Raw genomic sequence first — 217708 nt, 5'->3', positions numbered from 1 at the left:
CTGGCACTAGTGATGGAAGAGGGAATTAATTGTCTAGAAGCAAAAAAAAAAAAAATATCTTTTTTGGGTGATGGAAATGTTCTAAACCTGGACTGTGGTGGCATTTGCACAACTTTATTAACTTACTAAAAATCATTGAATTGTACACTTTAAATGAGTGAATTTTATGGCTTGTAAATATCCCAATAACGATTTTTTAATCACATAAACAAAATGATAGACATAAACACATTTAAGTGACACTACCTATGGGCATAAGGAATGGAAGTGGGGAATGGAACCAAAAACAATAAAATTAAATAGAGATGGGCCATTATGTCCCCAATGACAAGACATTAAGAAATTTGATTAGCACAATCTTCTGCACCTAAAATCCAAATTATGGGAAGAAGGAGGCAATTTGTAGAAAAGAAAAGCCCAGTGGTCAACAGGCATATATAAAGATGCTTACCAGCCATTAAAAAGAATGAGATCACATCCTTTGCAGCAACGTGGATGGAACTGGCAGCCATTATCCTAAGCAAATTAACACAAGAACAGAAAGCCAAATACCATGTTCTAACTTATAAGTGGGAGCTAAACATTGAATACATACAAACATAAAGGTGGGGACAATAGATGCTGGGGACTACCAGACATGGGAGAAAGGGGGCATGGGATGGAAAATCACCTATTGGGTTCTAAGCTCCATTACCTGGTGACGTACCCCAAACCTCGGCATCATGCATTATGCCCATGTAACAAACCTGCACATGTACCCCTTAATCTGTAATAAAAGTTAAAATTATTATTATTATTATTATTTGAGACAGAGTTTCGCTCTTGTCACCCAGGCTGGAGTGCAATAGCATGATCTCAGCTCACTGCAACCTCCACCTCCTGGGTTCAAGCCATTCTCCTGCCTCATCCTCCTGAGTAGCTGGGATTACAGGTGCCCACCACCACGCCTGGCTAATTTTTGTATTTTTGGTAGAGACAGGGTTTTGCCATCTTGGCCAGGCTGGTCTCGAACTCCTGACCTCAGGTGATCCACCCACCTTGACCTCCCAAAGTGCTGGGATTACAGCTGTGTGCCACTGCACCTGGCCTGAAATTATTTTTTTAAAAAAGAGAGATGCTTACTGGCTAAGTGCAGTGACTCACACCTGTAATTTCAGCCCTTTGGGAGGCTGAGAAAGGAGGATAGCTTGATCCAGGGGTTTGAGACCAGTCTGGGTAACATAGTAAGACCCTATCTCCATAGAAAGGAGTCAAGAAAATGTAAATTACAGTAATAATGAGGTACCTTGGGTTTTTTTTCTTTTTTTACCCAACCAACAACAAAAAAGAATGACAGCATTCAATGCTAGCTGGATGTAAAGGAGAATGATTTACTCTTAAATGAACTGCTTCTATCTTTTTGCAAATAGTAATCTGACAATGGCTATTAGAATTTAAAATACACACTGTGACCCTATCAGCTCCTATTTGTCAATTAATCCCCTAGCAACAAAAGCACCAGTGTGGAAGGATATAAGTTGAAAGATATTTATTTTCACATTATTTGTAGTGACCAAAAAAGGAAATAATTATATCATCCCTCAAAAGAGAAATGGTTGAATAAATTAAGATACATGCACACTATAAAATATTATACAGTTATTAAAGGAAGAGCTATATCTTTTAACTTAAGATACAACCATGAGGCACTCACTACTAAGTAAGTAGAGGAAGTTGCAGAATATTTTTATTAGAATGATCTCAGTTTTGTGAAGACACCATTACCCTTTATATATGTTTACATATTTCCATAAGTATGGGAATGGTTAACATTGGTTACTGAGGTGACATGGGCAGAGAGAAGATTATCATTTTCTTTAAACTGTTTAGCATGGCTTTAAGTCTTGGGGTAGGCACATGTTATTTTGTTTTTTGTTTGTTTTTTTGAGACAGGGTCTCACTCTGTTGCCCAGGCTGGAGTGCAGTGTTGCGATCTTGGCTCGCGGCAACCTCTGCCTCCCAGTTTCAAATGATTCTCCCACCTCAGCCTCCCAGGTAGCTGGGACCACAGGCATGTGCCACCATGCCCAGGTAATTTTACTGTTTTTAGTAGAGACAGAGCTTCACCATGTTGGCCAGGCTGGTCTTAAACTCCTGACCTCGAGTGATCTGCCCACCTCGGCCTCAAAGAGTGTTGGGATTACAGGTGTGAGCCACCACACCTGGCCAAGCACACGTTATTTTGTACAATCTTAAGAAAACTTAATAAAGGATTATTTTTATTTGCATGGATTAACCATTCAATGTATTATTTCCATACACATATTCAAAGGCAGAGGTGGAGGCTAGATGAGATGATATATTTATCTTTAAACTCTATATGGTCTACTGTTCACCTTACTTCATTAAGTCCTATTTTGTTTGTTTGTTTTGAGACGGAGTCTTGCTCTGTCACCTAAGCTAGAGTGCAGTGGCGCGATCTCAGCTCACTGCAACCTCCACTTCCCAGGTTCAAGCGATTCTCCAGCTTCAACCTCCCAAGTAGCTGGGATTACAGACATGAGCCACTACACCTGGCTAATTTTTGTATTTTTAGTAGAGACGGGGTTTCTCCATGTTGGCCAGGCTGGTCTTGAACTCCCAACCTCAGGTGATCAGCCCACCTCAGCCTCCCAAAGTGCTAGGATTACAGGCGTGAGCCACTGTGCCTGGCCAGTCCTATATGTTTGTAAAATCTGTGGTTGTTCAATAAGTATTGAATAAATGAATAAATAAGCAGATCATTCAGTTTGTGAGTCGAAGAAATGAGTGTGGTAGCCAGACTTTTAAGATGGCCACAAATGATCTGCGCCGCACCGCCTGGTACCCTTATAGTCTCCAACAACGTTGTATCAGATTGGTCTGTTTGACTAATAGAATATGGCAGAAGTGATGTTATGTAACTTACAAGAAGAGATTATAAAAGGCACTAAACTTTCCATATTATATTGATGGTTTTATCTATCAAATATGTACATAGTGAAAAAACTGAAGATATGGGAAACGGCATGTTTTTTGATAAAATTAGAAGCATAACTCTAAGGATTTTTTCCCTCTCACTTTTCCAATGTTAAGTGAAATATAAATAGTTTTTATCAGCTTTCTACATCGAATAAAGTTAAAGTTATTAATATTAGAATAATAGTCAATTTCATTGCCCAAAATAATATCTATAATTCAGGAAAGTCTTTTTTCCTAGTCTAATCTTTTAAAACGTCATTAAAAGCAATTTTTCCTTCCAGGTATTTCAAGGATCTTTTGTTGTTCCCTATACTTTTCTTCAAGTTGGAATGATTCATAAACAGCTGTTCATAAAGATGATACAGCTGTTCCATTTGCTGAGTGAGCATCTGAATTTCCTGCTGAAGATCTTCTGTTCTCTATAGAAAAAGAAGGAAATACTTCCTGATAGTTAACAGTTACGTTTAGAGTGACATTGTGGGGACAATAAATTAGTAAATAGAGGCTAAAGGAAGATTATTAAGACTTGACATTTAAAAATTAATTTAAAAAGAAGTGGATCTCATACACAATAGTAAGACATTTTAGTTTGTAGAGTAATAAAGTCGTAAAATAAGTTTTGAGAGATGAGAGGTTAAAAAATTATAGACTTCCGTTAATAGATGTAGCAGATGTCACTAGCATATTGAAACCTGATAGCCATATTCATTACATTCCACTGTTGATGGAGTGGGATTGCTGAGTCACAGGGTAGGATATATTTTGGTTTTAGGGATACATTTTAGTTTTAGGAGATACTGACAAATGCATTTTCAAATGGGTTGTACCAATTTAATTTCCTATCAGGAATGTAGGAGAATCCTGTTTCCTTGCCTAGCTCTGACATCATTTTAACCACATGTGAAATCCTCAATTACTTAACAAAAGAATGTAATACCTTCTGTTTCCAACCCACACATCATCCAAGATCTCCTGTCCTTTTATGCAGCTCTGGGATCTGAGTAAGCAAGTTTAGTTTCCGGACTTTTGTTGAGTAAAAGTAGGAAATAAGAAGAGAGAAAATTATTCATGAAATGATGAATTTGCATTAGAAAGAAGGTAGAAAAAAGAGGAGGGGAAGAGAAATTATGAGCAGCACAGACTGGATCTGGGAGAGTTTTTTAAGAGAATGGAGAGTAAGGCACAGGAGAAAAAGGTTTAGGATGTGATGTGAGAGATATAGTGAGAAAAATTAAGAAAATGAAGGTGTTATTGTAAATTATGAATATTCCGCCTTTTATTAAATTAAGAAAATTTATTAAGGCAAATAATTAAGATTGGAATTACAGTTGACCCTTAAAGACCAATTTGAATTGCATGGGTCCACTGATAACATGGATTTTCTTCTACTTCTGCTACCCTGGAGACAGCAAGACCAACCCTTCCTTTTCTTCCTCCTTCTCAGACTACTCACAGTGAAGATGATGAGAATGAAGACCTTTATGATGATTCACTTCCACTTAATGATTAGTAAATATATTTTTTCTTCTTTATGATTTTCTTAATAACATTTTCTTTTCTCTAGCTTTACTGTAAGAATACAGTGTATAACACATACAACATATAAAATATGTGTTAGTCAACTGTTTATATTACTGGTAAGTCTTCCAGTCAACAATAGGTTATTAGTAGTTAAGTTTGGGAGGAGTCAACAATTACACGCAGATTTTTTTTTTTTTTTTGCATGAGGGCCATATCCCCTAACCCCAAATTATTAAAGGATTAACTGTACTTTCAACTAGTTTTGACGACTGAAATATTCTTTTATAAATGGAGCCCACACATAGATTGGATCGTGTAGACCCTTGCTTTACATACAGATTACATTAAAACGTGGTTATAGTCGAAGGTATTTGAAGAACACCTCCACTACTTCCTCAGCAATATTTTACCCCCAACAGACTTCTATAAAATCTTCTCTTCTTTTTTATTCTTTTCTACTGACTACTCCTCAACCCTCCTTCACTCAATGAAGATTTGGGGCCTCACATTCTTCTTCTATACCAACTCATACCATAATTCAAGATTTCAGGGGTCACAGTAGATGATCGATCCAACAATACAGCTTTGTGATTCATGTGTCTACTTAATTCCAATGCCCTACACCTACACTCATTTATTATTTATTTATTATTCTAATATTAACAACTTTAACTTTTTTTGATGTAGAGAGTGGTTGTTAAGGCCAGATCATTCCAGCTCCCAAGAGCTGATTATTCATATCTCTTTCTAATTCTATGCTCAATGACATGTTGGTATCAAAAGTCAACAAAAGCTCAAATTGGGTGCTTTTTCTTAAGAGCCAGGTTACCAGCACATGACTGCCTTTATACCCTACTTCAACCACCTACACCTAGATCCAAAAACAACCCTGGATTTTGTCATCAGCAGGAATTGCTCCATACCAGAAATATGAAACTCCGCTATCTTATTCTGTAACATGATCTCAGCTTTCAGCTTTCTCACAGCCCTATTCCCCCTATACCTTTCTCTTCAGTATCACAGAGACCTTCAGGCCCCCCTTGCATTTTCTCTCCATATATCAGAAAGGCATAAAGGCTCCCAGTCAACCACAGTATAAAGGAACCATGGCTTCCTTCTATCCTCCCTTTGGGAGAGAACCAACAAACAACTCAACATTTCTCGATTACCTCCTAGAGTTACACAAGATAACAAAAATTGTTTTTCTTCAAAAATCAGTCAAAACTTATTCTCACCTTCATCATGAAAATATTCATGGTTCCTTGTCCTTTCATATTCATATGGGAGTGAATCCGTTGGCATCTACCAATTGATCTAGAATGGGTTTTTTTTGTTCTACCTTTTCTCTTTAAACCATATATACCTTGTGTCAATAGACTGAAAGATATCAGTGGACTAAAATAATTCAAACAATTTTCAAATGTTCATTCTAAAATTAAAAAGAAATGTCCCCTTTAAAAATATATATATAGTTGGCCAGGCACAGTGGCTCACGCCTGTAATCCCAGCACTTTGGGAGGCTGAGGCAGGTGGATCACCTGAGGTCAGGAATTCAAGACCAGCCTGGCCAACATGGTGAAACCCCGTCTCTACTAAAAATACCAAAATTAGGCCAGGCACAGTGACTCACGCCTGTCATCCCAGGACTTTGAGAGGCCAAAGTGGGCACATCACCTGATGTCAGGAGTTCGAGACCAGCCTGGCCAACATGGTGAAACCCCGTCTCTACTAAAACTACAAAAATTAGCTGGGTGTGGTGACGGGAGCCTGTAATCCCAGCTACTCGGGAGACTGAGGCAGGAGAATTGCTTGAACCCAGGAGGCAGAGGTTGCAGTGAACCAAGATAATGCCACACACTCCAGCCTGGGCGACAGAGCAAGACCCCACCTCAAAAATAAAAATACAAATACAAAAATTAGCTGGGTATGGTGGCATGTGCCCATAATTCCAGCTACTTTGGAGGCTGAGGCAAGAGAGTCACTTGAACCCAGGAGGCAGATGTTGCAGTGAGCCGAGATCACACCACTGCACTCCAGCCTGGGCAACAGAGCAAGACACCATCTCAAAAAAATAAAAATAAATAAAAACAAAATATATGTATAGTCAAAATATATTTCTAAGGCTGGGCACAGTGGCTCAAGCCTATAATCCCAGCACTTTGGAAGGCCAAAGCCTGAGATCAGGAGTTTGAGACCAGCCTGGCTAACGTGCTGAAACCTGTCTCTACTAAAAATACAAAAAAAAAAAAAAAAAAAATTAGCCAGGCATAGTGGTGTGCACCTGTAGTCCCACTTACTCAGGAGGCTGAGCCAGGAGAATCGCTTGAACCCGGGAGGTGGAGGTTGCAGTGAGCCGAGATCACGCCACTGCACTCCAGCTTGGGCAACACAGCGAGACTTCATCTCAAAAAAATAAATAAATAATGAAACCCATCTCTACTAAAAACACAAAAATTAGCTGGGTGTGGTGTTGCACACCTGTAGTCCCAGGTACTCAGGAGGCCAAGACAGGAGAATCACTTGAACCCGGGAGGCAGAGGTTGCAGTGAGCTGAGATAGAACCACTGCACTCCAGCCTGGGCGACAGAGCAAGACCCTGTCTCAAAAAAAAAAAAAAAAGATTTCTAATGAAAACAGCTGTTCAGTCATCCAAATAGTCCCAAGAGGGTATCATTTCAGAAACCATCCTTTTTAAGAAGACATTTGGAGAGCAATATCTGCCTGGGTAGTAGGATAATATTATAAGGATTAGGACATTACACATGGTATCTTAGTCCATTTGTGTTGCTATAAGGGAATACTTGAGGCTGAGTAATTTATAAAGAAAAGAGGTTTATTTGGCTCACAGTTCTGCAGACTGTACTAGAAGGATGGCACCAACATCTGTTTTGGATGAGGGCCTCAGGAAGCTTCTACTCATGGCAGACAGCAAAGGGGAGCCAATTTTTCCATTTTGTAGATGAGAAAACTGGGACAAGAAATATTTAGCTATTTGTCTAAACCTACAGTATAAGAGGTAGATCCCAGATTGAAACATACACAGTCTGACTCTAAAGACTCTTTGTATTTCAAAGAAAGTAGCCCCTTGGCTCTGATATTAGTTGCAGATATTTTAAATTCTTATTTAAAAATAAAATTTAAATAAAATAAAGCAACCCCTTTAGTACTAGTTGTAGATATTTTAAAATATTATTTATATTGTAACTTTTCTTTAAGTATGCCTACAATTATTGTAGGAGAAAAATGGAAGTAAATAAAGAAATTTGAGAAATTTGAAGGCAAATATTAAAGGTACTGGGGAGTGAACACTAAAGGATCAGAAAGATGCCTTATGATACTGTGTGTGTAGATCACATGGTGAAAGAGAAGGCAAGAGAGAGAGGAGAGGTAAGTACAAGGTTCTTTACAACAACAAGTTCTTGTGGGAACCAAGAGTGAGAACTCACTTACTCCCTCTAGAAGGGCACCACACCATTCATAAGAGATCTGCCTTAACAACCCAAACACCTCCCACCAGGCTCTGCCTTCAACATTAGTGATTAAATTCCAACATGAGACTTGGCAAACAAACAGTATCCAAACCGTAGCACACAGACTAAAGTACTTCTAATACAACAATTCCTGAGTGGAATTCTTTAATTGGGATGTGAGAAGGGGGAAAGGAATTGGAAATAACTACAATAATTTGGGCCAGGCACTGTGGCTCATGCCTGTAATCTCAGCACTTTGGGATGCCAAGGCAGGTGGATCACTTGAGCTCAAGACCAGCCTGGGCAATGTCATGAAACACTGCCTCTATCAAAAAAAAAAAAAGAAAGAAAGAAAGAAGAAATTTGTATGTGAAAACTTGTATCATACATACAAATAGCTTAGATACATAAATGACTAATTACATGTTTGGATCTTGCTTTGAATACTAATTGCTAGGGAATGATAATGTCTCTCTATTCTAAGGCTAATTTACAGTTTCAATCCTATTTCTATGATTTTTATGTCTTTTTCTATCTTAGAATTGCAGCCAAAGGGATTGGTGAGCCTGAAGTCAAGTCAAAATAAACTGCCCGGCTAGGCATGGTGGCTCACACCTGTAATCCCAGCACTTTGGGAGGCCAAGGCGGGCGGATCACATAAGGTCAGGAGTTTGAGACCAGCCTGGCCAACATGGTGAAACCCCATCTCTACTAAAAATACAAAAATTAGCTGGGCATGGTGGCAGGTGCCTGTAATCCCAGCTACTAGGGAGGCCAGGAGGTGGAGGCTGCAGTGAGCCAACATCCCACCACATTGCACTCCATTCTGGGCAACAAGAGCAAAACTCCATCTCAAAAAAAAAAAAAAAGAAAGAAATTAGGCTGGGCACGGTGGCTCACACCTGTAATCCCAGCACTTTGAGAGGCCAAGGGGAGTGGATCACCTGAGGTTGGGAATTTGAGACCAGCCTGACCAATATGAAGAAACCCCATCTCTACCAAAAATACAAAATTAGCCAGGTGTGGTGGCACATGCCTGTAATCCCAGCTATTCAGGAGGCTGAGGCAGAAGAATCACTTGAACCTGGGAGGCAGAGGTTGCAGTGAGCTGAGATCGCATCATTGCACTCCAGCCTGGACAACAAGAGCGAAACTCCATCTCAAAAAAAAAAAAAAGAAAGAAATTGCCTCACTAGATTACAGACACTTACTAGCAAGTCCAAAATTTGCAGGGTGGGCCAATAGACTGAAGAGTCAACATTGAAGTTCATGTCCAATGGCTGTCTGTTGGCAGAATTTTTCTTTGCTTGCAGAAGGTCAGTCTTTTGGTCTCTTCAGATGTTTAACTGATTGGATGAGGCCCACCCAAATTATGAAAGGTAATCTGCTTTACTCAAAGCCCACCAATCTAAATGTTAATCTCATCCAAAAACATCTTCACAGAAACATCCAGAATAATGTTTAACCAACTATCTGGGCAACACAGCCCAGCTAAGTTAACACATAAAATTAATCATCATGGCCAGGCATGGTGGCTCATGCCTGTAATCCCAGCACTTTGAGATGCCAAGGAGGGCAGATTACGAGGTCAGGGATTTGAGACCAGCCCTGGCCAACATGGTGAACCCCATCTCTACTAAAAATAAAAAAAAATTAGCCAGGGGTGGTAGCAGGCACCTGTAATCCCAGCTACTCAGGAGGCTGAGGCAGAAGAATTGCTTGAACCTGGCAGGCAGAGGTTGCAGTTAGCCGAGATCATACCACTGCGCTCCAGCCTGGGTGACAGAGGAAGACTCCATCTTGACAAAAAAAAAAAAAATCAACAATAACAAAAAACAAACTAATTATTACAAGAACAAAGACCAAGGAGAAAAAACACAGTAAGTAGCAGTATGGTGGACTTAAATCCAACAATATCAGAATTTAATGTAAATAGCCTAAACATTCCAATTAAAAGACAAAGATTATAAGACTAGATTAAAAAACAAAACTTAACTATATGCTGTTTACAAGAGACATACTTTAATCACATAGAAAGATTGAAAATGAAAAATGGAAAAATACATACCATGTAATCTAATTTAAAAAATATTATCTAGCTATGTTAATATCAGACAACCTAGACTATAGGGCAAAAAGTATTACATGAAATAAGTGAGATTTCATAATGATAAAAGGGCCAATTCTATAGAAAGATAAAAATCCTCAATTTGTATGCAAATAGCTTCAAAATTAAAAAATAAGTGTTGATAGAACTAAATAAACAGACAAATCCTTAATCAATGATGGATATTTTGACACACTTTTCTCAATAACTATAGAACAAGCAAGAAGTCCCGGGCCTAAATATCTCAGTCAACTCAGTCCACACTGCACAGGAAGGATAGAAAAAGCGCTGGGAACCAGACATGGTATAAAAATATCCTTTGCGGCCAGGCCCAGTGGCTCATGCTGGTAATCCCAGCACTTTCGGAGGCCGAGGTGGGCAGATCACGAGGTCTGGAGTTCGAGACCAGCCTGACCAACATGGTGACACCCTTTCTCTACTAAAAATACAAGAAATTAGCCAGTGTGGTGGCGTGTGCCTGTAATCCCAGCTATTAAGGAGGCTAAGACAGGAGAATACCTTGAACCTGGGAGGTGGAGGTTGCATGAGCCGAGATCATGCCATTGCACTCCAGACTGGGAAACAGAGTGAGACTCTATCTCAAAAAAAAAAAAAAAAAAAAGAATCCTTTGCACAGTCTCCTTCAGAGAGTTCTTCTCTCCCTTTTCCAACACTGGTAGAATGATGAAATATTGAGAAAAAAAATCATGGTGTGTCACTCAGCTACCATTTTAGCACTAAAGACAAAAACTGATGGTCCCTAGAGCCTCACTCTGTAGTCTTATTTGAAACTGTGCTTAGAAGATGAAAAGGACAAAGACATAAATTTTTAAAAATGAAATTATCCTGAAGAGTTTGCTATGCCTGATCAGCTATTATACATCCAGCTATGGCTATGGTTGATGAATTGCTTTTAATTACTTTTTCACTTGAACTTTTCAGCCATCTTATTTCAGACAATATCTGCACAACCAGAAAACACACACACACCTTGATCTTTTGTTGCTGGCTACTGAGTTTAATCTCTTAGTTTGAGTAAATATTTGTTTCCCACTTCAGTTTCAGGCTCCTATGTTTTCCTTTTAAAAGTGATCTGGGAAATGCAAACCCCAGAGGAAAATGAAAGCTATCAATTGGTCTAACATACAGTAAAGAACAGAATAAAGATGGTCTACAACAGAACGTAAATCTGGATAGAAAAGCTTTTCATATTTTGTGGCTTTCTTAAATATTACTCTTATTATAAGAGGATAAATTAACGACCATCTTTTCTCCTGCTATCAAAAAGGGTACTGTAGCCGGGCACGGTGGCTCACGCTTGTAATCCCAGCACTTTGGGAGGCCGGGGTGGGTGGATCACGAGGTCAGGAGATCAAGACCATCCTGGCTAACACGGTGAAACCCCGTCTCTACTAAAAATACAAAAAATTAGCCGGGCGTGGTGGTGGGCACCTGTAGTCCCAGCTACTCGGGAGGCTAAGGCAGGAGAATGGCGTGAACCTGGGAGGCGGAGCTTGCAGTGAGCAGAGATCGCACCACTGCACTCCAGCCTGGGGGACAGAGCGAGACTCCATCTCGAAAAAAAAAAAAAGTTACCGTATATGATCAAACATCTCCTCTCTACACACATTGACCAGATAATCACAAATATATATATATATATATATATATATATATATATATTTTTTTTTTTTTTTTTTTTTTGAGACAGAGTCTTGCTCTGTCGCCCAGGCTGGAGGGCAGGGCAGTGGCACGATCTCAGCTCATTGCAAGCTCTGCCTCCCAGGTTCACGCCATTGTCCTGCCTCAGCCTCCCGAGTAGCTGGGACTACAGGCGCCCGCCACCACACCCGGCTAATTTTTTGTATTTTTTAGTAGAGACGGGGTTTCACCGTGTTAGCCAGGATGGTCTTGATATCCTGACCTTGATAATCACAAGTCTTATAATGAAAAATTGTAATAATGTTATACCAGGCAATAAGTGAAATTCCATGAGATTAAACTGATCAGGAGCATGGAGCTCATATGCTATATGTGAGCTTATGATGAGAGATATGTCTCAAAAATAAACTAGAATTTTCTACCTTAGTTTTATAATTTGTTCCATTAAGTCCTGCTTGCCTCTTTTAAGACTCTGAATACTTGTTTTTCAGACTTAATTCTGGTTAAAGATACAATATGTTCTTCTAGATCCTTGACACATTTCAGGGACACTATCTGGGATGGCTATTAAACATTATTTTCTTTGTAGCTTTTTAGTTTAGACTTCAACTTTTGCAGTGAAATTTCTTTTATGATGTATTAGTCCGTTTTCACACTGCTGATAAAGACATACCCAAGACTGGGTAATTTATAAATAAAAAGAGGTTTAATGGACTCACAGTTCCACATGGCTGGGGAGGCCTCACAATCATGGCAGGTGAAAGACACATCTTATATGGCAGCAGACAAGGTAGAATGAGAGCCAAACAAGAGGGGAAACCCCTAATAAAACCATCAGATCCCATGAGACTTACTCACTACGACGAGAACAATATGGAGGAAACCACCCCTCATGATTCAATTATCTCCCACCGGGTCCCTCCTACAACATGTGGGAATTATGGGAGCTACAATTCAAGATGAGATTTGGGTGGGGAGACAGACAAACCATATCATATGAGAAGTTTGTTTTGAAGATTCTTTACCTAAATAGAAGACATTTTAAAAATTATAATTTTAAAGTTCATTATTTCAAAATCATATTTTATATATAAATATATATTAAAGTCAAATCTTTCAAATCTGTGTGTTCCAGTGTTCAATACATTTTTAAAATAAAATCAAATTAGCACATATAGCTTGGAATACAGTGTTTTATTCTGATCAACATAGAAATTATTTTTTAAAGGAGTAAATTGTACCAACAATGAATTCTGTAAGTCCTAGTAGAAAAGAACATTAAGTGTATGCTGCTTTGGGCCATACTTGTTTTGCTTTATGATGTGTCCTAAAGGGGAGTGTGTTCAGTCTTCTCATTCTACCACCAAACCCAGTAGCTTACAAAGGAAACATGTATTATCTGAAAGGAATCCAAAAGTGGCTTTGTTGAGGGATCCAGCTAAAGGCCTCTTTTGAGACACTGACTGAGGATGAAAAATACATTTCTCAGGTGGCTCATTCACATGCTTACAGAAGGCTCAGTTCTTCCCTGGCTGTTGGGAGTAGGCCTATTTCTCACCAAATGTGCCTTTCCACAGCACTGTTTGATATGTCCTCATGACAAAGCAGCTGCTTTACTTCAGAGTGAATAATCGAAGAGAGAGAACAAAAAGGAAGTCATGACCTATTGACATACCTCCACATTGGCCATATTCTACTCATTAGAAGCAGGTCACTAAATCCAGCCTACATTCAAGAAGAGGATAATTAGCCACCACCTTTGGAAAGAAAGAGTATCAAAGAAATTGTGGTCTTATTTTATTTTTTTGAGACATTTGCTCTTGTTGCCCACACTAGAGTGCAATGGTGCGATCTCAGCTCACTGCAACTTCTGCCTCCTGGGTTCAAGTGATTCTCCTGCCTTGGCCTCCCAAGTAGCTCGGATTAAAGGCGTGTGACACCAGGCTAACTTTTGTATTTTTAGTAGAGACGGGGTTTCACCATGTTGGCCAAGCTGGTCTCAAAACTCCTGACCTCAGGTGATCCGCCTGCCTCGGCCACCCAAAGTGCTGGGATTACAAGCATAAGCTACCACGCCCAGCCTGTTGTCTTATTTTAAAACCACCACAGGAATACTGTTTGCGTAGGGCTTTTTCCTAAAATATTTTTAATAAACAATGTTTTTTCCTAAAGTAATATATACCTAGCACTGGGGATATAAAGATAAACAAGAGAGGCAAACCTCTTATAGAGCTTACCTTCTACTGTGACAAGACAGTAAACATGTATAAAAATTAATGAAATAATTTTAGATAGTAAGTGCTGTATATGGAATAATGTAACAGTAACAGTGATCAGGGAAGGCACACAAGGGAGTAACTTTTGTTGGTGTGACTAGAAAGGCCTCCTATGATACATTAAGATAAATGGCGTTATACTATCCATTCTATTAGATAACATGACTTTATCATTTAACAGAGCTATCTGTCTTAGCTTGGGCTGCTATAACAAAATATTAATACACAGACTGAGTGGCTTTAAAAACAGACATTCATATCTCATGGCTGTGGAACCTGGAAAGATCAAGATCAAGGTGACAGCCAATTCAGTTCCTGGTGAGGACTCTTCCTAATTTGCAGATGGCTGCCTTCTCACCATGTCCTCAAATGACAGACAGAAGAAAGCTCTGGTCTCCCTTCTTCTTTGTATGAGGACACTACTCCCATCGTGGGGGCCCCATAAGCGTGACCTCATCTAAACCAAACTACCTCCCAAAGGCCCTGCCTCCAAATACCATCACATTCAGGGTAAGGGCTTCAACATATGAAAGTTCAGGGAACACAATTCCATCTATAGCAGCTATCTCCCATATCTACACATTTATATCTTCCCTTTAACAACTGCATCCATCTTGATGAAAATTTGTACCTTTTTACAACTGTAAACAATGCTGTGATACAGCATTCTTTTTTTTTTGAGATGAAGTCTCACTCTGTAGCCCAGGCTGGAAGTACAGTGGCGTGATCTCGGCTTACTGCAACCTCCACCTCCCGGGTTCAAGTGATTCTCCTGCCTCAGCCTTCCAAGTAGCTGGGATTACAGGTATCCGCCACCATGCCCAGCTAATTTGTGTGTGTGTGCGTGTGTGTGTGTGTGTATTTTTAATAGAGACGGGGTTTCGCCATGTTGGCCAGGCTGGGCTCGAACTCCTGACCTCAGGTGATCCATCCACCTCGGCCTCCCAGAGTGCTGGGATTACAGGCATAAGCCACAGTTCCTGGACAACACATTTATAAATATATATGTGTACAAGCTGTGATAAACACTTTTACACATTTGTGTGCACATATTAATATTTTTGTAGGATAAACTTCCACAGGTGAAATTATCAATGGAAGCACAATTTTAAGTTGTAGATAATATCAAACTGCCCTTCAAAATGGTTGTCAAAATTTACACTTCTGCAAAAAGGAGTAAACACTGTTTCCTTACTAACTTTATGTATAAATATTTCTATCAGAAGATTTTATGTATTTTTATTACCTTACAAACAGGCCATTCTCAGTCTTCATGTTATTTGATCAGTCTGTAACATTTAACAGTTAATTACTCTTTCTTTCACAGAACACATTTTTCACCTGTCTTGTAAGGCAGCATGCTCTTGGGGTTTTCCTCATAACACACTGGACTCTTCTTTTCAATCTTCCCTCCTGTTTCCTCCTCATCTCCTTGAATTCTAAACACTGAAGTGTCCTAGGCATCGGTCTTTTGTTGTCTCTACCTAAACCTGTCCCTTTGGTGGGATCTCATCCAAATTCATGAATTTAAATGCCATATCTCCACTTGGATGTCTAAGAGGCAAGGTATTGAAAAACATTGAAAGCCGAACTTATGATTGTACCCAAAAAAACCTGGTCCTTCCAGTATCACCTTATTTCAACTCAGTAAATCACAACTCTATTTTTGCACTTGCTCAAATCAAACCCTTGCTTTATTTCTTATATCCTAACTTCCTCTCTTCATTCAGATTTTTCTCATCAGATTCTGCCTCCCACTACCATTCCTTGCCCTTTTAACTTACCTATTAAAAAAATAGATGAATCTCTAAAACTAAAGTATATATTTCTTTACTTGATCATTGTCCTCCCCACCAGATGAGCTGAGGGCAGGAACAGTTCACAATGGTATCTAATTCACTAATATCTCTAGCACCTATAGCAGTGTTCTTGGCACACAGGGGCACTCAATAATTATTTGCTCAGTAAATGAATGGCTTGTATACTGTTCACGCACATCAGTACTATGGTTGAAAACCAAGCTGTTGAGGTAGCAAGGGTAACAAATTGAGAGATAAAACATCTGGGTTTGGGGCCTAGCCCAGGCACAGGTATGCAGCTATAGGCAACTTATCCTTCAAAGTCGATTTCATCATCTGTAAAATGGGGTTTATGTATTTCCTCAGCATAAACACCCCTTGAAATGGTCAATATCTACTTGGTATTACAAGACACAAAAGTTTCACTCCCTACAACTTACCAGGAATATTTGCTTCAATTCCCTTCTTAATTTCACTTGCTCAGGTATAAAACAACTTAAGTGGACATTTTCAGAAGCTCTTATATTACACTGTACCTCTAAAATATCCGCTTGTGCAAACTTTGAGAACGGTAAAAGCAATGACCAGAAAAAAAAAAAAAAAAAAAAAATCACGATTCCTTAATTCTATTATGCTGATGGCTGCACCACTCTGTAAATACGCTAAAAATCATTGAATCAATTAAAATGGGTGAACGTTATGGTATGTACATTATACTTGATAAAACTGTTAATCAAACAAAAAAGAGATTATCTAATTCCATATATGGGACTACTATAAAATATCCTCAGAATATAGGAATAAGAAAAAATACTAAAAGCCCCAAAATTTTTTTAAAAGTCTGTTTTAGATGAGCTCTGCCAGTAGTTGAAACAGGCCACCGTCAGAAACGGCTTATAAAAGAAACCCGGTATCTGGTCAAGTCCTAAGTGACCTGAACCACGCATCTTCAGGACCATATTGGGATGACTGTAACCTGAGCGCGGTTCCTCCAGCAGAGCAAGCACATTCATCAGATTCAGTAACTCAAGGGGCCAGTCCTCTCCAGCATCCCAGCTGCTGTCGCCCTGTCAGGCTTCCCAGGCAATCGCCCATCTTATTCCTTCTCCAGCGTGGACGCCTACGAGGAGGCAGCGTCCCCTCTCGACGGTTAACTGGCATCTAGCTTATGAAGCCCGCGTGGATTCTCCAACCCCAGACCTGCTGGGGGGCGGGGACGTGGGGGTGACAAAATCCAGACTACGACCCTCCCTGAGCCCTGGCAACCCCGGGGTGACCCCAACACAGAGGGGGCCACGCGCGCTCCAGCTCTGACACTCCCTCTAGCTCGGCGGGGCCTGAAACAGGGGGCTGTGCTTCACCCACTGCTGAGCGACAGATTCAGCTGAGGAGATTCTAAAAGCGCGGTGCTGGGCCCAGACCCAGGACCTCCAGAGCAGAACGCGGAGGGGCCCGACCCCAGTCTGGTGGTGCAGGTATGTGACAAAGTCGGAAGGCGCGCCAAGCTCTCCAGTTCCACATCTGCTGTCGAGTCCAGCGCCCGCCACGCTCCCGCGCAGGTATCCGCCCATTACTCCCTGGAAGCCGGGCGCCCTCACACTCCTGCACCGTGTCCCCAGAGATGGGGCGCATCTGGGAGACTCGCCGCCCGAACCCGCGAAACTGTCCTCCCTCCCGCGAGACCGTCCTCCCTCCCGCGAGACCGACCTCCCTCCCACGAGACCGCCCCGCCCACCCCCCACCGCGCGAGACCGCCCCCCCCACCCCCCCCACCCCCCCCACCCCCCCCCCCCGCGCGAGACCGCCCCGGCCCCCCGGCTCCTCTCCCTGATTGGCTCGAATCGGGCGGGTTCCGGCGTGGGTTTCAGCCCCTTTTCAGGCGGATTTCTAGCCACCTGCAAAGGTGCGTTCTGGCCCGGCTCTTTTCACCCGCCAATCATCCCCTCCAGCCAGTCATCAACGACTTCCTCCACGTTTTCTTCATCCTCTCCTGCAGGCAGTGTAGCAGCAGCAACTACCTACGTTGAAGTCGTCTCCTTCCGTCCCCGCCCTTACTTCCTTTTCTCTTAAGGACCTCGCACCCGCTGCCGTATTCAGAGGGGCGCATGCGCGGTAGCGCGGCCTTCTGAGCTGTTGTAAGCACCAGGCTGCGGTGGAACGCGCGCCTTCAGTTGGGCTGCACGGAAAAGTGGTCTCTGCGTAAACAGTTGCACTTGCCCCTAGGGAATGTTGGACCACAGGAGGGGACTTGAAGTACGATGTACAGGCCCTAATGGTCCCTGTGTATGGAAGCGAACACTTGTAGGGGAGGGGCCCAGCGGGATAGGCAGGGAACAAGGAGGCAGATCTCAGCCTGCCACACCTGAAGACAGGTACCTTGCAGCTGAAGAATGGGGCCCCAGGCAGAATTTTCCTGGTGGCTGTGCCCCTGGCTCCTGTTCTGGAGCAACAGACTCCTTTATTTGACCAGAAAACGTTTCTGCCAGCCTACTTGTTTGTGGCTGCCTGAAATCCCATCATTCAAAAATCCAGGCCACGATTTCTTTCTAGTTTTGAGATAAAGAAAATTCGAGTTTAGTGAGGTGACAAGACTTGATCAAGGGTTACAAGACTGGTTAGTGACGGATGTTCAACAAGAATCAAGTTCTCCTTGCAAGCCCATTGCTTTCTCCACTATGTTAGTGTATTACCATTTGCTTAGTGGAACTCCATGCTCTCCCCTATTTGCCATCTCCCAGTCCTGGTCCTAGAGTTTTTTTGTGTGTTTTTTTTTTTGAGACAGAGTTTCACCCTTGTTGCCCAGCTGGAGTGCAATAGCACGATCTCGGCTCATGGCAACCTCCACCTCCCAGGTTCAAGCGATTCTCTTGCCTCAGCCTCCCAGGTTGCTGGGATTTACAGGCATGCGCCACCACGCCTGGCTAATTTTGTATTTTTAGTAGAGACGGGGTTTCTCCATGTTGGTCAGGCTGGTCTCGAACTCCCGATCTCAGGTGATCCGCCCGCCTTGGCCTCCCAAAGTGCTGGGATTACAGGCATGAGCCACCACGCCCAGCCCTTAGAGTTACTTTCTAGTTTGGCCTCGGAAAAATTCAGCATTCCAGTTGACCTCTCCCTGTCCAACCCCAAAGGAGATCGAATGCTTAACTAATGGATCTGATTGCTATACTTAAGCCACCATTGGTCATTTGGGTAGTTTCCAGTTTGGGGCAATTATGAACAATGCCACCATTAGTAATATTGTAAATGTCTTTGTATAGAATATGTACACATTTCTGGCCAGGCAAGGTAGCTCATGCCTGTTATCCCAGCACTTTGGGAGGCTGAGGTGGGCAGATCACCTGACGTCAGGAGTTCGAGATCAGCCTGACCAGCATGGAGAAACCCTGTCTCTACTAAAAATACAAAAAATTAGCCAGGTGTGGTGGCGCATGCCTGTAATCCCAGCTACTCAGGAGGCTGAGGCAGGAGAATCACTTGAACCCAGGGGGCAGAGGTTGCAGTGAGCCAAGATCGTGCCATTACACTCCAGCCTGGGCAACAAGAGTGAAACTCTGTCTCAAAAAAAAAAAAAAATTAAAAATTTAAAAAAGAATATGTACACATTTCTGTTATATATGTTAAAAACAAGTAGTTTAGACAGTTCCTCTTCAAAGAGTTTCACTTTGTTACAAACAAGGTATTCTTCTCCAAGAGGTCTTTACTTCCTTGCATTGTCTGTCCTGAAGTCTTATTTCCCTGTTCTTTGTCTACAGTAATCTTGCCTGCCAATCTATCGGCCCCTCCCATCCTGCTGTGCTCAGGCATGACAGCCAAGAAATCACCCCCTCCCTGCTGTAACAGCTTTCCTGGAAAAACTGATCTTCCCACCTTCCCACCAGTGTAACCGCATTCCTGCACTTTTCAAGTTAGCCAACCAGGTTCAGCTTAGATCATGCAGTCCAACTCCAGCCAGTGGAGGCAAGATGCAGTAACAGGGACAAGCTGCATTAGAGATAATAAAAACCCCTGCTTTCCTTTGTTTGTGTGTCCTCTCGTGGTGACCAGACCTACGAGGGGCACCCTCCTGCAGGAGTAAATTTGCCTTGCTGAGAAAAATTTATATTCAAGTGCTATTTTATTTTGCTGCACTGAAAAATTTGCTTCTAACATGTATGTTGAAGTGGGACTACGTCTTCATAAGGCATGCATGTATTCAATTTTAGTAGATGCTAACTACAGCAGGCAAAATAATGGCTCCCCCAAAATATCCTTGTCCTAATCCCTGGAACCTATGAGTATATTAGGTTACATGGCAAAAGAGAATTAAGTTTACAGAGTTTGCCAAGAGGTGGCCTTAAAATAGGGAGAGCATTCTGGATTGTCCAGGTGGGCCCAATTTAATCACAAGCACCCTTAAAAATAGAGAAGAGGGAGGCAAGAGAAGGAGAATCAGAGAAATTGTAGAATCAGATAAAGAACCAGAGAATAGTAGCTGTGAGAAAGACTGGATCAATTCCTACTAGTTTTAAAGATGGAGGAAGGAGGCAATGAGGCAAGAATATGGGCAACCTCTAGAAGTTGGAAAAGGCAAACAAATGCATTTTCCCCTTTCCAGAAGGAACACACCCTGTTGACACTTTAATTTTAGCCCAATGGGACCTCTAGAACTGAAAGATAATAAATTTGTACTGTTTTAGCCACAAAGTTTATGATAATTTGTTACAGCAGCAACAGAAAACTCGTACACTGCCAGTCTTCCAAAGTAATTTTATCGATTTATATACTTAAGGAGCTTTGAAAAAAATATCCATACTTCAGCCTCATACCACAGACTGAACTGGAATCTCTGGATAGGCCTAGGGAAAAAAAATTCCTTAATTAGGTCATTTCATAGCATCTTGAAGGTTGAGAATCATTTATCTAAAGCCTTAAATCTAAATCCAATTTTTACCATTAAAGAAGAGTGTGGCAGTGATAGTTATTTGGACACATGATTAAAAGATTTTCTAGGAAACAGTGTTCCAGGTACTTGAAGGATCTTCCCTGTTTGCTCAGAGTTAACACAGCTAACGTTTTGCACTGCCCCATGATTGAACAATCAGTTCCTACTAACACAATTCATAAAGGAGCATTAACACTAAGCCCTCTTTGTTTTTACAAGAGATTTTTCTTTAATATGCTCAGAAAGTGGCTCTTTCAGAAACTGGCCCACCTTAACACCTTGGCCTTCATGGAGAGCTTGGCTGTAGGAGCTGGTAGGGCCTCCATTTCCTGAGAGAAGGGTGTCCTGGAAGGAGCCTGGTTCATGCCCAGGCTCCTGTGTGCTAAGGCTGCAGCAGACAGATGACCCTTGGGCTGTGGCCCTGGGGAAATTCTGAATAAGAAGGTGGTTCTTACAGCTTGAGCAGGCTGGGCTGCAAGTGGAGGCTCTGAGCAGGGTGTCCCTCACCTTTCCTCTTTTGCTAGGCTGGTGATATTATTGAGAGGAAGGATAAGCAAGTTTCTTACATTGCAGCCAGGGATCCTAGAATCTGGGGAAAGAGCCTCTTTCCCCAAGTTTGCAGGATAGCTTCTTTGGTAGCGATACCACTAACTACTGAGGTTCACTCGGCAACAAATTTATAAATCCTGAGAAGCCTTGGGCAGTTTCTATCACAAAGATATGTCATCAAAAAGAATGAAGGGTGATCTAATGTTGAAGCTAGTATTCATGTACCTTCCTGACAGATATTATTAAATATTACAGTGCTTCTCTTTAAAATCAAAATATTCAGGCTGGGCATGGTGGCTCATGCCTGTAATCCCAACACTTTGGGAGGCTGAGGCGGGTGGATCACCAGAGGTCAGGGGTTCGAGACCAGCCTGACCAACAAGGTGAAACCCCGTCTCTACTAAAAATACAAAAATTAGCCAGGCCTGGCGGCAGGCCCCTGTACTCCCAGCTACTCAGGAAGCTGAGACAGGAGAATTGCTTGAACCCAGGAGGTGGAGGTTGCAGTGAGCCGAGATTACATCACTGCACTCCAGCCTGGGTGACACAGCAAGACTCCATCTCAATAAATGTATAAATAAAATCAAAATATTCCATGACATGCTGAGATCCTTACAGTGCACCAGTGTGCCTTGGCACATAGTTTGGGAATCATGGCTGTGGCCATTTGGAAAGTGATTCTCATTTATCCCTTGAATGAATATTAAAGATAATTATTTTGTTCCAAAATGGTACTTCTGTAAGGTCCAATATAATCTCACCCCTCCCATGCTGAAGAGCTCTCTAAAACAGGCATCGAGTCCCACAGGCCTGTCCAGATTCTGACTTGTTCCCACAGAGGATATCTTGGGTACATCTAAAACTACCTCGGAAGGTGAGCAGTTTCCATTTTTATTTTAAATTTTAAATTTTATTCATTTATTATTTTTTGAGACAGAGTCTCACTCTGTCACCCAGGCTGGAGTGCAGTGGCGCGATCTCAGCTCACTGCAACCTCCACCTCAGCCTCCTGAGTAGCTGAGAATAGTTTCTTGAAAGTCACTAAGCTACAAACGACCATTACAGAAATCAAGATATGTTATTAGTTTGGGTCACCCATGTATTATGTACAAAGAATTGGTACTAGAAATTTAGTCTTATTAAACATTATTAAATGTAATATATTCTACTTTCAAACAATATTTTTAAGCTAGAAAAATGGTCTCTTCTATTACAATAACTCTATTTAAAATTTCCTTTGCATTTAAATTTTTTCTTGTTTTTACACTTTTATAGAGTAAACTTAATTTTATTGCTGCTTATTTTGTTATTTTTCATCCATAAGGTAATTACATTTTGGACTTCTGATTTGCTGAATGATAATACCAGTCCCCTAAAAACACATTTCTCTACCCATCCTCCAAAAACCATGGTGATCAACATGGAGATCAAATAAAAACTACCTGTAAATCATGCCTAAAGCAAAACTAGAGAATACTACAAACTTCAATTTGCATGTAAGTGGGGAAATAAATATTCTAAACCAGCAGAGGCAGCTACAGAGGAAGGTGCAGCTAATTTTCACTGGTGTAGAACACAGACAACCTTACCCCCGGAAACAAGACAGTTCATAAATGGTGAAATACCAAGAACAAATCTGAGATCTGGTGGATCAGAACACTGACAAGTGAAGGAAAAGCAAGGGTCTTGGAAGCACATGAGACCAAAAATGGCAGTTGTAGAGGGCAAGGTTTCTGAGGGGAGAGGGAGGTAGTTGTGTTCCTTGGAGGCTTGGTAATAAAGGAAAAGAAAAAAGCAAACAGTGGAAATTAATAAGTTTATACAAATGAGACAGTATTACAGAATCAGACATCATATAAACCCTCACTTCCAAAAAGGCTTGATCTAGTAAACTTTAGAAGCTGCACTCACTATGCCAACAGAAGAGGGTGGTATTGAGCTAAGGAACCTAGTAAGCCCTGCCTCCAGCTACCCTAAAGTAGAAACATCTGAAGACCAGAGCAATTCAAGGAATTTGAAAGTAAATACAGACAAATGGCAAATTATATTCACATAAAAAATTACTTTAAGAAGAAAATAGAAAGGCACTATCATCTAAACTGTTCAGGCGATGAAAAAAAAATACTCCCAAAAGACAGCCATGGGCCGGGCATGGTGGCTCACATCTGTAATCCCAATACTTTGGGAGGCCAAGGAAGTTGGATCACCTGAGGTAAGGAGTTCAAGACCAGCCTGGCCAACAGGGTGAAACCCCATCTCTACTAAAAATACAAAAATTAGCCGGGCATGGTAGCACTGCCTATAATCCCAGCTACTTGGGAAGTTGAGGCAGGAGAATTACTTGAACCCAGGATGTGGAGGTTGCAGTGAGCCAAGATCATGCCATTGCACTCCAGCCTGGGTGACAAGAGTGAAACTCCATCTCAAAAAAAAAAAAAGAAAAAGACACAGCCATGAAACATAGGACAAATATTTGACACAACATCCCTGAAAAAAATTAAATATCAATTTTTAAAGGATTTGCAAAAATGGGGGGAAAAACTTTATTTTGAATCAGAAATATAATAATTCAGAATAGAAATGAACAAAAAAGATGTCCAAGATATCTAGATGTGAGAGTTGAACTCAGGCAAGAAAACACTAAATCATCTAAAAAGTGAAGAGTGAACTACAAGGTGACCAAAGGAAAACAGATTTGACTGAAAATAAAATAAGGGACTGGACACGGTGGCTCACACCTGTAATCCCAGCACTTTGGGAAGCCAAGGCAGGAGAATTGCTTGAGCCCAGGAGTTTGAGACCAGCCTGGGCAACATGGTGAAACCCTGTCTCTACAAAACATACAAAAATTAGGTGTAGTGGTGGCACACCTGTAGCCCCAGCTACTCGGAAGGCTGCACTGAGGGGATTGCTTTAGCTCAGGAGGTCGAGGCTGCAGTGAGCCATGAGCATGCTATTGCACTCCAGCCTGGGCGACAGAGTGAGACTCTGTCTCAAAAAATAAAAGAGAGGAATAGAAACAATCAAGAAAGTGAACACACAGAAGTTAATGAGAGAAAAAAGTGAAAATGCTAATATCATGACTTTATGTTTTAAGCATAGCTTAAGGTATAAGTTTCCTAAGCAACTAATATATGGAGAAGTGACATATAATTTAAAAATTGCCCCAAATGATCAGTTAGCCTTTAAAAAATTGTCTCAAAATATTTGCTTTATAAGTGTAGTGAAAATCTAAGCAAGTTAAGAAGCACTACTCTATTCTCCTAGACAGTGACACAGAAAGTGACACACATGGTTTCCCCTGGGCTTCACATGATGACACATGATGTCATAGAACTCTATCCTCCTGGTCACTGGTTAGAGTATATAAAATAATCATATATCCCATCCCTAGCCACTGTGGGTTTAGCAGGGATAAGCACTTGACCTAAACTGGGCCAATAAGACCTTTTCTTGGGATTCTCTCTCCTGTCACAGAAACTCCACATAAATCTCCATGGTTGCCAGTGATCATGTTTCCTGTCATGGAGAAAACCAACCAGCAGTCAGACAGATGAGCTGACACATAGATGCCAAGAAAGGGCTTGTAGGTTCCAGGTGCTGATCCTGGGGCCCAGGTGCATCTCCGCCCACCTGGAGGTTAGGTTGTTTAACTCATGATTCCACAAGCCAATATTCCCTTTTGTCAAGTTAGTTATAGTCTAAGTAGGCGTGGGTGTTTATCACTTCAACTAAATTAATTTTAATTTTACTATTTTGAAAAAACCTCTTGTTCTTGTCCTGATACTTCTTCAGGTGTGCTCTTTGCGGTGGGGGGCTCAGAAGTGACAGCATTTAACATCTGCTGGGTCTTCTCTTTGTCTGATCTTGCCTTTTGCTCTGCAGAGTCTCATGTAGTTTTCAAGTTTTCTGTTTTCACAACTGCCTTCTCTTTCATCGTTCCAACATTTGCTAAAGATTGCCTGAGCTCTTCAATTGTTTTGTCCTGTGACAGCATATAAGATGGGGGAAGGAAGGAGATAACTAGGATTAGATCTCTTCTAAATAACAGTTATGATAACTCTTGCTTCTTTTCCTTTTCTTTCTTTTTGTATGAAGAGAGAGATATATGGAAAAGAAAAACATTCCAAAATTTCTGAATTAAGAGGACATTTCTCCATGATCGTGCTCATCAATAACTATTACTTAGCCCCTTTATTAACTGGCCACTTGGGATTTAAAGAGTCTTAACATGTTTTCTGCATCCTCAAAGGTCTTAAAGCCCTACATTAATCAAATACAGAAATACAGAAGATAATTGGCATTTCAGTAAGAGAACTATTGCTGATAAACTGGCATATCAGTTGATCAGTTATTTAGTGCCTGTTTGGCTTACAGCATAATTTTTGAAATAGTATAACTGAAGTTTGATATGGAGAAGGTCCAAAGAAGAGCCCCCAAAATGACTACAACTTTTAACTATTACCCCAATAAGAGACACAAGTAAAACTAAAACAAAAAACAGACTGGGTGTGGTGGCTTACACTTGTAATCCCAGCACTTTGGGAGGCCAAGGCAGGCAGATCACTTGAGGTCGGGAGTTTGAGACCAGCCTGGCCAACATGGTGAAACCCTGTTTCTACTAAAAATACAAAAATTAGCTGGGCATGGTGGCACGTGCCTGTATTCCCAGCTACTTGGGAGGCTGAGGTGGGAGGATTACTTGAACCTGGAAGGCAGAGGTTGCAGTGAGCCAAGATCACGCCACTGTACTCCAGTCTGGGTAACAGCAAGACTCCACCTCAAAAAGAATAACAATAATAAAACAAAAAACAAGGGATTTGTAATAATAACACTTAGAATACCAGTGATCACTGAGGAATAAGGAGGAGGATATGTGGGGGTTTCAACTGTATTGGTAATATTTGTTTCTTAAAATGAGTGGTAAATTCCAATTTTATTCTATATGCTTAAATATATATTCTTTTGTATGTATGTAAAATAATTTTAATATTAATTTTTGTAGCTTCAGTGAAAAGCATGCTGCTAAAATGGTAAAAGACCAAAGCTTTAGTGAATTTCTGAAAGCCTCACTTCCTTTACTTACTTTAAGGACATTTACTCTTGTCAGCTGAGTTTTCATATTTTTATTTGACAATTTCAAATCACAGCAGTTTCTGAAGTTTCTGAATTTTCTCCTCCAATCTTTGTGTTGTAGCAATCTGCAAATTCTGCCAAATATTCAATAACATTTGTTTTGTTGCATGTTGTCTTTCTCTAGCTTTTTGAACTTCTTGCTATGCTTGTCTATCTAGGAATGCTTAGTCCCTGAGTTTTCCTTTGCGGAAATCAACAGTATTGAAGTAAAAAATTGTGCTTTAAGATGTTATTATACACTAGCATAATACCACATCCACTCCAGACTAACACACTGCAGGCTTAACAATACTTCCATAAGTAAAATATTTTTCACCATAAATAAGCATTATTAAAATAATCAAGAAAATAAAATATGACAATAAAAGTGATGACTCAGGACTACCAATGGTACAATGAAATAGATTTTATAAGCACCAAGCAGTAGCATAGATTAGTTCAACTTTCCTAGGAATGTATTATAAAGAAATAATCAAATATGCGGATAAAGATTCACACACGGGCTGGGCACTGGTGGCTCAAGCCTGTAATCCCAGCATTTTGGGAGGCCGAGGCAGGCAGATCACGAGGTCAGGAGCTCGAGACCATGGCCAACATGATGAAACCCGGTCTCTACTAAAAATACAAAAATTAGCTGGGCGTGGTGGCAGGTGCCTTTAATCCCAGCTACTGAGGAGGCTGAGGCAAGAGAATAGCTTGAAATCGGAAGGTGGAGGCTTCAGTGAGCCGAGATTGCACCACTGCACTCCAGCCTGGGCGAAAGAGCAAAATTCCATCTCGGGAAAAAAAAAGATTCACACAAAGATATTATTTATTTTATTTTATTTTTTAAGTTAGGGTCTTGCTCTGTCGCCCATGCTGGAATGCAGTGGCGTTATCACAGCTCACTGCAGGCTTGACCTCCCAGGCTCAAATGATCCTTCCATCTCAACCTCTGGAGTAGCTGGGACTACAGGGTGTGCACACCCGACTTTTTTTTTTTCCTCAAACTCCTGGGATCAAGTGATCCTCCTGCCTTGCTCATCCAAGGTGCTGGTATTACAAGCATGAGCCACTGCACCCGGCCACAAAGATATTCAGATATTCTTTTTGAATATCTGAGAGTTTTGCTCTTGTGGCCCAGGCTGGAGTGCAATGGCATAATCTTGGCTAACTGCAATCTCCGCCTCCCGGGTTCAAGTGATTCCCCAGCCTCAGCTTCCTGAGTAGCTGGAATTACAGGTGCTTGTCACCATGCCTGGCAAATTTTTTTATTTTTAGTAGAGACGGGGTTTCACCATGTTGGCCAGGCTGATCGCAAACCCCTGACTTCAGGTGATCTGCCCACCTTGGCCTCCCAAAGTGCTGAGATTACAGGCATGAGCCACCGCACCTGGCCCACAAAGATATTCTTTACAACATTATTCATAATAGAAAAACTGAAACAATGCAAATGTCAAAAAAGAAAAATTATTATATGACAGATTATCTATTCCCTAGAAATTAAGTTTTCAAAAATATTTATTAAGAAAAATTAACAATGATGTAGTTAATGAAAAAAGCAGGATTAAGAAAAACTATGTATATCTCAATGATGATAAAAATATACATGGAAAATAATCAGAGGGAAATATACCTATATTTAATACTAGTTATCGCAAAATGGTGGGATTACTGGTGATTTCAATTTTATTTCTATTATTTTCTACTTTACAAATCTTCACTAATACACATGATTTTTTAATTTTTTGAGACAGGGTCTCACTCTGTCGCTCAGGCTGGAGTGCAGTGGTGCAATCACAGCACACTGCAGCCTCGACCTCCCGTGCTCAACCCATCCTCCCACCTAAGCCTCCCCAGTAGCTGGGACTACCAGTGTGCACCATGCCTGGCTAGTTCTTAACTTTTTTGTAGAGACAGGGTGTTGCCATGTTGTCCAGGCTAATCTAAAACTCCTGGGCTCCAGCTATCCACCCACCTCAGCCTCCCTAAGTGCTGGAATTACGGACATGAGCCACTATGCCCAGCTGAATTAATTTTATTATGAGAAAAAAATTAGTTATCTAAAATATTATTACAAAAAAGTTATTAAAAAATGGTAAATGTTTTAATCCATTAAAAGAAATAAAATAACATATTAAGGAACAAGAATCAGAACGGCATATTTTCCTCAATAACAACCCTAGAGATTAGAAGACAATGGAGTCTGTGTGTGAAAATAAAGTCTAAACCCAGCTATCAATTAAGTATGATGATTCAAAAAAAGACATTGTCATTCACACAAGGACCTCAAAAAATGTCGCTCTCCAAGGCACCATTTCTTAGGAAGCCATTGGAGGATGTGTTCCAGTAAAATAAGAAAGGAAACCAAAAAAGAGGAAGAAATGTGATTTGGCAAACAATGAAACCTAATCAGGAGATTAGAGAAGGAAAGTCACAGCATCATGGCTGTGCTCAGGCCCACAGAGCAAAATCCAGACTGAAGCGAGGGAATGAAGGACGTTGGGAGAGAAAAAACAGGAGATTTTTAAAGACTAAAGGATCATCTGATACAGATTTAGGCAGGAAAAAACCTTAATAAATGAACACTGAAAATTAAACATATGAAAATATAAGGAAAGTATTAACTGTAGGAAAAATAAAATGCAATACAAGAAAGAAAATGTACCAAGAATATAGTACTTCATGCTTTTGTAAACATTTAGTATCATGGTAAAGTAAATGCTGATTATGCATTTAGCTTAAAATATCAATATAACCAGATTGGGAAGATGAAAGGAGCAGGTAGGAAAGTGGTATAAGAGAGATGAAATTTCATCTATCATATAACAGGAAATTAACAATATGTCTAATATAGATAACTCAAGATAAGGCAGTTTAAAATTATTTAGGAAAATGGAAGTTACTATCAGAAACAGCTAAAAGAGTTAAAGAGTTCCCTCTGGGAAATAAGAGAGGTACAGAAGAGGCCTGCTCCTTTTCAATAAAAGACTCTTGGTATATTTGATTTTGAAAAGTGTGTGTGTGTGTGTGTGTGTGTATAAAGGGTTAAAAAAATTCTAGGCTGGGTACGGTGGCTCACGCCTGTAATCCCAGCACTTTGGGAGGTCGAGGCGTGGGGATCACCTGAGGTCAGGAGTTCGAGACCAGCCTGGCCAAGGTGGGGAAACCCCATCTCTACTAAAAATACAAAAATTCACTGGGCATGGTGGTGCACACCTGTAATCCCAGCTACTAGGGAGGCTGAGGCAGGAGAATTGCTTGAATCTGGGAGGCAGAGGTTGCAGTGAGCCGAGATTGCACCACTGCACTCCAGCCTGGGCAACAAGAGTGAAACTCCGTCTCAAAAACAAAAAACAAACAAACAAAAATTCTGAATACCTTCAGCCAAAAAATGGAAATCAACACGAAAATTACAAAAATACATAGAACATAGTGAAAAGAAACATTTCTTATAAAAATCTATTGGACAAGCTACAGAGGAACATTTAATAGTACTTAATATTTTTCTGATTGAAAAACAAAAAACCAAAAAAAGCACATTTACTTAAGGGAAAAGAGAAAGTAGGGTGCAGATTTAATAAACATACTATATATATTCATTAAATATAAACCAAAATAAGCTAGTAAAATGTGTATTTATTTATTTATTTTTGAGACAGTCTCTCTCTGTTGCCTAGGCTGGAGTGCAGTGCCACAATCTCAGCTCAACACAACCTCCACCTCCCTGGTTCAAGTGATTCTCCTGCCTCAGCCTCCCAAGTAGCTGAGATTAGAGGTGCACACCACCATGCCCAGTTAACTTTTGCATTTTTAGTAAAGACGGGGTTTTACCACGTTGGTCAGGCTGATCTTGAATTCCTGACCTCAGTCCACCTCAGCCTCCCAAAATGCTGGGATTACAGGGTGAGCCACCGTGCCCGGTCATAAAATGTATATTTTAAAAAAAGAAACGGCCAGGCACGGTGGATCATGCCTGTAATACTAGCACTTTGGGAGGCCGAGGCGGGAGAATCGCTTGAGCTCAGCAGTTTGAGACCAGCCTGGGCAATATGGCGAAACCTCATCTCTACGAAAACTTCAAAAAGCTAGCCAGACGTGGAGGCGTGCACCTATAGTTCCAGCTATCTGGGAGGCTGAGGCAGGAGGATCACTGGAGCCCTGAAGGTTGAGGCTTCAGTGAGCCGTAATCACGCCACTGCACTCCAGCCTGGACAATAGACAGAGCCAGACCCTGTCTCAAAAAGAACCACTGGTTCTTTGGAAAGATAAAATAGATGCCTCAGGCAAGCCTGGTTAAAAAGGAAAAAGAGAAAGTGAAAATACACAATATTAGAAAGGAGGAATATACAGAATATATAGATATGCATACAGAATGGTTACAGAATGCAAAGATAAAAATAATTCTAAGAGAACATTTTGCAACTTAGTGGCAGTAAATTGAAAATCTAAAAGAAATAAAGGCTGTAATTCCAGTACTTTGGGAGGCAGAGATGGGCGGATCATTTGAGCCACAAGGAGTTCAAGACCAGCCTGAGCAACATGGAAAGACCCCATCTCTACAAAAATTAGCTGGGCATAGTGGTGTGCACCTGTGGTCCCAGGTACTCAGGAGTCTGAGGCAAGAGGAGCACTTGAGCCTCAGGAGGTTGAGGCTGCGGTGAATCGTGATGGTAATACTGCATTCCAGCCTGGGAGGCAGAGCAAGACTGTCTCAAAAAAAAAAAAAAAAGACAGTTCTCCCATGAGCTAGTCCAAACTGTTCCACCTTTAGAATCAAATTACTTATAAAATAAATAAATGAAATTTTAAAAATACATTATTTCCTAGGAAACAATTTGACAATATACAGTGAAATCCAGAAAACCCAAGAACTCTAGTAAAGAAAACTATTAGGCCAGGCATGGTGGCTCACACCTGTAATCCCAGCACTTTGGGAGGCCGAGGTGGGCTGGTCATCTGAGGTCGGGAGTTCGAGACCAGCCTGAACAACATGGAGAAACCCTGTCACTACTAAAAATACAAAATTAGATAGGTGTGGTGGTGCATGCCTGTAATCCCAGCTACTCGGGAGGCTGAGGCAGGAGAATTACTTGAACTCGGGAGGCGGAGATTGCAGTGAGCCAAGATCACGCCATTGCACTCCAGCCTAGGCGACAAGGGCAAAACTCTGTCTAAAAAAAGAAAAGCAAAGAAAACTGAATGCTCAATAAATATTGGATGAATAAACGAATGAATGAGCCAAAAGACTAAATGAAGGCTGGGCACGGTGGCTCATGCCTATAATCCCAGCACTTTGGGAGGCTGAGGTGGGCGGATAACGAGGTCAGGAGTTCGAGACCAGCCTGGCCAACATGGTGAAACCTTGCACCTCTACTAAAAACTGCAAAAATTAGCCAGGTGTGGTGGCACGCACCTATAGTCCCAGCTACTCGGGAGGCTGAGGACAGAGAATCGTTGGAACCTGGGAGGTGGAGGTTGCAGTGAGCCGAGATTGCGCCACTGCACTCCACCCTGGGAGACGGAGTGAGACTCAGTCTCAAAAAAAAAAAAAAAAAAAAAGACTAAATGAGTAAATGGTAAATGAGTGAGCAAGATTCCACTTTGGACCATAGCAATTATAGAAATACTATAACATAGTTTGGTTATGATAGGCAATTCTTTTTTTTTTTTCTTTTCTTGAGATGGAGTCTTGCTGTGTCGCCAGGCTGGAATGTAGGAGCACTATCTCGGCTCACTGCAATTTCTGCCTCCTGAGTTCAAGTAATTCTCCTGCCTCAGCCTCCAGAGTAGCTGGGATTATAGGTTGTGCCACCACATCCAGCTAATTATTGTATTTTTAGTAGAGACAGAGTTTCGCCATGTTGGCCAGGATGGTCTCGATCTCCTGACCTCGTGATCCTCCTGTCTCAGCCTCCCAAAATGCTAGGATTATAGGCGTGAGCCACCGTGCCCGGCTATGATAGGCAATTCTATGAAAAGTTAGTAAAATAGAGAATCTCCTGAAAATAAATTGTATTGCAACCTACCTATTTCTATCCAACTTTTAGGACTGCCTTTTTCCTTACAGATTCAGGGAAGCAGAGAGTAGAGAAGAGAATGACCTATACAGTGATTATTGAGAGACATCATCAATGGGCCCTCATCAATGCCCATTATATCTGCCTGTCACAATGCCTAAAATTTCCCCATTAGAGAGTTATTCCTTTGGCCGGGCACGGTGGCTCATGCATGTAGTCGCAGCACTTTGGAAGGCCAAGATGGGCAGATCACCTGCAGTCAGGAGTTTGAGACCAGACTGGCCAACATGGTGAAACCCTGTCTCTACTAAAAATACAAAAGTTAGCTGGATGGGTGGTGAGCACCTGTAATCCCAGCTACTCAGGAGGCTGAGGCAGGAAAATCGCTTGAACCCGGGAGGCGGAGGTTGCAGTGAGCCGAGATCGCACCATTGCACACCAGCCTGGGTGACAGAGTGAGACTCCATCTGAAAAAAAAAGAAAAAAAGAGAGTTATTCCTTTGAGTTCCTTTCCTTCTAATCCTCTCCTTAAAGTACATTGAGATATATATGTGAACAGATGCCCTCACAACAAATATCAAATAAGTGCACAAAAGAGACATGGAGATACGGAGAGAGAAGAGGCTTTTAAAAATAAAATCAGAGGCCGGGGCAGTGGCTCATGCCTGTAATCCCAGCACTTTGGGAGGCTGAGGCAGGTGAATCACAAGGTCAAGAGATTGAGACCGTCCTGGCCAACATGGTGAAACCTCGTCTCTACTAAAAATACAAAAATTAGCTGGGCATGGTGGCACGTGCCTGTAGTCCCAGCTACTCGGGAGGCTGAGGCAGGAGAATCGCTTGAACCCAGGAGGCAGAGGTTGCTGTGAGCCGAGATAGCGCCACTGCACTCCAGTCTGGTGACAGAGCGAGACTTTCTCTCAAAAAATATAAATAAATAAATACAATAAAATAAAATCAGAAGCTTTCAGAGTTTGTAGCAAATTTCCCCCATTTCCCAATGTGAAGAAAAGTATTAACAATATTAACAGCTTCAAACATTAGATAAAGTTAAAGTTATTAATAAAATGCAATCATTTTCATTATCAAAGGAATGCTTATACTTCAGGAAATTCTTACTTTCTTCCCGTCCAAGTCTAATCTCTCTTGAAAAAGTCCTTGATCTCAATTTTTCTTTCTAGACATTTCAAGGGTCTTTTTTGTTCCCAATACTTTTTTCTTCAGCTTGGGATAATTCTTGAGCACCTTCTTCTTAAAGATGATGCAGCTGCTCTAGTCACTTAGTGAGCATCTGGATTTCCTGCTGAAAGGCTTTAGTTCTCTGTAAGAAAGACATTAGAAACTTCCTCATGCTCTATGCTTGCTTGCCCTCCCCTCCCCTCCCCTCCCCTCCACTCTTTCCCCTTCCTTCCTTCCTTCCTTCCTTCCTTCCTTCCTTCCTTCCTTCCTTCCTTTCCTTCTTTCCTTCTTTCTTTCTTTCGACAGAGTCTCACTCTTTCACACAGGCTGGAGTGCAGTGGTGGCACGTTGGCTCACGGCAACCTCCGCCTCCCAGGTTCAAGCAATTATCCTGTCTCAACCTCCCAAGTAGCTGGGACTACAGGCGCATGCCACCATGCCAGGCTAATTTTTGTATTTTTGGTAGAGACGGGGTTTCGCCATATTGGTCAGGCTGGTCTCGAACTCCTGAACTCAGGTGATCTGCCCACCTTAGCCTCCCAAAGTGCTGGGATTACAGGCGTCAGCCTACGCACCCAGCCTCCATGCTTTCTACGTAGTTTTAAAACTATGTGCAAGTTCTATTTATATCCACATTGGAGTGGCATTAAGTTACTAATAGATTAATACAGGCGATTTTAGGATTTGACATGTATACATTGGTTTAAAAAATAAATGGAAAGCTTCAATATATAAAAATAAGAAATTTTAGTCAGTACTGAGAAATAAAGCTGTATAATGAATTTTAAGAGAGCAGAGTATTTTAAAAAATGGGGAACTCTAAACAGGCTACTGTGTAGCAGGTGTCACTAACACACTGAATCTAAGCCATATACAGGCGTCCCTAGTGTCCCTGGGAGATTGGTGTCAGAACCTCCTAGAGATGCCAAAATTGATGAATACTCAAGTCCTTGATACAAAATGGTGTTGTGCTTGTATCTAACCTATTCACATCCTCCTGTACACTTTAAATCATCTCAAAACTTTTTTTTGGCGGCGGGGGGACGAAGACTCGCTCTGGTCCCCCAGGCTGGAGTGCAATGGCACAATATCGGCTCACTGCAACCTCTGTCTCTCGGGAGACTTTTATAATACCTAATATAATGTAAGTGTTATGTAAATGGTTGTACTCTGTTGTTTAGGGAATAATGAAAAGGAAGAATGTCTGTACATGTTCAGTACAGATGCAATTTTTTTTTTTTTTTGAGACAGTCTTGGCCGGGCGCGGTGGCTCACGCCTGTAATCCCAGCACTTTGGGAGGCCAAGACGGGCGGATCACGAGGTCAGGAGATCGACACCATCCTGGCTAACACGGTGAAACCCTGTCTCTACTAAAAATACGAAAAATTAGCCGGGCGTGGTGGCAGGCGCCTGTAGTCCCAGCTACTTGGGAGGCTGAGGCAGGAGAATGGCGTGAACCCGGGAGGCGGAGCTTGCAGTGAGCCAAGATTACACCACTGCGCTCTAGCCTGGGCGACTGAGTGAGACTTCGTCTTAAAAAAAAAAAAAAAAAAAAGAGACAGTCTTGATTTGTTGCCCGGGCTAGAGTGTAGTGGTGAGATGTCGGCCCATTGCAAACTCCACCTCCTGGGCTCAAGCAATTCTCATCCCTCAGCCTCCCGAGTAGCTGGGACCACAAGTGCAAGCCACCACTGCCCAGCTGATTTTTTGTATTTTTAGTAGAGATGGGTTTTCGTAATGCTGGCCAGGCTGGTCTCAAACTCCTGGCCTCAAGCGATCCACCCGCCTCAGCCTCCCAAAGTGCTGGGACTACAGATGTGAGCCACCATGCCTGGCTGTGATGCAATTTTTTATTTCTAGTTCGTTGAATCCACAGATATGGAGGACTAACTGTACCTATTATCATTTGAATTTTAAGGGGAGGAGTCATGAATATACTAAAATGATTTGGACACAAATGAGGAGATATATCCACTTAAACATGCTGATTCAATCATTTGATAGACTTGACCAGTAAATTAAAACAAACTGGCAATTAATTTTATGTTATCATGTAAACACTATCTTTAACATACCACTATTTTGATATTTATTGAACTTATACTAAACTAAGCATTTATCACGTATTAACCCATTTAGTCCTTGCAGCCACTCTGTGAGGTGGGAACTCCACACCATCCCCCACTTCACAAATGAAAATGAGGCACAGAGAGGATAAGTAGTCTACCCAAGAGCACACACAGCTGGCAAATGGCAGAGCTAGGCTTCATGCTGGGGCTCTACGCTGTTAATAAACATGCTACACTACTTCCAATATAATAATGAACAGCCTCTTCTCTTCTTTCACTGTAATAGTAAAACTAGAATTATAACTATAATTCAGAGCCACAGAGTTTCCTAAATTGACTAATATTAAAATCTACATCATAAAAGAATCAAACTGAAAAGAATAACTTTTATATCTATACACTTACAGATTTCCAAGTTTTCTCATTTGCACCAATTTCCCAAATCCTCTCTTTCACAGCCTCCTCTGTGGCTGGTAAGGAGACAATACTGTCACGCAGAAGAATGCTGTCCTACAATAACCAACTGACCAAGGAAATTCTGATGTTGGGACCGCGCAGTTTTAGTTTCCCAGTTGAATGAATATGGAGGTCTAACTCGATGCTTGCTTTTCTTTAGGGTTCAAATCTTGTTGACATTTATCCCAAATTTTCTGCTCATTTTTTTGTCCTTCAGAGTGAATAGTGTTGTCTCTCTCAAAGTTCTTGGCCAGGATAGCTTCACTCTTACCCTAAATAAGCCAATATACAGGTTAAACTTCCTGTTTGAAATGTAATACTGAGACATCTATTTCCCTTCTTTTGAAATATAAAGTCATAGCACAAAACTTCAGGAGAAAAGACCCTCAATGGAATGAGTTAGTCGTGGCCAGGCACTGTGGCTCACGCCTGGAATCCCAGCAGTTTGTGGGGCCAAGGCGGGTGGATCCCCTGAGGTCAGGAGTTCGAGACCAGCCTGACCAGCACGGTGAAACCCCGTCTCTACTAAAAATACAAAAATTATCTGGGTGTGGTGGTGGGTGCCTCTAATCCCAGTTACTCGGGAGGCTGAGGTAGGAGAATCACTTGAACTTGGGAGGCGGAGGTTGCAGTGAGCAGAGATGGCGCCATTGCACTCCAGCCTGGGCAACGAGAGAGAAACTCCCTCTCAAGAAAAAAAAGAGTCAATCACATAAGTAAGACAAGGACATACTCAAAACAGCAAACTAGAACAGCAAGAGGTATTGAAATGATGGTATGGAGAAACTGCTTTGAGAATACAAGAAAATTAGCTTAGAGGAGCAGCTAACCAAAGAGTCCCACTTGATAAGGGTAAACTCATTACAGAAAAATGTGAGCTAATAAGTGTATAAGAAATGATAGAAATTTTAAAAATCAGCATTTTGAAATGCCTTGCCTTTTGAAATAAGATTCAGGCAAAGATCATCAATGAATGCCAAGATCATTAAGTGAAAAGTTTATAAAGACTTAATTATGGTTATAGAATACAATTTAAATAACAATTTCAATAATGTAAAAGTATAAGTGAAAGAAGTCACATTTCTTTTCCCCAACCTTTCCCCTGCACTCTTCTAATCATCCTGTTTCCACTGAAAATATGACAGGAAAAAAAACAATAATAATGCTCTACTTCTTTCTCCAAACTCCCACAGGAGAATTCTACCAAGTCTTCTTTCTTGTTTTGTTTTGTTTTGAGACAGGGTCTCACTGTGTCACCCAGGTTGGAGTGTGGTGCCATCATTGCTCACTGTAGCCTCCACCTCCTGGGCTCAAGCAATCCTCCCACCTTGGCCTCCTGAGTAGCTGGGACCACAGGTGTGCACTACCACACCCAGCTAATTTTTTCTTTTTTTTTTTTTGTAGAGACAGGGTCTCACTATGTTCCCCAGGCTAGTCTCGAACTCCTGGCCTCAAGCGATCCTTCTGCCTTGGCCTCCCAAACTGTTAGGATTATAGGCGTGAGCCACCATGCCTGGCCTGTCTAGAATTCTTACCACCTTCTTGCCACCTTCAACCCCGGGAGCTGAGTAAACAAGTTCAGTTTTTGGGCTTCTTGTCATGTAAAACCAAGACATAGAAGGAAAGCTGGAATTGTTAAAGTAATGATAAGTTTGCATCACTAAAAGCCTTGGAAAAACAAGCAGCATAAAAGAAGAAAAGATCAGAGCTGTATGGACTCTAATTCTGAGAGAATTATTCAGAGATCTTAGAGATTAGTGACAGATTTTTTTTTTTCTTTTTTCTTTTTTCTTTCTTTTTTTTTTTGAAACGGAGTCTTGCTCTGTCTCCCAGGCTGGAGTGCAATGGCACAATCTTGGCTCACTGCAACCTCCGTCTCCCAGGTTCAAGCGATTCTCCTGCTTCAGCTTCCCTAGTAGATGAGATTACAGGCAACTGCCATCGTGCCCAGCTAATTTTTTTGTATTTTTAGTAGAGGCGGGGTTTTGCCATGTTGGCCAGGCTGGTCTCAAACTCCTGACTTCAGGTGATCCACCCGCCTCTGCCTCCCAAAGTGCTGGGATTACAGGCGTGAGCCACCACGCCTGGTCTTTTTTTTTTTTTTTTGGTTCTTTTTTTTTTTTTTTGAGAAAGTTTTGCTCTCATTGCCCAGGCTGGAGTGCAATGGTGCCATCTCAGCTCAGTGCAACCTCTGCCTCCTGGGGTTCAAGCGATTCTCCTTCCTCAGCCTCCTAAGTAGCTGGAATTACAGGTGCCCGCCACCATACCTGGCTAATTTTTGTATTTAGTAGAGACGGGGTTTCACCATGTTGGTCAGTCTGGTCTCGAACTCCTGACCTCAGGTGATACACCCGCCTCAGCTTCCCAAAGTGCTGGGATTACAGATGTGAGCCACGGCAACCAGCCTAGTGACAGCATTTTTTTTTTTAAAAGAAAGTGTTATCATGAATTACTTGAGAGAGGCAAATAAAGATTGGGATTACTTTAAACAAATTTGAAAGTCATTGACCAGGTGTGGTGGCTCATGCTTGTAATCCTATCACTTTGGGAGATCAAGGCAGGAGGATCACTTGAGCCCAGGAGTTTGAGACGAGCCTGGGCAACATGGTGAAACCCCGTCTCCACAAAATACAAAAAAATTAGCCGGGCATAGTGGCGCACGCCAGTAGTTCCAACTAAATTACCGAGGATGCTGAGGTGAGAAGATGGCTTGAGCCCAGGAGGCAGAGGTTTCAGTGAGCCAAGATTGCACCAACCCACTCCAGCCTGGGTGACAGAGCAAGACTCCGTCTCAAAAAAAAAAAAAAGAAAGTAGTTGCTGAACTTTTTAAAGGGAACCCTGCACATTATTTGGGTCATATAGGACCTTGTTTTACGTGAAGATTATATAACAAACTTATAGTCTAAGGATTTCTTTTTTTTTGTTTTTTTTGAGATGGAGTTTCGCCCTTATTGCCCAGGCAGGAGTGCAATGGCACGATCTTGGCTCACCACAACCTCCGCCTCCCAGATTCAAGCGATTCTCCTGCCTCAGCCTCCCAAGTAGCTGGGATTACAGGCATACAAAATTAGCCACCACGCCTGGCTAATTTTGTATTTTTAGTAGAGACTGGGTTTCTCCATGTTGGTCAGGCTGGTCTCGAACTCTTGACCTCAGGTGATCCGCCTGCCTCAGCCTCCCAAAGTGCTGGGATTACAGGTGTGACCCGCTGAGCCCGGCATAGTCTAAGGATTTCAAAATAAACTTCTACTATCTCCTTGACAATAATCTGTCTCCTATCCTCCTCTACCAGACTTCTGTAACACTTTCTGCTTATCATATGAATCACTGTCTATTGGAGACCAGCCTCATTTCCTTCTTCTAAACCCAGCTCATACCCTAATTCTAGATGTCAATGGCCAATGTAGATAACCCACTAAACAATTTATCTATCACAGAGATGATACTGAAGATCCTTCAGCCAGGTGCGGTGGCTCATGCCTGTAATCCCAGCACTTTGGGAGGCCGAGATGGGTGGATCATTTAAGGTCAGGAGTTTGAGACCAGCCTGGCTAACATGGTGAAACCCTGTCTCTACTAGAAATATAAAAATTAGCCGGGCGTGGTGGCACATGCCTGTAATCCCAGATACTTGGGAGGCTGAGGCAGGAGAATCACTTGAACCCAGGAGGCGGAGCTTGCAGTGAGCAGAGATCACTCCACTGCACTCCAGCCTCGGCAACAGAGCGAGACTTCATCTCAAACAAAACAAAACAAAAAAACAGAAATGCTTCTAGTCTGCCATGCTGTACTGCTTCTCTTGATCCTCTTTTAAGAAGAAGACCAACAAACTACTCAACATTTATCAATTATCTTCTGGAATAACCCAAGGTAATAAAAATCATGTTTCTTCAAAAAGCAATAAAAATTTCTCCTCACCTTTGCCATGAAAATATCCAAGAAATCTTATTGTCCATTCATATGCATATAAGGGATGAATCTGTTAGTGCCTGAGAACAACAACTCCAAAAAGTCTGCTTTTGTCTCTGCCTTTTCTCTTTCAACCAGATGTACTCGTACTCTGTGTAAGATATCAGTAGGCAACAATATCATGAAACCAACTCAGCCAATCTTCAAATTTCAACTTAAAATAACAGAAAGAGCCAATGACTCCAATATGGTGTATTGAGCAAGTCCTATGCAGGGCCCAAAGGTGCTACTATGGCTTCCAGCGGGGTCCCCATTGGCACTGCCAGCTGGGCAAATGAAGCTCCCAAAATTCCAGACAATGTGGGAGATTGGCTTCAGGAAATCTACTGCTTTGCCACTCATAGCAATGATTTCTGGAGGAACTTGATCCTCAATTTGGGACTCCTTGCTTTCAGAGTTTGGCTGGCCAGGAACTTGAGTGATGTTGACCTCATGGTGTTAGAGGAACCTCTCCTTACCAGACCTCTGGTTTGGTAAAACATGGCCAGAGTGACTCCATCTTGAAATGAGTAGCTAGGCACTTTGTAAGGTTAATGCTTGTGGTCTGAAAATAGCCACATCCCAAGCTGACCACCAATTATAATTACAGAATATCTGTGGCCATACAGAACATCTCCCGCCAATCCTGCAGAATGTCCAGATGTCCTAAAAGTGTAGCCCACTTTATTAAAGATGCTGTTAATGAGCAGGCTTAGGCTGAAAGATTAATGGTCATCTATAACACCAACAGCCCCTACCTTTAGTGAGCATATCTGCATGTTCCAAGTTTAATTATAGCTTCTCATAAGTTTCTTATAAATAGAGACACTAACAAGGATGTCATGTTCCTCCTCCTGCTTTGTGGGGATGACCTGCTCAGTAACATTGTATGAACTTGCTTTTTCTCTGTGCTGTGTGACTCCCCTTGAATTATTTCCTGTGCAAGATCCAGTAACCTGCTCTTGGGGTCTGGATTGGGACCCTTTTCTCTGGCAACAGTGTACCTCAGGCAGAGGTGTAGCCAAGTAGACAAATGGAATCCTGCACTATACCCAAACCTTCCAAAAACAGAGCCTACGACTTGTGACCACCACAAGATATCCTGATGGCAGCTGAAGTTTGCTTCAGATGGGCGCCTTCCCTTTCCCCACCTACTTTCCTTTTATTCCTTGAGCCCTCTCAGAATTCCATTCTCTGGTCAGTAGTCAGCCTTCAGTTAAAGTATCGCCCCTGTTCTGTAAAGTTCTGTGCATAGTTCCTAAGCTTCTGCAGGGGATGATCTTTGCTCTTACTCTGAGGAATAACAATGATTTTTTGTTTGTTTGTTCATTTGTTTGTTTGTTTTTTGAGACGAAGTTTCACTCTTGTTGCTCAGACTGGCATGCAGTGGCGCAATGTTGGGTCACTGCAACCTCCGCCTCCTGGGTTCAAGTGATTCTCCTGCCTCAGCCTCCTGAGTAGCTGGGATTACAGGCGTGCACCACTACTCCCGACTAATTTTTTGTATTTTTAGTGGAGACGGAGTTTCACCATCTTAGCCAGGCTGGTCTCGAACTCCTGACCTCGGTTGATCCACCTGCCTCGGCCTCCCAAAGTGCTGGGATTACAGGCATAAGCCACCACACCCGGCCCCAAAATATATTTCTTATGAAAGGAGCTGTGCAGTTATCCAAGTGTTTCTAGAGAGAGATCAGAAATGGTAGAGAAATGGGCCTGGTACAGTGGCTCACTCCTGTAATCCCAGCACTTCGGGAGGCTGAGGCCAGTGTATCGCTTGAGCCCAGGAGTTAGAAACCAGCCTGGGCAACACAGCGAGACCCTGTCCCAAAAAGAAATGGTAGGCCGGGTGCAGTGGCTCACACCTGTAATCCCAGCACTTTGGGAGGCCGAGGTGGGTGGGTCACCTGAGGTCGCAACATGGAGAAACACCGTCTGTACTAAAAATACAAAATTAGCTGGGCGTGGTGGCGCATGCCTGTAATCCCAGCTACTCGGGAGGCTGAGGCAGGAGAATTGCTTGAACCTGGGAGGCAGAGGTTGTGGTGAGCCAAGATTGCGCCATTGCACTCCAGCCTGGGCAAAAAGAGAGAAACTCCGTCTCGGGAAAAAAAAAAAAAAAGAAAGAAATGGTAGAGAAATGAAGAGAAAAACAATCCTGTGTTAAGTCCTGCAGTGTTTCCCATGGGGGAGGTCAATTTTGAAGCCATTCTTTTTAAGGTGAAATTTGGGTGTGAATAGCTGCCTGCTGCTACTGGTAATATTGTGACAATCAGAAGGTTCTGTCAGAGGCATTAGAACCAGAGCAACTCCATCTTGAATAGGGGCTGGGTAAAGCAAGGCTCAGAACTACTGGCTGCATTCCCAGGAGCTTAGGCATTCTTAGTCACAGGATGAGAGGAGGTCAGCACAAGATACAGATCACAAAGACCCGGCTGATGAAACAGAATGTGATAAAGAAGACAGCCCAAACCTACCAAAACCAAGATGGTGACAAAGGTGACCTCTGGTTGTCCTCAGTGCTCATTATACACTAATTATAATGCATTAGCATGCTAAAAGACTCTCCCACTAGTGCCATGACAGTTTATAAATACCATGGCAACATAAGGAAGTTACCCTATACAGTCTAAAAAAAGAAGGAACCCTCAGTTCCGAGAAATGCCTGCCCCTTTTCCAGAAAACTGATGAATAATCCACCCCTTGTTTAGCATATAATCAAAGAAATAACTATAAGTATACTCAGTTAAGCAGCCCATACTGCGAATCTACCTATGGAGTAGCCATTCTTTATTCCTTTACTTTCCCAATAAACTTGCTTTCACTTTATGGATTTGCCCCTAATTTTTTCTTGCATGAGGTCCAAGAACCCTTTCTTGGGGTCTAGATTGGGACCCATTCCCGGTAACAGTTCCACATGGCTGCAGCTTTCTTTAAGGTAATATTCACATTACCCAAATGTCATTTTTTTTATTTTTAATAACATCTTTCTGTGTTCTTATATATAAAATATATCTCTTTTTAAACATTTTTAAATTTTGGAGACGGGGTCTTGCTATGTTGCTCAGGCTGGTCTCAAACTGGTCCCAAGCTATCCTCCTGCCTCAGCCTCCCAAGTATCTGGGACTATAGATGGCATCTGGCTACACTATGTTTCCTTCTTTTTTTTTAATTTGAGACAGAGTCTCGCTCTGTCACCCAGGCTGGAGTGCAGTGGCACAATCTCGGCTCACTGCAAGCTCTGCCTCCTGGGTTGACCCATTCTCCTGCCTCAGCCTCCCGAGTAGCTGGGACTACAGGTGCCCGCCACCACACCCGGCTAATTTTTTTGTATTTTCAGTAGAGACGGGGTTTCGCCATGTTAGCCAGGATGGTCTCGATCTCCTGACCTCGTGATCCGCCCGCGTCAGCCTCCCAAGGTGTTGGGATTACAGGCGTGAGCCACTGCACCCGGCCTACAGTATGTTTCTTGAAAATGCTTAGCATTAGTTTTCTTTTTTTAAATCTTGTCTTGTACTGAAATGATTATACTGAAACCGCCTGTGCAAAATTATGCCTGAGACAGTGAAGGAGATCTAACTTAACTGACTCCATCTTGTTTCTAACCTCCAAACTGTCCTTGTGCATTCCTGGGTGTAGGCTGAACTAACTTTGGGAGAAACTTACTATATAGTTTAAAAGAAAGATGACAGCACTTTCCCAAAGCAGACCTCTTTCTTGCCTGGAGACTAGATTGCCTTGGTAGGACTACCATTAACCACAAGATTAGAAATTATGGTTTAGGAGTCTTGCAGCTGGAGGCTACAAGATTCTGACCCTCCCTAAACTGCTCCTAAGATCAGTGCTTGAGATATTTTGCAGACCCTGCATTTGATGGGTCACCTGGCACCACATAGATTGATAAACTGGCTCATCTGATCTTGTAGTCCCCATCCAGGAACTGACTCAGCTCAAGAAGACAGCTTCAGGCCGGGTGCGGTGGCTCACGCTTGTAATCCCAGCACTTTGGGAGGCCGAGGCGGGCGGATCACGAGGTCAGGAGATCGAGACCACGGTGAAACCCCGTCTCTACTAAAGATACAAAAAAAAAAAAAATTAGCCGGGCGTGGTGGTAGGCGCCTGTAGTCCCAGCTACTCAGAGAGGCTGAGGCAGGAGAATGGCATGAACCTGGGAGGCGGAGCTTGCAGTGAGCCGAGATTGCGACACTGCACTCCAGCCTGGGCGACAGAGCAAGACTCCATCGCAAAAAAAAAAAAAAAGACAGCTTCCATTCCCTATGATTTCATCTCTGACCAATCAGCACTCCCGGCTCACTGGCTTCCTCCCACCCACCATGTTGTCCTTAAAAACTCTGGAGGTGGAATGCTTGTGGATACTGATTTGAGTAATAATAAAACTCTGGTCTCCCGTACAGCCAGCTCTGCGTGAATTTATCTTTCTCTATTGCAATTCTCCTGTCTTGAGAAATCGTCTCTGTCTAGGCAGCAGGCAAGGTGAACCCACTGAGCAGTTACAATACCATCTATCTTTAAAGTAATTATTGAAATTGTTGGGTTTATCATGTTACTTATTGTTTTTCCCATCTATTCTCTGTTCCTTTACTACTACTCTACCATTTTAATTTGGATTAATAAAGTTTTTGTTTGTTTGTTTGTTTTTTGAGAGGGAGTCTCACTCTGTTGCCCAGGCCGGAATGCAGTGGTGTGATCGCTGTTCACTGCACCTCCGCCCCTCTGGGTTCAAGTGATTCTCGTGTCTCAGCCTCCCTAGTAGCTCAGATTACAGGCATGCTCTACTTTTTTTTTTTTTTTTTTTTTTTGAGACAGAATCTCGCTCTGTCGCCAGATTAGAATGCAGTGGCACCATCTCGGCTCACTGCAACCTGATTCCCTGGTTCAGGCAATTCTCCTGCCTCAGCTTCCAGAGTAGCTGGAATTACAGGCATGTGCCACCACACCCAGTTAATTCTTGTATTTTTAGTAGAGACAGGGTTTCACCATGTTGGCCAGGATGGTCTTGATCTCCTGACCTCCTGATCCACCCGTCTCGGCCTCCCAAAGTGCTGGGATTACAGGCATGAGCCACTGCGCCCAGGCAGGCATGCTCTACTTTGCCCAGGTATTCTTAGTAGAGACAGGGTTTCATCATGTTGGCCAGGCTGGTCTGGAACTCCTGGCCTCAAGAGGTCAACCTGCCTCGGCTTCCCAAAGTGCTGGGATTACAGGCATGAGCCACCGCGCCTGGCCTTGGATTAATAAAGTTTTTTATTTCATTTTTCTTCCATATTGTTTTTAATATCTTTTAAATTATTGTTTAGTTGTTAAGCTGGATTTTGTGGTTACATAAAGCATATTTGATTTATTACATGCTACTTTTTTTTCGTTTGTTTGAGAGTCTCGCTCGGTCGCCAAACCTGGAGTGCAGTGGCACGATCTCGGCTCACTGCAACCTCCACCTCCCACATGCAAGCTATTCTCATGCTTCAGCCTCCCAAGTAGCTGGGATTACAGACGCATGCCACCACACCTGGCTAATTTTTGTATTTTTAGTAGAGGTGGGGTTTCGCCATGTTGGCCAGGCTGATCTCGAACTCTTGACCTCAAGTGATCTACCCTCCTTAGCCTCCCAAGGTACTCGGATTACAGGTGTGAGCCACCGCGTCTGGCCTATTACATTCTACTTTAATACTTTCGTGATACCCCCTAAATAAAACACTTATGATAGCATAACTCCATTTACCATTTCTTGCCCTTGTACTATTGATATGTTTTACTTTTTTATATATTATAAATTGTATAGGATTTTTTTAAATTAACTGTCAGTATTAATTTCTATTTACCCTTTCTTTACTCCTTATTCTACCCTACATTTCTCTGTAGCCACCAAGGATCATTTTCCTTCATCCTGAAAAATTGCCTGGTGTGTTTCTTAATAGTGTAGTTCCTCTGACAATAAATGATTTCTTTTTTTTTTTCTTCTGAAACCATGTTTATTTCATCTTCAATTTTGAAGGATAATTTCACTGAGTATAGATTCTGGGTTGTCAGTATTTTTTCTTTCAGCACTTTAAGATTCCATTCAATTGGGGTGGGGGGAGGGGGAAGGGACAGCATTAGGAGATATACCTAACGCTAAATGACGAGTTAATGGGTGCAGCAAACCAACATGGCACATGGATACATATGTAACAAACCTGCACATTGTGCACATGTACCCTAAAACCTAAAGTATAATAAAAAAAAAAAAAAAAGATTGCATTCAATTATCTTCTGACTTTTGGCTGGGCACAGTGGCTCATGCCTATAATCCCAGCACCTAGGGAGGCTGAGGCGGAAGGATTGCTTGAGCCCAGCAGTTCAAGACCAGTCTGGGCAACAAAGTGAGACCTTGTATCTACAAAAGATTTTTAAAAAATTAGCTGGGCATGGTGGCATGTGCCTGTGGTCCCTGCTACTCAGGAGGCTGAGTCAGGAGCATCACTTATGCCCAGGTGTTTGAGGTTGCAATAAGCCATGATTGTACCACTACACTCCAGTGTGGGTGACAGAGGAAGATCCCATCTCAAAAAAAGGAACTGCCTCAGCAATTATGAAGGCTGGCAATTCCCAAGATCTGCTGGGATCTGGGAGACCCAGGGGAGCCAATAATATAGTTCGAGTCTAAGTTTGAAGGCCTGAAAATCAAGAGAGCTGATGGTGTAGCTCCAGTTCAAAGGCCAGCAGGCTCAAGACCCAGGAAGAGCCAATGGTTTGAATCCAAAGGCAGGAAAAAGAGCTGATGTCCCATTTTGAAGGCCATCAGGCAGGAAGAATTTGCTCTTACCTGGGGGAGGGTCAATCTTTTTGTTCTATTCAGGCCTTTAACTCAGTGGATGAGGCCTACTCACAATAGGGAGTATCATCTGCTTTACTCAGTATACCAATTTAAATGTTAAAATTATCCAAAACACTCTCACAGAAACACCTAAAATAATGTTTGACCATATATTGGGCACCCTATGGCCCAGTCAAGTAGACATATAAAATTAATCCTCATAGTATGCCATATAGACACTGTTCCTCTTTACCTCTGAGGACAAAAACAAAAAGTCTGTAGTGTACTATGTTATGTTCAAAACTGAGTTGAAGAGTTTACCTCATTAGCTGTTAAGGGTCGAGCTATAGCTAACTTCATGTGCTTGCTTAACACTGAGAAGATATTATTTGGATGATGAATTGCTTTTAATCAGTCTTTCACTTCAACTCTCTGAGTTCTTTTTATTCATACACTCTGCACAACCAGAAAAAAGCAAACCCCATTTTGCTTGTTTCAGGCCTTTAACTAATATCTCAATCTAAGTAAAGGTTTGCTTCTTTATTCAATTTTAGTCTCCTATATAATTTCTTTTAAAAAGTGGGCTGGTCGCAGTGGCTTACGCCTGTAATCCTAGCACTTTGAAAGGCTGAGGTGGGTAGATCGCCTGAGGTCAGGAGTTCGAGACCAGCCTGGCCAACATGGTGAAACCCCATCTCTACTAAAAATACAAAAATTAGCCGGGCAGAGTGGCGTGCACCTGTCATCCCAGCTACTTGGGAGGCTGAGGCAGGAGAATCACTTGAACCCAGGAGGCAGAGGTTGCAGTGAGCCAAGATTACTCTACTGCACTCCAGCCTCAGCGACAGAGTGAGATTCCGACTCAAACAAACCAACCAACCAAGAAACAAACAAACAAAACGCGACTTGGTATAAATACAGCAAAAGAAAAAAAAGTGTCTTGAGAAATGCAAGACCCAGAAGAGCCCCAACCTATGAGATGACCTGATACATACTAACCAATACAAAATAGAAATAGGCTACAGTAGTGTGCACATCTAAATTGAATAGCTTTTCATATTGTGTGAGTTTCTCAAATATTATTCTTATTATAAGAGGAAAAATTAATGACTTTGTTTCTCCTTCTATCAACTGAGGGCACATTATCAAATATCTCCTCTCTCTGTATACCAACTAATACAATAAGTCTAACAATAACAAATTCTATAGAGGATAAAATCACATGATTATTTCAGTAAGATGCAAAAAAAAAAGCATTGGACAAAAAATCCAACACACTTTTGTGATTAAAAACACTCAACAATATTTGGGTGTGGTGGCTCACACCTATAATCCCAGCACTTTGGGAGGCCAAGGCGAGTGGATAGCCTGAGCCCAGGAGTTTGAGACAAGCCTAGGCAACACGGCAAAACCTCATCTCTACTAAAAATGCAAAAATTAGTCAGGCATGGTGGTTCACTCTTGTAATCTCAGCTACAGGAGGCTGAGGCAGGGGAATTGCTTGAGCCTGGGAGGCAGAAGTTGTTGTGAGCTGTGATCGTGCCACCACACTCCAGCCTGGATGACAGAGTATGACTCCATCTCAAAAATAATAATAATAATAAATTTTTTAAAACCCACATATTTGCAGATTCATAGTCTTGTATGGAGAAAATCCCAAGGAAACCACACACACATACCAAAAAAGCCCTAGAGCTAATAAATGAGTTCAGCAAGCTTGCAGGACAAAGACTGATATACACAAATCAATTGTATTTCTACTCTCTAAAAATAAACAATCAAAAAACGAAATATGGAAACAGTTTCATTTACAATGCATAAAAAGAATAAAATATTAGTAATAAATTTAACAAAAGAAATGTAACACACATACACTGAAAACTACAAAACATTGTTAAAACAATTTAAAGAGGCTGGGTGCAGTGCTGCATGCCTGTAATCTCAGTGCTTTGGAAGGCCAAGGCAGTAAGATTGTTTGAGGCCAGGAGTTTGAGACCAGCCTGGGTAACACAGCAAGACCCTAACTCTATACAAAAAATAAAAATTAAAAATTAGCCGGGCATGGAGGCATGCATCTGTAGTCCTATCTACTTGGGAAGCTGAGGCAGGAGGACTGCTTGAGCCCAGGAATTCGAGATCACACTGAACTATGATTGTGCCACTGCACTGCAGCCTGGGTAACAGAGTGAGACCCTGTCTCTAAGAAAAAGAAAAAGAAAAAGAAGGCCGGGCGCGGTGGCTCACGCCTGTAATCCCAGAACTTTGGGAGGCCAAGGCGGTAGATCACAAGGTCAGGAGTTCAAGACCAGCCTGGCTAATGTGGTAAAACCCTGTCTCTACTAAAAATACAAAAATTAGCTGGGCGTGGTGGTGAGCATCTGTTATCCTAGCAACTCAGGAGGCTGAGGCAGAAGAATTGCTTGAACCCGCCGGGCGCGGTGGCTCACGCTTGTAATCCCAGCACTTTGGGAGGCCGAGGCGGGCGGATCACGAGGTCAGGAGATCGAGACCACGGTGAAACCCCGTCTCTACTAAAAATACAAAAAATTAGCCGGGCGTGGTGGCGGGCGCCTGTAGTCCCAGCTACTCAGGAGGCTGAGGCAGCAGAGTGGCATGAACCCGGGAGGCGGAGCTTGCAGTGAGCCGAGACTGCGCCACTGCACTCCAGCCTGGGTGACAGAGCGAGACTCCGTCTCGGAAAAAAAAAAAAAAAAAAAAGAATTGCTTGAACCCAGGAGGCAGAGGTTGCAGTGAGCTGAGATCGTGCCACTGCACTCCAGCCTAGACGACAGAGCATGACGCCATCTCGGGGAAAAAAAAAAATTAAAGAAGACTTAAATAAATGGAAAAATATTCCATGTTCATGGAAAAGCTGATCTTAAAATACATATGGAAAAGCAAGAGACCCAAAATAGCCAGAATGATCTTGAAAAAAATGAAATTAAGTTGGAATTTTTCATACTTCTCCATTTCAAAACTTACTACAAAGCTACATTAATCAAGACAGTGTGGTGCTGGCATAAGGACAGACATACAGACCAATGAAATAGAATTGGGTGCCCAAAGATAAACCCATACATTTATGGTCAATTGATTCTTGGCAAGAATGCCAAGATAGTTCCACAGAGGTGCTGAGGACAACTGGATATTTATATGAAAAACAATGAATCTGGACTCTTACCTCACATCATACATAAAAATTTGCCAAAAGAAGTCAAAGACACAGGCTGGGCGCGGTGGCTCACGCCTGTAATCCCAGCACTTTGGGAGGCTGAGGCGGGTGGATCACGAGGTCAGGAGATCGAGACCATCCTGGCTAACATGGTGAAACCCTGTCTCTACTAAAAATACAAAAAGAAATTAGCCGGGAGTGGTGGCAGGCACCTGTAGTCCCAGCTACTTGGGAGGCTGAGGCAGGAGAATCGCTTGAACCCAAGAGGTGGAGGTTACAGTGAGCCGAGATCGTGCCACTGCACTCCAGCCTGGGCGACACAGCGAGACTCTGTCTCAAAAAAAAACAAACAAAAAAAAGAAGTCAAAGACATAAATGTAAGTGCTAAAACTATAACTTTATAGTTATATTTTATAACTAAAACTATAGTTAATTATAAACTAACTACAGTTTTAACTAAAAACTATATATATAAACTAACTATAGTTTTATTTAGTTAGTTAGTTGCTCTGTCACCCAGGCTGGAGTGCAGTCACCCAGACTGGAGTGCACCTGTCTTGCTCTGTCACCCATGCTGGAGTGCAATGGCACAATCTTGGCTCACTGCAACCTCCACCTTCTGGGTTCAAGCAATTCTCCTGCTTCAGCCTTCCAAGTAGCTGGGAATACAGGTGTGCACCACCATGTCCAGCTATTATTATTATTATTATTTTTTTGAGACAGAGTCTCGTTCTATCACCCAGGCTGAAGTGTAGTGGCATGATCTCAATTCACTGCCACCTCTGCCTCCTGGGTTCAAGCAATTCTCCCGCCTCAGCCTCCTGAGTAACTGAAATTACAGGTGCGTGCCACCACGCCCAGCTGATTTTTGTATTTTTAGTAGAGACAAGGTTTTACCATGTTGGCCAGGCTGGTCTTGAACGCCCGGCCTCAAATTATCTGCCCATCTCGGCCTCCCAGAGTGCTGGGATTACAGGCGTGAGTCACTGTGCCCAGCCTAATTTTTGTACTTTTAGTAGAGATCAGGTTTTTTTATGTCAGCCAGGCTGGTCTCAAACTCCTGGCCTAAAGTGACCCACCTGCCTTGGCCTCCCAAAATGCTGGGATTACTGGCATGAGCCACCACGCCCAGCCAAAACTATAAATCTTTTTTCTTTTTTTTTTTTTGAGACAGAGTCTGTCGGCCAGGCTGGAGTGCGGTGGCACGATTTTGGCCCACTGCAACCTCTGTCTCCCAGGCTCAAGCTATTCTTCTGCCTCAGCCTCACGAGCAGCTGGGATTACAGGCGTGTGCCACCATGCTCCGCTAATTTTTGTATTTTTAGTAGGGACGGAGTTTCACCATGTTGGCCAGGCTGGTCTCGAACTCCACCTGCCTTGGCCTCCCAAAGTGCTGGGATTACAGGCGTGAGCCACCATGCCTGGCCAAAACTATAAGTCTTAAAAGAAAATATAGATGTAAATCTTTCATGATCCTGGATTTGACAATAATTTCTCAGCTATGACACCAAAGACACACATACACATACACACAGACACAACTCCATCAAAATTAAAATTTTTGCTTGAAATGACACTTTTAGGAAAGCGAAAAGATGACCCACAAATTGGGAGAAAATATTTACAAATTATACACTTAATAAAAGTCCAGTATCCAGAAAATATAAAGAACACTTACAACTCAGCAATAAAAAGACAACCCAATTTTAAAAGGGACAACGAATATGAATAGGTATTTCTACAAAGATATACACATGGCCAATAAGCACATGAAGAGATGTTCAATGTATTAGTCTGTTCTTGCACTTCTATAAAGAAATGCTTCAGATTAGGTAATTTACAAAGAAAAGAGGTTTAATTGGCTCACAGTTCCACAGGCTGTACAGGAAGCATGGTTAGGGAAGCCTCAGGAAACTTACAATCATGGCAGAAGGTGAAGGGGAAACAGGCACATCTTACATGGCCAGAGCAGAAGGAATAGAGTGAGGTGAGAGGTGCTACACACTTTTAAACAACCAGATCTCATGATAACTCACTATCGTGAGAACAGCACCAAAGGGGAAATATACCCCCATGATCCAATCAGCTCCCACCAGGCCCTAACACTCGGGATTACACTTTGACATGAGATTTGGGCAGGGACACAGACTCAAGCCTTATCATTCTCCCACTGGACCCTCTCAAATCTCATGTCATTCTCACATTTCAAAATACAATCTGCCTTCCCAACAGTCCCCCAAAGTTCTAACTCATTCCAGCATTAACTCAAAAGCCCAAAGAACAAAGTCTCATCTGAGACAAGGCAAGTCCCTTCTGCCTGTGAGTCTGTAAAATCCAAAACAAGTTAGTAACTTTGGGCCAGGCACGGTGGCTCATGCCTGTAATCCCAGCACTTTGGGAGGCCAAGGCTGGTGGATCACCTGAAGTCAGGAGTTGGAGACAAGCCTGGCCAACATGGTGAAATTCCTGTCTCTACTAAAAATACAAAAATTAGCCAGGCGTGGTGGTGCATGCCTGTAATCTCAGCTACTTGGGAGGCCAAGGCAGGAGAATTACTTGAACCCGGGAGGCAGAGGTTGCAGTGAGCCGAGATTGTGCCATTGCACTCCAGCCTGGGCAACAGAGCAAGACTCTGTCTCAAAACAACAACAACAAAACAAGTTAGTGACTTTCGAAATATAATGGGAATACAGGCATTGGGTAAATACTCTAATTCCAAAAGGGAGAATTTGGCCAAAAGAAAGAGGCTACAGGCCCCATGCAAGTTCAAAATCCAGCAGGGCAGTCATTAAATCTTTTTTTTTTTTTTTGAGACAGAGTTTCACTCTTGCTGCTCAAGCTGGAGTGCAATGGCATGATCTCAGCTCACCACAACCATCGCCTCCTGGATTTAAGCTATTCTCCTGCCTTAGCCTCACGAGTAGCTGGGATTACAGGCACCCACCTGTACTTAGTAGAGATGGGGTTTTGCCATGTTGGCCAGGCTGGTCTCGAACTCCTGACCTCGTGATCCGCCTGTCTCAGCCTCCCAAAGTGCTGGGATCTCAGGCGTGAGCCACCATGCCCAGCCGGACATGGGTTTTTTTTTTGGTTTGGGGGTGATGGAATTGTTCTGAAATTAGATAGTGGTGACGATTGTACAACCATTGAATTGTACACTTTAAACTGAATCTTGAGGTATGTAAGTTATATCTCAAATTGGATTTTTTTATTTTTCAAGACAGAGTCTCGCACCTCCTGGATTCAAGTGATTCTTCCACCTCAGCCTCCCGAGTAGCTGGGATTATAGGTGCATGCCACCACGCCCAGCTAATTTTTCGTATTTTTAGTAGAGACAGGGTTTTGTCATGTTGGCCAGGCTGGTTTTGAACTCCTGACCTCAAGTGATCCACCAGCCCTGGCCTCCCAAAGTGCTGGGATTACAGGCATGAGCCACTATACCTGGCCCAAGGTATTTAAGTTATATCTCAATACAAAATATAATAATGTTGGGTCAGCTATTAAGTGAAATTCTACAGATTTAAATTCTATGATCAATCAGGAGTATGGAGTTCATATGCTATTTGCAAGCTTACAACAAAAGACATGTTGGAAAACAAACTGGAAAATTCCCTACCTTAGACAGTTTTCTAGTTCTATAACTCATTTAGTTAAATCCCAGTTGCCTCTTTGAAGGCTCTGAATATTGGTGTTTCTCAAATACTTAATTCTGGTTAGAGAAGCAGTAAGTTCCTGTAGGTCCTTGATATTATCTTTCAGGGACATTATCTGGAATGACTGTCGTACATTATTTTCTTTGTAACTTTCTAGCTCAGGCTTCAACTCTTGCAGTGAAGTTTCTTTTATGAAAAGTTTGTTCTGAAGACTTCTTAGCTAATGAGAAAGTGTTAAAATCGTTTATAATTTTGTTTTTAAAAGCTTCATGAGGTTAAGTCACATTTAAATTATACATTTATTATTATTATTTTTGAGGCATGGCCTCACTCTGTCACCCAGTCTGGAATACAATGGCGATCACAGCTCACTGCAGCCTTGACCTGCCAGGCTCAGGTGATCCTCCCATCTCAGCCTCACCAGTAGCTGGGACTACAGGCAGGTGCCACCAAGCCCGGCTAATTTTTTTAATGATTATTTGTAGAGATGGAGTCTTACTATGTTGTCAGGCTGGTCTTGAACTCCTAAGCTCAAGAGATCCTCCTGCCTCAGACTCCCATAGTGTTGGGATTACAGACATGAGCCACTGTGCTCTGCTGCTACTAACATTTTTTTTCTTTTTTCAGACAGGGTCTAGCTCTGCCGCCCAGGCTGGAGTGCAGTGCTATGATCCTGGCTCCCTGCAGCCTCTGCCTCCTGTCAAGCGATTCTCATGCCTCAGCCTCCCAAATAGCTAGGATTACAGGTATGTGCCATCACATCTGACAAATTTTTGTATTTTTAGTAGAGATGTGATTTCACCTTGTTGGCCAGGCTGCTCTCAAACTCCTGACCTCAAGTGATCCACCTGCCTCAGCTTCCCAGAGTGCTGGGATTATAGGTGTGAGCCACAGCGCCCGTCCTGCTATTTTAACTTAATTTGTTAGTTCACATTTCTTAATAGCCTGCATGTGATCTGGAGAACTAGTAAGAGAGTAGAAAAAAAAAATTGGGGACACTGTAAAAGATTACCAGCTTGATAACCAGAAACGTTCAGAAACATTTTGTATTTGACAAAAAAATTACGTTAATTAGAAACTATATTTCCTAGCAGCAAAGGCTGTATGAAGACCATTTTATTTATTTATTTATTTTTGAAACAGAGTCTCACTCTGTTGCCCAGGCTGGAGTGAATGGCACACTCTCGGCTCACTGCAAGCTCTGCCTCCCGGGTTCAAGCAATTCTCCTGCCTCAGCTTCCCAAGCACCTGGGATTACAGGTGTGCACAACCACGCCCAGCTAATTTTTGTATTTTTAGTAGAGACAGTATATCCAAAGTGCTGGGATTACAGGCATGAGCCACCGCCCCCAGCTAAGTATGTAACATTTTTGAAATCACATTTTAGAAATGGAAAAGAGATTAGTGGTTGTCAATAGTTGGGGGTGAGAAGGAAGTGGATGTGGATACAAAAGGGCTACCTGAAGGATACTTGTGATGTTAGAACTGTTCAGTATGTTGACTAGTTATATAGAACTTAATACACAAACACACAATTGAATACAAGTAAAACTGGGGAAATCTGAATAAACTCAGTGGATTGTATTAATGTCAGTATTCACGCTGTTACATTAGACTATAATTTTGCAAAATTTTGCCTTTGGGGGACACTGGGCAAAGTATACAAATGATATCTCTGAATTATTTCTTATAATGGCAAGTGAATCTACAATTATCTCAGTAAAATTTTTAATTAAAAATGATAACAGGCCATGCGCGGTGGCTCATGCCTGTAATACCAGCATTTGGGAGACCGAGGCAGGTGGATCATTTGAGGTCAGGAGTTCGAGCCCGTCTACATTTGCTTTGACAAACAGATTCAAAAAATTACAATGAGCAAATAATTTATCGACATGTACAGAGCCGCTTTTAAAAAATATTTTGGAATTCTTGAAACTAGCTTATATATTTTCTTTAAACAAGGTACCTACAATCTTTTTTGACAATTTGGTTTAAAAAGTTTTTAATGAATTATGCATAGACATAAATCTTAATCTAATCCAAATCTGAATTATCAAAAATTATAAACTTCTTAGCATTAGTAGTAAGTTAATACTATAGTAAGTAGAGGGAAAGAAGAATGCTACCCATAATTAAATTGCTACACTTTTCAGGGATTGGCATCACATTTTTCTGAAAGAAAAGACAAATGTAAGACATCCTCAAAGGTATCATCAGATATATTGTGTTTATACAAGTTCCATTTAAGTTTAAGCTTTATTAGCTTTTCTATACCAAAAGAGGGAAAGCACTAACATAAGTAAAATGGAAATATATATATATATAAAATCCCAGCACTTTGGGAGGCCGAGGTAGGAGGACCACTTGAGCCCAGGAATTCAAGATCAGCCTGGGCAAGATAGTGAGACACATCTTCACAAAAAAAAAAAACAAAGAAAAAAAATAGCTGGACATGGTGGCAAGCACCTGTGGTCCCAGCTACTCAGGAAGCTGAGGCAGGAGAATCACTTGAGGCTTAGAGATCAAGGCTGCAGAGATCCGTGATTGTGCCACTGGATTTCTTTTTTTAGGATCAGAGAATGGACAAAAAAAGGGGGCATTTAGAAACTGTGCAGTGGAGGGGTTGCATGTAAGTGCGGTGTGTTACTGCTGGGTAGTGTCTCCCAAAAAATCAAACAGGCCCAAAATGAGAGGAATTTTCATATGAGGAGGAAAAAATCAGGATTATGTGATTTGAGGAATGTAGAACAGGAGGCATAGGGCTTGACTTCCTTTTACTAATCCTGAGATCTGTTTTCAAATTCTTCTAATTCATTCTAGGTGTATTGGTATTGCAGGCAGCTATTAAAGTATAAATATCTCTAGGCTGGACGTAGTGGCTCATGCCTGTAATCTCAGCACTTTAGGAGGCTGAGGTGGACAGATCTCTTGAGCCCAGGAGTTTGAGACCAGCCTGGGCAACATGGTGAAATCTCATCTCTATACACAAAAAGCCACAAAAATTAGCCAGGCATGGTGGCATGCACCTGTAGTCCCAGCTGCTCGGGATGCTGATGTGGGAGGATTGCTTGGGCCCCTGAGTTCGAGGCTGCAGGGAACCATAATGGAGCCACTGCACTCCAGCCTGGGTGACAGAGCGAGACCTTGTCTCAAATAAAATAAAATAAGAATAAAAACAAACAAAAAATATCTATAATGAGACTAGTCTCTTTTCTCATTTTCATTACTTGATACCTAAGAAAATTACTATATCAATTCTTTTTCCAAGACCCAAAGAAGAAAATCAAAGAACTTAAATTTTAGTAGATGAAAATGAAGAATGAACTGTTTCTCAGTCCTAGAACAAGAATGATACTGGAGACAAAGTTCTTTTTTTTTTTTTTTTTTTTTTTTGAGACGGAGTCTTGCTCTGTCCCCCAGGCTGGAGTGCAGTGGCGCGATCTCGGCTCACTGCAAGCTCCGCCTCCCGGGTTCACGCCATTCTCCTGCCTCAGCCTCCCGAGTAGCTGGGACTACAGGCGCCCGCCAACACGCCCGGCTAATTTTTTGTATTTTTAGTAGAGACGGGGTTTCACCGTGTTAGCCAGGATGGTCTCGATCTCCTGACTTCGTGATCCGCCCGCCTCGGCCTCCCAAAGTGCTGGGATTACAGGCGTGAGCCACCGCGCCCAGCCCAAAGTTCTTTTTTTTTCAAGATGGAGTTTTTTGCTCTTGTCGTCCAGGCTGGAGTGGAATGACATGGTATCGGCTCACTGCAACCTCCGCCTCCCGGGTTCAAGCGATTCTCCTGCCTCAGCCTCCCGAGTAGCTGGGATTACAGGTGCCGGCCAGCACACCCAGCAAATTTTTGTATTTTTAGAGAGACAGGGTTTTGCCATGTTGGCCAGGCTGGTATCAAACTCCTGACCTCAGGTGATCCACCCCACTTGGCCTCCCAAAGGGCTGGGATTACAGGCATGAGCCACCATGCCCGGCCTGACAAAGTTCTTAAGAATTTCATCCTTTACTTTTATTTTTCTTTACCATTTTTTTTTTTTTTTGAGACGGAGTCTTGCTCTGTCGCCCAGGCTGGAGTGCAGTGGCACAATCTCGGCTCACTGCAAGCTCCGCCTCCTGGGTTCACGCCATTCTCCTGCCTCAGCCTCTCCGAGTAGCTGGGACTACAGGCGCCCGCCACCACGCCCGGCTAATTTTTTGTATTTTTAGTAGAGACAGGGTTTCACCGTGGTCTCGATCTCCTGACCTAGTGATCCGCCCGCCTCGGCCTCCCAAAGTGCTGGGATTACAAGCGTGAGCCACCGCGCCCAGCCTTTTCTTTACCATTTTATGAAACTTGTGCTGTATTGACTTTACTAATGAGTTTCACTCACACTGTCTCTAAGAAACAAGCTACTTGGGAGGCTGAGGCAGGAGAATCGCTTGAACCCAGGAGGAGGTTGCAGTGAGCCGAGATCGCGCCACTGCACTCTAGCCTGGGCAACAGAGCAAAACTCTGTCTCAAAAAAAAAAAAAAGAAAAGAAAAAAAAGAAAAAAGAAACAAGCTACCATGTGGGACAAAATATAAACCAAGAAGGATGAACATATAAATCCTCCAGTATAAGTTTAAGTACCATCTCCTCCAGGGAGTTTTCTTGATTCCTAAAAGGGAGTTTTCTTGTTTGCTAAAAGGTAAGGGTAATCTCTTCTCTTACAGTATGTGATTTTCTTTTGACTGTTGTCTTATTCAATATTATACTATGTAAAAATCTCATCTCCTCTACTACATTAAATGTATCTAGGCCAGGGCAGTGGTTCATGCCTGTAATCCCAGTACTTCAGGAGGCTGGGGTGGGAGGATCACTTGAGATCGGGAGTTTGGGACCAGTCTGGCCAACCAAGTGAGAACCTGTCTCTATGAAAATTTTAATAATTATCCAGAGGTGGTGGTGTGCACCTGTAATCTCAGTTACTTGGGAGGCTGAGGTGGAGGATGGCTTGAGTCAGAAGTTAGAGTCTGTAGTAAGCTATGATTGTGCCACCAGCCTGGGTGACAGAGTAAGACCCTGTCTCCAAACAAACAAACAAATAAAGGTACCTAAAAACAGGAGCTATTTCTGTTATCTTTATCATCCCATACCAAGCACAAAAAATATGGATTGTAAAATCAAAGAACCAAACAGGGGAAAAACCTTAATGCGAAGTTAACTAATATAGATGATGATAGTGCTATTCTCCCAAACTAACCTTATAAAGATACAATAAAAATGTATTAGAAATCTAAAGTAAAAATAAAATATAGCACCATTACATGATTATTCTGTGATTTTAGGTTTGTACATGACTATTTTTTACACACTCAAAAGATGTAGTATGCTATGCTGCATTTAGTAAGAAGTGAAAAGTGTAAATTTTTACCACATCAGACTCCAGAGAAAATTCCAAATCCAAGGCCAGTTTCCAGAAGAGACCTGAATTGTGCAACATGAGTGGCTGCTCTGAGTAATTTGCCTGTAGAATGTTTGCATATCAAAGAAGCTGTTGCTAGGTGAACACATCACAGAGGTACAAAGAAAAAGGACCTTCTAAAGTGTTACAGTAAAACCTGTAGCTCTGGCTGGGCACGGTGGCTCACGCCTGTAATCCCAGCACTTTGCAAGGCCAAGGCGGGTGGATCACAAGGTCAAGAGATCGAGACCATCCTGGCCAACATGGTGAAACCCTGTCTCTATTAAAAGTATAAACATTAGCTGGGCGTGGTGGCGGGTGCCTGTAGTCCCAGCTACTCATGAGGCTGAGGCAGGAGAATCGCTTGAACCCGGGAGGCGGAGGTTGCAGTGAACTGAGATCACGCCATTGCACTCCAGCCTGGGCGACAGAGCGAGATGCTGTCTCAAAAACAAACAAACAAAAAACAACCTGTAGCTCTTTCCCCAATTAATGAAGTGAAAACACAAATGATTTTCATCAAGCATTAGTACCTTAAGTAATCTTAAGAAAGTGATCCCACCAAAAGTGAACAGTCCAGTAAACATGAAAATCATATTTTGGGCTTTTCTTTTGTGAAATTCTTGGCTAGGTCACATTTTGTACTCCAATACATACATCTCATCAAGGTAGAAGTACTTCGAAAGAAGGGGAAATGATGTTTCCATTTACTATTCCTAAAGCATTAGATGTGTTAAAAAACCGGGATTCTGGCCAGGTGCGGTGGCTCACACCTGTAATCCCAACATTTTGGAAGGTCGAGGCAGGTGGATCACGAAGTCAGGAGCTCGAGACTAACCTGACCAACATGGTGAAACCCTGTCTCTACTAAAAATACAAAAATTAGCCGGGCATGGTGGTGCACACCTGTAATCCCAGCTACTCAGGGGGCTGAGGCAGAAGAATTGCTTGAACCTGGGAGGTGGAGGTTGCGGTGAGTCGAGATCATGCCATTGCACTCCAGCTTGGGCAACAGAGCAAGACTTCATCTCAAAAATAAATAAATAAATAAATAAATAAATAAATAAATAAAGGCTGAGTGCAGTGTCTCATGCCTGTAATTCCAGCACTTTGGGAGAATGAGCCGGGTGGATCACCTGACGTCAGGAGTTTGAGACCAGCTTGGCCAACATGGTGAAACCCAGTCTCTACCAAAAATACAAAAATTAGCTGGGCATGGTGGCAGGTGCCTGTAATCCCAGCTATTCGGGAGGCTGAGGCAGGAGGATTGCTTGAACTCAGGAGGCAGAGATTGCAATGAGCTGAGATCACGGCATTGCACTCCAGCCTGGGTGACAGGAGTGAAACTCTGTCTCAAAAACAAACAAACAAACAAACAAACAAACAAAACAAAACAAAAACCCGGGATTCTAATTCTAGGAAATTTTTTTTTTTTTTTTTCTTCTGAGACAGAGTTTCGATCTGTCACCCAGGCTGGAGTGCAGTGCTGCAATATCGGCTCACTGCAACCTCTGCCTCCCAGGTTCAAAGGATACTCCTGCCTCAGCCTCTTGAGTAGCTGGGACTACAGGCACGTGCCACCATGCCTGGCTAATTTTTTGTATTTTTAGTAGAGACGGGATTTCACCATGTTGGCCAGACTAGTCTCGAACCCCTGGCCTCAAGTGATCCGCTGCCTCTGCCTCCCAAAATGCTAGGATTACAGGCGTGAGCCACCGCGCCTGGCCTTAGGAAAATATTTTTACAGCAGAAAAAGTATGTCCCAAATTTGTATTCTTGATACCAGAATCACCAGGAATATTATTCAAACATCATCTTATCTTCAAAGAATAATGAACCTTGAACCCACCCAAGTTCTGACTTAGTTGGTCAAGGGTGGAACCTAGACATAAATATATTTTTTAAAGCTATACAAGTTGGTCTAATGTGAATTTACTGCTAAATTCACTATAATTGAAGACAGTGCCCACTATCTACAATTACGTATAATAAAAATGAAGTGGGGAGAAACAAGTTACGCTCATAGGAATGAGAGTAATAGATAATAACTAAACAAAGAGAATAAGAAATAGGCCGGGCGCGGTGGCTCGCACCTGTAATCCTAGCACTTTGGGAGGCTGAGGTGGGCAGATCACAAGGTCAGGAGTTCGAGACCAGCCTGGGCAACATAGTGAAACCCCATCTGTACTAAAAATACAGAAATTAACAGGGCATGGTGGCACACGCCTGTAGTTCCAACTACTCGGGAGGCTGAGGCAGGAGAATTGCTTGAACCCAGGAGGCTGAGGTTGCGGTAAGCCAAGATTGTGCCACTGTACTCCAGCCTGGGCAATAGAGTGAGAATCCATCTAATAAAAAAAAAAAAGAAATACTCTGTTTCTCCTCTAAAATAAGATTTTAAAAAATATGTTTCTGGCCTGGCGCGGTGGCTCACGCCTGTAATCCCAGCATTTGGGAGGCTGAGGCAGGCGGATCACCTGAGGTCGGGAGTTTATAATATATAAAAAATATTTATATAATATATAACATACATATAATATATAATATACATATATAATATATAATATACATATAATATACATATATAATATATACTATATACATATACATATACAATATATGCGTATAATATATCATATATAATATATAGTATATATTCTATGTGCATGTTATATATAATATATAGCATATATATAGTATATACGATATATTATATATTATACATAATATTATGTATATATAGTATATATTGTGTATAATATACTATAGTATATTATATATGTGGATATATAATATATAATATATACATATATGTAATATATACATATAAACATATATGTTTCCAAGCTGCAGGTATTTAAGTATAAACAGACAGGAAATCTCTTATAAAGCTTAAATTCTGGCGGGGCATGGTGGCTCATGCTTGTAATCCCAGCACTTTGGGAGGCTGAGGCAGGCAGATTACCTGAGGTCGGGAGTTCGAGACCAGCCTGACCAACATGGAGAAACTCTGTCTCTACTAAAAATACAAAATTAGCCAGGCATGGTGGCACATGCCTGTAATCCCAACTACTCTGGAGGCTGAGGCAGGAGAATTGCTTGAACCCGGGGGGCGGAGGTTGTGGTGAGCTGAGATCACACCATTGCACTCCAGTCTGGGCAACAAGAGTGAAACTCCATCTCTCTATGTATAATTTAAAATATATCTATTATATATAAAACATATATATATGTGTGTGTTTCGAAGCTGCAGGTATATAAGTATGAACAAGACAGGAAATCTCTCATAAAGCTTAAATTCTGGCTGGGCGCCGTGGCTCACGCCTGTAATCCCAACACTTTGGGAGGCCGCGGCTGACGGATCTCCTGAGGTCAGGGGTTCGAGACCAGCCTGACCAACATGGTGAAACCCTGCTGTACTAAAAATGCAAAAATTAGCTGGGCATGGTGGCACATGCCTGTAATCCCAGCTACTTGGGAGGCTGAGGCAGGAGGATCGCTTGAACTCAGGAAGCGGAGGTTGCAGTGAGCTGAGATCATACCACTGCACTCCAGTCTGGGCGACAGAGCAAGACTCCATTTCAAAACAAACAAACAAAAAAGCTTAAAAGTTAAATTCTGGTGTAAAAGACAGGTAGCAAACAAATATATAAAGGAATAAAATCATTTTAGATAGTAGTAAGTGCTATGAATAAAACAGGTTAATGAGATAGTAATGGGGATGTAAATGAAGAGGTAACTTTTGATAGTGTAATCAAAGAAGGCCTTTTTTTGGATATAGCAACATAAAGAATATTATACATTTCATTAACCTGTCTTTATCATTTAAAAATGTATAAAAGCTAGTCACGCGTGGTGGGTGATGCCTGTAATCCCAACACTTTTGGAGGCAGGTGGATCACCTGAGGTCAGGAGTTTGAGACCAGCCTGGCCAATATGGCGAAACCCTATCTCTACTAAACATACAAAAATTAGCTGGGCGTGGTGGCAGGCATCTGTATTCCCAGCTACGCAGGAGGTTGACGAGGGAGAATCACTTGAACCTGGGAGGCGGAGCCTAGATCTCACCATTGCATTCCAGCCTGGGTGACAAGAATGAAATTCCATCTCAAAAAAAAAAAATTATGAAAGCTATCTTACATGTCTATACATATGTATCTGCTGTTCCTTTAACAACTGCATCCATCCTGACAGAAATTTTGTTTTTTGCTATTGAAATTAGTGCTGTGATTAACAGTTTTATACATGGTTTTTTTGTTTTGTTTTGTTTTTGCTTTTGTTTTTTTTGAGATGGAGTTTTGCTTTTGTTGCTCAGGTTGGAGTGCAATGGTGCAATCTCGGCTCACTGCAACCTTCATCTCCCGGGTTTAAGCTATCCTCCTGCCTCAGCCTCCCGAGTAGCTGGGATTACAGGGGCTGGCCACCACGCCCAGCTAATTTTTGTATTTTTAGTACAGATGGGGTTTCGCTATGTTAGCCAGGTTGGTCTTGAACTCCTGACCTCAGTTGATCCACCAGCCTCAGCCTTCCAAAGTGCTGGGATTACAGGTGTGAACCACTGCACCCAGCCTATACATCTTTCTTTATATGTAAATATTACTTTAAGATAAATTCGTAAACTGGGCGAGGTGGCTCACACCTGTAATCCCAGCATTTTGGAAGGTCATGGTGGGAGGATGGTTTGAGGCCAGGAGTTGGAGACCAGTCTGGGCAACATAGCAAGACTCTACCTCTACAGGAAAATTTTTTAATTAGTCAGGGGTGGTGGCATGTACCTATAGTCCCAACTACTCAGAAGGATCACTTGAGCCCAGGAGTTCAAGGTTGCAGTGAGCTGATTGTGTTACTGCACTCCAGCCTGGGTGACAGAGTAAAATCCTGTCAAAAAAAAAAAAAATCCTGGAAGTGGAATTACAATGTCAAAGAAAATACAAATTGAAAATTTTCGGGCCAGGCATGGTGGTTTACACCTGTACCAATCCCAGCACTTTGGGAGGCCAAGGAAGGCAGATCATGAGGTCAAGATTGAGACCATCCTGGCCAACATGGTGAAACCCCATCTCTACTAAAAATACAAAAATTAGCTGGGTGTGGTGGCGCCCACCTGTAGTCCCAGCTACTCGGGAGGCTGAGGCAGAATTGCTTGAATCTGGGAGGCGGTTTCAGTGAGCCGAGATCGTGCCACTGCACTCCAGCCTGGTGACAGAGTGACTCCAAAAAAAACATTTTTTTTCCCGTAGATATTATCATATCAAATTACCCCTCAAAAAGGCTGTAAAAAGGGGGCCTCTGCAAAAAGTAAACATTTTTTCTAGCAACTGCCTTTATAAGCATTTAAATAAAAATATTTTTTCCTTTTATTCACTGTGAAAGGTTGATTTTCATTCTTTATTTGACCAATTTGCAACACTTAACAGAATTAATTACTCCTTTTTCCATGAAACACATTCTTCACTTGTCTTCTGTTTTTTTTTTTTTTATTATTTGTTTTTGAGACAGAGTCTCACTCTGTTGCTCGGGCTGGAGTGCAGTGGCATGATCTTGGCTCGCTGCAACCTCTGCCCCCTGAGTTCAAGCAATTCTCCTGCCTCAACCTCCCTAGTAGCTGAGATTACAGGTGTGTGCTACCACACCTGACTAATTTTTGTATTTTTATAGAGACGGAGGTTTCGCCATGTTTGTCAGGCTGGTCTCGAGCTCCTGACCTCAAGTGATCCACCCACCTTGGCCTCCCAAAGTGCTGGGATTACAGGTATGAGACACTGTGCCAGGCCTCCTCACTTGTCTTCTAAGGTGGGATGCTCTTGGGGTTTTCCTTAGAACACACTGGACTCTCCTTTCCTTTTAAGAGACAGGGTCTTGCTCTGTTCCTAGGTTGGAGTGCAGTGTGATGATTATAGCTTACTGAAGCTTCCAACTCCTAGGCTCACAGGATCCTCCCACCTCAGCCTTCTGAGTAACTGGGACTATAGGCATATGCCACCAAGCCCAGCTAACTTTTTAAATATTTATTTATTTTGAGATGGAGTCTCGCTCTGTCTCCCAGGCTGGAGTGCAGTGGCATGATCTCGGCTCACTGCGACCTCTGCCTCATGGGTTCAAGGGATTCTCCTGCCTCGGCCTCCCGAGTAGCTGGGATTACAGGTGCCAGCCATCATGCCCAGCTAATTTTTGTATTTTTAGTAGAGACGGGGTTTCACTGTGTTGGCCAAGTTGGTCTCAAACTCCTGACCTCAGCTGATCCGCCCACCTCGGCCTCCAAAGTGCTCGGATTACAGGCGAATTTTTTAATTTTTATTTTTGTAGAGACAGGGTCTTGCTATGTTGCCAAGGCTGTTCTACAAACTACTGGATTCAAGTGATCTTCCTGTATTTGGTCTCCCAAAGTGCTGGGATTAGTAAAGGTGCAGCCACAGCTCCCAGCTGGACTCTCGTTTTCAATCTTCCCTCTTGGTTCCTCCTGTCTCCTTGCATTATGAACACTGAAAGGTTCTAGGTGTCAGTCTTTGGTCCTCTCTCTACCTACAATACCTTTGGTTGGATCTCATTCATTCTCATGGATTTAAATATCTTCTCTCCATTTGGATGTCTAAGAGAAATCTAAAAATGTCTAAAGCCGAATTCATAATCTTAACCCCAAAACCTAGTCCTTCTACATTTTACTTTATTTCAACTCAGCGAATGGCAACTCCATCTTTCCAGTTGCTCAAAGCAAATCCCTGCTTTCTTTTACATTCCAAGTTCCTCTCTTCATTAAGGTTTCTGCTCAAGTCAGATGCCCAAAGAAATCTCTCTTACCACATTTCTGAGACAAAACTCTCCTACCTCCCAGCATCACTGCTTATCCTCTTAGCTTGCCTATTTTTAAAATATAGCATGTCATAATCTCTAAAATTAGCCTATGTATTTCTTTAACTTGATCGTTGTCTCCTCCACCAGAATATGAGCTGAGAGCAGAAACTTTGCTGGTTCACTAGGGTATCTCTAGCATTTATAGCAGTGCTGTTGGCATAGTGGCCACTCAATAATTATTTGCTCCTGAATGAATGATTTATGCAACTCATACATAGATACTGTCAAAAACCAGGCTGTTGAGATGGCAAAGGCAGTAGATTTAGAGATGAAACATCAGGTTTGGGGCCTATACCAGCTACAGCTATGCAGCTTTGGGTATTATCCTTCAAAGTCTATCCCTCTCTGTAAAATGGGGTTTCTGCCATCTTCCTCAACAAATAAGAAAGCTGGAATAGTCAGTATCTATTTGATAGTATAAGACAAAAGATTCACTATCTGCAATTTACCAGAAACATTTCCTTCAATTTTCTTCTTAATTTCACTTGTTTAGGTACAACACAATATGAGACAATGTGTTTTAGGGTTATTATTATAATGTCATTATATTTACTAAGTCTGTGCCTTTAACATATCACTTGTGCAAACTTTAAGAATAGTAACTTTAAGGACATGCACAGTGGCTCAGGCCCATCATCCCAGCATTTTGGGAGGCCGAGGGAGACTAATCCCTTGAGATCGAGACCAATCTGGTCAACATAGTGAAACCCCAACTTTACCAAAAATAGAAAAATTAGCCGGCGTGGTGGCATGCGCCTGTGGTCCAAGCTACTCGGGGGGCTGAGGTGGGAGGATCATTTGAACCCGGGAGGCAGAGGCTACAAAGAGCGGAGATCATGCCACTGCACTCCAGCCTGAGCGACATAGTGAGACTCCGTCTCAAAAACAAGAACAAAAAATATATTAGAAATAATTACCAGAAATAGAAAATCACAAGAGATTATCTAATCCCACATATGGGGCTACCATAAATAACCTCAGAATTTAGAAATAAGAAAAAAATACTAAAAGCCCCCAAATTAATAAAAAATCAGTTTTAGGCCAGGTGCAGTGGCTCACGCCTGTAATCCCAGGACTCTGGGAGGCTGAGGCGGGTGGATCACGAGGTCAGGAGTTCAAGACCAGCCTGGCCAAGATGGTGAAACCCCGTCTCTACTAAAAATACAAAAATTAGCCGGGCGTGGTGGCGGGCTAATTAGGTGGCGCCTGTAATCCCAGCTACTCGGGAGGCTGAGGCAGAGAACTGCTTGAACCCGGGAAGCGGAGGTTGCAGTGAGCCAAATCGTGCCACTGCACTCCAGCCTGGGCGATAGAGTGAGACTCCGCCTCAAAAAAAAAAAAAAAAAAGTTTTAGATGAGCTCTGCCAGTAGTTGAAACAGGCCACCGTCAGAAACGGCTTGTAAAAGAAACCCGGTATCTGGTCAAGTCCTAAGTGACCTGAACCACGCATCTTCAGGACAATACTGGGATGACTGCAACCTGAGCGCGGTTCCTAGAGCAGAGCAAGCATATTCCTTGGACTCAGTAACTCAAGAGGCCTGTCCTCTCCAGCATCCCAGCTGCCGCCGCCCTGTCAGGCTTCCCAGGCAATTGTCCATCTTATTCCTTCTCCAGCGTGGACGCTTAAGGGGAGGGAGCATCCCTCCTCGAGGGTCAACTGGCATCTAGCTTATGAAGACCGCGTGAGTTCTCCAACCCCAGACTTGCTGCAGGGCGGGGACGTGGGGGTGACAAAATCTAGACTACAACCCTCCCTGAGCCCTGGCAACCCCGGGGTGACTCCAACACCGAAGAGGCCACGCGCGCTCCAGCTCTGACACTCCTTCCAGCTCGGCGGGGCCTGAAACAGCGGGCTAAGCTTCACCTACGGCTGAGCGTCAGATTCAGCTGAGGAGATTCTAAAAGCGCGATGCTGGGCCCAGACCCAGGCCCTCCAGAGCAGAACGCGGAGGGGCCCGACCCCAGTCTGGTGGCGTAGGTGTGTGACAAAGTATGAGGGCGCGCCAAGCTCTCCAGTTCCAAATCTGCTGTCGAGTCCAGCGCCCGCCACGCTCCCGTGCGGGGACCCACCCAAAACTCCCTGGAAGCCGGGCGATTCAGACGCCGCCACCGCGTCCCCAGAGACTGGGCGGAAACCGGAGACGCGCCTCCCGAACCCGCGAAACTGTCTCCCGCGAGACTGCCCCGCTCCAGCCCCGCTCCGCAACTCTACTCCCTGATTGGCTGGAATTAGGGCCGGGTTCCGGAGTCCTTTCCAGCTCCCTCTTCGGCCGGGTTTCCCGCCGAATACAAAGGCGCACTGTGAACTGGCTCTTTCTTTCCGCCAATCATTTCCGCCAGCCATTCATCACCGATTTTCTTCATCTTCCCCTCCCTCTTCCGTCCCGCAGTCCCCGACCTGTTAGCTCTCCGTTAGTTAAGGGACTCAGGTCCTTCCGAACTGCGCATGCGCCGTCGCGTCTGCGGGGGTGAGAAGCGGACAGGGGCGCAGGCGCAGTAGTGTAATCCCCCTGGCCGGTACCTAAACACGTGGGTTGGGTTGTCCTGCTTGGCTGCAGAGGGAGTGGAACCTCGATATTGGTGGTGTCCATCGTGGGCAGCGGACTAATAAAGGCCATGGCGCCAGCAGAAATCCTGAACGGGAAGGAGATCTCCGCGTAAGCACCTGACGTTGTTGAGTGTGGGGCTGTGGACGAGGGCTCTGAGGGTGTGCAGGTCCCCCGGACCCATTTTTTGCGGGAGGGACACTTGTAGCGGAAGAGTTAGGCCCATAACACCTGAAGACGTGCAGCCAAAGAAAGAGAACCCGGGCACAACCTGCGTTTGCAAGTGGACTGCCTAGTGGCTGTAGCCGCTGGCTCCTGTGCTTCGGGGAAAAGTCCTGTGCCGACTATGCTCCCAAACGCGCAGCTGCTGGTGACTTGCTGCTGGGAGAGTGGGTAGTTGCGGCTTCCTGGAGCCCCCCTAGTCAGAACTCAGAAATCCAATCTACTTAATTCCCGTTAATTTGGAGGTGAGTAGATGGAGACTAGTGAGATGATAAGGCTTGACAAGACTACAAGGCTGATAATGACAGAGGGTCCTTCCAACTCATAGCTTTTCCCACTATACCATAGTCTTATCATACGCTAAGTGAAATCTAATACATTTTTCCTTTCTCTTCAATCTCGTGCTTCTCTCTAACAGCCATCTCTCTGCCCTGGTCCTAGAGTTACTTGAAACTTAATTTGGCTCCTGAGTCCTGAGAATATTCTGCATTCCACTTGACCTCTGCCTGTTCTACCCTTGCGGGACATCTGAATGCTTAATTAGTGGGTATCCTTGCCAGCTTTACTCCCAGGAAGTAACATTGGCTGCTTTTTGTCTGGGAGGTGACTGGTGAGGAAAAATGAGAGTAGAAGGAAGAGGGAAAAATATATTCCCTCTAGTAGATGAAGGAGGGAAAGATATATTGTGTGACCTTACTGAGTTTGCTCTTGGGACCTTTCACATCACCAGTTATGTAAGTAACTGTTGCCAGTCACAGCAGTTACTAAATTGTAATTGTCCTCTAACTCGTAACTTTGTAATAGGTTTTTGAGTGAATTACAAAGTCATCGGTGGTGAAAAGTCCGGGCCCAGTGGCTCACGCCTGTAATCCCAGCACTTTGGGAGGCTGAGGTGGGTGGATCACCTGAGGTCTGGAGTTCAAGACCAGCCTATCCAACATGATGAAACCCCATCTCTACTAAAAATACAAAAAATTAGCCGAGTATGGTGGCAAGCACTTGTAATCCCAGCTACTTGGGAGGCTGAGGCAGGAGAATCACTTGAACCAGGGGGGCAGAGGTTGCAGTGAGCTGAGATGCGCCATTGCACTCCAGCCTGGGCAACAAGAGCGAAACTCCATCTAAAAAAAAAAAAAGAAAAGAAATCACAGTACTTAGTGCTTAGTGCTTTTCAACATGCAGCTTGCTAAACTGTATTTCTGCTTTACTTTCCTTTTTTGTTTGCTTGTATTCAAACTTACTTCCTTTTCCAGTGGCTTTTTGTTTTAATATAAAAATCTTCCTTTTAGAAAGACTGATTTCTAAAGAGATAATTTAGTGCATCATAATAGTGCAGATAATTTAGTACAATAATAATGCATCTGGGCCGGTACTGAGAATAGGTGCTCACTGAATATACTTTCGTTAATTGGAGAGCAAATTAAATGTTTATCAACTCCATAAGGGCAAATACATGTCTTATTGTTGTCTATATCCTAAACACCTGGAAACCCTCTTTCGTGCCTTACTACTTGTGTGGTTTTAAGCAAATTAATTAACCTCTGTGTGCCAAAGTTTCCTCAAATGTTAAGTAAAAGTAATGTCTAGGTCATTGGGATGTTAGTAGAATTAAATTGTTTCCTAACAGATGATCATTTAGAATTCTTCCTGGCACATAATAAGTATTCTATATATGTTGCATTAATAATCAGTAATTAGTTAATAGTAATTAGTAATAAGATATGAATGATTCTTTATCTTTTTTTTTTTTACATAGTAGCTGCTGCCTTGAGATCTATTTTTTTTTTTTTTTTGAGATGAAGTCTTGCTGTGTCCAATCTTGGCTCACTGCAACCTCTGCCTCCTGCATTCAAGCAGTTCTCTCACATCAGCCTCCTGAGTAGCTGGGATTACAGGTGCCCACCATCACGTCTAGCTAATTTTTTTTTTGAGCTGGAGTTTCGCTCTTGTCGCCCAGACTGGAGTACAATGGCGTGATCTCGGCTCACTGCAACCTCTGCCTCCTGGGTTCAGGCGATTCTCCTGCCTCAGCCTCCCAAGTAGCTGGGATTACAAGTGTCCGCCACCATGTCCAGCTGGTTTGTTTGTTTGTTTGAGACAGAGTTTCACTCTTGTTGCCCAGGCTGGAGTGCAATGGCACGATCTTGGCTCACTGCAACCTCCACCTCCCAGGTTCAAGCGATTCTCCTGCCTCAGCCTCCCAAGTAGCTGAGGTTACAGGCATGTGCCACCCCGCCCGGCTAATTTTTGTATTTTTAGTAGAGACGGGCTTTCACTATGTTGGTCAGGCTGGTCTGTAACTCCTGACCCCACGTGATCCACCCACCTCGGCCTCCCAAAGTGCTGGGATTACAGGCATGAGCCACCACACCGGTCCTAGAATTTCTTAAAAATCCAGCCCACTTCCCACATTCCATCCTGCGGATTAGGAAATCATTTGAGGCCAGAAAAGTGGTGTGATTTGCCCAAGGGTGAATGGCAATGGCTCAACTAAAACTAAGGTCTTCACCCAGTATATGATGTTTTTCATTCTAACCAGCACTTACTACTTGCTAAAAGGAATTTCATAAGCTTTTCTTTTTCTTTTCTTTCTTTTTTTTTTTTTTTTCAGACAGGGTCTCGCTCTGTTGCTCAGGCTGGAGTGCAATGGCACGATGTCTCACTGTAACCTCCGCCTCCTGGGTTCAGATGATTCTCCTGCCTTAGCCTCCCAGGTAGCTGGGACTATGGGCATGCACTACCATGCCTGGCTAATTTTTGAATTTTTAGTAGAGATGGGGTTTCACCATGTTGGTCAGGCTGGTCTTGAACTCCTGACCTCAAGTGATCTGTCCACCTCCACCTCCTAAAGTGCTAGGATTACAGGCGTGAGCCACTGCGCCCCCACCGGCGCTTTGCTTTTTCTTTACAGTCTTCCTTTCATTACCATGTTTCCCACCCTGCTGAGAATGCTATCCCTGACTTTCGTCCTCTTCTATTATTATTCTCCTTTTATACCTTCCTGGGAGCCCGGACATTGACAAAGTTCAGCATTCCAGATTCCTTCTCTGCCTACTCTACTCTGTGGGAAACTGGGTACTTACATGATGGATTTAGTTGCCAAATCATCTTTCTCTGGAAGTAACAGCCCCATTTCTTCCTCACGGGGAATTCTAAGGTTGCAGCCTGAATTTGACAACTGGGGGAAGGTCTGAGAGTTAGAGACAAGTATCTGTTCTTTGTGGGTATTTATTCACTTACTCAACAAGTAGCTGTGTGTGTCCCCTAAGCCAGGCAATCTTCAAAGCTCTGAGAGTCTAACAGTGAACAAAACAGCCCAAATCCCTACCCTCATGAAATTTGCATACTGATGGGTAGAGACAGACATTTAAATAGGTGAAACATATTGTGAGCTGGTGGGAAGCACAAAGAGAACACCAGAGCAGAAAAGAGGGACAGGAGTTTCTGTGGCATGGTGGCTGCAATTTTAAATATGGGAGTCATAGTCTTTGTAAAAGTGACTTACGGGCAAAGACTTGAAGGAGGTGGAGCCTTAAGCCTGCCAATGTTGTGGGGGAAATAGCTCCTGACCAAAAGCACAGCCTGTGCCATAGACCTTTGTCCTCAACCAGTTAGTAAATTACTGCTTTGGGGGTCAATGGCAATGGCCCTCTGAGAAGCTGACTGAGTGGAGGCTCCTGAGTAGAGGAACCTGACCCTGCCCTGGGCAGAAGGGTGGTGTCTTTTAAAAGATTATGCAAAGTGGGAGAAGGATGTGCATTAGTGTTGGAAGACCCACTTTGCTTTGTAGGCAAGAAAGCATAGTTGTTCTATAAGTGCGCCTTTCAAAGGGGGGCTTACTACTTTTATATGATTGGTTTTCCCTTCCCTTAGTTTGCTATAATTAAGCCTGCTCTGTCCATTGGTGGCATTTTTCTTGATTAAATCTCCTTTCTAAAGAGACTGGTTGTGAACAGGCAGATGGTTTGAGTAGGTGCTGCGAGTGTTTGCTGGCCAAGTGCAGGGCAAGTTGGGTATGTTTGTAAGCTCGCTGTGAATGGTACCTCCAGAGCCTAAGCACAGTGCTGCCTCCTTCTCTGTGCATCATTGGGTCATGCAGTTTACCTCTGTGCCTTAGCTTCTGTATATTGGGGTAGTAATGTCACCTAACTCATAAGATTGTTAGAATTAAATGAGTTTAATACCTATAAAGCATTTAGAGAAGTCGTTGGTACATGGTAAGTTTTAATAAGTAGGTACTTAGAAAGTACTAATTGAATAAAAAAGTGATGGTTGTGTTTATCCAGCCTGTACCTTTGGGAGCTGGCTTATAATCTTGAGACTTAAAATTAGAATTTATCCTAGTGATCAAAGATAAAAGTTTGGAACCTTGGCTGTACATTTAGTTACAGGGACATTTAGCTACAGGGCTAGAAGAACTGTTTTTGTGAAAATAATTTGCTTACCATAGTGAAGGGCAGGTCTTGGTTACTAAGTTAACATGGATAAGACTTTTACTTTGTCCTGTAGATTAAATACATATAGACCCTTTTGTGCTTAAAAAGATTTGTCTGGGCAGGGCGTGGTGGCTCATGCCTGTAATCCTAGGACTTTGGGAGGCCAAGGCAGGAGGATCACCTGAGGTCAGGAGTTGGAGACCAGCCTAACATGGTGAAACCCCATCTCTACTAAAAATACAAAATTAGCTGGGCGTGGTGGCGCATACCTGTAATCCCAGCTACTCCAGAGGCTGAGGCAGGAGAATGGCTTGCAACTGGGAGGGGGAGGTTGCAGTGAGCCAAGATGGCGCCATTGCACTCCAGCCTGGGCAACAAGAACGAAACTCTACCTCAAAAAAAAAAAAAAAAAAAATTTGCCTGTAATGAACTCCAAAGTGCAGGTTGCTCAAAAGTTACATGGAACCTTGACTGTCATAGCTGGATTGATTCTGGAAGCCTGTGCAGGAGAGGTCGGAGTTCCAGAGAGGCTGGGACCTTCAGCCAGGACCCCAGCCAGGCTGTTGGGCAGGTTGCAGCGATAGTGCAGCAGAGCCCAGAGCTGGCAGCCAACTACTATGGTCATGGCACCTGATTGGGGATGTGGTTTGCAAATAAGTGTCTGTCCTTGTCCATCGAGGGGTTGGGATCACGCAGTTTGGGATTTGGGTAGTGGGGTTTTGAGCAGGGGTCTATGGTTCCCTGTTACATCCCCTATTTGCATGAAGAATCTTCTAGAAGGAAAGCTGGCCTAGTATAGAGGAGGGTCCTTGGAGTAGAGGCAAATGGCTCCCTTCTCCTCTAATTGACTCAGTAGAGGTTGGTAGAATAGAGGTTGAAGGGGCAGGGACGCTTGTGTGGCCTTGGAACAGTTAGCTTCACTTTCCTCTCTGTGCAATAGGGATGATGAGAACTGTCTACTTCCTGAGGTTGCCCCAAGGATTAAAAGAATGTAAGACTCTCAAAACAAGCTTCTTTGACATCCCATCCACAGTGCAGAAGGCCCCCATTACCCCTGCACTGTGTGGTTGGTTCTCCTTTGCGCCCCTTAATTGACCAAAAAGCAGCTTCTGGCACCCTGTAAATCTTGACCTTGAAGAAGTGGGTGGCTAAAGGTGCCACAGTCAAGATTCCTCAGCCACTCGGCTACTACCGTTCCCCTCAATTTTGCAGTTTATGACACTTTAGCCAGAAGCTGAGTGACTTGCCCAAGTGTTCCAAGGTAGGTGGCAGAGGCTCGATGGTGCATTTCTTTCCCTACCGTGGGCTTGTCATTGGCTTGCTAGAAGGAATTGCAAACTTCTACTGTCCAGCAGGAGACACCCTGGGTTTGGTTCTCCCTGAGGCCTTTCCATCGTGAGGAAATCATTCCACTCATCAGTCTGGTTGGGAAGCACCCAAACAGATTCTCTTCAAAAAGTCATTTTTGAGGTTATAGTCCAATTTTGACTGGTTAGAGACAGGTCAGACCTACTTACTTTGCTGGCTAGGCTTTTTTTTTTTTTTTGCCCCTCACCACAAGCCTGGACGGGAGACATACTGCTTGGTATCTGGTGCTTGAGAGGTCCCAGAAGATAAGGGAGCATTGCTCTGAAAGGTTTTGCCAGAGCCTGTCAGGAACTTAATCTTGACTGCAATGAATGACTTAACATTATAAGTGATCTTTGGGTTTAGGTGCCCAAATACCAATCCCTCCTTAGTAGTAAGCAGCCTTTTAGACCTGACCTTTTCTACCTAAGGTTTTCTTTAGTCTTTTTGAAAAGCAGGAAGTCCAGGTCCTTGTGAGGCTTTTCTCATTACGAGCTCTTGGCAGGTTCTTCCCTCCAAGTGGAGAACCCTTACCTTCCCCATTCTTTCTACATTCCCCTCTGATGATCCAGAGGGCTGCAAGGGACCTAGAGCTGTTCATTGGAGCCCTAGTCAGCTCTAGTGGCCAGATCTATGGTTAGGTAATCCTCCAATAGTGAGACTAATTCTCAGTGTTAGAATTAGGGGTCTGCCTGTTCTCACCAGCAGACCTACTGGCATCAACTCTCCTTTGTTGACATATAGTTAAGCACTGCTTCTTACAGATCCTCATACTCAGAGCCAACCCTGTCTTGTCTCATAACTCTTGCTACTGGCAGAAGGCGATAAAACTGTGGCCTAGAGGCCAAATGTTTTTTGTTTGGCTTACAGAATTAGATTACTTCTCAACACATTTATTACTTTACAACATTAGATTACTTCTTAACACACTTATGCCTGTAGTTACACATAAAAATCTGGATGCTTGACTTTTTGAAAGGTGTGAAAAGTTTAGCAATACCGTACTGTCTATCTTCCTGCCACCAATTTGTTGGATCTGAGTAGATGCTGCCTACCCCCTCATCCTTGAGTGGGTGGGGGTGGGGGAGGTGGGACCTCATTATTCAGGAATCCTACCACACTTGGTTGCCTGTACCAGGACTCCGAAGGTGCTTTTCTCTTTGAGACCTTTTTCTGAATGAACTTACGGTCCACTTTTAAAATCCTAAATTTTATAAAGCCTTAACCAATCCAACCTGGTCCGTTTATTGCATTAGATCAGAGGTTGTCAAATGGGGCAGTTTTTTCCTCCCTCTACCTCAGGGCATTGGGCATGCCTGGAGTCTTTTGGGTTGTCATATGGGGAAGGAGTGTGCTATTGGCATCTAGCAGTAGAGGCCAGGACTAGTGCCGAGCATCCTGCAGTGCACAGGATAGTCCCCATAACAAAGGATGATCTGGTCCAAATGTCAGTGGTGCTGAGATTGAAAAACCCTGATCCAGAAGCTTAACGTGAGTTATTGTGTCATTGTGTGTTTGGATTAATGATGGACTTTACCCTCAATAAGAATTATAGGATTCATTAAAATTTTACACTATTCTGACTTATTTTCATGTCATAAATATCAAGCAGTTTACCTTTGCTTTCTTAGGGCTTTGAGTTAGAGAGAATTGGATGGAAGAACTTTACATTATAAACTTTCAATGAAGCATAAAATAGCTTCCTCACATTAAGCTTTCAAATATGTATTTGAGGTAATTGTCAAATTTGGTAAATGTCTGGGTTAAATTATAATAATTTTTTTGGTAAATATTCTTATGTAATAATAGTACTATTGTCAATTGACTGTCTTGTATACTGATATAGCTTTTGCTATATTAGTGATAGGTGAAAATCAGTTTTCTTTCAACGAGAAGGTAATTTAGTGTTTTAATTTGACTTAAATGACTAGCAATTTGAAATATACGTATTTCTTGGAACACTAGGTGGCCTTACAATCACAATTATTTTTACAAGGAACTACATATTAAGTTTTTAAAATTTTTTTGAAGGTTTTTTTTTTTTTTTTTTTTTGAGACAGAGTTTCGCTCTTGTTGCCTAGGCTGGAGTGCAATGGCGCGATCTCGGCTCACCGCAACCTCTGCCTCCTGGGTTCAAGTGATTCTCGTGCCGCAGCCTCCGGAGTAGCTGGGATTACAGGCATGCGCCACCACTCCCAGTTAATTTTTTTTTTTTTGTATTTTTAGTAGAGACGGGGTTTCACCACTCAGGCTGTGTCAAACTCCCGATCTCAGGTGATCCACCCACCTCAGCCTCCCAAAGTGCTGGGATTATAGGAGTGAGCCACCGTGCCCTGCCGAAGTATTTTTTAGTAGTATAAAAATTGTTAATGAACAAATGAAATAAATCAACAAATGAACAAAATGGGAATAAAACATATTAAATAAAACATTTGCGTTCTGCATTTAAAAAATCTTATAATAGCTGGGCGCCGTGGCTCACTCCTGTAATCCCAGCACTTTGGGAGGCCGAGGCGGGCGGATCACGAGGTCAGCAGATCGAGACCATCTTGGCTAACATGGTGAAACCCCGTCTCTACTAAAAAATACAAAAAACTAGCTGGGCGTGGTGGCAGGCGCCTGTAATCCCAGCTACTGAGGAGGCTGAGGCAGGAGAATGGCGTGAACCCGGGAGGCGAAGCTTGCAGTGAGCCGAGATCGCGCCACTGCACTCCAGCCTGGGAGATGGAGCGAGACTGCGTCTCAAAAAAAAAAAAAATCTTATAACAGTAATCTATTGGGGCAGGGGGATAAATTGTGTCCTTGTTTAGAAGAAGACCTTTTTTTTTTTTTAGAAGAAGCCCTGTTGTTTTTGTTGTTGTTTGTTTGTTTGTTTTGAGACGGAGTCTCAGTGGGTCGCCCAGGCTGGACTGCAGTGGCGCAATCTCTGCTCACCGCAACCTCCGCCTCCTGGGTTGAAGCGATTGTCCTGCCTCAGCCTCCTGAGTAGCTGAGATTACAGGCATGTGCCACCCCGCCCGGCTAACTTTTGTATTTTTAGTAGAGACGGGCTTTCACCATGTTGGTCAGGCTGGTCTGTAACTCCTGACCTCGTGATCTGCCCGCCTTGGCCTCCCAAAGTGCTGGGATTGCAGGCGTGAGCCATCATGCCCGGCCCGAAGCCCTGTATTTTGAAGGTGAATGTTCTTGCTTTTTCTCTGATCAGTTACTAAAAGTGTTTTCCCTGTGTCTTTTGAGAATTATTTGAGAACTACTCTAAGCTTATGGCACATTTCAGCATTTTTGTTGTCTAAAGGCAGCTTTATTTTAATCATGCAAATTTCATACTGCCTCCTTTGCCTACCATATAGCTTCTGTTGAAATGTCCATGTTGTATTTTATTTTTATTTACTCATTTTTCTATATCCATAATAAGAGTTAAAGGTTATATTTTAGCAATGTGTTTTTTTCTCTGTCGTAACATGTTAAATATTTTAAATTCAGCCATGATGTTAAACAGAATGAATTGGAATTTCTTTTTTTTTTTTTGAGATGGAGTCTCGCTCTGTCGCCCAGGCTGGAGTGCAGAGGCGCAATCTCGGCTCACTGCAAGCTCCGCCTCCCGGGTTCACGCCATTCTCCTGCCTCAGCCTCTCCGAGTAGCTGGGACTACAGGCGCCCGCCACTATGCCCAGCTAATTTTTTTTTTTTTTGTATTTTTAGTAAATACGGGGTTTCACCATGGTCTCGATCTGACCTCGTGATCCGCCCGCCTCGGCCTCCCAAAATGCTGGGATTACAAGCGCAAGCCACTGCGCCCGGCCATGAATTGGAATTTCTAATGGATTTCGGCAAGAATGATTATATAAGACTTTGGGCCAAAGAGAACCTGGGTGACCGTGTAGGGGTATTAGGCTATGCCCAGCACCACATCTGGTTGTCATTCAGGGGAGCAGCTAGGGCTGGAACTGCTGGGGAGTGAAAACTGCAGTATTCCCTGTTCCCTTGTCTCAGAGCAGAACTGTGGCCTCTATCCAGGTCCAATCCCAGTTAAAAAAAAAAAAAAAAAAAAAAAATTCCAATGGTCTATTCTTCTTTTGAGCTATATTATTGTAGAGAATACTGACTTGAAAAAGCAAAGTCACTAACTAGAAATAAAATTTGAGCTGGGTGCAGTGGCTTATAACTGTAATCCCAGCACTTTTGGGAGGCCAAGGTGGGAGGATCACTTGAGCTCAGGAGTTCAAGATCAGCCTGGGCAACATGGCAAAATCCTATCACTACAAAAAATACAAAAATTAGCTGAGTGTGGCGGTGTGCACCTGTAGTCCCAGCTACTTGGGAGGCTGAAGTAGGAGGATGGCTTGAACCCAGGAGGTGGAAGTTGCAGTAAGCTGTGATTGCATCACTGCACTCCAGCCTGGGTGATAGAGCCAGACCCTGTCTCAAAAAATAAAATAAATAAATAAAAATCAAAATAAATAAAATTTGAAAATCTTGGGTATGACTTCTTTCTTGTACCATTCAACATTCTTGATGTTTATTAGGCCAGTCCAAATAATCTATTTCTTGTGTGCCTGTTTATGTCAGTTTTTTTGTGACGTGTGGAGAAGTGGAGCTTCTCCTCTTCAAATTAGAATGAGGGAAGAGCTGTTTGTGAATGTCCATATGACAAATGACAAAACTGGTTTTCCAAGAGGGACAGAGCATGTTCAAGTTTAACATTGTATCATATATCATAACTGGGCAAGGTTAAGCTATTCAGATATGTATTTATGGATGTAATTTCATTTACTTGACATCCTAGTGTATTGTTGAGAAGTTGTATGTTGGTAAATTGATCATCTTAGTTTTGCAAGAGGTTATACTTTTTTTCACTCTAATAAGGAGACTGCAGGAGGTTATACTTTTAGCCTTGTGTTAAATTCTTTGTAAAGAAAATTCCTTTGTGAATTAGAATATAATTTGTAAGTTTATACTGAATTTGGAGTGGAATTCATTGATTTATCATTCAACCTTATGTGGATACGCTGTGTTCATCTTACTAGTGCAGGTTGAGCAAAAGGTGTGTGCTTGAGTTTGTTCCTGTAAAATTTTTTCATGACAGCACCTGCAGAGTGGAAATGTGAAAAAAGATGAGGATCGGCACTTTCTAGAAGTGTTGGTCTAAGTTTTCATTTATTTACTATATGATTTTGAATGCCATCAACTAATACATTTTCAATTATCCCTGAACCCTGTGGCTCAGTTAATGTCAGTAGGAGTTAGAAAAGATCCACGTGGCTGGGAACGGTGGCTCACATCTGTAATCCCAGCACTTTGGGAGGCTGAGATGGGTGGATCACGAAGTCGGGAGTTCGAGACCAGCCTGACCAACATGGTGAAACCCCATCTCTACTAAAAATACAAAAATTAGCCGGGCGTGGTGGCACGCGCCTGTAATCTCAGCTACTCAGGAGACTGAGGCAGCAGAATCGCTTGAACCCAGGAGGTGGAGGTTGCAGTGAGCAGATATCACACCATCGCACTCTAGCCTGGGCAAGAGCGAGTCCCCATCTCAAAAAAAAAGAAAAAAAGGAAGAAAAAAGAAAAAGATCCATGTCTACTTGAGGCCTGGAAAATTGTTGGGAAGTTCCTGTACTTATTAAACCAGATAATGTCCATTCAATGGTGTTTTTATTTTATATTATTTTATTTTGGAGACAGTCTTGCTCTATCGTCCAGGCTGGAGTGCAATGGCACCATCATAGCTCACTGCAGCCTCAACCTCCTGGGCTCCAGCCATCCTCCTGCCGCAGCCTCCTGAGTAGCTGGGACTACAGGGGCCTGCCACCACTCTCAGCTAATTTTTTATTTTTTGTAGAGATGGGGTCTCACTATGTTGCCCAGGATAGTCTTAAACACCTGTTCTAAAGCAATCCTCTTGCCTTAGCCTCCCAAAGTACTGAGATTACAGGCATAAACCATTGCCTGCTCCTGGCCAGCGTTTTTGATTTAAAAGAGAAATACAGGCTGGGTGCAGTGGCTCATGCCTGTAATCCCAGCACTTTGGGAAGCTGAGGTGGGGGGATCACCTAAGGCCAGGAGTTCGAGACCAGCCTGACCAACATAGAGAAACTCCGCGTTTACTAGAAATACAAAATTAGTCAGGCGTGGTGGCACATGCCTGTAATCCTAGCTACTTGGGAGGTTGAGGCAGGAGAATTGCTTGAACCTGGGAGGTGGAGGTTGTGGTAAGCTGAGATTGCGCCATTGCACTCCAGCCTGGGCAATGAGAGCAAAACTTGGTCTCAAAAAAAAGAAAAATATAGGCCGGGTGCAGTGGCTCACGCCTGTAATCCCAGCACTTTGGGAGGCCGAGGTCGTAGATCGCTTGAGCCCAGGAATTCAAGACCAGCTTGGGCAATGGTGAAACCCCATCTCTACCAAAAGTACAAAAATTAGCCAGAAATAGTGGCACAGACCTGTAAAGTCCCAGCTACTCAGGAGGCTGGGGCGAAAGGATCGCTTGAGCCCAGGAGGTCAAGGCTGCAGTGAGCCTTGATTGTGCCACTGTACTCCCAGCCTGGGTGACACAGCAAGACCCTGTGTTAATAAACAAACAAACAAATAAAAGAGAAATACATCTAATAATCTGCATCACTTATTTTTGCTTGAAATATTCAGTGTTAACCCCACCCTTTCCTTTTTCTCTAGGCAAATAAGGGCGAGACTGAAAAATCAAGTCACTCAGTTGAAGGAGCAAGTACCTGGTTTCACACCAGGCCTGGCAATATTACAGGTATTATGATAGTATATTTCCATTAGTGTTGTCTTTGCTTGATTTCTCAATATCATTTCAGACTTCTCCCTCTACTTTCCTTTCCTTTTTTTTTATATTGGCTGTTGTGTAATCTCATGCCTTTTCAGTCTCTCTTGGCAGGCTCCCCCTCTTTGGCTCAGCTTCTAAATGTTGGCATATCCTGGCCCTCTGCTCTTCTCTGTGGATACCCTTTCTCTAGGCCAGTGTCTCTTAACCTTTGGTCTTAGTAGGGCCCCTTTAAAATCTTTTTTTTTTCTTTAATTTAATGTATTTATTTATTTACTTTTGAGAGACAAGGTCTTACTCTGCTGCCAGGCTGGAATGTAGTAGTGCAGTCATAGCTCACTGTAGTGTTGAACTCCTGGCTTCAAGCAGTCCTCCTGCCTCTGCCTGCCAAAGCATTGGTATTATAGGTGTGAGACACTGTACCTGGCCCTGTTTACACTCTTAAAGATGTAAGACCTCAAGAAGCTATTGTTTATACAGATTTATCCATTAATGTTTACTATATTAGAAATTAGGAAGTTTTGACCGGGAACGGTGGCTCCTGCCTGTAATCCAGCACTTTGGGAGGCCGAGGTGGGCAGATCACCTGAGGTCAGGAGTTTGAGACCAGCCTGGCCAACATGGTGGAGCCCCATCTTTATTAAAAATACAAAAATTAGCTGGGCGTGGTGGTGGGCACCTGTAATCCCAGCTACTCCGGAGGCTGAGGCAGGAGAATCACTTGAACCTGGGAGGTGGAGGTTGCAGTGAGCCAAGATTGTGCCACTGCACTCCAGCCTGAGTGACAGAGAGAGATTCCGTCTCAAAAAAAAAAAAAAAAAAAAAACAGAAATTAGGAAGTTTTAAAAATGTTTATTCATTTAAAAATGCCAATAGTAAGCTCATTTATTATATGTTAACATAAATAACATTTTATGGAACAAAAACTTTTTTAAAAAGAAAATTTAGTGAAAAGAGGGGCATTATTTTATATTTGTGCACACCTCTTTCCTGTATGGCTTAGTAGAAGAGAGCTGGAGTCCTATCTGCCTCTGCATTCAGTCTTTTGCTGTGTGCTGGTTTGATTAAAATATATGGAGAAAATTTGGCTTCATACAGATGTGTAGCCATAAAAGGGAAGAATTTTTTTAATAGTCTTTCCAGGTAATTGTGGGTATTTTTCTTTGATATTGTACCAGGACTCAGTAAGTAAATTTTAAAAGATTAGTTGCAGTGTAGAATCTGAAACTCTGTCAGTGAACTTTGATACTTTGTTACATCTTCTCAGACTTGCACACTTTGTTACATCAAAATGTTACATTTGGAATGAATATTTACCCCATGCATGGTTTTGTAACATCCTTTGTTCCTCATTTGGAAAATAATAGTTCCCGGAATTATGCAGATCTTCCAAATGTTAACATTTCATTATGCAATATGAAAGAATTGGAATCATTAACATCACCAACAAGCTCATCAGAGAAGTTTTCAAGTATTGAGAAGCTGTCAAGCTCACAGGGGTGGATAAAAAATTTTAATTTTCACCCAAAAACTCACATTTTATCATTGGCAACAAATACAATTAATTGTTTCCCTTGAAATACCAGTTTCACTTTATTCATTTTTGAGAAAATATTTATCAAATACTCAAGTCTGAATAATCATTGCTTGTCAGTTGTTATTTCAAGTAGGTGTTTCATATAAAAATGCATCTGTTTCAGCTAACAAGGCAAAAAAGCACAAGTACAGCCTGGACAACAAAGTGAGACCCCATCTCTACAAAAAAATTAAAAAATGAGCCAGGAGTGGTAGTATAGACCTGTGGTCCCAACTACATGAGAGGGAGACAGGAGATCACTTGAGCCCAGGAAGTCGAGGCTGCAGGGAGTTGTGTTCGTGCCACTGTACTCCAGCTTGGGTGACAGTGAGACCCTGTCTCAAAAAAAAAAAAAAAAAGCACAAATGCTTTAGTAACAACCACAACCACTGTACTTCTGTATATAGCAGAAGTGCATTATGAGTGCTTCCCAATTCCTTACATAGACTATTAAAAACACATGCACTCAAGAGTTGAGGTTTATTTATATATATATATTTTTTTACTTTTTTGAGACAGAGTTTTACTGTTTACTCAGTGCAGTGGCACAATCTTGGTTCACTGCAACCTTCATCTCCTAGGCTCAAGTGATCCTCCCACTCAGCCTCCAGAGTAGCTGGGATTACAGGCATGCGCCACCATGCCTATTTTTTTTTTTGAGACGGAGTCTTGCTCTGTCGCCCAGGCTGGAGTGCAGTGGCGCAATCTTGGCTTACTGCAGCCTCCGCTCCCAGGTTCATGCAATTCTCCTGCCTCAGCCTCCTGAGTAGCTGGGATTACAGGCACCTGCCATCACACCCTGCTAATTTTTTTTTTTTTTTTTGAAACAGAATCTCGCTCTATCCCCCAGGCTGGAACGTAGTGACATAATCTCAGCTCACTGCAACCTTTGCCTCATGGGTTCAAGTGATTCTCATGCCTCAGCCTCCCGAGTAGCTGGGATTACAGGTACCATGCCCAGCTAATTTTTGTAATTTTAGTAGAGAGAGGGTTTCATCATTTTGGCCAGGCTGGTCTCGAACTCTTGACCTCAGGTGATCCACCTGCCTCAGCCTCCCAAAGTGCTGAGATTACAGGTGTAAGCCACTGCGCCCAGCCTTAATTTTTTGTATTTTTTTGTAGAGATTTTTTTTGCCTTGTTGCCCTAGCTGGTCTTGAACTCTGGGACCCAAAGTGATCCTCCCATCTTAGCCTCCCAAAGTGCTGGGATTACAGGCATGAGCTACTGTGCCAGTCCTTAATTTTTTTTTTTTTTTTTTTTTTGAGACGGAGTCTTGCTCTGTCCCCCAGGCTGGAGTGCAGTGGCGCGATCTTGGCTCACTGCAAGCTCCGCCTCCCGGGTTCATGCCATTCTCTTGCCTCAGCCTCCCGAGTAGCTGGGACTACAGGCGCCCCCGCCAACATGCCCGGCTAATTTTTTGTATTTTTAATAGAGATGGGGTTTCACCATGTTAGCCAGGATGGTCTCGATCTCCTGACCTCGTGATCCGCCCGTCTCGGCCTCCCAAAGTGCTGGGATTACAGGCTTCAGCCACCGCGCCCAGCCAGCAGTCCTTAATTTTTTGTATTTTTTTGTAGAGATGGTTTTTTGCCTTGTTGCCCAGGCTAGTCTCGAACTCCTGGGCTCAAAGTGATCCTCCCGCCTTGGCCTCCCAAAGTACTGGGATCACATGCATGAGCCACTGTGCTCGGCCAAGTTGAAGTTTAAGAAAATTAATAATGTATATTTCTTCATCAAGGGCAGTCCTAGTGAAACTGGCATTTAGTTTTACTGAGAGTGTGTGGTAGTGAAGGATACCGTGACAACTAGTCCATAGCCATTGTCTTGATTTGTGCTGGTTCACTAGTAGTCTTACACACCATTGCTTTTGCACCATCGGTACAGATGTTAACACAATGAAAAAGGCAAACAACATTGTAGTGATATTGTTATGAAACTAGTCTGTCCCTCATAAATCTTTGAAAAGGTCTTGGGGTCCCTCAAGAGTGTGTGGGCCACATTATCAGAACCATTATTTTAGGCAGTTTCATCTATCAGGCCAGTGACTTCTAAATCTAGATTTCTTCTGAGCTCCAGGCTCTTGGTCTGGGACACCACTGGTTTCCTTCCCACCTTTGAGTCTCCTTTGCTTGTTGTTACTCATCACCCTAATACCTAAACCATTTGAATGCCTTGGGGCTCACCCTTGAGATCTCTTCTCCGTCTTATTCTTTCCCTAAGTAACCTCACCCAGTCCCATAGCTTCATGAGGGAATGCTTCCAAATTTAGGTCTCTATCCAGAGTTTCTTCCCTGAGCTCCAGATTCACCCAGTAGCGAGATATTCAATAAATATTTTTACAGACAAATGTGTGAAGGAATGTTTGCAATCTTGATTTGGATGACAGGAAACTCAGGGCTTTCATTTGAAACTCCTGTTAGAGTTTCACCCAAGTTGGACATAGTCTCCTTCGCAATCTCTTTATTTGTATGTCTCTAATATATCATTTAATCCCTTGCTAAGTTTCTATCCCTTGTTCATCAAGAATGTCAAGGTGGGCATGGTGCGGTGGCTCATGCCTATAATCTCAGCACTTTGGGAGGCTAAGGCGGGTAGATCACTTAAGGTCAGGAGTTTGAGACTAGCCTGGCCAATATGGTGAGAACTCATCTCTACTCAAAATACAAAAATTAGCCAGGTATGGTGGTGCACACCTGTGATCACAGCTACTCAGGAGGCTGAGGCAGGAGAATCGCTTAAACCCGGGGGACGGAGGTTGCAGTGAGCTGAGATTGTGCCACTGCACTCCAGCCTAAGACTCCGTCTCAATTAAAAAAAAAAAAAAAGTCAAAGTGAATAGTACTTAAATATTCCCCTCTCCTCTGCTGTTTGTCTAAGAGGGCTTAGCTGAGAAGAAAAGCACAGAAGGCCTGTCACTCTCTGCCTGGCATGTTCTCTGCTGTGGTGGATTTTCCCTTTTTTGCAAATTACTAAGAATCAAAAGTATATGTTGTGGGTGTATACTGGTACATTTGGTGGCTGGTTATTTCTTGGCTTATTTTTGCAAATTGTTTGTTGTAGAAAGAGTAAATGTCATAGGCAAGAAGTATACCCTTTTTAAAGCAATATTGGGGGTGTCTTTTTTTCTCCATTTTAAAAACTGACATCCAACCTTGTTTTTTAAATTTATTGATTACAAATGTTTTTATTACATAAACACTGTTCTACAGCTCGTCTCCTATGTCCTTGCTGATAAAACAGTGGTAGAATCTTTTAATTTTGTACTTTAGCACCAGAGTCAACAGCTTTCTGTGATACAAGGTTTATGTAATATGTTGTAATCACATCTCCCTGCCTCAGACTTCTAGTCTTTTTCACTCTGGTGCTGGCACCACCATCTTCCCACATTCCCTGAGCTAGAAGCCTGAGGGCCGTCTCCTTAGGAGTTCTCTTCCTCACTCCCTGCATCCAGTTAGGGGCTATTGTCCTATTGATTGTGCCTCTCATCAACTCTTGGAATCTGTTGCCCCCCCTTGATTCCTATTTCTCCCAACCCTGGGGCCACTATAGTTACCTGCTTAATGATTTGGGGGTTCTATCTATATACCTCCTGTCTGTCCTCCTGACTGCAATTTCAGCCCTTGTTAAAATGCAAGTCTGGTCACAATCTATCCAGCCACATTCACTCTCCATCCTTTACCAGAATGATAGTACAAGTTGAGTATCCCTTATCTGAAATGCTTGGGACGAGAGTGTTTTAGATTTTGGAATCTGTATATACATAGGGATGAGATCCAATTCTAAAGCAAAATTTATTTATGTTTCATTATATACCTTATACTTGTAGACTGAAGGTAATTATATATATATATGTGTGTGTGTGTGTATGTGTGTGTGTATATATATATATATATTATTATTATTTTTTGTTTTTGAGACAGAGTTTTGCTCTTGTTGCCCAGGCTGGAGTGCAATGGCACAATCTTGGCGCACTGCAACCTCCACCTTCTGGGTTCAAGTGATTCTCCTGCCTCAGCCTCCTGAGTAGCTGGGATTACAGGTGTGTTCCACCACGACTGGCTAATTTTTGTATTTTTAGTTGAGATGAGGTTTCACCATGTTGGCCAGGCTGGTCTCAAACTCCTGACCTCAGGTGATCTGCCTGCCTCGGCCTCTCAAAGTGCTAGGATTACGGACATAAGCCACTGCTCCCGGCCAATTTTATACATTTTTAATAATATTTTGCATGAAATGCACTTTTAACTGTGTTTTGACTGTAAGCCATCACATGAGGCCAGGTGTGGAATTTTCTACTTTTGGCGTTGTCAGTGCTCAGAGTTTCTGATTCTGGAGCATTTTTTATTTGTGTGTGTTTTTTTTTTTTTTTTTTGAGACAGGGTCTCACTCTGTTGTCCAGGCTGGAGTGCAGGGGTGTGATCACAGTTCATTGCAGCCTGGATCTCCCAGGCTCAAGCTATCCTCCCATCTCAGCCTCCTGAGTAGCTGGGACTACAGGCATCCAGCTAATTTTAGTATTTGAGACAGAGTTTCTCCATATTGCCCAGGCTAGTCTCAAACTGAATTCAAGTGATCCGCCTGCCTTGGCCTCCCAAAGTGCCGAGTCACCGCACCTGACCGATTTTGGATTTTTGAGTTAGGGATCTTCAACCTGTACTACTTATATGGAGTGTCTAGAATAATTCAAATTATTTGTTTATATTTCTAATTGTTCTATGTTTTATACTACCCTACGAGGTAGGAGATATCCCCTTATAGCCATAGTAACTCATGCTCAAAGATCTTGTATAGCTTGCCCGAAGCCAGTCAGGAAGGGACTGAGTCTGGGAAATGAACACAGATCTGTCTCCAAAACCCATTTGTTCTTCCCCTTTGTTTTTCTAATTCCTTAGCAATGCATTCAAGAACATTCATGATATGGCCCAAGTATATATTTAAAAGTTGAGTTTTCATTTTTTTTTAATAAAATGGATGAGTAACTTCCCAAATAACTGAATATTTATAGGAAATTAAGACTTGACTTTTCATTGTAAGAGATACTAATGGGCTAGGCATGGTGGCTCATGCCTGTAATCCCACCACTTTAGGAGGCCAAGGCGCGTGGATTGCTTGAGCCCAGGAGTTCAAGACCAGCCTGGGCAACATAGAGAGACTTTGTCTCCAAAAAAATACAAAAATTAGCTGGTTGTGGTGGTGCTTGCCTGTAGTCCCCCCTACTAGGGAGGCTGAGGTGGGAGGATTGCTCAAGCCCGGGAGGTTGAGGCTGCAGTGAGCTGTAATCATGTCACTGCACTCCAGCCTGGGTGACAGAGCAAGACTTGGTCTCAAAAAAAAAAAAGTTTGTGCTAAGGTGATAGAAATACAGCCTCAGCCTCAGCCCCATAGCCTCATTAGTATCTCTCGCTCTCTCTTTTTTTTTTTTTTTTTTCTGAGTCAGAATCTTGTTCTCTCATGCAGGCTGGAGTGCAGTGATGTGATCTCTGCTCACTGCAACCTCTGCCCTCCCCCATCCCCCAGGGGATCCTCCCACCTTAGCCTCCCAAGTGAGCTGCGACTACAGGCACGCCACCATGCCCAGCTAATTTTTATATTTTTTGTAGAGATGGGGTTTCGATATGTTGCCCAGGCTGGTCTCTAACTCCTGGGCTCAAGCAATCCACTCACCTTGGCCTCCCAAAGTGCTGGGAGTATAGGCATGAGCCACCGCACCTGGCCATAAAACTGGTTTTTAACAATCAGTTATTCAGAGTGCTTTATGTATAGTAACTCATTCAGTCCTCACAAAATACATGGACAGAATACAGTTAATAAACCAACTAGCCTGTATCTTCATAAGGTTTCTGAAACAGAAGGAAAAATGAACCAGTAGACCAATACCCAAGATACCTTGCGGTGTAGAACACAGATTAGTAAACTGTGGCCCATATCCAAATGTTGCCCAGTTTATAAAGAGTTAAAAAAGCAATAGCAGCAGCTGCTGTGACACGGTATGTGTCCCACAAAGCCTAAAATATATACCGTCTGCCCCTCTACAGAAACAGTTTGCAGACTCCTGGTATAAAAAAAGTGTCCCTAACCTGTTCTGGAATAGGATCTTTTTTGGATGATGTAGTACTCAGCCACCTTCAAGGAAGAAATCAGCATTCTTTTTTTTTTTTGAGATGGAGTTTCACTCTTGTTACCCAGGCTGGAGTGCAATGGCATGATCTTGGCTCACTGCAACCTCTGCCTCCTGGGTTCAAGGGATTCTTCTGTCTCAGCTTCCCAAGTAGCTGGGATTACAGGTGCACACCATCATGCCTGGCTAATATTTGTATTTTTATTATAGATGGGGTTTCACCGTCTTGACCAGGCTAGTCTCAACTCCTGACCTTAGGTGATCCGCCGGCCTTGGCCTCCCAAAGTGCTGGGATTACAGGCGTGAGCCACCACGCCCGGCCAGAATACATGTTCTTTAAACATTCTTTTTGCATCTAGTCTATCAATGGTTCTATAACCACTTTCCCCTATAAAATGCGTATACTGGCCAAGTGTGGTGGCTCACACCTACCTAGCACTTTGGCAGGCTGAGGCAGGAGGATTGCTTAAGCCCAGGTGTTTGAGACCAGCCTGGGCAATAGAGAAACCCCATTTCTACAAAAAATACAAAAATTGGCTGTTTGTGGCAGCGTGTACTTGTAGTCCCAGCTTCTTGGGAAGCTGAGGTGGGAGGATTGCTTGAGCCTAGGAGTTGCAGACTGCAGTGAGCCATGATCATGCTACTGTACTCTAGGCTGGGTGGCAGAGTAAGACCCTGTCTCAAAAATAATAAATAAATAAATAAATAAATAAAACCTATACTAAGAGTGACTCTTTGAATTGGCTTTTAGATGTCTTTTCCAGTAAAACTGACATATGCTCATAACTGTAACTATTAAGTTTTCTTTCTGGAACTGGTTGTAGTTTTAGTGTTTTAGACAAACTCCTTCAGAAATATTCAGGCCGAAAACAGTTACATATAAAGGAACAACAACAGCGAGAGACTTCAGACTTCTCCTGTGTGAGATTAGATGCCAAAGACAACATCTCTGCAGGAAAATGCTGTTACTCCAAATCAGGCAAGGCCAGTCAAGTGCAAGGGACAGCAGAAAAATATTTTCAGTTATACAGACTTAGAAACATGTCCACCTACCTTTGCTGGAAAAGTGACTTATAGTTACATTTCACTTACCTGAAACATGAATGAAGATAAATTCTAGAACAGGGAAGTTGTGGCTTCCTTACTGGCTGCAAGTGATAAAAAAATTTAATCTCAGAGTTAAGACTAAATAACTATTGGTAGGTATAAATATGAATGAAATTGTAAAAAAATATACTTTTGTATTTAGAACCACCTCCTTTCCTACTTTGATCTAAAAATTCCGGAATGTATCAAATCTGGTAACTGAACCAGTGAGGGTTGGGTGGTGGGGCAAAGAACATACATAGAAAGTGACCAAAGAGGAAACATGAGAGGCACTAAAAGTCTAGGGAAGCCCCTACGAGAAGCATCTAAGGTACTTAGATACAAATAACCCATTAAAAAAAAAAGTAGAATTCCCCTCAAAGGACTCTTCTGGCTCTTGCAATTCAAATTAGCACCACAAAACTGAGAACTGTCTGTATAAGGGACAACTGAAGCTAAGATTCAGGCCATGTCCTGAGATCTGAGGGGAGCGTCCAGTAATAGCACCAATATGACAAGGTCAGAAAATCCTCTGTTAACAAAAGCCGGCTTCTTTCTTTGCCATGGTCCTGTTAAAAGGAGCTATGCTTCAGTTATCTTTGATATGAAGGGACCATCACCTTTCCCTCTGTGATACCCCCTGCAATTTTGGGAGAAACACAACTTATGGTAGCATGTATCAACCTTGAGAAGGAGAAATACCAACCACTGGAGCATGAAAAAATATTAGTACAATAAAATTTTACAAATAAATGGTTATAATGATAAACTATAAATATGTTCATGGTCAAAGAAACGGAGGAAACATAGTGAGACACAGCATGGTGGTTCAAAGGATTTGGCCTCTGCACTACAAGTTTCTCCCTGTCTCTCTCTTTTTTTAAGAGACAAGGTCTCTCTCTGTTGCCCAGGCTGCCCAGGCATAGTACCATGACTCACTGTGCACTGGTGCAATCATGGCAAAACTCTTGATCTCAAGTAATCCTCCCACCTTGGCCTCCCGAGTGCTGGGACTACAGGTGTGCACCACCACGCCTGGCTAATTTTTTGTAAAGATGGGGGTCTCGCTATGTTGCCCAGGCTGGTCTTGAACTCCTGGGCTCAAATGATCCTCCTCCCTTGGCCTCCCAAAGTGCAGGGATTACAGACCTGAGTTGCTGCACCTGGCCTCCTCTCTGTGTTGGGGTCAGCGGATTGCCCTTTGTCTTGCCTGGCTGTTTATTCTGTGTAAACTAGAGTGAGATCCTTCCACCCTCCTTTCTATTCTCTGTGTGGCGGGGCCAGGGAGCTTTCCATTGCCCCTGGGGGTGGGGGAGAGGGTGTGGAATGTGCCCTCTGGGTGCTGCTGCCTCTCAGGCATTTTTCTTGCCTGATGAGTTTCTCAGCCCTCTATACTCTGTTTTTCTGGTATGGCAGCAGAAATCCCACGTGTTTCTGGTAGGCCTGAAGCATCCTTGCTTAGTTTCCAGTGCAGATGCAGATATCCTCTATTTTCTGTTTGGGGTTTGGCAGTGGGAACCAGGTGGGCCTTGTTTAGGGGAGGGGCTGTAACACCATCTGTGTTCACATAATCCCTCCTGCCCCCACAGCCTCCCTATACTTCTGTAAAAGTTCTCTGCAACAAGAGTCGCATGATTAAACATTTCTTTTATTAAAACCAAAATTGTAGAAGCTTTTCTGTGCACTTTGTCTTTCCCTAATCATCTGATTTGCATGCATTTATTATTCTAGGTTGGCAACAGAGATGATTCCAATCTTTATATAAATGTGAAGCTGAAGGCTGCTGAAGAGGTAACGCCAGAAGAGCTGTGCCATCACCCTCCCCAACCTCCACCTGGGTCCTATCGGTTACCCCTTGCCCTTTTTGGTCCTCCCTGTGAAAACTTTTATCACCCACAGGAGACATTAGTTTATCTATTTTGCAAGTCAGAAATGGGTGGGTTAGATCTGTGGCCTCTGGTTTGCCCTTGAGTTTTTGTTTTCTCATTAATGATTTTCTTCCCTCTGGTTTGCCCTTGAGTTTTTGTTTTCTCGTTAATGATTTTCTTCCCAAAGAGCAGGATGTCAATTCAGAAAAGTGACAAGTCTCAATCATTTTAGGAGATTTATTTGCCAAAATTAAGGACACACCTGGGAGACAGGTCTATGCCTTTCTCTGAAGATGATTTTGAGTTCTCCAAATTTAAAGAGGAAAGGGTGGGTTATTGAGAAGTACACAATTTTCATGTAAGAGGTGGGTAGGGAAAAATTGTCATTCATGACCTTGTCTGGCTTAGTGAATCTGCATTTTTTACATAAGATGACAGATGGCCAGACGCGGTGGCTCACGCCTGTAATCTCAGCACTTTGGGAGGCAGAGGCAGGTGGATCACCTGAGGTCGGGTGTTTGAGACCAGCCTAAGAAACATGGAGAAACCCCATCTCTACTAAAAATACAAAAAATTAGCCAGGCGTGGTGGCGCATGCCTGTAATCCCAGCTACTCCGGAGGCTGAGGCAGGAGAATTGCTTGAACCTGGGAGGCGAAGGTTGTGGTGAGCCGAGATTGTGCCATTGCACTCCAGCCTGGGCAATAAGAGTGAAACTCCATCCAAAAAAGAAAGACGATACAGACAAGTGGGGCAGAGGAAAAATGCAGGCAATCTGCATTTTACATAAGATAACATAGACAGAATTGGGCAGGGGAAAAATCAGATATACATTTGTGTCTGGTGGGCTGGGGGGATTTACATTGCCATGGTGAAATTTTAACAGAAACATCGTAAAGATCTTGCAGCTCACTACGAATTTCCTTGTGGGCAAAATATGGGGGAGGCATGTAGCTTTTCATCTTGTAACATCTTATTTAGGAACCAAAATGGGGAGGCAGATTTGCATGACCCAGTTCCCAGCTTAGCTTTTCCCTTTGACTTAATGAATTTGGGGTCCCAAGATTTAATTTCCTTTCTCAAGGAATAGCAAGCATAACATTGCTGAAGAGCAGTGGTGGCAATTAACAAGTGAATGATGAATGGGTTGAAGTGAGGGACTCATTCTTCAGAACATATAAGGGTGAAATGATGACCAACACCTTGTTTGTTAGTCATGTCTGTAAAAAAAATGGTTCAATATCTCAAGTCGTCTTGCCATTTACGTGCTTTTAATGTCCATTTTGCAGATTGGGATCAAAGCCACTCACATCAAGTTACCAAGAACAACCACAGAATCTGAGGTGAGCTTTTGTGAGTTGATTGTGAAGAGGGAAGGTGAAGTGGTTTCCTCTCTGGTTTTGGTTTAGGTGGCTTTGGGGACTGACACATTTAGCCAAGACCTCCAGGTGTTTGTTTTGTTTTTGTTTTTTTTTTTTTTTTTGAGACACAGTTTTGCTCTTGTTGCCCAGGCTGGAGGGCAATGATGCAATCTCGACTCCCTGCAACCTCCACCTCCCAGGTTCAAGCAATTCTCCTGCCTCAGCCTCCCGAGTAGCTGGGATTACAGGTGCCCACCACCTTGCCCGGCTAATTTTTATATTTTTAATAGAGACGGGATTTCACCATGTTGGCCAGGCTGGTCTCGAACTCCTGACCTTAGGTGATTTACCCGCCTTGGCCTCCCAAAGTGCTGGGATTACAGGCATGAGCCACCACGCTTGGCACCTCCAGGTATTCCTTCTTCACAGACTCTCACAGAGGAGATGGTGCAGGGATGAACATTTGGTACTCAAAGTGTTACTGCAGTACTGTTTGCTTCCAAATCATCTGTTGTGTTTATTAAAACTGATCTTTGGAGCTGGGCACGGTGGCTCATGCCTGTAATACCAGCACTTTGGGAGGCCAAGGTGGGCGGATCACCTGAGGTCGGGAGTTCGAGACCAGCCTGGCCAACATGGAGAAACCCTGTCTCTACTAAAAAATACAAAATTTGCCAGGCGTGGTGGTGCATGCCTGTAATCCCAGCTACTCGGGAGGCTGAGGCAGGAGAATCACTTGAACCCAGGAGGCAGAGGTTGCGGTGAGCCGAGATCACACCATTGCACTGCAACCTGGGCAAAAAGAGCAAAACTCCGTCTCAAAAAAAAAATAGGTAAAACTGATCATTGGCCTGTAATTATCTGCATTCTAAAAACCAAATATGTATTCCTTTTATATGAGGTTCAGGAATAGGCAGAACAAATCAGCAGTGATTAAAGTCAGAACTGTGGTTGCCTGTAGGTGCGAGATTAATGCTAAAGGTGTAGGAGGATAAAGCAACTTCCTTGAGGTTATGGCAATGTTCCATATATGCGCTGTCCAGTATGGGAGCCACTAGCCCCATGAGGCTATTTGAATTTAATTAAAATGAAATAAAATTAAAAATTCACTTCCTTGGTTGTACTAGCCACTTTGCAAGGGTTCAGTAGCTGCTATTGTATTATAAGGTGCAAATTATAGAAAATTTCTGCCATCGCAGAAAAGATGATTGGACATTGCTGCTCTACATCTTGATTTGGATGATTGTAACATGGGTATTATTGCTGTAATAAGTTATTAGAGTTCTTAGCTCTTTTTATTTTACTGTATTGTATTTTTAGAGACAGGGTCTCACTTGTTGCCTCAGCTGCAGCACAGTGGTGTGGTCATAGCTCATTGTAGCCTCAACCTCCTAAGCTCAAGTGATCCTCCCACCTCAGCGTCTTGAGCAGCTGGGACTATAGGCATGATTTATTTTATTTTATTTATTTTATTTTATTTTTTATTTTATTTTATTTCATAGATAGAGTTTTACTCTTGTCGCCCAGGCTAGAGTGCAGTGGTGCAATCTTGGCTCACTGCAACCTCCACCTCCTGGGTTCAAGCGATTCTCATGCCTCAGCCTCCTGAGTAGCTGTGACTACAGGCATGTGCCACCACACCCAGCTAATTTTTGTATTTTTAGTTGCTCATATTGCCTAGGCTGGTCTCAAACTCCTGACCTCAAGTGGTCTGCCCACCCAAGCCTCCCAAAGTGCTGGGATTACAGGCGTGAGCCACTGTGCCTGTCCCCCACCCCCCCCCCTTTTTTTTTTTGAGACTGAGTCTTGCTCTGTTGCCCAGGCTGGAGTGCAGTGGTACGATCTCAGCTCACTGCAACCTCCGCTTCCTGGGTTCAAGCGATTCTTATGCCTCAGCCTCCTGAGAGGCTGAGATTACAGACACGTGACACCACGCCCAGCTTATTTTTTATATTTTTGTAGAGACAGGATTTCACCATGTTGGCCAGGCTGGTTTCACACTCCTGGCTTCAAGTGATCCAGTAGCTGCTATTGTATTGTAAGGTACAAATTATAGAAAATAATTTTCTATATTTTGGGAGGCCTGCCTTGGCCTCCCAAAGTGCTGGGATAACAGGTGTGAGCCACCGCACCCAGCCCTAATTTTTTTTTTTTTTTTTGAGATGGAGTTTCACTATCGTTGCCCAGGCCGGAGTGCAATGGCGCAATCTCAGCTCACCGCTGGAGTGCAGTGGCACTATCTCAGCACACTGCAACCTCCGCCTCCTGGGTTCAAGCAATTCTCCTGCCTCAGCCTCCCGAGTAGCTGGGATTACAGGCATGCACCACCATGCCTGGCTAATTTAGTATTTTTAGTAGAGACAGGGTTTCACTATGTTGGCCAAGCTGGTCTCAAACTCCCAACCTCAGATGATCTACCAACCTCAGCCTCCCAAAGTGCTGGCATTACAGGCGTGAACCACCGCACCCAGCCCCCGGCCCTAATTTTTAAAAAATTTTTGTAGATATCACATTTCACTGTGTTGCCCAGGCTGGTCTTGAACTCCTGGGTTCAAGTAATCCTCCTGACTTGGCCTCCCAAAGTGCTGGGATTACAGGCATGAGCCACCTCGCCCAGCCACTTAGCTCTTTTATTTGATGGACTTCTTACCAGACACCTAGGGGATGCATTCTATGTTAAAGTACAGGTGCTCTCAGGATTCAAGGGGAAGGTACATTCTGAAAGGACTATAATTAAAGTGTTGGGGGAAAATAGGGCAACCTAAATTTTGCCTTAGAAAGTGTTTCTTCCTACCTTTTGATTTCTATGTGATATACAAATTATATATGGTATTACTTTTAGGTGATCAAGTACATTACATCTTTGAATGAAGACTCTACTGTACACGGGTTCTTAGTGCAGCTACCTTTAGATTCAGAGAATTCCATTAACACTGAAGAAGTGATCAATGCTATTGCACCCGAGAAGGATGTGGATGGGTAAGTGTGGCTTGGCTTCCTATGTCTCATTGCATGCTTTCATTTATAATATGTTTCTTTTTTTTTTTTTTTTTTTTTTTTTTTTTGAGACAGAGTCTGGCTCTGTCCCCCAGGCTGGAGTGCAGTGGCGCGATCTCGGCTCACTGCAAGCTCCGCCTCCCGGGTTCACGCCATTCTCTTGCCTCAGCCTCCCGAGTAGCTGGGACTACAGGCACCCGCCAACACGCCCGGCTAATTTTTTGTATTTTTAGTAGAGACGGGGTTTCACCGTGTTAGCCAGGATGGTCTCGATCTCCTGACCTCGTGATCCGCCCGCCTCGGCCTCCCAAAGTGCTGGGATTACAGGCTTGAGCCACCGCGCCCGGCCCTATAATATGTTTCGATTTGGGGAATACAGCATAAATGTTTCTAAAGAGTAAAGACATCTAATTGCCTTTATTTCCTTCTTATTTCCATCACTTTTTTTAGATTGACTAGCATCAATGCTGGGAAACTTGCTAGAGGTGACCTCAATGACTGTTTCATTCCTTGTACGCCTAAGGGATGCTTGGAACTCATCAAAGAGGCAGGTAAAAACAACAAACCAAACAACAAGAAAGCACCATTTCCTGAATCCTGGTCTTGACATGTGGTGGCATAGAGGAGGTACATTGTGGGCCATAAATAAATGGATTTGATTGGCAGAAGGGCCTGTCTACTAAGGATGTTACCTAAATTTTCTCTCAATTTTCTCAGCAACTCTATGAAGTAGGTACTGTTATTGTTCAACTGCTAAGAAAATAGGCTCAGGCCAGGCACGGCAGCTCATGCCTGTAATCCCAGCACTTCGGGAGGCCGAAGAGGGCTGAGATCACCTGAGGTCATGAATTCAAGACCAGCCTGGTCAACATGGTGAAACCCTGTCTCTACTAAAAATACAAAAAAATTATCCAGGCAGGGTGGCGTGCACCTGTACTCCCAGCTATTCAGGAGGCAGAGATGGGAGGATTGCTTGAACCCGGGAGGCGGAGGTTGCAGTGAGCCGAGATCACCCCACTGCACTCCAGCCTGGGCAACAGAGTGAGACCCTGTCTCTAAAACAAACAAACAAACAAACAAACAAAACCAGCTCAGAGAGAGCAAGTAACTTGTCTGGGAGGCAACGGAACCAAGATTTGAATTCAGAGAGTTACCTGAGTTCAAAGCAATTTATTTTTTGCGAAAAAATAACCTATACGGTAATAAAAATTTGGATAGTTTAAAAGGATATGAAGTGAAAAGTCCCACCACTCCCCACCCCCAAAATGGGCACTGAATCTCCACAGTAGTTCCAGGACTCGACAGATGGCTGGAAATGGGTCTCCTGCACAGTTGGCCATATTGTCCCGTTACTAGTTAGCACCTTGCTATTTTAATTTCATTATGAATACTTTTAGCAGAGGTTATTTTTTTACAGGGAAATGGGTCCTGGTAAAAAGAAGTAGGTCAGAAGTTTCAAGTGGAAAGTTTTGGCCAGCATAAATGAAAATTTTCTGTGGTTGGCAAGAGAAGGTCAAGCCATAAGCTTTGACAGTTCATTTCTACAGTTAAATGTATATTCTTCAGCATATTTAGCAAACATTGTAGTGCCTTGCTTAAAAAAAAAAAATCCCACGAGGACAGCACCTGAAGGCCTCTCACTGCCTCTTATTGACAGTGATGCTACCATTTGCCTTGATGCAGTTTTTTTTTTTTTTTTTTTGAGACGGAGTCTCGCTTTGTCGCCCAGGCTGGAGTGCAGTGGCGCAATCTCGGCTCACTGCAAGCTCCGCCTCCCGGGTTCACGCCATTCTCCTGCCTCAGCCTCTCCGAGTAGCTGGGACTACAGGCGCCCGCCACCACGCCCGGCTAATTTTTTGTATTTTTAGTAAAGACGGGGTTTCACCGTGGTCTCGATCTCCTGACCTCATGATCTGCCTGCCTCGGCCTCCCAAAGTGCTGGGATTACAAGCGTGAGCCACCGCGCCCGGCCTCCTGATGCAGTTTTAACTCTTCTGCTGAATCCTAAAAAGTATAGAAAGTTACCTTTTAAAACTTTGAGGTCTTTACTTCTAGATGTTCATGATGTTAACGTTATTATGAGTTTATCTTTTTCTGAAAAAAATGATTTTGTGCGAGAAGCACAATTTAAACCCTTGCTGCTTTGAGCAAGGGTCCACTGCCCTCAGCCTTGACTGCCCTGAGGATTCTGATGAAGTTGTCAACTTCTCTCTGCTTTCTTCTTTGTGGACAGCTCATTTTCGGGCTCCACTTTGTGGCCACAAACACCTACAGCCTGGTTCCATCCTCATGCCTAACAGTCATGGGATTGGATCTTATCAGCTGAGGGAAGAAATATGGTCCCCTGTCCACTACTGGGTACTCACTCAGGCGGTCTTTAGTAGAGTATGAGTCAGCCCTGAAAAGGACATTGGTATATTGCCAGAAAAATGGATGCTGTGATAGCAAAAAGAAAGCTTTGCCGCCACAGTTCAATTTCCCCTTTATCACTTCCCTGCAAGTAACCCTATGGCTCAGGCCCTAAGCCAAAAGAGAAATTTGGGTGGGGAACTGTACAAACAACTTACCAAAGTTGGAAGGAATTACCCATACTAATCTAATTTCCTACACATCTCTCCAACCTGTTACGTACACCCTATTTGTTTTAACTGTTTTTCCCATGTAATTTAATCTGATGTCTTCTTCTGTATGTCTGATTAGCTGTATGTCAGGGTTTCTTTTTTCTTTGAGTGTAGGTTTTCTTCCCACTCCCCTATGACTCAATGAATGATCTTGGTTTAAGCCGCTCCCAAAAACCCACAGCAAGAAGGACACAAGTACAAGTCCCAATTTATAGCTGAAACCCTAGAGGTGAGAATATTATTGCCAAAGAAGGAATGTTTTTAGGAAGGTTTCTGTTTGATGTTAAGAACCTGTTTTTGTGCACTTATTCTAAATTCTCCACGTGGCATGTGAAGGAGGGCAGCTTCTATCCTCCAACTCTGATGCAGGCTGGCTTTTCTTTCAGGGGTGCCGATTGCCGGAAGGCATGCTGTGGTGGTCGGGCGCAGTAAAATAGTCGGGGCCCCAATGCATGACTTGCTTCTGTGGAACAATGCCACAGTGACCACCTGCCACTCCAAGACTACCAATCTGGATGAGGAGGTAGGGTGTCCAGAGGAGAGGTAAAGGTGTTACGGTGGGGAGGGTGGGTGTTCTCTTCACACACTAAGTGCCAGAGGCTGCCATGTCCTTTACAATCATAACCTCATTTAACCCCATCATCTCATTTTTACAGGATGAAAAAACAAATTCAAATGAAAGGCTGAGGGGGGTGGCTCACACCTGTAGTCCCAACACTTTGGGAGGCTGAGGCAGGAGGATTGTTTGAGCCCAAGAGTTTTTGAGACCAGCCTGGGCAACATAGTGAGACACTTTCTCTGCAAAAAAAAATTAAAAATTAGCCAGATGGGGTGGGCACATGCCTGTAGTCCCAGCTACTCGGGAGGTTGAGGCAAGAGGATTGCTTGAGCCCCAGGAGGTGGAGGCTGCAGTAAGCCATGATCACACCACTGCACTCCAGCCTGGGCTACAGAGCAAGACCCCGTCTCAAAAAAAAAAAAAAAAAAAAAAATTAATTAAAAAAAACCATAAAATTAAAAGCATGCCCAAGTTTATACAGAGTTTGTTCTGTGTACTTTCTCTCTTCCTTTTTCTTTTTTATTTATTTTTTTTTTGAGATGGAGTTTCACTCTTGTTGCCCAGGCTGGAGTGCAATGGTGCAATCTCAGCTCACCACAACCTCTGCCTCCTGGTTCAAGTGATTCTCCTGCCTCAGCCTCCCAAGTAGCTGGGATTACAGGCATGTGCCACCACGCCTGGCTAATTTTGTATTTTTAGTAGAGACAGGGTTTCTCCATGTTGGTCAGGCCGGTCTCGAACTCCTGACCTCAGGTGATCCACCTGTCTCGGCCTCCCAAAGTACTGGGATTACAGGCATGAGCCACCACGCTCAGCCTTTGTCTTTTTTCTTTAGAGACAGGGTCTTGCTCTGTTGTTTAGGCTAGAGTGCAGTGGCAGTCCATCAGAGCCCACTGCAGCTTTGAACTCCTAGGCTTGAGTGATCCTCCTGCATCAACCTTCTGAGTAGCTGGGACTACAGGCATGTGCCACCATGCCTGGCTAATTTTTAAGCTTTTTGTAGCGACAAGGGTCTCACTGTGTTGCCCAGGCTGGACTCAAACTCCTGGACTCAAGCGATCCTCCTGGTTCACCTTCCTAAAGTGCTAGGATTACAGGCGTGACCCAACATGCCTGGCCTCTCACCAAGTACTTTCTACCCTAATCTGCCTCGTGGTGGACAGGGATTAGCAGTACAGGCACTCAGATTGACCTCTGGCAGCCAGATCCCATGTGTGTAAAAGTGGTGGCTTCAGAGTGGAGGTGCTCCAGAGGCAGTCGTGGGCAGTAGTCTGCTAATATCTATGGCAGCTTGTTCTAGATCCCTGCATCAGATTCCTGAGCCCAAGAATGAGCACACACACGTGCCTGTTGACAGTGCAGTCTCTTAAATGTGGGGAGAGAGCAGGAGAGGGGCCTAGTACCTTCTCTTTTAATCCTCCCAAAGTAGTGCTCTACATTCTGTGGGAGAAGGAACAGTGTCTGGACATTAACACACAGGGCCCCAAGCCTGTTTGCCCCTCTGCCTTGCAGGTTGACACTGATTTCCCTATGGGTAAAATGGCTGGTGAAAGGGAGCTCTTTGGCATGTGTAGAAATGAGCACGGCATGTGAAGGGCTATCAGAAACAGTGTGTGGCTTACATTTGAGGCCTTAACCCAATATCTTACGAAATAGCTTACGACAGTTAAGAATTTAATATAAAGCTCAGGGATGTCTTTTTCATTTCTGGGTTTTTTTTTTTGGTGTGTATTTCATTATTTCATTTCTGATGTCCAAATCCCCTACCCCTAGGTAAATAAAGGTGACATCCTGGTGGTTGCAACTGGTCAGCCTGAAATGGTTAAAGGGGAGTGGATCAAACCTGGGGCAATAGTCATCGACTGTGGAATCAATTATGTCCCAGGTGAGTGTTGCTGGAGGAGTAAGGTGGCTGCTGGTGTTGAGGATGGTATCTAGGTCATCAAAAGAAGCCTGAGAGAGAAAGTTATCTCATTTTATGCTTGTAGTACTAAGGTTTAGAGAGACTGACTAGCCCAAGGGTGCACAGAGTTAGTAGATAGAAGAGTTGCCACTTACAAGCAGGTCTGCCTGGTGCCAGAGCCTGTGATTTTCATCCTGTGCTGTACAGCTTCCAAGATGATTTTGTCCAGGGAGAAAGTGAGAGGGAGGGCAGGAGGGATATATCAGTTTATCTTCATGTAGAGATCACCCTTTATTTTAGCAAAGTTTATAGATGGATTTAAAATACAGTATAATTATTGCAAAGTGCTATGAGAGTCCAGAAGAGGGACTCATTCTGCCAAGAGGAGGGCTTTACAAAGAAGATATTTGACCTGGGTTTTTTTCTAGGCTGAGAGGATAAATCTAGCCTTTTAATCATGTCCAAAACTGTACTCGGCATCCTCATCCCCAAGTTACCCCTTACTCCCGTCTTTTGATTAGTATCACCATTCTTCCTTTCCGCAGGTCTGAAGCCTTTTAGTTTTCCTCCCAAGCATCCCCTATATTGGATCAGTCTCTAAATATTAGGAATTGTTTTCTCTCTCCTCTGTTCTCAGTGTCACCACTCAGTGTTACCTTCTCAGCTGATGGGCTGTGATAACTTCCTTGTAGATGTCCCTCCCTCCAGCTGCTTCCCACTCAGATCTATCCCCATGCTCTCGCCTTGCCATGTTCACCTTCTGGCATGGACATTTGAGCCTCTTCCTTCTTACTTGCCAGACTCCTTAGCCTCACACTAATTTCAGTGACCTCTGCAGCCTGTGATCTCACTTGCGCATGGTGAATACCTGTCTTCAACTTGTAAAGTGGACCACTTTCCCTTCCCTGCACATGCCTCGTTTGTCCTTTGTAGTTCCCTTACCTGCATTCTTAGTGGAGTGGGCTACTCTTTCAAACAGAAAACTTCACAGAACAATAGGGCAAAACTTGTATACGTCCTCATAGATTCAAGAAAGGAACAATCTTTAACTGAGCAACTATTGTGTATCAAGCACAATGCTAGGCCTTGGGCTACACAACTGAATAAGGTTCAACTTCACCTTCACCTTCAGCTGCTTCCTCCCCATCTCCTCTCTGTCATGTCTGTTATTCCTTCCAAACCTTGTTTGATTTCCCCTTATCAAGGGATGATCTTTCTTTCTCTCCCTCCCTCCTCTCCCATAGAACATGTGTATTGTATCTTTTATTGCATGTGTCTCATGTGTGGCGTCCTGTGCTCTCCTGCCTAGATAGCTCCTCAAGGGCAGTGGTCACTGTGGCGCCACATCCAGCTTCCTGCCATCTGACCACTGGCACTCATATCTGTTGAATTGTTGAAGGGAGTTATAACTAGAAGTCTTTTTTCTCCCTTCCCATCTCAAGTTTCAGATGTAGATGCTGAGCTGCCAGGAACATTAGTCACTGTCAAGCCTTCACCGTTTTTAACCTCCCTCCCACTCTCCCTACCGTGCTTTGAAGACAGTAGCTCATAATTGATCACTCATTTTCTTGTAGTGTAATTATCTAACAGGCGATAAAGAAATTGCTCTCCTACAACTCCTCACTTTGAATACTTGCGATATGACATTCAAGCTCAGTCTTTTTAAAACCTCACATCTTCTGTATCATATTTCTGCTTCTAGCATTTTTTTTTTTTGGATTACATGTGAGAAACGGAGAAGAAAAACCTGGGTGGCGATCTTGAGTCTTGCAGATAGGTAGGAGATGTTGACTTAAACATGAAACTTGCCATCCTTTTCACATTGATTCCTTACATAGAAAATAAAATATGAATAAAATCAAAGCAGTATCTTCCCTCCTGGTCAACAGTGTTTTTACTGATCTTGGGCATATAGGCAAATGAATGCTGATAAAGCTGGATGTTATTGTGTTCCCCAAAGGATGGCAGAATCACTCAGTTACAGACCAGCAAATGGGCCTAAAGACTGATATTTGCAAATGTTCACTTTAGAAGCAACATTTTCTACCACTGAGCTACTTCTTGGTTCATATTTTGATTATTTAAATAGTTTGCATGGTCCACTCAGGGATAACATTGTAAGTCACTTGCCAAATTAAGAATGAATCAAGGTGTGTATACCTTTTCCAAAGAAGTAGTATTTTTAAAGATTCAAGTGCAGGGCAGAAAGTATTGGCCAGAGAAACACATAAAAGTGTTCTTCCTGCTTGGCTTACTAAAGACAAACTGAGAAGGGCCAGATCAATAGTGTTTTATTTGGAAGGCTTAAAAAGAGGGAACAGATTCCCCACCCTACTCCATTCCAGTCTCAACCTATCCAGTGTAGCTGCTTCTGGATTGGCCTCTATTATTAGGGTCCCCAAATTAAATGTAGAAGAGTCAGGGCTCAGCTGGATCTTTAGTTGAATTTTGTACATGTGATTTCCCAAAGAGAAATTCTAGGGCTGGGGGTAGATAACCAAAACGTTTGCTCATTACTACGGTCATATGCTTGGCTGAGTAGTGGTCACTTTTTCCACTGACCACATCATCCTATCCACGAAGCACTGCATATTTAGCAGTATCTCGTCAACCCTGACAGTATTTGGTTTAGGAGCAAAACTGAACTCATCCAGTGCTGCGTTTAGTCATGTAGTCAAAGATATGTGTCTCTTATCTGTGGAAAAACGAAAATGACTAACATTAACACATAGAAATAGATGCAGCGGGTATTTCAAGCTAACTACAGTGTGAAGACTATTGAAACTTGTACAGAGGGCAAACCACTATCTATATTTCCTTGGCATTTTGAAATGACTCTAGGGGCTGTGAGAGGAAATGTTCCGCCATAGTTTGCTGCTTTATAATCTTCTAGAAACCTGAAACCATCCCAATGAGTTGTGTTGACCAGCTCCTTTTACTTCATATAAAAAATATCTTACATATCTGTGGTGGAAAGAGAAACTCTTGCATTTGGAGGCTGCTTTTTCAATTTCAGTAATGTACACATTTTCTCATTTTGCCCTCAGCAAACTTGTGATAGGTAGTGTTAAGCCTTCTTTGCATTTTGGACTTCAGATTAATATGGAGCCCACAGGAGCTGCAGAACTAACTTTTTTTTTTTTGAGACGGAGTTTCGCTCTTGTTGCCCAGGCTAGAGTGCAATGCTCACTGCAACCTCTGCCTCCTGGGTTCAAGTGAGTCTCCTGCCTCAGCCTCTGAGCAGCTGGGATTACAGGTGCCCGCTACCACGCCCAGCTGATTTTTTTATATTTTTAATAGAGACGGGGTTTCACCATGCTGGCCAGGCTGGTCTCGAACTCCTGACCTCAGGTGATCCACCCGCCTTGGCCTCCCAAAGTGCTGGCATTACAGGTGTGAGCCACCATGCCTGGCCCTTTTAATAAAAGAGCTGATGCTACAGCTAATCTCTTTTTTTTTTTTTTGAGACAGAGTCTCGCTCTGTCGCCCAGGCTGGAGTGCAGTGGCGCAATCTCCGATCACTGCAAGCTCTGCCCCCCGGGTTCATGCCATTCTCCTGCCTCAGCCTCCCGAGTAGCTGGGACTACAGGTGCCCGCCACCATGGCCGGCTAATTTTTTTGTATTTTTAGTAGAGATGGGGTTTCGCCGTGTTAGCCAGGATGGTCTTGATCTCCTGACCTGGTGATCCGCCCGCCTTGGCCTCCCAAAGTGCCTGCTAATCTCTTAATTCTGGCTTCTTGCCTCCACCTTGGAGCTTCTTCTCGGTTGTGGCGATCTGATCAGAGAGAAGTGGTGATGTCGCTAAGACTACCAGATGCAGCACGGGAGCCTTATTGCTTCGAGGTCTAGGCCCGCCCCCAGCCCCTCCTGGAAGTGCACTGAAGCCAAGTGTAGGATGTTCTTTGTGTGAGTGAGCAATGATGCATCATTGGGTTTTGTTCTCTTGAATAGCTTTTCTTTGCTGGTAAGATTTGTAGTTGTTCTTGTGTCCTTTTAAGGGAAGTGTAATTATATTCTTTGCCTTCAGCATACATTTAAGTAGCTGTGTCTTTGGAATTGGATGTTGAATTGTTCCTCCAGCTCACACATGGAGCTCACAAAATGCTGACAGTTGCTGTAGAAACGATATCTGGCAGCTGTGACAGAGTTGGATCTTTGTGCACCCAAAAAATTTCCTTTGTAGGCTTTAGCAAATTAACATTTTAAAAGGTGCTTATTATATACTGGGTAGTTGGTTTTAAGAATAAAAAACAGTGGGTATTTTATTTGCCACCTGAGAGACTACAAAAGGATTCTCCAGGTTCTGAAAAACCACTTATGCATCTTGTGAATTTTTGCAGGTAAAATAATTTTCTCCCTAAGAAATAGCAAACATCTGTCATTCCATAGCTTTTAAGTTAAGTAGGCACTGGAGCCTGATGGGACTAACACACCCTAAAATTCTGCTGAGTTTTTGTCATAACTGATCACCAGGATTGTGATTCTGAGACTTAGTTTTGATTTCTCCCCACTTGACCAGATAATAAAAAACCAAATGGGAGAAAAGTTGTGGGTGATGTGGCATACGACGAGGCCAAAGAGAGGGCGAGCTTCATCACTCCTGTTCCTGGCGGCGTAGGGCCCATGACAGTTGCAATGCTCATGCAGGTAATTGTGAATAAAAGTTTCTATAAGAGTTCTGAAAAGCTGATCGAGTTTTGGCCGCTTTTCTCCCCAGGTAGAAATGTCAAAAACCTACTCAGAAGTTAAGTAAAGATGTGAATTTATTGAGAAAAAGGGAAGGGAAGAACAGAGAAATAAGATCAGGCACATTAATAGAGGAAAGTAGGGATGGCATAATTCCAATCTCTTTTGGAATATAATAACTTTGAAAGAAGAAAAGTGCAATCACACTGGCTTGGCCAGGTCTGTTTTGGTTTGCCTTCCCTTTCTTTTTTTTTTTTTTTTTTGAGACGGAGTTTTGCTCTTGCTGCCCAGGCTGGAGTGCAATGGTGTGATCTTGGCTTACCGCAACCTCCATCTCCCTGATTCAAGTGATTCTCCTGCCTCAGCCTCCTGAGTAGCTGGGATTACAGGTGTGCGCCACCACGCCTGGCGAATTTTGTATTTTTAGTAGAGACAGAGGTTTCTCCACGTTGGTCAGGCTGGTCTGGAACTCCTGACCTCAGGTGATCCGCCCACCTCGGCCTTCCAAAGTGCTCGGATTACAGGTGTGAGCCACCGTGCCCAGCCTTCTTTCCCTTTCTAACATGCACCAGCTGACAGGGGCCAGGCGAGCAGCCCCAAAGCATGTTAGGTGCCTGTTGACTCTTACCTCAGATTGAAGCATGGTAATAAGTGGGTCTGAAGCAGTTCATTTTGTGATTGAACTGGAGTGACCTGGAGCTTGAAACTGAGGTGAGGATTAAAATAACCACCTCTTCTAAGTTTCATGTATTTCATTTTGTTTAGAGCACAGTAGAGAGTGCCAAGCGTTTCCTGGAGAAATTTAAGCCAGGAAAGTGGATGATTCAGTATAACAACCTTAACCTCAAGATGCCTGTTCCAAGGTAAAAATGAAGTTTTACTGATTTAAAACTTTGTGAATTGTTGGTTTTTAGTTGACAGATACTGTGAGTTCACATATGCTCCCTCTGAAGGTGTCTTCAGTGGTTGGGGTTGAGTTGGGGGCTTATTATTACTGTGGGATTAATTAAACTCAGTGGATAAACATTAATACCTATTTTCTATGTTTCCAAAGTGACATTGATATATCACGATCTTGTAAACCGAAGCCCATTTGTAAGCTGGCTCGAGAAATTGGTCTGCTGTCTGAAGAGGTAGAATTATATGGTGAAACAAAGGCCAAAGTTCTGCTGTCAGCACTAGAACGCCTGAAGCACTGGCCTGATGGGAAATACGTGGTGGTGACTGGGTATGGTTTTTATTCATGTTGCCATCCGAATCTTAGTATCAGTCCTGATCATTAATATCAGGCGTTGCATTTGCACTTGGCACATGTATGTAGAGGTGCCTTTAATTTGATTTTAGCATTTTCACCTGTATTTGATCTCATTTGATCCTTACAGCAATCCTGAGAGGTAGGTAAGAATAGATTATAATCATAGATGAGAAAATTGGTCAAGGTTATCCATCTAGTAAGTGGAAGAGTTTGGTCTTAAAACCCGGTCTTAAGATAGAATCACCTTTTGTTGTTGTTGTTGTTGTTGTTGTTTTGAGACAGAGTCTCACTCTGTTGCCCAGGCTGGAGTGCAGTGGCATGATCTCGGCTCACTACAACCTCTGTCTCCCGAGTTCAAGTGGTTCTCCTGCCTCAGCATTCCGAGTAGCTGGGACTACAGGTGCAAGCCACCACACCTAGCTAATTTTTGTATTTTTAGTAGAGACTGTATTTCACTATGTTGGCCAGGCTGGTCTCGAACTCCTGACCTTGTGATCCACCCACCTCAGCCTCCCAAAGTGCTGGGATTACAGGCGTGAGCCACCGCACCTGGCCAGAATCACCTTTTTGAACCCAAAATTCATTAATTTGATGGATTTACTAAGCATTCATTTTTATTGCTGGGCTGAGGTTATATTAAAAAGCTAGTTTTTGAGAATATAAAATGAGAAATTAAAATTATAGCCGTGTCTTTACAAGATAAAGTATATTTGCTTCTTACAGCAAGAAGAGCTAAAATACAGGAATCATTTTTTTTCTTAAAGTTTTTTGGAAATTACAACTAAGACTTTTGAAAAAGATATCTTTCAGGGCTTTTGTCTTTCTTTTTCTTTGTCTTTTCTTTCTTTTTTTTCTTTAAGAGATGGAGTTTTGCTCTGTTGCCCAGGCTGGAGTACAGTGGTGCAGTCATAGCTTACTGTAGCCTGGAACTCCTGGGCTCAAGTGATCCTCTTGCCTCAGCCTCCTATATAGCTGGGACTACAGGCATACACTGCTATGCCTGACTTTGTCTTTCTTAATCTTTAGATTACGAGTCATTCTCTAGGATCTGCTAGGTATGACTTAGTGATTCAGATACACTTAATTCTTTAAACCTTTTTCTGTTTTGCTTTCATCTTGAAGAATAACTCCAACACCCCTGGGAGAAGGGAAAAGCACAACTACAATCGGGCTAGTGCAAGCCCTTGGTGCCCATCTCTACCAGAATGTCTTTGCGTGTGTGCGACAGCCTTCTCAGGGCCCCACCTTTGGAATAAAAGGTACTAGTGAGACTGGACCATGGGTGGTGACAGGGGACCTGCTTCTCCTTCAGTCCTCCTAGGCCCACGCGACCTATGATACTTATGGGGTCTTCAACTCATTTCAACACCAGGAATGTCATTCTCACAAACCTCTGTAGTCATGCTTTTGATGAGGGCTGTCACTGGATCTCCCCAGCTCCTGCTGTCACTGTTTGCCACCACTGCACAGGGATTCTCTGGGATGGGTGATATGTAGCTGGAGGTGCTTTTATTTGACCCTCATAGTCCACTGCCACAGTAACCATAAAGGTAATTACAGCTACTGATCATCTTATGGACACTCCAGAGAAAATGACAAACCTCAGAGATGTTTCACTTTGTTGGGAATAAGAAAAGCCTACCTTTATTGAATATATGCTTTGTGCCAGATATTGTGCTGAGCAGTTTTTGCATATTATTTTATCATCCAGTACGAGATAGTATTGTCACCATTTTACAATAGCAGCAACTGGGACTTCAGAGGTGGCTTGGTCAAAGGCACCTGTATTAAGTACCAGAGTGATTCTTCCATGTCTATTTCAAGCTCTAAATTACTACCATACTCATACTTTACCTTCAGATTTTTATTGCTGCGGTACTAAGAACATGTGTTTTTTTGTTGTTTTTTTTTTTGAGACAGGGTCTCACTCACTCTGTCGCCCAGGCTGGAATGCAGTGGTGCGATCTTGGCTCACTGCAACCTCTCCACCTTCTAGGTTCAAGAGATTCTCCTGCCACAGCCTCCTGAGTAGCTGGGATTACAGGCGTGCATGACCATGCCTGGCTAATTTTTGTATTTTTGGTAGAGACGGGGTTTCACCATTTTGGCCAAGCTGGTCTTGAACTTCTGACCTCAAGTGATCTGCCTGTCTCAGCCTTCCAAATTGGTAGGACTATAGGCATGAGCCACTGTGCCAAGCTGCTATCTTAATTAAAATAATTTTTATTAATTATGATAGGTTCTTAGAGTTAGCTTTCTCTGCTTGGTGAGGGTATCACATTTTGCTTGTTCTAGCAATTACTACAAATGTTGACACCGGGTACACCTTCACCCTTCCACCTTTTTTTTTTTTTGGAGACAGAGTCTCGCTCTGTTGCCTAGGCTGGAGTACAGTGGCACTATCTTGGCTCACTGCAACCTCCGCCTCCTGGTTTCAAGCAATTCTCCTGCCTCAGCCTCCCGAGTAGCTGGGACTACAGGTGCGTGCCACCATGCCTGGCTAATTTTTGTGTTTTTAGTGGAGATGGGGGTTTCACTATGTTGGCCAGGCTGGTCTTGAACTCCTGACCTTGTGATCTGCCTGCCTCGGCCTCCCAACATGCTGAAATTATAGGCGTGAGCCACCATGCCTAGCCCACCCTTCCACCTATTTTATAAATATAATCACTTTGTTCTGCTCTTGAGCTTGTCTTAACCCCCTTTCAACTTCAGCACGAGCTATTCCTTGTTCTGCTTATTGAACCCATTATTTTCCTTTTACTCTTATTGCAAATTGCCTCACTGCACGGTCTCTGCCTCACAGAAACAAAATACATATTAATATCTCTGGGCTGGGTGCAGTGGCTCATGCCTGAAATCCCAGCACTTTGGGAGGGCGAGGTGGTAGATTACTTGAGGCCAGGAGTTCGAGACCAGCCAGGCCAACATGGCAAACCCCGTCTCTATTAAAAACACAAAAATTAGCTGGGCATGGTGGTATGTGCCTGTAATCCCAACCCATTATCCTCCAGCCTGTGAGACAGTATGAGACTCTGTCTAAAAAAAAAAAAAAAAAATATATATATATATATATATATATATATATCTGATTTACATTTATTGCACTGATAACGTGGTAACCTGGACTTTTTTTTTTTTTTTTTTTTTTTGAGACAGAGTCTTGCTCTGTCTGGAGTCCCAGCTCAAGCTGGAGTGCAGTGGCATGATCATAACTCACTGCAGCCTTGATCTCCCAGGCTAGGATTACAGGCATGAGCAGCCATGCTTGGTGTCCTGGACATTTTCAACTGGCTTTTGGCTAATACAGATTGAGCATCAGAAATCTAGAAACCTGAAATCTGAAAGGCTCCAAAATTCTAAACTTTTTGAGTGCTGACACGATGCTCAAAGGACATGCTCATTGGATCATTTAAGATTTTAAATCCTGGATTTGGGATGCTGGATCAGTATGATGCAAATATTCCAAAATCTGAAAAACAAAAACCCAAATCCAAGCATTTTAAATAAGGGATACTTAACCTGTAATCCAAGTAGGCCAGCAAAAATCTAGCAATTAGGCTGCTTTCTAACAGCCTAATCTATTTATCTCTATTTAGGAAAAATTATAGTCTTTTTGTTAGGTGTATGTATTTTAAATATCTCTGTTTTAAAAGCCAAAGTAGCTTTATGAGAGTAGGAAATTGAACAGTTTTGCCTTTATGTAACTGTCAACTGGGTGTTTTAACAAATGCCAGTAATCACAAGGAACCTATTTCTAAAGATAATGAGTAGGTATATATTTGTTCATGGTTTTGTCATTTAAACTCAGATTTCAATTGAGAGACTATTTAGTATTAGAAAACACTTGATAAAAACTGTCCAAATGATTGTAAAAAGTAAATAAATAAATGTACTTAGTAGTTACAATAATGCATTTGCATTTATTTGATTTCTAAGACATTGGAGAAGCATGCTTAACTGAGTCTCTACCCTTGACCTGTCCCCTAGGTGGCGCTGCAGGAGGTGGCTACTCCCAGGTCATTCCTATGGAAGAGGTAAAGTATTCTGGGATTTGGCTGAATTAGATCCCCCTTTTTTGGGGGGGGGAGGGTGCTGAATTAGATCCGCTTTTTTCCCTAAGACGGAGTCTTGCTCTGTTGCCCAGAGCTGGAGTGCAATGGCACGATCTCGGCTCACTGCAACCTCTGCCTGCCAGGTTCAAGCAATTCTCCTGTGTCAGCCTCCCAAGTAGCTGGGATTACAGGCATGCACCACCACACTCAGCTAATTTTGTATTTTTAGTAGAGACAGGGTTTCACCGTGTTGGCCAAGCTGGTCTTGAACTCCTGACCTCGTGATCCGCCTGCCTCGGCCTCCCAAAGTGCTGGTATTATAGGCGTGAGCCACTGCACCCAGCCTAGATTCTTTATTATGGCTTTTTCTCTCTGAAGATTAGCCTTTTTTGTAGAGCTCCTAGTGGACAAATGACTTGTTTCTCAGCAAAAGCAACACCTAGGGGGAAAACAACTTAATTTGTAGACTTGTGATACAGCTTGGTTTCAAACTTTGGCTTTCAGTGGGAATGATTATTATAAGCAAATGACCAAATGAAGCATGGTATTGGAAGCACCAACACACAGCGATTTCAGAATTCATTTATGTAACTGCAGAAATGGGAACAGTGCATACAGTTGGTGCTGCTCCCATGCACTCCTCCTCGCTGTTTTGAGGTGTGTCCTCAGTAACCCAGTGTGGCTGTTGATCCCAGTGGTGTGGTATTTGTGGTCTCTGGACATTTCATTTTGGAAAAACTGCAAGTTCTGTATTTGGGAGGAGATTCTTCTGCGGACAGATAGTCTTTTATGTTTTCTTTTTCTTTCTTTTTTTTTTTTTTTTTTTTTTGAGACACAGTCTTACTCTGTCGCTCAGGCTGGAGTGTAGTGGTGTGATCTTGGGTCACTGCAACCTCCACCTCCCAAGTTCTCCTGCCTCAGCCTTCCAAATAGCTGGGATTACAGGTGTGCGCCACCACACTTGGCTGCTTTTTGTGTTTTCAGTAGAGATGGCGTTTCGCCATGTTGCCCAGGGTGGTCTTGAACTCCTGGCCTGAAGTGATTCGCCCACCTCGGCCTCCCAAAGTGCTGGTATTATAGTTGTGAGCTACCACGCCCAGCCAGTCATTTATGTTTCCAAGAACTCCCTATATTGGGTTTTTGTCCACTAACTGGGCTGCCTTCAGTATTCCATTGGCTTTAGAATAGGGATTGAGCTTTGCAATAGAATGGAAGTTGGAAAGATACAGAGCAGCTGGGAGACTAATGTGGCTTCTGTTCTTTTGTAGTTTAATCTCCACCTCACAGGTGACATCCATGCCATCACTGCAGCTAATAACCTCGTTGCTGCGGCCATTGATGCTCGGATATTTCATGAACTGACCCAGACAGACAAGGTAGGATGCCAAAGCCCCATGAACCCCACTGAACACTTTTGAAAGTATTGAACCATCTGAATTAGTGTTGGTCTCTTGGGTGCTGAGAATGCAGGTAGCAAGGCAATGGGGTTCCTCTCATTTTAAAGCCCCTTTATTTTCTTTAAGGCTCTCTTTAATCGTTTGGTGCCATCAGTAAATGGAGTGAGAAAGTTCTCTGACATCCAAATCCGAAGGTTAAAGGTAAGCTTTTTTTCTTCCACATTTTTTATATTGTATGGAATCTAGAATCTAATCATTGATAAGGACATAAAAGTCTTCTTGGAGTAGCCTATTTTAGATGAAGTTACATCAGTAATCATAGTCTTAAAGTCATGATATACATAGCAAAGATTGATAGTAGAGGTTATTTCTCATTTATCTATAGATTAGAAGTGGCTAGTGTGGAATAAATAGAAGACTGACAACCTGCCCTCAACTAAGAAAAAAACGACACTTCCTTTATAACATGAACAAGAGTCAGGATGCCACTGTGGCGGCATAGCAGCCTTTGGAGTTTGCATCACTGGGACCTTAAGCAAATTTGTTAAATGACTTGTTTCTCCGTTTACTCGTCTGTAAAATAATACTTGCCTTGCCCTGAATAGATAAGGGTCTGTGTTAAATAGTTAAAAGCGTAGTTATACCTATATTTTATTTGAATTTCTATAACAAATGTATAGTTAGTAAGCATACACCATACCACCTGACCCAGAAATCTCACCCAAAATAAATGAAAATTCTGTTCACATAAAAATCTGTACATTAATGTTTTTAGCAGCTCTATTAATAATTTCCAAAAACTGGGAACTAATCTCAATGTCTTCCAATGGATGAATAAATAAACAAACTGGTACATCCATACAATAAAAATAAATGAGCTATTGATACAAGCAACAACTTGGATGAATTTCAGTGGCATTATGCTGGGTGAAAGAAGCCAGTCTCAAAAGCTTGCATATTGCATGCCTCCATTTATATGATATTCTCAATAAGAGAAAACTATAGTGCTAGGGAACAGATCAATAGATGCTAAGGGTATGTATGAAGGGAGGGTATGACCATAAAGGAATAGCAAAAGAGAGGTGTTTTGTTTTGTTTTTTGTTTTCTTTTTTGAGACAGGGTCTCTCTCTGTAACTGTGCTGGAGTGCAGAGGCACAATCACAGCTCACTATAGCTTCCACCTTCCAGGTTCAAGCAATCCTCTCATCTTAGCCTCCTGAGCACCTGGGACTATAGGTGCACACACCACCACACCTGGCTAATTTTTTATTTTATTTTTTTGTAGAGACCTTGTCTCGCCATGTTGTCCAGGCTGGTCTCAAACTCCTGCTCAAGCGATGGTCCTGCCTCAGCCTCCCAAAGTGTTGGGATTACTGGCGTGAGCCACCATGTCTGGCCACAAGGGATTTTTTGTTTTTGTTTTCTGTTTTTTAATTTTTCAAAAATTTATTGATTTTTGTTTATTTGTTTAAGACAGAGTCTCACTCTATGTCCCAGGCTGGAGTGCAATGGTGTGATCTCAGCTCACTACAACCTCCACCTCTCGAGTTCAAGCAATTCTCCTGCCTCAGCCTGAATAGCTGGGGTTACAGGTGCCTGCCACCATGCCCAGCTAATTTTGGTATTTTTAGTAGAGACAAGGTTTCCTCATGTTGGCCAGGCTGGTCTCGAACTCCTGACCTCAGGTGACCCACCTGCCTTGGCCTCCCAAAGTGCTGGGGTTACAGGCGTGAGCCACTGTACCCGGCCTGTTTGTTTATGTTTTCGAGAAAAGGTTTTACTCTGTCACCCAGGCTGGAGTGCAGTGGTGCAATCACATCTCACTACAGCCTCGACCTCCAGGACTCAAGTGATTCTCCCACCTCAGCCAACTAGGTAGCTGAGACTACAGCCAGGTACCACCATGCCCAGATTTTTATATATTGTGTAGAGACCGGGTTTTACCGTGTTGCCCAAGCTCCTGGGCTCAAGCGATCTGCCTACCTTGGCATACCAAAGTGCTGGGATTACATGCATGAACCACTGAGCCCAGCTTTTTTTTTTTTTTTTTAAGAGATGAGGAGGCCAGCCGTGGTGGCTCACACCTGTAATCCCAGCACTTTGGGAAGCCGAGGCAGGCGGATCACCTGAGGTCGGGAGTTTGAGACCAGCCTGACCAACATGGAGAAACCCCATCTCTACTAAAAATACAAAATTAGCTGGGCGTGGTGGTGCATGCCTATAGTCCCAGCTACTCGAGAGGCTGACACAGGAGAATCGCTTGAACCCGGGAGGCGGAGTTTGCAGTGAGCTGAGGATGCCCCACTGCACTCCAGCCTGGGTGACAGACAGAGACTGTCTCAAAAAAAATTGGGTTTGTGTTTTACAACACTTCTTGGTCACTATGATACTACGATTATTTAGGTCTAGGCTTAGGGAAATCTTCTGGTGCTCAGTTACAGGGACAAACATGTTAATAATACCTTTGTACACGTGTGAGTAATGTGAATTTGCAGATATCGGGATAAAATCACTTTTGTCAGACCCAGAAAAAACAGGGCTGGGAAGACATGAAGAAGAGGAGGGTTACACTTACGTGTCTATGATACGAACTGTTTGCAAGTCCTGTAATCCCCAGCACTTTGGGATGCCAAGGCAGGAGGATGACTTGAGCCCAGGAGTTTGAGACCAGCCCTGAGCAATGAAACAAAACCTCATCTCTACAAAAAAATTTAAAAACGAGCCAGGTGTGGTGGCATGCACCTGTAGTTATACCCAGCTACTTGGGAGGCTAAGGCAGGAGCATCCCTTGAACCCAGAAGTTCAAGGTTGCAGTGAGCTATGATTGGGCCACTATAATCTAGCCTAAGTGACAGAATGAGACCTTGTCTCAAAAAAACAAAAGCAAAAATTGTTTCCAACAACTTTATAAAACCCCAAAAGAAATCCCTTCATGTCCTTCACACATCTCCTGCTTTGCACAGCTTGCACGTTTCAAATGTATACTTATGTTTCCATGACAAGACTTATCACTAGACATTCTTTAGGATGGGAGTAATTCAGATAAGATGCTCTTGAAAGGGCACTTACCCAGTAATGGCAACTGCACCAATGAATTGACAACTCTGGCTTTGAGCTTCTGGGAGTGATGAATTCTGCATTTTTTTTTTTTTTTTTTGAGACAGGGTCTTGCTCTGTCACCCAGGCTGTAATGCAGTGGCACAATCATGGCTCACTGCAGCCTTGACCTGAACTTTGTTTCTAAGCAGACTACGTGAAGCTCTCCCTCTTTTCTTTTCTTTTTTTTCTTTTTCTTTTTTTTTTTTTTTTTTGAGATGGAGTCTTACCCAGGCTGGAGTGCAGTGGCGCGATCTTGGCTTACTGCAACCTCTACCTCCCGGGTTCAAGCAGTTCTGCTGCCTCAGCCTCCCAAGTAGCTGGGATTATAGTCACCCACCACCATGCCCAGCTAATTTTTGTATTTTTTAGTAGAGATGGGGTTTCACCATGTTGGCCAGGCTGGTCTCAAACTCCTGACCTCAGGTGATCTGCCCGTCTCAGCCTCCCATAGTGCTGGGATTACAGGCTCAGCCACAGGCTGAGCTTCATGCCCAGCCAAAGCTCTCCTTCTTTGCTAGTAAAAGCTTCCCTTCCCTCACTAGGCATATTTGTGGCACCTTAGGTTATAATCCTCATCTCTCATTCTTGAATAAACTCAACCTATTTGGAGATAATTTTTTGTAATGTCTTTTTTTAGGCTGGCAGTAGGAAATAACCCCCAGCTTTCAGTTTTTCCTTCTGAATTTAAGATGGTTTGCATTTCCTAGAGGGGATCCCATTTAGAGCTAGGGGTCAAAATTTTTGTCTTACGTTTATTGTGCTTCTGTTTGTCTTATTTTATGTTTTCATTTTCCTACCCTTTCAGAGACTAGGCATTGAAAAGACTGACCCTACCACACTGACAGATGAAGAGATAAACAGATTTGCAAGATTGGACATTGATCCAGAAACCATAACCTGGCAAAGAGGTAGCAGAGCAGTATACAAGCCCTGTTTGTTTTGGCTATATTGCACACCCTACACCCTCCAGAAGAGTTGTTAAAATGTGAGGCTCAGAAGCTTCCATGTTGGTATTTTACCAGCTAAGGCATGACAAAGATGGTGACATTATTTCTTTTTCTTGCCACCTCTCTCAGTATCTCTCCTTATTAGCTATCATCAAATCTCTCTTTGTTGGGTTGGTCGAACATTTTGCTGGCTATTCAGTGTTGACTGAAATTAGGGTAGTTAAACCAAAAATCACATTTTACAAATTTAATTTTATGCAAAAAGTTTTAGTGTCATGAAGTAGAGAAATTATGTTTAATCACTTCTTGAATCATGTGTGACCTTTATTCTTAGAACTCTTGTGTGGCATAAATGACTTGATTTTTTTCTGTAGTTCTCTAGCTTACCTAATCTTTTTTTTTTTTTTTTTTGAGATAGAGTCTTGCTCTGTCCCCCAGGCTGGAGTGCAGTGGCACAATATCGGCTCACTGCAACCTCCGCCTCCCAGGTTCACGCCATTCTCCTGCCTCAGCCTCCCAAGTAGCTGGGACTACAGGCACCCGCCACCATGCCTGGCTAATTTTTTGTATTTTTAGTAAAGACAGGGTTTCACCATGTTAGCCAGGATGGTCTCAATCTCCTGACCTCATGATCCGCCCGCCTCGGCCTCCCAAAGTGCTGGGATTACAGGCATGAGCCACTGCGCCCGGCCTACCTAATCATTTTTTTACCTCATTTTATTAAATTCTCTTATAGCATATTAGGTAGCCTTCAAGGTTTAAATGCTTACCAATTTAGTAAGTAGGTTGCCTGGCTTCACTGCCATATGCTACTTTTCTCAATGCACAACTAGTGTAGCTTAGATTTTACTTTGCATCAACAATGCCACCTTCTATTCTGTATCACTATAGAGAAGGAATCTTCATCCACTCATTTAGAATACAGCTGAAGGCCAATTTATTGACTGTTTTTGTGATTTTCCTTGACTCAATAACCGTTGCTAGCTAATGGCATTTTTTAGATGACACTCTCAATGTCTAAAACCACATTGGAATTTCTCCTCCTTTGCTTCAATAGCTTTAGACAAATGGTATAATATTTTATAAGGAATAAGCTAAAAGTCCATTTTGAAGATTTAGTATCCGATTTATTTTTCTTTTGCTTCGTGTCTCATTCATGTTTTCTAAGCAACTAGAGGCAGTCATACCTATTGACTGGCTATTTTTTACAGAAATATTAGTTACATGAAACCTGACACTTTTTTCTTTTGAAAAATAAGGGTTGGCTCTAACAACACATTACAGCAAGAGTGGGGTGTGTGTGTGTGTCTGATTGCTATATAAGACAATGCTTTTGGTATGAAATTATGACAGTCTTTATGGAAAATAATTTGGCATGTTATCAAGTACCTTAAAAATGCTTCTCCTTGACTCATTTAGAGTATGAACTGGGTTTTTTTGTTCATTTTGTGTGTGTGTGTGTGTGTTTTTTTTTACTTCGAAATTATTTTAATTTTGAAATAGAAAACATCTTGAAAGGAAAAAAAAACTCACAAAATATATAGGCAAATTTGTACTCTGTGAGCATCTCACATCCTTACACTTGTTCACCAATCTCTAAGATGAAAAACTCTCTTCTAAAACATATTCAGTCATCAGCAGTGATGTTATTAGTAGGAATATGGATCAATTTAATTTTGTGTTTCTTTGATATTGTTTGGCATTTGATACTGAAATGGCAACTCCTGTTTCCTCTCTATACTCATAGTACTCTCAGTACCTCACTTCTGACACCAGATGGGTAGTTTTTTTCTTCCACAACAATTCAGCTTTCACTTCTCCAGTGGATATTGACTGAGTATCCTATGATTTAACTCAATTCTGACACTAACTGTCTGGAGCAGATCCTACAGGTAAAGGGCTCAGTCCTAAAAGACTGCTCCACTTCAGACACGAATGGCAAGTCCAGGTTGTCACCTGTGCTTCTGACCAACTGGTTATAAACTGGAGGGTCCCCACAATCCCCTGCTCAGGTTCATTTGCTAGAATGGCTCACAGAACTGAGAGAAGCATTTCACTTGTGTTTATGGTTTATTATAAAGGATACAGATCAGAAACAACCAGATGGAAGAGAAGCATAGGGGGCATCACTCTCCCAGCACCTGGATGTGTTCGCCAGCCTAGAGGCTCATCAAATCATGTTGTTCAAGAGTTTTTTTTTTTTTGAGACGGAGTTTTGTTCTTGTCACCCAGGCTGGAGTGCGATGGAGTGATCTCAGCTCACTGCAACCTCTGCTTCCCGGGTTCAAGCGATTCTCCTGCCTCAGCCTCCTGAGAAGCTGGGATTACAGGCATGCGCCACCATGCCTGGCTGATTTTGAACTTTTAGTAGAGACAGGGTTTCTCCACGTTGGTCAGGCTGGCCTTGAACTTTTGACCTCAGGTGATCTGCCCACCTTGGCCTCCCAAAGTGCTGGGATTTACAGGCGTGAGCCACCGCGCCCGGCCTGTTCAAGAGTTTTATACACCCCTAACACCTTACCCAGAGGTTGGTGGGTGGGACTGAAAGTTCCAGCCCTCTAATCATTTGGTCTTTTTGGTGACCATTCCTTTCCTGAGGCTGTCTAGGAGACCTACCATAAGTCACTTATTACCATAAACTCAGGTGTGATCAAAAGGAGTTTGTAATGAATAACAAGACACTCCTATCACCCTTGGAATTCCAAGAGCTCTATGAGCCTTTTGTCAGGAACCCATGACAAAGGTAAAATACATTTCCTATTACACTACGCATACAAAAAACCAGAACTGAGGGTACACTAAAATGTTAACAGTAGTTAGTCCTGGGAGGTCGTTAGTTGGTTAATTGCTTGGTCTTTGCCATGCTTTTTGTGGTTATATAATTGGATAGATACTCTGTCATCAGAATAAAAATTATCTCTGCTAAGTGTGCTACGTTTCCTAAATTTCCAGACCAGGCCTGGCACCCAGCATGTTTCAAAAGATATTTGCACTTGCCCTGATTTGATGGCTCCTGTGTTTCTTACAGTGGTGGAAAGTCAGTGAGTCATCATCCCACAGAACAACAACACAAACCTCAGTCTTTTGAAAAAATGTAGACTGCTCTGTTTTTCTTATATGTGGAATATGCTTTAAAATAGATTCCAGATTTCTAGTTAACTGTTTGCATTCTCTAGATGGAATAAAACCAAACCATTCCACATTCCTTTGCTTTAAAAATAACTCCTGTGTATTTATGGTATATGAACATCATTTCTTAACTTTAACACATATTCTAGCTTTGCCATCCATTTTGAAATATTGATAGACAATCATGAAATTAGACTTATTGCTTTAAAACTCTGCTGCTTCCTTTAACTTTGTGGTCCTTTTACTCAAAATCGTTCTATATCTTGCCTGTCTGCTGTAGTGTTGGATACCAATGATAGATTCCTGAGGAAGATCACAATTGGACAGGCTCCAACGGAGAAGGGTCACACACGGACGGTAACAATTTGTCCCTTTCCAAGGAAATTAGTTCAGAGGGCTAGATCTTGCTGCTTCTCTCCTCCTCCATCCTCTCTCATACGATTGATACTGCCAGGTGTTGTTCTGCCTTCTCCCTTTTAAAATGGAAGTGAGTAGGTGTGTGGCATTGAGCACTCCTGACAGCTTTTGCAATAAATCCCATGTGTCACCTGTGTGTTTTTCCCCCAGCATTTTTTCCTGGAGGTGGAGAGCCCCAAGTGAATATCCTTGCATAGAAATTGATTAAAATTGCTTCTTTTTTGTAGCCATTTCACTGTATATCTCCTTGGTTTAAGAGGTCCCATATTGTTCTCTTGTATATGAAAGAAACAATAAGCGCATGATTATAAGCGGCCTTCATAGGGATAAAATCCTAGCTTTTTGGTCCTACTATAACATTTATTTTAAAAAATTGACAACTCAGGGCTGGGCGTGGTGGCTCACGCCTGTAATCCCAGCACTTTGGGAGGCTGAGGCGGGCGGATCATTTGAGGTCAGGAGTTCAAGATCAGCCTAGCCAAACCCCATCTCTACTAAAAAAATATAAAAACTAGCTGGGCATGGTGGCACGCGCCTGTAATCCCAGCTACTTGGGAGGCTGAGGCGTGAAGATTGCCTGAACCCAGAAGGTGCATGTTGCATTGAGCCAAGATTGTGCCACTGCACTCCAGCCTGGGTGACAGACCGAGACTCTGTCTCAAAAAAAAAAAAAAAAAAATTGACAACTCAGGGTCTTGGAATAATTAATTAATATATTTTTTGCTATTAGAGGATTATTTTCATTAAGTATTTTGGGTAGTATTCTGTTATTCTATCCTTTTAAGCTATTTGTTTAAGCCTCAAATGTAAAAAAGGATCACTTTTGCAATTCACACTTCTGGTTTAACACAAAGTTTTTGCTAGTACCTCTTTTCCCTGCCCACAGGCCCAGTTTGATATCTCTGTGGCCAGTGAAATTATGGCTGTCCTGGCTCTCACCACTTCTCTAGAAGACATGAGAGACAGACTGGGCAAAATGGTGGTGGCATCCAGTAAGAAAGGAGAGCCCGTCAGTGCCGAAGATCTGGTGGGTACCCAGACACGCCAGGCTTGGCGACATATCTGTGTCTGTTGTCCTAGGGTCTTTCAGCAGTTATTAATAACAAAATTTAACGCTGTACTTAAGACGTTGCAATTAACTCATCGATTTAATCCTATTTTGCTAATTACAAGATAATTATGAAATGTTTAAAAAGTATATCAGAGTGAATAATAGCTGGTATGCTTTAGTAATAGATCACAAGTTCCAGATGATTTAACATCTTCATCCTGTGGGCATCTCTAAAAGTGGGTGTATGACTTCAATTTGCAGAGAACATCAAGAGTACCATTGCTTTATCTTTGTTGCTAGTTAGTTCAGTTACACTTTGATGGCTTAATAGAGTGACCTGATGTTAAAAGTTGGTATTGAACTCTTGCGTAATATTGCAGTTTCAGCTTTGGAAGACACATATTGAGTTTGGTATTTATAGAAATTTCTGCCCAGATACCAGAGTTACAAATAACTGAGTACTCTGGGAATGATCATTGCCGCGCCCTAAACTAGTCTAGAATGGATTTCTCACGTTGGTCAGCAGCAGAGCTTGATTAAGATGCTTGTTTCCAGAGTTACATGTTTTTCCAGATATTACAGGTGAATGTCTTTTTTTTTTTTTTTTTTTTTTTTGAGACGGAGTCTTGCTCTGTCACCCAGGCTGGAGTGCAGTGGCATGATCTCAGCTCACTGCAACCTCCACCTCCCGGGTTCAAGAGATTCTCCTGCCTCAACCTCCTGAGTAGCTGGGTTTACAGGCGTGTGCCACCACGCCCGGCTAATTTTTGTATTTTTAGTAGAGACAGGGTTTCTCCATGTTGCTCAGGCTGGTCTTGAACTCCTGACCTTGTGATCCACCTGCCTCGGCCTCTAAAAGTGCTGGGATTACAGATATAAGCCACCACGCCCGGCCAATCATTTTTATTCTATCTGGCAACTTTGGCCAGGTGCGGTGGCTCATACCTGTAATCCCAGCACTTTGGGAAGCCAAGGCGGGTGGATCACGAGGTCAGGAGATTGAGACCATCCTGGCTAACACAGTGAAACTCTGTCTCTACTAAAAATACAAAAAAATTAGCCGGGCATAGTGGCGGGTGCCTGTAGTCCCAGCTACTCGGGAGGCTGAGGCAGGAGAATGGCATGAACCTGGGAGGTGGAGCTTGCAGTGAGCCGAGATTGTGCCACTGCACACCAGCCTGGGCAACAGAGCGAGTCTCCATCTCAAAAAATAAATAAATAAACAATCAGTAACTTCATAGCATATCCAGAAAAAAACCATGAATGGTCCAATTCAGGTAAAAGTATCAATTGGTCCAAGATGGCTAACATGGGTAAGCCTAGAATGTCAAATGTTGGTTTCAGAAGGTTGGTTTTTTTTGCTGGTGGGAGTTGATGCTGCACACATTTGTTTTGTAGGGGGTGAGTGGTGCACTGACAGTGCTTATGAAGGACGCAATCAAGCCCAATCTCATGCAGACACTGGAGGTGAGCAGAGTGACTCCTGCCTTCTTGAATTGGTTTTGGACAGTCAGAGCAGAGTGGTTATAAAGCACACTTAACCTGGGTAGTCAAGACCTTCTCCGCTTGCTCATCTCTTTCTTCTCATTCTTCCTCACACCTGTGACTGGGACGTTACTGAAATAAAGGAGATGACTTTGTATTTTCCCTCTGGGAAGTATTCTTCCTTCCGATTCTAAATCAATTCCATACCGTTGAGTGTGTGATCCCACTTTGAAGCAGGATTGGCAGCTCAGCTCACGGTGTCCTGGTTTCCACAGGGCACTCCAGTGTTTGTCCATGCTGGCCCGTTTGCCAACATCGCACATGGCAATTCCTCCATCATTGCAGACCGGATCGCACTCAAGCTTGTTGGCCCAGAAGGGTTTGTAGGTTAGTATTTTTTGCAAAACCAGTGAATAGACTGTATGTTTCTTTTAACATCAGGGGAATTGGGATGGCATTTTTACTGTTGCTTTCCTCTTTACAGTGACGGAAGCGGGATTTGGAGCAGACATTGGAATGGAAAAGTTTTTTAACATCAAATGCCGGTATTCCGGCCTCTGCCCTCATGTGGTGGTGCTTGTTGCCACTGTCAGGGCTCTCAAGATGCACGGGGGCGGCCCCACGGTGAGCGGTGGGTTGAAGTATCTGATTATCGGCAGTGTGCTGACGGCCGAAAGGAAGTTGGATGACTGCTGCCTGTTTCTTCATTGAGTTGCTCTTATCCTCATGATTAATAGGCTGTAAAAGCAAGGGACGGGCAGACAGCCCTTGTGTTGGCTGACTTATCACTCACAGGCACTGTCAGTGCTCAGCATTTTAAGACGGCCAAAATTGGCTGCCTGGCCTACCTTTCGGAGGACATCTGACAATATCTAAACCCCTCCAAGGACGTGTACTTGGCTAGCCCCACAAAAAACTGTTTTACGTTCAGACTGTTCTTTTTAAATCTGCATCCCTCTGTATGGTGACACTGGCAACCAGCCAACCAAACCAGTTAGCTGAGACAGAGGTCAGCCCTTTCTTGAGTAGTTCATGCTGGACAGGGCCTCCACACCCTAGGGAGGGAGTGGGGGAGAGGGGAACGGCGGATCTGCCCAGGGCTGCCCTGGGTAACAGAGAAACAGATGGAGACTGGCTCAACCTCACCTCCAGCCTGAATTTTGTATTTCTCTGAATTCCTACTGCTTAGAAATTCCTACTACTTTTTATCCTAGTATTTTAACACCTTTTCTTTAGGGCCTACGTGAAAAGACATGGTGCTAGGTTTTCTGAAATCATTTGAAAAACTATTAAATTCCTGTCCACCAGGAGCTTGTATTGTAACTTAGGAAATAAGGCCTCCCTCGCCTACAGGATAAAAATCAAATTTCTTTTGGTCGGGGTTTGTCCTAATGTAGCAGTTCTCTGTTTTGGCCTCAGAACCTCTTTACACTCTTGACAGTTATTGAGGGCCTAAAAGAGCTTTTATTCATGTGGGTTATAGCTATTGATATTTACCATATTAGAAATTAAAACTGAGTTACATGTTAACATAAAGAACTTTGTAAACATGAAAATACACTATCTTTTCCCAGCAAAATTTAGGCATTGTACATTTTTCAGATCTTCTCTGGGTCTGGCTTAATTGAAGATAGCACTTGATCTGTTGTGACATCACATGTCTCATAACCTTTGGAAAAGTCCATTATATGCTCAATGAGAGAATGATAATGAGAGTAAAAGGGCCATAAGATGTTACAGAATCTTATGGAAATAGTTTTGACTTCATGGACCCCTTCAAAGGATTGGGTCCCCAGAGCACACTGGGAATGCTGCCATAATAACCCCAGAACCCCTAGCCAGGCTTAGTTATCCCTAGTGCCAAAGGCACTCCCAACCCAGCACGCCCCTTTCTGCTAGTAGCGCAGGATAGACTCCCTTTTTTTTCCCCAGTCACAACTAATATTCCTCTCTCTTACACCCCTCACTCACCCTCACACCATCGCTCCTCCTTTCCTTGCTTCCTCCTGACCTCACAGTCAGGATAATGTCCCATAATGCTGTGCATGGAGGGGAACATTTGCACATATGGCTCTGTCAAGAGAGTCGGCCTCCTGCTCCCATTAGCTTGCTGACAGGAAGCTACCTGTAAGGTCCTTGCTTCTTGTTCTGCCTCCACACAGCCCCTTCTGGAGTTGGAGCACATAGGCTGACTGCAATGGGAGAGGGCAGAGCTTCTTAATCACTATCCACTGCCCATGGTGGGGCCCATTAAATGGACACCTTCACCCACTTGCTCATTTCTGTGGATGCAACAGGGCTGAGCCATGGCATAGATCAAGACCAGGGGCTGGGGGCGGGGCGGGGCGGGGCGGGGAGGCACCAGACACCTCCATCCTTTAGATATACTCTACAAAAGAGAAAGAAAATCCTTCTGTATTGTTTTCCCTCTTGTTTGTATTGACCCTGCACCATGGTTCAGCTCCACCAATGCTAGGTTGGCACTGTGGACCAGCTCATGAAACCATGGCAGGGCTCATCACGGGCTCTATCGACAGACATCCCAGGGTGACTTCTGCAGGCCCGACTGCTTCCTCTTTCCCCACACTCCCCTTGACTTCCAACCCCACTGCTATGGCCTTCACTCGATGAGTCACTGCACCTGCCTAGGGTACACCCCTTTCCACCTCTCCTGCCGTCGATCCGGTCCTTCTCACCTCCTTAATTCAGGTCATAGAGGTCTTCCATGCTGCTCAAAGCAGTCGATTTTGTTCTGTGCTGTGTGATTGGTTACATACCCTAAGTCCTTAGGGCAGGAAATAATCTTATACTACTGTACAGCCTGCCAGCATTGCAGCGTCTTGCCTTTAACACGTGACAAGCACCATTTTAAGCTAGGAGGTTTAAATAGGGAACGCCTCTGACTCTGTTTCTTTTCCTTCCAGGTTACTGCTGGACTGCCTCTTCCTAAGGCTTACATAGAGGAGGTAACCTGAATTATTTCTCATTATGTGTCCTAGAAAGCACCACACCTTGAATCAGCATTTCTCCACCTGGCCCATGTGGAAATGAATGGGTTATTGCTGTGACCCACGGTGCAGGGTGCCAAAAGGCCTGCAGTGTGCTGAGGAGTCATATTAAATGAGTAGATAGGGAAGATGCACCTCACAAAACAGAATTGTCCCACAAAGGGTGTCAATAAGCCACTGCCCTAGACCAGTGGTTGCTTCTCAACAGCTGATTTTGACCCTGGGGACATTTGGCAATGTCTAGAGACTTTTCTTTATTATTACAACTGGAGGTGGGGAGTGCTACTGGAATCTAGTGGGTAGAAACCAGGGATGCTGGCTAAACATGCTTTAATGCACAGGACAGCCCCTACAACATTATCCAGCTCAAATGTCAGCAGTGTGAGGCTGAGAAACCCTGTCCTAGACTAATAGCAGTTCCCTTCCATTGTCTTCCCTGCATTGGCTGGGTAAGTTCCAAATGCCATTCAGATCAGAAGCAAGTAGAGACCTTTTTTGAAATGGCTTCTCCTCTGCAGATTTAAATCCATATTAACGGGCCAAGATATATGGTCAGGATTCTGGTTGTTTTTCTAGACAAAGCTTCCTGGATATTTATAGCATCAAACAGGAGGCTAGAGAACAACTGTGAGCTCAAATCTTTTCATATTTATGTCATTTACCATCAAAGAAACATCTCTAAAGCCAGTTTGGGGTGGTTACAGGAGAGACAGGCCATCAGATAAGGTAGCAAGGTCACCTGCTGTCACTGCTAATTCAATTTTTCTGCCTTTTTGGAAGGCTTTTAAATTATCAAGCAATACAGGGTCACTGTTCAGGCCCCAAATGAAGTATTTCAAAACTGGCTAGAAAAAATTGCTGGTACCTTGAGTCTGCCTGTCTTCTGAGTTATGGTTTGCCTTTTATGGTCATTTGTCTGATTCATGCGTAGGAGGGGAATTCACAGTTCTGGCCCTCCTGCCACCCCACAGCCTTTCCTGTGTCTAATTACAGTGACTGCCCCTAGCTGGCCCAGCTGGTGTCTTCATTTAAGAAATTCCACTTATTTAAAACTGTTCTTGATCAGCCTTACATATTAATTGGTTTTCATGTGACTAGAGGTAAAGAATTAGCAGTGTTCTTTAAAAGCTCAAATAAATCATAATCTCAGTTTTCAGTTATTAAAGGAAAAAAGCATAAATCACACTTATAATGAACCTAGTTGTTTTCCACCTTTTATCCTACACATTTCTGCTTTTTTGGGATCCACAAACATTACTGCTGGGTTTTGCTCATGATTCGGTATATGTATTTTTATAGAAGACTCTTATTTTTAAAATATTTAATGTATTGTTAAGCCTACAATAGTAATATACCCTTTGTAAAAAATAATAATTAAACATTATAAGAATATAATGTATGTGAGTTGAGTCCCCCTAACAGTTCAATGCATATTTCTCAACATTTAAAAATTTTTCGTGAATTATACACATGTATTTTTGTGTTTGTCCTAAAATGGAATAATTAAGCTCTCCATGGTTTTGCATCTTTAGTACATCTTGGACAGGTTCCATGTTAACACAGATGGGTCTCACTTTCATAACATCTGCATGATAAATATTTATTGAGTGTATATATCATAATTCATTGGCCCAGTCCCCCTTGGAGGAGGTTTATGTTTACAATTTTCCAATGCTACAAGCAGGGCTGCAGTAAACATACTTAAAGATACATTTCCTTAATTGCTTCCCTTTAGTTTGTAGTACTTGGTTTTTGGTGGGTTTTTTTTGTTTTGTTTTGTTTTGAGATGGAGTCTGGCTCTGTCACCCAGGCTGGAGTGCAGTGGTGCGATCTCAGCTCACTGCAAGCTCCGCCTCCTGGGTTCACATCATTCTCCTACCTCAGCCTCCCAAGAAGCTGGGACTACAGGCACCCGCCACCATGTCCGGCTAATTTTTTTGTATTTTTAGTAGAGATGGGGTTTCACCATGTTAGCCAGGATGGTCTCGATCTCCTGACCTTGTAATCCACCCGCCTCGGCCTCCCAAAGTGCTGGGATTACAGGCATGAGCCACCACGCCCAGCCGGTTTTTGTTTTTTTTTGTTTACAGACAGGGTCTCACTCTGTCACCTAGGTTGGAGTGCAGAGGCGTGATCATAGCTGCAGTCTCTAACTCTTGGGCTCAAGCAGTCTCCCTGCTTCAACCTCCCAACTAGCTGGAAGAACAGGAACACGCCACCACACCAGGCTAATTTTTTAATTTTTTGTAGAGACGAGGTCTCCCTATGTTGCCCAGGCAGGCTGCTGTCGAACTCCTAGGTGCAAGTGATCCTCTGATCTCAGCCTCCCAAATTACTGGGATTACAGGTGTGAGCTACTACATCCAGCTCAGTTCTTTTTTTTGGAGACAGAGTCTTGCTCTGTCACCAGGCTGGAGTGCAGTGGTGTAATCTCAACTCACTGCAACCTCCGCCTCTGGGGTTCAAGTGATTCTCCTCCCTCAGCCTCCCAAGTAGCTGGGACTACAGGTTCCCGCCACCACACCTAGCTTATTTTTATATTTTTAATAGATACGGGGTTTCACCATGTTGGCCAATGTAGTCTCAATCTCTTGACCTTGTGATCCACCTGCCTCGGCCCCGCAAAGTGCTGGGATGACAGGCGTGAGCCACCAGGCCCGGCCCTTTTTTTTTTTCTTTTTTTAATTAACTTCTCAGTTGTAGAGACGGGGCCTTGTTATGTTTCCTAGGCTTGTCTCAAACTCCTGGGCTCAAGCGGATTCTCCTGCCTCGGCCTCCCAAAGTCCTGGGATTACAAGTGTGAGCCACTGGGCCCAGCCACTGGCCTGATTCCTAAAGATAGTATTTATCTTATTTCTTGCCCTCGTTCACGGTCGAGTTCATTAAAACCTTTGAAAACATCATTGCTTACTTCATATTTCCTGGCAGTATTTACAGCAGCCATATAATGAATACCTCTTCTGTGCCAGCCACTATGTTGTTAGGCTCTGTCTTCTGATGGAAGGGTCTGTGCTGTGCCGAGTAGAGTCAATTTGTATTATAACCCTACGAATACATAAAATCTATAAACACAATTGGTAAATATAATTTGGGTAAGGGTAACTAATTCCTTTCAAACAGCAAATAAGCTACAATGTTGTGGCATAATGACAGCAAATATACCAGCTCTTTTTTTCTTGAAGGCTGGGAAACAAGCAGAGCTCACTCTAGTGTCATAGGCTGGAGTGAAAGCTGCAGTTCTCCATAGCATCTACTCACCACACTGGAAAAAATGCACGAATGGACCCTCTCTCTTCTTTCTTGGCGTCCTTGTCCTGACAGTGAGTGGCTGCTGGCTCGAGGAGGTTGTTTGCCTTTGAAGAAGAACCTGCAGTGGTTTTCAACTCTCTGATCTCATAGGCCTTTCACTGTTGTTACAGAACCTGGAGTTGGTTGAAAAAGGCTTCAGTAACTTGAAGAAACAAATTGAAAATGCCAGAATGTTTGGAATTCCAGTAGTAGTGGCCGTGAATGCATTCAAGTAAGTGTAGAGTGTAAGAGAAAAGGATGAATATGGAAAATCTCCTGGAGCTGATTTTATAGCACTGCTTTTAGCTTTATTTTGTTTTTCAGTTACTGCTATTGGTTATAGCCTGTGGTTTTAGCCTGCACTGTGACAGGCATTACGTACGTCACAGCGGGCTCACCACCTCACCCACTGAGGTTCCCAAAGTCAGATTCAGCTCCTATGGGCCCTTTTCCTTTCCACTGGGGGAAGTAACACCTGAGATTACAGGTGTGAACCACCGCGCCCAGCCAGCAAAATTCTTAAAAGCTAGTATTTACTGATTCCCTGTGGAGTGCTGGGAATTTTCTAAGTACTTTACATGGATTTACCATCTGAGTCTCATAACGTCCCAATGAAATAAGTGCTGTGATTATTCCCATATTACCCAGGTGAAAATTGAGGCACATAAAGATTAGGTAACTGGCCAAAAGTCACCAGCTAGTAAGTTTCGGAGCTGAGATTCAAACCTAGGACAAATTTCTTGGTTAGTGTTCGTTTATCAGTGGGTAATTCACAAGAGGTTTAATGGCAAAAAGAAGATAATTCTGTCTCTCCAGCCATTTTCCATGCTTTGATATGAAGTGCTTCCTTTATAGGACGGATACAGAGGCTGAGCTGGACCTCATCAGCCGCCTTTCCAGAGAACATGGGGCTTTTGATGCCGTGAAGTGCAGTCACTGGGCAGAAGGGGGCAAGGGTGCCTTAGCCCTGGCTCAGGCCGTCCAGAGAGCAGCACAAGCACCCAGCAGCTTCCAGCTCCTTTATGACCTCAAGGTGAGTGATTTGCTGTCTGCAAAAAAAGAAAAAGACAAAAAGGGCACAGTGAAGTTTCTGTGTGGCTACTTCTATTAGGGCCCCATGCTTCACAGCTTCAGCCTTGTGGTTTGATTCCCACGTAGGTGACTTACACCACCACAGCCTGGACTCCCAGCTGTAGACAGCCTTCTTTTTATTTTTGAGATGGAGTCTTGCTCTTTTGCCCAGGCTAGAGTGCAGAGGCATGATCTCGGCTCACTGCAACCTCCGCCTCCTGGGTTCAAGTGATTCTCCTGCCTCAGCTTCCCGAGTAGCTGGGATTATAGGCATCCGCCACCGTGCCCAGCTAATTTTTTTATTTTTGTAGTAGACAGGGTTTCACCATCTTGGCCAGGCTGGTCTCAAACTCCTGACCTCGTGATCCACCTGCCTTGGCCTCCCAAAGTGCTGGGATTACAGGCATGAGCCACTGCGCCCACCCAGACAGCCTTCTTATAAACATATGCCGCTGCTCACTTACAGAGGGGATTTAAGCAGGAATACCACAGGGTGGAGGGGGAACCGTTGCTCATATCCTAACTTTGAAAAGGGTCAAAGTATAGGTAGCAGAAGAGAAGGTTACATATAGACCAAATATGTAATCCACTGTAGCCTTAGCACAAGGCACCAACCATGTAGCAGATTGGTAAGGGGCTGCATCGAGCTTACAAAATTTTTCTGATGGCTTTTCAGTAGTAGGGGAAAGAAGTGTGCCCCCACGCTCACTTCCCGGTAAGGTGCTACCTCAACTTCAGGGCCCTCACATGCAAAACCAAAGTACTCCAGGAAGCTTCATCATTTTTTCCATCACTAAGCAAATTAAATTACACCTGGTCTAAGTAGAGCCCTGCTTACTCTATGATACAATAAAGTTAGTTCAGGAGAAGGTTGTTCTTATTATAGGGTTGTGTTTTGTTTTCATTTATCTGTCCAGTGTATTTCAGGATGTGATTTGACATTAAGTAGTATGGAAACAATTGGAAACTTTGTTAGGAATATGAGATATATGCTGTAGTTAATTTTTCCTATTCTCTAGGCTAGTTTTTGGCTTGATTTTTTTGTTTGTTTTTTGTTTTAAGACAGGGTCTTGCTCTGTTGCTCAGGCTGGAGTGCAGTGGTACAATCATGGCACACTACAGCCTCAACCTCCTGGGCCCAAGTGGTCCTCCCACCTCAGCCTCCTGAGTAGGTGGGACCACAGACATGTACTACCAAGCCTGGCTAATTTGTTTTATTGGCCGGGCACAGTGGCTCACCCCTGTAATCCCAGCACTTTGGGAGGCCGAGGCTGGTGGATCACCTAAGGTCAAGGGTTGGAGATCAGCCTCGCCAACATGGTGAAACCCCATCTCTACTAAAAATACAAAAAATTAGCTGGGCGTGGTGGCGGGCCCCTGTAATCCCAGCTACTTGGAAGGCTGAGGCAGGAGAATCACTTGAACCCGGGAGGTGGAGGTTGCAATGAGCTGAGATCACGCCACTGCACTCTAGCCTGGGCAACAAGTGCGAAACTTCGTCTCAAAAAAAAAATTTGTTTTATTTTTTTATTTTTCTTGTAGTGACTGGGTCTCCCTATATTGCTCAGGCTGGTCTTGAACTCCTGGGCTCAAGTGATCCTCCTGCCTCAGCCTCCCAAAGTGCTGGGATTATAGGCATGAGCCAATGTGCCTGGCCTGGCTTGGTTTTTAATAATCATAGACTTTCAAAAACAGCCATAAAAAAGCAGAAGGAATAAACTTATTACTCTTGAGTTTTAGTGTTCTCTTATTTCTCTGTGCCCCTTGCAGATATAATACACTTACAGTTAATTGACATTGACATTGACATTCTCCTGTTGAGCTTTGATTTTATAGACAAGTTTTAAAATCTGTTCAGCAATCATCCTTTTAGAAAAAAGAAAAATGCCATAAACACAAATTTGCACACAAATGCAAAGCATTTATAGGCACCCTCTCCAGGCTCCAATGCATAGCACCCAAGGCTGGAAGCCCAGTCCTTGAAAACCAGCAGGAGACCTGAAAGAGCAGGGACATAAGGACTTTGGAACCCATTTCTACTTGCGACTTTTATCCATTCTGGCAAACAGGAGGCTGCCACTTTTTGTCTTACTCAGCGTCTGCTAGTCTTAAATCACCCTTCAACCAAAGTGCTTTTGCTTCAGAAGTTCTAAATGTGCCTTGGCATTTATAGAGCTCCAGTTATGAGATGCATATGAAAATAATCTGCGTTTCATCTTTATAAAGTCCTTATTGAATATTCACTTTATTCATGCCCATTATATAAAGCCCCTTCATAAATTATCATTGTTTAGTTCAAAAGGGAATTTTTGTTTTTATAGATAGATTATTGCTCCTTTTAAAAACAAAACTTGGCTGGGCGCCGTGGTCATGCCTATAATCCCAGCACTTTGGGAGGCTGAGGCGGGTGGATCACCTAAGGTCAGGAGTTCGAGACTAGCCTGACCAAGATGGTGAAACTTCTTCTCAACTAAAAATATAAAATTAGCCAAGCATGGTGGCGCATGCCTGTGATCCCAGCTACTTGGGAGGCTGAGGCAGGAGAATCTCTTGAACCCGGGAGGCAGAGGTTGCGGTGAGCTGAGATGACGCCATTGCACTCCAGCCTGGGCAACAAGTGCAAAACTCTGTCTCAAATTGCCTAATATGTTCTTTTAGCTTTAGTTGCTATAAAGACAGATATATTGCCTAATTTTTGTAATTTGCTCATCCAAATTACCCATGAGTAGGTTTGCTTCTCATTTCCTTTAGGCAACCTCTCCGTATTCTGTTCTCTTTGAATCTTAATGCCCTGAACTAGTCTACACAGCATTTAAGAAGCCAGCTCCACTTCTCTGAAGGCTTTGCCCCGGAGGAAACAGCCCATGGGACTGAGGCCTTCACCAGTTAGACCACTGGTCTCTGTCCACTGCACTGTTTGCTTCAGGTGCCACAGAAAGTGGACATGCCCAATGCGTGTTGATCATGTAAATCACTGGGTTGTTTTTTCTAATACCTAGGTGATTTTGATTTTATGACTATTTCCTAATTCCTGGTGCCTGCACTTAATCAGTTGTGTTAAGGGTAGCATCTGCCTCTCATATACAGACTGGGAGTTATGTAGATGGACATTGGTTGTCTTATTTCATAAACAGTGTCCCCAGGTCTGGTTTGACAGGACTGATCTCCAGTATTAGAACATCTACTTTTTAATTTTTATTATTATTTTAAAATTTTTATTTTTTAAAGAGATAGAGTGTTGCTATGTTGCCCAGGCTGGTTTCAAACTCCTGGCTCAAGTGATCCTCCTGCCTTGGCCTCCTCCCAAAGTGCTGGGATTACAGGGATGAGCCACCATACCCAGCCTGAACATCTACTTTTTATTTATGAAGAAATAATTATTCTTGGGTAGGCAGCAACACTGTTTATGATGTACTTAGTGAGAGATTTTAAATATGTACTTATGTAAGTACATATTTAAAACCTTAATATATATTAATATGTGTATCTATATATATATGTATGTGTGTATAAATATATCTGCACATATAGACATAAAAACTTTACCTCTGTGGGATATTTTCACTTATAAAATCTGAGGCTTGATATTAAAAGAAAGTGTTCCTGGCTGGGTGCAGTGGCTCACACCTGTAATCCCAGCACTTTGGGAGGCCAAGGCTGGCAGATCACCTGAGGTTGGGAGTTCAAGACCGGCCTGACCAACATGGAGAAACTCTGTCTCTACTAAAAATACAAAATTAGCCGGGCTTGGTTGCATGTGCCTATAATCCCAGCTACTCGGGAGGCTGAGGCAGGAGAATCGCTTCAACCTGGGAGGCAGGGGTTGCAGTGAACTGAGATCGCGCCATTGCACTCCAGCCTGGCAATGGAGTGAAACTGCGTCTCAAAAAAAAAAAAAAAAAGAAAAAGAAAAGAAAGTGTTCTTAACCCAATCAACTTCAAACTATTTGCTTATATATGTATATAAAAACCATCTTCTGCCCCTTTTAGGGACTCTGACCTAGAATGTGGCTGTGTCCTGGTTAAATGTCCTCACATGTGTCCAGTCATGGTGTCCCCATCTCTTTCTTGTGCATTAGCTCCCAGTTGAGGATAAAATCAGGATCATTGCACAGAAGATCTATGGAGCAGATGACATTGAATTACTCCCCGAAGCTCAACACAAAGCTGAAGTCTACACAAAGCAGGTAGATGTTTGGTTAGTTTGTCCTTTCAACTCTTTGCAAAGCAGGACTTGGAGTCACAATCTCTGGGTCCTCCCAGCCCTGCCAAGTACCCGTTGCTTCACTTCTCTGGGTGGCAGCCTTCTCTCCTCTGAAATACTGGGTTTGGATTAGGCGGCCCAGTCCCTGGTTCTTTATTTACCCATAGGTGGTGTATGAATGTGTAGAAATCCATGAGGAAATACAGAACGTCTTACCAAAATATTGAGAACGTCTCCAGTTTTTTTTTTTTTTTTTGAGATAGGGTCTGGCTCCATTGCCCAGGCTAGAGTGCAGTGGCACAATTTCAGCTCACTGCAGCCTCTGACTCCTAGGCTCAAGCGATCCTCCCACCTCAGCCTCCTGAGTAGCTGGGCCTACAGGCACGCACCACCACACCTGGTTAATTTTTGTGTTTTTTGTAGAGATGGGGTTTTGCCACGTTGCCCAGGCTGGTCTTGAACTCCTGGGCTCAAGCAGTCCACCCGTCTCAGTCTCCCAAAGTGCTGGAATTTATAGGCATGAGCCACTGCACCTGACCCTCTCCAATTTTATTCTCATATCTACTCCAAACTGTTATTTTAAATTGGTTTTATGTTATTTCCATAGATGGAAATAAAATATTCACTTGTGGACTACAGTTGTGAGTACCTAACTCCCTCACCCAACAGTTCTTTTTCTTTTTTTTTTTTGGCATAATAAATAAGCTGGAGGACAGCAAGATAGAGATGTATATAAAGGGAGTTGGATGTTTCAAATAAATTGAAGAATCCATGTAATCACAGGGCCCAGATGGTCATTGCTGGGTTGTCATCTTTTCATTTGTTCTCCCTCTCTTCCCTTCTTTCCCCAGGGCTTTGGGAATCTCCCCATCTGCATGGCTAAAACACACTTGTCTTTGTCTCACAACCCAGAGCAAAAAGGTGTCCCTACAGGCTTCGTTCTGCCCATTCGTGACATCTGCGCCAGCATTGGGGCTGGTTTTCTATACCCCTTAGTAGGAACGGTAAGTGCGTGCTGCAAGGGAGCAGTGGGCGCATCTGCCCTTCTTGTCTGAAGTGTGTTGCCAAAACCATCAAGCAAATGCCAAGTGAGCAGAGTTCACTGCCCAGAAGAAAATTGGAATCGGGCCTATTATGATTGCTGTGGATCATAAGCTATAAAGCAGGAGCTATATAGCTCTTGCTGTGGACCATGTTGGTGTCAATTCAAGAATGATGCCAGGAATACTCATACTGAATAAAAAATTCTGTTTCCCAGGGGCACCATGCCCTTCACTGAATCTAGGATGAGCCCAGCTGATAGGCTGGAGTAGTGCTAACATAACCACAGTTAATGTTTATTGGGAGCCTTACATAGATTAACTCAGTGCCCCCACAGCCCTAGGAGGTAGGGACAGAGGTTTTACTGACAGGCCTAGAACTTATGTCTGAAATTCAGGGGGTTCATTATTTTTAAGTAAGGAATTTCCCCATTAAAAAATGCAAATGGACCCTTGAGATATGAAAGGTGAGGTTGCTTATTTACGCTTCAAGGTGAACAAGGTGTCCAATGCTTTCTTATCTTACAGATTTTATGCATATTCAAGGAAGAATATTGCCAATTGGGAAGCAGAGGGGAGGGATGCTTAAGGACATAATCATAGTTTGGGCTGACATTGTTCCAAGGTTAACTTGGATCCTGAATCTAGGTTATCCCCTAAATCTGCCCTGTATCCTATATCTACAGGTTGTACTGCCATGCAATACAGGATTGAAATATTAAACTAAACCAACACACATGGAAAAGAAACCAACATATATCCTTTTGGATTTATGTCATTCTTTCAGTATAGTAAGAAAGTGGTAGGAGGTGGCATTATAGAGTTGAAAACGTAGGACATTAGAGGTGAATTCATTTTCACCTCTTCAGATCTTGGCCTTGAAATTATGAAAGGTGAGAGCCCTGCTGCCCTCAGCTCACACCGTAGGGCAACATCATCACATCACAGTGGTGCTTAGCACAAATGCCTGCATCTCACTGCCTCCTTAGCTCTCTAGAGAGCAGAAGGCTTAGCCTTGCTATGATGTACATCAGTCTCCAGGATTTGTAGAAATCCCTTTTGGTAGGAATGTTCCACCATTTTTACCCAGTACCTTGAATATTGCAGACATATGTGTTGTTCTTTTTGGAGAAGTTGTCAGCAGCTACCAGCTGAAAGAGGGGTAGCTGTACTCTTTCTTGTCACTTCTGATCTTCACATGAAGAGAAGGGTAACAGTAGAGGTGAAAGCAAATCTGGAAGCAGTCAGGCCAATGAGAGTCAGGCTGCTGAACTCAAGACTTTCTCATTTAGAACAAAGTATGTGTCAGAGGCCTTCAACTTTAAGTTGGACCAAGACGTTTCCACACATGATCAAATGGTTTAATCACTATTCTAACACCTTCCAGTTGCTGTTGGGGCCTTAACGAGACAGATTATTTGAATATTTTCTATATTAATTCAAAGTGTGATGGCTTATTTTCAAACTTTATATCTAGGTTCATACATGTGCGTACACATAATATTTTCTTTTTTTGTATTTTTTCTGATTATCAGTGACCAGTGTTTAGGAGGGAAAATCCTCTTGGGGAACGAGTGAAAATATCAAAAATCCTACTCATCACTGTTTGGGGAACCATCTTTAGGGTTTTCTGCTGACATGTACATGCCCGTCTACAACAATGGGCATGTGTCTTTTATCTTTATAATGTCATCTTCCAGTTTTTCTGCTGTGTCTAAGGACCCATCCTTTCCTTTCTCCTACTTGTCTCACACCTAGCACCTCCTTACCTCTTACACAATATGAGAATATAAACCAGTTGTCAGATCCCTATAATGTGTTTTGGGGAATATTGACTGGTACTCAGAAGTCAGTCAGAATGAGGTTTTCTAAAGTGTTGATGATGTTTTGTGTTACAGAAGATAACTCATTCTTTTTTAATAACCTTTTTATAGTTAAGTTTTAGAAGTAACTTAAGCTGTTTTCCTGTCTAGATTTAATTTGGAACTTGTGTGTATTCATTATATAGGACATTGTTACAGATAAAAATATATGGAGTTTTCACTTGCAAGCCATACATATTTGCATCTAAGTAGAAATTTGTCAAAGCCGAGTCTTTAGAAAAGTAGTGAGTACAAATATAATTTGTAAGCATTACAAGTTTAGTTTTAGAAGGCCATTTTGGGCCAGTAAGAATGGTGATTATAAAACCATCTAGATTATGTACAAACGTGTCTTGGCCCAAGTTAAAGGATACTAACTCCTACCATCGTGTTGCTGAAGCAAAAATCACATGGGCAGCTCAGCTAGCAAGACTGAACGAAACAAAATTTAAAAGCAGACAAGCGCTGCACCTCCTTTTGGTCTTGCAAAGCGTGAGCTGAGGAGGCGAGTGAGCAACTCCTCTACTCCCCAGCACTCATTCTTGTAAGGTGAAGGTGGAAACACCTCCTGCTACTGCTTGTGACCACATGGAAGATGATAGTGAAGGCTGGTGTTTGGTTTGCAGGTCATGAGGAATCAGTTTCTTTTCTTTTCCTTTTTTTTTTTTTTTGAGATGGAGTCTCGCACTGTCACCCAGGCTGGAGTGCAGTGGCACGATCTCGGCTCACTGCAACCTCCGCCTCCCATGTTCAAGCGATTCTCCTGCCTCAGCCTCCCGAGTAGCTGGGATTACAGGCACACGCCACCATGCCCAGCTAATTTTTGTATTTTTAGTAGAGACGGGGTTTCACCATGTTGGTCAGGCTGGTCTCAAATTCTTGACCTCAGGTGATCCACCTGCCTTGGCCTCCCAGAGTGCTGGGATTATAGGCATGAGCCACCACGCCCGGCAGGGATCAGTTTCTGAGTTTTTTTAACAGGATTGGTGACTTGATTTTTAATATGTAACAGGAAGAGTACCCACTTTATTGACAACTATAAAATGATGTCTTGGGCTTTCTTGGGCTTTCTTTCTGAAGGAAAAGTGAAAGTAAAGATGACTTTACGTTTATTTTAGACATGGCCTCACTCTGTCGCCCAGGCAATGGGATGATCATGGCTCACTGTGGCCTCAACCTCCTAGCCTCAAGCAATCCTCCTGCCTTAGCATCCCAAGTAGCTGGAACTACAGGCACATGCCATCATAACCAGCTAATTTTTTATTTCCTGTAGAGATGGGGGTCTCACTATGTTGCCCAGGGTGGTTTAGAACTCCTGGCCTCAAGTGATCCTCCCACCTCAGCCTGGGATTATAGGCGTGAGTCACTGTGCCCAGCATTAGTTTATTTATAATGCTTTTTTACATCCTAGATGAGCACAATGCCTGGACTCCCCACCCGGCCCTGTTTTTACGATATTGATTTGGACCCTGAAACAGAACAGGTGAATGGATTATTCTAAACAGGTAAGTTGTTACTGGGTAAGGATTTGGCTTTTTTCCTCATGTAGCTTATTTATGAATTGTAGGGCTCAAACTGATGCTATAAAAATTCACATTCTAATGCTTTCAAAACATTTCTTTTCAGACTTCCCTGAGGGGAGAGGGGATAGGAATGAGAGTTGGCAATAACCAATGAATTGAAATATATTTCAACACATTTTTGGAAGAAGCGCAGCATGGCTTGTCACAGGTTGACAGTGTAGGGGAGAAAGCTGCTGTCCAATAAACTACAGAGGAAACTATAGGAGAGGTTAGACTCCCTCTGCTGAAGCCCCAGGAGGCTTGGGGTTCAGAGTTGATGACACATTGCAGGTCAGGAACAACTAACAGTCTGTATACTCTGAATAGGTAGTTAGAAGGCAAGAGTTAGCAAATGTCTTAGGAAGTATAATAGAAAAGAGAAGGAAACAGGACCAATCTGGCAGTTCTTAGGGCCTTAGGTGAAAGGGCCCTGAGTACCGACTGCAATGAGTGACACTGCATTGTTTGATATTTTTGAAATTTCAACAGGACATGTCTCTCCTTAGGCAGACCCTTGGGGCTGAAGCAGCAAGTTGCAGTGTGCACTTATATCCCTAGACACATCCTGTTGAAATTTCAAAAATATCAAACATGAAAATCCTAACATCTTTCTCCAGAGAAGAAAAAAGTGGCTTGCCTATGAAAAAAATGAGAACTAGACTTAACACCCGTCTTACTGGCAATAAGAAGCTTTTAGACAATGGAGGAGTGTCCTGTAAGGTCACAGGGAAGATTACTTTCAACATGTGCTCACACCTAGCCGAATCTATCTGGATGTTTTCATACATGCAAGGGTTTGCCACCCCACTCTCTTCCTAAGAAGTTATTTAGCAATGTACTTAGCGAAATGAGGAATTAACCAAGAAAAAAGAAAGACGTGAGTTTTGGGAAACTGAACCCTCATTTGGACATTAGCGAAGGGGCATTCTGACAACCATGCAAATGACCTGAAGTTACAAATCCTGTGTGGAACAGGTTGGGGGACCACCTGAGAAAAACTAGAAAAAGCTAGAAAAGACAAGGATATCAAAGGGTCATAGTACAAAACAAAAGCTCTTGCATTCTTTGAGAAAGTTAAGGTCCAAATAGAAGCAAACTGTAGTTTGATGCTAGAACACTATTCTTTGAGAGGGTACGTGTGATACTCGAAATGCAGTCATGGCTCACGGCTTGGTCTGGTCTTGAACAGTATTCACATAGTACTATGGAAATACCATGCATCATTTTCAAGTCCATTTATGGACATGCCCTAGAAGAGCTGGTGGCAGGAAAGGATGTAAATGTTAACAGCTTTGGCAATGTGAGTGGGTAATGGTGCAGTATGGAAAGAACAGGAAACATTTCAGTGCTTAGAGAAAACATTTATTTCTTGTTTTTCCTTCCAGATCATCATCCATCTTCAAGAAGCTACTTTGAAAGTCTGGCCAGTGTCTATTCAGGCCCACTGGGAGTTAGGAAGTATAAGTAAGCCAAGAGAAGTCAGCCCCTGCCCAGAAGATCTGAAACTAATAGTAGAAGTTTCCCCAGAAGTCATTTTCAGCCTTAATTCTCATCATGTATAAATTAACATAAATCATGCACATGTCTATTTACTTTAGTGACGTTCCACAGAATAAAAGGAAATAATTTTGCCATCTTGGTGGTGCAATATGAATTACAGCCTTAACAGACTGTGCCACAGGTCTCTGCCATCCTTTGTGAGCTCATTTGTCAGGCAGACCCTTGGGCTGAAGATGCAAGTTGCAGTGTGCCCTTTATGATACTGTTGTGTTTAGAGGGAAATGTATGCTTGCTTGTGTATTTCTGAGAGGACACATAATTCAGGGGACCTCCTGAGAGGGTCAGGTTGGAAGTTGATGACTTACCTTTTAATCTTATACCTTTCTATATTGTTGAATTTTGTTTTTCTACCCTGAGGAAGTATTGCTTATACAAGTTTTTGCCTGAACTTCCTTGGAATTCCCATTTCTGTCACAGCTTTAGCACTGTCTATGTTTAGAGTCCTCGAAAAGGATGGTCATACAGCATTAGCTTTAGGTGAGCCTCTATTCTGTTGGTGCAGCAAGTATTCATTGAGTTTCTTCTAAATGCCTGGGCTGGGATCCACCCTTCCCTACAGACTTTTTTATTTTTATTTTTATTTTTTTGAGATAGTGTCTCTGTCGCCCAGGCTGGAGTGCAGTGGTGCGATCTCGACTCACTGCAACCTCCGTCTCCTGGGTTCAAGCGATTCTCCTGCTTCAGCCTCCCAAGTAGCTGGGATTATAGGCCTGAGCCACCATGCCTGGCCAAGACTTTCTTTTTCCTAAAACATTAGGTTGGTAAAAACCACAATTAATTACTTTTGCACCAACCTAATATTTTTTTTCCTCCTCTACTGGCTGGGCGTGGAGGTGGCTCATGCCTGTAATCCCAGCACTTTGGGAGGCTGAGGTGGGTGGATCACTTGAGGTCTGGAGTTCAAGACCAGCTTGGCCAACATGGTAAAACGCTGTTTCTACCAAAAATACAAAAATTAGCTGGGTGTGGTGGCAGGCACCTATAATCCCAGGTACTTGGGAGGCTGAGGCACGAGAATTGCTTGAACCCAGGAGGCAGAGGCTGCAGTGAGCCAGGATCATGCTGCTGCACTCCAGCCGGGAGACAGAGCTAGACTCTGTCTAAAAAAATAAATAAAACATTTTTCCTTCTCTTCTTGTTCTTTATCTTCTATCTCTGTTCTTCCTCTCCCATTTGTTTCCTTCCCTTTTTCCCTTGTCTTCCTCCACTGGATCCTTCCAGAGGACGCTGCATCCCACTGGCACCAGTGCTAAACACTGCTGATGTTGGCAAAGCAGTATTTTTCCCAGTGTCCTTGGTTTTATTATTTTTAATTCCCTAGGTCCCTATCAGTGTTGTAATACAGTCAATTTTACAGTCCACAGAAATGACAGCGGTGCCTTGAGAGGCTTATGGCAAAGGGGTCACAATGCAGAGCCCCAGCTCTATGGCAGAGAGCCTCACCCACCTCCCTGCCTCCACATCCTCACCATGGAAATACGAGCACTGTTGGTACCTACCTCATGAGGGCGGTTCTGGAATTACTCAAACACATCATCTAAGATGCTTGTACAAGGCCTGGCACATTGTAAGCACTTGTCAGTTCCTGTTGCAAAGCATCCTCCAGGCCCTGTTTGCAGAGTTAATTGCTTCTGGTACTTTTTTTTTCTTTTTTTTTTTTTTTTTTGGCGGCGGGGACAAGAGTCGTGCTGTTGCCCAGGCTGGAGTGTAGTGACATGATCTCAGCTCACTGCAACCTCTGCCTCCCGGGGTTCAAGCGATTCTCCCGCCTCAGCCTCCTGAGTAGCTGGGATTACAAGTTCGTACCACCATGCCTGGCTAATTTTTTGTATTTTCAGTAGAGATGGGGTTTTGCCATGTTGGCCAGGCTGGTCTCAAACTCCTGGCCTCAAGTGATCCTCCCACCTCGGCCTCCCAAAGTGCTGGGATTACAGGTGTGAGCCACTGTGCCCAACCGCTTTCTGGTACATTTCTTAATGTCCTATGAAACTTCGCCTGGAATGGGATTTGCTGGGAATTCATTTTATAGACAAGGGAAGGATGCAGTCTTGTCAGATATGGTGACTTAAGGATCATCTTCTTAAAGGATTTAGTTTCCTAATATCGCCAAAAGCCACGTGGGTTTAAATCCTCAATACTGGTAGGGGCTGGACATGGTAGCTCACGCCTGTAATCCCACCACACTCAGCTGAGTTTTGAAGTTCTTTTTTTTGTAGAGATAGGGTCTTACTGTTTTGTCCAGGCTGCTGAGGCAGGAGGATCACTTGAGCCCAGGAGTTCAAGACTAACCTGGACAAGACAGACCCCATCTCTACAAAAAACAAAACCCCAAAACTCAGCTGAATGTGTGGTGCACGCTTGTAGTCCTAGCTCCTTGGAAGACTGATGTGAGAGGTTCGCTTGAGCCCAGGAGTTCGAGGCCACAGTGAGCTATGACTGAGTCACTGCACTCCAGCCTGAGCAACAGAGCAAGACCCTGTGTCAAAATAAAAAAGACCTATAGAAGCATTAGTGCTTGGGGTAACTATTAGCATATGCTGGCAGAGGTCTAGTGCCTTTACCTTGGTGCTAAGAGTCCCTTCAGATTAGTGGCTTTCCCGTGCCCTTTCTCTTCTCTGGGCTGCTAATGCCTTCCTTCCCCATATTAGTAATATTACTGATAAACAAATTGTACATTCTCTGATCTCACTTCAGAGGCTGTTTCTGTGCACTGAAGATGTACATACAGTCTTAATTCAAAAGAGATAACATTTATGTGCTGCCACATTAAACAGATTGCAACAGTATTGAGTTTGTGTTGGCTTTGTGCAACCCTCGTGGTGCCCAGGAACAGATGAAACCACCAGAGACTTGGAGCCTCAGGTTCATTCAATGGTGTCCCAGGGAACAGGGTTGGAGGGCTTATACCCAAAAGGCCTCTGAAATGTAAGAGCTATTAACAAGGAGTTATAAGTCATTTTTGGTAGCTATAGGCCCAGGCAGTGGGTAGACGGAGATCAAGATGGGAGAAATGGTAAGATCAGTAGAGTACTGCTCAGATAAATATGTAAGATATTTTACTGGCACACTGTATCTGGTGATATTAACATGATAAGCTATAGGTAGGATAATTTCTCATCGGATTGGAGAAATACATTTATAGCCTATTTCCTGTTATATAATGAAAAGCTACTAATGGGGTAGTAGACAATGATACGGGTAATAGCTTAAACAGCCTTCGTTGTCACTTACCTGAATTCAGGAATGACAGGTTTCTTTCATGCATGAGGTACTGGATACATTAAACACACACACACAGATATGGCATTGAGTTCTAGTCATATCCTAAAGAAAAACCATGGTGCACTATGTTATTTATAGTACTATACTCTGTGTGAGTGACTCTGTGTATGTGTGTTGGTGGAGGTCAGGGATGACTTGTTTGTAATATACCTTAAGGAAGTCTGTCCGAATTTGCCCTTCAAATACTAAATTCACCTCTCACCTCAAACTGCCTTTCAGTTCCCTTTTACTAATTTTGTTTAAAAGAAAGGCAAGTGAAGGCCGGGCATGGTGGCTCACACTTGTAATCCTAGCACTTTAGGAGGTCAAGGCAGGAGGATCGCTTGAGCTCAGGAGTTCAAGACCAGCCTGGGCAACATAGGGAGACGCCATCTCTACAAAAAAAAAAGAAGAACCTGGGCACGTGGTCGCATACCTGTGGTCCCAGCTGCATGGGAGGCTGAGGTGGGAGGATTGCTTGAGCCAGGGATTGTACCACTGCACTCCAGCCTGGGCAAGACCCTGTCTCAAATAAAAATAAGGCAGCTATTCTACCCTGTCTTCACCTAAATAAGCTCATCTTACTTTTTGCCTGAAACTCTTGCAAACTCCCAGGTCTGCTAGTTTTGAGAAACCGTGGCTCTCAATAGGAATAGTTCTCAATTGCTTATGAGTGTAATGGATTTCTTTTGGCTTAAAGTTCAAAACTGGCAAAAAGCAGCGCTAGCAACCCATAGAGAGATAAGAAGACCATTTCAATAGACGTGTTTGCTGAGTGAACAAGGCTGATTGAATTTTTTATTTTTTTGAGGCAGGGTCTCACTTTGTTGCCCAGGCTGGTGTGCAGTGGTGCAACAGTGGCTCACAGCAGCCTTGACCTTCTGGGCCCAAGTGATCCTCCCTTCTCAGCCTCCTGAGCTCCTGAGTAACTGGGACTATACGTGCACCACCATGCCCAGCTAATTTTTTAAGTTTTTTTGTCTCCCTATGTTGCCCAGGCTGGTCTCAAACTGTTGGACTCAAGCCATCCTCCTGCCTTGGCCTCCCAAAGTGCTGGGATTACAGGTGTGAGCCACTGTGCCCAGCCCTGAATTCTTAATTACAAATAAACTAGATGCTTATGGATTTTCCTGTTTTACAACTCTTGCCTCTTTTATCTGTAATTTTAAGATCTTGACAGCTTATATTTGGCTTTGCTTTTGTGTCCCAAGAGTTCTTTCCTTGATAAGCCTCTGTGGAAGCTACAGAATCTTACAAATATAAAACATTTCCGGAAAAACATACAAAAATGGACACCTGACATTTACACTCCCTAAGATCGTGATCCTGTTGAAGAAAGGAGATGAACGCGGCTGCTTTTCAGTTCTTCACTCCACCTTACCAGGTTCTTCATCTGGATGCTATGCTGTGGGAGCCAGAGGAGGAGGCTGGGATTGTGATGGATCCTACTAGATTTTACAGCTGGAGTTCCCAGGAATGCCCTCATAGGGAATGTCCTGAAGGGAATCATGGATAACTTGTAAGCTACCTCAACTTATTTTTGAACTATGTAAGGTATAAGATGGATGGAGCTGGGTTCCTGTGCCTTTCTCACCTTGTCTGCATAGAGATGCAGCTGCTCCTGCAGGCCAAAGTTCTGCACGAATCACCTCCACCTGCTTCCCACTGGGAGACAAAGATTTGAGGGCCTGTTTGGCGATGAACCACTGATCTCCTTACACTCAAGCCACTCCTGAGAAAGTCGGGTTTCTTTCTGTTTCCATTTATATATGTAATTTTCGCTTCAAACTGACCTCGCTATTCTATGCACAGTTTTGAATCCTGCTTTTAAAATGCGATGTCTGCCTTGTCTTTAAATATTCTGAGGGGGAGGAGAGGAGATGTGTAATGGGACTGTCCATAATTTGAAACCGGACCTCACTATTTAGCGTCTCAGAAAACGCGGGGTTCATTGCCCTGGTCCCCCCGGCCTTCCCCGCCCCGCCCCCGAACCTTCCGGCTGGCTCTCTCGCGGTCCCCGCCTCGGAGCTGACGTGGTCTGGCAGTGGAGATTGGCGCCTGGGCGGAGCACGATGGGCTTCCCCGGGGCAGGCAGGCTGCTGCTGCAGGTGGGTCCCCGCGCCCGCGCCGCCCCGCGCCTCCCGCGGTCGCCCCGCCCCTGCCCGCCCGCTCCGCTCGCATTGGCGCTGCGGGCTGTCTGTCCCCGCGCGATGGGGAGAGGGCGCACCCGGCGGCGGGCTCTGCAGAGGGCGCCTTGCTCTGGGTGCGACCGCGGCTCCCTGGAGGCCTGGGCGCCCGGCCCCGCGAGCGCGCCGCCACCTCCGGAGCAGTGTTGGCCAAGGACCCCGACGCCCTACGTGAGTAAAGGCAGGGCAGGGAGCCTGCGGGGGAGGAGGGTCGGGGGCAACGTCGGGTCCGCGGACCGCGGAGTGGGCAAGAGGTGCCCACTGGACACGGGGGATCCGAGCCCCCTGAGGTGCTGGGAGTAAGAACGCGGGAGGTCGCTTGTCCGCAGGAATCCGCGGCCAGGGCGACCCTCATCAGGTCTGCCCACCTATCCCCTTCGCGTTACAGCTTGTCTTAGAAGCATGGGTTGACGGTGGCCTTTTTCCTTCTTTATCCTTCTTTGGGAAATGTGATTTTGGGTTTCTGGCCATTACATTATAATTCTGCAGACAGCTTGAAGCTGGGTTATCTGTTCCACGCCCCCGGCATTTTCCTTTTTGAGTACTTTATCCTGTGCTCTGTCTCCTGCCATAAGGGGCGTCAAGCCAGAATTCGAGATTCCTTCCTCCAGGAGGAAGCTTCGTGGTCCATATCTGGTGCTGGGAAAGATGCATTGCTTTCCTCGGGTAGTGGCTGCTCTTTGCTGCTCAAGGGAAAAAGGAAAGGGGGTGTTTTCTGTGACACGAGACTTGCAATTCTATCAGGAAATGAGCACAAGGACTTTAAGATTTCCTGAGGCGATAAAGCTACCCTTGCTGGTTAAGAGCGAATCATTTGCAGTGACATTCTGCAAAGTTTTATTGTCTACAGACTGCATTATTTTCCTTCCTCAGTTAAGTTTCTGTTTGGGTATTCGTTTTATTTCTAGTATGTGAGATGAATTCAAGTGAGCTTCTCAAACCATTGTCTTTGCACAATCCAGGTTAGTTTCCAATGATAGACTCCTAAACATCTCATTTCAATATTTCTATTATGTGGTAATACAGCCTCTGCTTAACAAAAATGCTCAGGTGCTGAAAACTCACAAGAGGTGAGAAGATTTAAACAGTTATCAGCTGAGGTTCTAATGTTCACTGAAACATTATAAACGTGAGGAGAAACACTGTCAAATGTTCATATTTTAGTTCCGTCTTTGTTCTAGAATGACTTTATCTTTCTGTTAGAGGCATACAGTATGAAATACCCAACCTAAGAGAATATTTACTTAGATCATAAACTGATTTTCAGGGTTCCAGTTCCTTCTACAGTTCATAAAATTATGGGTTACCCAAATGAAACTTCAGTGAAGGATTTACATAAAAACAATATAAAGAATGAGTCCGTTTGCTTATTTTAGGGCATCCACCCACTAAAATTCATAGGATCTTTGTTAATCACCTCCTATTTCCATTCTTTGGTGCCATCATACCATTCTGAGGATTAAATTTTCAATACACCTTTATATTATCTAACAGTTTGCCAATTGCATAGTTTGTCAACTTATCTTTGGCTTTTAAATTAGTTCCTGAACCAAAAAAATTAAAGAATTTCAAAAGCTTGGTTTTCAAATAACAAGAACTCAGTCTACTCTTGGTTCAATTATGAGTTGATAAGTGCCTTATGGTTAAATGACCATTAATCAATTTTTAAATTTTTTTACTAATGAAATACTGCAGATTAGTATCCCCAAACAATTCATTTTCTGACGAAGCAATCTTGTGTTTAATCTGAGTTCTGTTACAGCTCTGCCGTAATCTCAGCCAAATTGCTTCATCTGTAGATGGTGATGCCACCATCTTTGTAATATTGTGGTGAGGATTAGAGATGTATGTAAAAGTGCGTGCACTGCCTAATACCCAAGAATTGCTCAATAAATGTCAGCTATTACTACTCTTACTGACCTCCAACTATGTGCAGATTATGGTGGAAACATGTGATACAGCAGATACAGTACTTAAATGAAAATGTCAAAATTATACAACTAATTTAAGAGTGGGAAATGACAGTAAAGCTACATTTTCCTAAGAATATGTATGAAAAGTAGCACTTCCTTGATGGAACATACATTTTTAGAACAGAAACCTTATGTTATAATGGTAAAACTAGAGAGTCAAAGTCTCTAGTTTTAACTCTGGCTATGACCTTATCTAGCTGCATGGCTTTTACAAGACAACTGCTCCCCTCTGGAGTTCAGTTTTGTCATCTGGCTGGATTTGAGTAATCTCAAATAATCTCTGAAGTCCTTTGCAGCTTTAAAATTATTTATTGAGTGTGATAAAGATTACATTAGCTTGCTTTTCATCCTGCACTTCATTTTTTGTTCTTGTTGTTTGCTTAACTTGCACTTTAGAGTCATAAGCAATTCACACAGACAACACAACTAAAGAACTGATATTATCAGACTTGCAGGGTAATCCAAAATGAAGTTTCAACAAGGAGGATAAAACAAAATAGAATCACACTGAACTCTTTAATAGGGCCAAAGTAAACCCCAATGTTTATTCTCCGGTCATTTCATTATTATATGGAAAATATGCCTGGTAGAATCTTATACATTCAGCTGAAATAGTTTCCATAGAAAATAATAGGCTCATAGTGCAATAAAATACCCCTTTCTTTTCTCTCATCAGGTTGATCTTTAAATAAAGCAAAAATTTATCCAAAAAAGGGCTTTCATGAAGAAATTAAAGAGAGAAATTACAAGCCATAGAGAAACTGGGCATTTCTATACTAGAGAAATCACCTAAAACAACTGTATGGAGTAAGATGAAAGGTATGAATATGCCTGGAAGAAATTTTACCTAGTGTGACATTTTTGCCCATCTTTTTGTCACAAAAGGCTGCTAAGGAAGAGAGAATATAATTTTCTAGAGAATAAGAGTGCAGTGTAAAAATGGAAACCACAGTTTCAGAAATTCATGTAGAAAACAAGGATGAGAAGAGATCAGCAGAAGGTAGTCCTGGGGCTGAAAGGCAGAAGGAAAAGGCATCCATGCTTTGCTTCAAGAGAAGAAAGAAAGCAGCTAAAGCACTGAAGCCCAAAGCTGGCTCTGAAGCTGCTGATGTGGCAAGGAAGTGTCCACAAGAAGCAGGAGCTTCTGATCAGCCAGAGCCCCCACGGGGGGCCTGGGCCTCACTCAAACATCTTGTAACACGCAGGAAAAGGTCAGAGTCTTCAAAGCAGCAAAAGCCATTGGAGGCTGAAATGCAACCTGCAATAAATGCTGAGGATGCTGATCTTTCTAAGAAAAAGGCAAAATCTAGACTTAAGATTCCCTGCATAAAATTCCCAAGAGGGCCAAAAAGGAGTAATCATTCCAAAATTATAGAAGACTCAGACTGCAGCATCAAAGTCCAGGAAGAAGCTGAAATTTTGGATATACAAACACAGACCCCATTGAATGATCAGGCAACAAAGGCTAAGTCAACCCAGGATCTAAGTGAAGGCATCTCACGGAAAGATGGTGATGAAGTCTGTGAATCAAATGTGAGCAATAGCATAACTTCTGGAGAGAAAGTGATTTCAGTAGAACTTGGATTAGATAATGGGCATTCTGCTATTCAAACAGGAACTCTAATCCTTGAAGAAATTGAAACGATCAAGGAAAAACAAGATGTTCAACCCCAGCAAGCAAGCCCACCTGAAACTGCAGAAACAGACCATCAGCAACCAGTACTTTCTGATGTTCCTCCTTTACCTGCAATCCCAGATCAACAAATTGTGGAAGAAGCCAGTAACAGTATCCTAGAAAGTGCACCAAATGGGAAAGACTATGAAAGTAGAGAGATTGTAGCTGAAGAAACTAAGCCAAAAGATACTGAATTGAGCCAAGAATCAGATTTTAAAGAAAATGGGATCACTGAAGAGAAATCCAAATCAGAAGAAAGCAAAAGAATGGAGCCAATTGCTATTATTATTACAGACACTGAAATCAGTGAATTTGATGTTAAGAAATCTAAAAATGTCCCTAAACAAATCTTAATTTCAACTGAAAATGAGCAAGTAGGGGTTTTTGCTAATGATAATGGTTTTCAGGATAGAACTTCAGAACAATATGAAACGCTCTTAATTGAAACAGCCTCTTCTCTCGTCAAGAATGCTATTCAATTGTCAATAGAACAGCTGGTTAATGAAATGGCCTCTGATGATAATAAAATAAACAATCTTCTACAGTGACTTACTCTCCAGAGTCATGGCAGAAAAAACAAGCTTAATGAAGAATTCTTTTATACATTTGTGGCATTTCTTACTCAGTAACAAATGGGAGACTTATCATCTCTAGAACTTAAAAGGTACAATTCCAGCGCAGAAGTGCTAAAGATTAAGTCAAGTTTATAAAACTCTACCACTGAAATGCAGTCACTTCTGGACTGGAGGAAGTCAGCACAGATTGCAGTGTAAAGTGACATAACATACAGGGATTTGCTAAAACGGCATATGGAGATTGGAGTGCTTTGGGGGAGGAAGATGTATTTATTGAGCACTTATGGTATGCCATAAGCTTTTTAATGACCTCTGATATAACAAAGTCTGGTTTCCTTTTGATAACTCAGCTCTGTGTATAGGCTAACATCACACTGAGTTTTTAAAAACTTATTTTTTACAGTGCACATATATGTTGTTTAAAATGGTGAATAAGGTGAGCTACTTTTGTGAATGTGATTTGTAATTGTTACATTCCTAAGCAGTAGGCTTAACTCAAAAAATACATGGCATTTTCCCAGTTTCAGCAGATAGTGTGCAGAATACGCATATTAAAATTAAACGTGAGTGGTTTTCTAGTCTTAAGTCTCTTATAAGCGCTATTTGGCCAGGCGCGGTAGCTCACGCCTATAATCCCAGCACTTTGGGAGGCCAAGGCGGGTGGATCAGCTAAGGTCAGGAGTTCGAGACCAGCCTGGCCAATGTGGTGAAACCCCGTCTCTACTGAAAATACAAAAGTTAGCCGGGCGTGGTGGTGCACGCCTGTAATCCCAGCTACTTGGGAGTCTGAGGCAGGAGAATTGCTTGAACCCGAGAGGTGGAGGTTGCAGGGAGCCAAGATTGCACCACTGCACTCCAGTCTGGGCAACACAGCGAGACTCCATCTCAAAAAAAAAGGAGAACCATTCACAAATCCTTCAATCAGGCAAATTGTTACTAAGTGCAAAAGTGTAGAAACAGGGAGTGGGTTTTTCCCCCACTCTTCTTTCTGCCTCAACAGATCTGTATATATCCACTTTTGCATGGATTTATCTGTGAAAAGTTAAAAAATGAAACAGCAAAAACAAAACAAGGGGAATATTATTCTTCATCCAGGAGAAGGGAAAATTCCCCAGTAAATTATCACAGATAATATAGGATTCATCTTGCAGAATTACTTCTTTAAGAGCCATATTCATCAACCTCTCTCCAAAGAGGGGAGAGTATATTCAAAGCCAGCCTGGCAGTAATGATCCTGGAAAATCCTAATAATCTAATGCAAACATTATTTATTCTCGGCCAAAAATGAGCCATGAATGTGGGTGAATAGAAAGTGAAAAGTTATTGCTAAAGCACATTATAATTTAAATGTCAGTATTCCTTCATGTCTGTGTGTTGAGAGAGACCAGTAAAAAGCATTTTACATGAATATTGAAAGTTAACTTTTTCATCACTATTTTTTTTTTTTTTTTGAGACGGAGTCTCACTGTGTCGCCCAGGCTGGAGTGCAATGGCGCGATCTTGGCTCACTGCAAGCTCCGCCTCCCAGGTTCACACCATTCTTCTGCCTCAGCCTCCCAAGTAGCTGGGACTACAAGCGCCCACTACAACGCTCGGCTAATTTTTTGTATTTTTAGTATACAGACGGGGTTTCACTGTGTTAGCCAGGATGGTCTTGATCTCCTGACCTCGTGATTCTCCCGCCTTGGCCTCCTAAAGTGCTGGGATTACAGGCTTGAGCCACCGCGCCCGGCTTTCATCACTATTTTCAATCCAGATATACTTTACAAAAATGAGAAGGGCTTATTTGCATTTTTATTTACATATTGAAAGGGAAGCATCTGATCTCATCAATGATTGCCATATTTTTTGAAAAAGTAATCCTATTTCAGTCTTTCCTTGTGTGAAATGGCCATAATACCACAATGCACTTCCCTACCTCACAGGTTAGGATTCAAAGTGTGTATTCCCCCATTGTGTAAATTGAGTGATTGTGTTACTACTTGAAACAGATGAAGTAATAAAGATGAAGTATGAGATGTAAGGTATTTGTTCAAGAGCTCCACTTGGAGGAAATAATGCACATTAGATTATTTTAAATGATCTGGGTGAATTCTTGCATTGTGTATGGATTGCATATAGAAAGTATTTGCTACTTTGTCCTACAGAATCATCTTCATTTCTTTCTGTAAATACATATTGAGACCTCTAACAAAAGAAACTAATCTGACTTTGAAATTGAACCAAATCATGGATATTATTAGCAAGATTCTTTGCTGAAGTACAAAAATATTTCCCCCAGATTTTCCTACCTTCACGCTTATAATCTGGGGGGGGGGGGAATCCCTAGCAAGATGAAAAGTGTCATTCAAAACACATGACCCAAGAAGTCAATTTCTTTTAATTGTACAACTTTTAAACATTAAAAAAAAAAAAGACGAAGTCATCTTCTCTGAAAACACTCTTTAACTCACTATATGTGGTGCTAATGGACTTGGACAGCTACCAGCTATCACATTTAAAAGTGAACAATTTTAAAAACCTGACTAAGGTTGGTGCATTTTACTGTGTATTGAAGAATCCTGCCCTCATTTACTGCAAGGATGCCTCCAAGCCAATACACTTGCATTGTAAATGTTTAGTAATCTCATGAACAAGCAAAAAGTATAGTACTTACCAATTATTGGAAATATTTTGGGGGATTTAAAAAAAAAATAAATGGTAAATATGTGTAATGAATTTTTTGGTTAAGAAAGTAAAATTTTATCTAATACTAGGTTTTTACTTTTTTCACTGTGGTTTGATATATATTTTTGGTTAGAATGTATTGATTGTTTTTATGATGAGATGTATATTTCACTTGCATTCATTCTTAAGTGGCTTCTGTTTTTCTATTGAGAATATCTGTTGAATTAAGTAGGATTTCAGTTAGAAAAAGGAATTCAGAAATTAACTGGTCTCAATCTGATTATATGTGCTACATGGTCAAATCCTATTACAGTGAATTCTAAGGTGATTCAAATTGTTTTATTGTTATAGGAATATGCAGAAATCAGATGGCTTCAAAGTCGTAAAATATTTTTCTTGTAATAGTATTTAAGCAATTTGACCTTATATGCAAACATTAAGTGAATATAAATAGGTTCTGGTTCAATTCATGTCCACTTAACGACATTAAAATAATTATTAGGAACACCACATGAATTTTCATTTACATTTTTGTGGTATAAATTCTGCTTTTAATGAATATTTATTTATTAGCCAAAATTCAGTTTCTCTTTGAACCCAGCATTTTGCAGGGTTGGGGGTTGGGGAGGGGGATTATTGGCTACTTGTTAACTTTTTCAGCATATTATCATTCCTCTTTTAAGACTCAAGTATTATCACTTTGCTTCTTACAACCCAGAGAATGTGAAAATCCTCCTCTATTTTATGTAGCACTATTCACTTAACATTTTTTCAAAGCACTTTATAGGATATAAAAATAGTACCCGGTAACATTTAAGTAAAGGTAGCAGAAAACAAAAGAACTTTCAAACAGAAATTATGTTCCCTGCCACCTCCTCCACCTCAAAGAATAATAAGCATGTGGCACAAATGGAGTTGTTCAGAAAAGCTGTCTGCATAATTTTCCTTCAAGGTAATGTATTTGATAGCATGAAGTTTGTGATGATCTTACTTGGTCTACTACTTAGCGGAGTCTTAGAATCTCTTTTATTTACTTCTGAGAGATTGTTATTTCACCAGTATATGTGAACAGGCTTGCTAAAGGTATTAAAGATATGGATCATGAGGGCACCAAATTTGGCTTCTGTATGCAATCCAGCATTAACTTCATCCATAAATTTCTAACTGCAAGTTGCCTTATTTTTTATATTTAAGAATGTTTTTAGAGGTTTACAACAGAATTTTAAAAATAATTGTTAGGCTTTAGAATCCCACTGTTTGAAAAGATCCTTTTAATGTCAACTTTATTGAAATATGTAGTCTACTTTCTAATTTCATCTGATACTCAATATAGCAGGGTTTGATTTTTCTGCCTGCCATTTGTGCATTTAAAAAAAAATCCTCATTTAAGATTTAGAGTTCTTTAGGTTCAAATTCCTATGATGTTTTATTGGGTAACATGTACTCTCTTATACATAATTCAAAATTTCAATCCATGGTATATTTTACGGTACATTTTTGAAAAGAAAATTTGTTAATGCTCCTTAGTAACAAAAATTAGAAGGAAGCTACATAAAATTCAGGTGTCCTAATTAAATTCAATTTGATTCAACACACGTATTAGGCATAACTCATACCTAACACTATTTGATAAGGGGGACAGGCTCCCTGCTGTCCAAGAGCTCAACCTAGGGAGCAGTGACAACAGAAACCAGGTTGGGTTAAGGCAAAGGGCCATGGATAATGCTGCAACATGAGTGGCATAGAGGGGAGTACACAGATAGAACAATTAATTTTGGTGTGGGGAAGGTGGTGATCTGAATACAGCAGCAGTTTGAAAGTATTCCGTTTTTAAATAAACAGTATGCTTATTTTGATTTGTGACTAGGTGTAGAAAAAAGCCTGCATAGTGTTACATATTTATAGCAGTTCTTTGTAAAAATGTTAAGTGGATGAGCTATTATGAAAAGTTTCATTTTTTCTCATTAAAATTAGTACTAAATTACTGTGGATCAGATGATAATATTAAATAATACTCTGTAGAAAAAAGGTTTCAAGTTGAATTAATTTATGTACTGATTATTAATACAGAATAAATGTTATATTGACTCATGTTTATTCAGATCTTTTAAAAGAACTGTGGGCAAACTATGTTCACTTCCTATAACTATAAAGATCACATTGATGGAACTACTGAGTTCACACTACCAAAAGTTCTACTCTGCTAATTGGGAATTGGACAGAGATTTTACAACAACACTCCTAAAACAGTCCTTCAGCAAGAGAAATATAAACACTTACAATGTTGAACTAATTCAGCCAAAAGGGCAGTTCTGAATTTGATGACATTTGTGAATTTGACAAAAGCACACTGTTTTCATCTCTTGATATACTCATTTTCTGCATTAACCTATGAATTGTTAATAATCTTTATGATTTTTCAAATGACTAATCAATGTGAAAATGCTAGAATTATTCAGATGGTACGTACTAAAGGTGGGTGTTTAAAAAGTTCTGTGTTTACTAAGGCACTGATTTCATTCTGGTAATGTTAACACCCTATCTTTTCATAACCACAGCCCAATGATAACAATCAGGCTCTAGGAAGGACTGTACTTTCCAAATCTTGGGACCAATTTAAAACTTGATAGTACCTTAAAAGTCCTAAAACTAAATCTGGCTTCAAAGCAAAATGTCTTCTTATGTACAAACACTGTAATAGGGTAGCTAATATTTCACATTTTGCAGGATTTTTAAGTTTTATGGCCGGGCACGGTGGCTCACACCTGTAATCCCAGCACTTTGGGAGGCTGAGGCAGGCAGATCACAAGGTCAGGGGATCGAGACCATCCTGGCTAACATGGTGAAACCCCGTCTCTACTAAAAATACAAAAAATTAGCCGGGCGTGGTGGCGGACACCTGTAGTCCCAGCTACTGGGGAGGCTGAGGCAGGAGAATGGCGTGAACCTGGGAGGTGGAGCTTGCAGTGAGCTGAGATCATGCCACTGCACTCCAGCCTGGGTGACAAAGTGAGAGACTGTCTCAAAAAAAAGTTTTATTAAATATCTTCTTGGTTTAAAAAAAAAAAAAGAGATACACTACACTTCACAAAAGTTGTCCTCACAGGCAATTCTGCTAATCCCTTTTTAGACCTACCTTTAATGCTGATGTCTGGAGTCCCCAACCCTTTTGTACCTACTTTTCTTTCTTCCTTCCTTCCTGAAAGCTTAAGCTTACTGGGGGTTAAGTTCCCGAGCTTAGGAAAGAGAGTATGCGTGTTTGTGCACTACACATTCACAGAAAATCCTCTGCAAAACTGGGTGTGGGCACAATGAGCAGTGAAGGGAAACCTAGGTGAGGAGAGGATGGTGTGGCGCCGAGCCTGGGAAACTCCCAGCCATAAAATTGTCTCCGTAAACTCCAGCCTATCATAACAATGGGAGCAGTGTCCAGCAGTTTCAGGACATTAGCAAGACTAGATGCACTTTCCCCACCACTTGCTTTGTGGTGAAACTCAAAAAGAACTTTTGGCCTTCATCTAACAGTGCTACTATGGGAGACGGATTATACACTTTTCACAGCTGTACTTGTGGTCTTAGGACCCAGGCCTTCCATTTCTGCACTCCTGGGAGATAGGGAGCACACGGTGACACCAAAGCAGATGCAGTCATTTCTACACTTGTACCCGAACCTTTTATTCCCAAATCCCTACTCTGACAGGTCACAGAAGGTTTGCTCAGTATGGCTACAAGTGGGTTTCTGTACCACATCTGTGATGAAATCAGCATCACAATGCAGCTTCAGGCATGCATGTGCTGCTAATCAAATATATATAAATTACGACGCAAAGGTTCCATATGGAATGGCCATTTGCAGCGTAAGAACTTTAGAATATCACTTCTGTTTAAACAGGTCTTCCAAAACTAGAGTATTTGTTTTTTTGTTTTTTGTTTGTTTGTTTTTTTTGAGACGAAGTCTCATTCTGTTGCCCAGGCTAGAGCGCACTGGAGTGATCTCGGCTCACTGCAACCTCCGCATCCCGGGTTCAAGCTATTCTCTTGCCTCAGCCTGCCGAGTAGCTGAGATTACAGGCGCCCGCCACTATGCCCGGCTAATTTTTTTCTCTTTTTAGGAGAGATGGGGTTTCACCATGTTGGCCAGGCTGGTCTCGAACACCTGACCTTGTGATTCGCCTGCCTCAGCCTTCCAAAGTGCTGGGATTACAGGCGTGAGCCACCGCACCCAGCTCAAAACTAGAGTATTTCTATCCTCCTGACAGAATGACTAAGTTAGAACTGCCTTGTACTTTATATGGCTGAGATGCAGAAAATGCCAAAACAATTGGTCACGACTCAATTCAGGTAAAAAAAAGTCAACCTCAGTTTTTGATCTTTTATCCAAATGTACCCTAAATAGCCTTATCAGTAATTGTCCTCTTTCAGGGTGAATTTGTTTAGAATTCTTTTAAAAACCCTCAGTATCTGGCTGTTGTGTTTTTCCTGAAGGATTAACAGTGAATAATGATAATCATTAGGGTTCATCAAACTTTAAGACTCATATTTTTCTGAGGGGTATGAATCTTTTTCTCATTAAGGTATAATTTACATACAGCAAAATCCACCCTTTTAATACAAGTTCTACCAATTTTGACCAAGACATTAGTTGTGTCACCTAGGGGTAATTTTAAATCTTATTCTGATTTCTATACCACTTGTCTATCTTAGTTTAATCCTGACTATATCAGTGAAAACTGCTACTTGCTACAGAAATTCAAAATAAGGGCTTCTTAAACCCAATGTTTAAACCAGGATAAGGAAAGGCAAGGCTGTCATGCACAGCTGTGCCACTGGCACAGCACAACTCTGGGAGAAGCCTTCATTCAGTTGAGGCACCCCCTAGCACTGTGTTGTGCATTGTCTGCATGGCCATCATGGTGGCTCTGAGCGTAGCCACCAGTTTGAGAGAGCAGCAAAACTGTGGTATGTTAATAGTGAAATAGGAGATATTTAAGATTTAAAAAAAAGGACTCTTCCCTTTATATGTCTTTCCTCATAGACTTTAAAATATTGTGATATAGAGGACAGAAACCACTGAGCTCACACCACCAGACAGCACACATGTGAAAAAAGAGCAATGTTGGGAAATGAGAAGTGGTCAGCTAGGAACACTGTTGAGATTCACTCCCCTCAAATCTTTCATCTGCATTTTAAAACCTCTTCCCTTGCCTTTGCAAATGTGTTTTCACCTTCAAAAAGTAACAGGTGTGACTTCACTTTCTACAGAACCACTCCAGGTTCTTCAGGTTTTCCTCCCTATATGGTAGTTACCATAAATGCCAGTTCAAAAAAATTTTTTTTTAATTACCTGCATATGGTTTGGACTAAGTTTCACATGGCTTCCACTACAGAAAAAATGTGGCAGTGCTAAATGCACAAGATCTCGTTCCTCAAAGGCCTGCTGGATGCACAAAAATCTGACACGGAGCCTCCTGAAACTTGTTAATAACACAGACCAGACAAGGGATGACGACCACAGTGGGTGAGAGCCGTCTTCTCCAGCCTCCCTCCTGGCACAAGCCTCTCCTGTTTCCAGGACAGTGGGGACACACCAGTTGTACAGAGCATCTCTCTTGGAGGACTGTCATTCCTTCAGATGTTTGACATGAAAGGACTCCATGGTGTTCCAGTAGCTTAATACTTTATTATTTTGATATAATATCACCAAATTGTTTCAATGAAAAAGGTTTCAAACTTTTATAAACAGTGGAAGAGAATGTATCTGAGGGAGAGTGGGCTCATTTTCCAAGTTGGCTTATCAGCTGTAAAATAAACTTAGGAGAAGCAACTGGTGATTAGGTACAAAGTCCTAGGATGATGAGAATAATATTGTAATCAGAAATTAAGGGGAAGGCAGGCTGTATTCACTTAGTATTGGAAGGTGAGAAGAGTTGAAGGTAAGAAAACTCTTAGCTTTTTCAGAATGGAATGGGTTGGAAAGTATGACAGAAGAAAGTCAGTTGTTGAACCACAGATGGAAAAGAAAGTAAATTTCAGTAGGTAACATACTGGCCTACCTCATAGATTGTGGATGTACAAAAAATGAACAAAAGGCAAGAAAGAAGCAAGGGGGCGTATTTACTCAAATGTCCTTCAATCTATGTCTTGACCAGGCAGAACACCAAAAACTGAGTGTGATGCCTGATTGAAAGAGCCCAAATTCCAAGACCTCACAGTTAATGACTTGGAAAAATCTTCAGAAATGCTCAATGTATCACAATAATGTGATATTTTAAAAAGTTATCTGCTGAGATATGTACATGTAAATCAGAGGCATCTTGATTAAAGAGGGATGTCAAGATATTGCAGTACCTTATGAAATTTTAAGAAAATTCTCATTAGTCTTGACTCTATAAAGCATGATCCAAAAGTAGCTAAGCCCTAAATAATATTTACTATTAATAGTAATGCTGAATTCAAGTATAATGAACATTTTTTTAAAGGTACACTGGTGCCACCTTTTGGCCAGATTAAAAATTTACAGAAATTATAACCTACAATCTCAATTTCACGAAGAGACCTCTTTGGAGACACAATTATTTAGTTCAAACATTATATGAATAGATTCAAAACTGTCTTGCTGATTAATACATCTTTGATTTTTAATAATCACATTTTTATCTTTTAAAAGCTGGGATCAAGGATAATACAAATAGAATTTAATTCTGAACACATCTCATACTCCAATACTTACTCTAAACATGACTAGAATAGAAATCCCCCAAATTGGGTTTCTTTGTATTTTTATTCCTGACAACCATCACAAAACTTACTTTAAGGTCTTAGAAGGGTTGGTCAACCTCAGCTCTGATGACATTTTGAGGTACATATTCTGTATTGTGGGAGCTGTCCTCTGCACTGAGATGTTTAGCAGCATCCCTGGACTCCACCTACTAGATGCCAGCAGCAGCCTCCCTCATCGCCCACCCAACTGTGACAACCAAAAACATCTCCACATCGTCAAATGTCTCTATGGTGGGGGGATAGCCCTGCGTAATGTTTAATTTTGTGTGTCCAAATGACTGGGCCATGGGGTGCCCCAATAGTTAGTCAAACATTATTCTGGGTGTGTCCGTGAGGGTGTTCTGGAGGGAGATAAAATCTGAATCAGTAGACTGAGTAAAGAAGATCACCCTCCCTGTTGTGGGTGGCTCTCATTCCATCAGTTGAAGGCCAGAATTGAATAAAAAAAGACTTTCTCTGGCCTGACTGCTTGAGCTGCAATTATCGGTTTTTTCCTCCCTTTGGACCCAAATGGAAGCATCAGCTCTTCTTGATTTTCAAGCCTGCCAGCTTTTGGACTGGAACTTATGCCATAAGCTCTCCAGGTCTTCAAATTCAGACTGGAACATCACTGACTCCCCAGTCTCTCAGCCTCCCAACTGCAGATCTTGGGACTTCTCAGCCTCCATAATTGCATGAACCTATTCCTTATAATCAATCAATCTCTTTTTCTCTCTCTCAGTTCTACCTGTTGTTTCTTTCTTTTTCTGGAGAATCCTGACTAATATACCTTGGTTGAGAACTACTATTGTGGATCATGTTACTGGGGGCAAAAGGCGATACAGTAGACTGTAAATAGAAAAGAAAGAAGCAGCTGGGCGTGGTGGCCCACGCCTGTAATCCCAGCACTTTGGGAGGCTGAGGCAGGCAAATCACAAGGTCAGGAGTTCGAGACCAGCCTGGCCAACATGGTGAAACCCCGTCTCTACTAAAAATACAAAAAATTAGCCGAGCGTAGTGGCAGGCACCTGTAATCTCAGCTACTCGGGAGGCTGAGGCAGGAGAATAGCTTGAACCTGGGATGCGGAGGTTGCAGTGAGCCGAGATCACTCCACTGCACTCCAGCCTGGGCAACAGAGCGAGACTCCGTCTCAAAAAAAAAAAAGAAGCAAAGCAAGAAACTTCTGGGAAATGACGAGATATTACCTTTCTTTCCAGAGACAGCAGTTGGAAAGCATTTGATTAGGACGTCAATTTTCTATTAACACAGATTATGGTTGGTAAGAATTAGGCCCACGAATGCATTTTTGCATCACACCTCCAAAATGTTACCCAGTACAAAGACTACTTGCCTCAACACTAGAAACACAACATTTGGCAAACACTGATGTAAAATAAGAACACATTCTATAAGCTAAGCTAATAAACTTGTTTTTGATTAAGTCACATTAATTTGTCTTGATAAAATATATGAAATTCATTGTTTCTTGCTCTGTCAACAGGCTGGAGTGCAGTGGCACAATCTCGGCTCACTGCAACCTCTGCCTCCCAGGTTCAAGCAATTCCCCTGCCTCAGCCTCCCTAGTAGCTGGGACTACAGGCACGTGCCACCACACCCAGCTAATTTTTTGTATTTTACTAGAGACAGGGTTTCACCATGTTGTACAGGATGGTCTCGATCTCCTGACTTATGATCCGCCCGCCTTGGCCTCCCAAAATGCTGGGATTACAGGCGTGAGCCACCACACCCTGCCCTTTTTTTTTTTTTTTTTTTTGAGATGGAGTCTCGCTCTGTCGCCCAGGCTGGAGTGCAGTGGCGCAATCTCAGCTCACTGCAAGCTCCGCCTCCCGGGTTCACGCCATTCTCCTGCCTCAGCCTCTCCGAGTAGCTGGGACTATAGGCGCCCGCCACCACGCCCAGCTAATTTTTTGTATTTTTAGTAGAGACGGGGTTTCACCGTGGTCTCGATCTCCTGACCTTGTGATCCGCCCGCCTCGGCCTCCCAAAGTGCTGGGATTACAAGCGTGAGCCACCGCGCCCGGCCTCCTTTTTTTTTTTTTTTTTTTTTGAGACGGAGTCTCACTCTGTCGCCCAGGCTGGAGTGCAATGGCGCGATCTCGGCTCACTGCAACCTCCACCTCCCGGGTTCAAATGATTCTCCTGTCTCAGCCTCCCAAGTAGCTGGGACTACAGATGCGCACTACCACACCTGGCTTATTTTTGTATTTTTAGTAGAGACAGGGTTTTGCCATGTTAGCCAGGCTGATCTTGAACTCCTGACCTCTGGTGATCCGCCCACCTCAACCTCCTAAAGTGCTGGGATTACAGGCGTGAGCCACAGCCCCTGGCCAAAATTTTTGGCAGAGATGAGGTCTCACTATATTGCCCAGGTTGGTCTCGGACTCCTGGGCCTTGGACTCTCAAAGTGCTGGGATTACAGGCATGAGCCACTATGCCCGGCTGATACACAGCTTTCTTTTTTTTTTTTTTTTTTTTTATTATTATACTTTAGGGTTTTAGGGTACATGTGCACAATGTGCAGGTTTGTTACATATGTATCCATGTGCCATGTTGATTTCCTGCACCCATTAACTCGTCATTTAGCATTAGGTGTATCTCCTAATGCTGTCCCTCCCCCCTCCCCCCACCCCACAACAGTCCCCGGAGTGTGATGTTCCCCTTCCTGTGTCCATGAGTTCTCATTGTTCAATTCCCACCTATGAGTGAGAACATGCGGTATTTAGTTTTTTGTCCTTGCGACAGTTTACTGAGAATGATGTTTTCCAGTTTCATCCATGTCCCTACAAAGGACACGAACTCATCATTTTTTATGGCTGCATAGTATTCCATGGTGTATATGTGCCACATTTTCTTAATCCAGTCTATCATTGTTGGACATTTGGGTTGATCCCTTCCTTACACCTTGTACAAAAATTAATTCAAGATGGATTAAAGACTTATATGTTAGACCTAAAACCATTAAAATCCTACAAGAAAACCTAGGCAATACCATTCAGGACGTAGGCGTGGGCAAGGACTTCATGTCTAAAACACCAAAAGCAATGGCAACAAAAGCCAAAATCGACAAATGGGATCTCATTAAACTAAAGAGCTTCTGCACAGCAAAAGAAACTATCATCAGAGTGAACAGGCAACCTACAGAATGGGAGAAAATTTTTGCAACCTACTCATCTGACAAAGGGCTAATATCCAGAATCTACAATGAACTCAAACAAATTTACAAGAAAAAAACAAACAACCCCATCAAAAAGTGGGCAAAGGACATGAACAGACACTTCTCAAAAGAAGACATTTATGCAGCCAAAAAACACATGAAGAAATGCTCATCATCACTGGCCATCAGAGAAATGCAAATCAAAACCACAGTGAGATACCATCTCACACCAGTTAGAATGGCCATCATTAAAAAATCAGGAAACAACAGGTGCTGGAGAGGATGTGGAGAAATAGAACACTTTTACACTGTTGGTGGGACTGTAAACTAGTTCAACCATTGTGGAAGTCAGTGTGGCGATTCCTCAGGGACCTCGAACTAGAAATACCATTTGACCCAGCCATCCCATTACTGGGTATATACCCAAAGGACTATAAATCATGCTGCTATAAAGACACATGCACACGTATGTTTATTGCGGCACTATTCATGATACACAGCTTTCTAAAAGAATGTTTCTGAAGCAAATTCACAGTACATTAGGTGGATGAGTTTAGCCACACAATGTATTATTGATTTTGGTCTCCTGTATTTGCTATGTGTTACATGTACTTTGAAGATTTTTCAGTGGGTCTTTTTTATTGAACAAGTTTTTATAATCTAAGTTTAAAGTATAAGTTTATATTTGATCCATTCTGACTAAATGACTTTATTTAGCACAAAATAGAAGAGTTGATGACAGTTAATGTCAATTGCACCAGAGCAATACTTAACTAATTAATCAAGTGCAGTACAAATACATACTGAAGCACAATGAATTCTTCCAGGTCTTCAAGACAAAAATCACAGTTTATAATTCCTTGTATTTAAGACATCCAGGTTTGGGATTGTGTAATCTCACCAGTTTTCAAAATGTCCAACCATACAAACACAGAAATACAGCAGAGAGAAATCATTTACAGACTTCACTCTTAAGAAATTAAAAATTAATAATTTAAGTGCCACAGATCTACATGTAGTTCAAAACATATAAAGACACAAATTACATTATGAAAACTCTTCGCATGGCCCATTTTTACATCAATTACTACAAAAAATGGACACTTATCAAGTATCTGACTCACAATATCAAGAATGTGCCTGTACAAATAAATGTTAATGAAATTACACATTTTTCACACTATCTTTTTCCACGATTAATATGTATTTCCTTCAGTTTTCAGTGAAGACTTTTCTAATAATACTATTACCTTCACCCCATTTCCTGTCCTCATCTACTATTTAGATGACCTACATCAAAGAAATAAAAATGGGCTGGGCCCAGTGGCCCACACCTGTAATCCCAGCACTTTGGGAGGCTGAGGTAGGCAGATCACGAAGTCAGGAGTTCGAAACCAGCCTGGCCAACATGGTGAAACCCCATCTCTACTAAAAATACAAAAATTAGCTGGGTGTGGTGGTACGTGCCTATAGTTTCAGCTACTCGGGAGGCTGAGGCAGAAGAATCGCTTGAACCTGGCAGGCAGAGGTTGCAGTGAGCCGAGATCGCACCACTGCACTCCAGCCTAGGCAACAGAGTGAGACTCCATCTCAAAAAAAAAAAAAAAAAGGTATTTCTTTATTGTTTTTGTTCCTTTTCCTTTGTGTAAACAATATATTTGGGAGAACTTTCAATAAAGCTGAAATTGACAAAGTTTTATTCCCAATAATGCCAAAGAACTAACATCCTCTTTACTGAAAGCTAAAAAGAAACGGTGATGATTAAATTACAATAGAACAGGAATTCTAGCAACAGTATTGTTTCTAGAGTTATTTGTAAAAAATAACAATGAGTTCTGTCAATTAGTTATTGAATATTAGGTAGCACATTACTGCTTTTAAGAACATTCTAGAATTTATAGGCTGAAATACTAAAGTTAATAGGTCTAGCTACAGAATAAATGTCGTTTATATGGTTGATTTTAATCAATAATACTGAGAGAACTTAACACGTTTAATATAAATCCTCACAACACCCCTGTGAGGTAGGTATTGCTTACACCCACTTTACGGATGGCAAATCAGAAAGAGCAAGAAGTAACAATCTCAAGAGTTATAAATAAAAAAAATTTTTGTTTTCTTATAAGGCAGACTGTGCTGAGTTCTGATGATATGCTAATAAGAACAAATACTAAAACAGTCTCTATTTTTCTCCAGAAAACAACTGTGTGAGATTTCGAAAGAAGGGAAAATTTTAAGCTGACTCAAGGGGAAAATGTTTGTTTAGTATTTGCCTGATACACAGACGAAAGTGCATATGACATTTCCAGTTTCAAGCTTGGTAATTATTATGCAAACTGCACTATATTATTAGGATACTGGCTAACAGTATAGCTCCATTTTGTGGAGATGTAGTCAAAAATAAACATTTTAGCTGGAAGAACTTTTTTTTTTTTTTTGAGATGGAGTCTCGCTCTGTCACCCAGGCTGGAGTGCAGTGGTGCAATCTCCGCTCACTGCAACCTCCGCCTCCCAGGTTCAAGCTATTCAAGCTATTCCCCCGCCTCAGCCTCTCGAGTAGCTGGGATTACAGGTGCATGCCACCACACCCAGCTAATTTTTTGTATTTTTAGTTGAGATGGGGTTTCACTGTGTTAGCCAGGATGGTCTTGATCTTCTGACCTTGTGACCCGCCCACCTTGGCCTCCCAAAATGCTGGGATTACAGGTGTGAGCCACCATGCCTGGCCTAGCTGGAAGAACTTTTAAAATACAAAGCAAATTTTCTCAGTTAGCAATCATGTCTTTTTTTTTTTTTTTTTTTTGAGACGGAGTCTTGCTCTGTCGCCCAGAGACTGGAGTGCGGTGGCAGATCTCGGCTCACTGCAAGCTCCACCTCCCGGGTTCACACCATTCTCCTGCCTCAGCCTCCCGAGTAGCTGGGACTACAGGCGCCCGCCACCATGCTCGGCTATTTTTTTGTATTTTTAGTAGAGACGGGGTTTCACCGTGTTATCCAGGATGGTCTCAATCCCCTGACCTCGTGATCCACACACCTCGGCCTCCCAAAGTGCTGGGATTACAGGCGTGAACCACCGTGCCCGGTCGCAATCATGTCTTTAAAAAATAATACTCAGGGCACAGTGTTAGGCATATGACAGTCACTTTAAAAAATGCCTGTAGACCTGGGCGCGGTGGCTCATGCCCGTAATCTGAGGCAGGTGGATCACGAGGTCAGGAGCTCGAGACCATCCTGGCCAACATGGTGAAACCCTGTCTCTGCTAAAAATATAAAAATTAGCTGGGCATGGTGGCACATGCTCAGGAGGCTGAGGCAGGAGAATCACTTGAATCTGGGAGGCGGAGGTTGCAGTGAGCTGAGATTGCACCACTGCACTCCAGCCTGGCGACATAGCAAGACTGTCTCAAAAAAAAAAAAGCCTGCAGAATAAATGAAAACAACAATAACAAAAACTGGGGGTCAGTCCCACACCACTATTCACTGCATCTCTGGAATTCAGCTTTTGGGATTTTTTTTTCTATAAAATGAAGTTGATTATTTTCCCACTTCCTAAACAGAATGAATGTTATAAGGAACAAGGAAAGAGCATTTGCTTTGAATTTCTAATATTAAAAGGAACTATAAGAATAGAAATACAGTTAACCACCATTTTCTTAACTCTCAACAGATATATTTCTGCTTTAAATCAGTGTTGTCTATCACAGCCAATCAGCTGCTAGCAAACTCTTACCATTTATCCAAACTCTGCCCTGAGGCACTTGCTGTCTTATCCCACCATCCATATACAACTCTACCTCCACCCTTTAGCTATATACAAGGATTTCTTGTGTCAAAGAATAATGAGTGGGCCTGGCACGGTGGCTCACACCTGTAATCCCAGCACTTTGGGAGGCCGAGGCTGGTGGATCACCTGAGGTCAGGAGTTCCAGACCAGCCTGACCAAGATGGTAAAACCCCGTCTCTGCTAAAAATACAAAATTAGCTGGGTGTGGTGGCGCATGCCTGTAATCCCAGCTACTTGGGAGGCTAAGGCAGGAGAATTGCTTGAACCCAGGCAGCAGAGGTTGCAGTGAGCCAAGATCACGCCATTGCAATCCAGCCTGGGCAACAAGGGTGAAACTCCATCTTAAAAAAAAAATTAAATTAAAAAAATAATAATAATGAGAGGGCAAACAGGGAAGAATATAGAGGAGAAAAATTATCTTAATAAGAACAATAGAATTTGAATTGAAGAAGGCTGGGAAATATATCTTAACTAGCCTAAAATACAAAAAATCAATGTTAATACTTGTGTTCTTCCAATGAGATGACATCTTTGAGGGCAGTACAAATTTAAATAGTTGCTTAAGTGAATTGGTAGAAAAAAGTTTAAGATTAGATGAAGTTCTGACCCCAAAGAACAATACATTTGTTTTAATTACTCCCAATACAATTGATCTTATCAAGTTAGATTTGCTCTCAACACACATCAGTCTCAACGATAGGAGCCTTTACTCACTTGTTTAAGGCAGAAACTCAACTGCCTTACACAAACTCAACTGACTAACACAATTCATTCAATCCTCAAGAAAAACTTACCACTTTGTAATTTACCTAAACTGTTTACCTAGAGAAAACCTTTGTGTCCTTAGAATTAGCTGGATTACTCTTTGAGCTCCCTCCTGATTGAACGCTGATGCCGTTCAATGTGTCAGGAAATGTCCTCGGAAGTGGAAGGAGCTCAAGAGTTTTGTAAGTGGTTAAATTCTAAGGCTCACAAACCAAATTTTTTAGATGTATTCAAATGCCTGTGACGCTTAGAATTTAACAAGAGGGCAAAAAAAGATGAGTCTGTTTTATTATCCTTGACTATGCGGTGTTTGAAATTTAAACATTTCAGAAACAATTTAGATCTATCCTTTGTGGTGAAGCTTAACCAGCTATTTCCCAGGTATATAGAGCTAGGGAATCAGTTATTTATTCCATCAACTTTAATTTTCCTGGGGTTTGAGCTTTGTAAGTGTCACCATTATAAAAGAGAGTTAAGTTGATTTATAGAGGGAAAGCTAACATCATGGATTTTAAATGTAGTTATAGAACACTGAATGTACCCACTTTGCTGGTTTTATGGATCAGGAAAAAAGTGAAAACTGTGCCACTGAAAAATTACTTTTTCAAGTGATTTTTAGAAAATTAATATCAACCCAGGAAGCCCCAAAAATCCTGACACTGAGGGTAGAAACATGATTTATATTTTATCATCTTTCTCTTTCAACTCACGTAAACCTCTGGTCATAAAAATCTCAAATTGCACGCCGGGCGCGGTGGCTCACGCCTGTAATCCCAGCACTTTGGGAGGCCGAGGCGGGTGGATCATGAGGTCAGGAGATCGAGACCATCCTGGCTAACACGGTGAAACCCCGTTTCTACTAAAAATACAAAAAATTACCTGGGCGTGTTGGTGGGTGCCTGTAGTCCCAGCTACTTGGGAGGCTGAGGCAGGAGAATGGCGTGAACCCGGGGGGCGGAGCTTGCAGTGAGCCAAAACCGTGCCACTGCACTCCAGCCTGGGTAACTGAGTGAGACTCCGTCTCAAAAAAAATAATAATCTCAAATTGCTTTTTAAGGTGTCTAAGAAAACACTCTAGACCAAGGTTAACAACCCTGGGGTTTTTAGTCAATGCAGTTCTAGCTCAGTTTCTGTCTCTGCACGCTTATTTATCTATGTGTGTATATCTCACTGTTTCTCAAATATTTTTTAATGTTTCTCTGACTCTTCTCCCTTTAACTGTTTTTTTTATTAAAAATGAGATATACCACGCCTGTAATCCCAGCACTTTGGGAGGCCAAGGCGGGCAGATCACGAGGTCAGGAGATCGAGACCATCCTGGCTAACACGGTGAAATCCCGTCTCTACTAAAAAAATACAAAAAAAATTAGCTGGGTGTGGTGGTGGGTGCCTGTAGTCCCAGCTACTCAGGAGGCTGAGGCAGGAGAATGGAGTGAACCCGGGAGACGGAGCTTGCAGTGAGCCAACATCACACCACTGCACTCCAGCCTGGGCGACACAGCGAGACTCTGTCTCAAAAAAAAAAAAAGAGGTATAGTCAATGTTAAAAAGTAAAGAGAAGCCATGTAGGTAAGACGTTGTGGAGCTAGTAGTTAAAAAATAAAACTACTCATGATTTGGTATATCTTAAAATAAATTTTATACATTATAACATATGTATAACATATAGTTATGCATTAAAATAACTATTAATTTCCTATATGGAAGGAAATATTTAAAAATAATCCTGGTAGGAGTGAATTCATGTGAAATGTAGGCAGAAGTGATAGTTTAGAATATACTTTAAAACAGATTTCATTTACTTTATATTCAATTTGCTTTTACTGATTATATAACTGGAAAAACTTAGAAATTCTATAAATAACTATTTAAAGTTTCCATATTTCTACATTGATTTCTGATTTCTAAATTGTAATTTCGTTTGTGAAAAGTTCACAGTAGTAATTGAATGTTACATTTTAATAGCCACATATTAATATGTCTTATGAGAAGATCTAATATATACAACCTTAAAACCATGGATAAGCTGTGAAGAAAAAAAGTCAATGAAACTTGAGAAGGAAAATAATTTATGAATAAAAAATACCATGCGAATTTTCTTTTTCAGAATTGGTATAAAAATTCTGAAAGAGAAGTTGCTACTCAACTAGGATAGTATCCACATTTTCTTGTGTAAGCTCTGACTCTAAGGCACAAGGCAAGTCTAAGTGTTCTTGTGACAAGCGAGAACTTTTCAGGGAGACAGCAGACCAGCTGTCACAGTATGGCTGAAATCTCTGGGCCAATGCATTACCAAACCTTTGGCATCGGTTATATCTGTAAGATTTACCTTTGTGTGTATACATGTGTTCCAACAATTGGCTCTTTCGAGGGAATTTATGACCACAGATGGTACAGCTCATTTTTCTTTTCCTTGAAAAAGAAAAATTACAGTTTAATTCTACTGGCTCTGTGTCTTTGGAGATCAAAGATACTTGACTGATCTGCAAAGGCTCTGTGGTACCCCGGTTGGTGTGGTCTGGCTGCTGTTCATTCTCCTTAACAATGAAGGAGCTGAGCCTGTGGCATTCAAGGGCCTCGCTGTTTTCATTAAGCGGATGCACTTCACCAAGGTCATTACTTTCCAGAATGGAAGCAGGGACACCGAATGGCAGGGATCCAGACACATGTGTATGGAGATGTTGCCTTAGGTTACTACGGGAATCAAAACGTTCCCCACAGTAATGGCATAAGTGTATTTTGATACTGTTTTCAGTAAAAGTGGGGCCTGTCATCTCTGATGAGGGTGAGGGGTGGCTCTGGGAGATCACAGATTCTGGGTCACATCTCTCCTGCTTGATGGAAACTGGGGGCTTCTGGTGCTCCTCCAGGGCCTGGGTGGCAGGACAGGCCCTCTGCTGGTCTGCAGTGCCATCATCCAGACCAATAGCGAGAGATAGCTGCAACTGGGGGTGGTCACCCTGGACAGCAGCTCTGTTTCCACTGTTACTGGAAGGAGCTTCTTTGACCTCCAGTCCTTGTTTGACAACTGTTTTTTGGGTTGTTGAGATCTGAATGCCATATAAATTTGAGGACTGTACAGTCTCTGGTGAGAACACTTGATTCATTTCAGTTGCAATGTGAGAAAGGTAGTCAGCGTGAAGAAATCGAATCCCTTCCTCCAAACGACTATGATCCACAATCTGTTTTGGCCCTTTCCCCGTGTACATAATGTGCAACAAATAGCTGAATATGTCAGGTTGGATGTCAGTTGGTTGTATTTTTATGCATTCACTGTTAAAAACAAAAACAGACCCACAAGAAATGAAACACAACCTAGCTGGCCTTTCAGTTAACAGTATAGTCTGAGACTAAAGCAATTTCTTCCTAAGAAGTTCGAACCTAGCAATCTGCCTTAATAAAACATGGCAACAAAGGCTTAAACTTTCATTTTATACCAACTTTATGGCCTAGCAAAAAGTCTTCATGTATTCAATCTACTGCCTAAAGTTAGGAAACACAGACATACATTCTGATTAGTTCAACACTAATCGAGTGACTCCTAAGCGATATGCACTATACTAGATGCCGGGGTAGAAAATTGATGAATAAAATAGGTACCTGCTCTTAAGGAATTTAACAGTCTATCGAGTAAACGATGAAAAGAACTAAAAACAGGGACTCAAACAGATACTTGTATGCCAACGTTCACTGCAACATTACTTACAGTAGCCAAAAGGTAGAAAGAAGCTGAGTGTCGACCAAAAGATGAGTAGATAAACACAAGATGGCTTACATACACAATGGAATATTATTCAACCATAAAAAGAAGGAAGTTTTGATACATGCTACAACATGGAGAACCCAGAAAATATCATGCTAAGTAAAATAAGCCAGACACAAAAGGACAAGTATTATATAAAATATCTAGTATAGGCAAATTCATAGAGATAGAAAGCAAATTAGCGGTTTCTGGGGGTTGAGAGGGTGAGATGGGGAGTTATTGCTTAATGGGTACAAAGTTTCTGTTTGGGGTGATAAAGAATCTATTGAAATCAGAAGGGTGCGGTGGCTCACGCCTGTAATTCCAGCACTTTGGGAGGCCGAGGCAGGTGGATCATCTGAGGTCAGGAGTTCAAGACGAGCCTGACCAACATGGTGAAACCCTGTCTCTACTAAAATTACAAAAAATTAGCCGGGTGTGGTGGTGTACACCTGTGGTCTTAGCTACTAGGGAGGCTGAAGCAAGAGAATTGCTTGAACCTGTGAGGCGGAGGTTGCAGTGAGCTGAGATCATGCCACTGCACTTCAGCTTGGGCACCACCGCACTCCAGCCTGGGTGACAGAGCTAGACTCCGTCTCAAAAAAAAATAAAAAATAAAAAATAAAAAATAAAAAAACAAAAGTGTTATATGAAACAAACATTAACAGCTTAGTGACTAAAAGCATAGACATAGCTTCAGACAAATCTGCACCTAACTTATTAGCTGTATAATCCTGCATGGGCAAGTTACTGAACTCAGTCTCAGTTTTCTTTTCCCTAAAATAGAGACAGCAGTAGAATTTACATTACAGGGCAAATACTTAGTGCTTGGGTATGGGATAAGCCTTCAATAAATTTTAGCTATTCTTTTCTCTTTTTTTTTTTTGAGACAGAGTCTCGTTCTGTCACCCAGGCTGGAATGCAAGTGGCTCGATCTTGACTCACTGCAACCTCCACCTGACAGGTACAAGCGATTCTCCTGCCTCAGCCTCCCGAGTAGCTGGGACTACAGGCACCCACCACCATGCCTGGCTAATTTTTGTATTTTTAGTAGAGACGGAGTTTCACCATATTGGCCAGGCTGGTCTCAAACTCCTGACCTTGTGATCCGCCCAACTTGGCCTCCCGAAGTGTTGGGAATACAGGCATGAGGCACGGCGCCCAGCCAATTTTAGCTATTCTTATTTTCATTCTTATTTCCCATTATGGACCCTACACACTGAGTTTAATTACTAATGTATAAAAAATTATTATAATTTGGCCAGGCACGGTGGCTCATGCCTGTAATCCCAGCACTTTGGGAGGCTGAGGCAGCCACATCACCTGAGGTCAGGAGTTCGAGATCAGCCTGGGCAACATGGTGAAACCCTGCCTCTACTAAAAATACAAAAATTAACCGGGCGTGGTAGCAGGCGCCTGTAATCCCAGGTACTCAGGAGGCTGAGGCAGGAGAATCGCTTGTACCTGGGAGGCGGAGGTTGCAGTGAGCCAACACTGCACCATTGCACTCCAGCCTGGGTGACACAGAGAGACTCTGTCGCCAAAAAATAAAAATAAAATTATAATTTTACTTCTTAGTGTGACTCCGTAACAAAGAATTTCCAAAATGATATTATAATAAAGCTTATATAAATCACAATATTAAAAATTCTTATTTACAAAAACACATCCTTACCTTGTTTGGTGAATAAATATCATCTTGAAATAGTTAGAAAAAGCAGCAAGCACCGCTCTGTGGGCTTTGAAGTAAACATCTCCAATTGCAACTGTGCAATCACACAGAAAACCAAATTCTCGCTGCATGTTCAGCTGCTGGAGAAGAACAAGGCTATGGCTGGCAGTGTCCATTGTGGTTCTGAAATAAAGGACAAGATAAATATAGATAGGTGTGTATGTATGTATATATGCATTACTTTTTATTTTTTATTTTTATTTTTTGAGATGGAGTCTTGCTATCCCCCAGGCTGGAGTGCAGTGGCACGATCTCGGCTCACTGCAGGCTCCGCTCCATTGCAGGATCTCGGCTCACTGCAGGTTCACGCCATTCTCCTGCCTCAGCCTCCCGAGTAGCTGGGACTACAGGTGCCCGCCACCTCGCCCGGCTAATTTTTTGTATTTTTAGTGGAGACAGGGTTTCACCGTGTTAGTCAGGATGGTCTCGATCTCTCAACCTCGTGATCCGCCAGCCTCGGCCTCCCAAAGTGCTGGGATTACAGGCGTGAGCCACCACGCCCGGCCTACTTTTTATTAATACAAAATTGTCTACAGTTCACACAAGCCTACAGAGTAACAAGGAGACCTAAATTTAAATGAAATTATTCAAGTTTTCAATCCTCTTACTTTCACTGCAAACACGGCTAACACTAAATTCCTCCATTATGACAACTGATATAAACTCTGCTGAACCATAAAATATGACTCTTTTTCATCTGGTAAGAAGACAGCTTGGTATGAGTGACACATGAAGACAGACCTGTCCTTTTCCATCTATGTGAACACAATGTTTCTAATCTTGTTTCCTCATTAGAAAAATGAAAATGAGATACTGATTCCTGCCTCAGAGTTAAATAACTTATGTGAAAATCATGTTGTAATGAAAACTGCTATTCGATGTTAGCTATAAATGTTAATAATATAACAGGGTATCCTGGCTGAGCTAGAGATGTCACTCCTCCTCAGGGATCCTCTGGTGCTCAGGGGATACTGGCTTCCCAACTCTCATCAAATGTTTGGGGGACTTACCATCACAGTAGCTCAGGAACTCTTAAAATAGATGTCAAGCCACATTCCCAATTTACTTGTGGCCCAAGAGCCTCATGAGAAAGAACTTAAGCTGGCGCAGTGGCTCATGCCTGTAATCCCAGCACCTTGGGAGGATGAGGCAGGAGGGTCGCTTGAGCCCAGGTATTGGAGGCCAGCCTAAGCAATATAGTGAAACCTCATCTCCACAAAAAATAAAACAATTAGCTAGGTATGGTGGCATGCATCTGTACTCCCAGCTACTTGGGGGGCTGAGGCAGGAGGATCACTTAAGCCTGGGAGGTCAAGGCTGCAGTGAGCTGTGATCACACCACTGCACTCCAGCCTGGGCAACAGTGAGACTCTGTCTCAAAAAAACAAAAAAAAAAACAAAGAAAGAAAGAAAAAAGAAAGAACTTAAACCCTGATCTCAACTGGATTCAGATGCATATTAGAATGTAGGTTCCCAAAGGAAGTAGAAGGCAAGTTGGAACAACTGGGGGGAAGCCTATATGAGGAAGAACATGCAGAATTCTGGCTGAGAAGCCAGGTATAAGCAGCAAAAACATTCAGAAGTGCCCTGGTTTCAGGCAGGTGGCAGACTGTACATCATCTTCTCTACTCTACTGTGGAGAGAGCCCTGGTACTTTAGGCAGAAGGTAGCTGTAGTATAAAGGGCATCATTGGGTGGCCAGGAGAACACCCTTTGAAAGAGCAGACACTGAAAAAGAGAATGAGGTTTCCACACCAGCCAGCCAGACCAAGGTCTAAGGAAGTCAGTGATGTAATGTGGGGTTAGCCGTCTGAAGATTGGCAGTGGCTTGGGCAGCAGACAGCTAAGTGATAGGTAATATAATAAATATAGCTAACATTTTATAATGCTTCCTATGTGTCAAAAATTAGCCAGGCATGGTGGTGCATGCCTTAGTTCCAGCTACTTGGGTGGATGTGGCAGGAGGATAGCTTTAGCCAGGAAGGTCGAGGCTACAGTGAGCCATGATCATGCCACTGCACTTCAGCCTGGGTGGCAGAGCGAGACCCTGTCTCAAAAAAAAAAAAAAAAAAAAGGCAGAATCTATTAAAACTATATATTTAATGTAATGATGTGGAATAACCCCCAAGTAATATTATTATTATTATTATTATTTGAGACAGAGTTTCGCTCTTGTTGACCAGGCTGGAGTACAATGGCTCCATCTCAGCTTGCTGCAACCTCCGCCTCCCGGGTTTAAGTGATTCTCCTGCCTCAGCCTCCCGAGTAGCTGGCATTACAGGTGCCTGCCACCACGCCCAGCTAATTTTTGTATTTTTAGTAGAGACGGGAGTTCACCATGTTGGCCAGGCTGGTCTCGAACTCCTGAGTTCAGTTGATCTGCCTGCCTCGGCCTCCTAATGTGCTAGCATTACAGGCATGAGCCACTGTGCCCAGCCTAACAAACTAAAAATTTGTATTGACAATTTCAGCATGTGAAAAACGTGTCTTAGAATCAATGAAATGGTTCAAATTGAAGCATCTTAAACTAGCCTGATAAAATTGTCTCAAAGAAAAAAAGCAAAAACCAAACCCTCAGATCATAAACATTTTCACCAGTTCTTCCCATTACGTTGAACTACTGAACCATAGGGAAATGAGACATAGAACACTAATAAGCCACCCATACAGGAATCTTATGGTTAATGGTCTGTTGGTAACAGTTAAATTCTTCACTTATTCAACAGATATTTTTGAAGAGCAATTTCATAAAGAAAAAATGTGTAAAAGCCTGCATTGTACAAGGCCTGGAGACAGAAAAAAATGACAAGATGCTACACTCAAGATTACAGGCTCACAGGAAAGATAAAACATCAAACCATAATTATAATATGAAATAAATGCATTCAGTAGCATAGAGCAGTTAGAGAACATGCTATCAGAGGGAGATAAACACAGGCAACTTGATGGGAAACAAGGCCAGGCAGAAAAAACAAAATGAATAAAATTACTGGGAAGAATATGAATAGTTAGATAACAGAAGGATTCAGTTTGGCATAGAAAAAAAAAACACAAAGTAACAGAAATAATGAGATGTGGTCAGCTCACAAAGGATACTGAATATAAGACTAAAAAGTAGTGTCGTGTTTGAAATGAACTATGTAAGATGTTTGAGTAAGAACAGCATGATCAGTTACCTTACTCTGTGGGAGGGAGAACAGAGCGTGGTAGTTAAAGCTTGAACTAAAATCAGACAGCTTAAAATTTTAGCTCTGCCATTTACTAGCTGCGTGGTCTTGGCAAGACACTTAACTCTCTGGGCCTCCATTTCACTTATAAAATATGGATAATGACAGTATCTAACTTATAGGTTATTTGAATTTAATGATATAATGCACTTAGAAATAGTGGGCCCACAGTAAGTGCCTAATAAATACTAAACATTATCATCATCACCATCATTAGGTGTGAGCCAAGACTGCTCTAATAGCAACATATAAAAAATATTAGCAAGGGAAAAGGCATGGAGAAAGAAAAGACTGGCTAGGAGCCTACTATGATATCAAAGTAATCGCAGTGGGAATGAAGGAAGGAATACAAGAGATACATCAGACACAAAACTGACATGACTTGTCACCACAGAGATCAAATCAAAGGTGAGTCTCAGAATTCCAGCTTGGGTAACTGGAAGAATTCATCCATTCCTTCAGATCACATTTTCAGAGTAACTGCCATGTGGTAGGTGTTGATATAAAGGCAGAGTCCCAGAACATTAGAGAAGAAGTACAGAAACCGGCTTGATAAGAGGTTCTGAGATCCCACCTCAAAAAAAAAAAAAAAAAAGAAGAAGAAGAATAGGGGTTTCACTTCAGACACTGAGCTCCAAGTGTCTACTGGATATCTAAGTAGAAATGTTGTGATCAGCAGAGACAAGAAGCAGGACTGGGCTCTAGAGAGAGCAGAGCCAGAGAGGGAGAAGAGGCCTCTGAAACGACAAGGCTGAAGTAATCAAGTATGAAAATAATAAAGTAGACTAAAAAGTAGAATGAAATAAGAGGGAAAAAAGCTAAGAATGAATCTTTGGAAAACAGAAAAGACACAATAAGACAGAGGAGGAGAAATAAGAAAACATCGTCATTGAGGAAAGGCAATGACCTTGCAGAAAGGAGGTGGCAATGGTGCAAAATACTGAAGAGAAACATGGGGGTGAGGCCCATTACAAACATGTCGAGTGTACTGACCAAAAGATTCCCGGTAACCTCTGACAATAGTACAGGAAAGCAGCAAGGGCCAAATATCTGACTGCAGGGGATATTAGAAACCAGAGGCTAGGCCGAGCGCCGTGGCCCACGCCTGTAATCCCAGCCCTTTGAGGGGACAAGGTGAGTGGACCACTTGAGGCCAGGAGTTTGAGACCAACCTGGACATGGTGAGACCCCCTCTACTCAAAATACAAAAATTAGCCGGGTGTGGTAGCACATGCCTGTAATCCCAGCTACTTGGGAGGTTGAGGCAGAAGAATCACTTGAACCCAGGAGGCAGAGGTTGCAGTGAGCTGAGATCCACTGCACTCCAGCGTGGGCAACAGAGCGAGACGCTGTCTCAAAAATAAATAAATAAATAAAAATAAAGAAACCAGATGGTATAAAGCTTAGACACAGACATGACAGGACAGGACATTAAGGGAGCTGCAGATCAAAAGAAGACCCAAACACACCTCTTCTGTTTACATATGAAAGAAACCTGGAGTAATAAACTCTGAAACTTACATAGAGCACTTAAGTTTACAGAGAACTTTCATATACAATAACTTATTTCTCTACTTCAGATTACATAATTTCTATTAATCTATCCTCAAATTAAATGACTTATCTGTCATATCTGATCTGTTAAATCTATTCGATTGTTTCAGATATTGTATTTTCAGATGTAAAATTTTCATTTCATTCTTTTTTAAAGTTTCTAGTTCTCTGCTGAGATTTCTTATTTGTTCACATATACAACATTATTTTGCTTTACATCCTTAAGCACAGTTATAATAGCTGCTTTAAATCTTCTCTGCTAAATCCAACCTTTGGCTCATTATGGGGTCAGTCTCCACTGATTAGGGTGATAGTTTCTGGATTATAGCCTAGATATTGTGATTAATACAATTGACTCTAGATTCTGTAATATTCTTCCAAAGAGTGTTTGTGTTTCTGTTTTTGCAGACAATTACCTTAGCTGGACTTAAACTCCAAGTTCTGCCTCCCCTGTGGTGAACAGCAGCTGAAATCTCTGCTCCTTTAGCCTTAAGTGTGCTGTTTGGAGGCTGCTCCACACATGTACAGTTCAGGGGTTTGCAAGAAATTCAAGCAGAGTTTATAAACAGTGTTTGGGGTTCTGCCACTCCAACATTCTTTCTAGGATTTTCTCCTGCACTTTCCAGCTGCATGATCACTGTGAGCTCTGTCCTCTTTTCTTCAAGAGAGATTACAGGTCGTTATTACAGTTGTAGCCACCTCTTCATATCACCAGCTGGGACCTTATGCCAGTCTAAAAGCCATAAAAACGGAAGCTTATTCATTGCTGTTCTCCTCTTCCAATTGCAGACCTCAGCCTAGTTTTTGTAATTCTCAAATGCCATCTAGTAATTTTTAAAACTTTTATCAGCTGGGCACAGTGGCTCACACCTGTAATACCAGAACTTTGGGAGGCAGAGGCGGGCAGATCCCCTGAGGTCGGGAGTTCGAGACCAGCCTGACCAACATGGAGAAACCCCGTCTCTACTAAAAATACAAAATTAGCCGGGTGTGGTGGCACATGCCTGTAATCCCAGCTACTCCGGAGGCTGAGGCAGGTGAATTGCTTGAACCTGGGAGGCAGAGGTTGCAGTAAGCTGAGATCACGCTACTGTACTCCAGCCTGGGCAACAAGAGCGAAACTCCATCTCAAAAGGGGGAAAAAAAAAGGTTTATCAAGTTTATAGTTACCTGCAGGAAATTGTCCTGACAGGAACTATTCAACCATTACCCCCTCCCCCAACATTTTTTTTTAAATGAAAGCAATTTATTAGAAAATAAATAAAAGAATGGCTACTCCATAGGCAGAGCAGCCCTACTCAACCATTACTGTTTATCAGCAGTTATAAAAAGCTGTGGTCTCAAGATCCACTCACACTCTAAAAAGTATTACAGGCCGGGCGCGGTGGCTCACGGCTGTAATCCCAGCACTTTGGGAGGCCAAGGAGGGCGGATCACAAGGTCAGGAGTTCAAGACCAGCCTGGCCAACATGGTGAAACCCCGTCTCTACTAAAAATACAAAAAAACACAGCTGGGCACAGTGGCATGTGCCTGTAATCCCAGCTACTCGGGAGGCTGAGGCAGGAGAACTGCCTGAACCGGGACCTGGGAGGAGGAGGTTGCAGTGAGCCGAGATCACGCCACTGCATTCCAGCCTGGGCTATAGAGCCAGACTCTGTCTCAAAAAAAAAAGTATTATAGATTGTGAAGAGCTGCTGTTTATATAGATTATATTTATCAATATTTACTATATTCAAAATTAAATTTTAAAATATTTAAAATAGCAATAAACCCACTGCATATTAACATATTTTTTCCTAAAAAATTTTTCAAAAACAAGTGAGAAGGGTGATATTTACATTTTGCAATCCTCTTTAATATCTGGCTTTAACAGGTACAGCTGGACTCTCTTATCTGATTCTGCATTCAATTTGTTGTCATATGTTGTTTTGGTTCAAGTATATTGTAATCTGTTCTTACATAAGGGAGATCCTTATTGACCCATGAAACCTCCAGTGGCTCCTTGGACTACACTTTGAGAACCACTGCCCTACACTATCTTTTTTTCTTTCTTGTGAGGTAGTAGAGCAGGTACTATCAGCTCTGTTTTATAGCTGAGGAACCACAGGCTCAGAGAAGGCAGGAAACATACCTGAAGTCAAACAACTACCTATTAAACGGTGCTGATAATACATCAAGACTGAGTTTAAACCCAGGGCCCTTTCTTCAAAACCCCATCTAGAACTTTCAACATTTATACTGTTGGCAGATTTTGCAAATATGTTGAATCAAATAAGGGAGTAAACTTTTCAAGTGTATAAAATGAAACAAATTAAAATCTATTAAAAAAAAAAAAACACCAAGTACACATGAGGTGCATTCAAACTTGTTTTGCATAATTGGAGATCTTTGATGTTGTAATATACCAGATTTTACTTCAAATCAGTAGCCCCATTCCACTGAGTTATTAGAACATTTTCTAATACAACCTACTCCACAAATTATTAGCTAGACTTTTTGTATGGCCTTGCTCATCATTCTTTGACCGTCTATTTTATTTTCTCTAGTATGTGAAATAGCTAAAGTTTCCCATGAATACAGAAAGAGCTTAGAAGTTATATTTGAGAATTTCTGGTGATAATTTTAAGATGTAAGAGAAATTATGGAAAAATAAAGTATCATTTTATTATACTTATAAATACCGGAACCAAAATATAAGAGTGCTACATTTTTAAAAGTTTTATCTGTTATCAAAGTGATACATTATCATAATAGTTTTAGCATTGATATTTAAGAGATTACAAAAACCTTCTTTACCTTCTAGATTGTAGTAACTCTGGATTACTTCAAATTAAGATGGAACAACTTTATTACTAGTATCTATGTTTGTTTAAAGCTGGCTTGATATTCAATATATATATTTGATTCTTATGTATTTAGAAAAATCTACTGTACCAGACTGGACTCTCAGATCTATGGTAGCCAGCCTGATATCCTGGACTACACAGCTCTTCATTCTCTCAGGCTGTAAGAATCCTTAATAAAAAAGGAACAAAAAGAGCAAGACGACTGTTTCTGTAGGAAAACAGTCTTAGATATTTTCTCTGTCAGTGCTTACCACTGAGACTTTATGATGAATTTTCATTCAGACAAGGAGACAGGAAAGTTGGCAGAGGAATATGTACATCTTTTTTGAGCTACTTACTCACGGCTATAAATACAAAGGCAAAAGCAAAATATTTCAAGTGCCATATGATAAAAGACTTTATATAGCGACTTTTTAATGGAACTTTCACATGACTGTAGAGGTGTGACATTTAATTATGTAGAGAATGAAAGAATGTTTGTAGAAATCATTTTATCCTGAAACAGAGGTTCTTATTGCTGACTATACTGTAAAACCTTCTATGCAGAGCTGTATTGGTGTCTGAGTCCCAACCCAGGCTTAGCCCAAACAGAATTGAATTGCTAGGGGTGAGGCACAGATTCTTTTTTTTTGAGACACAGTCTCGCTCTGTCGCCCAGGCTAGAGTGCAATGGCGCGATCTCAGCTCAATGCAATCTCCGCCTCCTGGGTTCAAGTGCTTCTCCCTGACTCAGCCTCCCGAGTAGCTGGGATTTCAGGTGCCCACCACCACGCCTGGCTAATTTTTGTATTTTTAGTAGAGATGGGGTTTCGCCATGTTGGCCAGGCTGGTCTTGAACTCCTGACCTCAGGTGATCCGCCTGCCTTGGCCTCCCAAAGTGCTGGGATTACAGGCGTGGGCCACTGTTCCTGGCCAGATTCATTCTTTCTTTCTCTTTCTTTCTTTCTTTCTTTCTTTCTTTCTTTCTTTCTTTCTTTCTTTCTTCTTTCTTTCTCTCTCTCTCTCTCTCTCTCTCTTTCTTTCTTTTTATTTTTATTTTTTTTGAGACAGAGTCTCACTCTGTTGCCCAGGCTGGAGTGCAGTGGCGTGATCTCGGCTCACTGCAAGCTCCGCCTCCCGGGTTCATGCCACTCTGCTGCCTCAGCCTCCTGAGTAGCTGGGACTACAGGCACCCGCCACCACGCCTGGCTAATTTTTTTTGTATTTTTAGTAGAGACGGTTTCACTGTGTTAGCCAGAATGGTCTCGATCTCCTGACCTCATGATCCACCCACCTTGGCCTCCCAAAGTGCTGGGATTACAGGCGTGAGCCACCGTGCCCGGCCCAGATTCTTTTTTTAAAAAGCTTCCCAGGTGATTCTAACGTGACCCCTCAGTTAAGAATCACTGCCTCAGAAGAACACGGGACCAAGGAAACCCAAGAAATTATTTCACACTCTACAATTACATTGATACTTAAGAGACAATAAAAACCTTCTTTACTTTCTAGATTGTAGTAACTCTGGATTAGTTCAAACTAAGTAAGATAGAACAACTTTATACTAGTCTCTATAAATAAACAATTCCATAGGAGTGTTCAAAGTGTGGAAATTATGTTGACTACATTAAATGAACAAATATCAACAACTGTAATTCTAATTGTAACCTTAAAATATTGGCCAGATTAAGAAACAAAAGTGCTCCATGGCCGGACACAGTGGCTCACTCCCAGCACTTTGGGAGGCCAAGGCAGGTGGATTATCTGAGGTCGGGAGTTCGACACCAGCCTGACCAACATGAAGAAACCCCGTCTCTACTAAAAATACAAAATTAGCCAGGTGTGGTGGCGCATACCTATAATCCCAGCTACTCGGGAGGCTGAGGCGGGAGAATTGCTTGAACCCAGGAGGCAGAGGTTGCAGTGAGCTGAGATTGTGTCATTGCACTCCAGTCTGGGCAACAAGAGCGAAACTCCATCTCAAAAAAAAAAAAAAAAGAAAAAGAAAAGAAAGAAACAAAAGTGTTCCTAAACTGGCAGGATGGGCATGGGTGGGGGGGTGGAGGAACACACTATTTTCAGACTTCTTTTCAAATAGTATTTAGGAAAAAGAAATATTTACTCTCTTACTCCATTACACCTAGATTGGATTTCATAACACCTAAAAATGATATAGAAATTCTAAATCTGAAAATACTGTTTGAGGTAAAATCTGCTGTAATTCCAGACATCTGCTTATTAAGATCTACTGAGAATGTTAGCAAAGAGGGTATGAAGTGGAGGTGGTAGATGAAACAGGAAGAGTAGTTATGCTCTAGAAACCTTTAATGGAACTGGGAAACATTAGTTTGGGGCCTCCTGCCTGTTGGCAGACATAGCCAACCTCCAAGCACCTCTAACTCCCATCTAACCAACATTACATTGTAGGATGCCTGATAAAGCCAAGCACACAAGAATACTAACAACAGTAAGCACAAATTGTTAACAGGCCTTTAAAAAAAATCAGAACCCGGAGAAAGAAAGGAAAAGATTCTTCTTAGTCCATTAAAGACAGACCAAATTTCTAAAAGAAAAAATAAGGTACTCAAAGGACAGGAGAAAGCTGGAAAATTATAATGCTAGTACAGACCTAGAATACAGTACAGGCAAGAGTAACTAAAACTTCTGGATACAAGTAAACCAATACTTCTTTCGCAATGGAAGTATACTCCCATGAACACATTACTCAAGTGGGCTAATAAAACCTTTTGCTTAAAGTGCTTGGAAATTTCAGAAAAAATAAAACATCCATGCATGACTGATTTGTCACCAGAGAAGAAATGAATTAGAAAAATATCAAAAAAAGGCCGGGCGCGCTGGCTCATGCTTGTAATCCCAGCACTTTGGGAGGCCGAGGCGGGTGGATCACGAGGTCAGGAGATCGAGACCACGTTGAAACCCCGTCTCTACTAAAAATACAAAAAAAAATTAGCCGGGCGTGGTGGCGGGCACCTGTAGTCCCAGCTACTCAGAGAGGCTGAGGCAGGAGAATGGCATGAACCCAGGAGGCGGAGGTTGCAGTGAGCCAAGATCGCACCACTGCACTCCAGCCTGGGCGACAGAGTGAGACTCCGTCTCAAAAAAAAAAAAGAAAAAAAGAAAAATATCAAAAATAACTGAACACTCTAAGCACTTTTTCTCCCAATAAAGAAAAAAAAAAAAAAGAGAGAGAGAGAAAGAAAATTCTTGCTAGCAAAGGGAAAGCAGAAGGGTAAATAAATGCCTGTAATCCCAGCACTTTAGGAGGCTGAGGAGGGCGGATCACCTGAGGTCAGAGTTCAAGACCACCCTGGCCAATATGGTGAAACCCTGTCTCTATTAAAAATACAAAAATTAGGTGGGCGTGGTGGCAGACGTCTGTAATCCCAGCTACTTGGGAGGCTGAGGCAGAAGAATCGCCAATAAGGGGGAAAAACTCAAATGTCCATGGATAGTCAAATGGATAAAGAAAACATGGACCAGGCGCAGTGGCTCACACCTATAATCCCAGCACTTTGGGAGGCCAAGGTGGGCGGATCACTTGAGGTCAGGAGTTCAAGACCCACCTGGCTAACATGGCGAAACCCTGTCTCTACTAAAAATACAAAAATTAGCCAGGTGTGGTGGCAGGCGCCTGTAATCCCAGCTACTCGGGAGGCCAGAGAATCGCTTGAATGCAGGAGGCGGAGGCTGCAGTGAGCCGAAATTACACCACTGCACTCCAGCCTGGGTGACAGAGGTAGACTCTGTCTCAAAAAACAAACAAAAACCCCAGAAGTATAAATAAATTTAATCAATAATCCTGAAACTGATGTTTGCTTCAAACACTTTCTTCTTCCTCCTCTATCCCTAAGCAGGTTCAAGTAGCAGTATCTTTCCTTTTTTAGGGAGAATAATACTATTCTGGTTATTTTCAAAACCTATTATTATAATAAATACTATATGCAAGGCCTTGTGCTAAGTGCTCTATATACATTATCTCTTAAAATCCTCACTGTGATGACTAATGTATTATTTTCATTTCCATTTTACAAATGAAAAATCCTAAGCTTAGGACACACAATCAGCAAATGGTATAAAGTGGAGATAAAAAGCCAGGTCTGTCTCCATAGCCTGTGCTAATAAACTGGAGCAACATTTTCTTAGCTTTCTCTTCTTAAAAGACTGAAGTTCACATGCTATTTGGAATAAATACGCAGAAAAGGGGCACAGGAAGTGGTGTAGAAAGAAGCACTTTATAACTTATCAAGATAAGAGCACCTGCACTGCTTTTTTAAAACAAGGAAAAACCCTGCAATAATATAAAACCCCCAACTCTTTTCTGGCCCTGTTATTGCTAAAATGGACAAGTTGGTCAGGCACCACCTACGGACCATAGCAAATAAATCACTTTGGTTCAGTGCTGGGGAGGGCATTATGCAACACTTCCCAGCACAGCCCTGGCCAGGATATTTTACGGCCAAGGCACCTCCTCCCCAGCTAGACAGCCTGGCTCCTTCATATTCCCCTCAGGAGGTAGGGTGGAAGCTCACAGCTCCACTTTGTAAGGCATAGAGGGCAGCTAAAAGTCCTGCTTGGCCTCTCTGGGCAACCACAGGCGCCAATAAATCAGCCACAGGCGATTCTCTCATTCCCTTCCCGGCTGAAGCAGGAGCAAGATATAATGCAAAAGAGCACTGATTGGACTTCAGAGATAAGCGATCTAGGCTTAAATTCTACTGCAAATGACTGTATCACCACAGCCCAGGTAATAAGCCTGTTTCCTCAGGCTTGTAACATGAAGACAGTACCATCTCCTTTTTGGTAAAGACACAAAGTTCATCTACTGAAGCAGCTAGTATGATACTTGGCCCACTGCAAGTACTCACTAAAACAGCGGCCAACTTGAGCAGAATCCATCTCTACTACATGCAAATAAGATATTCAAGGTAGGACTGGACAAAAAACGTGTTAGCAGGTTATGTGGGTTCCTTTCTGCTTTCTTCCTGACCATACCTTGATATTTCACTGATTGCCAGCTCTCAGAACTAATCTATTCCATGTCATATCCCATCAGTGTTCTGTTTCCTATTAAGGAGTTGATGTCCGATAACGGATTCATGATTTACCCTTAACTAACATATATCCAGATTGTTAAAGAAGACTTTGATGCCTTAACCTAAGGAAGCAACCAATGCTGCAAATAATAGTTATTCTTGAAGAGAACAGCAATGAAATTTTCAGGGGTGGCTCGGGGGTGTAGGCTTTTAGTTCCACAAATACACCATAGGCAGCCTACCTCACCTAGAAATACTATCAAACCCACACAATGGCCATGCCTGACTTCTCCATAACCTGAATCAAGCCAAGTATAATGACCTCCGCCGGATACATTCTCTACAGGTGAGTGGGGTAAACTGGCACTGTGGTCCTGGCATGGTGGACAGTGCAATCACCAAGGTGTCTGGAGCCGTGGAGTCTTAGCTATCAAGAGGTGTAGCTAGCTCCAGCTACATCACGGTCTTCAGGCCTGGTGTCTTCTCTGTAAAACGAGAGGGATGAAACAGATTTTCTATAAGGCACCTCTCGGCTCTAAAATTTAAGATTCCCAAGTGTACTTTACACACATGACAGAATCTTGTGAGAGGATCAACAGCTCTGCCAGAAGGACTTGAGTCTCAAGAGAAAGAATGCCAAATGTAATCCCTTGGGGTGATCCAGGCTCTAACTGTTGAAACATGCTAGGTGCCGTCAGGTTCCAGGTACTACGTTGTGCTATGCGCTGCCTCCGCAACTGATAACACCTGATTACTCCAAATACTGAGTGCCAGAGAAGACGGTGACAAGATGGGTCAAGGTTCAAAAGAAAAACCGGATTTGCTTAGAACAAGATAAACATAATTTGAAGACAGAAAGGGGGGGGGATGTCTTCTTCCCCTAGAAACTAGGTAATCACAAGCTGGGAGTGGAAACAGTAGCCGCAGCGTCCTCCCAGCATCTGGAAAGTTGCCCGCTCGTAAGAGGGGTCGGCGCCACCCGAGGGAGGCCGCAGGCCTATTGGGGTTTCCTTCTGGGGGTCGCACCCGGACCCGCGGCCGGGACGGCTCTGCATCTTCGCGGTACCCCGTGTGCCACCCTGAATCAGGCCCCGGCGGCCGCTCCTAGGAGCAGCAAAGGGTGGTTCTGGGTATTGCCGGCCCAGCGCTCACTCGCGGATGTATTTTCCTCCTGTGCCCTGCCTGACATCTCAATCGGACCAAAAACACCCCTCTCCCCAGCTACTTGCATCTGTCCCGCGACCGGTGCAGCTGCAGGCCGCCGCCCTGGGTGGCTCGCGGCGGGAGGGACTGAGCCCGGGGCAGCCCACAGGGGCAGGGCCGCGTCGCTTACCCAGATGCCGCCGCGGCGGCAGGCCGACTCCTCCGTGCAGGAGGGGCGGGCTCCCAAGCCGCGCACTGCAAGCAGCGGCGCCCGCTCACGCACTCCTCGGCCGCCTCTCGCGCGGCTTCCCGCGCCGGCAGCCCGCGATGGCCCCACGTGACCGCGTGTCTGGTAGCAGGGGAACCAGGGCGTCAGGGCCGGGGTGTGCGTGCGTGCGTGCGTACGTGCGCGCTCTCCCGCCCGCCTCAGTGGCCGGGCGGGGGTCGGCCCGCGCTCTGAGCGCCGCCGCCACCACAGTTCGCAGTCGTGACTCTGTAGGCGGAAGCATAGGGACAAGCCTGAGCGTCACAAGCTTCCCACAAACAACCGCGTGACCCGGGGACTTTCCCCAGAGTGTGCAAAAGCACAGGCACCCCCTCAGTTCTGGGGTGAAGGTGGGGGTGGGGAAGGATGCGCCCGCCTGTTCACTGGGGAAGGGATGAGGGCGCGGGGCCAGGGAGGCCGAGCCGCGGGAGCCTGGGTGGAGAGGCGGACTGGGCGAGGTGGGGCATGGCGGGGGAAGTGACTCAGGGCCAGAGGCGGACAGGCCCACAGAAGGTGGGGTGGGGGGGCGCGGGGACTAGGCGACCCTGAACCGACGGGACAGGGTGAGGTTGCCGGAGCACTCGAGGCGGACCGCGAGTGACGGCCCAGCTGCTGGGCCAAACGGGGCAGGGGTCTGACATCTGGACGGAATGGGAAAGCAGCCTCGCATCCTGCCCTGGGGAGTCGGGAGGAGCCCAGTCCCATCCAGCTGTGCAAACAGGAGGAGGAGGAGGTCCCAAGCCTACCCTTGAGAGGGGCAAGAGGGGTGGTCAAGCCGCCGCCGCCGCGACGGCCCCCGCGGTGCGGGTTGCGCCAGCCTCCTCGGAGCCCGACGCAGAAACTTGTTGCAACAAACAGGCGACCGCGGGTGCCCCTAGCAGCCAGCGGCAGAGTGGGTGGGCGGGCGAGAGGGAGGGGAAGGCTGGCGGACGCCGCAGCGAACTGGTGGGCAGACCCGGAGTCGCCGCGTAAGCGGGGCCGGCTCAGTGCGGTGCGGCAGGCGCGGCTGTGCGGCAGCGGAAGTCCTTTGTTGCAGCACAGTCCCTGGCAGAGCCAGAGCCTCTCCGCGCAGCCCAGCCCGAGCGCCGAGCGCCGCGCGCCGCCGCCACTGCAGCTCGCGGCCCCTTCGCCTCCGCCCGCCTTTCCCGCGGCTGATTTGCCTTAAACTCCCTAAAATCTCCGCAGCTCTGGTTCCTGCTGCGGCCGGTAAGTATTTGCCAGTTGTGGGGCTATTTGCGCAACTTTAGCCCAGGCCGGAGGGCGACGGGCCGCGGGCCTGGCGGAGTGCGGGGCCGGAGCGGCGCCGATCCGTGCGGGGAGCCGGAGCGCGGCGGACGCGCTGCAAGGACCCGGTGACGGGCGGCTGCCAGGCCGCCTGCTTGTTGCCGGCGCGTCAGGTCCCGGGCGTGCGGCCTCCCTGAGTCGGAGGCGAAGCCCCTACGGAGACTAGTTCCCAAATTAGTTACCTTCTTTTCTTTCTTTCTCTGCCTTTATTTTTTTTCGAGGGGGGAGGGGAGGTGTAGACGGGAGGCGGGAGAACCCGGTTGATTGACGTGCCTAGAGCCCGCTTCTCTCAACTTACAGCTGCGGCTCGGCGGCGAGTAGGAGGGGAAGTGTCCCGGAGCCCGAGGCTGCAGACTTGGGCGCGCTCCGAGGGAGGAGGCGTAGGAGCCGTGCAAATTCTTGCTACGCTGTTTCCCACCCCCTCTCTCCGGCACACACGCATTTCGTTCAGTAAAAAGTGGAAGGTCTGAGTTTGGGAATTTTAAGTGGAAAAGATCTGTTTCTTGGGAAAGAAGTGCTTTTGCTTGCAGCGGTGGGCGCTTACTAGAAGTTCGGTAAATGTGTTGGATGCAGATCGGGAGTCGTTACTATTAAAGTATGTAGGCAGGGTCTGAGCTCAGCCACCCCACCCAGTCTCCTTTTCTACCTAAGCAACGCGTGTACATGATCTGAAGGGTTGACATGACATTTTCTAAATTGGGTGCATCAGAAAGAGGTTGATGAAAATCCTTGACGTTTTCTGGGGATAGGACATTTGTATGTGTGTGATAATGTTCTTAAATCGAATTTCAGTGTGGCAGTGCACGCAGATTCTCCATTGGTGTTAGTGTATTTCCATACGGTATGTATCACTACAAGAAATAGTGTTCCCTTTGACACTCGAACCCAAGGAGTGGTCCGAGGCTTTTTGAGGCAACCTAGGATCAATGTCGAGCTGAAGTTGGAGGCACTCTGAAGCAGATTTGGTGAAGGATGCAGTTCTCATAATTTACAGAGCAATCACAGTCTTCTTTGAAACGGAGAAATTAGATTCCATGAAATTTTGTCAGTGCAGATAGATATGATGTGGAGAAACGGGGAAAACTGAGTACAAAAAGATGAGGCTTGAATGGTGGTTGGCCATCATTTGCTCAGAACCTCAAAACTTTGCTTTTGAATCACTTGCTGGATATCTAATAAAGTCTCAATAATAACTGGATGACTTTGGGAGCTAGAAAGGGGGTTCCTCTTAAAGAAACAGGAAACTGGGCTGGGCGCGGTGGCTCACGCCTGTAATCCCAACACTTTGGGTGGCCGAGGCGGGTGGATCACCCGAGGTCAGGAGTTCGAGACCAGCCTGGCCAACATGGCGAAACCCCATCTCTACTAAAAGTACAAAAATTAGCCTAGAGTGGTGGCGGGCGCCTGTAATCCCACCTACTCAGGAGGCTGAGGCAGGAGAATCGCTTGAACCCGGGAGGCAGAGGTTGCAGTGCGCCAAGATCGTGCCACCGCACTCCAGCCTGGGCAACAAGAGCGAGACTCCGTCTCAAAAAAACAAACGACAACAACAACAAAACAGGAAACTGAAGCATAGTGGAGGTGAAATGCTTTTCCAAAGGTTAATAAACATAACGTCTACAGTAGAGCCTTCAGTTAACCTCTTACATTCATTTTATGAGCGGGCTTTCTCCATTAATACCACGTTTTCATGGTATTGAATAACTCAGGTTGAACAGTCTTTCCTGAAGCCTTTCTATTCTTCCCACTCCTAATACGATGGCCTACTTTTTTGGGGTTTTTGTGGGGAAGGGACTGGTGTATCATTGCCAGAGAAAAGAGAAACCATATTTAACCAGGGCCTTAGCAGGGCATGAGCACAGTCACAGCCACTTGCTCTTGACCTTGTGCTTTGATTTCAGTTTAACACTTCTAAATTTTTGTACTGCTTCCTCATTCTCCTCTTTTGCCAGGCTCTGGGGAAGATATAGTTCATGGACCTTTTTAAGAGTATCTCGTTTTCTTTGTACCATCATTTCCCTTTCTGATGTGCAGGAGAAAAGAAGTACCTGCTTTCAGACTTACCCTCTAGCCAAGAAAAGCACTAAGCCTTTGGTGCAAAGGAGAGGAAACTATTTGGTATAGAAATACAGAAAAATTCCCATAGATTTTTGTTAATAAGCTGCAATCTGTTGTCTTCCCAAAAAATTGAGGTATATTTGAGAAACATCTTCTTGAGAGGTCACTTTGGTCTCTATAGAATGTTTTCTCCTGACATTTTCTTCTGTGCTAGTATCTCATGCTAAAATGGTGAAATTATTTTTTCTCATATTCTGTGTGAACCAAATTAAGGGTTACTCATGTCTATTTTTTTCTCAAAATGGAAATAATTTTTTATTATAAAATCCATGCTGTTTGTAAAAATTCAGTCTGTACTGAAGTACATAAAATACAAAAATGAAAGTCATTTTGACTCCCACTCCCCAGAGATAATCACTTTGTACAGTCAATTCCTTGTTTAAAACGAGAGACGGCAACATTTGATCACAGCTGTGTGTGCCTCACTCTGCCTGGGGATGGCCTGTGGTGATTCATGGACTCATGTTCTCTGTTCACATTACTCAGGTTTGTAAGAATTGCCAGGTAGAGGAAAGAGGAGTGTTTTGCATTGGGCTGATTTAAAATTATTTGATTAAGTAACTGGGCTGCTATTTTAGGTTTGTCCTTATTAAATACTGTATCATGGTGGGCTATTTTTCATACTTTGTTCATGATAATGTTGTTGCCCAGCCTCTGATGGATTGATTTACAGCAGCTAAACACATGAAAAGAAAAGCAAACCCTCACCTTTATGGAGAGTTTCATAATTTATAATTAGGAAGGAGTGGGTATACTTGCCATGAAGACCACTGCCAATATATCCATGTGCTGATATGGGACGGGGGGGTTCCTCTTGATCAGCACCAAAGATTGCATGCTGAACATATGGAAAGGAAATTAGACGAAAGAAGGGTCAATGACTGCTGTTTTCAGATGTGGCATGGAAGAGACTGATATTGGGGAGGAAGCAGCAGGGACTCACTCCTTAACCATGTATATTTAAGAAGAATGAACTGTGAAGAAGTTGATGATGATCTAAAAACAGAGCCCCAAAATAGTACATAGAAAGTTAATTACAACATTGGTTATTTGAGAGTGTTGGAGACATGGGTGGTTTTTATACTACTATGTCTTTGAATTTAAAATAGTTTTCAAAATAAAATTTGAAGATTAAAGAATTAACCAGATTTTCTTTTGTCTATATGAGATGCATGCAGTCCTTTTTAGAGATGAGTTCCATCCCCACTTTGAATCTGCAGTATTAGAAGAGGCATGCTCTGGTGGACAGTGGGGAGTTAGCAGATGGAAGGGGATTTAGGGAAGGGACTGGACATTCTTCCTGCAAGATGGGGCGGTAAGAGAATGATGAGAGCTTTTAGATTCATGAAAAAAGTGACTCTAGGAGGCTTACAATGTTCCAAAGGGGCACTTCAGCTAATAGTCATACTCAGAAGAGTGTTGTCTGGTTTACACAAACTGAAACTTAGGGCTTTGAATCAAGAGTCTCAGCTTCTACTTACAAGATAAGCAGTTTCGGGGAAGTCAACCACTGAACCTGTTTCTTCATTTGCAAAATGAGGATAATAAAAATACCTATCTCAGAGTGGTTGTGAGATCAGTTGTATAATGTATGGGAAAATGCTTTAAATTTTAATTTTAATTTCCAACCACTATATAAAAGTTGCCATGATTGAAATAAACAAAAAATTGATAAGCAAAATAAAACTTACCTGTTTAAACATTTATTCATTCAAAAACTCATCAAATATCAACTAAATGTCAGACATTTAGTAATAACTGAGATACTGCCCTGATGTCAAGGAGCTTACAGTAAAGCAGGGGAGCCAAATAATTGCAATATCTGCCTTAAGTGTGGTAATAGAGCATCACAGTTTGGATGATGCATTATTGGTACCACATTGTTGTATGTATAGGCTGTTTTGGCAGCATAGAAGAGAGGCATCTGCCTCACCCTAAGATCAGAAAAAACTTCCCAAAGAGGTCAGGCCCAATGTCTCTCGCCTGTAATCCCAGCACCTTGGGAGGCCTAGGCAGACGGATTGTTTGATCTCAGGAGTTTGAGACCAGCCTGGCCAACATGGTGAAACCCTGTCTCTACAAACAATACAAAAGTTAGCTGGGCGTGGTGCCGCATGCCTGTAGTCCCAGCTATTCGAGAGACTGAGGTGGGAGGAACGCTTGAGCCTGGGAGGCGGAGGTTGCAGTGAGCGGAAATTGCCCCATTGCACTCCAGCCTGGATGACAGAGCCAGACCCTATCTCAAAAAGAAAAGAAAAGAAAAAAAAAGTCCCAAACAGAGTGAGCTAGACATTGAAAAGGTTCTAAGCAAAGGAACAGCATTTGTGAAATGGCAAGGCTTTTGGTGTGTTAGGTTATTTGGCATCAGGGGGAATCTTAAGGCTTAAAAATGGAGTTAAGTTTCTTAGAATGAACATACATTTTATGATACTTTTTATTGGTTTCATTTTGTTGAATTTTAATTATATGATTGTGATGTTTTCAGCATTTTGGTTTGAATTAAACAAAACTGGAGCCACAAAATTGGAAACAATGCAATTTTTTAAAAAATGTGTAGGATCTGGCCGGGTGTATGGTGGATCACGAGGTCAGGAGATTGAGACCATCCTGGCTAACATGGTGAAACCCCGCCTCTACTAAAAATACAAAAAAAAAATTTAGCCAGGTGTGGTGGTGGGCGCCTGTAGTCCCAGCTACTCCAGAGGTGAGGCAGGAGAATGGCGTGAACCCGGGAGGCGGAGCTTGCAGTGAGCCGAGATCGTGCCACTGCACTCCAGCCTGGGTGACAGAGCAAGACTCCGTCTCAATTAAAAAAAAAAAAAAAAATGTGTAGGATCTGCTCAAAGAAGGAAACTGGGTAATCCCTCCCATCATCATAGAGAGAGCTGCCTCACCAGTTATTTATTCAGTAACATTTACTGAATACTTAATATTTCAGAGAAATGAAAAAGCCAAAGTCCTCGCCTTAAAGTTGCTCACAATCTCATGGGGGAGACCAACACATAATTATAACCAATTCTTATTTAGCACTTACTCCATGATACTACTTAACAATAACTCTTCAGAGGTAGAAAGGATTACCATCCCTTCTTAGAGAATTGAAGCACAAATTGACTAAGCAACCTACTGAAGGTCACACACTTAATAAGTGGCAGAGCCACAATTTGAACCCAGGCAGTCTGGTTAGTTTGTGCTTTAAAGCCTACTTTATGTAGCTGTTCTGATTATTAAAATACAGTGTAAAGAGTGCAAAATAAAGAGGTAATACACAATGAGATCAAAACCTAAAATAGTGGGAGAGGAAGGTGTTACAGAGGCTTTCTGCAGGAGGTGATAAAACTGATTTTTAAATGATATGTGGGAGGTTCAGACCCAAAGAACCAATCGTCATGAGTAAAACTGGAGGGGAAGTAAGAAATTCATGAGGTATACTGGGTGTGTGTGGAGGTGGGTGAAGGTGGTGACAAGCAGTTTTATGTTGCTTGAACATGAAGTTTGAAGCAGGCAGTAGCTAAACATGTAAGACTAGATGGGTGGGCATGGAGGGCCTTGTATGCCTCAATAATGATTTTATACTTTAGCCTGAAGATATGTGAGGGGAACCATGGTAGAATAGTGTGATATGATTTTTCTTCTTCATGAATCATCTTCAAAACAGCATTGCTCTGGGAAGAAAAAGATTACCTGAGAGTGAAGGATTTGAGAGACTGGTTGAGGAGCCTATTTTAATAACTCAGGAGTGATAATAGAGGCCTTGCGAGAGCAGGAAAGGTAGGGATGGAGTAGATTGGGCAGATTTGAGAAATATTTAATGGGAAAATTGGCAACACTTAATTGTTTATTATGAGGGAGAAGTTCTAGGCAGCTCCCAAGCAGTCTAGGTGATTGGTACATAGTGGTGGCAGCCGAGACAAAATACAGGGAGGGGCATTTTTAAGTGGGTTCCAGACAAAATCTGAGTGCACAGAATTAGTACTTTGAAATAGAAGTCATACAAAACGAACCCTAAGAATACGAATGCCACGTGCAATAAGGGATTTCCTGGTGAAGCGTTTTTAGCTGAGAAGAGCCTACTGTTTACACAGTGCCCTCTGGTGGTCAGAAGATGCTGTGCTGCCTCGTTAGGATGAATGGATTAAAATGTACTTTTCCTCCTCTACTTCTGGTGGGAGAGAGGAATATTCCAGAAGCCACTGTGTTCCTTCTGCTTTCTGTGTGGATAAGTTCATTTCTTAGAATATAATGCAACTGAACTACAGGAACATCTCACTTATTTATAAGTTATTTGGTTGGCAACCTCAGCTATTCAGTGCCTTGGCCTGATGCAAAAGAGGAAGGAAATATGATCGCCTGTCAGCAAAATTCAGGAATTAAAACTTTACATCTTACTTATGAGCATTTCCCTAGATCTTCAGAAGATGTTGTGCTTCCTCTTTAGGATGAATGGATATGTAGATTCAATTTTCAATGAGTTTTTGTCTAATTTTACAGCCAAGAAGAGATTGAAATGGTGGGCCACAGGCGATCAGCACACCTTTCAGAAGTGACATTTGTTGGCTTGCAAGTAAAGAGACAGAAAAATACTAACCAGCCAACAAAGCACAATCTCCAAAAGCATAACAGTCTGAGGCCATTTTGTGTAGATGCAAACAACCCTTGCAAATTTGAACAACTACTATATTTCAGCAAAACATAATTGTTTCAGAGGAGAAAACAGCCAGCCAGGTGACGCTATATGTGTAGGCTGCAGTTAGAGTAGTATGAAGAGTCCTAGACCAGGATTGAGGAGACCAAGGTCTTATCCTGACAGCCACTAAAACTAAATGTGACTTTGAACATACCACTTAACCTCTTAGGGCCTCAGTTTGCTTTTTGATCTATAAAGCAGTAGGTTGAACTTGATCATTTCATAAAATTCTATAAACTGTAATTATGACATTAATTTTTTTTAATTGTACTGTGCTTGGATTGAAAAGGCAAAGGAACATTTGTCACCTCTAATTTATATGAGTCCTCTGAGAAGTATGATTATCCCAATTTTATAGATGAGAAAATTGGGCTTAAAGAAGTAAAGAAGTTCCCGCATAGCTAAACTAGTGGTAGAGTTTGTATTCAAACAAACAGTATATGCTATCTGGGTTCTTTTTTAATTCCTTCACTTGACAAGCACGTATTAAGTGTCAACTATGTGGGAAGAGTGTGCTAGGCACAAGGAACACAAAGGCCATTAAGCCTTGTCCCTGTCTTTGAGGCTTCAGTACAGTGGGCATTGCTGTATCACACTGCTCCTTGGATCTCTTGTCAGTGCTAATGATACAAGTAATACTACTGCACTGTTAGGCTTAATATACAGCTCCATTATGTCTTTAGGGTGTGGGTATAAAACTAAGCCACCATTTATATTATTGTTTCTATGGGAATATGTGTTTCAAGTTCCAAATAAATTAAAAATAAAGTTTTAGGATATAACCCAGTTATAATTGCAGAACTTCCTGTACTAAGTACTCAATTTGGAGTCTAATGCACAGCCACTAGTGCAGATAATGCATAAAATTTTCTAAACTTGATCGTGTTTGTCACTTAAGTGTGTTGAAATAAAACTTCTTATCTTTGGGAGCCTCTACAACTGGTTATTCCTGGAAGTTTCAAGGAGAAACCTAGAGAATGTAATAGAGATTGGACCCTATACCCTGCAAGATGGTATTCTAGGAAAGAATTTTGCCAATGTGACATTATTTTTATAGATGGCAGATGGGCTCTAGAGCCATATTGCCTGTGTTCTAATCCCATGAAGTCCTCTCTTTGTGATATTACAAAGGTTATATAACACTATATGCCTCTGTTATTTAATCTTGAAAATGAGTCTTATAGCAGCATCTACTTTGTAGGGTTTGTTATGAGGATTAAATGCTAAAATGATACTTATATATGCATACATACACATAAAATGATACCTATATTTGGATACATACACATATATGCACACATACACACATGTATATACATACGTGTATATATGCAATATATATGTGTGTGAGATATGCACACATATATTGCATATATCCATATATATCCATACGTGTATATGTGTAATGTATCTGTGAGAGGGATATATACATCTCCCTATACATCTGCCTGGAATAGAGCCTGGCATATAGTGAGACATAACGAATGTTAGCTATTCATACTATTATTGTATTACAGTTGTCATTTACTCTACTTTGATAACCTTCATCTACCAGTACAGTAAAGCAAATCTACCTTCCCTCCCATTACATTTCCAGCCAAGCTGCTGTGTACCCTCCTCAATTATTTACATACACATCTATATAAATACTCGAAATGCCTCACCGTTGCTTTCTGTTTATCCTACTCATTCATCAAGGCTTTACTCAAATCCTACATCCTTCCTAAAGCCTACTATTTTGGTATAATTAATGCTTTTCTTCTAAACTCTTGCTGAACTTTATTCAATATAGTTTATTTTTATTTTTATTTTTATCTTTGAGATGGAGTCTTGCTCTGTTGCCCAGGCTGGAGTGCAGCGGCTCAATCTCAGTTCACTGCAACCTCTGCCTCCAGGTTCAAGCGATTCTCCTGCCTCAGCCCCCCAAGTAGCTGGGATTACAGGCATCCGCTATCATGCCCAGCTGATTTTTGTATTTTTGTAGAGATGGGGTTTCACCATGTTGGTCAGGCTGGTCTTGAACTCCTGACCTCAGGTGATCCACCCACCTCAGTCTCCCAAAGTGCTGGGATTACAGGTATGAGCCACCGCATCCGGCCTCAATATAGTTTATTAAACTCCTCAAATTGTTTCTTGGTTTCAAGTTTAATCCCTCATATACAGTTATCTCTATTGTACACCATCCTTCTCCACCCTCCATTTCAATGCTCTATCCAGTGTTAGGAACATTATGAGTGTTCAATAGATTCTGATATTCTGATGTTAAAATGTAAGAATCCTTTCATTACATTTTAGACTTTTAAAATACTCTGTAATCCTCAAATCCATATGCATACATACATTCAACCTATAAGACATTGAAATAGGTAAAAGGAAACATATATACATAAATCTTCCTTGAGATCCAGAGGTAATTGTAAGTCAGTCAGAGATTGGGGTGCTGAATTGGGACTGTGATGCTAGGCTCTCTAGACTTTCACTGAGGCTAAGCAAATCTTCTTCAAATGCCTCATTGGTGCTGCAAGTCTATGACACAATTTAGAGGGTGATTATTTGCCTCACAGAAACACTTTAAAATTCCTTTAAGTTACTTCTTTATTCATTGGATATGCTTATTTATAGACCCTTAAATTATCATTTACCAAGGCTGGAGCAAGAGAAACTTCCAGCAAGACTGTTATTTCCAATTTGAGAGATCTAGCAATGGAGGAAAAATATTTCTGAAATCTTACTATGTCAGTGAGAAATTTACTGAAATAGCTTACACAATATAACTTAGGGAACACATCTATTGAATAAGACTAGATTGACATGTATGGATAAAGCCACATTACAGATAAAGAATTCAGATGGGGGTAATCACTTGTTCAATAGCATCCAACCAATGAACCCTGTATTAAGGACTCATGCCCAGTCCTTGTTTAGTGTTCTTTCCAGAAGGCCATACTGTATAGTACCAAGGAAGTGCTATATAGAGGTTATTACTATCTGGGTGGTCAGGAGTCCTTGTTCTGTAGCCCTAGTATGTGCTTCAGCACAGTTAACTATACCCTGATACATTAAAAACCCTGTATCTTTGCCTTCTATGGAATAAGAATGTTAGACTAGATTAGATCTCTCTAAGCTCTAAAAATCTATGACTAAATTACTTAATATGCTTAATGTGCTTGGTGGCTGTTTTTAAACTTGAGATGAGCCGTTAAACTTTTTCAGACTAAAATTTTAAAAATCCAGTATAAAACTTTTTGGATCACCTAACTCCTTAATTCTTGCTGGAGTTCTGCACAGTGGGTATCCTTCTAGCCTTAGGGTAACTCTTGGCATTATATAGCTTGTTTTCCTTATCCGAATGACATTAAGTCCTTTGAGTCACATTGGAGGTTCTGCTGTCAGGCCCGAGCCCTTGACTTCTAGTTGTGCTAAACTTGTCCTACCAGTGATGCAGCTAGTAGTACAAACAAAAGCAATCACAGATTTCAGTCATAAAAACAAGAACAGCTGAAATACAAGCTGTCCATTTACTTAAAACCTTTTATAGGCTTTACTAGAACATAAAGTTCATTAAGTTTTTTTGGCAGCATTATTAAAGAGGTCAAAAAAATGAAAAAAGAGCAAACTCCTCTTGGAATTTGAGTGAAATTATAATTTAATAAAAGTGAATGCCTCATAATTTTTTTTTTTTTTTTGAGATGGAGTCTTGCTCTGTCACCCAGGCTTGAGTGCAGTGGCACAGTCTTGGCTCACTCTAAGCTCCGCCTTCCGGGTTCCCACCATTCTCCTGCCTCAGCCTCCCAAATAGCTGGGAATACAGGTGCCCGCCACCATACCTGGCTAAGTTTTTGTATTTTTAGTAGAGACGGGGTTTCACTGTGTTAGCCAGGATGGCTCGATCTCCTGACCTCCTGATCCGCCCGCCTCTGCCTCCCAAAGTGCTGGGATTACAGGCGTGAGCCACCTTGCCCAGCCTCAAAAATTTTTAATGAAAAAATTATCTTCAAGAGATAAGCTAAAAGTCTCACAGGAATTTAGATCCGTCCTCCCCTGCCACATACTCCTGTACCTCTTTTTGGTGTAATAATCCTTCTTAAAACTTTTCTGGGCTGGGCACAGTGGCTTATACCTGTAATCTCAGCACTTTGGGAGGCTGAGGTGGGAGGATTGCTTGAGCCCAGGAATTCGAGCAACATAGCAAGACCTCGTCTCTACAAAAAATATACAAAAATTAGCCAGTCATGGTGGCGTATGCCTATAGTGCTAGCTATTCAGAAGGTGTGAGGTGGAAGGATTGCTTGGAGAATGAGTACCCATATTAAAGCAGGAACAAAATGCTATTGAGGACATTCTGAGCTATGATGGCACGCCAGCCTGGGTAACAGAGTAAGATCCTATCTCAAAAAAATAATAATTAAAATTTAAGAAAAAAGAAAAAAGCTTTTCTGAATGAGGTGTAACAAGGACAGAGTTTCTGGTACTAATGTGTGAATGATTGCTATTATAAGTTACTCTGCCTAAAATCAGTTTTACTCAGAACTTGGACATTTGCATAATAATGTTACTTAAACTACAATTCTAGGTCAGCCTAAAAACTGTTGTGTTAGGATTAAAAATTAGACACAGCATTTGTTCAGCTTCCATTTGTTCAGCTTCCAGCTCTATAGGGGGAATATAGGAGTATAAACATGGAGGCAGTGGGATTCACACTGTGATCCGTCTGACCCAGAGCACTTGTTCTTTCTACTACAGCATGATGTCTTCTTCTGTAGAGTGGGTGCTTTACGGAATACATGTTGAATGAAATCACTGATCTAGGAAAAGTAAAAATTCCTCAAATGAATACAGAATACTTGTGCTACTGCTGATGATCAACACTTTATACAGTGCCTGGTATACCAAAGGTACTCAATAAATGTTTGTTGAATTAATAAATGTGCATTAAAATGCTATAAGTGCTCTTATTTAAATGTTTTAGTGTTTTATGTTAATAAAAGAATATGTATTTTTACTCAGTTGAATTGTGACTATAACTATAGATGTGCCTGTCATATTGATCTTCTATGTAGTTGTATTAATTTTGGTTGCTGATGATAAAACTGCTGCTCATCTAGATAAGAAAGGGTCCTTGGAACTTCTACGCTCTTTATATCATTATTTCAAGCCTGGACTATTTAATACTTGAAAGTTTTTATAGATTAACTACTGGCCTTCTAATGGACTCTTATTTGGAAGGAAATTTTAAGGTTATCAAGTCAAACTTATCCTGATGCTTAAATAAGCATCACCACCATTACAACATCCACTATTACTTTCATTATTACACGCCAAGCACGATGCATTTTACACATTGCCTCTGTGAATCCTCATATACGATATTGTATTTGAGGTATTATTATCCCTACCTTTACAGCTCAGGAAACTTAGGGTCAATGAAGATAAGCAATTTCCCAAAAGTGGCAAAGCTAGATAAGAAGCCAGGTCTGTCTGATTCCAGGCCCATGCTCTTTTCACTTATTATACTGTCCTCAATAGCATTCTGTTCCTGCTTTATATGGGTACTCATTCTCCAAACAAGTTTATTTCATTCTTGAACTACTCTTATTAATAGCAAGTTTTGGTTTTTTAGAAATAATACCTATTCCCCTGCCTCTTACTCTATGGTTTATTATTTATTAAATGTCTCTCTAAATCCTAGAAAAATGACTATAGACATAGAAATTTCATCCTACTTAAAACTGGCTGGGGTCAACATTTTTGTGTATTTTTTTCATCTTTTTTTCCCCCCACCTTTTGAATAAGGTTGTGGCGTGGATTTGTTTTATATAATTCTAACATAATTTTGTATCCTGTGTTTATTTATTTGGCTCTCCATCTTTTTTTTTTTTTTTTTTTTTTTTTTTTTTTTTTTTTTTGAGACGGAGTCTCGCTCTGTCCCCCAGGCTGGAGTGCAGTGGCGCGATCTCGGCTCACTGCAAGCTCCGCCTCCTGGGTTCACGCCATTCTCCTGCCTCAGCCTCTCCGAGTAGCTGGGACTACAGGCGCCCGCCACCACGCCCGGCTAATTTTTTTGTATTTTTAGTAGAGACGGGGTTTCACCGTGGTCTCGATCTCCTGACCTTGTGATCCGCCCACCTCGGCCTCCCAAAGTGCTGGGATTACAAGCGTGTGGCTCTCCATCTTGAACATGTTTCCCGCTTCTGTAGTTTCCATTAATTTTTTTTTTTTTTTTTTTTTGAGACAGAGTCTTGCTCTGTCAGCCAGGCTGAAGTACAGTGGCATGATCTCAGCTCACTGCAACCTCCCTCTCCCAGGCTCAAGCAATTCTCCTGCCTCAGCCTCCTGAGTAGCTGGGTTTACAGGCATGTGCCACAACACCCGGCTAATTTTTATATTTTTTTTAGTAGAGACGGGGTTTCACCATGTTGGCCAGGCTGGTCTTGAACTCCTGACCTCAGGTAATCCGCCCACCTCGGCCTCCCAAAGTGCTGGGATTACAGGCATGAGCCACTGCGCCTGGCCCAGAAATATAATTTTTAATTCACTGCCACATGACAGTGAATTCTGGGGTGTAGATTTACCTTAAGACTCCTTTTTTTACTAGGCATTCAAATTAGAAGTAACTCATTAATGACTATTTTCGTGCATACATTGCTTTTTGTATTTAGATACATACTGAACATAATTCCTCACAGCTTTTTACAGATACCTGAGTTACAGAGGTTTGAAATATTGTACCTACTTGAAACTTGATCTGGCTTCCAGAAAAGGTGCAGTGGTTGCAATTTTAAGAAGGCAGCAGGTCTCATCATAAGCCATCTTCATTTCACCAGTCCCATATCTCTGGCTATGGAACTTTATGTCTTAGAGGTGGCAGGATGGACATATAGGTAGTAAAAGGGTGTATGACCCATATGTGATCGGTGAGGAATGGATAAAAAGCAAATAGAAGTACGTAAACTTAGATACCCTTAATTGCTACTACAGAGCTTGAAGAGTGAACATTTTATTTCTCTGAACAGCTTGTTACATGTTCTTTTTAAGTTCAGTCAAATTGCATAGGAACTTATTTTTAAGTAGAAGATAGATTCTGAAGCTTTATGTATACGGATTAAAAATTGAGGCTAAAATTTGATCTTATTTTAACTTTATAATATGATAGGATTTCTAGTGCTTTTAATATTTCCTCTCCTTTCTTCCATATCCAAAGTCAGCTCCCTACACTAAAAATACTTAAATGCCCACTAACATTAAGTCTAATGTTAAGTGAAGAAAACTAGTTGCAGAGAGGTATATATATATATATATAGAGAGAGAGAGAGTATGATACCATTTAGGTTAAAAAACACAACAAAAGCAAAACTATGTGCCTGGCATCTCATAGGTACTCAATATGCTAACTATGTACATGTGCATCTCAACAAATCTGAAGGTATATAATCCAAAGTGTTTGGAGGGGTTACCTCTGAAAAGAGGTATGTGATCTGAGGTGTGTTTTTATTCTATATGCCTCTATGTTTGAATTTTTTGCTACTTTTTTTTTTTTTTTTTTGTAAGACGGAGTCTCGTTCTTGTCACCCAGGCTGGAGTGCAGTGGCACAATCTCTGCTCCCTGCAACCTCCGCCTCCCGGGTTCAAGCGATTCTCCCGCCTCAGCCTCCCGAGTAGCTGGGATTACAGGCACCCCCATCACAACTGGCTAACTTTTTTTATTTTTAGTAGAGACAGGTTTTCACCATGTTGGCCAGGCTGGTCTCGAACTCCTGACCTCAAGTGATCCGCCCACCTCAGCCTTCCAAAGTGCTGGGATTACAGGCATGAGCCACCGTGCCCAGCCTTATTTTTCTCTTTTAACAATTAAAAAAAAAAAAAAAAATAGAAGAGGCCAGGTGCAGTGGCTCACACCCACAATCCCAGCACTTTGGAAGCCCGAGGCAGGAGGATTGCTTGAACTCAGGAGTTCAAGACCAGCCTGGACAACATAGCAAGCCCTTGTCTTTACTAAAATATTAAAAAAAAAAAAATGAATGTGGTGGCATGCGCCTGTAGTCCCAGCTACTCTGAATGCTGAGGCGGGAGGATTGCTTGAGCATGGGAGATTGAGGCTGCAGTTAGCTATGATCATGCCACTGCACTCCAGCCTAGGTAACAGAGCGAGACCCTGCCTCAAAAAAAAAAAGGAAGAAAACTTTACACTCTAAGGATAAATAAAATACCTTCTCAAATAAACCCACTGCTTCTTTATACCCTGAAATGCATGTTGAGCAACATGAGACACATTCTAACTCTATAGAATTATTGCTTCTCCGATAATTCAAGAAAAGACAAAGGCACTGATCAAACTTGTTTGGTGCCATTTCTATATAATCTAATAAGGTTTCTGTTGTTGTTGTTGTTGTTGTTGTTGTTGTTTTGAAACGGAGTCTCGCTCTGTCCCCCAGGCTGGAGTGCAGTGGGGCGATCTCAGCTCACTGCAAGCTCCGCCTCCTGGGTTCACGCCAGTCTCCCACCTCAGCCTCCCGAGTAGCTGGGAATACAGGTGCCCACCACCACGCCCGGCTAATTTTTTTTGTATTTTTAGTAGAGACGAGGTTTCACTGTGTTAGCCCGGATGGTTTCAATCTCCTGACCTTGTGATCTGCCCACCTCAGCCTCCCAAAATGCTGGGATTACAGGTGTGAGCCACCACACCTGGCCCTAATAAGGTTTTTTTTTATTTTTATTTTTGGGACAGAGTCTCGCTCTGTCACCCAAGCTAGAGTACAGTGGCATGATCATGGCTTACCACAACCTCAAAATCCTGGGCTCAAGCCATCCGCCTGCGTCAGTCTCCTGAGTAGTTGGGAGTACAGGTGCATCATCATGCCTGGCTAATTTTTTTTTTTTTTTTTAGGGCGAGGTCTTGCTATGTTGCCCAGGCTTAATAGGGTTTTTAAAATAGATTATTTTTGCAACACATGGCCAATCTTGTATCATCTGTTGCTCCCCACACCCACCCCACTTATTTTTAAGCATATCTCAGATGTATCATTTCATCTGTAAAGTATATATATCCAAAAGATAAGGATTCTTTTTAACACAATCAAAATACCTTTCTCACACTTAAAAAATGAGCAATAGTTCCTTAGTATTAATCATCTAATAAGTTTTTAATACTTTACAATCTGTTAACTTTCAATTTAAGTTGCTGTTTTATTTACTTTCATTACTCATATCCTTCAAGAGTTATTTTCTTTTTTTTTTTTTTTTCTTTTGAGACAGGGTCTTGCTCTGTCATCCAGACTGGAGTGCAGTGGCGTGACACAGCTCACTACAGCCTCTACCTGTCGGGCTCAGGTGATCCACCCACTTTAGCCTCCCAAGTAACTGGGACTACAGGTGATGCCACCACACCTGGTTAATTTTTTAAACTTTTTTGTAGAGAAGAGGTCTCACACTATTGCCCAGGCTGGTCTCAAACTCCTGAGCTCAAGCAATCCTCCTGCCTCGGTCTCCCAAAGTGTTAGGATTACAGGCGTGAGCCACTGCACTTGGCCTCCTTCAAGTATTTTTAAATTAATGTATTTTTTTCTGTTCAAATTTATTGTACATGTTCCCCCCAAGAGTTGTAATGAAACTAAGACTGTCTTTTGCTTTTGATGCCTTTGTTCAATATGAAAAACCTGAATAAATGGCTGGATGTCTTCATCTTCAAATTTAAAAAATGATTCAAGTATATATTATTTTTATTAGAATGGAAAGTTCTTAATTTCTTGATTGTAATAGCAAAGTCATGCAAGTCACAAATCATAATAAAAGTTAATTTTGTCAAGTGCTTTTCTATATCTTGTCTGACGTTAATATTTTTGTTTTACATAGGTCTCTAATTAATAGAAGATGGCAAAGCCCAGCCACAGCAGCTACGTCCTTCAGCAGCTAAACAACCAAAGAGAATGGGGTTTTCTCTGTGACTGTTGTATTGCAATTGATGACATTTACTTTCAAGCACACAAGGCAGTTCTAGCTGCCTGTAGCTCCTATTTTAGAATGTTTTTCATGAACCATCAGCATAGTACTGCACAACTGAATCTCAGCAACATGAAAATTAGTGCAGAATGTTTTGATCTCATTTTGCAGTTTATGTATTTAGGAAAAATTATGACAGCCCCCTCCAGTTTTGAGCAGTTTAAAGTGGCAATGAACTACCTACAGCTATACAATGTTCCTGACTGTTTAGAAGACATCCAGGATGCAGATTGTTCTAGTTCAAAATGTTCCTCTTCTGCTTCCAGCAAACAGAACAGCAAAATGATATTTGGGGTAAGAATGTATGAAGATACTGTGGCTCGAAATGGCAATGAAGCCAACAGGTGGTGTGCAGAGCCAAGTTCAACGGTAAATACACCACATAATAGAGAGCCTGATGAAGAGTCTTTACAATTAGGTAATTTTCCTGAGCCACTATTTGATGTATGTAAAAAAAGTTCCGTGTCCAAATTATCTACTCCAAAAGAACGTGTGTCAAGACGCTTTGGGCGGAGTTTTACCTGTGATAGCTGTGGATTTGGCTTTAGCTGTGAAAAATTATTAGATGAGCATGTGCTAACCTGTACTAACAGACATTTATACCAAAACACAAGATCTTACCATAGAATAGTAGATATTAGAGATGGAAAAGACAGTAACATCAAAGCTGAATTTGGTGAAAAAGATTCTTCTAAAACATTTTCTGCACAGACGGACAAATACAGAGGAGACACAAGCCAGGTTGCTGATGATTCAGCTTCAACCACTGGAAGCAGAAAAAGTAGCACGGTGGAGTCTGAAATAGCCAGCGAAGAGAAAAGCAGAGCTGCTGAGAGGAAAAGGATTATTATTAAGATGGAGCCAGAAGATATTCCTACAGATGAACTGAAAGACTTTAACATTATTAAAGTTACTGATAAAGACTGTAATGAATCCACTGACAATGATGAATTAGAAGATGAACCTGAAGAGCCATTTTATAGATACTATGTTGAAGAAGATGTCAGCATAAAAAAAAGTGGTAGGAAAACTCTAAAACCTCGAATGTCAGTAAGTGCTGATGAAAGAGGTGGTTTAGAGAATATGAGGCCCCCTAACAACAGCAGTCCAGTACAAGAGGATACCGAAAATGCATCTTGTGAGCTGTGTGGACTTACAATAACCGAGGAGGACCTCTCATCTCATTACTTAGCCAAACACATTGAAAATATCTGTGCATGTGGTAAATGTGGACAAATACTTGTAAAGGGTAGGCAGCTTCAGGAACATGCTCAACGATGTGGCGAGCCCCAAGATCTGACCATGAATGGGTTAGGAAATACTGAGGAGAAAATGGACTTGGAAGAGAATCCTGATGAGCAGTCCGAAATAAGAGATATGTTTGTTGAAATGCTGGATGATTTTAGGGACAATCATTACCAGATAAACAGTATCCAAAAAAAGCAGTTATTTAAACATTCTGCCTGCCCTTTTCGATGTCCTAATTGTGGCCAGCGTTTTGAAACTGAAAATCTAGTGGTTGAACATATGTCTAGCTGCTTAGATCAAGATATGTTTAAGAGTGCCATCATGGAAGAAAATGAAAGAGATCACAGACGAAAGCATTTTTGTAATCTGTGTGGAAAAGGATTTTATCAGCGGTGTCACTTAAGAGAACACTATACTGTTCATACTAAGGAAAAACAGTTTGTTTGTCAAACATGTGGAAAGCAGTTTTTAAGAGAGCGTCAGTTGCGACTGCACAATGATATGCACAAAGGCATGGCCAGGTATGTCTGTTCCATTTGTGATCAAGGAAACTTCAGAAAACATGACCATGTACGGCATATGATTTCTCATTTATCTGCTGGTGAGACTATATGCCAGGTCTGCTTTCAGATATTCCCAAATAATGAACAGTTGGAGCAGCACATGGATGTTCATCTGTATACATGTGGAATATGTGGAGCAAAATTTAATTTGAGGAAAGATATGAGATCACATTATAATGCCAAGCATTTGAAAAGAACCTAAGTGATTTTCTACTGTACTAATGTTTAGATGATAGCAGATAAAACACCAAAGCAAAGGATATGAGCTATTTAGGAATTGATTATATAAGATGATTTGTTAGAAACAAATTTCAAGGCCCTTTTAACTTTAATATTTTTGTTTAGGATTTTAAGTATCTACATTTAGGTATTAAATGTTTATCATTTTTGTTGTTTCTTAATAGAATTATTTGTTTTTAGTTTTTCTTAGCTATGATTAAAGTTACTTTTTAAATGTAGACTACAAGTGGTTGTTACCCATTCAATGACTATTAAACTTTAGTTTTTCATCAATAAGGTGATGACTTCACTATTTCTATGTGTGTTTTTTTTTTTTTTAAGGTTATCCTGTGAAATTTTAAATCCAGAATCACTGGCCATTTCTGTTTAAATTTTTAAAATTCTTTAAGTAATTATTGGAAACTATCCCATTCACTTTTAGTGAGTTAACTACTCTTTATTCCCCCTTATTAATGAAATTCATATTCTTAAATTGACAAGCTTATTAGGCAAGTTAGGTGCACTGAATCTAAACTTTAAGGTTGACATGGGCTCAAACTTGGCCTAAAAAGATTGATGGACCTGAGGAAATTTTTATAAATGAATATTTCCTATAATTGATAAAATATTATCATTTAATTATCACATTTAAAACTTATATTAAGTGTAAATTCCAGTGGCTTTACCTCACTTGAAAAATTAGTGGAGATAAGCCATTTTGTTTTGTGATATTAAATTTAACTATGATAGTTAATTAAAAAGACCTATCTTGTATTCATTAAAAATACTTTAATTTAAAATATCCTGATTTCTAAAGTGTGTTAGTTTATTGATTATTTTTGTTTATAAATAGACTTTAATAGCTCTCTAAGAATATGACCTCTAAAGGAAAAGATGATTTTTTACAATACATACTTTTGGAACTTTGATATTTGAGAAAGCTTCCATGTATATTGATAAATCTAATAAAATAAAGAGATCAATTATAAACCTGGTTGTTCTATAAAAGTAGAGTGCACAAAAAAATGTCTTGTGTTTTATACTGTCTAAGATTTGGAGAAAATGTGGCAAATTGCAGTTTATTGCCATATTTTATCATTTTTTTCTGTAAAAGACTATAAAATTTGAGGATTATAAAATAATCACAGAGTATATCAGTGGAAACAGTTTATCATTTTTTCAGTTAAAGTAGTAATATTGTTAGTTGTTGCTGACACAGGGTCTACATAATTACATGTGAATTAAAACATTGGCAAAACTGACCCACCAATAAACACATCTATTGAATAGAATGCCTTTTAATGTGAATTACTTGCAATGTAGTACCCTTTTCATAATGAAAAGGATTTTAATTAACTCCTAATTTTAAAAATATAAATTTGTGATTCTGAACACTAATAGCATTGCTCTTTTTGTTCACATCATATTTAAAATATGCAAATCATATTTTGTATACAATTTACATAAAAGAACAAGTTGCCAAAAGAACTGAGAGACATACTGGTGAGTACAGATTTAGTTGAAAGCATTAGAGCACCGTGTGAGCTCAGAGATTTGTGGGGATATGTTGAAGTGTTAAGTAAGGATAGGAACAGCACAGGAACCAAGTGCAGAATTCAAATAATGGGAAGTAGGCAGGGGACAGGTAGAGTACACACAAAAATTAAAAATTTAACAGCAAAAGCAGGAAAAGTGATTCATCTTACTCTTACTTAGATACAATAGTTTATCAAGTAATTAAATTTGAAATCCAACTTAAAATGAAATGTGGTATGTATATTACTGACAGGAACCAGGAAAAAGTTCTCTAACCCAGAGACCATCAGAGAGTAGTATAAAGAGATCAGATAAACCAAGTTTCCAAACTACAGTAAATAGTATCATAATGGACATAATTTTCTTTGAGATCACTTTTTTCATGACTCATCAAAATTTTTCTTGCAGTGGCTTTCCCCATCATTAAAAAATAGGGCTTTTTCTAAATACTACCACTTTCTGAAGAAACGATTATCTATTCCATTAGGAAGGGGGCTTAATTTAGTGTTTTGACATGTGCTAACAGCTAACAATTAGCAAGCAAATATATAAACTCTCCTCTCTAATTTTACATGACTGAGATGTTTATAGTTTTAGAAAGCCATACCTCAATTTATTTTTTATTTTTTTATTTTATTTTTTTTTTTGAGACGGAGTCTCGCTCTGTTGCCCAGGCTGGAGTGCAGTGGTACAATCTTGGCTCACTGCAACCTCCGCCTCCCAGAATCTCTGCCTCAGCCTCCTGAGTAGCTGGGATTACAGGCGCACGCCACCACGCCCAGCTAATTTTTGTATTTTTAGTAGAGACAGAGTTTCACCGTCTTGTCCAGGCTGGTGTTGAACTCCTGACCTCGTGATCCACCCGCTTCAGCCTCCCAAAGTGCTGGGATTACAGGCATGAGCCACCGTGCCTGGCCACCTCAATTTTTTTTTCTGAGTTTCATGTTACACAGAACATACCTTTTTGTTTTGGAACTAGCTACAGGGAAGCACAGGCTTCTCTAAAGTGGAATGTACAATTCTCCTTATCAAGGCAAAAAGTTAACTTAAAGACTACTTGCTTTTTAAAATTAGGGAGAATGAAAAATATCCAGCATTTTTCTCCAGCCCAGTTCTCCAACCCAGTTCCCTAATATCTCCTTCCTCTCCTGGGGCAGAGCTGCAGAGCTGTCATTCCTTGCTGTTGCTTCTTGCCCTCCCTGGGTGTGAAGGTAATGAAATAAGTTTGTTGAAGCTGGCAGATCTTCTGCCTTTGTAACTTAGGTGTTCAGGTTCCAAATCTAAAAATGAAAGGAGAATCTACACAGATATATAGTGGAATCAAATTCTCTTTCTGTCTCATGAACACTGTGAGACACTTTTGCTTTGGCCCTTTTATTCTACACAGCAAGAAAACCCAGAGGAATGGTTAGCAAGCTTGCCATCAATTATAGTACAATACAACTTGCATGTTCTATGATTCCTTAGTAAACAGGACTAAGAATCTCAGAAATTAATAAAGCACAACCAAGGCAGCAGTAGATTAGGACTCAGAAATGTGTCTTCATCTCCCCCATGTTTTTAAGGTAAACATATTCAGAGAGGCCAGGTGTGGTGGTTTGCATCTGTAGTTCCGGCTACTTGGGAGGCTGAGGCAAGAGGATCGCTTGAGTCCAGGAGTTCCAGACTAGCCTGGGCAACATAACAAGACCCTATCTCTACAAAAAAAAATTTGTTTAATTAGCAGGGCTTGGTGGCATGCACCTGCAGTCCCCAGCTACTCAGGAGGCTGAGGTGGGAGGATCAATAGAGCCTAGGAGTTCAAGGCAGCAGTGAGCTATGATCATGCCATTACACTCCAGCCTGGGTGACAGAGTGAGACTCCATCTCTGAAAAAAATTAGAAATGACGCACATGGGTTAAATGGTATATGGCAAACTAACAGTTTGAGTATGGACAAAAATTCAATTAGAAGAAAGGATCCCAGAGGGGCTAATTATTAAAAAAAAAAAAAAAAAGTTTGCTAGAGCAGTCAGGACACTAATTAAAAGGAAAAGTAGAGGCTGGGCACCAGCACTTTGGGAGGCGAAGGTGGGTGGATCACCTGAGGTCAAGAGTTTGAGACCAGCCTGGCCAACATGGCAAAACCCCATCTCTACTAAAAATACAAAAATTAGGCCAGGCGCAGTGGCTCAAGCCTGTAATCCCAGCACTTTGGGAAGCTGAGGTGGGTGGATTGCGAGGTCAGGAGTTCGAGACCAGCCTGGCCAACATGGTGAAACCCCATCTCTACTAAAAATACAAAAAAGTTAGCCAGGCATGTTGGCACATGCCTGTAATCCCAGCTACTTAGAAGGCTGAGGCAGGAGAATTGCTTGAACCCAGGAGGTGGAGGTTGCAGTGAGCCAAGATCACACCACTGCACTCCAGCCTGAATGACAGAGCGAGACTCCATCTCAAAAAAAAAAAAAAATTAGCAGGGTGTGGTGTCAGGCACCTGTAATCCCAGCTACTTGGGAGGCCAAGGCAGGAGAATCTCTTGAACTTGGGAGGTGGAGGTTGCAGTGAACTGAGATCATGCCACTGCACTCCAGCCTGGACAACAGAGCAAGACTCCATCTCAAAAAAAAAAAAAAAAAAACACACATGAAAAATCATGTTTTACTATAGCTAAAAATATATATAAGCAGGATATAAAAATTGAATAAAAATCAAACATTTGAAAATTATAGGTGAGATGAGTAGGGATTAAAAATAATATGACTATAATTATAATTATAGAATGCCTAATGGAACAATTTTATGAACGTGCCAAGGATATGCCTAAATATTTGAGATTTTTGTAAGTAATGATGAGAGAGGAAAAAGTAACTGAGATATTATCTTTTATATTCTAATAAAAGTAGGAAGAGAAGCTGGTGGTGGTTGACAACTTTTCCCCTTGTTAAACAATACTCATTCCTCTAAGTCAGTAGTTAAGGAACTTCATATTTAATAAATTTCTGGAAAATCTTCCCCAAAACCAGTTTAACCATTGTAATATTTAAATTAAACATAAAACTTGTGTCATTGTTAATAAAAAGCCAAATCACTACTAAAAGAAAAAAAATCTGAGTGTATGTGCACACATGGTTGAGAATAAAGAAATCTGGTATACCTAATTTTAACTGGTTTTTTATCATGTATTAAAAGTTAAAACATTTTTCTTTTCTTTTTTTTTTGCCATTCATCTATTTTGATCAGTTCCTCAACTTTCCTTACTATTCCCATCTCCTTTGTAACATATGCCTCTCAGTAATAAATGGCCAGTGCTCTCCAGACATCCTAGCATCAACAACTTCTAGGATTGCAGGGTACCAAAGACCTCTGGGGGAACATACCCTTGTAGAATCCCTCCCACATCCTTGACAACCTGAGGTGCAGTAAACTGGGGATGATAGGATGAATGCCAGGAAACTAGAACAAGTAGGGTTATATTTGGTGTTAAGAACTTGAAATTGCATCCCATATTTGGAAACCCATGATCCATCCATCCTAGGGCTCTCAATAACCCCAGCATCCATTTATTTAGCACTCTCTATACTCCGCAAAGTGCTCTACATACATAATTTTAATTAATCCCCACAGCCTTATAAGGTAAGTATCATACTAATTTTCCAGATGGGGGACTGAGGTTCAGAGAGATTACTTTTCCTAAATCACACAGAAACTATGTATATTAGGACGGGAGTTTGAACCTAGGTTTCTGACTTCTACATTCCTGTACTCCACCTACCAAGAAGTACAAAGAAGGGGCTTTTCAGCCTAGGAGCGCATGTGATAAAGCTCCTATAAGACCGTGCTCCTTGTTCATCTGTCATCTGCTGTGCCGGTAAGGTGGCTAGTAATAGTGGGTACCCAATTAACATGCTGAACAATGTGAAAACGTGAGTGGAAAACAAAACTTTATTTAAATGGTTGATTCAGAATGATGTTTTAGAAATAAATATTAAATGCTGTTATGTTTTGATTTTTCTTCATTTAAACTTAAAACAGTTAGTGGTACTGTCAGCCTTTTTGAGGGGCCCATAGTAGGTGGGCTCAATTAAAAATTAATTTGAATTCAACTTCCACATTTCTATGTCTGTGACCTTTTCCTCCTTTATTTCCCCTATTCCTGTACTTTATGTTTTAATCTCTCCCGCCAATCTCCATTTCCTTTTATTGGTTATGAGACTATTGAATTGAAGGACTCAAATCATTTGAAAATAAATATTCCCAACAAAAAGCAGGATAACAATAACCAGTTTCCTCTTTTTGCGTTAACAGATTATGTGGTTAAGAAATTCATCATCTTAGCCAGGCACAGTAGCTCACACCCATAATCCCAGCACTTTGAGAGGTTGAGTTGGGAGGACTGCTTGAGCCCAGGAGTTTGAGACTAGCCCTGGCAACACAGCAAAACCCCATCTCTACAAAAATTTAAAAATTAGCCGGGCATGGTGGTGCATGCCTGTAGTCCCAGTTACTTGGGAGGCTGTGGTGAGAGAATTGCTTGAGCCTGGGAGGTCGAGGCTGCAGTGAGCCGTGGTTGTGTCACTGCACTCCAGCCTGGGCAACAGAGCGAGACCCTGTCTCAAAAAATAAAAACAAATAAATTAACCATATCTTTGGCTAATAAACAGAAGAACCCCCTTCCCCAGTTACCATATGTGATTGATTTATGATTTATAGAGCAATCTAAGTTTGCCTAAAAACAAATATTGGTTAGTCTAGCCACTTATAATTCAATTTCCCAAAATCCCTATGGATTTCTAGGGTAAACTTATAGAGACAGTTTTACTCATAAAACAAATGAAAGATAATTTCAGGAAATGACACATGGCTGCATAACCACCCTAACCTAGCAGCAAACTTTAAAAAAGATTATTTAATGGTTTAAGCGAAACAATCTCCCTCAATCTAATATTATTTTAACTTTATGCATCTATTACCTTATTTCTATACTACTATGTTAAACCTACTACTTTAATGATCTGGCTACCGTCTGCCAAATGTCACTTTTCAAATGAGAACAGAAGAATGAGATGGTGAAGTCTATATAATCTATGGACAATGTCTATATAATCATTTAAGTGTTAAATATAAACTAAATGACAATAGCAGCTTGTAAATTAATGCTAATTCTGGCCGGGAGCAGTGGCTCAGGTGGCTCATGCCTGTAATCCCAGCACTTTGAGAGGACAAGGCAGGTGAATTACCTGAGGTCAGGAGTTCGAGACCAGCCTGGCTAACATGATGAAGCCTCTCTACTAAAAATACAAAAAATTAGCCGGGAGTGGTGGCACATGCCTGTAGTCTCAGCTACTCCAGAGGCTGAGGCAGGAGAATTGCTTGAACCTGGGAGATGGCGGTTGCACTGAGCTCCAGCCTGGGAGACAGACTCCGTCTCAAAAAAAAAAAAAAATTAATGTTAATTTTGAACAAACTTAATATCACTTACATTTATATGCACACAATTGGTTGAATTTAGCATTAAGAAGTTTAAATCTTACTTAAGTTGTTCCCTTATTCAGGAGAACCAAATCACTGAAGTCAATTAGTAGTGTCAAAATTGCTCATTCTTTCTATCAAAATCCACCACAGATCACTAAGGGACAGAAAGCCATTATAATTTCTCATTATCCATCTCAATTGCTGACCAAAAAAGATAGTACGAAGATTACAATTAAATACTTGGCTCTGAACTGAACATATCAATGTAGTAATTATTATTGTATTAAGTGAAAACACAGGAATGTCTAGGGCCAAGGGATGACCAAAATTTAAAAGATTATTTCAGGGCCGGGCGCAGTGGCTCACGCCTGTAATCCCAGCACTTTGGGAGGCCGAGGCGGGCGGATCACAAGGTCAGGAGATCGACACCATCCTGGCTAACACGGTGAAACCCCGTCTCTACTAAAAATACAAAAAATTAGCCGGGCGAGGTGGCAGGCGCCTGTAGTCCCAGCTACAAGGGAGGCTGAGGCAGGAGAATGGCGTGAACCCCGGGGGGCGGAGCCTGCAGTGAGCCGAGATCGCGCCACTGCACTCCAGCCTGGGTGAAAGAGCGAAACTCCGTCTCAAAAAAAAAAAAAAAAAAAAAAAAAAAAAAAAAAAAAAAAAAAAAGATTATTTCATATCAGAGTCAGGGATATTAATAATTTTATGTGAGAAAATTTGCAGTTTGTTTTCTCCTATTTGAGGAAGGAATACAGCTTAAAAAGCCCCCACTTACTTAAAAAGTTAACATGTTTTTATTCTCCTTAAACCAACTGCTCATATCGAACACAATCAGGAGAGCTCATTTTTAGATGATAGAAACATTAATTCTAAGCATCCAGATTAGGAACCATCTTTTTTTTCAAATGCTTATGTTTAAAAAATTAAAAAAAAATTAAGGATCTTATTATGAGGGCAAAGCACTGTTGCCAGAAATATAATTTTACTCAGAATCACTAGGGCAGATTAGGAGGCTTATAAGCCTAGGAATTTGCAGGAAAACCCCTCCTCTTCTTTTGTGCGTGTATGTGTGTGTGCGTGTATGCTTCATTTTCATTTGCGGAGTGGCTGAAGACAGTAAAAAGAATATGAACTTTAAAAAAATTGTTAGATTTATGTTTCAATCTAACATTAACATTAACAAGTTAAAGTACATTGTAAAATCATTTTATTTGAAGGAAAACACTTCTTAACTGGTTCCTTCCTCCCTACTTTCCTGTATTTGTCTGACTCCTATCTTTTTTTATGTTATATATTTATATGTCCTACTGATAGATTAATAAAAACATCTTATATTTGAATGGTACGAGTTACATTCAGAAATTAATTAAATTTAAATTCTAGGGGCTATGCTTGTGCTTCCATTCTCTGTTCTGGTAACAGTGTGTTGGCCTAATGCCAAAGCCAAGAAATTCTGATCTAAGAATTATGTTGTATCTTGTAGAGCAGTCAACTTGTAATATTATTTTTCTTGAGTTTTGTCTTTTTCTGTGTGGCAGTGGTGAAATAGGGCCTTCTAAACCTGTGGAGAAGTGAGAGATCTGAATTTGGAGAGGACATGGGGAAGAATCAATCTTCAACAGATAATCTTTAAGTGCAGACCCAGGAATATCAGATCTGAAGTGGCACCATCTTTTCTGTCTTCCTGACAAACTTCCATCAACCCAAAAAGTTCCAGTTGCAAAGATCCAAGAAAACTCAGTAAAGATCACTTTGGAATCACTTTGTTGTAACAAAATTGATTCATGGTGACTCTCTAATATTTGTGTAAATCTGCTGAAGAAAAGTAACTAAAAAATTCATATAACATCAGTGGTTACAGCTATACTAAAATAAAACTTTATATGCTAATTATCTTCAAGGGTCTTTCTAAAATAAAAGGGGTTGTTAGGCTACTGCAAATATAAAGAGACATAATCACAAATCTATTTAAATAGATATAAATAATTCTAAACTTAAAATCACTAGAATTATAGCTTAAATATTATGAAATGTACTTAGGCAACTTAAAAAGTTACATCAAAAATCTGTAGTTTAGAGTGTAAGAAGTAATGGGTACAGAGAAAAAAAATTTAAGACCAATATTTTAACAGGATAATTTGGTTATTACTCACTATAGTAAAACACTTGCCCTGCTTCCTTTTCCACTGTGTATGCCAGTAACAATCTTGATCATTTATATTAATGAAACTCCCTTTTAAACCTGTTAACCTGAAGGAGAACAGAAGTGGTATTATTTCAATAGTGGTAGATTTCCACAAATCAGACACATTATTTTCTTCTGAACTTGGCAATATAACCTAATAAGGCAGAATAAGTTTCTGTTAAAATACTTATTCTCAATATTTATGTATAAACCATGCTTCTCAGCTTTCAAATTTCAAGATAAAATTTAAGTATTCAGTGAAACGATGGTTAACATGTTTTAAAAAATCTTTAATGGAGAAGTTAAATATTTGGTGAGATTTTAGCCTGGCTATAAATGCTTTGTTTTATATATATATGTGCACATATATATATTACTTAACCATATGAATTTTATTTCCTTATTCTGAATATACTTGTAGTTTTACTTCTGTTTATGTACCCAATTCCTTATGATTAGTTTGTTTCTTCTGCAATATCAAGATGTTATATATTTTGAGAAATGCTTATTTTTATGACTATTTATTCCAATGTTTTAACAAGAAGCACAGAGATTTACAGTATTCTTAATAGTATGTGCAGAAGTTATATCATTTAAAAAACCCTCGCTGTAAAGTAGGATAAATTGAATATTCATTCTAATAATTAGACTAAGTGAAAATCTGAGAAAGAGTTAATTGCAATGTGATAGTGGGCAGAAAGAAGAGAAAAACCCACTAAAGGGTTCAAATACATGTGAATTCAACTGCTTTAAGAGAAATAAAACAAATAAGCCTAGGGAAATGTTAGAGCCTAAAAAAACCCTAGAGTTAATCTCTTTTGGGAACATGAGGAGGTATACAGAACTGCAGACTTCTAAACATAAGTAGGAAAAAGAAAAATAAAAGAATATTACCAATAATTAAAGGTGCCAGATCAAAATAGCAATAAATCAACAAATAATTTTTGATTGACTGGTGGAATTAGATTTACTAAATAAAAATGGCTTAAATTTTGGCTGTACTAACTATAAATGTAATGAATTATAATAATTATAAATGGTATAAATGCATTCTACAATGTGATTATTTTCTGTATTTTAGTATATAGTATAAAATGGAATTATTGGGTTAAAGTACTTTTGTTACATTTTTTAATCCATTGTTTTTACCTAATAAAATTTCCTCCTCTATATTCCAAAGTTAAATTGTCTGTATATTACTTTTATTTATACTGTATTTTTTTCAATCTGGCCATTTAAAAAAATTATTAGTTTGAAAATTATTAACTCCTTCCATCCTCTAATACCACAATAATAAAGTATCTGATATAGCTAAGTATGATGTTCTCAGGTAGCTTAAGATGTGCACAAAGAGAATTAGCTAAAATTCTTATTGCCAGATCCTGATTTCTTTCAATATAGAAGAATGATCTGTTACTCAGCCTGGAAAGTAGTGGCAAGATTATAGCTCACTGTAACCTCAGACTCCTGGGCTCAAGGGACCCTTCCACCTTAGTCACCCTAGTAGCTAGGACTATAGATT

At 42.2% G+C, this 217708-nt stretch overlaps 4 protein-coding genes and 1 long non-coding RNA gene across 35 annotated transcripts; 3 read left to right on the top strand and 2 right to left on the bottom strand.

The window, feature by feature from the left end:
- Positions 1-23089: 23089 nt before the first annotated feature.
- On the bottom strand, positions 23090-68420 carry LOC134737323 (uncharacterized). 2 transcript variants are annotated; one of them, XR_010122105.1, is made up of 6 exons: positions 68389-68420; positions 40047-40188; positions 36077-36399; positions 33542-33743; positions 26374-26497; positions 23090-25272 (listed from the first exon to the last, which is right to left on the bottom strand). It is a non-coding gene; the product is annotated as an uncharacterized lncRNA (long non-coding RNA). The 2 variants fall into 2 exon arrangements; XR_010122106.1 differs by lacking the exon at positions 68389-68420 and adding an exon at positions 68061-68280.
- MTHFD1 (methylenetetrahydrofolate dehydrogenase, cyclohydrolase and formyltetrahydrofolate synthetase 1) lies at positions 68384-140603 on the top strand. 5 transcript variants are annotated; one of them, XM_055289112.2, is made up of 28 exons: positions 68384-68647; positions 81217-81301; positions 91838-91897; positions 93263-93316; positions 96177-96313; positions 96782-96882; positions 99339-99475; positions 101285-101396; positions 105935-106062; positions 106867-106964; positions 107156-107329; positions 108479-108615; positions 111344-111390; positions 112677-112784; positions 112932-113006; positions 116711-116813; positions 120262-120338; positions 121285-121425; positions 122848-122916; positions 123210-123321; positions 123419-123558; positions 125859-125900; positions 129362-129462; positions 130086-130263; positions 134381-134488; positions 135357-135509; positions 138819-138912; positions 140355-140409. In XM_055289112.2, exons 1-27 carry the CDS (start codon positions 68607-68609, stop codon positions 138906-138908), a joined length of 2808 nt encoding a protein of 935 aa, XP_055145087.1. In that variant the 5' UTR covers positions 68384-68606; the 3' UTR covers positions 138909-138912; positions 140355-140409. The 5 variants fall into 5 exon arrangements, 4 of the variants coding, with proteins under 4 accessions (XP_055145087.1, XP_055145086.1, XP_063500582.1 ...); XM_055289111.2 differs by lacking the exon at positions 138819-138912 and having other exon boundaries at positions 140355-140603; XM_063644512.1 differs by having other exon boundaries at positions 138819-140603.
- Positions 127527-187736, bottom strand: ZBTB25 (zinc finger and BTB domain containing 25). 15 transcript variants are annotated; one of them, XM_063644525.1, is made up of 6 exons: positions 187637-187718; positions 186816-187118; positions 178022-178338; positions 172768-172947; positions 169680-170623; positions 163251-168858 (listed from the first exon to the last, which is right to left on the bottom strand). In XM_063644525.1, the coding sequence occupies exons 4-6, from the start codon at positions 172938-172940 to the stop codon at positions 168641-168643; spliced, it is 1335 nt and encodes a 444-aa protein (XP_063500595.1). In that variant the 5' UTR covers positions 172941-172947; positions 178022-178338; positions 186816-187118; positions 187637-187718; the 3' UTR covers positions 163251-168640. The 15 variants fall into 15 exon arrangements, 14 of the variants coding, with proteins under 14 accessions (XP_063500598.1, XP_063500595.1, XP_063500592.1 ...); XM_063644528.1 differs by lacking the exons at positions 163251-168858; positions 178022-178338 and adding an exon at positions 127527-130279; XM_063644522.1 differs by lacking the exon at positions 178022-178338.
- AKAP5 (A-kinase anchoring protein 5) lies at positions 145839-154957 on the top strand. Its single transcript, XM_055289130.2, has 2 exons — positions 145839-146147; positions 148626-154957. Exon 2 carries the CDS (start codon positions 148889-148891, stop codon positions 150170-150172), a length of 1284 nt encoding a protein of 427 aa, XP_055145105.1. The 5' UTR covers positions 145839-146147; positions 148626-148888; the 3' UTR covers positions 150173-154957.
- On the top strand, positions 187117-217371 carry ZBTB1 (zinc finger and BTB domain containing 1). Of its 12 annotated transcripts, none has more exons than XM_063644518.1 (4): positions 187334-187348; positions 199723-199874; positions 204232-204348; positions 204829-207299. In XM_063644518.1, exon 4 carries the CDS (start codon positions 204847-204849, stop codon positions 206986-206988), a length of 2142 nt encoding a protein of 713 aa, XP_063500588.1. In that variant the 5' UTR covers positions 187334-187348; positions 199723-199874; positions 204232-204348; positions 204829-204846; the 3' UTR covers positions 206989-207299. The 12 variants fall into 12 exon arrangements, with proteins under 12 accessions (XP_063500584.1, XP_063500588.1, XP_055145091.1 ...); XM_063644519.1 differs by lacking the exons at positions 187334-187348; positions 204232-204348 and adding exons at positions 187958-188096; positions 215540-217371 and having other exon boundaries at positions 204829-206744; XM_055289118.2 differs by lacking the exon at positions 187334-187348 and adding an exon at positions 187958-188096.
- The last annotated feature ends 337 nt before the right edge of the window (positions 217372-217708 follow it).

This window comes from Symphalangus syndactylus, chromosome 8 (genome assembly GCF_028878055.3).
Source record: "Symphalangus syndactylus isolate Jambi chromosome 8, NHGRI_mSymSyn1-v2.1_pri, whole genome shotgun sequence".
Classification (NCBI taxonomy): Eukaryota; Metazoa; Chordata; class Mammalia; order Primates; family Hylobatidae; genus Symphalangus; species Symphalangus syndactylus.
Note: the sequence above shows the minus strand (reverse complement) of the source record. Positions and strands in the feature narration are given on the sequence as shown.

Excerpts from the sequence above, each read along its gene's own strand:
- MTHFD1 (XM_055289111.2), top strand. The coding sequence starts at position 68,607 with ATGGCGCCAGCAGAAATCCTGAACGGGAAGGAGATCTCCGC. Across the intron at positions 68,648-81,216 it reads AACGGGAAGGAGATCTCCGC|GCAAATAAGGGCGAGACTGA; the intron begins GTAAGCACCTGA and ends CTTTTTCTCTAG. Across the intron at positions 106,063-106,866 it reads CAGTTGCAATGCTCATGCAG|AGCACAGTAGAGAGTGCCAA; the intron begins GTAATTGTGAAT and ends CATTTTGTTTAG.
- AKAP5 (XM_055289130.2), top strand. The coding sequence starts at position 148,889 with ATGGAAACCACAGTTTCAGAAATTCATGTAGAAAACAAGGATGAGAAG.
- ZBTB25 (XM_063644521.1), bottom strand. The coding sequence starts at position 186,165 with ATGTTTCAACAGTTAGAGCCTGGATCACCCCAAGGGATTACATTTGGC. Across the intron at positions 172,948-186,052 it reads CTCTCACAAGATTCTGTCAT|AACCACAATGGACACTGCCA; the intron begins GTGTGTAAAGTA and ends CCTTTATTTCAG. Across the intron at positions 170,624-172,767 it reads ATATTTATTCACCAAACAAG|TGAATGCATAAAAATACAAC; the intron begins GTAAGGATGTGT and ends TGTTTTTAACAG.
- ZBTB1 (XM_063644514.1), top strand. The coding sequence starts at position 204,847 with ATGGCAAAGCCCAGCCACAGCAGCTACGTCCTTCAGCAGCTAAACAAC.